We start from the raw sequence: 221,243 nt of genomic DNA, 5'->3' as shown, positions 1-221,243 counted from the left end.
CAGCGTGTTTAGCGCCGTGCTGATGGCCAGCAGGTCGGTGCCTGAGAAGGCGGGCAGGGCGGCCGGAAAGGCGCCCACGCCCGCCAGCCCCGCGGGGCCCAGCAGGCCGGAGGCGGCGGCGGCCGAGGCGGCGGCGGCGGCGGGCAGCACATCAGCGGGGCTGGCGTACGGTGAGCCGGTGGGGTTGGAGTTGGCCACGGGGCCAGCCACGTTGGCGTAGCTGATGTTGAGGCAGCTGCTGCTCTGGGGGTCTTCCTGTACCTTCTGCACGATGGCGCTCACGGCCTTGTGCACCTGCTCCGGTTCGCCGCTGACTGTCACCACGCGCTCCTGAAGGTTGATGCCCTCTGGCTTCTGGGACAGCTGCACCCAGGCACCCGACTGTTCCATCACGGCTTTCACTGTCGCGCCCCCCTTGCCGATGATCAGGCCCGCGGTGCTGTTGGGGACGATCAGCTTGGCCTGCGTGTGGAGGGAGAGGGAGGGTCTTTAGGATGGTGGGTGGAGACTGAACAGTAAATCAGTCTGGGGCTGGCCGTCTTAAGTCATTCTCGCCCCCCTGCTCTCAAGTGCCCCAAACCAGGCCCGGTGTGCCCCTTGAAATGCACCCCAGGGTCCTATGGGTTGTTAAAAAGTGAAATGCTTCCATATAGGTTGGTTAAAAAAACAAATAAGTAAAAAGGGCTAATACTCCAAGTCCCCTCAGTAGGCGCTCAGCCACCCTGTCCCATGCCTCTGGGGCCCCTGGGACCTCTCTTCCATCCCGCACCTTAAAGGCCTAATGGCTGACCCAGTGGGCCCCCTCCAGGACACTGTTCCCCACTTGCACTGGTGCCCTAGCCTTCTAGCTCATTGAACACTCTGACTCCCAGCCCCAGAAAAGGACTCATTAAGTCTCATTTTACAGATGAGCCACTTGAGGCCTAAGAGACCAAGGGACTTGCCCCAAGGTAACCCAGATAGCGAAGGAGCTGAAATCCAGACTCACGGATTCCTGCTCCATGGTGTTTCCTGCCCTATGTCAAGGTTGCCTCCCTTAACCTCTTTTTGTTATCAGCCAAATTGTTGTCCCCACCATTCACATGATCCCCAGTGCCTCGGAATAGGGCTGTATTTGGAGAGCGGGTCTTTTATTTTTGATTTTTTTAATGTTTATTTTTGAGAGAGATAGAGAGAGGGCAGGGTGGGGGTGGGGTTAGAGAGAGAAGGAGACACAGAATCTGAAGCAGGTTCAAGGCTCTGAGCCGTCAGCACACAGCCCTGACGCAGGGCTGGAACTCACGAACTGTGAGATCATGACCTGAGCCGAATTCCGACCTCAACCTACTGAGCCACCCAGGTGCCCCTGGAGACAGAGTGTTTCAGGAAGCAACTAAGGTTAAGTGAGGCTACCGGGGTGGGTCCTGATCCAATAGGACTGGCGTCCTTAGAAGAAGAGGGGATTAGGACACAGGCACGCACAGCACAGAGGGAAGACCGCATGAGAACACAGAGAGAGAGGACGACCGCCGGCAGGCCAAGGAGAGAAGCCTCCGAAGAAACCAACACTGCCCCAGATCGCAGACTTCCAGTCTCAGCAACTGGGAGCGAATGAATTTCTTCTGTTGCTTAAGCCACCCGGTGGCGCTTTGTCAGGACAGCCCTAGCAGTCTAATACCGTTGTCCTAGGTGTAGAATGAAGATAACAAGACCTTACACCGGCAAAGGCAGGGAGAAAATCGATCGCTTAAATAACAGTGGTCCCCTACTGGGGTGCAGAGCAGCCGGTCCTTTGCCGGTCCTTTGCCGCTGCAAATCCGATCAGTCTGAATTCCAGTGGGGAGATTTCAATGCCCAAATTCTCCTTTCACATATCCGAGAGCATTTCCACACCTAAATTCCTCTTTCTCAGTCTTCCCCGTGTCCTGTCAGACCTGTGGGTTCCACCCCCTGACGCTGTCACCCCTGTGTCTCCTCTCTGCCCCTGAGCCAGCCCCTGGGGGGTGTTTGGGACATTTGTGGGAGCGGTTTTGGTTGTCATGGTGACTGGAAGCAGATACAGGCATTCAGTGGGCAGGGCCTTGGGTATTTGCACCCCAGAATGTGAGAGTCAGTTCTTCACAAGGATGAACCGTCCAGGTCCCCGTGGCTTTTATTTTTATTAAAAAAATTTTTTTAATGTTTATTTATTTTTGTGTGTGTGAGAGAGAGAGACAGAGCATGAGGAGGGAAGGGGCGCAGAGAGCCCGGGACAGAGAATCCGAAGCAGGCTCCAGGCTCTGAGCCATCAGCACAGAGCCCGATGCGGGGCCCAAACTCACAAACTGTGAGATCATGACCTGAGCCGAAGTCGGATGCTTACTTGACTGAGCCACCCAGGTGACCCCTATATGGATTTTAAATGCCTCCCTGGACATTCATCTCAGTAAAAAGTCTGTTTATAAATCTCAGAGCCCAAACCTGAGCCCCATGATCCATGTAAGTACCTAATTTTGTTTCCCCCCAATGGTTTTAAGATCGACTGAAATTGCCAGGAATGCAACCAATCAGTAAATGAAGGGAAGATCGTACCTTGTTTTGTTTTGAATTTCACCAAGAGTCGTGCGTCATTTAAAAATAAAACGTGACAACAGTAGTAACACCACATATATTATTTATGTGTCCGATGCTACACCCTGGATCCCTGTGTTTGTCCCTGTCTCTTTCGCTCAGGCTGGGTGAGGTGTGGGCAGGTGACTATTTCGTTACTTCTACCGGGGTCCTGGCTGAACACTTACATGTTAAAATCCATCTCATTTTATAACAAATCGCCTTCCTTTCATTTCTTATGTAAAAAAGTCTTATGGGATAAAGAAAACGTACATCCGTACAATGGAGTATTCTTTGGCAGTCAACTTAAATGGACCAAGTACCGACCCAGGCTACAACGTGGATGAACCTAGAAAACACGCTGTGTGAAACGAAGCCAGACACAAAAGACCACCTATTGTATGATTCCATTTATATGGATGTTCAGAGCAGGGAAATCTATAGACACAGAAAGTAGATTAGCGGTGGCTTAGGCCTGGAGTGGGGGTGGTGGTGCTGCTGAGCTGTGGGGATTGAGGAGTGATAGCTAAGGGGATCAAGGTTGCTTTTTGAGGAAATGAAATGTTCTAGAATTGATTGTGGGCATGGATGCACAATTCTGCATATACTAAAAACTTCGAACTGCACACTCTACATGGGTGAATTGTACGGGTGCGAATGAGTATCTCAATACGACTGTTAAAGATATGACAGATTTAGATATGTAATATATCGACATCATATGCATTTTCTCATGTGCCGCAATGAGCGTGTGTATGTGTGTGTGTATAATTTCAGAGTTAAGTGGGGTGGGAAAAACATTTGCAGGAGAAAGAGGGCGTGGGATTTGACAAAACTGAGAACCACTGCTCTCCTTGCTCTGCTCTGTGTGAGCCGGCTTCAACTCTTCCCTCGCTCCCTCTCGCTGACCCCTGCGCAGGCTACTAGGCTCCCTGCTGTTCCTCCAACTTGCAAGCTTGGTCCAGACTCAGGGCCTTTGCACCTGCTGTTCCCTTACTTAGGATGTTCCTTCCCAGAAAAGAAGACTCCCCTCTCTCATCATTCAGGTTTTTGCACAAATGCACCTCCTTGGAGGGACCTTACCACCCCAATTATCAAGGCTTGTTTATTTGGCTTATTTTCTGTCCCTATACAAACACCTCCAGACTTGTATCCAACTGCTAACCTCACATCGCTAGTATCATGTAGAATGGACACCTCAGACTTAGAAGTCCGAAGTGAAACTCTTCATCTTCTCAAATGTGTTTCTGCCATGGTCTTCCTCATGTCAGTATGTGGAAACTGCACTCTTTCACTTCTCAGGCTCAAGACTTAGGAGTCTTCTCTTTCTCTCCCACTCAACACCCAATCAGCAATCCTGTTGCCACTACCTTCAAAATACATAGTAGATGAGGTGTCTGGCTGGTTCAGTCTGTAGACAGTGAGTCTTGATCTCAGGGTTGCAATTTTGAGCCGCTCATTGAGTGTAGAGATTACTTTAAAAAATCTTTATATTATATATATATATATATATATATATATATATATATATATATAATATATACTAAGTGTATATAGTGTATATATATACACACTATATATATATTTATATATAAATATATAGCATATATTTATATATAGTATATATTTATATATACTACATAATATATAAATATATAGTCTGATATATATTAGACTATATTTATAAGTATATAGTCTATATAATATATAGACTAAAATATATAGTCTAATATATATTAGGCTATTCTAGATTAAAAGAGAGTAATGAGGCATAACAACCCAATGCAATGCATGAATATTCTTGGATAGAAAAATACTTTATAGGGGTGCCTGGGTGGCTCAGTCAGTTAAGCGTCCAACTTCAGCTCAGGTCATGATCTCTTGGTTCAAGGATTCAAGCTCCGCATTGGGCCCTGTGCTGACAGCTCAGAGCCTGGAGCCTGCTTCGGATTCTGTGTCTCCCTCTCTCTGCCCCTCCCCTGCTGGCGCTCTCTCTCTCTCTCTCTTTCAAAAACAAACCTTAAAAAAATTTTTTTTTTAAGAAAAATACTTTATAGATATAAAAGATATTTGGGGACAATGTGAATATGAACTTTTTATTAACTTAAAGTATGGAATTGGTGTTAGCTTTTGTAGGTGTGATAATAGTAACATAACAATATAGGACACGCCCTTAGTCTTGGGAGATGCATGCTGAAGAATGTAGGGGTGAAGAGTCATGACGTTTATACTTATTCTCAAGTGGATCAGCAAAAATAAAGAAACAACCCAACAAACACACAAATAAAACCAACCAGTGTGTGTGTGTGTGTGTGTGTGTGTGAAGAGGTAAAGCAGATGTTAACAATTGGTGAATGTAAGTGCAGTGTGTAGAGTTCACTGTGTTACTTTTAAACATTTTCAAAATAAAAAGGAGAAAAAAATGCCCCAGTGCTCTTTCCTCCTCTTTCCTGCTTTATTTTTCTTCATAGCACTTTCACTCTCTGCCATTTACTTATTTTATTCATTTTCTGGTTTTTGGTGTCCCCAAGAAAGAATGTAAGATCCACAAGGGTGGAGATTTTTGTCTGGATTGTTGACTACTGGGTTCTTGGGGCCTCGGGGAATGCCTGGTACGCATACAGCAAAAAGTGTGTGGATGGATGGATGGATGGATGGAAGAAGGAACAATAATGTGTCCACAGGACCAAGCAGGAATGGAACTGGATGGAGGAGGCCAGGTGTATCTCACCTGGTGGTGGTGGTGGTGGTGGGGTGTGTGTGTGTGTGTGTGTGTGTAGGCAGGGAGGGAGAAAACTCAGCCTGATATGAGTTTTCTAGATTAATTGGAAATTCTGATTTGTAGAATGGGAAGCACCCTAGTTTTTATATATTGGTGATCTCGGGTTCAACATCCTGGCTCTACCACTAATGCTGGGCAAGGGACATACCCTCTTTGAGACTCCGTTTTCTCGTCTGTAAAATGGGGCTATTCATTCCTCCTCCACAGAATTTGTGTGAGGCCTGAGATCATTCATGGGATGATGAGCTTCAGTAAGGAACTACTGCCCCTTAGTTATGTTTCTGCTTGGCTCTTATGGGCATATCATCATCCGTTTCAAACCAGCAGCATTTTCTGAGCACCTGCTATGTGCTAAGTTAGGTGCCATGTGAAGCATCCAGTTAATATGTGCTCATAGTAGGTACTCAGGAAATGGTTGTTACCCCCATGGGCAGACCTGGATTTACATCTCACATCTGTGGCACAGTCACTTTAAAAATGGCCTAACGGTTCTTCAAAAAGTTAAACATATCATCTGACCCAATTCCATTCATATGTATATACCCCAAAGAACGGAAAACTATGCCCACACATGTTCCTAGCAGCATTATTCATAATAGCTGAAAAGTAGAAACAACCCAAAGGACTATCAACTGATAGACAAACAAAATGTGGTCTCTCCATCGAGTGAAGTATTATTTGGCCATAAAAAAACAAGGAAGTTTTGGTCTATGTTACAATACGGATTAATCTTTTTTTTTTAATTTTTTTAATGTTTATTTATTTTTGAGACAGAGAGAGACAGAGCATGAACAGGGGAGGGTCAGAGAGAGAGGGAGACACAGAATCGGAAGCAGGCTCCCGGCTCCAGGCTCCGAGCTGTCAGCACAGAGCCCGACGCGGGGCTCGAACTCACAGACCGTGAGATCATGACCTGAGCCAAAGTCGGACGCTTAACCGACTGAGCCACCCAGGCGCCCCTACAATACGGATTAATCTTGAAAACATGAGGCTACGGGAAAGAAGCCAGACACCAAAGGCCACATATTATATCATTCAATTTATATAAAACATCCAGAATAGGTAAATCCATAGACACCAAAAGTAGGTTAGTGGTTGGGAGGGACAGGGAGTGGGGCTAGGGAATGGCTGTGACTGCCAAGGGGTATGAGTCTTCTTTTTGGAGTGGTGAAGACGTTTTGGAATTACATTAGGTGATCGACGCACAGCTTTGTGAGTATACTGAACAACCAATAAATTGTATACGTTAAGATGGTGAACTTTACAGCATGCGAATTATATCTCAACACAGCCGTTATTAAAAAATATATATATATCATCAGAAAAATGTCAGACAAGTCAAGCAGATAGAACAGAATGCACAAAACCAGACCTAAGAGTAAAGAGGTATTTAGTATGATACAGCACTTCAGAGGGCAAAAGGATGACGTAATTGTTCACCAAAACATGGTAAGAGCAAATGCCTTCACCTCTCTGTGCCTCAGTTTCCTTATCTCCAGCACCGACACAACCACTACTACTCCGTATGACTATTGGGAACATTCAGTGATGGGAATGCCTGCCACATGGGAAGCCCTCAGAAAATGGTAGCTGTCTTCATGATAGGGTCAGGTGGTAGAACCACAGCATCTTAGAGAGATCGCAAGGTGCAGTTTCATGGACAGAGTTTTAGAATAATGTATGTCTAGAATCTTGAAATCACAGAGCCATAGAACTGTAGGAGTTTTAGGGCCAGAAAGACCTGAGAGACCATCTGTCTCCATGATTTGCAAGTCTGTGGAAATTTTCAAATAGTAATAATGATAATGATGATGATGATGATGATGATAATAATAGCAGAAGCTAACAGTGCTTCCATAGGCCAGACACTGCTGTAAACACTTCTGTAGAGTAATTTACTTAATTTCTATAACCATCCTACAAGCATAGGTTAGGTACTATTATCACATTTTATGGATTGGAAAACAGAGGCAAGAGAGGCTAAATAACTTGCTCAAGGTCACACAGATAGTAAGTAATAGAGCCAGGATCTGATCCCAGTCCAGAATCTGTGTTCAGAGTCCCAAGTCTTCACCCCAGAAATTCTGATTCAGTGGCTCTGGGCTGGGACCCAGGAATCTGCATTCTATGCTACCTAGAGGATAAGATATCAGCCAGGGCTGAGAACCACTGGTGTAGTCCAGAGGTGGCAAACTGATGGTCCTCGGGCCATAGGCAGCCCACAGCCACATAGTTGTTTTGTTTTGTTTTTAAGTCGGCTCCATGCCCAGTGTGGAGCCCAGTGTGGGGCTTGAACTCAACGACCCTGAGATCGAGAATTGAGCTGAGATCAAGAGTCAGATGCTTAACCAACCGAGCCACCCAGGTGCCCCATACATAGTGTTTTTAAGACTGAGCCAACCTTTACACTTGATCTTAGCCAAAAGGCCGAGAAGCGATAGAGCCAACCTTTAAAAATCAGTCGATTTCAAATATTTCTGGCTTCTTTTGAAAAATGTGGAAGATGTGGCCACACTTTGTCTACATTCCCAAAAGGCAAGAATTAAGTGGAGCTGAGTAGCAGCTGCCCCGTTTAGGGCATTATATCTCTCTGATGAGGCCAGAGTCCTCAATTCTTTATGTTCCCTTGCTGAATCTTGGAGGCATTTCAATTTATAATCCCTGATTTGGCCCAGCTTCCACACTGTAAAGAAAGGAAACTGAGGCTTACAGAAGGGAAAGGGACCCAGAGTAACACAGCAAGTCCAATGTAGAAAGAGAGGAGACCCATCTCCCGACCTAAAAATCCCCTAATAACGGCAGCTAACATTTTTTGAGAACTTTCTATGTATTAGGCATACATGCTATGTGCTTTTTTAAAAACCAGGGAGCACTAATCACTGCCCTTCAGTAGGTACCCTAGTGAATCTCATTTTGCAGATGAGAAAATTTGAGGCATGGAGAAATCAAGTCACTTGTTCAAGGTCGCACAGGTAAGAAGTACATTATCAGAGTAAGATTCAACTCAACATCTGACTCCAGAGCCTGAGCCTTCAGTCTCAACTCTTTCATTCTTTGAAGCCCCCAGTAATAAGTAAGGGGAGGAAAAATCCTGGTTCTATAACCTTTCGATTCCACTACCTCTGAATTCCTGTGGATTAGGGGGTGGGGTGGAAGGATCAGGCGCAGATGGTGCTGACCCCATTTCTCTGCAACACGTGCAAACTCTTCGTGAACTTGGAGCCCTTTGAGGCCGCCACCAAGGCAGAGGGAAGAGGCAATATCCTTGCGACCCTGTAAACTGTGTGTAAACTGTGGCCTGCCCGTGGGAAGGGAATCGGGAGAGACTGGGCAGAGACGCTTCAGCACCAAGGACAGCAGCCGCGCTCCAAACCCCCAAGCCCGAAGTCTTTTTTGGGAACGATCCGCTAGGCAGCATTCTTCCAGGGTTTTCCGCCCACCGTTTTCCCAGGAGCTTGGGGGAACTCAGGTCCGTGGTTTCTCCCATCTCAGGGCAACAAGAATTCCCAAGAATTCCAGATTCCTTTACCGAGGGTCTGTCTCTGGTCTTTGCTTCTAGGCAGACGTTAAGGAACCCTCACAAGTGGCCTGTCTTCCTGCCAGGGACTCTCTCCCCTTTGCCTCGTCTGCGCAAGTATATGGGAGCGGGGAAAGGGAGAGAAAAGCAGGAGTGCGCGCAGTTCCCTTCCCCTCCGCCTCCTACCCATTCGGGGCCACGCTTCCAGGGCCCCTGCCGCAAGCCCACCTGCCCGGTGAGCGCCGTGGTCATGGCAACCAGAGAGGCTGGGAGAGTGATTGGTCCCCTCGCTGCCACGCCCCTACGCCACCGCTTCCCAGTAACTGAGGCAACCAAGAGGGCCGGCCCTCCTCCTTTCATCCCTCCTAGAGAGCGCTGTGTAGGAGAGGGACGTGCCTTCTCTCTCGCTAGCGAAATACCACTTCTCCAAAATGGTGGCTACTCTCATACAATAATTCATGGAGAGAGGGAGTATGAAGTCATTTCTAAACTCTTCTGGGGGAGGATGGGCTGTCACTGAAGCCACTTCCGGTGAGAACAGGAAGTGGGAGGCAGGTTGCTCTGGGAGACAATGGGATGAGGTGGAAGGAAAGAGAGGGTCTAGAGAATCCCAGGAAGGAGGGATAAGTTGGAGGGGGGGCTGTCTGGGCCAAATTCTCCCAAACTTTCACTCTCTCTCTCTGAATCAAGCCCACTCCAAGAGGTTTGGAGTCCCTAGGCTGATTCCCTAATAATAGGACTAACTAAATACTACCATGTATTTGATTGACAAACCTCTTATCGGCGTTACCCCATTAAACTTCCACAGTAACCCAGTGGTATGGGAGAAGTGTCTTCTCCGAACCTCACTGGTTTTACAGAAACCCAGCCTTTGCCCCTGCTGACCTGCTTGGCTCTGTCGGGGTTCATCGTGGTTTGGGGTTGAAGGATGTTGACCACCTCAGGCTTGGTCATTGCTTGTGGGATTTCTCGGACCTTCTCAGCAATAAAGCTGTGCACAGCATTCAAGGCCTCTGCTGTGCCCTGTACCAGGCATACTCGCTCTGTGGTTCCTGTTGAGCAAGGGAGAGAGAGGGCACACTCATCAGACAGGAATAGGAAAATTCCTGGGAGACAGGTCCCACTTAATGGAAAGAGAAAACCTAGGTCCAGAAAGTGAACCTGACTGGGCCCAGATCACATGGTAAGTAAGCCTGGGGAAGCTGGCATCCAGGGTTCTCAGGCCATGATGAGTAGCTGGAAAAGTGAGTGGAATGCCTGTTTCATAATCTGTACTTCGTGTCCCTCCCCCAAAACAACCCCAGGGGGATGGAAGGATGATGCTTAAGTGCTTTGCGATGCCCACAGCAGCCCTGGGCAGGGGAGACAGGGCTCAGCTGCCTCTTCCCAGTCCTTGCCGGCTCCCGGTTGCTCTGGCAACCATTCACTCCCTCCCTCCAACCAACCCCCCCCCCCAGAAGCGGAGAGAGCTCAGGCCTGCAACGGTTGCCACAGTAACTGGAACCCCCTTATCGGTCTGGCTGGCCGGGTCCTCAGCCCACCCCCAGGGGGACGAGGGACGAAGCCCCGTTGCCGTGGCAACCCCTGAAAGCCTGCAGCGAAGGCCTCTGGGCTTTTGGAGAGGATGGGGAAGGGCTGGGGGATGGGGGAGGCAGAAGAGAGGCCTGAGTGCCTGCTTGGACCCACCAGATGGAGGGCTGAAGGGTGGGGGAGGGCAAGGGTGTGGACAGGGGAGAGAGGAGGCAACTTGTGGAAGGGCAGGAACTCGGGGATGGAGAAAGGAGGGTGGGGTGGATGCCTTTGCTGGAGATCGCCTAGATATTGGCTGTGGTTCTAATCTAGGCATGCTTATTGTGTGTGCGTGTGTGTGCGTGCGTGCGTGTGTGTGTGTGTGTGTGTGTATCAGAGGTGGGGAGACAGCTAGGAGAAGAGAAGCCAACTCTGGGTGGCGTTGGGATATATGTGTGTGGGACAGAGACTCTGGGTGATACTCTAACCAGTGTGAATATATCTCTTAGGCTGTTTGAGTGAGTGGTGTGTGTGTGTGTGTGTGTGTGTGTGCGCGCACACACATACATGCATGTGTATACTTGGGCAGGACTGGCTAAATTATCTTTATCTGTGTATGTGTGTAAGAGAAAGAGTGGGAGAGACTGCGTGACATAGTGAATCCAGTAAAGATATGTGCACTGTTATGCAGGGGAAAGACTTGGATGTCACTGTGAAGTTCAAGGGTATGTATACTATTGGTGAGAACCGGGCTGGTAGAACATGAGAGTTTGAGACACAGAAACAAAGAATCTCATGAAGCAGCATTGAGGCTGTGTGACGAGTGTGTATCACTTTGAGACTGGATGTCAGTGGGAGTGTTGGCAAGAAAGAGACAACCTCTAGGTGTTCAACTATGACTGGTCCGTGTGACAATTGTATGAGTGCCCGGGGGAGCCAGGCATGTTTCGTGTGTGGAACCGGTATCTGTCTCTCTCCCGGGGTGGGACTCTGCCGGCAGGACCATTAGCTCCCTGGGTTTGTAGAAGGTCTTGAGTGTGTGCCGGGCTTCGTGTGCCCGGGCGTCTGGGACATCTGGGGGTGAGCGTCTGGCGTCCTGTGGGCGTTCTAGTGCAGCACGATGGTGTTTCCACTCTGACCCCTCCCTTGCCATGTCTCAGCCTGGCATCTGGCAGTCTCTCCATGCATCTGGGTATCACTGTCTTGGGTCACTTGTGTACTTGACATCCCCCATATCCTTTGGGCCGCCGTTACTCACTCTTATTCCCCCCAACCCCAGAACAATGGATTGGTCTGAGCCAAGGGTGAGTCAGCGTGCAGGCTGCCTCCGTCTGGGTGTAAATAGGAAAGGGTGTGGGTCAGGGTGGGAACTGGGGGGAGGGGGGCGGGGTGGCCCTAGGGACAGCCTGGCTAGAGTGGCTCCTCTCTCCATCTCTGCGTGGCTCCCTTCCAGCTCAGGAGTCTGTGACTTCCCGCTCTTTGTCGTTCTTAACTGGGGTCCACAAGGGCTTTGTGGGGGAAGGGGTTCGGTTGACCCCTGAAAGAGCGTCCAGTAATGACAGCTGGCGCTTCCAAAATACCAAGTATTAGGCACCGATCTGAGCACTCGGTATATATTCGTGCACTTAAAGGATGAGGTAGGCAGCACGATGATTCTTGATTTACTGCTACGGACACTGAGGCACAGAGAAGGTTTGGGATTTGTCCAAGTTCACTCAGCCAGTAGTGAAAGTTCAGGGTTTTGAATGCAGGCGTCTGGCTTCAGAGCCTGGGCTTTTAACCACTGAGACACCCTGTGCTAAATATGGAGTGTGTGGAGAGAGTGTGTGTGTGTGTGTGTGTGTGTGTGTTGGGGGAAAGGCACAAAATGGTTACATTTTTGCTTTTGTATTTTTCATAGTAAAAAAAGAATGTGTATGGATTTACTAAGTACTCACTTAAGATTTTGCACTTTAAGGCAACTATTTTATAAATCAATAATTTTTTTTTAAAGTGTGTGTGTCTGTGCTTTTTTTTTTTTTTCTGGGGACAGAGTTTTGGGCAAATGCTCAAAATCAGAAGGAGTTTAGAATCACTCTAGGGTGCCTGAGTGGATGTACAGAAGTCTGTGTGGCTTTGGGCGGGCACCTGCTTTCTGGGTCTCAGTTTCTCCACATATGATCTGGAAGGATGGAATCTGGGGCTTGGAGTTTCCTGTACCAAGGAGGGGACAGCCTTTGGGTTCTGCCCCTCCCCTGGGGTTAAAGGTCAGGTGGGTTTTTGTTTCACGTAGTAAACACAAGTGCAGTGTGTGTGTGTGTGTGTGTGTGTGTGTGTGTGTGTCCATCTGTCTGTGTGATTGTGTGTGAACCCATAAGGCCTAAAGGGCCCTTTGGATGTTACCATTGTCATTTGTCATCTGTTCTGGATGCTTCAGTCACAATGAACCAACTACCCCTCCGGTCTTTGAACATGCCAGTTCATCTTCCTGGAGTGCTCTTCCCTGCTTTTATCTAGCTCACTCTTACTTATTGTCCTGGGCCCCTCCTCCAGGAAGCCCTCCCTGACCTTTCTAGGCTGGGTCAGGTGCCCTGGCCGGGCTGCCACCACCCTCTGGCCTTCCCCGTCTTAGCCCTGACCATGCTGGGTCAGTGAAGGTGTCCCGCCTGTCTTCCCCCCTGGGCTGTGAGATCTGTGAGGGAAAGGGCGGGACATCTCAGTCACAGCTGTGTCCTCATCGCTGTCCATACAGTAGGTGTCCAGCAGATGTGGGGTGAATAAATTAATGAAAGGGGGTTAGCCAGGAGCAGAGGGAAATAAGCTGATGGTCTCAAGCAGTAGCATTCTCATTTCTCGTGTTCCTGTGGTTCGTGGGAAGTCCTGGGGGCAGGACTAGGATTAGAGGGCTGTGTCCTGTACCTCTGAGTCAAGAGCCGGCACGTGCCAGACGATCTAGAAGTTCCATGTCAGGAATGGGGTGTGTGTGTGTGTGTGTGTGTGTGTGTGCGCGCTGGCCGCATGTCCTGGGGCTGGGGGGAGTTGCTGGCTCACGCTGCCTGTGTGAATGGTATTTGGCCCAAGAGAGCCAACGACCGTCCCATCCTCTGGGGATCTCAGCTGCCTGGCCTGTGGGCTGTGTCACTGAGATGGGAGGAGATGATGTGTCTCATGTCACACAATGTGATCCAGGAGTAAGGAACCAAGTGTCCTCGGATAAATGCCCCAGGTACAGGTTCTTATCCGTATCTTGTGGGCCTAGGGGGGTGCGGGGGAAACTGGGCCAGGGTGGAAGAGGAAAGCGGCGGGTGTGTGTGTGTGTGTGTGTGCGTGTGTGTGTGTGTGCCTGGTTCCCTGGACTGTTCTCTAAACCTCTTGCCAAAGCTGCTTAGTGAGATGGGAGGCAAGGCGGGTGGAGGAGGGAGGAGGGGGGAGAGAGAGAGAGAGAGAGAGAGAGAGAATATGAATGTGCCCTGACCCTGGGCTACAGCTCTGGTGTTTGACCTAAAAAGTCCAAGGGGATTAAGGATGAACTAGAGCCAGCTCTGGACCAAAGATGCAATTCTGGGGGCCTTCCCTGGATTCCTGGATGTCGAAGCCCAGGCATTGGTCTTGGGAGGGAGAGAAGTGGGGGGTGACATACGCAGAAGGATTAGAGGGAGTGGAGGGGCCTTGAAAATGTTATGGTTGTGGGAGAGAGAGAGCTGGAGGACAGGCAGAAAAGACGCTGGGTTTGGAGAAAGGAAAGGAAACCCATGAAGGGGGCTGAGACTGAGAAGGAAACCTAAAAGGAGAGACGGGTGAGCAGAGGCAGGGAGAAATGAGGGGCAATCCGGCAGAGTGACCCCGTTGAGGGGTGCTATCGAAGAAACACTGGTTGGGTGCACGACTGGCCGGAGAGAGTTAAGGAGTAAGAGAAAGAAAAACGTGAGACCACGAGAGGTGGAGGGAAAGGAAAAGTTGGGGAGAGGGGTGGGAAGGGAGGAAGAGGGGGAAAGAGGAGGGAGGGAGAGAAGAGGAAAAGCAGAGACGGACCGACCGATGGGAATGAGAGGTGAGGGGGTCCCAACAGAATCAGAGAGATAGAAGCAAAAAGAAGAGCCGGAGGAGGTGGACAGAGGGCGGGTGGGGATGGAGACTCAGGGAACAAGAGATTGGGAAAGTCAGAAGCAGAATGAGAAGGACATAGGAAGAATGACACAGAGAAAACCAGAGCGGCCCGGACTGGGCAAGATGGGGTAACAGAGAAATCCACAGGGGGAGAGTGGGGGCAAGAAGCGGCGGGGGTGTGCACACGGATGGCTGCCCCCCCCCACGCCCCAAGGGCCACCCTGACACCTGCCTCCCTGCCCACCCCCCTCCAGCAACTCCAACTGACCCAAAGGGGCAGGTGTGTGGGAAGGGGCACATCTGCGAGCACACCATGCAAATGAGCTCATGAATATGCAGCAGGCCCATTGTCTTGCCCTGCCCCCACCCCCATCTGCTCAGGCCTGGCCCCTGGGGCTGAGAGCAGCTCTGTCCCCTTAGGAGGGGGAGGCCCCCCATCACTCTTACTGCCCCAAGGGCAGCTCTTGCCGCTTATCCAGGACCCAGGTGGGAGGACAGGAGGCCTAGGGCAGAGTCCTGGGCCAGGGCTCACCCGGATAGAAGTCTTTGGACTTAGAGAGCTTGATGGTAGCTCCTGTCTCCTTCTGCAGCTGTACGATGGTCTGCCCGCCCTTGCCAATGATGGAGCCTGCTGCGTAGCTGGGGATCAGCACCTTCAGGAAGTATTCGCCTTCCTCTGCAGGGGCACACGGAGGGGGGGGGGAGTGAGGGAGTCAGGGGAAGGGGTCTTCATCTTCGGTATGGTTGTGGGCACAGGAAACCACCGGCATCCCAGGAACACACAGGGGCCATGATCATGAGAATAGCAGTGGGGAAAATAACACAAATAATGATGTTCACTCATTCACTCACTCACTCACTCACTCATTCATTCCACAAATAGTTCCCGAGCACCTGTTACCGCCCGCTTGGCACTGTCTTAGCGAAACAGCCCTGAGGGAAGCAGACAAACTCCCTGATTTCGCAAGCCAATGAGGCAAATAAGACCGAAAGAGTTTGGGCGATTCAGCCAAGAGCTCACACAGCTACATTCTTCTAGAAGGGTGGCGGGGGGGAGGGGGGAGACAGACAGTATGCCAAGGAAACAAAAAGGGGCAGGAAAAGGAGATAGGGGTTGTAGGGAGAGCTGCAGGGTCAGATCCGGTAGCCGGGAAAGCCCTCCCCAAGAACGTGGCATTCTCTGTTTAACAGACCCTTCTACAGAACCCAGGACATGCTAACCTCTGTTCCAACTACTGTACGCATATCAGTTCTTTGAATTTCCACACTGGTGCCATGAAAGACGTACTTTTTGAAAGCCCATTTTACAGACGAGGAAACAAAGGTAACATGATGGCCCCAGATCACATAGCTAGTAGGTGGCAGTGCTGAAATTTGAACCCAACCTGGCGACCGTTGTGATACGCTGCCTCCAGGCTGTGGAGGTGGGAAGGGAACCATGTGGCTCTCTGGGGGAGCAAGTGCAAAGGCCCTGGGGTGGGATCGTGTCTGAGTTGTCCGAGGGAAAGTGAGGCAGCCGGTGTCTGTGGGGCTGAGGAAGAGAGGGGGAGAGCGGAGGGAGGGGAGGGCCGGGAGGGGTGGTGGTAGTGGTGGGCTGTAGAACTTTGTGGACCACGGTGAGGTCTTTGGTTTTTACTCCCAGTGAGATGGGAAGCATGGGAAGGCTCTGAGCAGAGGAGGGATGGGGTCTGACTTAAGTTTCAAGAAGATCCCTCTGATGCTCATGAGGCAGGAGTAATGGCGATCTGACTGGTGGAACCACTGAGGGGTGTGGGGAGGAGGGCTGGACTCCAGAGATGTTCTCAGCACTCAAGAGGGACCCGGCACTGTGCTTCGCAAGCTTGACCTCAACCATTCCCTACAACTAATGAGCTCCATTTTTACGTAGGAGGAAACTGAGGCGCAGAGACAGTGAAGGCACCAGCCCAAGGTCAGCTGCTCAAGGGCACCAAGACAGCCACTGGCTTGAGGGTCCAATGCAATCTTGCTTCCTTCTTGGCCCCCACTTGCTTAGCACCTTCCGATCCTGCTAGCTAAGACCAACACACTCAAGGACAGTCTCCAAGACCTACAGGTGGTGCCAGTGGCCACTGTGGGACTGTGGCCATTCTTTTTTATGGACCAGTCTTCTCGGTCATGTGTAAAGCACTTTGTGAATGCACTCAAGGCACATGCCTAACCTCTCCTACCTTCTAACCAAACTGTTGCCCCTAAGTTCTCATAGGGTGGGAATTCTGGAGACTTCTCAGTAGAAGATCCTCTGTGATTTGGCCCTGCATTTCTTTCCAGCATCACGTCCTCATCTTCCACTATGTGCATCAGACCATCAGACATAGCTTTGCTCCTCAAACGTTCCCTCCGCCCCCCCCCCACCTCAGGGCCTTTGCACATTCGCTTTGCTTGGAACTCCCCTTCCACAGCGAATTCCTCTTGTCCTTCAGGCCCTCACTCAAATATTGCTTCTTCTTGGAAGCTTTCCTGGAACCCAGAGGAGGAGTGGATCCCTCCTCCCTGTCTTATGCCTTCAGAGCAATGTATCACAGAAGGCCCATTGTGGGTCATGTCACTGGAGCTCACCCTCGTGTCCCAGGGACTCGTGTGGTGCCTGGCACATAGTAGGCATGCAATAAACCCGGGGGAAAGGAAGGGAGGGGCCAGGCCATTCTGCTTCCAAAGCTTAAGGTCTTAAACCATCCTCAGTGGTTTTTTAATTTTTTTCTTTTAACCAAAGGAAACCTATTTTCAATGTCTCACATGAAACTCCAACACACAGAGCAGAAAAGAGAAACTGTTCTGGTAAAAGTGGGGGCAGGGTGGGGGGCTGGGAGCCCTGCCCACCTCTGCTTGATCCCTTAAGACGGAAGGTTCTGAACTCCCTGATGCGTTAAGATGGGGGTATAGGGGCTGGATGTGGCTTTGCAGGCATGGCGAGAGGGTCCAGAATGAAGGGGTTGCCCTGAGCCCAAGGCAATCCTCTTAAACTTGCCTCATCAGACCATTAAACCTATTAGGTAATTAGTCCCCCGGAGTGCCTTCCCATCGATCATCCTGACCCCCCCCCCCTCCTGAATTCGCTTTCTTCTCTGGGCTCACAGAGGTGGCCCCTTGCCTGACGCCGCCCCTAAACCTGCCACAGGGATGGGGGGCCAGCTCTCCACCTCCGGGAGGCTCAGAAAGATGGGGAGGGCGTTCTCACAAGGGTTCCAACCTCTTTTTCCTTCTTTGACTTCATTGCCACTCTTCTCTCCAGCCAGGGGCCTCATCCTGAACTTCCCTCTTTTTTTTTTTTTTTTTTTTAACGTTCATTTATTATTGAGAGACAGAGAGAGACAGAGCATGAGCAGGGGAGGGGCAGAGAGAGACGAGGAGACACAGAAGCCAAAGCAGGCTCCAGGCTCTGAGCCGTCAGCACAGAGCCCGATGCGGGGTTCGAACTCACAAACCGCGAGATCACGACCTGAGCCCGAAGTCGGACGCTTACCCGACTGAGCCACCCAGGTGCCCCTGCCCCGCCTCCGCAAACTCCCCTCTTAAAGATGGAAGGTATTCATCTGTTCTGAAGAAAACTGATTACCCACACACACACCCCGTTTTCTGTTCCCTCTGTCTCACACTTTCCCAGGAATCTCCCTTTGAAGCCGCAGAAACAGCCCTCGACAGAGTGTGAATTTTGCCACTGACAGGCCGCGTGGCCTTGGGCAAGCCGCCTCACCTCTCCGGGCCTCAGTTTTCTCACTGATAGAATGGGGACATGAGAGCACTACCTCCTAGGGCTACGGCAACTCGTTAAATGATAAATCATAAAGCACTTGGGATGGTCTCGGGCACGTAGAGCCCTTGAGAAACGTTAGCTCTCATTACCTCCATCCCGATCGCTGGCGATGCTGATGTCAGGAACACAAGTAGAGTTCTCACAGCGTCTGGCCCAAACAGGGAGACGAGCCCCTAAGGTCTGAGGTTTTTGTTGGGCAACCGGAGGAAGGGGAGACCCCACTTCCTTCATCACGTGCCCCGTAGGGGCTGCCCCAGGCCTTTCTCTCCTTCTTGGAGGAGGAAGGAGCTCTCATTGATGGAAACGAGCCGCCACCCCCCCCATCGCCACCCCCCCCACCCCGCCCCTTCTCCCGCCCAGCATCTCTGACTCCCTCCCTCCCTCGACTGCCTTCTCTCCTTCTCCTCCCCTCCCTTCCTCCAACAAATCCTTCCTGGGCACCCACTCTGTGCCAGGCCTCGTTTTAGGTGCTGGTGACACAGCACGGAACAAGACCCACGGCCCATTTCCCTCAAGTCCGCTCCCTTTGAACATTTAAACGCATCTATTTCAAGAGGACATTTGAACATCGCTGCTCATAATCAGGGTTTGAAGGCGGGTTACGTCCCACCCACCCCCACGAAGCATATCATAGACACATACAAGGGTAAAAGGAAAAAAAAAAAAAAAGTTGGTCCGTGGACCGCCTGAAACCATCTTATGGGTGCTCTGGGCGGGGGGGTGGGGGGTGGGTGCCCGTATCAGACCGACCTCAGGCCCGTCTCCTGTGGAGAGTGACCATTGGGACCTCCCACCTGCAGAACTCAGGGCAGGAGTCCCCGGTGTGGCCAACAGACCGCTCTGCTCCTCTTTGGAATCTTCTGCACATCCCTCTCATTCGGGGGCACCCCTCCCTCCCATGTGATCCCCGCCTCCCCCAGGAAAGAGCCAGGCCGCGATTTCCCGGCCTGCCTTGCAGCCACGGACCCTCCGCTGAACCCAGAGCCCCCAGACTTCACACGCTCCCACCCAGTCCGAACAACCAAGGCTCTCCCTGTGGAAAAGTTCTTCCTTCTACCGAAGTAGAGTCTGAACCCCCAAACTCTGCACCCACCTACCTCCACCCCCCCTCTTGGCGCTCCCCTTGGGACTCGGGAAGCTCCCTTTACCCACGATGGGGACCGAAGCAGTCGAGATGCCAACTTCCCCTCTCCCGATTGTTTCCTCCCACTACAATGTCAAGCATTCGCCCCTTGGGAAGGGGCTGTCTTCCTCCTTCTAGTCTCCCCCTAACTTTGGTGCCCACCGTCCTCAGACATGCTTCTGGAGTCTTCCAAAAGGCAAAGAATACCCCTCTCCCCTTCAATAATGTTTAGCTGCCCAAGAGATTGGGGGTGCCGTGGCAAGGGTGGCCCTTTTTATTGTCAGAGAGTTGACCCTGAGAGGTGGCTTTACGTGGAGGGTGGGGGGAGGTTATTAAAAAATAATAAAATAAAGGGGGGGTCATTAATGACAAAGGCAGACCCGAAGGGGTGTATGTCGTAGAGGTGTTTTCAGACACAGCACGTCTGGGGAGGACCGGCCGTCGGGGTGTCGGCGCTCGGGGTACCTGCTCTGGGTGGGGGGGTTGGGGACGGGAGGGTGGGTGTGTCCCACGGAGCTCCGAGGTGGCTGGGGTGTGAGGTTGGTATTGTCGTGGGAGTGTGGGGGGGGTGTTGTTGGTGAAAGGCAAGCCATGGCGGGGTGCGGGGGGGGCAGTGGCGCCCCCCCAGGAGGGCTGGGACGTCAGGTGTATGAAGAAGTCTCTCTGTGGACGTCAGGGGTGCCCGTGCGTGGGAGAAATGCAGTCCAACCGGGGCGTGGCGCGTGCTTCCAAGGGACGAGAGGCCGAAGGGGCGATGCGGGCTCTGGGTGAGAGAAGGGTGGCTGGGTGCGATGTCGTGGAGGCGGCGGCGGCCCGACCCTAATAGCACTAGGGTAGGCCTCCCATCTGCCAGGCCTCCCATCTGCCAGGCCTTTTGCCGAGTGCTTCACAGAGACAATCTCATTGAACCCACTCCGACAGCCCCGGGAGGGGCGCAGGGGCAGATCTCCGCGGCCCCCATTTTCCAGATGCGGAGACTGAGACCCGGAGGCGTGGAATAACTTCCTTGAGGGTCCCACACCAAGCACGTGGCAGTGAGGCGACGAACCCTCCCCTGGGGGAAGGTCTCGCTCTTGACCCTTGGTGACATTGTCTTGATGTTACACAGTGAGGGATGCTGGGAGCAAGACGCCGCTGCCTTAAGCTAGTCTGGGGTGTGCGCGCGCGCCCGCATGTGGGGGAGAGTGGCTGTTTCTGTACGTATGGGGGTGACAGAGATGGGAATACAGTCAGCAGTCTGCTATTCTAGTGGCACTTTAAGGGTCCCATCTGGGGGCGCCTGGGTGGCTCAGTCGGTTAAGCGGCCGACTTCGGCTCAGGTCGTGATCTTGCGGTTAGCGGGTTCGAGCCCCACCTCGGGCTCTGTGCTGACAGCTCAGGGCCTGGAGCCTGCTTCGGAGTCTGTCTCTCTCTCTGCCCCTACCCCACTCCTGCTCCGTTTCTATCTCTCTCTCTCTCTCTCTCAAAAAATAAAATAAAATAAACATTAAAAAAAATAAAAAGTAAATGAAGAGTCCCATCTGTACCTGGGCGGGCGGGGGGCGGGGAGTGGGAGGCAGGTGACACTCTTTGTTATTGTCCCACCAGACTGCAGTCACTTGTGTCTCTGATGGGTTCCCCCTGGAGTTCCCATTCAACCTCTTCACCCAAGTCCTCCTGTGCTTGGACACCCTGTCCCCCTCCCAGTGGCCTCTGTCAGTCACACCTCACAGACACCAATGGTAACAGCCACTACCTCTCCTACGAGCCCCCAAGAATGGGCCGGCTGGCGCTGCGGGCAGGAGCTCAGTCTGCCCCCCCCCTCCGTCTGCCACGACTTGCTGTGACACCCCAGAAAACTCCCTCACCCCTCTGAGCCTCGGCTTCCTCGCCTGAAAACGGGGTTCACTATCGTGTCTAGCCACAGAACGGAGCCCGTCTCCCGGGTTCAAACCCCAACTCTGCCTCTTGTTAGCTGACTGACCTCGGGCACATTACTTAACCTCTCTGTGCCTCGGTTTGTCATCTGTAAGAAGGGTAACATAACAGAATTATAAGGATTAATGATCGGGTCCGTGCCAAGCATTTTCCATAATACTTCCTGGCGCACTGCAGACCATAGATGTTAGCCATTATTATAATGCATTATTAATTATTACATCACAGAGTGTTGGGAGAATTACATGAAATGCTGCCTCTGAAGCAGCAAGCAATGATAATGTTAGTCATTATTACTATTATCGGGGCAGTTATTGGGATCTCCCCACTTGCCAGATGGTGACCCTGAGGCTCAGAAGGGACGCGAGGGTGACCCGGCATCCCCCCCCACCCCACCCCACCCCGCGTCGGGACAGTATTATTGCAAGAAGCCCTCAACGTTGAGATGGAAGTCCCGGATCCTTGCCCAACGCTGCCCCCTGAGCGTCAACGGAGGACTGTCCCTCTGCAGCTCCGGGCCTCAGTTTCCCCGCGGGTCCACGGGAGGGGAGGTGGCAGAGTCTGGAGGAGAGGGTCCCTAAGGGCTCCTCCCAGTCTCCCCGCTGCTGAGGGAGGCCGGGTGCACGGTGGTTAAGCACGCGGGCTTTGGAGCCAGGCAGCCCAGCGCTGGATAGATCCCAGCGCCACCAACTCCTGAGCTGTGTGACTTGGGGCAAGTGGCTTCGTTTCGCCGAGGCTGTTTTCCTCTTGTGAAAAAGCAGCTCCGGTCGTCTCCCCCAGAGGGCTGTATTGGGAAATTAACCCATATCTCAGAGCCCGACTGGCAGTAGGTGCCGAGTACTTGGGCCTGACCGTCCTTGGCACAGCATCACCACCGTTAGGCAGCTTTGGAGGACCTCAGTCCCTTCCAAAAAAGTACGAGACCCCTTTCCTCAAGCAGGGGCAGGGCTGGGCTGCCAGGTCGGGCTCTCCCCGGGACTGGGAATGGCCCGCGGCAGGAAGGAGGGAAGGAAGTTGGCTGGGACACATTCATGTGTGTGCTGGGGGGTGGGGGAGCAGGAAGAAGGACAGGAAATTCCCTCTCACCCCTCCCCCAACTTCCCTTTCCTTCGATTTCTGCCGGACACCCCCCCCCCCCACAGGCAGCCAGGGGGTCCCCGATTCCTGTCCCACCGCGACGGGAGTGGGAGGGGGGCTGGAGTGGGAGGAAAGAGAATGGAGGGGAGGAGGCGGGAGGCCCCCACCCCACCCACCGGGTGGAGGGGGGTGGGGAGCGCACTCTGCCCCAGGCCATCCCTCTCCCGTCCGGAGGAAAAGGCCAGAGGAAGCAGATTTTGGCCAAGGTGACCGCGGGGAGGGGCTTGGCTGCTCTGGGGTCTCCCTCCATCCAGGGAGCTAATAGGCTGGGCTCTGGGGTCTCCGAGACTCCCCACCTCCTTCCTGAGTCCCTGGCCACAGAGTTGCACCCCTAGAGTTACCAGCTTGTCCTTTATTCTCTGGTACACCTACCTCCTCGGGTCACACACACAGTGAGGGGCCCTCCCGTCTGTCTTCCACGCACACACCTTCTGTGTTGTCAAACACTCAGACATCACACACACACACACACACACACACACAATCCCTTGTCTCTCTCTCACACACACATCACTCTCACATTCCTGGTGTTACACACTCAACCATTTCACACAAACACCCGCCCTTTGTGACAGCTACACACACACACACACACGCACGCACGCACACGCACACATACCCCTTCCCTTTCCATAGCCCTTGGGTGTCATCTATACACATTCCCTGTTCCCTGTCACACAGGCACCCATCCTTCCCTCCCCTTGTTACACACCCTCGTGCAGTTCACCCACGGAGCCCCAACCTCTCCCGTCATACGCCCACCTTCCCTTGTCGCACACGCCCCCTCTGATGTCACCGTTGCACACCTCCATGTGTCACACCCAGCCACAGCCTCTTTGGAGTCACGCCCACACCCTTTTCTTGTCACATACCCTCACCAGCTTCTCCTGGTCCCACCCCACCCCAGACACGCCTGTGTCACACACACCGAACTGCCTTCCTGGATCCACACGGCCTCCCTCTCGTGGCTCACACCCAAAGCTGGCCCATTCAGCTTCCCCCACACGCCCCCTTGCATGTCACACACACCCTCTCACTCATGTGTCACAAGGCCACAGCCCCCTCCAGGGTGACAGGCACACACTTTCCCTGGCCACACTTACCCCTCTGAGAGCCTCAGACACAGAGCCCAGCCCCTCATCTCACCCTGCCTCTTACACACAAACACACACACACACCTGTCCCAGCCACACGTTCTCCCACCTGGGTTTACACACCCACCCATTCCCCCATTTCACCCAACACACCCACCCAGCTTGTCCCCACGCACGATCCCGCCCATGGCCCACTCATGCCTCCCTCTGGGACAACCCTTGCTCAGGACATCCCCAGGGAGGGAGGCTGGGAAGCTCCGGGTCCACAGGCCTCCTCTACTCCTTCCCCTCCCCCCTGCCAGGACACGCCAGCCCGGGAACACCCCTGCCCCGAAAGGGTCACATCACACACCCCTCAAGGACACAGAGACACCCGCCGGGAGAGACCCACGCCCCCCATCCTTTGCGCCCCCCAAGGACACTTACCACCCCCTCCCCCCCCCCACCCCTTTTCATCGCAGACAAAGCTCTCAGCCCGGGGCAGCGGCGAGAGGGGGAGGGGGTCCGGCCCCCTCCCCAACGCCCCTCTCAGCTCCCGGGGCTAGGGAGGGGCGCCCTTCCCCTCCCCAGAGCCCTTGCACCTGCCACGGAGGGGGGAGGAGGATGGAGAAAGACGAGGCCCCCTGCCCGCTCCCCCACACCGAGCCGCAACCCTTTCTCACCTCCCGTGTTGCTGCGCTTGGTGCAGACCACCTCGGGGGGCGTTTCGAGGGGCCTCTTGCGGGAATCCGGGGCCTCGGGCTCCATGGGGGGGGCCTGGGGCGGCGGCTGCTGCTGCTGCGGCGGCTGCGGCGGCGGCGGCGGCGGCTGCTGTGGCGGCGGCGACGGCTGCTGGGGAGGCTGGGGTTGCGGCGGCGGCGGCGGCGGGGGCGGCGGCGGCTGCGGGGCCGCGGAGGCCGTGAAGAGGCCGTGCACCGCGCCGGCGGCCATCATCCTCATGGTCGGGGCGGGGGGGGCGGGGGACGGGGGTGGGGGAGGGGGAGGGAAGGGGATGTGGGAGGGGGAGGGGGCGGCGGCGGAGGGATGGGGGAGGGGGAACCCCGGAGAGGGAAGAAGGGAGGGAGCTGGTTCTGGGGGGCTGACAGAGCCTGGAGAGCGGGTGTGAGCCGGACGGGAGGGCAAGGGGGAGTCCCCGACAGGGCCCAGAGAGAACTGAGGGGTGGGGTCTCTCTCAAGATCACCGAGGCCAGGGACCGGCCGCGCCACTGGGGGGTCGGGACCCCCCTCTTTGCTCCCCCGGCCGGAGGGCCGAGCCCCCCAGACCCTACTCGGGGCGGGGGGGCCGGAGGAGCGGGACCGGAGGTAGGAGGCGGAGGCGGCCGCTAGTGGGGACCCGGGGGGCGGCGGGTGCGGGCGGCAGCGGCGGCAGGGCTGGCGGTGGCTGCTGGCCCGAGCATCTTCTTCCCGGAGGCTCCCACAGCGGCCTGGCCCCTCCCACCCGCTCAAAGCCACGCCCATGCCGGTCAGGGCCGCGCCCTTCGGCGCCCCCATTGGTCTGTCCTTGAAGCCTGGCCACGCCCCCTGGGCGTGACCACGCCCCTTTCCGCAGCTGGGAGAGGGACCAGGCTCCCCCAGGCTACAATGAGGACCCTGGGCTCATCCACACCTTCCCCACCAGTCACTGGTAATGTACGTTTATTGAGCACTTACTGTGTGCCAGGTCCGGTTCTAAGTAAGCGCTACACAAACCTTACTACGTTTGATCCTCAGAGCAACCGACTCAGTCAGGTTCTCCGATTATCCCCATTTTACAGAGGAGGAAACTGACCAAGAGATTTGACATCACTTGGTCCAGATAAGAAATCTCGCTTCGCGTGTCACCCACCTCTGACACTTGGGACGTTCCCCTTCAAATCTTTCATCCATCCCTTGAAGAATCAACATAGGATTCTGCAAGGGCCGGGGAGATCGAGTTCAATGAATACCTGTGTTAAGCATGTAGCGCTTGCTGCAATCAGTTGGTGCTCAGTTCAATCAGCAGCACTTACGAACCACCTACTAAGTGTCAGGCACTGTCCCAAACCCTGGGATACAACAGGGAACAAAACAGTCTTGGCCCTCGTAGAGTAAGCACCACTATTCACTTCCTTAAGAAAACCTGATTTTCAGACAACAAAGTAGAGACCCAGGAGCCTGGAATGTGACTCAGTCCAAGGACACACAGGTAGACAGACGGAGGGAAAACTGGGATTTGAGTGCAGGACAAGCTTAATTTCAGAATCCGAAGGCGTTAGAGGTAGGGGACCCTTCCTTGGAGTGGATCATTGCTAATATTCAATGGTCTCTGATACAAACTCAGTTTTCTGAATTTTCTTCTCCCTGAATTCCTTGTCTCCAAGGATTCTTCCCAGGTCAGTCAGAGGCAAGATTGGGCTCAGAGGGGGTCTGGGTGGGTGGGGGGGTAATTATGGCAGCGGGGGGGGGGCTCCCTCTGCTCCATCCACTCCTGCCCCTGCCTTGCCATGCTCTCGGGTCCCCAGGATGGGGAGGGTAGCAGATGGCCTGGGGAGGATGAAGTGGCCTCCCATCTGTCCCCTCCCCCCCGCATTGTCCCTGGAGCCAAGGGGGATTCGAGGGGGTTGTGGTCCACTGCAGTCTGGATCCTCCCCCCCTCCATCTTCCGGGAGGGAGCCGAGGAGCTGGTTGCTATGGAGACGAGGAAGAGGCAAGAGAGATGCAGGGAGACACTGGGGTCAGGCCAAGATCCACACCTTAGACCCTTCGATGCACACACACTCACACCGCACAGGTACATATCCCAACATCCATGGAGGCTGGCGTGAAGTTCCACATCCCCAGGACACCCACAGTCACAGTCACACAGGCGCTCCTGCAGACACACAGGTGTATACTCAACGGTTTCACACAGGGACACTCTGATGTACGAAGGAGACTCATGGGGATAGGTACACACACACACACACACACACCCATAATGCATAATGGACATCCAGTCATGTGGACCATATACATCACAGGGTTTCGTGCAAAAATAGATAGACACACATCTGATATCCGAGTATGTCCCAGGTGCACAAATTCGAAGCCAAAATAACTCCACACTTGGCCACACACACCCTGAGAAGTTACAAGTACATGATCAAAGCCGTAAGACCTAAACAGCCTATGTTACATAAGGCATACATGTTAGCGACATGTGATATACAGACTGACAAACAGACCTAATCCCGTCTCCCATGCAAATCGGATAATCACACACATTTAGGTACATGGCTGCCATCGCCTAACGCACAAAATGCATAGGACCTCACAGGTCACTCAGTGTGACAGGCACATCACACACGGCATCTGGGGGGCTGGTCACCCCCCCCCCCCGGAAGTCAATGCCTGCAGCCCCAGTTCCACACCCCCCCCCAAGGCCTCCCATTTGGACACACACGACAGCACGGTTGGTCACGCACTCACACTCACAAACACAAACCTCCTCCTAGATATTTTTAAACCCAGGCTAGTTCTGCTGCTATGGCAACCGCCCCAAACCCATTGCCATAGCAACCTAACGTCAGCTTTCCAAGCACCAAATCCTGGGGGATTGCAGGGCCCCGATCTGAGGCCAGAGGAGGGGGCCGCTACACCCTCTCCGCCATCATCCAATGCACCCAGTATCTCCACGCCAGGGCCTTCAGGGGAACAGCCAGCTTAGGGTGGGTAGGGGCTGGCGCTAAGCATACAAGTCCTCTAGACCGAGCTGAGGCAAGGGCACCCCTCCCCGCACTTTTTCCTTCCGCTCCGCCAGGACGTTATGGAGGGGCTCCTGGGGCAAAGGTCAGCCTGCCCCCGGAAACACACAAGCCTGGGTTTGCATCTTGGTTCTGACATTTACACGCTGCGTGACTTGGGCGTGTCCTTACCTTCTCCGTGTCCCACCACGTTCCTTAATTTGGAAAATGCCGTTCCTGCTGTTGCCGTCGAACCACTATCCCAAGGGCTGTTGTGACTCCGTGGCTAACAGCCCAGCCAGACCCGCCTCCGAATTCTTACTCTCCCGTTTTCTAGCCGTATGAACTCAGGCAAGGGCCTCCCCTTCTCTGCAACAATGTTGGGGGGCAAATAGTAATCTGATTGCATAGGGCTGTTTGGGAAGATGCCCGACAGAGGGGTGTGGCGGCTGATCTAAGAACTCTGCATGTGTTCCAACTTAGTTAAGGCTTAAGCATGGCCTTTTGGGTAGGCACTGTTATTATTCCAATTTTGCAGGAAAGGAAACTGAGGCTCGGAGAGGCTGCCTGAAATCACACAGTTTTGAGGCGCGAGATTTGAACCCAGGCAGTCAAAGACGTGGCGTCAGCCCTTTCTCTCTCCTGCTTCTAAAGAAGTTTGGAGAAGGGTGATGGGATGGCCGGTTCCTGGAAAGGCTGGCTAGCCTCAGTTTCCTAGCCTGCAAAATGGGAGTTCAAGCGGTACCGCCGGCTGAGGTTTTGGAAGATCTATGAGGCACCTTGAACCTGGGGCGTTGAGGATGGGCGGGCGAACCTGAGTGCTCCCTGTAGATGGAGAGCAGATTGGGAGGGATTGGGCAAGCCAGGTAGCAGGTAGTCTGAGGAGGGAGGTTGGGTCTGCTTCCCAGCTCTCAGGCATGGGCTTTCTCCAGTCTGAGCCTCAGTCTCATCTTCTGTCAACTGGGAATCACAGCGGTGCTCGGGCTGCGGCCAGGAGTCCAAGAACGGAAGTAGGTGAAACCACTTGGCATGGGTCCCAGCCAGCGAAGAGGGAAGTCTGAGCTGATATTAATATTATCCGTCCAGTCTGTACATGGGATTTAGGAGTCAGGACTGTGTGGTGCAGGACTTGGCAAACTGTTTTGACCCAGGGTGAGAAATACACTTAGGTCATCACCCAATGCATAGAACACGAAACAAAAGTTTCACAAACTCACACTTCCCCTATACCTTAGTGTGTATTACGTCTATACTATGGGCACAGACTCCGATCTGTTCTTTTCTATTGAAAAATGTCGGTTGATTTCACAGTCCACTAACCGGTCGTGACCAACAGTGTGAAAAACCCCAGCGTGGCGGTTACGAGGTGGAATCCTGGGATCGCTGGGGGATTCTACCCAGGGGAGTGACGTGGGCATCAAAGAGGCAACGGAGAAGGGGCCAACCCCGGGGGCTGGCGTGGAGCCAGAACAGACTCCAAGGAGGAAGGGCTCTTTGCCCGGACCCCAGCAGGGACGGGAGAGACGGAGAGATGGGATCGGAAGCCAACACACGAAGAGTCAACCCAGTGTATCGAACGTATGGTGGTTATGGCCATACCGGCGTAACCATACGTACCCAGTGCACAGTTAGCGTCCACCTTGAAGACGGATCCTTATTTATCCATTTGACAAAAATCTTTATTGAGCACGTGCTCTGTGTTGGGCACCGTCCTGGGCACTGGAGGTACAGCAGTGAACAAAATAGACACACATCCCACGAGCTCACATTCTAGGGAGATAGACGATAAACGAGCCAAAGAAGTAAAACATACAGTATGTTAGATGATAAGTGCTGTGAGGAAAAATACTTCAGGGAAGGGGGATGAGGGATTGGGGTGCAAGGGGGGGGGTGAGAGTAGGGCTTTGGGCTTAAAAATAGTGGGCAGGGAAAGCCTCACTGAGGAGGTGGCACTTGAGCAGAGACCTGAAGGAAGAGGAGGTGAGGGAGTCAGTCATATGGGTCTCTGGGGGAAGAGAGGTCCAGGCAGAGGGAAGAGCAGGTGCAAAGGCCCTGAGGCAGGAGCGCACCTGGCTTGTTGGAGGAAGAAAGAGGAGCCCAGGGAAGCTACAGCAGAGCAGGGGGAGGGGAAGGCAGGAGGAATGAGGCCAGTTAGGCAGGAAGCAGCCCGTGTGGGGCCTTGAGGGCCACTGTCAAGACTTAGCTTTGACTCTGAGTGCGCTGGCAATCCTGGGAGAGTTTTGAGCAGAGGAAGGGCTTGAGCTGACTCAGGTTTTAACCACAGATCCTTCTGGCAACGTGGTGTCGGTGTCGGGGCCGGGGGAGGGGGGGCCGGGGGGCCGGGGACAAGTAAGTGGCCCCGTGAGGAGGTGATTGCGAACATCTGGGTGAGAGGTGTTGGTGGCTGGCTGGCCCAGGGTGACAGTAACGCAGGTGGGGAGACATCGCTGGAATCCTGGTGCTTCTACGCGGCTTCGGGCAAATCATTTCACCTCTTCGGAGCCTCAGCTTCCCCATTTGCACGTGGGGCTGACAGTAAAGCACCCCCCTCTCACTCCTGCTGTCCGGTCTCAGTGTGATGGAGCGTGGACAGCCCTTGGCACAGAACGTGTGCTCAACAAATGCCGCCCGCCGTTCTCACTGATATTGTCCCCCTCGTTCCCAGACCCGAGAAATTCTGCGCCCTGCCCAGTGGGGCTCTGGGAAGGAGGATTCAAAAGAAGAGGGTTGACCTTGACTAATGATTGTGTATTTATCTGATCCTGAGAATATTCGAGTCAGAGAATCTTGGACCAAAAATACTTGCCCCGAGGGGGCCTTTAGGGATTTTTTTATTCCTACCAGGCTCTTTGTAGGACGGAGAAACGGAGGTCCAGAGAACAGTTTTATCCTGCCCAGGAGCCCACAGTGAGTTGGGGGCTGAGCCAGGGCTAGAATCCATCCTCGTGGCCTGTCTCCCAGGCCTGTGTTCCCAGTCTGGCTGCTTCCTTGGTGATCATGGCATCTGACCCAGTCCCCTCCCCCACACCAGCCTCAACATCTTCCCTATGATTTTGACTGCCTCCGGGATAAATTCCAAACTCTCCCTGTCGCTCGGGCCAAAAACCTTGCATTCGCCCTTGACACCCTCTCTGTCCCTCACACCTACATCCAATCCAGCAGCAAACCCAAGATTCTAAATCTGACCCCACCTCGCCCGCCACGTCTGTCAAGGTCAACACCGCCCAGGTGCAGGCCCCCAAGGGCTCCCCGCTGGACTCCCATAGGAGCCTCTTCCTGGGCTCCCCGCTTTCACCGTTGCCCCCTTTCCGGCCTTTTAAAAGCCAAGTCGGATTATAGACCGTGTGGTGTCCAAGAGAAAGACAAGTGGCATTTCCGTAAGAGCATCGAGGAGCGATCCAGATTTCTTGCCTTAGGTTTGTAGAGAAAGAAGGGGCTTTCTATGTTCTCTCTCCCAAGGGTGTGGTTTTACAAATATTAGGGAGAGAAGGGTGCCTGGTTGGCTCAGTCCATAGAGTTTGTGACTCTTGATCTTGGGGTCGTCAGTTCAAGCCCCGTGTGGGGCATTAAAAAAAAAAAAAAGACAGGAAACAAAGGCACGGGGAGGTCAAGTCACTTGGGGTTGAGTTGGAATTTGAACCCTGACAGTCTGGCTGTTGCAAGGCTACCCTCTTACCAACTTTTATCACACTGCTTCTCTTTCTCACTTGCCCCTCTTCTCTCCACCAACTTTCTCCAGGGTACATACCCCGCCCCGCCGAATTCTCCCCTCCCGGGGAATCTGGATGCTTCCCTACCTTGGAACCACAAGTGCACAGACGTGAGCCGATTCTATGCCATCATCTTTGGTTGAATTTCATATTAGTCATTTCCCTCTTTCTTCTGCCTCCCTGCCCCCCCACCCCCCTCCATCCGAGCTGTCGGCACAGAGCCCGACGCGGGGCTGGAACTCCTGAACCAGGAGATCGTGACCTGAGCCGAAGTCGGGCGCTTAACCGACTGCGCCACCCAGGCGTCCCTCTTCTGTTCTTTGATTAAGATTCGCGTGTATCCTTACAGTCAGTTTCTTTGCGTGCGTTTTAAATTCGCAAAAATCTCAGCAAGCCACAAACCTCCTTCTCTTTCTCTCATTGTGCTTTTTGGAGAGCTCTCTGTGTGGCTACGTTGATTTCCAGCTCCTGAAGAGAGAGTCACAGGAGGATTCTGGAGAGGCCGGCTGAGTTTAAAATCCCAGGCCCGGAAGGCTCCCTAGCTGGATGCCCTCGGGCAAGTGTCTTAACCTCTCTGGGCCACAGCTCCTCCAGGTAGAATGGGGGGTGGTTCCAAAATGGCACCTTTCTCACCGGACCATTGCCAGCTGGCATCTTAAAGCATTTAGCAGCAGGCATTGACTGAGCACGGCATGATGATTGCTTCGCTCTCTTTTGTGTTGCTGTGGGGGTTCCTCACCAGTTATTTCACATTCCACTTCTCAAGACCCGGCGATGGGCATAAAATTCCCTCCAATTCTTTGCTTCTACACCACACGCAATTGGCATCCTCCTGCAGACCTCATGCACGGGCCTGTCGGAGAGTGGAGAGGGGAGGGTGCCAGGCATCCTCGTATTTAATTTCTCGGAGTATTCCAGATTGCTCTCCAGAAAGGACACACCTGTTTATATTGCTGTCATCAATGCCAGCTGACCCATTCTTCCAGATACTTCTCTGGAACTCGGTGTTCTCAGACCACCTAATTTTGGCTAAGCTAGTGGCTGTGAAAATATTGCTTTACGTACTTAATGTAGATCAGTGTAGCTTCTCTGGGCTTCTTAAGTCTTCATTTGCACCTAGGATTACTACAAACACGTACAGCCGTATGCGTGTGTGCATGCAGGTGCATGTGCATTTGTGTGTGTGTGTGTGTGTGTGTGTGTGTGTGTGTGTGTGTGTAAGGCTTTGAATACTAACACTTTATTTTTTTTAATGTTTATTCATTTTTGAGACACAGAGAGAGACAGAGCACAAGCAGGGGAGGGGCAGAGAGAGAGGGAGACCCAGAATCCGAAGCAGGCTCCGGGCTCCGAGCTGTCAGTACAGAGCCCCACGCGGGGCTCGAACTCACGGACCGCGAGATCGTGACCTGAGCCCAAGTTGGATGCTTAAACCGACTGGGCGCCCCCCCCCCCTCAGGCGCCCCTTGAATGCTAACACTTTAATACTTTAGTTTCTGTCACTTGAAGTAAAAAAGGGATCATTGTAGTACCTACCTCTCTCCTAGATTAAGAGGATTCAATGATACGATAATGGCCATGGTTTATTCTGTTTCCTTCCATGGCAGGCACTGTGGTGGGTGCTTCATATGTAATAACCAAGTCGCTCCTCACAAAAAACACTATGAGGCACAGCTGCTCTTATCATCCCCATTTTACAGATGAGAAAGCCGAGACATGGAGAGATAGACTTTAAGAAGCAGAGCTGGGCTTCAAACCCAGGCAGACAGGTTCATGAACCCCCTCGCTGCCTCTCAGGAGGCACAGACCAGAAGCAGCCATGGCTTCATGACTGTTCTATATTAATCAGCCGTAATCACCTGACAGGACAATGCAGGGGTTGCTTAGGGTATGTTTGCTGATGGCCTTAGCAAATCTGACAATGGATTTATCTCTTTATCATAAGCATAATAGTTATAGAACCTCACGTTAAAAAAAAAAAAATCACGTTAAGGGGCACCTGGGTGGCTCAGTCGGTTGAGCGTTCCACTCTTGATTCCGGCTCCGGTCATGATCCCAGGGTCATGGGATGGAGCCCCGAGGTAGGCTCCATGCTGATCGTGGCCTGGATGCCTTCCTCATGTCCATTCACCTCCCCCTTGAACCTCTCCCCTTGCCCCACTCCTCATTCTCACCCTTGGCCGGGCTCCAATCTCATGAAGAAAAGAGGAGCCATTGGAAGGCTCCCAGGGCATCTATGTCCTACCTGCACCTGAGACCCCATTCTCTGCCTTCCCTCCTGGTAACTATGGAAACGCTGCTAGTGTGCATTAGATCCCATCTCTTCCATCTACTCAGGGACATAAATCAAGCGATTCTCCCCTGTCTGTCAGGCACTCCTCTCTCTTCTAGATCGTTCTTGATGTCATAAAACATGTCTTAACACAAATATGCTTTCTAGCTACAGATCCAATGTTCTCTGCTCTTTACAGTTTTACGGCAAACCCTAAAAAGAGGAAGAGAGAGAGAGAGAGAGAGAGAGAGAGAGAGAGAGAGAGAAACGGAGGGATCTGTACTAATGTCTCCTATTCTATTCCATTCCTCAGTCCTTCTTGAATCACCCAACCAGGGTTTGGCTTCACCACTTGGCCGAATCAACTTTTGAGTTGATTACTTGGTGACCTCCATGTGGCTCAATCCAATAGTCCAGTGACCTGCCCTCATGTCACTTGAGCCCTCTCACTGATAGTCACTTTCTTTCTAGGTTTATCTTCTTCTCTTGGCTCTCAAGACTCTCCACACTCATGATTTCCTTCCTATCTCAATGGCTGCTCCTTGTCTGTCATTTCTTCCTCATCTCTGGGGTCCTTGAACATTGGGACTCAGTGCTTATCTTCTCTTTTCTTTTTTCACCCACTCTTTTAGTGATGGCATCCCAAATTTCTATATCTCTCTAGGCTGGACCTCACCCAGAACTCAGATTCATATATTCATTTATCCTCTCAATGAACGTCCAGTTGGAAGTCTGTTAGGTACCTCGTAGTGTCCAAAACCAAACTGCCGAGCCCGACTTCCCCTGTGCCCCACCTGCTTGCTATTCATCTAATCTCAATAAATGGAAACTTTGTCTCAGCAGCTTCTTAGATCAAAAAACCTTGCAATCATTTTGACTCGTTTCTTCATCTCCCTCCCAACACCCAACCCATCAGTGGATTCTGTCAGCTCTATCTTAGGAACATGTGTGGATTCTAACTACGTCTCCTACGGCTTCCTAAAAGCCACCATCATCTCTCATCTGAATTATAATTTAAAAAAATCTTTTGGTTAAAAGATGAACCATTTTACAGGGCACAAGCCAGAGGCATCTCGTACATTCACAGTGTTGTGAAAGCATCATCTCTATTATTTCCAAAAACATTTTCATCATCCCCAAAGGAGACCTCACACCCATTAAACAGTGACTCCCCATTCCCACCCCTACCCACACCCCCAATCCCTGGCACCACTAATCAGCTTTCTGTCTCTATGGATTTGCCTACTCTGGACATTTTGTATGAATGGACTCATGCAATATGTGACCTTTGCGTATGGCTTTCTTCACCCATTATATTCTCAAGATTCATCCACATCGTAGCATGAACCAGTACCCCATCCCTTTTCAGGGCTGAATAATATCCCATTGCATGGATGTACCACACCTTGCTTATCCATTCATCTGTGGATTGGCATTTGGGTTATTGCCATTTTTTGGCTATTATGAATGGTACTACTATGCATATTCACGTACAGATAATTTGTTTGAACACCAGTTTTTAATTCTCTTGGGTAAATACCCAGGAGTGGAATTGCTGGGTCCTGTGGCAACTCTATGTTTAGCTTTTTGAGGAACTGCTAAACTGTTTTCCACAGATTGCACCATTTTATTTCATTTGAATTATTTTAGCAGCCCATTCTTTTTTTTTTTAATTTAAGTTTACTTTTATTTATTTTGAGAGAGAGATAGAGAGTAAGCAGGGGAGGGGCAGAGAGAGAGAGGGAGACAGAATCCCAAGCAGGCTGTCCACACTGTCAGCACAGAGCCCGATGTGGGGCTCAAACCCACTAACCATGAGATCATGACCTGAGATCATGACACCCTATTCTTAACACAGCCACCAGCACGACCACTTAAGACGTGAATCAAATTGTGTCCCTGCTGCCCTCCATCTTCAATGGGTCCCATCTCACTCAGGGCGAAATCCAAAGACCTCACAATGGCTCACCATGCCCTACATGACTTAGCTTCTGGCTCCCTCCAGGTATCTTTTTCCGCATTCTGACCCACTCAGTATGGACCTCCTCCCCCTGCCTTTTTTTAAGGCGATCTCTAACCCAACGTGGAGCTCAAACGCATGACCCCGAGATCGAGATCGAGTGCCACATACTCTACCAACTAAGCCAGTTAGGCGCCCCCCTCCTCACTGCATCAGGCAGGCTCCCACCTCTGGGCTTTTGCCCTCATTGTTTGCTTCTCCTGGAATGCTCTACCCCTGTATCCACAAGACTGGTTCGTTCACTTTCTTTAGGTCTCCCTTCTAAGTCACCTTCTCTGAGACACCTTCTCTGACCATCCTGTCTCCTTTACTCTGCTTTGTTTTCTCCATAGTACTTATCACAATCTGACATCATACATACATTTACTCACTGTTTTATGTATGTATGTATTTACATTTAATTGTGTGTCTTCCTTTCACTAGGCATAGGCTTCTTTTTCTCTTTGTTCACTGATGTACCTACCCCCAGCACCCAGGAAAGTGCCTGGAGCATAGTAGGTGCTCAGTACATTCGGGTTGCATTTCATGAGATATGCTGATGCGGTTCATAGCCATTTTCAGATATACTTAAATTGCCTAACTAGTTGTCTTGGTGTAGGAATGGCTTCCAGGAGCGCTCCTATTGTCCAAGGTGCTAACTCACTAGGTACAAGGCCCACCGTCTACTGGGGCATGACCTTACGCTCTAGTGGCTACTCCCCAAGCCCCTGTATAATGGAGGTGAGTTAATGATTAAAAGAACTGAGCCAGAAGCTAGTCCATGAACACATGTTCCGAAATGTAGCTAACATGAGTTAAACATTGTGAAAGGTTTCACAAATTTCCAAAATATTTAGATGACATCACCAATATGGACTTGTGAAGTTGAAACTTTTTCTAAGCTATAATGACTAAGAAAAAGTTTCATCCACTAGAGGAAAAGTTTCATTCCACTAGAGGAAAAGATAATTTACTGTTCTCTTCTCTCTGTAGATCAGGATATTATGAAATAAGTACATGCAGCCAAAAAAGTAGGCGACAAACCACAGAGGTGTGTCAGGCAGTGAATTAATAAAAACATTACGTTATCTTTGGGGATTGTGCAACGTTTGCGGTGTTTGTGAGGTCTTTTAAATGAGTAACTCGTTATTATTTCATAGTCTACGTTTTCATGTTCATACCCAATTTTGTGTTAGTAACTTTGTATTTCTTTTCTTAAGGAATGCTCCCCTCCCCTACACCTCCACCAAATTCTATAAGCTCTATGGGCCCTGTTGATGACTCATTGGCTCAAAATAGGAATACGTTCTCAAGCTGTGCGATCCCCGGGCAGCGGCTGTTCCTGTCTGAGACTGTTTCCTTAATAACAAAATGGGGATCACAGCAGCCCCTACACTGCAGGGTTGTTAAGTTTAAATAAGCCAAGGCCTGTAAGTGTTTAATGCAGACTTGGAACACACTGAGCAACGACGAATCTCAAACCCGCCTTCCAGCTAAGAACTTCTCCGCAGCTTCCGGACCCGCGGCGGCCAAGACCCGGCTGTGCGCATGCGTTCCCGGCTCTCCTCTGGTCCGCCGCTCCGCGTGGGAGCGTCCTATTCCGCTGCAGGGGGCGACGGGCGGAGTCAAGGGGCTACTTCCAGGATTTCCTCCCCTCCGAGGAACACCCCTCCTTGTATGACTGGCAGTAGTAATTAGCCAGTAAAGATTGGAGAGAAGACCGACGACCCGGCCCATTTAGGAACCTCTCATCCGAGTTGGCCAATTGCAAGCTTTGGTGGGTGGGCTCTTCTCTGAGGCGGGACACGGCGTGACGGGCGTCTGTTTTGACTAATGAGAACTCGGCTGGCAGTAAACCAGGGCCAATCAGAAGCGAGAAGGCCGGATCTTGGGGCGGGGCTGGAGCTTCGGCAGTTGAACCCCTCGCGAGGAGGGGTGTCTGTGGAGAAGGTGAGAGGCGGCGGGAGTAGCGGGTGCGCGGGCCGGGGTGGCGATCCTGGGGGGAGGGGATGCTCTGGGGGAAGGTGGGCTGCGGCGGGCAGTGTAAGAGTCGAGAGGGGGTGACCTTTAACACGGATAGGCGCTTTGATGAGTGTTTGTAAGGCAGAGGGCAGCATATGAGTGGGGGAGATGTTTTGTATTTCTCAGGAGGGTCTTTAATGGGGAAAGTGTGTAAAGCAGGCGACAGCAGGTGGTAAAATACAGAAACGCCCTTGTGATATAGCCTTGCGATTTAATGGGAGGTTTGAAGGCAAGGGGTTATTACAGCGCAGTGTGGAGGAGCGGAGGTCCTTGCGATGAGTGACAAGCTTTGATTCGGGTGGAGGGCAGGTGAGGAACTATATCGAGGGAGGAAATGAGTGAGGACTCCGGGGATGAAGGTGTGTGTTAACGAGGTGTGAAGGCATGTGATCGATACACGTAGCGTTTGTTGAGGGCTTACTATGTGCCAGGTTTTGAATGAATTAACTCTGAAAGTTCTTAACAACCCTACCGGTGGTTAAGAGTGTGGGGTCCGGAGTTGGGGCTGCCTGAGTTTAAATGCTGGCTTTGCCACTGGCCCTGCCACTGACTGTCACGGTGTCTTTGGGCCAATTGTTTAACCTTCTGTGCCTCAGTTTTATTTATCATCGTTAGGGTGACCTCATCTCTTACTTGTCTATATCTCCCACCTAGTGGCCTCACCCAGTCTCTTGGCTTCACATGCTCTTTATATAATGATGTCTCCAAATGCCTGTCTGCAGTCTGATCTCTCCCCTGAACTCCAGACTCATTTGTCCAACGGCCGACTCTTCTCTACTTGGAGGTCCAACTGACATACATGCTTTCGAAACTTGTCCCCAATCAAGCTTGTATTTCCCCCTTTCAGTCTTCAAACCCAGCTGATGTCAGTTCCATCCTTTCGGGTACTCAGGGCAAAAACCTTGGAATTGTCCTTGACTCTCCCTTTTCCAGTGCCCACATGCCATCTGTCAATCGGCACATCTCATGGGCCTATCTTCAAAGCACTTCCAGAATCCATCCATATCTCACCACCTCCCTTGCTACTGCTTTGATCCGGGCCATCACCTGCTCTTGCCTGGTCTGTTGCAGTGGCCTCCTTGCTGGGCTCCTTGCCTCTGCCCTTGACCCGCCCCCCCCCCCCCCCCCCCCCCCCCCCCCCCCCGTTGGAGGTTCCTGTTAAAACACAAGTCAGATCATGGTGTTCCCTGGTCAAGACACCCCATAGCTCTCACCTCACGCAGTAGAAGTCCTTGCCAAGCTTGTAGTGCCCCCACCGGCTCCAGCTCCCCCTCTACTTTGCCCTCAACTCCTGCCATTCTCCCTTGTTCACACGGCTTCAGCCACCCTGGCCTCCTCATCGTTCCTCAGACATACCAAATTTCCCACCCCGGGGAATGTCCTTGCTCTCCCCTGCCAGGATCGCGTAGTCTCCAGATGTCTACGTGGCTTCTCCCTCACCTCCTTCAGGTCTCTGTTCAGATGTCAAATCCACAGACAGGCCTCCGCTGACCACCCAAGCGAAACTGGCCCCTGTTACTCCCCGGCCTGTCATCACCTGGTTTTGTTTTCCTTGGTAACACTGACTCCTACCCAACATATATTTGTGTTTGTTTATATCCACTGGCTTCTTAGACTCCCACCCCCCACTAGAGTGATAGAGTGTTTGCCTCATAAGAGTATAGAACTCAGCACCTAGAAGTGTCCACAGATGCTTTATTTTTAAAAAAAATTTTTTTTTTTAACGTTTATTGATTTTTGAGACAGAGAGAAACAGAGCATGAACCGGGGAGGGGCAGGGAGAGAGGAAGACGCTTTATTTATTTATTTTTAAAATTTCTTCTAACGTTTATTTATTTTTGAGACAGAGAGAAACAGAGCATGAACCGGGGAGGGGCAGAGAGAGAGGGAGACACAGAATCGGAAGCAGGCTCCAGGCTCTGAGCCATCAGCCCAGAGGCCGATGCGGGGCTCGAACTCACGGACTCACAGACCGTGAGATCGTGACCTGAGCTGAAGTCGGACGCTTAACCGACTGAGCCACCCAGGCGCCCCGCCCACAGATGCTTTAAAAAGCGTTACTTATACTCTACCATCATTTCTTGGGGGGGGGGGGCTCCCTGTGGTATTGGGAGAGTCTTGGGTGGGGTGGTGGGGTCAAGATGGGGTAATAAACTGGGAAGACTGTGGCATCCAGGGGTGTAAGGTCTCAGATCTCAGTGCTGGGGGAGCTTGTGGGAAATGCAGATTCCTGGGCCCGCCCCCTCCCCCCAGAAGTTCTGCTTCTGCTGATTTGGGGCCATGCCCAAGATCCCGCATTGTCATCAACCACCTGCAGCCCTCGGAGAAACCAGTTCAGAGCTTGGACAGGAGCTGTCTCATCGTTAACTCTCCCCTCTGTGGCTGGCCCTCTGCTGGGCAGTGCTGGGGAGCCTGGTGGTTGAGACAGCTCCTCACCTAGCCTGGGGGTCAGGGAGGGCTTCCTGCAGGAGTGGACATTGGAGCTGGGACCTGGCGACAAGGGGTGAGCTGAGAGGACCAGACCTCGGCTGTATCCAGTACCTACAACCCCGTTTTCCTGGCGTCTTGCATAAAGTAGCCCCTGATCTGTGCCAGGCCCACGGTGCTGAAGACCCAGGAATGATCAAAATCTTGGGTTTCTAGTCTGTCAACTAATCATCAGCTAGTTGCACAGATGGTAAACAGCTGACCGAAAGCCAGGCACTGTTCGAACCTCCTTCCATGTATTAATTTAATCCCCACGGTCACCCTGTGTGAGATGGGAGCTCTTATTATCCCCACTTGACTGATGGGAAAAGGCCCAGAAAGGCTAAGTGCCTTGCCCTGGGTCACACTGTGGGCAGGTGGTGGGATGGGAGCTGAGGCCAGGAGTCCCTGTGTGTCATGCTTAAGATACGAGACCACCCAGAAGGATTGGTGCTGGGAGGGAAAGGAGCAGGGAGTTATGGGAGGAAGCAGAAGGTGGTCCGGGAAGGGTAGCTGGGTAATGTGTAGGGGGTCTGGTGTGCCTTTCCCTCGCTGCAGGATTCTGGGCAAGCCTCAGTTTCGTCCTCCGTAAAATGGGGGATGGTTACAGCAGCTGCCAGAGAGCAGAATTAAAGGATGAGTCACTGGTTGATCGGTGTGCATCGTCCTTATCTAAGGCAACAAGCCTTTGAGGGATAGTGGGGGGGCGGGGGGCGGGATTTGGATACCCCACGGGGTGGTGATGGGCTGCGGTGTGCGCTGTGGAGGTGTGGATCCTGGGGAGTCCCAGAAGCCTTTCGTGTTTATGTGTTCCAGGGGGACAGTGTGGAAGGCTCTTGGTCTATATTCTGCGGGAGCGCAGGGAGCGCAGGGCGAAGGGAGGGGAGTTCTAGCCAGCTCAAATTCACCCACTGGGCGGTGAGGTGAGCTTAGAATGGGGGCGGGGCCAGGCCGGTGTGTATAGTATGTGAGGTGGGGGGGGGGGTACACTGCTTAGGAGAGGCCGGCTAGGTCACGGTCAGGCTGGAACGTGTGGTGGTGGGGGCAGGAGGGCGCTGCGGAGAGGGTGGAAATAACCACCCGGGGTGGGGGCTGCCAGAGCTGGTGATTTACCCCTGTCTTGTGTGGGAGATGGTGATGTGGATTTGTCTTGGCTCCCACCCCCACCGTAGGGCGAGGGCTGTGAAATCTGGAATATCCGGGGAGCGCTGTTGGGAGGGGGAGGAGCCAGGGTGTGACCCTGGAAGCGGAGAGGGGAGTCATCTTAGTGAAAGACGGGAGCGAGAGGGCTGGGGTCGGAAAGTTGAGGGGGCTTGTGCGCATGTGCGTGTGTGCTGAAGCCATGAGGTCGTGAGGCCCGAGAAGTGGGGTCAGCTGTGTGGGCCCGAGTGGGGTGCTGGGGTGTCCACGCGGAGCGCGCAAGGTTGAAGGGCTGACGTCACGGGTTGGCGGGGGCGGGGCCTCGAATGCAGGGTCGGGAAGCTGAGGCGGAGAAGAGGAGCCGGGAAGAGTCTTGGGACTGGAATGAAACCAGCAACCAGGATGGGCCACTGGTCACAGAGCAAGGATGAAGGATGCAGGTAGAAGGACAAGGTGGGGGGTGGGAAGGAGGGAGGGGCTCGGGGTCTGGAGAATCCCAGAATTGGTGGGGGGGGGGGGGGGGCGTAGGCAGGGTGTTCAGGGAAGGCTCTGCAGGGAAGGGAGATGGAAAATGTGTGTGTGTGGGGGAAGAGGGGGGTTACATAGAATTTGGGAGGGATCAGAATCCAGGTGAAATATGGGGGAAAGTAAGACAGGCTGAAAATGGGGTAGATCCTCACTGTGGAGTAGAACGTTGGGCAAATATGCAGGCAGAATCCAGGCGGAATAACAGGAGGGAGCAAAAGTCAGGTAAAATATGGGGGGGGGACCCCAGGAGAACTTGGGGGCTGATGTACGGAGAGGGGGAATGTGGCCCATCCCGCCCCCCATCTTGGAGAGCCGCATGGCAGTAAGGGACATGGGGAAGGGAGTGAAGAGGGCTGGTTTCCGGAATGTGGTAGGAGGGGGGAGGCTGGAAAATGGAGGGAGGGAGGTTCTGCAGCGGGGAGGGGAAGGGAGTCCGGAATCTCCAGGCTCAGAATCCCCAGATGGGGAGTTGGGGTCTGGAAAGGAATGTGGAGGTGGCAGGGGTGCTCCCATCAGGCCGAGAAGAGGGGAGCGGGCGAAGTTTGTGGAGGTGCGGGGGGCAGGTGTGTGTAAGGGGACAGTGGAATTCGGGGAGAATATTCAGGGGCTTAATATCTGGGGACTGAGCCGGAGGCTAATGACTTCACGGCAGTTGGATGAGGAAAGGCTCCGTGGTTTAGGGAAGGGCTGCTATTCTCGGGAAGAGAATGGGGAGCTTCTGTGGGGGAGTGGGGGAGGAGAGCAGGGCTGGGTTGGTGGTGGAGATGGGATGGGACGGGCCCCTTTACTCCTCTGTCTCCTCCCTGGAGTTTGGTGCAGCGAGCCGGGTGGTGGTGAGTGGGGCGGTGAAGCTGTTAAGGCTCCTACGGGGTTCTGCCGGTACCTCCAACGCCTTGGTAACCGGAATGGCGCGACTACTGATTGGTTCGCGGAGCCGGAGGGGCGGGGCCGGAGGGCGGGGCCCAGGGCACCGGGCGGGGCAGGGCCAGCGCTGCCTGGCACTCGCGCGGAGGACCGAGGGGCGGGGTGGGGGGGGGGGCAGGATTACGTTGAAATGTGTAGCTGTTTGTTTGCCCATAGGTCAGGGATTATTAACCCCACCTCTGAACCTCCAGAGAATGTGAAAGTGCCCAATTGTGAGAGTATGGATTTTCAGGGGGAAGAGGTCTCTCGATTCCATCAGCCAGTTCCAAACTCGAGAGAGCCCCCCCCCCCAAATAAATTTATGAACTTGGGTCTAGAGTCAGAGGTGCCTGCCAGGATGTCTGGGGCTTTGGCGGTTGTCCTTGGGCCTTTGAGAAAGGGGATCTGTGGATGGGCCTCAGGGTGGTATTCTGGGAGCCCTTGAAATTACTTGCCAAGGGTTGGTTATTCATTTGTCTGGGGGGAGTTCAGAGATCTCATTAGGCTATCAGAGGCACAAAGACTCCTAAAAAGGTTAAAGACCTCTGGCCTAGAGTTTCAGGGCTCATCATTTTCTGGCCTCATAAATGTTATATTTTCCAATATCAGCCTTTAGGAAGACTTTTTGGGGGAGAGTATGACGCGGAGCAAAGGTTGCGGGGGAGAGGAGGAGACCAGGCATTGGAGGGGTCCCCGTGATCTGGGTTGGGGGCAGTCCTGGGTAGCTCTGTCCCTGGGGCAGCTGTGTGTTTCTGCCGAGCCTCAGTTTCCCCATCTGTACACTGAGGAGAAAATGGACTTGCCTTGTTTCTGTACTGCCTTTCAAGACACAACACAACTAATAATAATAATAATAATAATAATAATAATAATAATAATAATGCCGGTGTGTATCCAGTGCTTGCCCTGTGTCAGGCATTGCTTGATTTGTCCAAGGATTTTATCGGGATTAAGTCGTTTAATCCTTACACCAATCCGAGGACATGAGCCCTGTTATCCTCCTATGGGCTTACAGAGGCCTGCATGAACATCATCTGGCCGGGTATTTCTCTCATCTCATCACTTACCCCTCTCTCCGTCCCTCACGCTTATACTTTGCTGTTCTTAGAATAAACGAGGCACAATCCCACCGTGGAGCCCTCCCCTGGCCTCTCCTTACCCCTCTCCAGGCGTCTGCTCAGAGAGCCCTTCCCTGGCTACCTTAGCTACAAAAGCAACCCCTACCCCCAGCGTCTCCTTTTTTCCCACTAGTCAACTTTTTTTTTGTGTGGACATTTTTAAAGATGTTTATTTGATTTTTGAGAGAGAGACAGACAGACAGAGCACGAGTGGGGGAGGGACAGAGAGAGGGAGACACAGAATCTGAAACAGGCTCCAGGCTCTGAGCTGTCAGCACTGAGCCCGGTGCCAGGCTCGAACTCACGAACCATGAGATCGTGATCTGAGCGGAAGTCTGCACTTAACCGACTGAGCCGCCCAGGAGCCCTACCCCCAACTTGTGTGTGTGTGTGTGTGTGTGTGTGTGTGTGTGTGACATTTTTATACCTCTGACTGCTGCCGCCCTCTTGAGGGTAGGGGCGAAATCTGGTTTCTCATGGTATCCCCAGCACCCAGGAGAGCATGTGCTTTAAAGAGAAGGAATCTGGGTCCAAGAGAGATTAAGTAACTTGCCCGTGTCTGTGCACATACCTGAAGCTAGATACGAACTCAAGCAACCTGGGGCTCTCCCTAAAATCCACGCCGAACGCACAGATCTGACCCTGACCTCCACTCCATAGAACTAACAGCGAGTAGTAGCCCTATTGGCTAAGAGAAGAGGGCTAAGTAAGCCCTATTGGCTAAGAGTGGTTTCAGAGTTCGAGCCCCTCGTCAGTCTCTGTGGCAGCACAGAGCCTGTTGGGATCCTCTCTCCTCTCTCTGCCCCTCCCCCATTTGCGCTGTCTCTGTCTCTCTCAAAAAATAAATAAATAGACTTTAAAAACTAAAAAAAAGGGGCGCCTGGGTGGCTCGGTCGGTTAAGCGTCCGACTTCGGCTCAGGTCATGATCTCGCAGTCCGTGAGTTCGAGCCCCGCGTCGGGCTCTGGGCTGATGGCTCAGAGCCTGGAGCCTGTTTCAGATTCTGTGCCTCCCTCTCTCTGTGACCCTCCCCCGTTCATGCTCTGTCTCTCTCTGTCTCAAAAATAAATAAAAACGTTTAAAAAAAATTTTTTTTAACTAAAAAAAAAAAAAAAAATCTACCCTGCCTGGAGGTGCCTGGGTGGCTCAGTTGGTTGAGCGTCTGACTCTTGATTTTGACTCAGGTCATGATCCAAGGGTCATGGGATTGAGTCCTGATTCAGGCTCTGCTCTGAGTATGGAGTCTGCTTAAGAGTCTGTCTCTCTCCCTCCCTCTCTCCTCCCCCCACTCCCCCCTGTCCCTTTCTCCTGCTCGCATGCGCTCTCTCTCTCTCTAAAAAAAAAATAATAAAATAAAAATTTTAAATCTGCTCTGCCTGACCTCAGTACTCTCTGTCTCCCTTTGTAGCTTGATTTTTCTCCACAAACGTTTGAATGAATGCGTGACTGATTAATAGATAATGAGCATAAGGATTAATAAATTAATATCAGTGTATTAATCACGATTCTCTTGTTGGAAATCATATATCCTGTCAGCCAGCACGCGTGGGGCGTGGACACAGTTCTAAGTGTTTTTATGTGGATTTTGCAATTTAATGATCATGACAAGACTCTGCGGTAGATTCCATTATTATACCCGTTTTCTGGATGAGGAGATTGAGGCACAGAGAGGCAATCGCTTTCCTGAGGTGTCAAAGCTGGCGAATGGTGAAGCCAGGATATGAATTCTTGGCCTTCCGGCCTTGGAGCCTGGCCTCTCAGCCCCTCTGGGTCTCTGTTTCATCCCTTCTCCAGCGACACTGGCCATGGACCAGCCAGCCGGCCTGCAGGTGGACTATGTCTTCCGGGGTGTGGAGCATGCCGTGCGGGTGGTGGTGTCTGGGCAGGTACTAGAGCTGGAGGTGGAGGACCGGATGACGGCTGACCAGTGGCGGGGCGAGTTCGATGCCAGCTGTGAGTGTGCCTGCCTGGGGTGGTTTCGCCTGTCCTTCCCTGGGATCACCTTCTCCCGGAAAATGAGGTCAACCAGGAACCCGCCCATCTGCGTCTTCTACCCGACCAGACTCCCTAAGGTGGGGTGGGGGTGGAGGGCTCGTCCCTCAGGCCAGAGGCCCTGGAGGGGGGGCAAGTTGGGAAGCTTGGATGCATTACTCTTGGGCTGGGCAGGTGGTCAGACTTCAGGAAGGACTTTTCTCTCTACCCAGTCATCGAAGATCTGACTCACAAGACAGGGAACTTCAAACAGTTCAACATCTTCTGTAACATGCTGGAGTCGGCTCTCACCCAGGTAGGGGCAGGTTGGGAGCTAGGGGTGGATCCCTGGGGAGGTGGATGGCCATGTGACGGATGCAAGGCCCTCTACCGTCTCTTTCCTTAAAGGGACAGGCCTGTCTTTTTCTTCTTTCCCAAATGTAAGTGGTTTATTCTGATTCTAGTGATGGTTACTCTAATGTGGGAAATTCCTGTCACAGAGGAATGTCCAGAAGAAAGGAAGAATCACTCTACTAACACTCATTCCTGTTAATATTTTGGTGAAAATCACTCCAGCCGTTTCACCACTTCTCTGTTTACTTGTGAAAGTGTGTGTGTGTGTGTGTGTGTGTGTGTGTGTGTGTGTATTTGCAGATGTATAATTTTATATAGTTGATATATTTCCCAAAGTATTCTGTAACCTGCTTTTTTTTTTTATTTAAAAAAAAATTTTTTTTTCAACGTTTTTTATTTATTTTTGGGACAGAGAGAGACAGAGCATGAACGGGGGAGGGGCAGAGAGAGAGGGAGACACAGAATCGGAAGCAGGCTCCAGGCTCGGAGCCATCAGCCCAGAGCCTGACGCGGGGCTCGAACTCACAGACTGCGAGATCGTGACCTGGCTGAAGTCGGACGCTTAACCGACTGCGCCACCCAGGCGCCCCTGTAACCTGCTTTTAAAGTTGTTTGTTTTTTTTTTTAATGTTTATTTTTGAGGGAGAGAGACAGGGGCGAGTGGGAGAGGGGCAGAGAGAGAGGGAGACACAGAATCCAAAGCAGGCTCCAGGCTATGGGCTGTCAGCACAGAGCCTGATGCGGGGCTCGAACCCATGAACTGCCAGATCATGACCCAAGCTGAAGTCAGACGCTTAACCGACTGAGCCACCCAGGCACCCCTCTGTAATCTGCTTTGAAAAGATTAAACCACGTGAGGCGGTTAAGCCTCCGACTCTTGGTTTTGGCTCAGGTCACGATCCTGTAGTTTTGTGAGTTCAATCCCCACGTCGGGCTCTGTGCTGACAGCGTGGAGCCTGCTTGAGATTCTCTCTTTCTCTCGCTCTCGCTCTCTGCCCTCCCCCACTCATGCTGTCTGTCTCTCTCAAAATAAATAAATAAACTTAAAAAGTTAAAAAAGTAAAAGATTAAACGATATTTCATAAAAATTTAGTCACATCAGTGAGTATAGCTACTCATTCACGTAATTTACTGAGCATTTATCGTGTGCCAGGCACTGTGATAGACATTGGGATACAGCACTAAACACAAGAGATAAAATTCCTGTCCTTTATGAAATGGACATTCTAGTGGGAGAAACAGAAAATTGAAAAAATGTATAACGTCAAGTAGTTAGAAGTATTGACAGTGGGGGGGGGGGAGCAGGTTGGACGTTGGAGTGGCAAGGGTGCTATTTAGGCATTTTAAAACTATGACCTACATTATTTCTCTGATTATAGATATTTGCACTCACATATTAAAGTGTGCGACTTAGAAACTGACCATCTTTCTTTCTTATTATTTTTTTAAATGTTTTAGTTATTTTTGAGAGAGAGAGAGAGACACAGAGACAGGGCATGAGTGGGGTAGGGGCAGCGAGAGAGGGAGACACAGAAACTGAAGCAGACTCCAGGCTCTGAGCTGTCAGCACAGACCCTGATGTGGGGTTTGAACCCAGGAACCGAACGATCATGACCTGAGCCGAAGTTGGACGCTCAACTGACTGAGCCACCCAGGCACCCCTCTTATTTTTTTTATTTAATGTTTATTTAGTTTTGATAGAGAAAGAGACCTAGCACGAACAGGGGAGGCAGAGAGAGAGGGAGACACAGAATTCGAAGCGGGCTCCAGGCTCTGAGCTGTCAGCACGGAGGCCCACACAGGGCTTGAATTCATGAACCGTGTAATCATGACCTGAGCTGAAGTCAGCTGCTTAACTGACTGAGCCACCTAGGTGCCCTGAAACTGACAGTCTCTTATAATCCCCTTTATCTCCCCTACTCAAGACTGTTAGCACTTCATGTGTATGTGTAGGTAGAATAGCACAATGGTCAAGAGCATGAATTCTGAAGTCAGACTCATCACTGCCACTTACTAGCTGGGAGCCCTGGGCCAGTTACTTCCCCTTCATGCCTTAGTTTTCCTATCTGTCATGGGGGATAAAGTAGTCCCTGTTTCACAGCGTTGTGAAGATTAAATAAGTTCTGTGTATAAACCTTAGAATGGCGTCTGGCTCGTAATAAGTGCTTTATAGATATTGTCTATTTTTATTATTGTCATCAACTTGTGAGTTTGTCATCCTTGTTAGTGGTTGCTTAGTATTCTGTTACGCTCATTGAGCATGATTTATGTAACCCCGTTTTTTGTATCATGGCCCCTTTGTGGTCTTAAAAATTATTGAGGCCATCAAAGAGCTTTTGTTTATGCAGGCTTTTTCTATCAATATTTGTTTGCCGTATTGGTTTTTTTTTTTTAATTTTTTTTAATGTTTATTTATTTTTGAGACAGAGAGAGACAGAGCATGAACAGGGGAGGGGCAGAGAGAGAGGGAGACACAGAATCTGAAACAGGCTCCAGGCTCTGAACCATCAGCCCAGAGCCCGACGCAGGGCTCGAACTCACAGACGGTGAGATCGTGACCTGAGCTGAAGTCAGACGCTTAACCGACTGAGCCACCCAGGCGCCCCTGTTTGCCGTATTGTAAATTAAGTTGTTTTATAAATTAAAACTGAGAATAACTTCAAGATATTTATGAGTTCACTTAAAATAGCCATAATAAGCCTGTTATGTGTTAAATAACATTTTAATGAAAAAATACATTTTCTAAGACACAATAAATTAGTAGGAAATACAGCATGGTTTTACATTTTTGCAAATCTGTTTAATGCCTTGCTTAATAGAAAACTGCTAGATTTTTTTTTTTTTAGTTTTAAAATTTTTATTTATTTTGAGAGAGAGAGAGAGAGGGAGCACACGCATGCAAGCAGGGGAAGGGCAGAGAGAGAGGGAGACAAAATCCCAAGCAGGCTCCACACTGTCAGCACAGAACCTGATGAGAGGCTCAGACTCCCAGACCATGAGATCATAACCTGAGCGGAACTCAGGAGTCAGATGCTTAACCAACTGAGCCTCCCAGGCGCCCTGAAAACTGCTAGATTCTTATATGTGCTTCTGCATTCAGTCTGTTGCGATGTGTTTTTTTTTTTTTTAATGTTTATTTATTTATTTATTTAAAAAAAATTTTTTTTAACGTTTATTTATTTTTGAGACAGAGAGAGACAAAGCATGAATGGGGGAGGGTCAGAGAGAGGGAGATACAGAATCTGAAACAGGCTCCAGGCTCTGAGCTGTCAGCACAGAGCCCGACGCGGGGCTCGAACCCACGGACCGCGAGATCGTGACCTGAGCCGAAGTCGGACGCTTAACCGACCGAGCCACCCAGGCGCCCCCTTTAATTGCTTTTATCAGATCATGGTGCACATCCTTCTTTGCTAACGTATTAAATCGGCACAGGTGGTCATTTCTCAAAGGTCTGTCGCAGTGTGGAGTCCGAGAGCATATCAATGAACTTTTTGTTTTACGTTACGTTAAACTCTATTGATGTACCTTGAACTTTGCTTGGATCTTTTGCCCATTTTATCATATCATGCACCGGTCATTTGGAAAATACGGTTCGCTGCGTTATGTGGACCTTCTGAGTGTGGACACATTTCATTATCCAGTATCAGGAAGTCACATTTGTTAATATCCTCACCGATCTCCCCAAGGAAAGTCTTTGAACATCAAGAATGTCAACACAGCAAAAAAAGGGCCCATGACAGTATTATTAGGAAAATTGTCTTGGCCTCGTGGATTCCCTGAAAGGGTCTCGGGGACCCCCAGGGGCCTTTGGACAACACTTGGAGAGCCACAGCACTAAGCTGTCCCCCATGGTTGAGCATTTAGGTTCTTACCAGTTTCTCCCTCTGGTGTCCTTTGCCAGCCCCTGGGGCAGGGCCATCCTGGTCATCTGTCTCAGTGTTGGAAAGGCCCCACTAGCCCAACGAATGGATGGAGCGTGGCCTGGCTTTGGGGGTTGTGTGCCCCGGGCCTGGCCGTTCCTCCCGTCCTCTTCCAACAGAGCAGTGAGTCGGTCACCCTTGACCTGCTGACCTACACAGACCTGGAGTCCCTGCGGAATCGCAAGATGGGGGGCCGCCCAGGCCCTTTGGCCTCAAGATCAGCCCAGCTCAACTCCAAGCGCTATCTGATCCTCATCTACTCTGTGGAGTTTGACAGGTGGGGATAAATGACTTGGCTCCAGGCTCAGGCTGGTGGGTGGGTAGGAGAGGGTGTAGTTAGAACTCAGAAAACCCTGAGGGCGGGGTGGGGGTGGTGCCTTTGGAATCTTCACTGTTGGGGTTTGTATGGTTTGGTATTGTGTTATTCCTTTTATGTCATCCTTGAAGTGTTGGCTTTTGGACCTCATCCTTATCTCCTCAAGGTCACAAAATGGCTGCTGGCCCTCCAGGCGTGGCTTCTGTATCAAAGCAAGAGGAAGAGAACTGGGCTGTACTTGCTAATTGCATCTACTGCTTTTGTTTTTGTTTTTAATCAGGAAAATAGAAGTGTTCCTACAAGATGCCCAATAGGTTTCCTATCATATCTGGCCAGAAATGGTCTTGTGGCCTTTCCCTAATATTTGGCCACAAGTGGTCATGGGCAGGGGATGCTGCTAAAATCAATGCCTGGCTCTTTAGCCTGTACAGTGGGAGGCAGCAAGGGAGGAGGGAGCTGGCAATGGCCGTTGGGTAGCCAGGGGATAGCATCTGCCCCATTTGATAATCGCTCCCGGATTTTCTAATGGGAAGTTGTCAGTCCTATGAGCATAGCGTCTGGTGGGACGGCCGTTAATCAAGGTGCCCTACCTTTCCTCTGCTAAGCGGTGACGCAGATCAGGCCATTTAGAATCTACCCCTGTGGAATCGAATTAGGACTGCTTGGTGGTAAATAACGTGATACCAGTTTTCACTCCACCAGCAGCGTGTGATGAGCAAGTTAATTCGGACTGCACCCGGCCCATCAATGCCAGGGGTTCCAACATTGCTCTAGAAGGGAGTCTCAGGGACGGCCAGCTGGTGCAAGGGATCTGGGCGCAGGGAGGGGGCTGGAAGTTGCATTTAGAACTTAAGCCTCTAGGCATGTGAGGTTTTTGGAATTGTGCATTTTCCTGCTCGAAGGCTCTCAGGGTCTGGTAGTTACCCTCGGGTGGATTCTTGGCCTCTGAGATGCCACGGTTCTAATCTTCCTCAGGATTCACTACCCGCTGCCCCTCCCGTACCAGGGCAAGCCGGACCCTGTGGTCCTGCAGGGCATCATCCGCTCACTGAAGGAGGAGCTGGGCCGCCTTCGAGGGCTGGACGGCCAGGATGCTCGGGACACCCGGGAGACTGAGATCTGGCACCTGAGGGAACAGTGAGTCCGGGAGGCGAATGCGGTTGGGGCTGGAGGGAGGAGGCATCCCATCAGTCACTGCCTGGCCCTATGCTCAGCACTATTGGAAGGGTGGTGGTCCCTTGTTCACCAAACATTTATTCCGAGCCCCTCTTCTGTGCCTGCCTTGTGCTGGGTGGTGCTGGGGACACAGCAATGATTCAGCCAATCCTGGCCCTGCCCTCCTGGGACTCCAGGTCCAGTGGGGGAGATAGCTCTGTCTGTAGACAGTGAAGATACCCAGTGGATGGAGTTTGGGAAGCCCAGAGGGGAGACTGGAGCCTGCCTGGTAAGGGAGAGGCGTTCCAGGCAAAGGGAACAGCATGTGCAAAGACGGTGGAGGTGGGGCTATATTCAGCGCCTCTTTTGTGCTGGCCCCCTCCCTGCCCTTCACGTTGTGGCCAGCCCAGGGGGCAGATGGACGTTGATCACATAACCACCTGGGAATAGCATTGCTAGCAGAGATGGGATTAGGCAGAAAAGGGAGTCTGTGCTCTAGGAGGCTGAATAGGAACCTGCTGGGGTCTTGGGGTGAGTCAGGTGAAGCGAGTGGGGAAGAGTGTTCTAGGCAGAGGGAACGGCGTGTGCAAAGGCTTTGTGTTTGGTTGGATGTGGTGAAAACACGGGGGCTGGCAGAGTAAAGTGAAGAGAGCAAAGGCTTTTTGGCATATTTACCGAGTGCCTGCTGCATGCTGTGCCCTGTGGCGTGCTGAATCCAGGACGCCGTTGCCACCTGGAGGAAGTCCCGCCCATTGGGAAGGGCAAATAAAATTTTTGTAAGAACAATGATAATTATAACCGTAGCTGACATTTATAGAGCATTTAACTGTGTGCCAAGGATTCTGCTCAGTGCTTTGTTACTTAATTTTTAATTATTTTTATTATTCTTTATTTTTTAAAAATTTTTTCATTTCAATTTTAAATTTTTATTTATTTTCAAATGTTTGTTTATTTTGAGAGAGAGAGCGTGCCAGGGGAGGACTGAGTGAGAGGGAAAATGGATCCCAAACAGGCTCCACGTTATCAGTGCTGAGCCCAGCTCAGGGCTTGATCCCATGAACCGTGAGATCATGACCTGAGCCGAAATCAAGAGTCGGACGCCCAACCGACTGAGCCACCCAGGTGCCCCTTCGTGACTTAAGTTTTTTAATCCTTGCAAGGTAGACATTGCTCTTGCCCCCATATTACAGAGGAGGCAACTGAGGCCCAGAGAAGTTAGAGAACTTGCCCCAGGTCACACAGTAGATAATATATAGCCAGGCTAGATTTTGAATCCGTGCAGCCAGCACCAAGCCCCCTTTGTTTCTGTAGCTGTTGTGTTACGTTGGTGGCTGCTAGGCCGCTAGGCCAGGGCTAAGTGCTCAGGGCTGACAGGGAGGAGGTGGGGGCCCCTGGGGCTGGAGAGCCCTGTGGGTCTTCCTGGAAGAGCCTGGCTGTACATTGCTGGGAAGCAGGATAAGTGTTTTCCTCACTTCGTCCTCAGGATCTACCCTCTGGCCTCTCTGGTGTGTGTGGATGTATGCATTTCCCGGACTGGCCACAGCGTGGCGCCCTCTGTCGCTCAGAGCCAACCAGAACCAGAGAGGATGGCTTGAGATCCTACAGCTGGTTGGTGGCTTCTTCCTCTTCCCAGCTTCCTCTTCCTAACTGTAGTGAGGGAGTTTGGGAAGACTCCAAGATTCATTCATCCATCCATCCATCCATCAGTGTTTATCCAGTTCATACTGTGTGCCAGGCACACTGCCCAGCCTGAGTTAATGTTTCTAGAGCCCTTACTCAGTGCCAGATATGGTCCAAGCACTCTGTAGATTCTTATACAACTTTATACGTAGGTATTGTTATTGTTCCACTTCCCAGAGATGTGAGGTGCTACTGCCCAAGGTCACCCAGCTCGTAATAAGTGGAGTAGAGTTGGACACAGCCCGACCACAGAATTCAGGTTCCCTCCCGGTGACCAGACAGCTGGAGTAAGGATCCAGACAGAAGACAGATAATCACACTGATAAATGCCAACTCTACAATGACTGGTGCTATAGGAAGGAAATGTACGGAGAGCATGAGAGCAGAGAACAGAGGGACGTGACCTAGCCTGGCTGGGGACAGCGGATGTGACATTTAAAGGATGAGAGAAAGTGTTGCAAGAGGAGGGACTTGGATCTGTAAAGAGAAGCTTGGCTGACGCAGCACGGGAGAGGAAGGTGGGAGGAGAGGCGAGGAGGGGGAATCAAATGGGGAGCTCCTGGGAGAAGGTGGGGGAGCTACAGATTTTAAGAGGTTTTTTATTAGGAAAAATTCCAAGCACACACAGTAGACAGAAGCAGGATGCACAAGCATTTGTGCCCCAGATTCAACGGTGTTCTACATTTTGCCCTTCTTGTTTGATCCACACCCTCCCCTCTCCCCGAGAAGCAAATCCCAGACATCAGATTTCCTCTGTAAATACTTCGTTTTATCTCCATGGTCAGTGTATTCCTCTGGCCCCTGTATTTCCTGTGAAGTCACTGTTAAAGCTAGAGGCTAATCATATTTAGGTCTCTGGCAAGACACCTTCCTTGGGGGTGCCATGTACTTGCCTACTGTCAGGTGGCGTTGGGGCTGATGAGTTCTGAGGTTGAGATCTGAGTCCTTCTTATGAAGTTCCCGTCAGCCCAGTCAGTACCTCTTGGTAGTTTTCATTTGCATCCACTTAATTACCAAGAGGTTGAGCAGTGTTTCATATATTTAAGTAGCCATTTGGATTTCCTCTTTTGTCAGTTGCCTGTTCACCTGTCGTATCTATTTTCCTTTTGTCATCTACTTCTTACTGATTTCCAGGAGCTCTTTATATAGTCTGGATATGAGCCCCTTGTTGATGTTATGTATTTCAGACACCTCCTTGCCCTCTACAGCTGGCCTTTTCACTCTCTTAATAGTGTCTTTTGATAAATAGATGTTCTTAATTGTGGATGTAGCCTAATTTATACGTTTTTTTCTCTGAAGTTAGTAATTGTTATGTCTTGCCTTAGAATCCTTCTCTCCCAGTATCATGAAGATCTTGTCCTATATCGTCTTCTATAATTTTTTGTCTTTTGCCTCTCACATTTATGTCTACGATCCACCTGAAATCGATTTTGGGGGGAGGTAGAGGCTCTTTCATATTTTTTTCACATGGCCAGTCAATCAGTCCAATGACATTTATTGAAAAGAGTATCCTTTCCCTACTGTGTCGTCATTGTCGCCTTTATCACAAATAATGTGTGTGTATGTGTGTGTGTGTATAATATATGTAGGTTAGAGGTATTGTAGCTTTCTAATTAGACATACTGGGTAGAGCAAGTCTTCTGACTTGTGTTTTTCCAGTTTAAGAATTTTTTGGTTATTTTTGGAAATTTGCATTTCTTTATAAATTTCAGAATCAATAGGTTTTTCAATACAAAAACATAAAACCTGTTGGATTTTTTTTTTTAGAATAATAGGCTTGAGATTTTATTTTTTTATAAACTAATCTCTACACCCAACATGGCTCTCAAACTCACAACCCTGAGACCAAGAGTTGGTTGCTCCAGTGACTGAGCCAGCCAGGTGCCCCATAACTTGTTAGAATTTTTATTGGTATTGCATTGAATCTATAGAACAATTTAAGGAAAGCTGAAATCTGTATAAATAGTGAGTATTCCACAGGATGCCTGGGTGGCTCACTTGGTTGAGCTTCTGACTTTTGATCTCAGCTCAGGTCTTGATCTGAGAGTCGTGAGTTCAAGTCTCGCATTTGGTTTCACACTGGGCATGGAACCTACTTAAAAAAATAGTGAGTACTCCAATATATAAACAATATACCTTGGTATTTATTTAGGTCTTATTTAATGTCTGAATGATGTTATTCTATCATACTTTTGTTAGATTCTTTTCCTATCTTTGGGTGATTTTTTTTAATGGTTTATTTAAATATAAACGATATAGATGTTTATATAATTGTATTTTTCAAAAAAATTTTTAAAGTTTATTTTTATTTATTTTGAGAGAGAGACAGAACATGCACGGGAGGAGCAGGGAGAGAGAGAGAGAGAGAGAGAGAGAGAGAGGGAGAATCCCAAGCAGCCTCTGCACCATCAGCGCGACTGAGACTGAGCCTCCTAGGCCTCCCTAACTGTAGATGTTGATTTTGTGTCTAGTAACTTCCACCAGCTTTCTTATTATTTCTAATAATTTGTAGATTTCCTTTGATGTTTAATGTTTATAATCATTTCATCTGCAAATGACTGTTTTGTTAATTCTTTCTTAATCCTTATCTTTCATTTCTTTTTCTTGCCTTATTGCATTGGTAAGGATCACCAGTACAGTGTTGAGAAGAAGCAGTGATATGTGGCATCCTTGCCTTGTTCTGGATTGTAAAGGATAAATTCAGTGTTTTGCCAAAAATGTAGGCATCTATGTGTTTTTCAGATCCCTAATTGATTTAAACTTGGAAAGTGACAACAACTGTCAATATATAGTTTTTTTTTAAGGTTAAAAAAAGTTTTTTAAGTTTATTCTTTTTAATGTTTTCTTTTTTTAACGTTTACTTATTTTTTGAGAGACAAAGAGAGATAGAGTATGAATGGGGGAGGAGCAGAGAGAGAGGGAGACACAGAATCCGAAGCAGGCTCCAGGCTCTGAGCCATCAGCCCAGAGCCCGACGCGGGGCTCGAACTCACGGACCGCGAGATCGTGACCTGAGCCGAAGTCGGACACTTAACTGACAGCCACCAGGGCACCCCACGTTATTTTTGTTTTGTTTTTGCCACTTGACATAATTCTCCAATATGCCACCAACTTTATACCCAGTTAGATCTATTTGAGCGAGTTTCTTTTAAAAGTTGTAGGGGTTGGGGCACCTGGGTGGCTCAGTCGGTTGGGCGGCCGACTTCGGCTCAGGTCATGATCTCGCAGTCTGTGAGTTCGAGCCCCGCGTCGGCTCTGTGCTGATGGGTCATGAGCCTGGAGCCTGCTTCGGATTCTGTGTCTCCCTCTCTCTCTCTCTGCCCCTCCCCCACTCATGCTCTGTCTCCATCTCTCTGGCAAAAATAAATAAACATTAAAAAAAAAATAAAAGTTTTAGGGGTTGATTTCTTAAAATTTATTTAAATACAATATTTTCAGAGTTCCAAAGTCAAAACTGAAAAAGAAGGTACGGGGGTACCTGGCTGGCTCAGTCAGTAGGGCATGCGACTCTTGGTCTCAGGGTCTTGATTTCAAGCCCCATATTGGGCATGGGGGTTACTTAATAAAAATAAAAATTAAAAAAAAAAAAACAACTAAGAAGGTACATTTAGTGGGGTCCAACTTGTGTCCCTGTTGCCACTGGTTTCTCCCTGATAGGTAAGCTATTTTTTTTTTTAAGTTTTGATTTATCCTTACATATTTTTGAAAATATGAACATAATATGATTTATAATTCCCCTCTTTTCTTTTGCATAAAGAGACGTATTTAAACATTGTTCAGCCCTGTTTTTATTTTTTTATTTTATTTTATTAAAAATTTTTTTTTTTAAATATTTATTTATTTTTGAGACAGAGAGAGAGAGAGCATGAACAGGGGAGGGTCAGAGGAAGAGGGAGACATAGAATCTGAAACAGGCTCCAGGCTCTGAGCTGTCGGCACAGAGCCCGACGCGGGGCTCAAACCCACAGACCGCGAGATCATGACCTGAGCCGAAGCCGGACGCTTAACCGACTGAGCCACCCAGGCGCCCCTCAGCCCTGTTTTTAAACTTCTATCCTGGCCATCACTTGGCGACAGGATATAGAGCTCTTTCTCCTTCCTTTTTCTAGTTGTGTGGTACTCAGTTCAGTGGCTGTATCATAGAAATTCAGCTTCCTTTCTGTTGGTATACATTTTGGTTATTTCTACTCTTTTGCTATTATAAATAGGGCTGCGGGGCGCCTGGGTGGCTCTGTCGGCTAAGCCTCCGACTCTTAATTTCTGCTCAGGTAATGATCTCAAGGTTGGTGAGATAGAGTTCCCCTTCCGGCTCTACACTGACAGCATGGAAGTTGCTTGGGATTCTCTCTGTACCTCTCAGTCTCTGCCTCCTCCCCCCCCCCCCCCCCGTCAAAGTAAATAAATAATAAATAAACATTACAAAATAGTGCTGGGGCCCCTGGTGGCTCAGTCAGTTAAGTGTTGGACTTTCCATTTTGGCTCAGGTCAGGAGCTCGAGGTTTCCTGGGTTCCAACCGTGGGTTCGAGCCCCACCCCTGGCTCTGCACTGACAGCGAGGAGTCCGTTTAGGATTCTCTCTCTCTCTCTCTCTCTCTCTCTCTCCCTGTCTCTCTCTGGCCCTCCCCTGCTCCCGCTGTCTCTCTCTCAAAAATAAATAAACTTAAAAAAGAAATAGTGCTTCAATGAATAGCCTTGTGTGTACATCTTTTTCTCAAGGAAGGTTTTGAGCACCGTAGTGACCTGATCGGATTTGCATTTTACAAAGAATCTTCTGGTGAATAGGAGGCGGTGATGGCTGGGAGGCCAGGGGTGGGGGCGTGGGAGACAATGTAAGGCCAGGAACTCAGGGCTAGGCTCTCAGGGTACAGAGAAGGGCAGATTGATGACTTATTTTGGAATTAGATCTCACAGGGCTGTGTCCTCGCCGCGGGATGGATGGCCATGTTCCTCCTCCCGTGGGAAGAGAGACTACGGGGCCGTGGGGGCGGCTGGAGTGGTGGGGCTGCATTCCCGGTTCCTGGAGCAGGTGAAATGGTTCGTGCCCGCACCCATGGAGAAGTGAGGATGATAGGATCGTGCACGCCCTCCCTCCCGACTCTGTCGTCCTCCCTCTACCCTCTTCCCCCAGGGTTTCACGCCTGGCATCGGAGAAGCGCGAGCTGGAGGCCCAGCTGGGCCGATCCCGAGAGGAGGCTCTGGCCGGGAGGGCGGCGCGCCAGGAGGCTGAGGCGCTGCGTGGGCTCGTCCGCGGCCTGGAGCTGGAGCTTCGGCAAGAGCGGGGCCTCGGACACCGCGGGGTGGGCCGCCGCAGCCAGGATTGCCGGCGCCTGGCCAAGGAGGTGAGGGGGCGGGGCGGCCGGCGGGCCGGGGGTGGCCGCTGGGCCGTGGACCTCGGCCTCAGTCTGGGCCCTCGCGCCCCTGTTCTCCCCCGGCAGCTGGAGGAGGTGAAGGCGTCGGAGCGTAGCCTGCGCGCGCGGCTGAGGACCGTGAACAGCGAGCTGGCGGTGTACAAGAGGGGGTGAGGGGCGCGGTCTGGGGTGGGGGGGGTCTTGGAGCCGGGACCGGGCTGCAGGGGTGCTCAGGCCTGGACGGGCGGAGCCTGGGGAGGAGGTGTGGGGTCGAGGGGGGAGGGCGGGGCCCAGGGCGTGTGGGCGGGGCTTGAGTGGGGAGGCTGAGAGTGGGCGGGGACGGAGCGGTGGGAGGAATCTAATGGACCGCGTGGGGCTGAGTTAGACGTGGTGGGCGGAGTCTGTGGGGAGATGGGCAGGGCTTGGAGCGTGTGTCAGGAGGCTGGGCCTGGAGATTGGGAAGGGGTGGGCCCTGAGGCTATCCCGTAGAGCGAAAGGGCGTGGCCACACGGTGAAAGGTTGTGGCCCCGCCGGTGGGGATCTGGTTGATGTCTGCTGTTACTTATTGCGGTGGGTGACGGAATTTTGGAAGGGATTTCTAGGGAGCGGTGGGAGAGCTCAGGAAGAAGGGTCCCGGTGAAGGGGGTTTGTTAGGATGCAGGGAAGTGACAGACGGGTTCTTCTGGGGCGCTCTCTGGGGCTCCGAGAGGGGCGGGAGCCTGGGACAAGGGAAGGTGTCTGTGAGGGTCGTGTGCAAGGGCGTGAATGTCTGGGAGTTGATGGTGGGATGGACCAGAAAGTTCGGAGTTGGTGTGATCCGAGAAGAGGCTTGAGATAGGAGTTGAGATAGGAGCTGGCCGGCGGGAAACTGACAGTGGGTCCTGCGCTCCCAGGAGACAGACTCCGCCGGTGGTGCCGCCCCGGGTGCGGGAGGATCGGGCTTCGTCGTCGCGGGAGCGCTCCACATCTCGTGGTCGCGGTGCCGCCCGCTCTTCTTCCCGGGAGAGCGGTCGGGGGAGCCGGGGTCGAGGCCGCCCCGTCCGCCCCTCGCCTTCACCCACAGGTCTGTGCCGGCCGGGCCCTGCCCTGCCCTGCCCGTGGGAGGAGGGGGAATGGACTAGAGCTGTGGAGGCGTGATCCTGTGACCCCAGCCTCTTCTCTGCACACTCTCCCACCCCATCCTAGGTGGTCGCGTGCCCCGTTTCGACCCCACGGCCTTTGTGAAAGCCAAGGAGAAGAAGCAGAGAGAGATCAAGATGAAGTTAGTCCCTGGCCCTTTACTGGCCCGCTGACCTGTGCCCTCATCCATCGCGGTCTCCCATCACCTGTCACCTGCTCCGTCTCTCCCCTTCCTGCTCCTGCTTTGCACCTGAACTCCACCTCCGCTCCTGACCCTTCCCCCCACCCGCCCTGCTTCCTTGTCTCCCACCACCACCTGGTCTGCGTGTCCGCGTGCCTCTTCCTTACGTAGGCCGCGTGACCTCAACGGAGTCACTGGCCCCGGGCTGCGACCCGTAGGGGCGCAGCGACGCCTTTCCTGGCACTAGCGGGGCGGCCGGGTGAGCGTCTCCTTTGCGGTTCCGCAGGCAGCAGCAGCAGCGGAACCGACGGGGCAGCGGAGGAAGCGGCGACGGGCCTTCCGTCTCCTGGTCGCGCCAGACTCGGCCGCCCGCCGCCGTGACCGGCCGAGGGGACGCGGCCAACCGCTCGCGACACCGCAGCTCCTCGGGTAACTGGGCTGCAGAGCGCGGGGCCCGCAGGCGGGCTGGGCGCCCCGGGCGAGCGCCGGAGACTTACGCTCTCTTTCTCCCTCTAGTGGACAGTCTCCGCAGCCGCTGCTCGTCCGCCAGCTCCTGCAGCGAGTTTGAGGATTTCTCTGAATCCCTCCCTAGAGGGTAAAACTTGGGCTGGGGGAAGAGACCGCCTCCAAACGGGTGTCCGGGGAGGCTGGGAAGAGGCTTTTGCAGGGAAATTGGGTGATGGAGGCTGGAGCCTTGAAACCACGTTGGGAGGGCGGGGTGGGAGGTGCCGGAGGCTTCTCGGGTCGGTCCTTGACTACCGTCTCCCGTCAGCGTTCGCCGCGGGAAGCCTCCCAGCCCCACAACCTGGAGTGGGTCCAATACGGTGAGTGTCTTTCCCCAGACCCTGGAGGGGGAGGGGGCGGCATGAACCTCCCAGAAGCCCCTTTCCTCCGTGATTCCATTGTGGGGGAATCAGGTGGGCAGGGGTGGCTCCGAAATGCTTCTGGTGGCGAATGTTTTGAGCCTTAGGTCAGAGGGGAGGGTGGGCGTGGGGTGGGGGCAGATGATGGTGGCCAAGGGCACCAGCGCTGGCCTCCAATGAAAGGTCTTAAAACCGGCCCCGCCCCCTTCCTATCACCTGTGTGTCCCTCAGCCTCAGTGTCTTTGATCAATTAAATGGGGATGGTAATCGTCTTCACCTCAGAGGGTTCTTTCTGGTGAAGCTCCCGGGAGGTGATTTTGCATCCAGTAAGTGGCCAGTGGGTGTCAGCCCTTAGTTTTTGAGATCCTCGGGTTCAGAATTTCCAGTGGACTTGGGGGGCAGGACTAGAGGGAGGGTCCCTAACCCCCTCTCGTGCCTCCTCCTGCAGCAAAAGTCCACCCCTCTGGATCGCGGCCGCCGTCAGAGACGCCCGGCTAATTCGGGGGGCTGGGTCCCTAGCAAAGGTGAGCCTGGGGCTCCACGTGTCCCCCCTTCCCCTGCCCCACAGTCTGAGGACAGCATATTGGGCCCTCACAGCCCCTACACCCACCCCCTCTCACCTGCTCTCACAGAGTACAGCTCGGACCACCAGGCAGCGGACATGGCGGAAATAGACGCCCGCCTGAAGGCCTTGCAGGAGTACATGAACCGTCTGGACACAAGGTCGTGACCTTGGGCAGGGAGTACTGCCCCTCCACCCCCCCACCCACTGCTGCATTCGGTGTGGAGGGGCGGGGCTGGCGGGTCCTTCCGGCCCGGCTCAGGCTCCTCCCCTGCTGGTGCTCCTGGGGTCTCCCGTGTGTGAGGCCCTGACCCCTCTCTCCCATGCATTGTAGGCTGGGGGGCGGAGGGAGGGGGTGTGCATTTTGTAAATAAACATATTTGTCCTTGGGATCCTTCAGCGTGTGACCGAAGTGTGGGGCTGGAGTGGGGAGAAATGAGGATTGGGCGAGGGGTGTCATTGGGACCTGGGTGTATTTCTGGGCGCGCCTATGACTGGGAAGTTCAGGGGCAGGAAAAACTTCCATGCTCCCTAAAGCAACAAAAGAGGGGACCTTAGGTATGGTAGTGAGCAGCTCATCCCCAAAGGGGTACAAGCGGAGATAACTGCGCAGGATCCCTTTGGCCGAGTGGTAGAGAAGGGGTGTCCTGGAGCATGGTCCACTGCCCCCACAGAACCCCCCCCCCGAACTGCTGGCGGTGACCCGTGGGCCACCTTGGTGCTGATTCCTGCGCTCTGACCTGAGACCTCTGGGTTCTGAGCTATGATGTTGCTTCTAAGCTGGGATCTCGGGTCTTGGTTCAGGGTCGGGGCCTCTGGGTTCTAAGCACCAGCGAGGACAGAGGGCTGGGTGGGAAGGGCGGGGGTCTGGTGGGAGGTAGAGAGGGAGGGGGGGGCACAGGGTGGGACACAGGAACACAGTTTGAGCTGCATCTTTATTGGAGGGGAGAAGCGGTGGGGTTTCTGGGTGTAGTGGGAGACGGGGCCTCACTCGTGGTAGTGCGGCCAAGTCCGGATGATTTCATAGAGTTGGTCCCCTGGAGAGAGCGTCCGCTGCACATCCCGGTGTCCTTTCACCTCGTATGTGGGGCTCAGGGCTCCCTGAGCCACACCGCAAGCCAGCAGACTCTGGGCGGCCCTGAGGGCCCGGGGTGGGGGTGACCGCTCTGGGGGAGGCAGAGGCAGGAGTTAGGCTGCCGCTTCGTGGAAGGGCAGAGGTAGTGTGGGGCAGGGGTTCCATTTGTTCCACTCTGGCCCACTAGGGCCCAGAACCGGGTCGCAGGGACTCAACCTTACTGTGCCTCAGTGTCCTCCTCTGTGAAAGGAGGGAGTGGTGGCACCCGCCCACAGGGCTGTGGGACAATAAAATGAGTTCTTTTAGGCCAACCCCCCCCCCCCCCCCCTGCAGAACAGTGCCTGGCACAGCTGAAGCCCTCAGCAAGTGTCAAGATCGGAGTTCATTCTGCCTCCTCTGCCCCCAGACCTCGGGGTCCTACCCATGAGGGCAGCAATCAAGCAGTTCTTAGGTGCCAGGGACCTGGCCTAAGAACTTTTATGGAGATGAACCAATCCTAGCCCAAACGGGGGTTGAAAAGAAATGGCCATTATGCAAAGGAGGAGAGGAGGCTTGGAAAAGCAGCCGCTTGGCCAAGGTCACGGAGGCGCCATCCCCCAGACCCCATGTCTGCCCTCCATCCCTACAGCTGGACACTTACCCATGTAGTTACCCATGAAGGAGATGCCAATGGACATGGGGTTCCAGGTGACACCCGTGTGGTCGCCCTTGATGTCCCAGCCCCGGCCCTCGTACACGAGCCCATCTTCTCCAATCAGGAAGCTGCGCGGGTGGGTGGGAGGGTGGGTTTGCTGAGTGAGGGAGGGCATCCTGGGGGAGGACTCCCCCCTCCTCCTCCACTCACCCTGCCCCCTACTACTCAGGCACAATTCCGCCCAACCCCCTCCCTCCCTCCCTCCCCTCCCCTCCATCATCTTCTGAAATAACAGCAATGCCTCTGGCCCCTGCCACCTGCCAAGCACAGCTCTCTACAAGCACCATTTGTCACCCTCCGGGCAACCCTTGAGTCCGTACTGCCCCCACTCGGCAGAGAATCAGAGAGGTGGGGACATCTGCCTGCAGTCGCACAGCCAGATAGGGGCCGGAGCCCAGATTTTCCCTCCCGGGTCCCTGGGACTCCCACCCACGTGATCCTCTTCTTTGCTTCCTCCCGCCTCCCGGGAGGATTTGTTGAGCTCTTGACTTGTTGAGGCGGGTGCTGCTGTCCTCCCCATTTTAAGCTAAGGAAGCAGAGACTTAGAAAGGGAGGGGATTTGCCAAGGTCACGCCCCGGAGACCCCTGCCTCCCAGAACTCTCCACTGAGAAGCTCTTCTGCCCTTGGCCCAGCCTGCTTCCTGCTTCCTGTTCCCTGCTGGGGTACACCGAGTGACAGGATCTGGGACTCAAGCATTGTTGTCACCACCAGATACAGACCCTGGAGTCCCAGCATCTACCTCTGGGAGGTTTCCAGGCCTGGCGGCAGATCCTTAAGACTCATTTGACAGGTCTTGATTGGGCGAGTCTGACTTGGCCCGTTGGAATTAACTAGAAGGTCGGCATTTTGATGTTGCAAATATCCGCTGCCTCAGCCCTCCTGCTCAAAGGGTTTCTTGTGACGTACAGAACGTTGGAACTTCAGAATCTTGGGTCCTGAATCTCACGCACAGGAAGCCAGACTCGGAATCTGTCCCGGAAGAGACTAGAAATTCCACAGTGATGCTGGCCCCCAGGACTGGGCTGGTTAAGGCCCTGCCCCAGCCCCTGGTACAGGCAATTGGCACTGGCTAGGTTTGCGTGAGATGGTTGCCTCTAATTTAAACCATCAGCACCGCCACCAGGTGGGGACAGCGAGGAACCCTTCTTATAGGTCAAGAAACTGAGGCTCAGAGAGAGAATGTGATGTGACGAGGGAGTTCCAGGACAGTTGGATCAGACTCTGAATCCTAAAATCTGAGAAAGAGACTTCAGTCTGCTTTTCTATAAGGCAGTTCAAGGCCAGCGGCTGAAGCGTTGTCTTCACTACTTCGTGGAAACGCTCAGAATCGGAACCCCTCGGTCTTGGAGGAGACAAAACCCGGGAGTTGGAGCCTCTGAACTGTGAAATCTTGAGCCAGAAGAGCTGAGGATTCCCTCGGTGGCCTCTAGACTTCCAGTGAGGTGCCCAGAGTCCCCAGCCTCACCCCAGCCCTATTTGAAGCAGTCTCGAAGGGTGGAGCCTGGCAACCTGGATTTCCAGTAAGGTGACTGGTGCTTACCGAGGTCTGAGAACCCGTCGGGTTCAAAGTTCAAAGGCTGCGGAAGCCTTTGTGTGGGACCCCCCGCCTGTCACCCCGGAAAGGGAGCTGGGGTTTCTGCTCTTACCCACCTGCAGTTTGTTCTCCCCACGGCCGCCAGAGGGAGCTTCTTGCCTCTCGCGGACTCACAGCCCTCCCGTGGCTCCCGTATACCGGGGCCCACGAGGCCCTGTGCCGTGTGTCCCAGCCCGACCCGGTCTTCCTCATTTCATGTCACTCCTCCCTGCTCCCCCCAGCCATCCTGACCTCTGCTCTTCAGGCATGACCCTCTCACTTGGCCCTCACAGCCATTAATTACTCCTGCTCGGTCCCCTGCTTACCCCTCTTCCCGCACGCCCCCCCCCCCCACCCGAGCCAGAGACCCCTCGAGCCCCCCTGTTTTCTTTCTCCATTGCTTCCATCACCCTCTGAATTCATCTGGTTGCCTTCGCTTGTTTCCCACCTGTTCCTCCTTGTGGGTCTTGAAATCCCACCGGGCCAGAGTCGCGCTGTTGACGCGTCCCGGTCCCCACACCGGCACAGAGCCTGGCACAGTGCCTAAGGGCGAGCGTCCATGAACTCGGGGGGGGGGGGGGGCTCCCACCGCATGCCCGGTGGCGTCCTAAGTGCTTTGCGTGTGTGTGTGTTGGCTGATTTAGTGACCAGGTGGGCCACAAAGGAGCTGACTGCAGAGCAGGGACAGGAAGCCAACCAGCAGAGAGCGCGCATCAGTGCCCGGATCTCGGCCGGCAACCAGCGGAGACTGGAGTTGGCCCCACGCTTCCCCAGCCTGCTTGTCCGCCTCCCAACAAAGGTGGCAGGCTTTGTGAAGGGACTCCGGTGTAGAGGACGCCTTCTTTTGCGTTGGCGAAGTCTGTCCCTTCCTGGGGGGGGGGGGGGGGGGGGCAGAGCCTGGCCTTCCAGCCCCGCCCCCTGTTCCTCTCCCCACCGCCCCCCCCCCAGGCCCCTGAGGCCGCCCGCACATGCGCAGTGCTGTGTGCCGACCCTGGGGAGAAGCCAAGGCCACCGAGGGGCGGAGTAAGCGGCCCAGGGTGTCAGCCAGGCGGCCCTAGATCGGCCCGTGGCCGCTCGGGCCCGCACACCTTTCCCTACACCCGTCCCGGCTCCGCACTCACTTGTAGCCCACGTCACACCAGTTCAGCGTCCTCGAATGGTAGCTATGCAGGTTCTGCACCTGCTTCAGGCACGAGGCCGGGCTGTCGCAGTGGCTGCCCCCGGTGTGCGACACCACCACGTAGCGCACGGGGTGTTGTAGTTTCTCCCCGCACTTGGACGCCGGGGCCTTCCATTCCCTCCGGGGCACTATGGGGCAGCAGGAGCCTGGGGCTTCTTCTCCAGGCGCCCCAAGGCCGAGGCCGAGGCCGAGGAGGGCCCAGGTGAGCAGCGCGCCGCGGCGGGACATGGCGGGCGGGGCGCGGAGGGATGCCTAGGAGCTCGCGGCTGGCGGGCGGGGCCGCCTTTATCTGCTGGGGCCAGGAGGTAGGGAAGGCCTTGCTTCACCCCCGGGCGGGACGGGCGGGTCACACCGGACCCCAGATTCTGCTTCCTTCTCTGGCAGGGCTGCAACAGGATGCGGTGGGGGCCCGGGTCTCATCTCTCTTCCTCCCTGAGGGACTGAGGTAACAGACGCCCCCCCCCCCCCCCCACTGTTTGTAACTGTATAACTTTGTATAAGGAGCACACAGTGTTATGTTAGTTTCAGGCGCACAAGGTCGTGAGTCCACAATTCTGTGCCTTACTTAGTGCTCGCCACGATAGGTGTAGCCACCCTGGGGGGACGCAATGCTATTGCACTCTGACTTATTATTTTTTTAAGCTTATTTATGTATTTAGAGAGAAAGCGAGCGCATGAGCCTGGGAGGGGCAGAGAGAGAGAGAGGGAGACACAGAATCCGAAGCAGACTCCGGGCTCTGAGTTGTCAGCGCGGAGCCTGATGCAGGGCTCAAACTCACGAGCCGTGAGGTCATGACCTGAGCCCAAGTCAGACGCTCAGCCGACCGAGCCACCCAGGCGTCCCCCAAAAGCTCCCGTCATACACACACACACACACACACACACACACACACACACACGTACACTTTTTTAAATGTTTATTTATTTTTGAGACCCAGAGAGAGACAGAGCATGAGCAAGGGAGGGTCAGAGAGAGAGGGAGACACAGAAACCGAAGCAGGCTCCAGGCTCTGAGCTGTCAGCACAGAGCCCAGTGCAGGGCTCGAACTCACAAACCATGAGATCATGACCTGAGCCGAAATGGGAACGCTTAACCAACTGAGCCACCCAGGCACCCCTATATATATTTTTAAATAACGGAATGAAATCATGCGCATCACTTTGCCTTTTGTCACCTACTATCTCTTGTGCATCTCGCCAGGTCAACGCAGCTAATTCTAATTCAATCGTCGTAAGAGTTGCATAGCATTTCATGCTGTGGGTTTACCATTTTGACCCAATCTTTGCTTTTTTGGAGCTTTGCAATTCTTTTTCCCTCCCCCATGCTGCACAAAATGTTATCAGACATCCAGCCCTACCTGCTGAAGCATCTATAAATGATAAATATAGACTTTCTAAGTCAAAGACTGTATGTATTTAGTTGTTACTAGATTGTTTCCCCCAAAGGCTGTTAAAAATCCTTATTTCTACCAGCGATGTATTGGAGTCCCCATTCACCCCAGAAGAGGGCAATATCTCTGTAACTTTAAATGGCATTTTTATAACCACTCAGGAGATTATTTTTCTATGTTTTCTGCCCGTTTGGATTTGTCTTCTATCAATTGCCTGTTATCTCCCTTGTCCATTTGAAAAATAAATTGGGCTGGGGTGCCCGGCTTGCTCAGTTGGTGGAGCACACAACTCTTGATCTCAGAGTCATGAGTTCAAGCCCCCACGTTGGGTGTAGAGATCCCTTAAAAAAATTCTAAAAAAAAAAAAAAAAAATAACTCGAGTTGTTTATCTTTTTGTTACCACTTTGCAAAGTGAAGAAAAGAATCCCATAACTAGTATTGTTGAGTCGTTGGGTATGTACATTTTGTGTCTCTTTTAAAAGCATTAGGGAATAGCATACATGTAGCAAAATGTACAAAGGTACTTTTAAAATATGGTTAATAGAATTAATAGCGTGAAGAACTGTGTTCCTTTTCGCACCGTGAATACAGGATGTATCCAGCACCCAGATCAGGAAATAGAACTACATCAAAATTTTTATTTTATTAAAAAAATTTTTTTTAACGTTTATTTATTTTTGAGAGGCAGAGAGAGATCGAGTGCAAGCGGGGGAGGGGCGGAGAGAGAGGGAGACACAGAATGGGAAGCAGGCTCCAGGCTTTGAGCTGTCAGCACAGAGCCGATGCAGGGCTCGAACTCATGAACCGTGAGATCATGACCTGAGCCAAAGTCGGCCGCTTGACCAACTAACTGAGCCACCCAGGCGCCCCCACCTCAGCTAGGATTTATAATTGCATATGGTGTGAGGTAGGGGTTTAATTTGGTGTCTAAATGGCTAGCCATTTGTTCTGGTGCTATTTATTAAATAGACCTGGTTTTAAATTTCAGCCCTGCCCCTTATTAGCTGGGTGGCCTTGGGCAATTAGGCAGGATTTGACATCGCTGACCACATCCTTCTTGAAATGTTCACTTTCCTCAGCTTCTGTGTCGTAAGACTGTCTTGATTTTCTTTCTGCTTCTCAGCTGGTCTTTTCCTCTCCCTCTTTGACTCATTCTTCCTTCCTTGACCATTAGACTATTCTTTTTTCTGCTGGGTGATTTTTCATCCGGGTAATGGCTTCAGCCACCACTAAAATGCAAGTGACTTCTAGGTGTTTATGTCCAGCCTGGAGTTTTCAGATGAATTCTGGAACTGTGTATCTTCCTGCCTGGTTCACACCTGTACTTCGATGCCCCACAGGGACCTCCCATGAATATTCCTAAAATGGTTTATGATTTTTCTCCTCCAAAATCAGCCCTCTTCCAGGAGTTCCTGTCTAAGGGAATGACATGATTGTCTTCCAGGTACAAAAGCCATGCATCAGAGCATCATCCTTGACCAAATTCTAGTGTGTCCCCTGTTGTGTTGAGTACCCCAGCCCATAGCAGGCGCTGAATATATACTGAATGGTAAGTATCCAGCTCACTCCCTGGTCGTGTTGCTGTTATCGCCCAAATATCTTATGAATCAGACCACCCTGGTTTATTTCCACTCTCCCCACCTGGGTCCAGTCACCGTCTCCTTGCACCTGGATTTTCTCCCACCCCCTCGGTGACTTTCCAGCATGCACCTTGGCCCCCATGAGGCCGAAGCTCAGGTCTGATCAAGCGACCCTCAAACGTGAGTCACCGTTTTCTGTGGCTTCTCACGACTCTTAGGATGGATCCCAAGCACTTCGCCACGGCCTGCCTTCAACCTAGTCTCACCCGACTCACTCCTGAGGCCCTCTTCCCCTAGCTTCCCTGCCCTTCTTGCCGCCCTTGAGGATGCTTTGACTACCCTGTCCCCAGGGGACTTTGTCCGCACTGTGTGCAAGGTTTGTTTGTTTATTTATTTATTTATTTATTTATTTATTTATTTACATTTTTAGAGAGAGAGTCTGAGAGCAGGGGAGAGGGGGAGAGAGAGAATCTTAAGCAGGCTTCACACTCAGCATGGAGCCTGACGTGGGGCTCGATCCCGCGACCCTGGGATTGTGACCTGAGCCAAAATCAAGAGGCGGACACTCAACCAACTGAGTCACCCGGGAGCCCCTGTACAAGTCCTAAATAAATGGGGAACCTTAAGAAATTCAGGAACTTTGTACCTTACCTTTAAGATTACAAAACATGAGGGCGCCTTTTGTAAAAAAGCAGGAATATGTACACATCGGACTGCTTACTAAGAATATAGCCTTTAGCCAGGTAGGGTGAAGTATTCCTGTGTTAGAATTTTATTTATTCTATATCTTGTCAGCCTCAGAGTGGGACATGCCCTTGTGAGCATTTACAAGAGCCTCAATGGGTAATTGTTATATTACCCCTAATCCTGAGAACTGTATTACTAGGGTATTTTTTAAATAGGAAATTAAATCTACCCTCTGTACCTTTTAGGACGTTGATTTTTTAACTATTTAATTCACCAACTGCCTTTATTTGATCTTGTAATTAATTCAGCCATTATAAAAACTCCTCAGAGTCTCTGGCGGTTAGCAAAAAAGCATTCGTCTTCGTTGTATCAATAGTGAAAGAAGACTAATTAAATGCTGATTAGAGGGGCGCCTGGGTGGCTCAGTTGGTTAAGCGTCTGACTTTGGCTCAGGTCATGATCTCACGGTCCGTGAGTTTGAGCCCCGCGTCGGGCTCTGTGCTGACAGCTCAGAGCCTGGAGCCTGCTTCCGATTCTGAGTCTCCCTCTCTCTCTCTGACCCTCCCCCGTTCATGCTCTGTCTCTCTCTGTCTCAAAAATAAACAAACATTAAAAAAAAATTTTTTTTAAATGCTGATTAGAGCAAAGACAAAGACAATGCAGAATCCCCATTTTTTTTTTCCTTGACATTCCCAGGCCTGGAATGCTCACCTCCCCCTCACACACCCCATCCTGACTGTCCTTCTGTGTTGCCTCCTCAGAGGTGACAAGTCCCCCTCTTTGCTTTCCCCACATCAACTTCTCCATATTTATCACAAGGGTACTTATTAAGTTATCTGTACAATTCTCGGATTAGTTTCTGTCTCTCCTGCTATACAGTGAAGTCTATAAGTATTGTTCAAACCATGACACTCGAGAGAGAAAGAGGGAGCTATTGATAATTCTGCTGGGTCAACAGGCCCACGTGAGCTGTCCCAAACAATCCAGGATGTATAACCACCCCATTTAAAGATAAGGAAGGAGGTTTTTTCTCTCTGTCACATACCATTATGTCCCTGATTCCTTGCACACAGTTGGTGATAAGATCACATACTAAGCCATCCTTGGTTTCTTCATCTGTGAAATGCGGTTTAAAAAAAGTTTTTTAAATGTTTTATTTATTTTTGAGACAGAGAGAGACAGAGCATGAACAGGGGAGGGGCAGAGAGAGAGGGAGACACAGAATAGGAAGCAGGCTCCAGGCTCCGAGCTGTCAGCACAGGGCCGGATGCGGGGCTCGAACCCACGAACTGTGAGATCATGACCTGAGCCAAAGTCGTGCGCTTAACTGACTGAGCCACCCAGGCGCCTCATGTTATTCGTTTTCTTTTTTAGTTAGTTAGTTTGTTTGTTTACTTATTTATTTATTTTGAGAGAGAGAGAGAGAGAGAGAGAGAGAGAGAGAGAATCCCAAGCATGCTCCATGCTGTCAGCAAAGAACTCACAGCGGGGCTCGAACTTACGAAACGTGAGATCATGACCTGAGCTGAAATCAAGAGTCAGAGGCTTAACCGACTGAGCCCCCCAGGCGCCCCCGTTGTTGTTCCTCTTTTCTGGGGACGGGGACTGCTTTCAGTCTGCCCCCATCCCCATCCAGGACTTCCTACAGGTGTCCCCTCCCTTACGTGGGCTCATTCAGGCCACCTCTGCTCACAGGTGATCACAGCCCCCTGACCTGCCACCGAGACCCTTTTTTTAAAAATTTTTTTTTTTTCAACGTTTTTTATTTATTTTTGGGACAGAGAGAGACAGAGCATGAACGGGGGAGGGGCAGAGAGAGAGGGAGACACAGAATCGGAAACAGGCTCCAGGCTCCGAGCCATCAGCCCAGAGCCTGACGCGGGGCTCGAACTCACGGACCGCGAGATCGTGACCTGAGCTGAAGTCGGCCGCTTAACCGACTGCGCCACCCAGGCGCCCCCCACCGAGACCCTTTTAAGTAACTCCCTTGGAATTTCGAATTTTCACACCTCTTGGAATTCTGCCAGGAACACGGAGGCTACCAGAGAGCAGGGCCCTGGCTCCCAAGTTGTAGCCCATCCCTCCTCTTTTTAAACTCCTCTTCCCCTTCCTACCATGCAGGCCTCCCGCGCCTGGCATTGCTGGCCCCAGCGCTGTCCACAGCTTCGGAGACAGGGTGCCCCTGGGGTCTAGAGGTGCACACCCGATCCCCTTGCAACACTGACCCAGGGAAGAGCCCCAGGCAGGTTTTGGCAGGAGACTGGGGGCTGCCCATTCAGGGAATTCTGGGCTGGGGGCTGCCCATTCAGGGAATTCTGGGGTCTCAGGGTTCCATAAAATGTCCAGAAGCATCTGCTGGGAGGGGGTGGGGGGGGGGTGGGGAGGGGGATTCAGCCGTAAGTAAAACGGAAGTTCTTGCGCGCACTTTCCAGTGGGGAAGTCACACAGTAAATAAAGAAACTAATAATTATTTAAAGCAGTTTCACATATACTGTATTTCACGTAGGTGGCGCGACTAGCGTTAGGCCTGGCAGGTAGCGCGCGCCCAATGGAACATCATCATCAGCTCTGACCTTGGGCTTGGTTTTGGCGCTGGGAAAAAGACGCGGCACTCTTCTCGGCGGTTCCCTCCTCCCACCGCCAGAGGGCGCGCCGCCCCCGCCTGTCCTCACTCTGTGCCGCACGCCTTTCCCTAATCTTAATTGCAGCGGGGCAGCCTCTTCGCCTCGCGTGGGACCTGTTCTGTGGTTTTCCTGGGGGCCTGCCTGTCCCAGGGAGTGGTTTGCTGCTAATAGCAGCAATAGCAACCCAAACCATGAAGAACTAAGAGCCAAGAGTTACTGAAATTATGTTGATCCCACAATGCCTATAGGCACAATCAGCTAGGATGCAGAGAGGAGGCTGTTGGGTCAGAGGGACCAGCGTGAGATTGGGGACCAGGGGGAGAGAGAGAATCCCAGACGGCCTCCCCACTGACAGCACAGAGCCCAATGTGAGGCTCGAACTCACGAACCATGAGACCATTTCCTGAGCCCAAGTCAGACACTGAATTCGCTGAGCCACCCAAGTGCCCCAATAGCAGACACTCCTGGAGGCCTATACCTACACCCATGGAAACTTCCGGAAGCCAGTTTTCCACCATGAGGGAAGCCACAATTAGTGTGGTCAACTCTTGAAAAGGCAGAAAAGATGCAGCGAGTCTGTGACAATATTGCCGGGCCTCCGGATCTAGCCTCTCCTAGTATCAGCCCTCTTAGGAGATTCTTCTGCCCTTTGACACTCGGTAAGTTAGATAGATTTTTACTAATTTCTTCTTTCAGCCTCTCAACTGACTAGGACTGTTGGATTTATTGTATCTCTGAAAGGTTGCGTGATCTAATGGCTATGGAGGGTGCAGAAATGGTCCTCCTCAAAGATGTCCACGTCCTGGGGGCGCCTGGGTGGTTCAGTCGGGTTGAGCGTCCGACTTTGGACGCTCACGTGCCACCCACGTGCGCCCAGATGCAAAAACCCGGAGCAAAGTACGAACAAACCGGGACCCAAAGTGCGTCACGAGATGAGGTTTAACCCGGCAGCCCAGGGTGTGCTTAACTTCCAAAACCCAATCGGTGAAGCATGAGTGTTTGTGTCTTGTGTATGGAACATGAGTGTTTGTGTCTTGTGTATGGAACAGCTCGGGGCGGCTTGGCAGGATAGGGCAGGTCGTGATTTCCACCCGGGGTGTGGCCCCACCACAAAAGGCCTTGGAGCAGCCGGGACCCGAGTATTTTAAGGACGAGACGCCAACTTATGAGGAAAACTTCAGAAAGTCATTATTAAGGAGAGTGATCCTGGGGGGGGGGGGATCCATGGGGAAAATGGGTGGTGGGCAGTAAGGAGGGCACTTTTCGGGATGAGCACTGGGTGTGGTACGTAAGGGATGAACCACTAGTTCTACTCCTGAGGCCAAGACTACACTGTATGTTATCGTGAGAATTTAAAAAAAAAAAAAAATCTGTATTATGCAAAAGTGAAAAAAAAAAAAAAAAAGAAGCCGGTGTTGGCATAGATTTCCTCTAATTTGAACTGATATTGTTGGTGTTTGATACAACACTAAGGAAGTCGACGATTTGGGTTTCTGAGAAAATCACATGAAGGGCCACTTGGCGGTGAAGGCGGTTTCTTGCCCAAAGTCCAACTCCCAGGTCTCTGCCTGGCCTGGAGATTTTTAAAGGGGTTTAATCAGTTAAGGGAGCACAGTGATCTGTGACATTTCTGGCTTAGGCACAGAGTCCGTGATGCCAGCTACTGAGTCAGCTCAGTGCCCAGACGTTGTACAAGAAGTTCTAGTTCCTTGGTGCCTGGGGTTTGGGCAGGTTGTACAAAAAGGTCATTCCTTAGTCTCCAGGGCTTGTGCAAGAGGACCGTACTCTGTTCTTTCTGCAAAGGAGGGTCAGGTCGACAGATGCGGAAAGGGAGATCAGTGAAGTCATCTGTGTGACCTTAAAAAGAAACATTTCGCGAAAAGGTTGCTGAGCTAATCAGGAAGTTTAAGGGGGGCTTCAAAAAGACTTGCTGGCCTCTGTGGCCTGAGAAAGTCCTGGTCCCTTATTGCCCAAGGCCAGCGGTCTCAAAGAAAGCAAATGAGTTCTGTTAACAAATCAAGGGCCTTGAGTCAACAGGCAAGGAGTGTGATACCTGGAAGCAAGTTAATCCTTGAGACTGGCCAGGCTGGAGGCCTGTTACATACAGCCTGATGCATGCATATAAATGAGCCCTTCTCCCCTAATTTGGCAGGAGTCTGTGTGGGTCGGTATTTGCTTTTTCTGTTTTCTGTTTAAACATTTTTTTCAATGTTTGTTCATTTTTGAGAGAGAGAGAGACAGACAGAGAGTGAGTGGAGGAGGGGCAGAGAGAGAGGGAGACACAGAATCGGAAGCAGGCTCCAGGCTCTGAGCTATCAGCACAGACCCCGATGCAGGGTTCGAACCCACGGACCGTGAGATCATTACCTGAGCTGAAGTCAGATGCTTAACTGACTGAGCCACCCAAGTGTCCCTGTTTTTTTCTTTTTCTTTTTTTTTAGTGTTTTTTAAATGTCTACTTATTTTTGAGAGGGGGGAGGGGCAGAGAGCGAGGGAGACACAGAATCTGAAGCAGGCCCTGGCTCCAAGCTGTCAGCACAGAGTCCCATGCGGGGCTTGAACCCACGAACCACGAGATCATGACCTGGGCCAAAGTCAGACGCTTAACCGACTGAGCCACCCAGGCACCCCAATTTTTTTTCTTTTTTTAACAAGGAACGCTTCATGGAAGTGTGTGTGTTCCTCATGCAGGGCTCTGCTTATCTTCTCTGTATCATTCCAATTTTAGTATATGTGCTGCCCAGGCAAGCACTGTGTGGGTTGGTATTTGCACACACAGGTTTCTGCAATGCCTGCCCGTGCCCATGGCACCCTACCAGAAGACTCATCTATGGGGACACACCGCTCACACAGAACAGCTGATGGGAACACAGACACAGAAGAACTCCATTCCTGTCTTCTCAATGAATTAGTTGGGTGCTTCATTCATAATTCTGAACCTACCAGCAAGGAGTTCCTGGCCACATGGAAGAGAATGTTCTGGATAAACCGTACAACTGACTGGAAAGCCAAATCATAAACGTTGTTAGCAGGAGAACGAGTCTCTGTATCATTAAATTATCTTCATAGAAATCCCATGAAACCTAGGGTCAAGCAAGAGGCAAGGCTGATTGAGTCAGCCAGTAAGAACAAAAACAAAAACAAAAACGAAAAAACCATAAGCGGGGGCGCCTGGCTGGCTCAGTCAGAAGAGCGTGTGACTCTTGATCTGAGGGTCATGAGTTTGAACCCGCATTGGGTGTAGAGATTACTTAAAAAAAAAAAAACAAAAAAAACAAAAAAAACACCACAACTTAAAAAATATCTTAAAAAAAAAAATAGAATCCAAGTTCTTATGTCCTCAAACGTTTTTATCCAAACTGTTTCCAGGGGGACCCAGGGGGGGCTCAGTTGCTTAAGTGTCTGACTTCAGCCCAGGTCATGATCTCACGGTCCGTGAGTTTGAGCCCCATATGGGGCTCTCTGCTGTCTGCACAGAGCTTGCTTCGGATCCTCTGTCTCCCTCTCTCTGTCCCTCCCACACTCGTGTTCTCTCTCTCTCTCTCTCTCAAAACTAACTAAACAGTTAAAAACAAAATGTTTCCAGGGATGGACTCGACTTGGATAAGAAATACGCTGGAGCCCCCAGTTCCCACGGTATTTACAAATGCATTTACTTTATTGTACGCTTACAAGCATCGGCCGGGGGAAGTGTTGTTACCTCCTCGTGGGTGGAGCGCGCTGAAGTTCTGAGACACTCAAGTCACTTGGCAAAAAAATCCCACAGCTTGTAAATGGTAGAGTTGGGCCCCTAAACCCATGAGAGAGAATTATAAGCATATTATATAAAACTACGAAGCGGCTGATGCTGGAAACTGGTAACAGGATTGGACTCAGGAGTGCCAATGGGGGTGGAGGTCTTTTAAAAGGAAGGGAGTCGGAGTTTTGTTTGTTTATTTATTTATTTTAAAAGAAATTTAATAGTTATTTTTGAGAGAGACAGAGTGTGAGTGGGGGAGGGGCAGAGAGGGAGGGAGACACAGAATCCGAAGCAGGCTCCGGGCTCCGAGCCGTCAGCACAGAGCCCAATGCGGGGTTTGAAGTTACGAACCATGAGACCATGACCTGAGCTGAAGTCAGACGCGGGAAGTGAACCCACAAACTGTGAGATCATGACCTGAGCCGAAGTTGGACATTTAACTGACTGAGCCACCCAGGTGCCCTTCCATTTCTAAACTAAGATAGTATGAAACATATCCCCTCAAAATCCCAAAGCACACAGGTATTTTTTTACAGCTGCCTACATTTCCATTTTACAAATAAATTGTAACTTATTTCATTTGTCTCCTTTTGAAGGCCACCTAAGCTTTCCCAGTCTTACCCTAAAAACAAGACAATAGACTTTTTAAAAATGTATATATATATATATATATATATATATTTTTTTTTTTTTTTGAAAGAGAGAGATAGAGAGAGAGGGGCAGAGGGAGAGAAGGGGACAGAGGATCCAAAACAGGTTCTGTGCTGACAGCAGACAGCCCAATGTGGGGCTTGAACCCACGAACTGTGAGATCATGACCTGGGCCAATGTCGGATGCTTAACTGACTGAGCCACCCAGGCGCCCTGAGATGATAAATATTCTTACACTTAAGTCTTTGTGTACATATTAGAGTGCTTCGCCAGTAACAACATTAAAAGGGGAAACTCTGAAGCAAATTGTGTGCGATACACTGAGTCATATGTAAAGGGAACATTGAAACAATACACCAATTGATTATGTCCTACATTATCAAGAAATATGAGGTAGGATGGGCCCAGGGTTTTAGTTCCAAGTGTTTAAACACATTCTGGATGGCCTCCAATGTGCAGTTTGCACGAATTCCAAGCCCTCCAAACGTGCCTTACATAGACATTGGCAACATCTGGGTAAGGCTTTAACCTCTGTAGTATTCAGCCAATGAGGAACTAGGGGAGGGGCTTATATGCTAGGAAATAAATCGTCTGCTGTAACTGCCCCAAGTGCACCTGTCCCTCAGACACCTGCTTTTGCAAGAACGTTGATTAAAGACTTGCTTCACTGTACTCCAAGTCTCCGTGTCCCTCCTTTGATTGGGTCGGTGGGCTTATTTCTAACACAAAGTGTCTCCTTTCTTTTTATTCATGGCTTAAAAAAAAAACAACAATCATTTCTTTTCTTCACAAGTATACAATGTGGGTAGGCTCATTTCTCCTTCCCACAGTATTAGCTAGGGTGGCTTGATTGGGCCTGGAGGATTTGCTTCCAGAACATCTCATTTGTGTGCCTGGGAAGCTGTTTCCGGGTGCTACCTAGGAGTTCAGTCTAGGCATGTGGGTAGGGACCTTAGTTCCTGCCCACGTGGCTACTGATGCTTCCTCACAGCCTGGCAGCTGAGCTCCTTGAGCAAGTATCCCAAGAATCTTGGACAATAGCCACAGGGCTTTAAAAAAATTTTTTTTTTAATGTTTTGTTTATTTTTGAGACAGAGACAGAGCATCAGCAGGGGAGGGGCAGAGAGAGAGGGAGACACAGAATCCAAAGCAGGCTCCAGGCTCTGAGCTGTCAGCACAGAGCCCGACGCGGGGCTCAAACTCACAGATGGTGAGATCACGACCTGAGCCAAAGTCGGACTCAACCGACTGAGCCACCCAGGCGCCCCGCCACAGGGCTTTTTTAATGACCTTCTCTTAGTATTGTTTCTTTGGAACCATCCGGGGTTAAGATAAATGTGGGGTGTCACCTGTGATGGGGTTTTGGAGTGATGGGGGTTCAGAGCTGATGGCCAAGAAAGAATTCTTGAAGCATCTTTGGTGCAAAAGGGTGATTTTATTAAAGCACGGGGACAGGACCCATGGGCAGAAAGAGCTGTGCTGGGATTGTGAGGAGTGACTGCTTATATAGTGTGGAGTTGGGGGGAGGTGAAGTCAAGAGGAAGTTTCTTAAAGGGATTTCCATATGCTGAAGGAGACACAGATTACTGGAGGCCTAGCTATTGTCAAGCTAAGGTTGTTTTTCCTTCTAGCAAAGCATTAGCATTAAGACAGTAGGGGGTTCCTGGAGATTCGACTATTGATAAGGTTGCCTTTTTCTTGTAATTTACTAAGATATTTGTAAACTGATGGAGATTCAAATCCTGCATGACTGTGACCTCTATCAGTTAACCATTGGTTTTCTCTCCCTTTCCTTTGTCCTTGGGCAGCCAGGAGTGACTGATGTATCACACACATCCCACCTTGTGGGGGTGGTTTGTGGGGTGTCAGCCTGCCTTATGCTCCCTCATCACCTGTGTCATCAGACAACATTGTTTATCATTGAAAAGACCCCTGACCAGACTAAGTGGATCGTCATTGGGCCCATAGCCGACGTAGCCTGGACTGTTTAAAAAAAAAATGGTTTAAGGGGGCACCTGGGTGGCTCTGTAGGTTAAGCATCCAACTCCTGATTTCAGCTCAGGTCATGATCTCACAGTTCGTGAGTTCAAGCCCTGCATGGGCTCCGCGCTGACGTGTGGAGCCTGCTTGGGATTCTCTCTCTCCCTCTCTCACTGCCCCTCCCCTGATGGCTCTCTCTCTCTCTCTCAAAAATAAATAAATTTTTAAAAAAAGGTTTAAGGAATAAGTTTTTGTTTTCCTGGGTGAAGTTTCTTTTTTCTGAATATGACACTTGTATACTTTGGAAGCCACGCTCATGGGCTGATACAAGCTGATGGTTCCTGTCCCGTATGAGGATCTACATGTGAGATAGTTTGCATCTCCAACCACGTGGCCTACCCCTTTCAACTGGGCTGCCTGTTCGGGAGGCCAGAAAGGACCACCTAGATAGTTGCAAGGCATCCCCATAAAGATGTGTCTAACGCTGTCATGGTAGCATGTTGGGTTTCCCTCTTATGTCCTCTTAACTCTGCTCTGCTGAGCTGAAGCCTATTGTGACTTGTGTATGTGAACTGAAGAAATCGGCTGCTGTGACACATAGTTGTTGTGAATGGAAAACAGACTAGAGGAGAGAAACTCAGTGTAGCTTCCAAGACAGGCAAGCGTTGTGCTCAGAAACAAGAAAATCCACCCAGGAAAACTGAGACTTCTCTCTTAAGTAGTCCACAGGTTATGCAGGCCCTCTGGACCTATGGGTCCATTTGCTCCCAGAAACTGGGTTCACATCTTGGCCTCTTGGTAGTGTTGAACCACAAGACACAATGAAGCCAAAGAATAGGGAAAGAAAGGGTTTTATTTTCAACGAGGAAAATGTGGTGGATCTTTTCCAAAGTAGTGTCTCCCTGAACAAAACTGGGGGAACGCTTAACCAACTGAGCCACCCAGGTGCCCCGTGGCGGAAAAATCATCTTAACATGACTGAGTCCAGGTCAAAGCCACTAGGTTTGGCAAGGGTCAGCATTATCAATTCTCTGGCTCCTTGTGGTCTAGTATCTGAGTGCTCAAAAGGGCTTAGATCCCACAAAGATTACTCCTTAGTGTGCACAAGGCTGTCTTCACATATGAATGAGCACTGGGAGTTTTAACTCTGATTTATTGCCCTGATAGGATTAGTCAACCTCCTGGCTGTTTATTCTTACATTGTTTCATAAGATGGCCCCGGGGGCCTAAAATGACTTTCCTTGTGTCCAGAAAGCTATGTCTGTCATTCCTTTTCCAGGGATCTCTAACTCCGGTCACATAGTCGCAGTTCTTCCAGTGCGGATCAGGCGAGCTCTTAAATGATAAACAATGTTGCCTGATAACACAGCTGACACTACGCCTTTATCTTAAACCACGGTGGTTCCAAAGAAACAGTATCCAGAGAACATGCCTGAGGTCAACTTCCCAAGGAGAAGGGGGTAAAACTTATCCTGAACCTATTTGCACTCACCCCCGCCCCAACCGTGAACTTGGATGAGCAAATGTAACACAGATCACCAGGACCTTACTATCCAAAGAGGCATCAACGGACTCGTCACGCCTTGGATTGGTCTGTGTTTTGGGTCATTTCGTTTTTATAGGGGTTACAACAGCATCCAATGGTGGGATCAAGGGCGGGTTTAAAATGCACCAAACACAGCAGCATATAGCATTTACCCTGTCACTCAAAAGGCCTGCGGGGCACCCTTTCCTGGGATTTCGCAGCCCAGCATCCCCAGCAGTCCCTCCTTCTGGCGGGAGGACGCCGAGCGTGCGGTGCGGCGCGGCGCCGCAGTGCGCAGGCGCCTCCAGCAGAGCTCGCTCATGCGCACTGCTGCGGCGGAGGGGGCCGCCATGTTTCCGTCGAGGTCGCGCCGTTAGGCTCGCAGCGCGGTCGCTTTTGCTGCTCCTGGGGCTTCCTGGACTCTGGGACTGTGCTGAGTTAGTGGCTGCGACTGCCCTCGCATGGGGCTGTGATCCTCCTTAATGGTTTCCGTTGGCGGCCCCGGGGCCCGGTCAGGGCTCCGCCGCCCCTTGGAGTCCGGGGAGAGTCGTGCCGCGCAGTGCACCTGATTTTGCCTCCTGGGGGGGGGGGGGGGTTGCACAGGTGCATCTCCCATGGGGATGGAGCCAGCCTGCACCCCTTTACCCAGACAGATCCCAAGTTACACACGTGAGGTTCGGGCCCTCATACCTGCGTCTGCCCCATCCAGGCACTGGGGTCCCCAGGCAGTAGCCCTGGCTTTGCATAAGCCCACACCTCCGTGGCTGGCAGCGGCCCCTCTGCTGTAGCTGCCTGGACATCTGCATGACGCCCGCCAGCCTAGCTGCCGCTGGATTTTGGTTGCTGACCTTGCAAGGTTGAGAAGGAATGTAAACACGCAAGCGGGATTGAGGCGCTTGCCCCCCATCGAAGGAAGTTCAGGTGAGAGATGTGTGTGTGGGTAGAAGCCAGAAGGCACCCAGAAGGGGAGGAAGCAGCTTTAAATATTTGCAAAGCTCAGGGAGTGTCAGTGCTGGGTCACCATGATGGTCCCGATGGAGGAGGACCCACCGCTGTAGGAGCCTGGGGAGCGATAGCAGTGAAGCTCAGAGGGTTCCGAGCTCCTACGTTGGTGGGTTCGGAAACCAAGTCAGAAAACTGGGAGGAGGTGCATAAAAGCGCGTGCTAGGGAAAATAAAAGGCGCCCACGTCCCTTGTACGCAGGCTTCCACTTTTGCGGAGGGCCAGAGCTAGGAGGGAGCGTGACATGTAAGCTTAAGTCAAGATGGTTGCTCTCACTTTTACATACTTCTGGACATTTTCAATTGGTCAGAAGAGGATATTTATTAAATAAAAGAGGCCATTCGGGGCGCCTGAGTGGCTCAGTCAGCTGACCCTCTGACCTCGGCTCGGGGCATGATCTCACGGTTCGTGAGTTCGAGCCCCGCGTGGGGCTCTGTGCTGACAGCTCAGAGCCTGGAGCCTGCTTGGGATTCTGTGTCTCGCTCTGTCTGCCCCTCTGCTGCTTGCACTCTGTCTCTCGCATTGCCTCAAAAATAAATAAACATTAAAGAAAAATTAAAAAAAAAATAAAAGAGGCCAGAAAATTTCATGGCATTTCACCTTTTTATCCAGGGGCGGGGGAAGAATCAGAAAAAAATCGAAAAGGAAAGAGGTGTGAAAACAAAAGCTGCTTTGTAATTATGTTTCATGTCATGCTTTGTTCATTGAAACGGTCCCGTTTAAGTGGGTTTTTTTCAGCTTTATTGAGGGATAATTGACAAACGTATGTATGTGTTTAAAGTATACAACGCAATGATTTGATATACAATGTAGTGCGGAATTATTACCAAGATCAAGATAATTAACACATTCATCACCTCACACAAAGTTAACATTTTTGGTGTCGTTAGCCTCAAAAGTAGATGCTGTCAGTTACTTTACCAGCAAAAGATGGGTTTATTGGGGGGAATAAAAGAGAATTGCAATCCCAGACAAACAAGCTGTGGGAAAGCCACAGGCAAGTCCAGGGAGAAAAGGAGAGGCGCACTTTTAAAAAAAGTTTATTTAATGTATTTTGAGAGAGAGAGAGGCAGAGGGCGAGGGAGAGAGAGAACCCCAAGCAGGCTGCACACTGTCAGTGCAGGGCTTGACGCCGGGCTCGAACTCACAGACTGTGAGGTCATGACCTGAGCTGAAACCAAGAGGCGGTCACTTATCCAACTGAGCCACCCAGGTGCCCCAAGGCACACTTTTTTTAAGGAGAGAAGGGGTAACTCGAGAAAGCTTTCTGAATTAAAATTTCTTTGGAGGAAACTGGGAGTTCTAAGTATGGTGGCTTCTCATTAGTGGAGCTGGTGCCTGGGGGTGCCGAGGAAAGCAACTTCCTTGGGCCAGAGTGGAAGAGTAATAGCCACATGCAAGGTCAAGACCATACAAGGTCAAGTTCATTTCTTCCTGTTGGGTGTGCAATTGACGATGAGTGCTAGGACATGAGAGCTCCCCCTACCCACATCTCCCAACTCCATTTTCTTTTTTCTTTTCTTTTTTTTCTTTTTTTTAATTTTTTTTAACGTTTATTTATTTTTTTTTTTTTAATTTTTTTTTTTTTCAACGTTTTTTTTATTTTTATTTTTTGGGACAGAGAGAGACAGAGCATGAACGGGGGAGGGGCAGAGAGAGAGGGAGGCACAGAATCAGAAACAGGCTCCAGGCTCCGAGCCATCAGCCCAGAGCCTGACACGGGGCTCGAACTCACAGACCGCGAGACCGTGACCTGGCTGAAGTCGGACGCTTAACCGACTGCGCCACCCAGGCGCCCCTAACGTTTATTTATTTTTGAGACAGAGACACAGCATGAATGGGGGAGGGGCAGAGAGAGAGGGAGACACAGAATCGGAAGCAAGCTCCAGGCTCTGAGCCATCAGCCCAGAGCCCGACGCGGGGCTCGAACTCGCGGACCGCGAGATCGTGACCTGAGCTGAAGTCTGACGCTTAACCGACTGAGCCACCCAGGCGCCCCCTCCCAACTCCATTTTAATGAGGTTTGTCATTACTGATTTTCACAATATACATTTATGTTTTGGAATGATAGGTAAAGATAATTAACACACTTGTCACCTCATATAGCAAACCTTTGTGTGTGTGTTTTGAGACTGTTTAAGATCTGTCCCTAGCAACTCTCAAGTACATGTTGCCATACATATTATTAACTATCATCACCATACTGTTCCTGAGGTCCACAGAACTTACTCTCTCTTTTTTTTTTAATGTATTTATTTTAAGAGAGACAGAGACAGCACGAGTGGAGGAGGGTTAGAGAGAGAGGAGACAGAGAATCCCAAGCAGGCTCCATGCTGCCAGCAGAGAGCCTTACATGGGGCTTCAACTCACAAAAGCGTGAGATCATGACCTGAGCCGAAACCTAGAGTCGGATGCTTAACAGACTGAGCCATCCAGGCATCTCCACAGAACTTATTCTTAAAACAGAGCACTTCATTTCTCCCCCTTCCCACCCTGTGGCAGCCACCATTCTGTCTATGCTCTTTTTCTGCGAAATCACCTTTTTGTTGTTGTATGTTCTACATATAAGTGATATTGTACAGTATTTGCCTTTGTCTGTTTGGATTCTTTCACTTAGCATAACACCCTCCTGGTTCATCGATATTGTCACAAATGGCAAGATTTCCTCTTCTTTATGGCCGAACGATATTCCATTGTATCTATAATGTATACCACATTTTCCTTATCCGTTTCTCTGTTGGGCATTTCGGTTGTTGGATATGGATATCTTGGCTATTGCGAATAATGCCACAGCGAACATGGGTGTGTCTGTTCTGAGATAGTGACCTCATCTCATTTGGATATGTAATGTTGACGTTAGAAATAAAACTTATCAGTTATTTTACCAGCCCCCCCCCCATTTTTTTTTTTTTTCAGGAGTAGCAGAGAATTGGAATTCGACACACACAAGCCATGGCAAAACCACAGGCAAGTCTAGAAAACAAAGGGGAGAATCACTGTTTAGAGACGAAAGCCGGGAGGTGGGAGGGACTGTTGTAAGGAAAAGCCCATTGGAGTAAAGTGGGAGTTCTGAGTGTAGTGGCTTCTCGTTGGCTGGGCTGCGATCTTCTGCTTGGCTGGGGTGCGATCATCTCATTGGCTGGGCTGTTGCCAGGACAGAATTTTCCTCTTGCTGAGGTAGTGAGGTGGGCTTCTTCCAGTTGGTTCTTCGAAGGACTCTGTGAGGTATAGCTTGAAAGTTTACCCCTCTCCTCCCCTCCCCTTCTGGGCTTCTGACATTTTATTTTATTTTATTTTATATTTTATTTTATGTGTAATTATTTATTTTGAGAGAGAGAGAGAGAGCGCGCGTCCTCGTGCAAGTTGGGGAGGGGCAGAGAGAGAGAGAGAGGGACAGAGAGAGCCCCAAGCAGACTCCATGCTGTCAGCAGAGAACCCGATGCAGGGCTCGAACTCACAAACTGTGAGATCATGACCTGAGTCAAAGTCGGGCGCTTAACCGACTGAGGCACCCCGGCCACCCCAGACTCCATTTTAAATGAGGCTTCCTTTATTCAGATTCAGAAGAGATTAAAAAATAAGAAAATGAGAAGTTTCAGTTATATATACACGTATGCAATGTTAAGCCATCTGATATTCTAGAAGGAGCTTTCTAAATTACACAGGCCTTTGGCTAATTTATATTTTTTATTTGTCTCCATTTCAAAATACACATGCAGATTTTTCAAGAGTTTCCATCTCATCCTGCTCACCCTAATACTCAAATCCTGCGCGTCTTCCTCAAAACGTCCATCAAGGAGGTGGGTAACATGCTTATTTTACAGGTGAGGGACTGAGGCACAAGGAGTTGAAGGTCGTGGGGGAGTCTCTGAGCGTTCAAAGATGGGCAGCACAGGGACCAGCAGGCAGGTTGCAGGTCAGGTCAGTTGGCTTCTCTGTTTTCCTGCCAACCCTGCAGGGGGCTGGGGCGGGGGGAGGGCGGGAAGCTGGTGATACGTGCGGGTCTGTGCTGGCAAATGCAAAACATTCCATTTTTGTAAGGAGCTCGCCTAGCTCCTTCAGCTGCAGAGAGAGAAAAATTAGGAAATTATGAGACAGAGACAAGGAAAAGAGTGGGAAGTTTCCAGAAATGGCCGGAGATAAAAATAACAGGAAGGGGATCCCCCTAGAACCCTCTGTGTCCCTCATCCCTGCTTCCTTCCCTCAGCCGCGAGCAGTTGGCGCCTTTACCTGGGGCAGATCCTGGAGATGGGTGACGAAGGGCACTGGGACTGGGTACCCAGGACCTTCAGCTTCACAACAAACCTCTTGGGGCCAAAGGACTCGGGACAGCAGAGCTCCAGGCAGGGCCAGAAGGTGCAGTTGGGGCCACACTGGCGAGTCCGGTTCAGGGGCAGGATGGTGTCATCGCTACAGCAGTGCTGCAAGGGGTCGTAGACCTGGTCCCCACACCGAGGGGCGGGCTGGCACAGCCACAGACCTGAGCCCATGGGGGCGTCTGGTGGAGACACCGATGGTGGGCGTCCAAGGAGGGACAGATGCCCAGGGCAGCTTCCTCCCTCCCCATTCTCTCTCCTTGGTCTTACCTGCCACTGCCTTTGAACCCTGGAGGAAGAAAATTGTTACGCAGACAGGAACTCCTACGGGAAAAATAAAGTGGGCTCTTTTCCAGTCGGAATTCCCAACTCACGCCCACACAACACCAGGCCATTCTCAGATACCAGCGGGTGTCTGAGAATTCAACTCAGTCCTGACACTGTCTCCCCAGAGATAGCATCAGCTAACAGGCTAAGGGCTCAGTCCCGCAAGACTGTCCCCCACCCCTCACCGCAGACACTAGTCACAATCCCACCTGGGCTGTCACCTGTGCCTCTGACTCACCGGCTGCAGATTGGAGGTTCCAGTGACCTCCTGAGGTTCGTCCGGCTTGCTGGAGCAGCTCACAGAACTTGGGGGAACCCCCGCTTATGTTACCGGTTTATTAAAGGCTCTGATAAAGGATATGAATCAGCAGCCAGATGAAGAGATGCACTTGGCAAGGTCTGGGGAAGGTTCCTGAGCCTCTCCAGGCATCCCATGCTCCCCAGTCTCCACCTGCTTACCGACCTGGAAGCCCTCCAAACCCAGTCCTTTTGGGTTTTTATGGGGCTTCATTGCATAATTATGACCGATTAATCATTGGCCATTGGCCGATTCGGTCTCTGGCCCTTCTCCCCTCCCAGGAGGTGGGGAAGGTGGGAATGAATGTTCCCCTCCTTCGTCTGCCTGCTTGGTCCTCCTGGCTACCAGCTCCCATGCTTCAGTGGGGTTCAAAAGTCGCCTTCCTTTCACCTTTATGGCTCTGAGTCATTTTCAGGAATTTGTGAAGACCAAATGTACATGAGAAATACGTTTCGGTTATCTGAATGATCAAATACGGATTTCTTATAAATCATTATATCTCAAGGAGGAAAGTGGGGTGGGGAAAATGGCCGTGGGATCCTCAGGGAAGGCAGATGAGTAGGGAAGAAGGCCAGGTTAGGATGGTTTAAAGGTACGGATTTTGGGGGGTGGCACCTGGGTGGCTTAGTTAAGCGATCAACCCTTGATTTCAACTCAGGTCATGATCTCATGGTTCGTGGGTTCGAGCCCCACCTCGGCTCTGTGCTGACAGCGCGGATCCTCTCTCTCCCTCTTTCTCTCTCTCTCTCTGCCCCTCCCCCCTCAAGATAAAGAAATAAACATTAAAAATAATAATAAAGGTGCAGAATTTGGTTTGGGGCTATCCCCGCAAGGCATCTAGCTCAAACAGGTTGTGAGCTGCTGAGGCTTTCTGGGGGACGAGTGTTAAGGGGAGACTGGGCTCCCAGACAGACAGAAGGTTTATGGTTTGTTAAAGAATGGAGCTGTTTGGGGCGCCTTGGTGGCTCGGTCGGTTAAGCGTCCGACTTCGGCTCAGGTCACGATCTCACGGTCCGTGAGTTTGAGCCCCACGTCGGGCTCTGTGCTGACTGCTCAGAGCCTGGAGCCTGCTTCTGATTCTGTGTCTCCCCCTCTCTCTGACCCTCCCCCGTTCATGCTCTTTCTCTGTCCCAAAAATAAAATAAACGTTAAAAAAAAAAAAATTAAAAAAAAAAAAAAAGAATGGAGCTGTTTGGGGCGCCTGGGTGGCTCGGTCGGTTAAGCGTCCGACTTCGGCTCAGGTCACGATCTCACGGTCCGTGAGTTTGAGCCCCGCATCGGGCTCTGTGCTGACTGCTCAGAGCCTGGAGCCTGCTTCTGATTCTGTGTCTCCCTCTGTCTCTGACCCTCCCCCATTCATGCTCTGTCTCTCTCTGTCTCAAAAATAAATAAACATTAAAAAAAAAAAAAAAAAAGAATGGAGCTGTTTGTCAGAGGTGCTTCTGAGGTGGCCAGGGGTGGGGAGGAGACTGGGATGACGTTGGGGTGTGGGGACTGCGTGGGGGATGGGGTGAGATTTGGGGTCCTCCTTACCTAAGATACACCTTCGTGGTATCATCGCTTCTGAAGAGGCTGTAGGCCAATGAAAGAGAATGATCGGGACTGGAATGTTTTGCAGCCAGCCGGCCCAGCCTTTACTCACCTGATTGGGCAGTTCAGATCAGGCCACTCCTAAGCTCCCCAGCAGACTGTTTGAGAATCACCGGCAAGCACATAGTTTCCTTAGGAGGGGATTGATTGGCTGGTCTGCCCTTAGGTGTGAGCTACTCAAGACTGACTCATTGCTCGCTTCCTGGGCCGCTCCAGACTTCGGCGGACTGCAGCATGGCCCTACCCTAGGTTGAGCTTCTCAACCATTTCCATCCTGGGCTACGAGGGGAGTGAAGACTCGCTCCATCATAGTGACACCCGTTCCACGCCCCCAGGCCCAGCCCCATCCACATCCCTGCTTCAGTTTCCAAACTCGTGCCCGGTGCCATACCTCTCTTGGTTCCCACTCCAAACCTAACCCTCTGAAATTTTTTTTAAGTTTATTTATTTCTTATGTAGTAATCTCTATACCCAACACGGGTCTCGAACCCACGACCCTGAGATCACGAGTCTCACACTCCTCCACCCTTCCAACTGAGCCAGCTGGGAGCCCCCTAATTCCCTAAATACTACTGTTGGTCATATACATAATGCAACACGTGTGAGCTCAGCCCCCTTTATAGCCTGACTGCATCTGAGCCGCCTGATCTAAAGAACCCTCTTCCCGTTCCTCCTACCCAGGAAATACCCACATTCCTGAGAACACTAAACCCATCTCTCCCAAGAGATGCATCCCCTCTCCAGCCAGAGACCTATATCCCAAGGCACCTGAACACAGGGGACTTGATTTCATCCTGGATCTGCTCTTAACCTTTCCCAGAGCCTCAGTGAGGACAGAGACCCCCACAGCCTTCCCCTGCCTCAGGCTGGGCTCCCAGGTGGACCTGCGGCTGCCCCATCGACCCCCCCCCATCCCTCTCCTCTCCCACTGGCTCTCGTTTGTTGTCTAGACCCTCACCCTCGTCTGCCCACTTGGAGCCCTAGGTGAGTCCAGAAGGGACCAGGAAACTCGGGGTGGGGTGTGGCTCCCAGAGGGCCCAGGCTGGGACCCACCTGCCCTGCTGCTTGGGCCACACCAGCTCTGTCTCCTCCAGTGTCCCCGATGGGCACTCACCTAGTGTTGTGCCAGCCACACATGAGATGCGGGGACGAGTTCTGACTCCATGCAGCACTGTGTAAACTTCATCCACAGTCTGCTCCAAGCGATGCTGCCCCAGCCTTAGGCTCCCAGAATTACTTCATGGTTAAGATGAAGGTCACTCGCTGTCCCCTCCTCCAGGGGTGGGGTTTGTCACAGATGAGCATCCCTGCTTGACGTCTGTTTAGGGCAGAAATGGAGAAGGATTCTTGGGAGGTCAGGACCTGTGTCTCTTTTAAGTGGAGACCCCCTCCTCAGTCTAGATTTGCCCCGGGTGGGGGGGGCAGCCTTGGTGGGATGCTGTGTAGGTATTGGGGGAGGACAAGGCCACCAAATCCCTCTTGCTTCCCCATGACCAGTGTCATGGAGGCCACAATCTCTAGCTGATCTGCCCATACCTCCCTCTTAAAAGGGAGTGGGTGGTCTTCACCTCCTCCTCCTCCTCCTCAGATTCATTTCTCTGCTAGGTATGGGCTAGAGGTTAATACTATCATGGGTGTGCTGAGAAGGTATATAAAGGGAGATCTGGCTCCCATATTCTAGAATCCAGAATCTGTGAGACAGGGGCGAGTGTGTGTGTGTGTGTGTGTGTGTGTGTGTGTGTGTGTGTGTGTTCACCCGCACGTTTTCAGCATGGGCACCCTGAATCCCTTGGATCCAACTGAGTAAAATTCCCATCCCAGTCTCGAGGTTCCAGGTGCCTATGTTGACTTCACAGATGATGTGGGAGAGGGACACATCCCTTACGGTGAGAGGCTCTGGCAAGGGGTGAGCCCAAGTCACAGGTAGTGGGTCTCGACTGGACGAATGGGACCAGAGTGCCCCTGGTGGGCATTGGGTGAGGCGCAGGGGCTGCTTTGAGCAGGGACCAGGGAGGAGCAGCTCCGGTCAGAGAAACTGACAGGTGTCTGCGTCCTGATAGTAAATGTTAGGCCCATTCCTAAAAACAAGAGCTATAGGGCACCTGGCTGGCTTAGTTGATTGGGCGTCAGACTTCAGCCCAGGTTATGATCTCATATTTCCTGAGTTCAAGCCCCGCCCACATCAGCTCACTGCCGTCAGCGCAGAGAACTCTTCCGATCCTCTGTCCTCTCTCTCTCTCTCTCAAAAATAAATACATAAACATTTCAATAAAAAAATAATAAGTTACTCTCATTTATCATGGCTGGCCTTGAACTCATCTTATTGCCCTGCTACGGGTCCTCATTCAGCATTTCCTAGGACATGACTGGAATTACTACTATCCATCCCGTGTCTGGAAGCTGGAAATTTACAGGGGAAGAACAACAACAAATGTGAGATGAATTTCATTAAGAGAATATTAAGTTCCAACAAGGAAAGGGAAAAAGAAAGGACGGAGAAAAACAAAACCTAAAATAACCCGGAGCTTTCAGATCTGGCCCTAGAACGAGATTGGCCAGGAGCATCATTCAGGATGGAGGGAGCTCAGGTGTGAATCTAGGGTTCGGGAGGGGCAGAAACCCGAGGGGGAGATGCCGTCTGCGATCTTCATCCCCCTCATCTGCCTCACGTGGTCGGGAAGCTTGGGAAGCACAATCCCTCCCTGTGCTCAGAGAAGCTCTCTGCTGGTTTGGAATGGTGCATTGGTCCATGAGCATAAATAAACCAGAACAGATGTTTCAAAATCCGAGACCGAAAAAAGCCCGTGATGAGCCAGAAATTCGAGACCGCGCGCAAATAGAAGGTAGCTGATGCTGGATTATGACCAGGACAAGTGTTCTGCAAAAACTCTTGAGAGAGAAATGTCATGCCACGGGGAAAAATTCATCAGAGCTTATTTTTATCTAAATGCGGGAGCAAGTGGCAAGTAAAACAGGCCAGCTCAGCACCAGCAAGTAGCCTAATGAGTCTCTGCCCCAAAGATGTAACTAGTCCAGTAACATTTATAGACGGCGTAAAAAAAGAAAGATCTTGCTGAATAAAAATTGTTTTCCCAAACTGACTTTATTTATTGATCGATTGATTGGTTTGAGAGAGAGAGGGCGCAAGTGAACGAGGGGCAGAGAGAGAGAGAAGGAGGGAGAGAGGGTAGGGGGGCTCACCCGGGGCCCGTGTTTTTACCCGATGCAGGCCTGGAGCTCACCCGATGCAGGGCTCATGCTCAAACGACGACGGGGGACTCGGACTCACCAACTGAGATCATGACCTGAGCTGAAGTCAGATGCTTAACAACTGAGCCACCCAGGCATCCCAAACGGACTTTAATGAGCTAAACTAACTGAAGGTGTGGGACATTGTATTGCTTTGCCTGGGTGAAAAAAAATAGAGAAAAAACAAAGGTAGGGGGGAAATGGCCATAAATGTCATTACTCCTAAAAAAAAATTACAAATAGCTCATAAAAATGAGAAGGAAGAAGGGAGCCTTACAGACAAACCAAGAAACAGAGGTATGTCACTTGCAAGGCTTAAAACGAGAAAAAGTTGATGTTGGACTTGGGGGGGTGGGGGGAGGCCACACCCTGAGCGGATGCTGGAGGTGGGTGGTTGGATGCTTAATTGAATTTCTTACAATTTGGTTCATCTTGTTATTATGCTAATCTCACACATTCCTGCTGTGTCACAGAATTGTTTTGGACTCCACAAGTTGCTGTAAGCCTTCCGGAAGTTAGGATGGGAGGACGGGTCCTTACACATCTTGCTTTTGGACTCCATGCAAAACCACTCTTCAGTTGTGTGAATTAGGAAACTTACAGTCAGGGGCTGGCTCAGTCGGTCGGCTCGGTTGGTGGGGCGTGCGACTCTTGATCTGGGGGTTGTGGGTTCGAGCCCCACATGGGGTGTAAAGATTACTTAAAAATAAAATCTTAAGGGGCTCCTGGGTGGCTCAGTGGGTTGAGCATTGGACTTCAGCTCAGGTCATGATCTTGCGGTCTGTGGGTTTGAGCCCCACATCAGGCTCTGCGCTGACAGCTCAGAGCCTGGAGCCTGCTTTGGATTCTGTGTCTCTCTGTCTTTCCTCCTCCCCTGCTCGTGCTCTGACTCTCTCTCTCTCTCTCTCTCTCTGAAAAATAAACATTAAAAAAAATTTTTTTAATAAAATAAAATCTTAAAAAAAAAAAGAAACACAGGCAGATTGTCTAGTGGTGGGCAGTCCTTGAAGCTGAGAATTGACCCCAATTTATCACGGTGCCTGATACTGATGGGTTACAGAACATCAGTGTGTTGATCATTAGATGTTCAAAAACAGAATACTGAAATATTGGGATAAATTAAAATAGTAAATATAACTGCAAAGTTTTCCAATTTTTTTTAAATTTTTCTTTAATGTTTATTTATTTTTGAGACAGAGAGAGACAGAGCATGAACGGGGGAGGGGCAGAGAGAGAGGGAGACACAGAATCGGAAGCAGGCTCCAGGCTCTGAGCCATCAGCCCAGGGCCCGACGCGGGGCTCGAACTCACGGACCGTGAGATCGTGACCTGAGCTGAAGTCGGACGCTTCACCGACTGAGCCACCCAGTCGCCCCCAAAGTTTTCCAATTTTAAAGCTTGATATTGGGGTTTGAGATTATGGGTGCAGGTCAGGAAAGAGGTATAGCTACTGTTCCATTTTCTATTGATAAAGAAAGGGAGAACTGTATTTTATTACCTTTGTGAGGCATTTGTATATAGCAAACCCACGGAATAAAAGAACAGATAGTATGTTTCCAAATAATCGTAGTGGAGAAAAAAGGTAAAAGACGTGTGCATTTGTGTGAGCACACGCGTGCACACACAGACCCACAGATACGGTCTATTCAAGAAAAGTAAGTACATTAAAAAAAAAAAAAAAACAAGAAAAATCATACTATGTAGAAAAAAAGTTAAATGCCTTAAATAAGACCAGACACATTGGTTATCACAATATGTGAATAAAACAAATTCTGTGAAATATCTCTGGTTGTTTAAAAAAAGACAAAGAAAGCTGAATACATAGCTATAAATACAGATACATGGGGTAAATGTAATATAAAGCAAAGCAAGGAAGATCACATTAATATTTAATGAAGTATAACTCAAAGCTATAATTTTCTCTTTTAACACTTAAAAGATTTTTTTTTAAAGTTTATTTATTTATTTTGAGAGAGACAGACATAGTGTGAGCAGGGGAGGGGCAGAGAGAGAGGGAGAGAAAGAGAATCCCAAGCCCGCTCTGCACTGTCCCCGCAAGCTTGGGTTAAGGGGTTTTGGAATCTTACTCCCTGCCTCCCCCCTTTCTCAATCCACTCAAGTTCTAAACACTTGGGAAAACGGAGAGAAAAATCTAATCAAACAATGGAAGGATCTAAACCACATTCAGAGGCAAGTCAGTGACTTAAGGAATCCCTTTCTCTGGGACCTATTTCCCTTCCCCTGAGTCATAGTCTCTGGTTTGGATTGTCGTCCGGATCTAGCTTTTAAAAGCTAGTCAGCTCCCAGGAGAGGCATTCCTATTCTAAGGATATTTCTCCCCATGTTTCTATTCTGTTGTGTACTCATTTTTGTAACGCGTAAGCTTATAAAAATTTGGGAAAGGTAGGTCTCAGCACTCAAACCTTCCTGGAAGCTTTCCTCACATTGTGATTTACTTGTGTATTTCTGTAGGATTTCTCTATTTCTTTTTTTTTTTAATGCTTATTTATTTTTAATTGAGAGAGAGAACATGAGCAGGGGAGGTGCAGAGAGAGAGAGGGAGAGAGGATCGGAAGGAGGCTCCATACTGACAGCAGAGAGCTCAGTGTGGGACTCGAGCTCATAAACTGCGAAATCATGACCTGAGCCCAAGTCGGGTGCTCAACCAGTTGAGCCACCCGGATGCCCCAGATTTCTCTATTTCTTATAAAGGAAAGGAAGAACCAGACACTCAGAACCCAGGTGGGGCTGCTCCCAGACCGGCCAGCAGGCCTCTCCCTGGTCCTGCCTGGTGTTCTTTAAATCTCTCACCAGAAGGAGGCGCTGAGTCCCTGGGGAGAAGCAACATCCCTGCAGCCTCTTCTGGCTCTTCCCCGATTTACCAGCAGTGTGGGAGACGCCCTGTGAGCATCTGGGCCTCATTTTCATGAAGGAAAAAACACTCTATTTAAAACATGAGCCCAGCGGGTCCCTATTTCTGGAGAAGAGAGTTTCTGTTTCTCCCAAATGCTGGTGGTGGTAACTGATCAAGAATCCACGTGAATCTGTGTCAACCTTTATAGAACATAGATTCTGATTCGTGGGCTGTGAAAACAATAGGAAAGTACCCGTGATACGGTCTTTCACGGTTTCTCAGATTTGCTCAACAAAATGCCTCCTGGGTCAGTGTTACTTGCAGCTGACTGGAGGAGGTGGCAGGGACAGACCTCTGCCGGGGCCTGCAGGCGGGTAGGGGGTCACACTGCACTTCTGTCCATCAGGTGTCCCTGGGACCACAGACTTGGGTCCTCAGCCTCCAGATCAGTGTAGTCAACCGACTGGCGGCCTCATTCGTATATTTATTTAAGTGAAGCAAGCCTCAATATATTGGTTCAAGTATGAATACTAGCAGAAACTTGGGCTTTGTATTTCATCAGATGGAAAATGTTTCCTTAAAAAAACAAAAACAAACATTTATGGTACTTAAGAATACAGAAATTCTATTTTTGCCATTACTGCCAAAGCAGTAAGATATTAATGTAAGAAAGCTATGCACAATTATAAGTTTCTTGCTGAAACAGGACGTAGCAACCGTTTATGAATTCTTGGAATATGTCCAGGACCACTTTGTTGAAATAACACCGCAAGGATAGAATAAATTGACCAAAAGAGAACCACCTTACCAAAAGGGATTTAAAAAATATATATTTTTTGCGTTTACTTGTGAGAGAGAGAGAGAGAGAGACCGAGTGTGAGTGGGGGAAGGGCAGAGAGAGGGGAGACACAGAATCCCAGGCAGGCTCCAGGCTCTGAGCTGTCAGGACAGAGCCCAACACGGGGCTTGAACTCGTGAACTGTGAGATCATGATCTGAGTGGAAGTGGGACACTTAACTGACTGAGCCACCCAGGGGCCCCTATTGAAAGAGATTTTTAACCGATTTCTAGTGCAGAATGCAATCTTTCCCCCTGTGGCTCTACTTCCTTTATGGCTTCCTCCTTTAAAAATTCTGAAGACTGGCTTTTTAGTACTCAGTTCCTGGGCTGGCTCGTGGCTCAGTCAGTTAAGCGTCTGACTCTTGGTTTCAGCTGAGGTCGTGATCTCGCAGTTGGTAAGCCTGCTTGGGATTCTCTCCCCGTCTCTCTCTGCCCCTCCCCTGCTTGTGCGCTCTCCCTCTCTCAAAATAAGTAAATAAACTTAGAAAAGAAAAAAAGACTCAGTTCCAGAATGTAACTACACTTGCCCCTTGAACAATGCAGGGGTGAGATGCCAACCCCCTGTGCAATCATGTATAACTTTTATGTCCCCAAACCTTGACTACTAATAGCCTGTGGTTGACTGAGAAACCTTATAACATAAACAGTTAACACATATGTTGTATGTTCATTGTATTATACACTGTATTCTTACAATAAAATAAGCTAGAGACAGGAAAATGTCATTAAAAAAAATCATGAAGAAGAAGGCGCCTGGGTGGCTCAATGGGTAAGCGTCCGACCCCAGCTCAGGTCATGATCTCGTGGTTTGTGAGTTCGAACCCCACATTGGGCTCTGGGCTGACAGCTCAGAGCCTGGAGCCTGCTTCAGATTCTGCGTCTCCCTCTCTCTCTACCCCTCCTCTGCTTGTGCTCTCTCTCTCTCAAAAATAAATAAACATTAAAACAATTTTTTTAAAGTAGAAAAAAAGAAAATCATGAAGAACAGAAAAGACATTTATAATGTCTGTAAAAAAAATTTATAGTACTGTATAAATTTTATAGTACTATAAAAAAAATCCACACGTAGGTAGGCCCATGCAGTTCAAATCCGTGTTGTTGAAGGGTCTACTGCAGATAGCTTTAAGTACACAAAATAGACATGTAGTGATTAGTTGTATTGGTAGAAATGAAGAAAAGGGTTTTCTCTATATGAGGTCATGGCATCCACAGAGACCATTTTACTTGTTCCTTTCTGGTTTGGATGCCCGTTATTTCTTTTTCTTGCCTAATTGCTCTGGCTAGGACTTCTGGTACTATGTTGAAATGAACTGGTAAGAGTGAGCATCCTTCTCATGATCCCGATCTTAGAAGCTTTCAACCTTTCACTGTTGAATGGGATGTTATCCCTGGGATTGTAATTTACAGCCTTCATTATGTTGAGGTATATTCCCTCTATTCCTAATGTGTTGAGAGTTTTAAGTTTATTTATTCATTTTCAGAGAAAGGGGGTGGGGAAGGGGCAAAGAAAGAGGAAAGGAGAGAATCCCAAGCAGGCTCTGCACTGTCAGTGCAGAGCCCTATGCAGGGCTCGAACCCATGAACTGTGAGATCATGACCTGCGCCAAAATCAAGAGTTGGACACTTGGGGTGCGTTGGGTGGCTCAGTCGGTTAAGCGTCAGACTTCGGCTCAGGTCATGATCTCGTGGTTCATGAGTTCAAGCCCCACATCGGGCTCTGTGCTGACAGCTCCGAGCCTGGAGCCTGCTTTGGATTCTGTGTCTCCCTCTCTCTCTGGCCCTCCCCCACTTGCAATCTGTCTGTCTCTCTCTCTCAAAAAATGAATAAAACGTTGAAAAAAAAAAAGACATTTAATGAGCCGAGCCACCCAGGTGCCCAGAGAGTTGTTTTTTTTTTTAAACCATGAAAGAGTGTTGAATTTTGTCAAATGCTTTTTCTGTTATCTGTTGAGATGATCATATAATTTTATCCCCCCTCTCTTTTTTTGTTTGGTGATGGTCACACAGCAGCATACATGTACTTAATGTCACTGAACTGTACACTTTTAAACAGATAAGGTGGCAAATTTTATGTTATTTGTATTTTACCACCATAAAAAAATTGGGGGAAAAAACCTTTATTTTAAAAATAGGCCTATCTTTAACTGAACAAAATTCAGACTATAACAGCAGTATGAGATTCATTCTTCAAATAAACAGTGAATCAAATGATGGTTTTTTTGGCGGGGGAGGAGGGTGATAGATTAGAATTTTTCCTACAAAACTATTTCACGTCTAGCTTTTATAACCTAAGTCGTAAAGTTAATTTTTGGAAAATTATTCTAGGGTGCTGACGAGGTCCCCAGAGACCTCTCTTACTCCTTTGATCTCTGTATCATACTTTTTTGAAGGCTCGTCATGCCATTATCCTTGTGGATGATAGTTTATTCAAAAGTTAACTAGTCAGGGTGCCTGGGCAGCTCATTCAGTTGAGTCTCTGACTTTGGCTCCGGTCATGATCTCAAGATTCATGAGTTCGAGCCCCACATTGGGCTCCATGCTGACAGCAAGGAGCCTGCTTGGAATTCTCTCTCTCTCCTTTCTCTCTCTCTTTGCCCCTTCCCACTCATACTGTCTCTCTCTCTCTCAAAATAAATAAATAAACTTAAAAAAAAAGTTAACTGGTCTGTCTCTATCAGATCCCAGTTGGTCAAGAGATTTGGGTGGGATTCCATCACTTTCCCCACCCCTCCCCCCCACTTCGCTTTCAAAGACTTTTTGTAACCAAGCGTGTTTTGTAAGATCTGCAATTTCACCTTGCATCAGAGGGTCACAGAGAGGCTGGCCTATAAGGAAGTTTCTGTGATGAGAGAGGATTCACACTAGTGGTAAACAGGGACATATGTGCTGGTGGGGACTACTGCATTAAGGGTCAGTTTAATATTTTTGTGACAACAGCTTTTATTTCCCCATGCAATCTGGTAATTGCAAGACTCAGATAATGAACCCTGATAATGAGGACTCCTGCAGCCAAGAACCTAGTGGTTTGGTAAATGTTTGCTGCTATTATAGCAAACAAACAAAGTTTGTGATAACCTGCAAATACTACAAATTTCTCTATTAAGTTAAGCTGCGACATGAGTCCTTGTCTTTTTTAATGTTTATTTCTTTTTGAGCGAGAGCTCGAGAGCAGGGAAGCGACAGAGAGAGAGGGAGACACAGAATCGGAAGCAGGCTCCAGGCTCCGAGCTGTCAGCACAGAGCCCGACGCGGGGCTTGAACTCACGAGCGGTGAGATCATGACCCGAGCCGAAGTCGGACGCTCAACCGACTGAGCCACCCAGGTGCCCCCTTTTTTCTTCAGTGCTAATTCTTTCTGAGTCCGCTAGCACTTCCTCCTTGTTACCTCTACCACTGGATTCAAACAAGCCATGCACAACTGCCTCAATAATTGCAAAGGCTCCTTGAACCCATTCACACTGACAATACTCTACTCCTCACATCTTACCCCCGCACGGCAGCCAGAATGGCCGCTTCACTCCACCTGAACGCCTTTACTGGTGTCCCATTGCCTTTTGGAAGTCAGGCAAACCCTTCATCATCCTAGAAGGCCCTGCCTAATCATGTGCCTCAGCAGTGTCTTTGGCCTCCTCTTAGTTCTCCCGATGTCCAGTCTTCCTTTTTCATCTGAGGGCCTCCTCACTTGCTGCTTCCTCTGCCCAGAATGTTCTCTCACCTGTTCCTCAGAACGAAAAAGCCCTTGGTCCTCCAGATTCCCTCTCCTGCCCTACCTTGAGAGCCCCTCCCCCCCATTGTCACTGCCTCCACTGTCTTCATTGTATGTAATTTCGCAGATGGCCTGTCAGCGTCTTCTGTCTTTCCACCACGCTGTGAATCTGCTTGGTCTGGTTTACTTGGCATTACACACTGTTGACAGATCAACAAATGTGTCGAGTAAAGGAACTGCCTGTATCTTCCCTACACAGAATTCTACCACAAATACATTTCCCATGAAAATAAGAGGAAAGAGGGGCGCCTGGGTGGCGCAGTCGGTTAAGCGTCCGACTTCAGCCAGGTCACGATCTCGCGGTCCGTGAGTTCGAGCCCCGCGTCAGGCTCTGGGCTGATGGCTCGGAGCCTAGAGCCTGTTTCCGATTCTGTGTCTCCCTCTCTCTCTGACCCTCCCCCGTTCATGCTCTGTCTCTCTCTGTCCCAAAAATAAATTAAAAAAAAAAACGTTGAAAAAAAAAATAAGAGGAAAGAGCCACAGAAAATTAAGACCACATTTCACAAATGTGTTCTAAGGGTGTCTCAGTCTCCGTCTCAGTCTCTTGGCTCCGGAAACCACACTGCATGGCATCTTGCAAGACGGAAATGGCTCTTTTCAGAATCATCCGTTTAAGTCCTCCGCGAGAGGACCTCCACATTGTCTTGATACCTGTGTCCCTGTTGAACCACCATTCCTACCAGAGGTTCTCTTAGAAATCTGTGTGTGTGTGTGTGTGTGTGTGTGTAAGTATGTATATCTACCCTTTTTTGTCCTTCATTTTGTTAATGTGGTGTATCACATCTTTTACTCGTGTATGTTGAACCACCTTTGCAGTGCAAAAATAAATCCCATCTGGGGCGCCTTGCTGGCTCAGCTGAAAGACCACGCAACTCTTGATCTTGGGGTCATGGGTTCGAGTCCTGCGTGGGGTGTAGAGATTACTTAAATAAAACCTAAAAAAAAAAATCCTATTTGGTCATAGTGTGTGGTCCTTTTTATGTGTTTTTTTTTTTAAGTTTATTTATTTATTTAGAGAGAGTGTGTGAGTGGGGAGGGGCAGAGAGAGAGAGAATCCCAAACAGGTCCTGTGCTGTCAGCACAGAGCCAGATGTATGGCTCGTACTCACGATCCGTGAGACTGTGACATGACCCAAGATCAAGAGTCAGAGGCTGAATTGACTGAACCACCCGGGTGCCCGCTTTTTATGTGTTGTTGAATTCAACTTGCTGATGTTTTGTTGAGGATTTTTGCATCTGTTTCATCAGGGATATTGATCTGTAATTTTCTGTTAGTGTCCTTGCCTGGTTTTGGTATCAGGGTAACACTGGCCTTGTAAAATGAGTTCGGAAATAATTCCCTCTCCTTCAGATTTTTGGAAGAATTTGAGAGGGATGGGTGTTAATCCTTCTTTCAATGTTTGCTAGGATTCACCAGTGAAACCATCAGGTCATTATTGGTCTCCTCATCATTTCTCTTTCTTCACGATTAAGTCTTGGTAGGTTGTATGTTTCTAGGAATTTATTAATTTCTTTTAGGTTACTCAAATTGTTGGCATATACTTGTTCATAGTAGTCTTTTAAGAACCACAGTGTTCTCCTGGTGTCAGTTGCAATGCCTTTTCATTCATTTATACTTCTGCTTATTTGAGTCCTCTTTTTTTTTTTCTTGATTAGTTCAGCTAAAGGTTTGTCCGTTGTGTCTGTTTTCCGAAAAACCAACTCTTAGTTTCATTGATTTTTTTTTTGTATTGTCCTTCTAGTCTCCATTTCACTCATTTCTGTACTGATCTTTGTTATTTTCTTCCTTCTGCCAACTTCGAGCTTAGTTTGTTCATCTTTTTCTTGTTCCTTATGGTGTAAAGTTAGTTTGTTTACTTGAGATCCTACTTTCTTAATGTTGGCTTTTATCACATTCCCTCTTAGAACGGCTTTTGCTGCCATCCCATAGGTGTTAGTATATTGTGTCTCCATTTCTGTCTGTCTCAAGATAGTTACATTCCCCCCCCCTACTTTTCCTAAGATATAATTGACGTACATCACTGTAGAAGCTTAAGGTGTACAGCATAATGATTTGACTTACATAAATTGTCAAACAGCTACTGCACTGAGTTTAGTTAACATGAGTGAAAGCGGGGCACTTGGGTGGCTCAGTCGGTTAAGGATCTGACTCTTGATTTCAGCTCAGGTCAGGATCTCACGGTTGCTGATTTCGAGCCTGGAGTCGGACTCTGTGCTGACAGCACAGAGCCTGCTTGGGATTCTCTCTCTCCCTCTGTCTCTGCCCCTCGCCCACTTGTACTCTGTCTCTAAAAATAAATAAATAAAACTTAACAACAACAAAAAAGAAATACTCTTTTCAGCATTTCTTGAAGGCAGATCTACTGGTGATCAACTCCCTCAGCTTTTGTTTGTCTAGGAAAAAGTCTTTATCTCACTCTTTTCTGAGGGACACCTGTGCTGGGTAAAGTACTCTTGCTTGGCAGATTGTTTTCCCCCCAGAACGTAGAATATGTCGTCTCATTCTCTTGTGGCTTGCAAAGTTTAAACTGAAAAATCCACCATAGACTTAGGCAATTTCCCTTATTTGTGAGGAGTTTTTTTCCCCTTGCTGCTTTTAAAATTCTCTTGATCTTTGATTTTAGGCAGTTTTATTATAATGTATCTTGGAGAACATTTCTTTGGGTTGAAATTTTGGGGGGTTGGTTAGGAGCTTCATGAACTTGGATGCTTGAATCTCTCCCCAGATTTGGGAAATTCTCAGCCATTATTTTGTTAAATAAGCTTTTTGGTCTTTTCTCCCCCTCTGTTACTCCAATGATGCATTTTTTTGTTTTGTTTTGATGGCATCCCGTTGTTCACAGGTTAGGCTTTTAACGTTTTTTTTTTTTTTTTTCTAATTTTTAATTTTATTTTAAATCAATCTCTACTCCCAATGTGGGGCTTGAACTCATGACCCCAAGATGAAGAGTTGCATGCTCCTCAAACTAAGCCAGCCAGGTGCCCCTCACAGTTTAGTTTTTAAAACTCTTTTTGGGGGGCGTCTGGGTGGCTCAGTCAGTTAAGTGTCTGACTCTTGGTTTCAGCTCAGGTCATGATCTCACAGTTCATGGGTTTGAGCCCCCATCGGGCTCTGTGCTGACAGTGTGGAGCCTGCTTGGGATTCTCTCTCTCCCCTCTCTCTGCCCAACACCCACGTGTGCTTTCTCTCTCTCAAGTAAATAAACCTAAAAAAAACCTTTTTAACTCTTTTCCTTTCTTTTTTCTTCTTTCTCCTCTGATTAGATAATTTTGACTGACTTGTCTACCACTTTACAGAGTCTTTCCTCTGCTTGATCATGTCTGCCACTGATGCTCTCTATTCCATTTTTTTCACTTCATTCATTCACTTCTTCAGCTCTGGAATTTATGTTTGGCTCTTATGATTCCTATTTCTCTGTCAAACTTTTCACTTTGATAGTGTGTTGTTTCCCTGAGTTCATTGAATTGTCTTTCTGTGTTTTCTTGTAGCTCATGGAGCTTCTTTAAAACAACCATTTCGGGGCACCTGGTTGGCTCAGTCAGTTGGGTGTCTGACTTCAGCTCAGGTCATGATCTCACAGTCTGTGAGTTCAAGCCCCGTGTCAGGCTCTGTGCTGACAGCTCAGAGCCAGGAGCCTGCTTTGGATTCTGTGCCTCCCTGTCTCTGCCCCTTCCCCGCTCATGCTCTGTCTCTGTCTCTGAAAGATGAATAAATGTTAAAAAAATTAAAAAAAAAAAAAAAGCCCAACCATTTCGAATTCTTTGTGAGGTAAATAGCAGGTTTCCATTTCTTTGTGGTCAGTTACTAGTTACTAGAAAGTCATTGTGTTCCACTTGCAGTGTCCTGTTTCCTTAACTTTCCATGTCTCTTGAATCCTGGAATTGCTGTCTTTGCATTGGAAGAAGCAGTCACCTCTTCCAGTCTTACTGACTGGCTTTGGGAAATACCTTCCATCGATCCTGTTAGGGATTCTGAGGCTTTCTTAGACCTTTTCTTTTTTATGTTTTTAAAATGTTATTTTAAGTTCATTTATTTTTGAGAGAGAGACAGAGCGCAAGTGGAGGAGGGGCAGAGAGAGAAGGGGAGACACAGAATCCGAAGCAGGCTCCAGGCTCCGAGCTGTCGGCACAGAGCCGGACGCGGGGCTTGAACCCACGAGCCGTGAGATCATGACCTGAGCCAAAGCCGGACGCTTAACTGACTGAGCCACCCAGGCGCCCCTGGGTGGAATTCTTAAAATTGGGTGCTTTCTCTCCATACTGCAAAGGCAGGCCAGGTGCTGACAGCCTCCCATTTGTTTTCCCTGGGCAGTGCTGAATGCCCAAGTTTGTGTCCTCCCTCCCTCCTTCCCTTTCATTCATTCATTCATTCATTCTTTCTTTCTTTCTTTCTTTCCCCTCCAGTGATGTGCTGGAACTTCTGTGTTGGACCCCAGATTTCCACAAAGGCACTCTTGTTTGTGGGTGTTACGACTTTGTTAAATTAACAGTTGTTAAGCGGAGCATGGAGGGCCAACTAGCTGGTAAGCCAAGGTTCAATTAAAGATCACAAGAGAAATTGAAATAAATAATTTGTTACAGGTTCTAGAAGAAGTACATGGCAAGACGCAAGGCGCCACATGAGGTGGTCAAGGCAGGGTGCAGGCAGAGAGAGAGAGAGAGAGAGAGAGAGAGAGAGAGAGAGAGAGGCAGGACTCTGGGCACATGCCTTTATTTAGGTCTATGAGTGGAATGTTTTGGGGTCCCTGGGCTAAGGCCAGATTGGTCAGTTTAAACCATAAAGGGCAGTGTTTCGGTAAGGTCCACAGGGATCTTATCTGAGGGGCACCCAGGGGAAGGCCCTGGGGGTAAGGGAGACTGTTGACCTTAAGGGCTGTTAGGGAAATCAGGAACTTAGATTTGCTTCTGACTCAGCGGGCTTTTATGTGGGGTATGCACTTGCACGGGGGAATGGGGGAGGGTGCCAGTTTAAGGTTCCCTGCAGGCTGCTTGGCCAAATAAAAAGGATTCTGAGGCACCAACACCGTGGAGTGGCTGCGCTAAACTCTTGAATGGTGGGTGATGGTCAAAATCAATGCTCTTTGAGGGGAAGACGGTAGAAAACTTCCATTTCACCATTTTGATGACACTTCTGCTACTCCTTCAGGTAACTTAAGGCAATCAGAAATCCTCTTTCCCAAGGGCTGGACACAGAACAATGTAGTACTCTCTCTTGGGCGTTATCTCTAAGGGTGAAGCCTATGAGCCTTACTAGATCCTTCTACTCTGCTCTCGCAAGAATGAAGGCTCTTTCCCACATGCAACTTGAAGCAACTTGAAGCATAATGAGCTCAGCAGCTAGGAGTTGCCCAATAGGCCTGCTGGCATCTGTCATATCTCTTAAGTTAGGAGGCCATACAGAAGCACAAGCAAGTCTGATACGTGCTGGAAAATCTTCTCCAGAGAAGTTACGAGTCTGAAGAGCACATTATTTTTACAACAGAATCCCATGGATATTTAATAGCAAAAGGGGTTTCATAGAGCAACCAAAGAACCACGGGTGCCTATGGTACACGGCACCTCCGTGAGCTGATTGACTAACACGTATCAGCAAGGGTGGTGAATCAGGACAGAGGGACCGAAGGACAAGGGAGCAGTGACAGAGATGATGGGCGGACGTCAAAATGGAGCACACTGGGAAAACCAAGTGGCAGTCAGCTAAGGTCTCTCCAAGGTGGAAATCCCAGGCTCTTCCTCGCACAGACGCTGATGCCTGCCCCAGCCTTCCTTTCCAAGCTGCCTTAGTGGAAATTTATTTTCTTCAATATCTTTCCAAATGAGAAAACATCTTTCTGCTGCAAAGAAGGAGGAACCAATAAATTATGAAGCACAGACAAGGGGATGAATGATAAGATTTGAGTCACTGCTGGAGATTAAGTGAGCAGGGTGTCCTCAAAAGGAATGGCCTAGACACCCACACTCCCTTCCTCCTTTCTCCTCATCCCTACCCTCTTTTCCTCAGCCAGGGGCAAGGTCCTCACCTGGCACAGTCCCCGGAGATGGGGGAGGAATAGCATCGAGACTTCACACCCAGAACCTTCAACTTCACAACATACTTCTTGGGGTCAAAGGACTCAGGACAGCAGAGCTCAAAGCAGGGCCAGAAGGTGCAATTAGGGCCACAGAGGTTGGTCCGATTCAGGGGCAGGATGGTGTCATCATTACAGCACTGCTCCAAAGGGTTGTAGATCTTGTCCCCACACCTGGGCGCCTGCTGACATAGCCACAGCCCTGGGCCCATGGGGGCATCTGGGCAGAGATTGCTGGTGTGAGCCCAAGGAGGTCCCGGCAGTAACTCCCCCAGTCAGAAGCCCTCTGTGAACCGTGACCCCACTTCCCAAGGGGAGCTTCGTCCCTCTTCATTCTTCCCCATCCTGGTACTCACCTGTGACAGTCTTTGAGTGCTGGAGGAGAAGAAAGACTAATACACACACAGGAGCTGGAGGAGAGGGAAAGGAGGTTGAGGATGGGGCTGGAGTGCGGCCACTGGGTTGACTGGCCTCAGGGAGGGCAGGCCAGTATGGGGAAGGCTTGGCTCCAGATTTGCTCTACAGGCTTGGGTTTGGGGCCACCTCTGCCTAAGGGCTAGTTCCTGATGCACGTAAGAGTCTAGACAGCTGGGTCCGAGCAGCCTGGACCCTTTAAAGGGGAGTGAATGCAGGAAAAACTTGGGATGCCATAGCTTAGGATTCTAAGAATGCAGTGGAGTTTCCCAGGTGGGGGGTGGGGGGGTGGGGCAGGTGTTAAAGATATCCAGAGGATGGAAAGGAAGAGGAAGGAAGCTGGGGTAAGATTGACAAGGAGAGAATTTGGGTGCAGGGCTGCTTTGGGGATACGGCTGGGCTTGAAAGGTTCTTGGACTTGGAGCTCCCCTTACCTGTATTGCGACTTCTGCCCCCCTCCCCCCCCCCCCCCCCCCCCGACTAGGAATGGAGTTGGAGAGATGCAGGAAATGGGAAAGAACGGAGGCGACCCGAAGGGTGTTTATAAATGCAATCACATGGGGCGCCTGGGTGGCGCAGTCGGTTAAGCGGTTAAGCGTCCGACTTCGGCTCAGGTCACGATCTCGCGGTCCGTGAGTTGGAGCCCCGCGTCGGGCTCTGGGCTGACGGCTCGGAGCCTGGAGCCTGTTTCCGATTCTGTGTCTCCCTCTCTCTCTGCCCCTCCCCCGTTCGTGCTCTGTCTCTCTCTGTCCCAAAAATAAATAAAAAACGTTGAAAAAAAAAAAATTTAAATGCAATCACGTGACCGGGTTAGTGCTTTACCAAGTTCACGCATTCCGCAGCTGTCCTTGCTTTGAAAGCACACAGAGGCAGGTAACCATGAGATCATATGGATAAAACAGGAGGGAAAGGTCTGGGTTCATCTTCTACGACTTGCAGGTGGAAAGTGTCCTGTTACTCCTGAGCCCCCACCTCCTGGGCTACCGCATATCAGATAGTGAGTGCGGTTTCCTCCGTGTGGTGGCCCCAGCATTAGTGAGAATGCAGAGAGGATGGCTTCTCCATTTGTTTTAAGTTTCCTCCCCTACAAGACACCTGCCATTTCTGTATCTCCCAGGTACCTTATCCTTAGAACTTTCAAGCAACTCTGTCCCAAACCCCTTTATTTACTCCCTGGAGAGCTATTTGGGACCATGCTCACGGTTATCACGTGATCTAGCAGAAGGGCGCAGGCTCCATGAACTCGAGGAAGGGAACCAGAGGAGAGTGACAGTTTGCGGATTTCTCCCCCCATGGATCGTGGTGAGGATCCAAAGAGCATATGGCTCAAGGGCAGATCATAATAATGTTAACGGTAAGTAAGGGATGGTATGTGAGGTGACCTTGAGTGTGCAGCCCAGGTAGAGGGAAGCTTAGGGTAAACTGAGGTCTTTGGATCTGGACACTCCCAATGGGCCCCACCTGTCAGCTTGTTTGTCTAATGTGCTTTTTAAAAAAATGTTTACTTATTTATTTTCAGAGGGGGCAGAGGGGCAGAGAGAGAGGGAGAGAGAGAATCCCAGGTAGTCTCTGTGCTGTCAGTGCAGAGTCCCATGCAGGGCTCGAACTCATGAACTGTGAGATCATGACCTGAGCCTAAGCCAGGGGTCGGACACTTAACCATCTGAGCCACCGAGGTGCCCCTAAGGTACTTCCGAGATGACCCAGTACTAGAGGGGAAACTACTGGCCAAAATCAGTTTAGGGAGTAAAGCAAAACTGGGGAGGAGGGACCTTTACTAGATGTGGTCTGCTTATAAAAATTCAGGGAAAGATCTGAAACCCCTTTATGATAACAGTTATTTCTGAGATGCATTTATTGAATTGGTAAAGTAATACCAGTGGCTTTTTGTCATGTCCTTCATCCCTTTAAATTTCATTTTAAAAACTGGGGCGCCTGGGACACCTGGGTGACTCAGTCGGTTGGGAGTCTGACTTCAGCTCAGGTCACGATCTCGCGGTTTGTGAGTTCGAGCCCCACATCGGGCTCTGTGATGACGGCTCAGAACCTGGAGCCTGCTTCAGCTTCTGTGTCTCCCTTTCTCTCTGCTCCTCCCCCATTCACGCTTTCTTTGTCTCTATTGAGAGAGTAAATAAACATTAAAAAATTTTTTAAACAAATTTCACTTAAAAATTTTAAAATCCCCAATACTTTTTTCCCTTGGGATTTTTCTGCCTTCTGGGCCTTTTTTTTTTTTTTTTTAATGTTTAAAAATATTCGGGGCGCCTGGGTGGCTCAGTCGGTTAAGCGTCCGACTTCGGCTCAGGTCATGATCTCGCAGTCTGTGGGTTCGAGCCCCGCGTCGGGCTCTGGGCTGATGGCTCAGAGCCTGGAGCCTGCTTCCGATTCTGTCTCCCTCTCTCTCTGACCCTCCCCCGTTCATGCTCTGTCTCTGTCTCAAAAATAAATAAACTTAAAAAAAATTAAAAAAATATATTGGCCTGATAGTTCAGTTCTTTACCAGTGACCTAGGTGTAATACAGTTATTGTCACTGGAACTTAGCGAGTATTAGTCATGCACGTGTGGGGAAATATGTTTGGGTATGTATGCTCTTGTGAAATCCGAGTTATGAGAGTAGGTGGTTAGAGTGCTGATGTGTTGCTCTCTATGGTAAGAACTAATTCTGTTGCATCACACACGCGGTTACCAATCACTTTTCTTCCCTTTTACAGTGCAAATAAAGGTTTTGAGTTCTAAACAAACAAAAAAAGATAGATAATCCAGCAATAGCTGGAGACTTCAACACCCCCTTTTCAAGAATAGAACAAAACAGCAGATAGATGGTCATCAAGCGTATAGAATACTTGGGGGTACCTGGGTGGTTCAGTCTGTTGAGTGTCCGACTCTTGATTTCAGCTCAGGTCATGATCCCAGGGTCATGGGATCGAGCCCTGCATGGGCCTCTGAGCTGAATGTGGAGCCTGCTTGAGATTCTGTCGTGCTCTCTCTCCCTCTCTCTCTCTCTCTTTCTCCCTCTTCCCCTCTCCCCAACTCCTGCTCTCTTTCCCTTAAAAAAAAAAAGAATATAGGATACTTGTAAAAGCACTAGAAGCCAATTAAACCTAGCAAACATCTGTAGAACACTTCAAAATAGCAAAATACACATTCTTTCAAGTACACGTGTAACATTCTATAAGCTCTACCATATTCTAAGCCATAGAAAAGGCCTCAATAATGTAAAAGGATTGAAACCATACCAAATACGTTCTCTGACCACGGTGGAATTCAAGGAGCAGTAAACAACAGAAGGAAATTTGGGAGGCTCACAAATATGCAGCAATATAAGAGCCAGTTCCTAAGTAAAATAACCAGTGGGTCAAGGAAATCTAAAGTCACAAAGGAAATTCAAAAATGGTTTGAGACAAATGAAAATGAAAACACCATGTATCAAAACATATGGCGTACAGCTTACAGCAGTGATGGCAGAGAACTTATAGACGTAATGCCTATTTGATAAGAGAAGAAAGATCTCAAAGCAATAATTCAGTCTTCTGACTGAAAAAATAAGAGCAAACAAACCCAGGGGAGCAGAACCAAGGAAACAGTGATGATACCAAGGAAAGTAAATGAAATGAAGAATAGAAAAAACAACACAGAAAATCAATAAAATTAAAAGTGTGTTCTTTGAAAAGACTAACAGAGTCGACAAAACTGTAGCTAAAATGACCAAGAAAAAAGCCATCCTTAAATTGATGCCAATCATTCATAAACTTCGAAAAATAATGTTGGGTTGTTTTTTTGTTTTTTTGCTTTTTTGAGACAGAGAGAGCATGAGCAGGGGAGGGGCAGAGAGAGAGGGGGACACAGAGTTCGAAGCAGGCTCCAGGCTCTGAGCTGTCAGTACCGAGCCTGACATGGGGCTCAAACTCACGAGCCATGAGATCACGACCTGAGCTGAAGTCAGACACTTAACTGACTGAGCCATTCAGGTGCCCCATAAATTTCAAAAAATAAAACAGCAGAACTTCCCAACTCGGTTTATGAGGCTAATATTACCCTACTATCAAAACCAAAGACATCACAAGAAAAGAAACCTATAGACCAACATCTCTTATGAATATAAATTAAGAAATTCTCAAGAAAAAATACTAACAAACAAAATCCAACAGCTTATATAAAGGATTCTACACCATGACCGAGTGGGATTTATCCCAGGAATGCAAGGTTGGTTCAACATATGACAATCATTCAATGTAATAAACCTTATTAGGAGAATATGGGCAGAGGGAAACATGATTATCTCAAATGATACAGAAAAGGCATTTGACAAAATTTATACTCTTTTGTGATTAAAATAGTAACAACAACAAAGAACAAATTGGGAATCCAGAGATCTTCCTCAACCTGATCCACAAGAAAACCCACAGCTCACTGTACCTAATGGCAAAAGACTGCATGCACTTCTCCCCAACGTCTGGAACAGGGCAAGTACATTCACCCTCACCACTCGATTTAACATTGCACTAGAAGTTCAAGCCAGAGAAATTCGGCAAGAAAGAGAAAAAAAAACATTCAAACTGGAAAAGAAGATGTAAAACGATTTCTGTTTTCAAGTACCATGATCATCTAGTACATTAACAATGCTCAAGGAAGCTACTAAGGCCACTACAGAACTAACAGATGAATTAAGCAAGGTTGCAAGATGCAAGGCCCACATATAAAAGCCCATTGTAGGGGCGCCTGGGTGGCGCAGTCGGCTAAGCGTCCGACTTCAGCCAGGTCACGATCTCGCGGTCCGTGAGTTCGAGCCCCGCGTCAGGCTCTGGGCTGATGGCTCAGAGCCTGGAGCCTGTTTCCGATTCTGTGTCTCCCTCTCTCTCTGCCCCTCCCCCGTTCATGCTCTGTCTCTCTCTGTGCCAAAAATAAATTAAAAACGTTGAAAAAAAATTTTTAAAAAAAAAATAAATAAATAAAAGCCCATTGTACACACTAGCAAAGAGCCATCTGAAATTGAAATTAAGAAAATAATTCTACTTACGGGGGCGCCTGCGTGGCTCAATCGGTTAAGCATCCGACTTCAGCCCAGATCATGATCTCATGGTCCATGAGTTTGAGCCCAGTGTCAGGCTCTGTGCTGACAACTCGGAGCCTGGAGCCTGCTTCAGATTCTGTCTACCCCCCCTCCTCTCTCTCTCTGCCCCTCCCCTGCTCACACTCTGTCTCTCTCTCAAAAATAAATAAACATTAAAAATTAAAAAAAATTCTACTTACCATAGTACCAACAATAATAAAATGCTTGTTGGGGCGCCTGGGTGGCGCAGTCGGTTAAGCGTCCGACTTCAGCCAGGTCACGATCTCGCGGTCCGTGAGTTCGAGCCCCGCGTCGGGCTCTGGGCTGATGGCTCGGAGCCTAGAGCCTGTTTCCATTCTGTGTCTCCCTCTCTCTCTGCCCCTCCCCCGTTCATGCTCTGTCTCTCTCTGTCCCAAAAATAAATAAAAAACGTTGAAAAAAAAATTAAAAAAAATAATAAAATGCTTGTTAATAAATTTAACAAGGGGAGTGCAGAACGGGCACACTGAAAACAATACAGCTGTTGAAAGAATTTCAAGAACGTGTAAATAAATCGAGCTCCATAAATGTACATGAGTTGAAAAATGTAATACTGGTAAGATGCCAGTGCTCCCAAATTGACCTATAAGTTCAACGCCATTCCTGTCAAAATGCTAGCTGGTTTCTTTGCAGAAATGAGCAAGCTGATCCTAAGATTCATACTGAAATGGAAGGGACCCAGAGTAGCCAAAGCAAAGAACAAAGTTGTTGAACTGATGCGCCATCATTTCAAAGCTTACTCCAAAGCTATACTAGTTAATTCCGTGTGGTATTGACCTAAGGGACTCACATGTAGATCAATGGGCCGAATCGACAGTCGAGAAATAAACCAGTGTAATTACGGTCAATTAAATTTCAACAAAAGTGCTATGACAATGAACTAGGGAAAAGAATAATCTTTTCAACAAATGGTGCTGGGAAAACTGGGTGTCTGTGTGTAAAAGAGAATAAGAAGGATGTGGAGAAGGAGAGAAAGAAGGATCTCTCCCATACCATACACAAAGATTAACTTCACATTGATCATAGACCTAAATATAAGAGCTAACACCATAAAATCATTAGCAGAAAACAGTGGAGTAAATCTTAATGACCTTGGGTTTAGGCCATGTTTTCTTGGCTATGACATCAAAAGCACCAGAGACCAAGAAAAAAAATAGAATTTATCAAAATGAAAACCTGTGTGCTGCACACAAAAATATCAAGGAAGTGAAAAGACAATCACGTAATGAGAGGAAGTATTTGTAAATCACATATATGATAAGAGGTAAGTATCCAGAATTTGTTGAAAAACTCCTACAGCTCAATAAGAAAAGACACCCCAGTTTAAAAGTGGAAAAAGTGTCCACTTTTCCAAAAGGACATACAGACAGCCAGTCAGCACATGAAGAGATGCTCATCACTGTTCATTAAGGGAATGCAAATTAAAACTATAAGCTATCTCTTCACATCCACGAGGGCGGCTGTCATAAAAAGAAAAGTGGAAAATCACAAGGATGGGGAAGGAGGTGGAGAAATCTGAACCCTCTACATTGCTGATAGGAATATAAAATGGTTTAGCAACCGTGGAAAACAGTTTGACAGCTCCTCAAAGAGCTAAACATAGAATTACCATTTGACCCAGAAATTCTACTCCTAGGTATATACCCTGAAGATGTGAGAACAGGTACTCAAATACACATATACACACGTTCATAACAGTACTATTTCCAGTGGCCAAAAGATGGGAACAGCCCAAATGCCCATTAAAAGATGCATGGATAAACAAATTGTGGTATATAGACAGGGTGGAATATTATTGAGCTATAAAAAGGAATGAAGTAGGGGCACCTGGATGGCTCAGTTGGTTAAACATCTGATTCTTGATCTCTGCCCAGGTCATGATCTCATGGTTCGTGAGTTCAAGCCCCGCGTCAGGCTCCGAGTGCTAAGTGCAAAGAGCCTGCTTGGGATTCTGTCTCTCTCCCTCACTCTCTGCCCCTCCCCAACCCCCCCCCCCAACATAAATACACTTTTTTAAAAAGGAATTAGTACTGGTAAATTCTACAGTGTCAATAAGCCTCAAAAATATTATGCAAAGGGGAACATGAAAGTAACATAAAAAGTCATGTATGGTATGATTGATTCCCTTTAATTTTAATTTAATTTTAATTTAATTTAATTTAATTTTATTTTATTTTAAATTATTATTTAAATTATTATAACTTAAATTATTTTAAATATTTATATATATATATATTTATTATATAATATTTATAATATATATTATATATAATATTTAAATTATTATAATTTAAATTTTAAATTATATTAAATTTTATTTAAATTTATTTAAATTTATTTTTTATTTATTTAATTTTTATTTATTTTTTGAGACACAGATCAAGCTGGGGAGGGGCAGAGAGGGGGGGGAGAGAGAAACCCCAAGCAGGCTCTGCACTGTCTAGGCAGAGCCCGATGTGGGGTTCGGACACACAAACCATGAGATCATGACCTGAGCTGAAACCAAGAGTCGGATGCTCAACCGACTGAACCACCCAGGCGCCCCTGATTGATTCCATTTAAACGAAACTAGTAGGAAAATCCATGGAGACAGAATGCACATTGGTGGTTGTCAGGGGTGGGGATGAGAGCGAATGAGCAGCGAAATGGGTATGGGGCGGGCTCTCGCTTGATTCGTAGGGTGGCTTGGATAAAAAGCAATTCTGGAAGGTGGTTGGGCTACTCTTCATTCAACTTGAGCGAGAGGAGAAGAGAGGGGAAGGAGAAGGGGGGAGGGGCAGGAAATACACGGAAGGAGATGCTAGAGACTCGTAGTTACCCAAAAGGAAGTGTTACGAACACAGCAGGCATTGCTCATCTGAATGGACCATAGATGACAAAACTCCATCCACTTCTCCTTCCTCCCTGAGCCTGAATGTGAATAGACCCCTCACGTGGGCACAGATCCTGGTGCAATCGAGCCTCATGCCTGGGACCTTCAACCTCCCAGCAGCCCGTTCTGAGAGCTCAAGGACTTGGGAAAACAGTGCTGGAAGCCAAGTCAGCAGGTTCACCTGGAACCCCCGAGTCAGGCCCCCTCACCACAGCACTGCTCCACGGGGTAACAGGGGTCTCTACACCGGAGCACCAGCTGTGACATCCACAGTCCAGGATCTGGGGGACTCAGAGCTGGATTGGATTCCAAGGATTAGTCTGGGACCTCTGGAGCCCCTACCTCCATCCATAGTACGGTCCCTTCTTCCCTTCTCGCTACGTCTGCTCTCACCTGCGATTCCCTCTGAGCCTGAGCTCAGGAGTTCAGAAATCCAGACAGCAGCTGAGAAGCAGAAGGGGAACGCGAATAATGCGAGAGAGGAGCCTTCTGGTCGCCACCGGGGTGCACAACGTGACGTCACTGACCTCCTTTCACCGTTGGGAACAGCTCAGGGTGGATGTTGACTCAGGGTGGCACGGAGGGCCAGGGGAAGAGCGGAGTCTAATATTTTTGCAGGTTAGGACCCATGAAGTCAGAAATAACCTGGGGGCGATTACCAAGTAGGAAGCCAAGGATGGGTGGGCAGGAGAGCATTAGGTCTGAGGTTCAGAGGTGCATTAGGGGTGTGATGTCACAGAAGCTTGGGGCTGGAGTGCCCTTACCAAAGGTCCTGGGCACCATGGTTCTCGATGCAGCTCCAGGGCAGTCGATGGCAGGGCAGCAGAAGAGCTGGGTCTGGGGCCTTATACAGAGACTTCGATAGACACCCTTACCCACACCTGGGGAACCTACTCATCTCACGTTGCAACACAGGAGTGTAGCTGCAGTGCTGCTAAAAGGGGAGGGGCATGAAGACCTCAGGTGAGTGGAACCTCCCTTCAGCCTCCCCAGGAAACACCTGGGACGAACGATGGCGGAGCTGAATCCATTTTTTATTTTTCAATTTTTTAAAAGTTTATTTATTTATTCAGAGGCAGAGAGAAAGACAGAGGGAGAGAGAGAACAAGCGGGGGAGGGACAGAAACAGAGGAGGAGGAGGAGGAGGAGGAGGAGGAGGAGGAGGAGGAGGAGGAAGAGAGAGAGACTGACTCCCAAGCAGGCTCCTTGCTGCCAGAGCAGAGCCTGGTGCCGGGGCTCGAACCCAGGAACTACAAGATCATGACCTGAATCCAAGTCAAGAATTTAATGTTTAAAGCACCCATTGTGACAAACTCGTCGGTCTTACATCCTGGGCAAGTGTCATGATCCACAGTTTGGAGGACACTTCTCTACCTTGCGGCTCGCTGAGGAGAGGAGAGGCCTGAAGAGCGGGGGAGAATGTACTGCCATCCCCCACCCCTTGGAGGGAGCAGACATTTAGGACTCTGGTTACTCCACAGTGTCTGCTTCAGAAGCCTCCTCCTTGGCCTCCTGCCTCCGGTCTCAACCCTCTGACCACCCCCCTCACAGGAGACAAATGCTGGGATCTTCCACAGACTCAAATCTCACCACTTCCATTTCTGCATAGGACCCCATGAGGTTAAGTCCAGAATCCTCTCAGCGGCCCACGGGGTGACTGGCCCCACCCTCTGCCCTCCCAGGGCTGAGCCTCCTTGAAACAGTCAGTTCTCGCTCATTCTTAGAGTCATAGCTCTGATGTCCCTTCCTCCAGGAAGCCATCGTGATCCCCTTGACCCTCTGTTCCAGCCCTACTCACTGTGAGTCACTATTGTTTGGGATGATTTATGTTCCCCATTGGACATAAGTACCAGAAGGATAGGTCCTGGGACTAAGTCACCACTGTGTCTTTAGCACTGATTACCATAGGGCTGGTGACAGAGCAGGTGCCTGAGGAATGTGGAATGGATGGATAGATGGATGGATGGATGGACGGACGGATGGACGGACGGATGTATGGATGGGTGGATGAGTGGATGAATGGATGCATGCATGGTGAAAGCCCTGTGTTCAGGGTGTATCTAACTCCACATGTCTGTCTTGACATAATGGCTTTCTGTGAATTGGTCAGAAATCAGCCTGAAGCTCGAGCCTCTCCCACCCCAGGCAGCCTCTCCGCCCTGCCTGTAATGCTGTTGCTCATGTGGGTCCTGTGGGATTTCATGCCCCGGGGGCGGTCTCAGGACCTCTCTCCTGGGTAGCCTCCCCCACAACTCCCCACTCCCCAGCTCCTCCACCCCCTACACATCAGACCCAGCCCTGTGCTGGGGGCCGGAAATTCAGGCCACCAACAGCATGGGGGCCCTGCCAGGACCGAGGGAGTTGATCTGGGGCTCAGAGCCTTCTCTGTTCCTGGTTTTACTAACCACTGGCCTGTGTCCGCTGGGGAAAATAGATCGTACATCACTGTGCAGCTTACACTCAGTCTCAAAAGAAAATGAAAAGAAAAATAGGCAATAAAATGCCCTGTCAGCCTCCCTAAGGGAAGTGACTCCACGTTCTGGTCCCAAGTGGCTTCTCACTGGGGAAGAGCTACTCCCCTGTCTCTCAGATCAAGCATAGTCAGGCACAAAGCTGATTCATTTCCATGAAGGAGATGAGTGAAAACATTTGTCCGTCCTGTTGTCTTCATTCTAATGAGGCCATGGTCTACCTGAGGGTCTAGCGATAGTTGTGGGCTTTTTCATCCAGCACATCAATGAAACAAGTAGGATAACGACACTGATGTCACATCAATCAACTCCAAAGCCATTGCTCCCTCACCTAGTGCCCAGCACGACTTCTTCCCGTTCTCTCATTTACATTCTCTCTCCTCTCCTGGGCCCTTCCATCTCTCCCAGTCCCTCTCCCCTCGGAGCCTAATGAGAACAGTGAGTTTTGCGGGGTCAGCCTCCACACTGACTCTCACATCCTGAACCTAAGATCAGTGCCTGCGAGGTACAAGTTGTGTGTCCTCGAATAAATGACTAAAAAGCTGATATGGAAGTTGACATGGTATCCCTGTGGCATTTGAGTCCCTGTCTTGGCTTCACGAGTGACCCCCAGAAACCCGGCAAATTTCCCGTTTTGCCGACTCGTTCAAATAAGAATTTCCAAATCCGGAAAGAAAATGTCACTGCCTGTCACAGTCTCTTGCACCTGAATAATATCAGCTGCGGTTACTACACTCTGGTCCTTGGGCTGGGAGTGTGAGGTCAGGGAGTGGACGGGCAGGGCAGGTAGTCACATACAGAAGAACCTGGAAAAAGATTTGCAGGGTCACATCGATAAGGCATTATTCACTATTTCAACTTGGGAGAATGGGGATGGCTCTGAAGTATATGCCACACCTTCCTTTTTGCTCAAGTGGCCTTATTACTGGAGGCATTTAGGGGAATGAAGGGGTCATCTGTCCTCTCCTGGCTCTTAAAGAATCTGACATCAAGTTCCAAAGTGATAGCTATCCCGTCTGACATCTGCCCCAGCTCCAGAGCCGAGCAATGCCCCTGGGGGGGCCAGGGAAGAGGACTGGAGATCTGCCATCACCATTCGTTCTCTAGAGATAAAGGGACCTGCGGAATCTGCTGCTTGACCATCGACTGAACCAATGGCAACCCCAGAGATGTGACTATCCCAATGCAGCCTCCAGGGGACAGAGGACAGAACCCCATCTCCAGTCACAGCCACTCCCAAGCGAACCTCATCTTCTACCCCAGGCTCTTCCTTTCCCTGCCCTCATCTCCTTCCATAGCAAAGTCCCATCCTCACCCCAAAATCAGTTTCATTTACATTGTTAAGCTTATTGCCTCCCAAAGCAATCTATAGATTCTATTCAATCCCTAGCAACATCCCAATGGCCTTTTCCCCTCCTTCTCCTCCTCCTCCTCCTTCCTTTTCCTCCTCCTTCTCCTTCTCCTTCTCCCTCTTCCTCTTTCTCTTCCTCTCCCTCTCCTCCTCCTTCTTCTTTTTCCAGAAATGTAAAAGCTCATTCTCAAATTCATATGGAATTTCAAGGGGCCCTGAATAGCTAAAAGAATCTTGAAAAAGAAGAACAAAGTTGGAAGATTCAAACATCCTGATTTTACTTATTTAAAAAAATTTTTTTTTTAAATTTTTTTTTTCAACGTTTTTTATTTATTTTTGGGACAGAGAGAGACAGAGCATGAACGGGGGAGGGGCAGAGAGAGAGGGAGACACAGAATCGGAAACAGGCTCCAGGCTCCGAGCCGTCAGCCCAGAGCCCGACGCGGGGCTCGAACTCACGGACCGCGAGATCGTGACCTGGCTGAAGTCGGACGCTTAACCGACTGCGCCACCCAGGCGCCCCTAAAAAAAAAATTGTTTTTAATGTTTATTTTTGAGAGAGAGAGAGACAGAGACATAGCGTGAGTGGGGGAGGGGCAGAGAGAGGGAGACAAAATCTGAAGCAGGCTCCAGGCTCCGTGGGGCTCGAACTCATGGACTGAGAGATCATGACCTGAGCCAAAGTCGGACACTTAACCGACTGAGTTAGATGCTTAACTGACTGAGCCACCCAGACAACCCCACACATCCTGATTTTAAACTCACTATAAAGATACAGTAATCAAAACAGTATGGTACTGACATAAGGGAAGACATACAGATCGACAGAATGTAATTGAGGTTCTAGAAATAAATCCATACATCTATGGCCAGTTGATTTAAGGTTTTATTTTTAAGTAATCATCACACCCAACATGGGGCTCTAACTCACAACCCCAAGATCAAGAGTTGCACGCTCTGACTGTGCCAGCTAGGTACCCCTATGGCCAATTGATTTTTTTAATGTTTGTTTGTTTGTTTATGTTGAGAGAGCAAGCAAGCATGGGAGGGGAACAGAGGGAGAGAGAATCCCAAGCAGCCTCCATGCTCAGCGCAGAGCCTGACTTGGGGGCTTGATCCCACAACTGGGAGGTTATGACCGCCAAAATCAAGAGTTGGATGCTCAACTGACTGAGCCACCCAGGCGCCCCCAGTTGATTTTTGATGAGAGCACCAAGGCTATTCAATGTGGAAAGAATAATTTTCAACATGTGGTGCCGAGTCAAATGGATATCTACAGGCAGGATAATGAAACTGGACCTCTCTCTATCAAGAAGAGTGAAAATACAGCCCACAGAATGGGAGAAAATATTTGCAAATCATAATCTGACAGTGATCGAGAATATCCTATCCAGAGTATATATAGAACTCTTACAAAAAGACAGACAAGACAATTTAAAAATTGGCAAAGGGCTTGGATAAATATTTCTCCAAAGAAGATATCCAAATGTCCCCGACACGCACATGAAAAGATGCGCAAAGTCATTTTTATTAGGGAAATGCAAATCAAAACTACTAGGAATTGTCTATCACTACACACCCACGAGAATGGTGATGATTTTTTAAGTGGGGGGGAAAGGTGTTAGTGGGTTTGGGGAAATTGCACCCCTCATACTTTGTTAGCGGGAGAGTAAAACAGTGCAACCCCTGTGGCAAACTGTCTGTCCTTCAATAAGTTATTAAGCAGAGAATTACCGCGTGAACCAGCAATTATGCTCCTGGGTCGATACCCAAAAGAACTGAAGTAGTTGTTCAGACAATCACTCGTTCACAGTGGCAGGACTCACAAGAGTCAGAAGGTGCGAATATCACGAGTGCCCATCAGTTGACGGGTGGATGAACTGAAGGCGATGTATCCGTCTAATGAAATCTTGTTCCTCACAACATACACAAGATACCGATACACACAACGACCCGGATGCCTCTTGAAAACAGGTGAAAGAAGCCAGACAAAGCAGAGGACCACGTATTGTATTCGTATTTTTTTGAAGTTCATTTATTTATTTTGAGAGAGAGCCTGGGGGAGGGGCAGAGAGAGAGGGAGAGAGAGAGTCCCAAGCAGGCTCCCGCGGTCAGCGCAGGGCCCAACGTAAGGCTTGATCTCGCGAACTGTGAGATCGTGACCTGAGCCGAAATCAAGAGTCGGATGTTTAACCGACCGAGCCACCCAGTATTATTCTAACAACATGAAAAATCAAAAATAGGCAAATCAGTCCTGTCCGGATCTCCCTCCACCTTCCTGCCCTTTTGTGACTCAGCTCCTTGGAGAGAGGAGGCTCTGGGCCCTGGAGCATGCGGCTGGGGCCTTGCTTGGCTGTCCCTCCTCAGAGACCTCTCCAAGCCATGCCCCGTGGTCTGTGCTGTCGCCGTCACCCTGGCTGGTCTCCATGCCTCTACTGTACGTCGGATGTTGGTGAGGCAACCAGGCCTGTGTCCAGGCCTGCCCTGCGTCTCCCCAGGAAGTGCATTGAATCCAGGCCGCGAGAGATGGGCCCTCAACTGGGAAACAAGACGGGCAGCCCAGTCTGAAAGCGGGGCTCTCGCCTGGAGCCCGCTCCGTTACTGAGCATCGAACCATTTGGCCGCCAAGGTTTACAACGGCCCTGAGGAGTTTCAGTAAACAGCATTTGATACGATTCTGCGAGGCACCTAATAACCATTTTCTAATCTATTTTGATTATAAAACATATGATTCAAGACGAACTCAAGGGGTTGTACAGCCCGCTACCGAGGCGGTGAGACCCCCAGTTTGGAGAATGCCGCTGCCAGAGGAAGCAGGCCCGAAAGGGGGCGATGTGGGGCGGGAGAGGAGAGCTTCCTGCTCAGGTCTCTCTTTTCCACTCCTCTGCCCACATTCTGTCTGTCCCTCCATCTCTGTCTGTCTCTCTCCTGCTCACTTTCTCTGTCCCTCTTCAGTGTCCGCTCACTGCTGGGTTCTGCTTCCTGAATGGTCCTGGAGAGAGGGGTCTGTTGTTGAGTTGGGTGTGGAACATGGAGTTGTGTTTGGGGACAGGAGACGCTCAGCCTGACTCTCTCCTGCGTAGGGTGACTGGTCCCCTTTCTATGATTCTGGACAATCCTGAGAGATTATTGTGCTCTGGGAAGTCCCCAGGGCCCTGACCCCCCACCCTGACCCCTACACAGTATCAGTAGGTACAATCCCCAGGTTGGCCCTGGGGACACTGCCCTGACATATTTTTCAAGACCTTAGGCCCTTTTCTGGCCAGATGCAAAACGCAAGAGACTCCATACATCTGACAGTTTTACCTAGATTGTCATCAGGGGAGCTTGACAGTTTGGGAAGGCCATAAATGGTGGACCTGGGTCGTTTCTCTGCTCTCACAGGTGGCGAGGTATGCCCGCTTTTTCAACGTAGGAACGCATTTCAAGATACCATGGTCGCCTGGTTTCAGTGAGTAAAATCCCATGTTTATCACAAAGCTTGGGGTTCTTGCGTCGACCTCGCCAGGGTGTGGGACAGGGGGTTGGGCCACCATCCATAGGGAAGGAGGAGTGGTCAGTGCTGAGTACCTCCTGACTCCTCTTGCCCGGAGGAGGGAGGACCGGACCGCTACGCCCCCTGGCGGGCATCGGGGATGGGGCAGGGCCGCGCGAGCGTGGACCAGGCGGGAAGGGCCACCCCCAGGGAGCAAAAATTCGCCTCTCCTGGAATCCCAAACCCAGGGCTGGACTCACCCCTTGGCCCCACGGCCAGTAAGCGGTGGTGTGGGAGTTTGGACGCTCACCCGGGAAGAATTTATTTGCCTCCACAATGATTTCTTTGGAATAAACCAAACATGTCGGCATTATGGGATTCTGGAAACTGACAGATCTGGACTTAGTAACACAACATAGAGGACAGGGTCAAAGTAGACAATCCATAAGACTCTGACCTTCCCCCTCAGAGGACTCTTCAGGACCCTCCTGAATCAACGTTGATGGATGGGAGGCTGGGATGTTTGAACTAAATGTCATCTCAGGTGAGGGGCGCCTGGGTGGCTCGGTCGGTTAAGCATCCGACTTCGGCTCAGGTCATGATCTCGCAGTCCGTGGGTTTGAGCCCCGCGTCGGGCTCTGTGCTGACAGCTCAGAGCCTGGAGCCTGTTTCAGATTCTGTGTCTCCCTCTCTCTGTGACCCTCCCCCGTTCATGCTCTGTCTCTCTCTGTCTCAAAAATAAATAAACGTTAAAAAAAATTAAAAAAAAAAAATAAATAAATGTCATCTCAGGTGCACCTGGGTGGCTCAGTCAGTGAGCCAAAGGTGTGGAACTTTTGAGAAAGCCCGGGAGGGAGGCGCCTATTTGCACCCTGTTTGGGGAGACACCACCTCAGTGACCCAGAGCACCTCCCTTTTCTGTCCCAATTTTGATATAAAAGTGTTGAAAAATGAAATTAATACATAGAAAATACTTTTAAGGTCTCAGAATGTATTCTTTTTTCTTTTATTTATTTTGAGAGAGAGTGTGTGCATGTGGGGGAGGGCCAGAGAGAGAGAGAGAGAGAGAGGGAGAGAGAGAATCCCCAGCAGGTTCTGTGCTGTCAGCACAGAGCCTCACGCGGGGCTCGATCCCATGATCCTGGGATCATGTCCTGCACTGAAATCATGAGTCGGATGCTTAGCGGACTGAGCCACCCAAGGGTCCCTAATGTCTTTCACAATTTGAAAAGTGCATTATCCCACAAACCCTGGGATCAGGAAGGGAAGGAGAGGGGAAGGAGGTTCATTCCAGAGTGAAAAGGGGGATCTGGACGCCATTTCAAACCATCCCTCACCAGAATTTCTCTCCGGGAGGGGGTTGGGTGCAGCTCTGCTCGGAACTGAGCTGGAGAAGATCAGAAGTGGGAGGTGGGGCCCTCGGAGTGTGGCCATACGGGGGCCCCCGCCCCAGGAAACACGGGGCCAGTTCTCAGACTAGCAGATCAAGTGCTGGGCGGACACAGGCGGGGGTGAGGCGGGCTCTGAGGAGACTGGGAATATGGCAGAATCAGAATCAAGTCTTCATTTAGCCCCTGGAGTCTCTCTAGGCTCTCCTTTGTCCTGCCACTTCTGTGACCTTCCCAATTTCCTCTCCTCTCTTTTTTATGCTATGCCCTCGGGGTTCAGATCCACCCGTATTTAGCCTCACGACCAGTTTCCAATTTCACATCAGGGTTTTGACAGCATCCCTTCTGGGTCAGATGCGGGGGGATTATGGGCAAGGGCAAGCACTGGGACTAAGGATTGGCACTCAGTTCTCTTGCTCTTTTCCTGTGGGCCGGGGGGTGGAGGAGGGACTCTGAACCTGGGCCCAGGTTGGGGGGAGGGGGCTGTCCCCATCATGTCTGAGGTAGAGGGGGACACTCCCTCCAAAGCCACCACCAAAACATAGAGACGCATGTCCTGGGACGATAAAATGTCCTGGTGTCTCCAGGCTTGGAACAGGACTTGAAGTGGCCCCGGTTGATGCATTTCTGGGCCCACAGGGCCGTGAATGAGACCATAGCAGGGTCAACCTTGCAGAGCTTGTGAGATGATGAACTCATCGGGTTGGAGAGAAGATCCTCATTCTCGAGGGCTGGAGGTGACCGGGGAGGGGATGATGCGGGGGAGACTCTTGCAGTGCTGACCTTCCTTGCTCCATCCAGATCCCCATGATTTGGTCAGCTCATGAGCTCCGTGCTCCCCTCACCCGGCTTCACGATGAAATGGTGGCCACTGGTGCAGAACGTGCTTGCAAACGCACTAAGTGCTTTTTTAAAACAATCCACACCTGTATACGGAGAGAGAGAAATGAAAACATCTCACTTTTATTTTTCAGTGTAACGTACCACACAACGTTCCCCAGTTACAAGGTCATGAATCTCTCAGTAAATATTTTAAGGCGTATTGTGTTCCTGGGGCGCCTGGGTGGCTCAGTCGGTTAAGTGTCCAACTCTGGATTTTGGTTCAGGCCGTGATCTCGGTTCGTGAGTTTGAGCCCCGAGTCAGGCTCTGCACTGACAGCACGGAAGCTGCTTGGGATTCTCTGTCTCCCTCTCTCTCGTCTCCTTCCCTGCTCACACTCTTTCCTTCTCTCTCTCTCCCTTTCTCTGTCTCTTTCAAAAGAAGTAAATAAACCTAAAAAAGGGGAAAATACAGGGTAATAAGCTTAAAACACAGTGGTAATAATTGCGTCGTGATGACATATGAGAAAGTCAGTGATTCAGACTCTTATCCAAACCAAAATCTTTTTATGGTATAATCGTTTTGTGGGTAGAACTGAGCGGACAGACAACATCTGTGGATGTTCGGGGAGGAACCATGGCTTTTATGTGGGAGAATGAAATTTGCAATATGGAATTGCAGAGGGGAAAAAAATAACCGGATAAGGAACCAGGCCACCCCCCTCCCCATGAAATTCCTCTTTAGAAAGTCTGGGGTAACCTATATAATTGACGGGTTGAGTGCAGCTCCTGATGTTATGCTTTATTTATTTTGAGAGAGGGAGAGAGAGAGCGCATGCGCATGAGCCGGGGTGGGGCAGAGAGAGAGGGAGAGACAGAACCGCAAGCAGGTTCTGGATTGTCGGTGTGGAGCCCGACGCGGGGCTCAAACTCACGAACTGTGAGATCATGACCGGAGCCGAAACCAAGAGTCAGATGCTTAACCGACTGAGCCACCCAAGTGCCCCCCGCTCTTATGCTTTAAATTCACCCAGAAAGAGTGAACCTGTTAAACCCTAGACACCGCATCCTCGGCCCCTAGTAGAAGCAGAGCCCCGGCTGCGTGCATCTTCCCTCTCTCGCTACCTGGGACCTCACCGTGTGTCCCTGGGCAAGCCGCGTACCCTCTATGACTTGTGCGTGATCAGTCTTATTCACAGTTCCCTGGTGGTTGTTGCCGACGCGTGTTCTGGGATCATAATAAGAAATACAAGGGTGGGGGCACCGGGGTGGCTCAGCAGTTGGTTGAGTGTCCGACCTCAGCTCAGGTCATGATCTCACGGTTTGTGGGTTCAAGCCCCACGTTGGGCCTTGTGCTGACAGCTCAGAGCCTGCTTCAGATTCTCTGTCTCCCTCTCTGTCTGCCCCTCCCTCGCTCACACTCTTTCTCCTCTCTCTCTCTCAAAAGTAAATAAACATGAAAAAAAAAAAAAACCCACAAAGGCAGATCCAGCCACCACGCTGGCTGCGGTTGGGGAAATGCCAGTGGGGACTCACCACAATGGCACGGGCGCGGGCGCCCGGGTGAGCCCTTCAGGCGTTCCCAGCAGATAGAGGCTGAGACCCACACCACACCCATTCGCCAGCTGATAGACATTCAGGTTGTTCCCAGCTTGAGGCCATTACGAATAATTCTGCTACAGATATTCTTGTACAAGTGGATGGGAGAAGGTATTTCCTGCCCTTCACCTGGGAGGGCCTTCTGAACCACGACGGAAAGAATGCCCTCAGGATGCCAGGAGGGAGACGCAGGTATTTTCTCCTGGAGCGAAGTAGGAAGCCGGTGACGGGAGGAAAGGGAATGTCCTTTTCTGTTGCACATTCCAGAAGGTGCAGATTTGCCAGCGGTACCCAAGAGGTGTGGGAACACGGCACCCGGGGCCTCTCCCTCGGGAAGGGCTGAGGGCAGGACCTTCCTGTCCTTTCTGGAGGAGCTGGCCAAGGACTGATGGAGGTGGGCCGGGAGGACAGTCCAGACTGTGTCTATCTGTGGCCTGCGGTGGGTCCCTTTGCTGGGGTCTTTCCCGTATCCTGGGACCCAGGGTGGGGGTGGGAGATACTGTGACTTCCTGTGAGACCCTGAGCATCCTGAGGGGGAAAGAGACAGAGTCCCGACAACTGGGTACACGGTGTTGGCCACGGCAGCCCTAGTCTGTTTCCCCGTAGAACTCTAGGAGCAGTACAGATGGTTGCCTCATGCCTGGACTCATCCCTGGACAAGAGTGGCCAGGGCTGGGATGGGGGACAAGAAGGCAGCTGGTTGTGAAACTTTTTTTTTTTAATTTTTTTTTAAGTTTATTTATTTTTGAGACAGAGAGAGACAGAACATGAACGGGGGAGGGGCAGAGAGAGAGGGAGGCACAGAATCGGAAGCAGGCTCCAGGCTCTGAGCCGTCAGCCCAGAGCCCGACGCAGGGCTCGAACTCGCAGACCGCGAGATCGTGACCTGAGCCGAAGTCGGACGCTTAACCGACTGAGCCACCCAGGCGCCCCATGTGAAACTTTTTTTTTTAATGTTTAATGTTTTTTATTTTTGTTTGAGAGGGAGAGACAGAGTGCACGAGGAGGGAGGAGCAGAGAGAGAGAGGGAGATATAGAATCCGAAGCAGGCTCCAGGCTCTGAGCTGTCAGCACAGAGCCCGACTCAGGACTCGAACCCACGACCTTTGAGATCATGACCAGAGCTGAAGTCGGGAGTCTTACCTGACTGAACCACTCCGGCGCCCCTGGTGGTGGAACTTTTTATTTGAGGGTCTAGTGTCTCCTGTTGGAGACCGGACAGCCCCTGCCCGGGGAATTTATATTGACGTGGGACAGATGACACCCGTACAAAATAGAGTTGATCATGCACACAGAGAGCAATGTTACAGGGCAGGGCTCATGAGCAGTCCGGAGGGAAGTCCACGTGAGATGACTGAAGCGGGTGGCTTTGGCCTTCCTTGGGGCTAGGACTTGGGGCCGATGAGGGTTCCTGGATGTGGGACGGGTTTAAGCGCTTGGAACTTCCTGCCGGTGCCAAGAGAGGGAGAGTACTGGCTCTCTCATAGGTCCGTCTGCCCACGCGAAGCAGAAGCGGGGGGTATGGGGCCTGAAGCCGTCAGGACCTGACATCAAAAATGGAGGCGGGTAATACTACCTGCGAACGGCATCTTGGCGCCTTCGGAAGGTACGGGGACAGGATTGAGACTCGGGGCTGTCTGACCCCAAGGCCTCACTGCTGTCAGATTGGCGGCCTCCAGTGTCCGAGAGCCCTGGCCTGGCCCCTGCTGTCCTCCCCGCCCCCAGCACGGCCTCCAAGACCCACCCCCACCCCCACTTCCATACCTTGTCCCGATCTCCCTCCTCCTCCTCCCCGAGGGCCTCGCTCAGCTGCCCTGTGAGACCATGTTCCGGGCCCCGGAAAGCCGGCCAGCCTCCTCCCGTCTCAGAGACACCAAGCTCAGCCCTGTCCTGGGTAGCATGGGTTCCTCTGGTGCCCTGACCTCACCCTCTTCTTTGGTAAACACGACCAGGCCTGGAGCCCAGCCCACCTCCAGCCTCGCCAGGAAACACCTGGACAGAGGTTAGGAGAGGTAGACTCCTTCCGGGGAAGGCTTGACTTCGAGTCAATGGCTCTTGGCAAAGGGGCCAGTGAGCCCCCGCCCAAAGCCTTCTCCACCCCGAGTTCACTAACCATTTGGCTGTGATTCCGTGGGAAGCAAGCACAGTGGCTGTTCGGCAGCACTGAGTTTGGGGCGTATCGTTACGCGCTAGGAGGTAACTGAGACACCGTCGAGGCATTGTGACTGAAGTCAAGGAGGGTGTGGCATCCCTTAGTTCACTGCTCCCTCCTCAGGCCTACATCAGGGGCTCCACGGTGGCCATTGTCAAGAACGTGACTTCCAGGGGCGCCTGGGTGGCTCAGTTGGTTGAGTGTCTGACTTTGGCTCAGGTCATGATCTTGCCGTTTGTGAGTTCGAGCCCAATGGCAGGCTCTGTGCTGACAGCTCAGAGCCTGGAGCCTGCTTAGGACTCTGTGTCTCCCTCTCTCTCTGCTCCTCCCCTGCTCACGCTCTGTCTCTCCCTGTCTCTCAAAAATAAAGAAACATTGGGGCGCCTGGGTGGCTCAGTCGGTTAAGCGGCCGACTTCGGCTCAGGTCATGATCTCGCGGTCCGTGAGTTCGAGCCCCGCGTCGGGCTCTGTGCTGACGGCTCAGAGCCTGGAGCCTGTTTCAGATTCTGTGTCTCCCTCTCTCTCTGCTCCTCCCCTGTTCATGCTCTGTCTCTCTCTGTCTCAAAAATAAATAAACGTTAAAAAAAATTAAAAAAAAAATAAAGAAACATTAAAAAAAAAAAACAAAAAAAAAACAATGTGACTTCCAGCGTGCCCTTGTGCCTGACACTTGTGGGAGGGTCTTGTCTCTGGTTGAGTTTTTGTGCAGCATGCTTCATTGCGCCCCACCTCGTTCTCCTTCTTCTCAAGGGAGAGGAAATATTATCACGCAAGTTTAGTGAGTGATTACGTGCTGAGAGCCATTCGAGGCTTATACCCCTTGGGGCGCCTGGGTGGCTCAGTGGGTTAAGCGTCCAACTCTCGGTTTTAGCTCAGGTCATGATCTCATGGTTCGTGGGATCAAGCCCCACGTTGGGCTCTGTGCTGACAGTGTGGAGCCTCCTTGGGATTCTTTCTCCCTCTCTTGATGCCCCTCCCCTGCAGTCCCTCTCTCTCTCAAAAGAAGTAAACGTTAAAAAACCTGTGTTCTCCTTGATCCTTAAGTCTCACGTCAGCCCTGACAATAGGTACCATGTGATCCCTCTTGTACAGATAAGGAAACTGAGGCACAAGGAGGTCATGCCCTCCTTTGGCATCCAGAACAGAGGCCTCTCTCCAGAGCCTGCTCTTCCCCAGGGCCTTGCCCTCTGGGGGGGGGGGGGGGGGAGGTCCCACGGGTCTCCTGGGGGCTGAGGGGACTCTGTGTCCTGTGGTATTTCAGTGAGTCTCAAGCCAACCCCATCCCACAGGAGACGCTGTTGCCTCCCCCAGTCATGGCCCTGCTCTTGGTTCCCCTTTCTCTTTTCCATTTGTCCTTTTGTACCCATTTTCCAAGGCAGCCATAACAAGGCAGCCATAACAAGGTACCACAGGCTGAGAGGAGCTTAAATGACAGAAACTGACTTCCTCATGATTCTGGAGGCCGGAAGTCCAGGATCAAGTGCTGACAAGGTTGGTGTTTCTTTTTTTTATTTTTTAAATTTTTTAATGTTTATTTATTTTTGAGAGACAGAGAGAGACAGAGCATGAACGGGGGAGGGTCAGAGAAAGAGGGAGACACAGAATCCGAAACGGGCTCCAGGCTCTGAGCCGTCAGCACAGAGCCCGACGCGGGGCTCGAACTCACAAACCGCGAGATCATGACCTGAGCCGAAGTCGGCCGCTTAACCGACTGAGCCACCCAGGCGCCCCGGTTGGTGTTTCTTAAAGCCTCCCTCCATGGCGGTCTGCAAGTGTGAAATCAAAATCCAAATTAGGTCCAGATGGTGGGAGGGGAGGGTGGAGAGGCTGGACGAAGCTAATCAAAAGATTCAAATTTCTGGTTACAAGACAGAGGAGTACTGCAGTATAACCTAGGACATGACCACAGTTCTATGTAGTTAGACTGCCGTGTGGGATATTTGAAAGTTGCCAAGAGAGTAGATCCTAAACGTTTCCTCATCACGAGAAAGAATTTTTTTTCTTCTATCTATATGAAATGACAGCATTAAAAAAAAAAAAAAAGTTTTATTTATTTAAGTAATCTCTACACCCAGTGTGGGGCTCGAACTCACGATCCCAAGATCAAGAGTCACGTGCTCTTCCAACTGAGCCGGCCAGGGACCCCCGAGATGACAGATGTTAACTAAGCTTATCGTGGTCGTCATTTCACGATATATGTAAGTCACATCATTACGCTGTATGCCTTACACTTGTTTATACGGTGCTGGATGTCATTTATACCTCGATAAAACTGAAAAAAGTAAAAAGAAACAAAAAACGAACAACCCCCCCTCGCCCCCCCCACCAAATCAGGTCCAGACGCTGTGATTGGTTAGTATGTCTCTTAAATGCCTTTTAGCCTGTCGGTTCCCCCTACATCTTTTTTGTTTGTTTCCTGGTAGTTTACGTGACGAAGGAACAAGGTTGTTTGTCCTGCGGTTTTCCACAGTCTGGAGCCCAATCTCGGCCTCTGCTAAGGGCCTGCGCTCGGAGCGAGATTCCTCCTGTTTGCAGGGAAGGGAGGGACACATCACGTGTAGTGCGCAGGACTTCCACTAGGAGGCGCATCCCATCTACTTGCCCCGCTCCCCCCGCCCTGCGATGTGGGCCGCCGCGAGGGCGGCTGAGCTGCCGCTTAGATCTATTCATTCATTCAGAGTCGCAAAATAGTAATAATGTCACTCTGCCCCCTTTTTCTACCTTTATTGGTTGGACTAATTTTTCTTTAAGTCTATTTATTTATTTGGAGAGAGAAAGAGAGAGCACGCGAGCAGGGGAGGGGCAGAGGCAGAGGCAGAGAGAGAGAACCCCAAGCAGGCTCCGTGCGGTCAGCACAGAGCCTGACGTGGGGCTCAACCCCATGAACCGTGAGATCACCACCTGAGACGAAATCAAGGGTCAGACGCTTAACCGGCCTGAGCCACCTAGGTGTCCCTATTTGGACTACTTCTAGAAAGAAATACTTGTCTTTCTCAGCTTAATTGTCTACACTGCGGTCCAGTGCTTGCGTAAAAGGCAGGATAGATGCTGAATTCATTATCTTTTTTCGGGGGGGGGGGGAGGACCAATTTTCGTAATACCGACCTAGTTCCTCGATCCCGTAACAGGAAGAGGGCTTGTCTGATCCCCTCCTGTCCCTGGAGGAAGAAAAGGGTTAAGAAACAAAATCCAGGGGCACGTGGGTGGCTCAGTCAGTTGAGCCTCAGACTTCGCCTCAGGTCATGATCTCCAGATTTGTGAGTTCAAGCCCCACATCTGGTTCCCTGCTGTCAGCACAGAGCCCGCTTCAGTTCCTCTGTCCCCCCCGCCCCTCTCTGCCCCTCCCTCGCTCGTGCTCTCTCCAAAATAAATAAAATCTGGGGCGCCTGGGTGGCTCAGTCGGTTAAGCGTCCGACTTTGGCTCAGGTCACGATCTCGCGGTCCCTGAGTTCGAGCCCCGCATCGGGCTCTGTGCTGACGGCTCAGAGCCTGGAGCCTGCTTCTGATTCTGTGTCTCCCTCTCTGTCGGCCCCTCCCCCGTTCATGCTCTGTCTCTCTCTGTCTCAAAAATAAATAAAAACGTTTAAAAAATTTTTTTAAAATAAATAAAATCTTTAAAAAAAAGGAAATAAAATCCAACTGAGTAAAATTTAAAGATCTCATGGGCTTTATTCAACGATTTATCAATCAGGCAGCATCCCATCCTGCAGGCCCCACCCCAGGCAGTGACCTGTCACCTCACTGTCCCTGACCTTCTCTGCCCAACAAGACTTCAGCCCAGAGCGTGTGTCTTCTCTCGCACCCAAGCGTGGGGTATCTGGTGCAGGCTCAGGGAGGCCTCACCTCTCTGAGCCACCCCAGCCTTGCTGCGCCCTCCCTGCCCCCGGCTCGAAGGTGAACAGAGCAGAGACTCCCAGGTCTCAGCTCCCGGGTCCTTAGATCCTGGGGCTCTGCCCTGTGGCCCTCGCTGATGACAGTGCAAGAAGAATTCAACATCAGAATATCCCAGGGCCAGCCAGTGGGGCCTCCCAGGCCCACCCGGAGACAGGGCCATGAGGTCATAGTGGACAGTGAGGGTCCCCCGAGGGAGGAGGACAGCCACCCAGGTGATTCCCCCGACAGGTTCAAAGTTTCTAACAGCTGCCTCCCTCTTTCATTATTTAAATCAGGCTATTCTGTCTCGTCCTGTCCCAGAGGCGAGAGCACAGGCTCGAGTGGAGTGTTTTGCGATGGACAGGACGAGAGAAGGAGACCCGGACGGCGTAGAAGTCAAAAGACTATACATAGGAGAGGGGCCTTTGTTTCCAGAAGTTACAGGCCAGAGATTCAGAGATGAGGCAGTGAGGGGTGATGCTGGCCGCTTACTCTCAAACGGTTCAGGAAACAAAAGTGAGGAAATAATATTTCCTCGTAGGGGAGATGTGACGATTGAGTGATAGGATGTGTGATAGCTTGTAACAGTCCTTTGCATGTAACCTTTTGACGAATGGTGATTCATAGGTAAAATCACTCTCGATAATGAATAAATAAGCTGAAAAAAATTACTGAGGCTCCCCAAAGAGTTTTCATTTATGCGGGCCAGCTGTCGGAAGGAAAAGTAACCCCGTGATGCGGTGTTTCCATGGTGTAAATACTCCCACCACGGCCCATTTCAAGCTCCTCAAGTTTTAAAAACTGGCTCCCAGGATCCTCAAAATTACCTTACATAAATTTAAACAAATTTTTAAAAGATTTAGTTATTCGTTTTGAAATAGCAATAATAAACCCACTACGTGTTAATATCAGAGCAGTGACATCATCCCCAATCACATGGCCTCTGAGAAAGTTCACTGGACTCTGGGGAAAAGAACAGGCAAATAACAGCTTGGAATTATTATGGGAATGGTTTTGCCCTTGTGGACCCCACGAAAGGATCTTAGAGACCCCCAGGGGTCTGCAGACTGTTTTTTGGGAACCTCTGGGTTAGAATTTCAGTTCTCCGTTCAATCCAGTGCCCTTCTTAAAAAAAATAGATATTTTAGGGGCGGTTGAGCGTCCGGCTCTCTTTTCAGCTTAGGTCATGATTTAATGGTTTGTGAGTTCGAGCCCTGCGTCAGGCTCTGCGATGACAGTGCAGAACCTGCTTGGGATTCTTCTCTCTCTTTCTGATCTCTCTCTGAGATCATGATCTCTCTCCCCCATTCATGATCTCTCGCTCTCTCTCTCAAAATAAATCAATAAACTTAAAATTAAAAAAATATTTTAGATACCCTTTTATTATCATGAAATTCAGTTCACGCGCAGCATAATTTACCCGTGCATATCATCTCTAACTGAAATGCCTTGCGAGAAGTTGTCTGTAATATAAAGAAACAAAGGAGGGGCGCCTGGGTGGCTCAGTCAGTTAAACGTCCGACTTCGGCTCAGGCCGTGATCTCACGGTTCGTGGGTTCGAGCCCCGCATCGGGCTCTGTGCTGACAGACAGCTCAGAGCCTGGAGCCTGTCTCAGATTCTGTGTCTCCCTCTCTGTCTGTCCCTCCCCTGTTCAGACTCTGTCTCTGTCTCAAAAATAAATAAACATCAAAAAATTAAAAAAAAAAAAAGAAGCAAAGGAAAAACTACAACGTACAGTCCTTCACAGATGCGTGTGTTTAAGAACTGAGGGGGTAGGTGGTTAGGTTCTAGAAAGGCGCCGCACATATGCGGTGCATATACCGTGAGAGCCCATCTGGGGTCAGGGTGGCACTTTAGTATTTCTGCAGGGAAATGCGGGCTGGCCACATCAAAGTGGGATAAACACCGATTACCAAAAATAGCCTGCATCAGGTCAGGCTTTGCCATCCACTCAGACAAGCCTTTCCTGTTCAGTTGTTTGGATCTGGGGATTGTGAATGACCGATGGGAGCCTGTAATTTATAAGAAATCCAAGGTGCTGCATTAGGTCAGTGCTCACAGCCATAACACAGCCAGATGCTCCTGCTTTTGGTGAATTGGAAGTTTAACTTTTTTTTTTTAACCGTTTATTTACTTTTGAAGAGTTGGAGACAGACGGAGCACGCGCGGGGGAGGGGCAGAGAGCGAGAGAGAGAGAGAGAGAGAGAGAGAGAGAGAGAGCGGGAGACACAGAATCCGAAGCGGGCTCCGGGCTCCCAGCTGCCAGCACAGAGCCCGACCCGGGGCTCGAACTCATGCACCCTAAGATCATGACCTGAGCTGAAGTCAGCCGCTTAACCCACTGAGCCACCCAGGCACCCCTTGGTGAATTGCAGGTTTAGATTTAAGGTGAATAGGACGAGATTTAGTCAAATGTCTGTTTTTTTTCTTTACCGTTGACATTTTGGAATAAGGGCGGAATAAGACCATTCGTATGTCCATGTGGGTTGCAGGAGAAGCCAAAGCAGAGGGGTCAGCTCTGCTGTCTGGGATTCAACTATCATGATGAGGGGGGATGTTGGTGATGTGATTTTCCGAGAGAGTCAACGCTCCCCAATAGCAACTGCTGCCCCAAACAGGGTGTGATCTTCCCTTGATTCGCGTGGACTTGCTTTTCTGGAAAATTCACAGCATATTAAAAATAGAACAAAATTCTTGCTTTTTTTTTTTTTTTTAAAGATCCAGATTCTTTTTCTTGTTAATGTGTATTTATTTTTGAGAGGGGGGAGGGTCACCGGGGGGGGGGGGGAGGGACAGAGGCTCCGAAACAGGCTCTGAGCTGACAGCGGGGCTCAGACTCAGGAAGCCGCTTAACTGACTGAGCCACCCACGCGCCCCAAATTCCTGCTGTTTGTCTATGAAACGGGGGTCGCTGTGGCCTCTGACAGTCACAGATTCTTCCCGCACGTACCGATTCCAGGAGGACCCAGGAAACCCTTCCTCGTCAGGGCTGGGCAACGGCGTCGCAAGAGCTGGGAGCCCCCGGCCCCGGCCACCAATGGCCAGAAACCTTACACGCGTACATACCCCTCCCGGGACGCCCTGGCTGCTCACTGGGGGGCTCGGGGCCCTGGGAGATCCTCTTGCGGGGGGCGGCGGGGTGTTGAGGGAGCCAGAGGGGGACCTGGGCCACAGCATCCACCCATCATCCCACGGCCCCGGGCAGTTACCTGCACCGACACAGGCATGCACACGAGCATCTGTACAGGGACCCGGGACGTGCGTGAGACCTTTCCGTGCGTGTGACCCTATAGGCACGCGCGCGAGCTGCCTCCCATTTCACCGATGCCAGGTGCCCTTCTTTACGGAACCCAGATGCGCACTGGTGCCAACGCTCACCCGCGTGCCCACGTCGACAAGCCTGCTCATGTCAAGGCGTGTCTAAGGCTAAGGCACAGATCTCAGTCTTAAGGCCTACGCCACGTGGCTTGTTACTGACGTGCATTAACGCCAGCCTGTCTTGTGACCCCTACCTGTGCGACCCCGACATCCACGTGACACGTATGCGCGTGGACACGTACATGGGTAGTGAAAGCGCCCGTCTGAGCCTTTCTCGCCCACCCTCCAGGCTGGAGCCCCTTGGCCAGCAGGGACAGTTCCGGTGAAATTCTCCGACGCTCCACCGGGCAGAGAGTAGATGTATCATTAAAGCTCGTGTAAACGATCGAGTGAATGATAACTCATACCGCGAACTCGCCAGGTGGCGGGCGCTGTGCGAAACACTCACATGCCTGCTCTCGTCAAATCCACACCACAGGGGCGCCTGGGTGGCTCAGGGGGTTGGGCGTCCGGCTCTTGATTTCGGCTCAGGTGGGATCCCAGGGTCGTGGGATCGAGGCCCGTGTGGGACGCTGCGCTGAACATGGAGCCTGCTTGAGATTCTTTCTTTCTTTCCCTCTGCCCCTCCCCACCCCCCCCAAATCCGCACCACAGTCTAAGGCGTAGGGACTATTATGATCCCCACCATACAGACGAGGAAAACTGAGTTATCAGGACACTACGTAACTTTCCCAGAGTCATGCATCATGTACGTGGCAGACCCTGGATTTGACCCAGGCCTCCCAAACTCCAAACCGAGCGTCCTTAACCACTGGCCTCTAATTGTGAGGGGAGAGTCCCCTCCCCCAATCCCCGGGACACACTGCCATCCTTCCAGGGCAGGCACTCAGCAAGCTAGAAGAGCAGAAGGCAAGCAGCTTTCTATCATCAATTCAGGGAAGAAAAGAAACCAAAGATACACTTCGTTTTTTAAAAAAATGTTTATTTATTTTGAGAGAGAGAAAGAGTGAGAGCAGGGGAGGGGCAGAGAGAGAGGGAGAGAATCTCAAGCAGAGATGGGGGGCTCAATCTCATGAGCCGGAGATCACGACCCCAGCCAAAATCAAGAGTCAGATGCTCAATTGACTGAGCCACCCGAGTGCCCCAGTAGATATACTTTAATCCCAATTTAATCCAGAAGCACGTGTCCCTGTGGGGGTGGGGTCCAGTGGACAACTCACTTTCAGGTAGAAGTAGGTGGGGGGTTCCTCTCCCTTCCTCATCATCATGGACCCATAGTCCTTATGTTAGTGAGGATGTGCACATATTGGAACCCTTGTTCATTGCTGGTGGGAATATAAAGTGGTACAACCACTGTGGAAAACAGCTTGACAGTTCCTCAAAAGGTTAGAAATTACCAGCAATTCCGCCTTCTAGGCCTATACCCCAAAGAATTGAAAATGGGTGCTCAAGCAAATACTTGTCCATGAATGTTCATCATTCATAACAACCAAAAGACAGAAGCAACCCAAATGTCTATCAACTGATGAATGAGTAAGCAAACTGTGGTGTAGCCATACAATGGACTAATATTCACCCATAGAAAGAAATGAAGTAGAGATACAAGCTCACCCTGGGTTACTGTCTGAACCTTGCAAACATACTGCTAAGTTAAAGAAGCCAAATTCAAAAGGCCACATAATGTACAGTTCCACTTGCATGAAATATCTAAAATACATAAATCCATAGAGACAAAAAGTAGGGTGGTGGTTGCCGGGAGCTGGAGAGGGCAGAGACAAGAGTGACAAGTGAGTGACAAGTTTTCTTCGGGGCTGATGAAAATGTTTTTGAAGTAGATACAAGTGATGGTTCCACAACACAGTGAATATACTAAATGTCACTGAACTATATACATCTTAAACCGGTTAATTTTCCATTATGTGAATTTTGCCTCAATGAAAAAAAAAAAGAGGGGTGCCTGGGTGGCTGAGTCGATTGAGTGTCCGGACTTCGACTCAGGTCACGATATATGGTTTGTGAGTTCAAGCCCCACATCCGGCTCTGTGCTGACAGCTCCGGGCCTGGAGCCTGCTTCGGATTCTGTGCCTCCCTCTCTCTCTGTCCTTCCCCTGCTCGTGCTCTCTCTCTCTCTCAAAAATAAATAAACATTAAAAAAATAAAAAAGAAAAGAAAGAAGAAAAAGAAAGAGCTACCCCAGAAACTGAAAATAAAAAAATTCAGTTCCCCAATCACCCTGAGCACATTTCAAGTGCTCAGTACTCACACAGGACCAGTGGCTGTCATTTGGGCCGGCAGGGATCTAGAACATTTCCATCAACTTAGAAAGTTCTGTTGGGCAACGCTGGTCTAGAGTTGCCCGCAGTCTACATCTGGCTGATTGTTCTTTCACAGTGTTGTTTAATGTGTTCGTCCGTCCACTGCCTTTCCTGTAAACGGATGGTTACATCCGGGAGCTTAATCAGATGCAGGTTCAGTTATTCTGGTGGAAGTATTTCATCGGTGCTGTGTCCTCCCAACAGGGGGCACACCACATTCCGTGGAGTCTTGTGTGTGTATACCGACAACAGCATCTTTCCCCTCTGATTGGCCAAGCGATGTCACGTGACCAAACGGGCCAGGGAATGCGTTCGATTTGCTTAGGAGAGCTTCCATGGTCACATAGGAAAATCATGGACGGGTGGTTCTATAACAAGGAGGGAATGGAGACTGGAAAACAATAATCCAATCTATCCCGGGTGCTATTATTTTCTATCAAATATATATATATTATATATATATATTATTATATATTATATATAATATATATTATTATATATTATATATATTATATATATTATTATATATTATATAATTATATATATTATATATATTATTATATATTATATAATAATATATATTATATATTATATATTATATATATTATTATATATTATATATTATATATTATATATTATATATTATATATATATTATATATATAAAATATATATATATATATTTTTTAGAAACGACTCTCTGGGGCGCCTGGGTGGCTCAGTCCGATAAACATCTGGCTTCAGCTCAGGCCATGATCTCACAGTTCGTGGGTTCAAGCCCCGCATGGGGCTCTGTGCTGGCAGCTCAGAGCCTGGATGGAGGCTGCTTCGGATTCTGTGTCTCCCTCTCTCTCTCTGTCCTTCCCCTGCTCGTGCTGAGTCCCCAAGACACCGTCTTATGAAGAGTGTGGCAGGGGCACCTGGCTGGCTCAGTCAGTGAAGCGTCTGCCTCTCGACTTCCGCTCAGATCATGACCTGATCAGGGTTCGTGGTTCGAGCCCCGCCCGGGTCTCCGCGCTGACCGCGCAGAGCCTGCTTGGGATTCTCTCTCTCCGTCTCTGCTCCTCTCTTTCTCTCAGAATAAATTAATCAGCCGTGATGTGAGAAAGCCCAAGCTGCCACGTGGAAAGGTCACTTGTAGGTGTTCAGGCCCCAGCCCGCCGATGAGGTCTCAGCTGACAGCGGCATCCACTGCCGGCCAGGTGGGTGGGGACGCTTCAGATCCTTCCGGCCCACAGCCCTTGAGCTGCCCCAGCCGAGGCCAGGTAGGGCAGAGACGGCTGTCTACGCCAGTCCCTGCTCGGATGGCAGTTCACGAGCAAAATAAACCTCGGGCGGTGGTTTGTTTCGGAAACTAGAGAGCTTATAGTTAGTTCCTTCGTTTAAGGGAAGGGAAAGAGGACTTCATTCAGACCTAACTCCGATGTCACTTCCCTGTACGAAAGCCTCCCGTGCTCCCATCTCCCTCACAGCGAAAGGCCAAATCCAGGGAAACGGTCCAACCTCAGGACCTTTGCATTTGCTGTTCTCTTAGTTTAGCACACTCTTCTCCCGGAAATCCACAGGGTTTCCCCCCTCATCTTCAAGTCTTTGCTCAAATGTCACCTTCTACCAAGCTCTTCCATGATCAAACTATATAAAATTATAGCTCCCTCCTCCCCCCCCCCCCCGCCAAAAATCACTATCTCCCTCCATTCTCTGGGTTACATCTCTCTAGAGCACTTGTCACAATATAACGTACTATGTATTTCATTTATGTCTCTTTGTATAGTCTGTCTGCCCAGAGTGTAAATTCCGTGAAGGCAGGTCAGAGACCTTGACCTGTCTTGTTCACCACTGTATCCCCAATGCCCACAACGGTACGTTTGTCATTCCGTGGAAATGTGTGGGATAAATGGAATGAATGAATGAATGAATGAATGAGGGGGTGGGTGTATTGTAGGATAAATAGATCCAGGGGAGAGGGAAGAGAAGGACAGAAAAGACTTCAACTCACCTTGAAAACAGAGGATTCCCCCCCAAAAAAACAAAAACAAAACAAACAAACAAACAAACAAAAAAAACCCAGAGGATTCCCTTTGCCCAAGGCAGAGCATATTCAAAACAAAACAAAACAAAACAAAACAACAACAACAAAACCACAACTTCATCCATACAACCAAATAATCAATCTCCAAACCATGTCCCTCTGGCCTCCTGAACATTTGTTTCTCCCAACGTTTCTTTATGAGCATTTTCAAAGATATAGAAAATTTGAAAGATTTCATGGTGATGAACACGAACCGTGTCACCTGGGTTCTACGAGTGCCATTGTGTTGTTTTCACCCATCCACGCTCCACAGGGCAGCCAGAGGAATCTTTATAAGGCACACATTGTGTTCCTGTCCTGCTCAAAACTCTGCCATGGCTCCCTAGTGCCTTCAGGAGATTGCCCAGCCTTCTTCCACGGTTTTCAGATCTGGTTGGATTTCACCTGCCTGCACCCCTCCACCACCACCCCCCACCTCTTCTCTTTACGCTCCGGGTTGTAGTCGGAGTCCACTTCAAACATTGCCTTAGCTGCCAGGAACCGCCAAGTTAATGCTAACCTAGATTGTAGAGGCCTGGTGCATCCGTACGTATTGTTAAATTCTGTTTTGATGTGTATTTAACAAGTGCCAGCTTCCCTTGGGCTCCGTCAATCCCTCGCATTGGCTCTCTGCTACGACTTGCACAGCCCCTGCTTCCGCATGTAGGACACTGCTTCCCCTGCAGTCCTTTCTAATTTAGGCCTCTTGTTTTCTCATACCCCACGGTGCCTCCACACTGGAGCCTGGGAGATATTTTCTCTGTTTATCAAGATTCTTTTGAGTGAAAGCAGCTGAAATCGACTCATACTAATCTAAGCACAAAGTCAACGAATAAGGCTATATTTAACAACAACAGGCACAGCCCCAAACACCGTAGTGGTTCTGAGATTAACTTGGAGTTCAGGAATGGCTGGATCCAGGCACCCAAATGCTGAGGTCAGGACTGTCTTTCGCAAACTTTCATTTCTTCTGTGTTGACCTTCATCTCACAAAGCCTCTTCTTTCCTGGGGACAGGGTGAGCCCCATCTGCTCCAGGGTCACCTCCCACCAGCTGGGCAACTCCAGCAGAAATACAGAACCTTTTTCTTTCCTTGCAGCAAATGTCTCCGGGTCGGTTCTCACTGGGCTAGGGTTAGGTCCCATGTCTTCCCTGAACCAATCTCGGTGACCAGGGAAACAGAATAAACTGATTGGCCAAGTTTGGATCCTCCTGTCCCCGAGCCGGTTAGGGGAGGGTTAGGGCCAGCCCTATTCAAATGTAAATACAGTAAGAAGGGAGAGAAGTGGTTCCCCGCTGGTAAACTGAGTGAGATGCTGGGAAGGGGCAAACCCTATAAACTTGGGCCATAGTATCATTTTCCCTGTCCAAAGCTGCATCTGGAATACTGGTCGGCCGAGGATTAGTAAACCGCTCCCCTCCAACGCACAGACACACATGCGCTCGCGCGCGCGCGCGCGCGCGCACACACACACACACACACACACACACACACACACAGTCTGTTCCCAATCCGATCCTAATGCTTTAGCCACTCCTTGGTGACCTTGTACCCTTCCCGTCTTACTTCGCTAGTAGATACCATTTCTCTGCTCTTTTAAAAAGTTGGTGTGATTGAGTTGTACATATTTACTTGACATGAACTTGATCATTCAGCAGTGGGAACTTGAAAAGGGAGTTAGGGAGGCAAGAAGGAGGGGCTGAGGGTGCAGAGGGTGCCAGACTGGAGGAGTGGGGATGAGGTGGGGATACTGGCTTGCAGGGATGGGGGCAGAGGGGGCTGCGGACCAGAGGGAATGGTGGGGTCCATTGGGGGAGGGATTGGAGAGCTGGGGTGCGGTTGGCAGTGGGGGGTGGCGAGAGGCGGGGGTTCTCGCCAGTGGATACGGGCAGAGCTGGGCGACTTGGGAGTGGGTGGGACGGTGGTCTGAGGGGCCCCACCGGGGGTGGGAAACGGAGGGCCGGGCCGGGGGTGAGAGTTGGGGGGTGCGGTGTAAGAGTCGGAGTGAATTGGGTGGGTTCGGGAGAGGGTTGGTGTGGGAACTTGGCGAGAGAGGCTGGGCCGGGAGGCGCGGCCCGGGGACCCTGCGGGCGACACTGGCGAGGAAGTCCGCGGCGAGGGGTGTGGCTGGGGGGCGGTGTGTGCCGCGGTATACCCCCCCCACCCCCCCCTCCGGAGTTCTAGGTCCTCGCCTCTGGTCCCGCCTCTTTCTCGGAAGTGACAGACCCTTCGTCCAACCAGAGCCGCGGGCCGGGCACGCCGCAGCCAACGGTGCGGCGGGGGGCGGAGCTGGGGAGGGGGCTCGCAGGGCCAGGGGAGGGGGCGAGGGGCCTCGAAGGGCTCCGGAGCGGCGACGGCGAGCCATGGCGCTGGGGCTGCAGCGCGCAAGGTACGGGGGTTCGGGGCGGGGATGATGGAAGTCGGGGGGCTTTCCTTCTGGGGACCCCTGAGCCGGGCGGGGGATGTGCGGGTGCCGGCCAAGGACGCCCCGGGACGCGCGGTTGGAGGCACATCCCCGCCGCACCCTACACCCTACCCGAGTGCAGGCGAGGGGGATTCCTCCAAGTCCCCGGCTGCCCCGCCCCTCTAGCCTGGAGTGACTTCAGGGCCGTGATCCCCACTTTCTTGCTGCCCCGAGTTCGCTTTCCCACCTGGTCGGGGTCCCCCACGGAACTGGGGGTGCTGGTGTTCGAGCAGTTCCCGGGCTTCTAATAAGGCATTCTCCCTCCACATGTTGACATTACCGGCCTCCGAATTCCCAGAATTGAGGTGGTTCTTTGCAACCGGATCCCTGGGATCTTGGGATGTATACAGATATTACAGATATAGACAGCCCCTTGGAATGGGAAGTCAGACTCTGAGTTCAAGAGAAGAGACATGTCCTATAATTGGATGCTTCCCCCCCTCCCCCCGCCAGTCTTGCGAACCTCGGGTCCCCTAGAAATAAGCAGAGGTGGGTCTCCTTTCAGAAGCTATCTGGGAACCTTCCCGGGGACCTTTTGGTAAAGGTAGAAGCACCCCTTTTCATAACAAGGAAACAGCCCGACCCACTTCCCAAAGCCTAGCCCCTTCTCTCCCTCCTCCACCCCTACTCAGCGCCTGTGACCATGGCACAGCCTTATTTAGGGAATCCCCCCCCCCCACCCCCACCCCAGAGGGTGCTGTGTCTGATTCTGTGCAAGCAGGGAGTGTTCAGCTGGGTCCTCCCGGCCGGAGCGTAGGTTTCCGTGATCCCCTCCCAGCAGGTGCAGATCCGCTGGGTGCTCTGGGTCTGCTGCCCGGGGGGGGGTCTATCTGGCCATGTTTTCACGGGACCCTGGAAAATCTTGCAGGCCCTCGGTTTCCCTTGTCCAATCTGAAGCATCCGGGAAGCCTCACCCCCTTCCCTCCTCCCTGGCTTCACAGGTCTGATTGGATCTGTCCACACCCCCATGTTTTTTACCACCCCCCACCCCAAGCCGTTCCCCCTTCAGTTCTATTCCAGTCTCTGGCCCTGGGCCTGCCAGGGAACTCCATCCCACCCCTTCTGGGCCAGCCTCAGCCCAGCCCCTCCCAGCGCCCCCTCCTGGCTGGGTGGGGGCCCCCTTGGCTGAGCTGGGGCGCTCCCCTTCCCCACCAAGGCCAACCCTTTCCTGTGGTGTCATCCCAGTGCTGTGCACCACCCTCTCATAACTCGCACCCGGATCCCAGCCACGCTCCGTCCCCTCCTGCACCCCTAGGATGGCACTTGGGCCAAAGGGGGCCTAGGTGATGGTGAGTGGGCCCCCATACCTCGTCACCCCCTTCCCTTCCTCCAGCTCAGGCTTACTGCCATCCCACCCCGGGAAGGGATGTTCTTGGGAAGTTCCTGATGGGTATAAGGGCCCGGGTGCCCTCCCCCCACCACGCCCCAGATCAGAGGGCTCCTGGAGAAGATAGGACCTTGGGTACAGGCACCCCACTGGATTACCACATCCTCGGGAATGAGCAGAGGCAGAGGCAGAGAGACTCCTCCTGACTGGCCCCCACCCCGAGTCCCTTCTCAAACCCAAACCCTGCCTCTGGCCTCACGGTGTCAAGAAGGGTCCCTGCCCAGATACAACCAAAGCCCCCCTAGATCCGCTACACTTTTTGCAAGACCCCCAATACCCAACTCAGTGTCAGAAGCGAGAGGGCCAAGGGCAGCCCTTAGTGTGCACAGGGTCTCCCTACTTTCTCATGCCTGTGTTCTTGGGTGGCAAGTTCTTCAGAGGTGGGCTTCTCCCTCTCTTGGTTGTGTGTGTGTGTGGGGGGGGCACTGCGCCCCAGCCCCCATTCCCAGGCCTCACCCTGGGGCCTCCAGGCCCTGGCCCCACCCCCTGTTCTCTGCTGGAACACAGAGGAAGGGTGGCCGGGTTCCAGCTGCACGTCCCAAGCCGGGCAGAGTGCCAGGGGGCTGGACCAGGGCTGGGCATGGGGCCAGCTGGGGAGACTGGCCAGCTGGGGAAATCCGGAGGCAGCAGAGGTGGGACACGGGGAAGGGACTGAGGCCACGGGGCCAAGGAGGGGCAGGGCAGGGGCCCCTGGGGTGGACATGCCCCCCCAAGCCATGGCATCTAAGAGCACAGGCCCCAGAGTCAGGTTCGAATCCCAGCTCATCTGCTTCCTGGGTGCGTGGCCTTGTGTCAGTGAGTGCCTCTCTGAGCCTCAGTCACATATCCTGGAAGATGGGGATCATCCCTCCCCTCCACTTCACCACATCAGGATGAGGAGCAGTGAGGGAACCGATCTTTGGGGCAGGATACCCCCTAGGTGTGCGAAAGTCACGTGTGTAATCACACACACACACACACACACACACACACACACACACACACCACACCACAGGCCTCCCTGGTACGCAAGAGGCTCCTCAGCCTTCCGTTCCTGATGTGGACCAAGAGGGGATAACACAAAGTTTAAGTCTCTCCTGGCACTCCCCAATCGCCAGGCCCCCTTCTGAGTCCTTGCCGTATGGGAATTCATTTCATCTTTAAAACAACCCTGTGAGGTTGTGTTGCGATGCTCGATGCTCGGGGGAAGCCCTGCGACTTGTCCAAAGTTACACAGCTGGGACGTAGTGGGAGTCCCAAACCTGAGGAACGAGTCCCTACTCTGTTTAATGAAAGGCTGAACAAGTCCCTACCCCATTTAACGAAAGGCCGGAGACCCAGGCCCGGAGACCCAGGCAGCTCTGAAGCCAGCGAGAGGCCCGCACTTCCCGTCAGAAGAACATCCAGAGAACAGGCTGGGAGCTAGAAGGAGGGTCCTGCCGCAGCCACCAGCTGGCTCCTTCTATCGAGGGAGAAGTCTGCCACAGACAGGATTACAGAGCCCAGCTGCCCGGGAGGTGGGGGGCCAGCCCCACCCCCATTCCTGTTCCTACTCCCTCTTCCCTCCGTCTGGGCCCCCAGCTCAGGGAGGCCCGCCCACCCCCACCCTCTGGGCAGGAAGACAAACAGGGCTGGAACAGAACGGGACAGGACGGAATGTCCTCTGGGCAGAGCAGGACTGGAGGCCCCTGCCTCCAACCAGCCAGGAGGGAGGGAATGGGGGGGGGGTGATTGCTGGCTCCCTCCACCCCTCCACCCAGCCTGCCCCCTTCTGTGCCTCCCACTGGCTGCAGTTTTTTCCCCCAGCAGCCTGACAGGACAGTCCCCTTCCCTCTCCCCATCTGTGCCTGTGGGTGGGGCTTCAGGTCTCCTGCTTGGGGGCGAGGTTGATGCCATCCCCAGGAGTGGCCTCTGGTTTTTGGAAGGGACAACCTCCCCTCCTAGAGTTAGTCCTGCTTCCCTGGGCTGGGTCACCAGGAAGGGATCAGAGAATGAAGGCGTTGGAACCTCACTGCCTAAGTTCAAATCCCGGCTCTGCCGGTTACTGGCTTTGTGACTTTTGGGGCAAAGGACTTTCCCTGTCAGAGCCCCAGTTTCCACTCTGTGACACGGAGGTTTAAAGTGCCTCCTGGAATTGAATGAGTACACATAGGCAGAGTACTTAGAACAGTGCAAGACACGTGCATGTTTAGCAAATTATAGCTGCTTATTAATGGCTTTCTCAATATGATAAGTACAGAGAAGATTAGGGGCGCCTGGGTGGCTCAGTCGGTTAAGCATCTGACTGCTGATCTCAGCTCAGGTCTTGATCTCAGGGTCGTGAGTTCAAGCCCCGCACTGGGCCCCATGCTGGGCCTAAAGCCTACTTAAAAAAAATTACATATATCTATAGGGGCACCTGGGTGGCTCAGTCAGTTACGTATCTGACTTCGACTCAGGTCATGATCTCACAATTTGTGAGTTTGAGATATATATGTATACACACACACACATATACACGTGTGTGTGTGTGTGTGTGTGTGTGTGTATTCAGAGAGGGAGAAGATTATATATACTATATGTACTATACTCTATAATTTTTCTTTTTTCAAAAAACCATGCAGTTTGGATTCAGACACTTAAGACAGTGGCGGTAGCAGAGAGAAGCACTAACCTGGAGATAAACCCAGAGCCACAGAACAGAGAAACGTGAAGAGTTCAGGCCCACCATTGTTCAAACCTGGCTTCACTCGTTAGGGGCAAGCGCTGTGCCTCTCTGTGCCTTGGTTTCCTCGTCTGTTCAATGGGGATAATGTTACTGCCTTCTTGCTGGGGTCGTCTGAGGTCTATGTGGGCTCAGGTCTTTTACCTCCTTGGCCTGGGGGCTGACAGTACATGCGGGATAAGTGGCAGATGTTTGTGACAAAACAGTACTCATCCGTCTACCCCCAACCCCACGTGCAGAAGTCAGGCATTTGAAATGGATTAAAGGGCAGGGGTGAGTGGTTAGCTGTTGGCTTCACAGAACACTGGGGTTGGTTTGCTGTGTCACATCGGCAGGGCCCCTGGTGGTGGGTGGTTGGACTTTGAGATCTGTGTTCTAAGATTCTGAGGATTCAGCTCAGCCGAGGAGGGGAAAGGGCAGCAGAGAGGGTTCCGGGAGGCCGTAGGGTAGGGGGCCTGGAGGCTGCTGACATCATGCCCCCTCCCTTCCCTGGCTGGGGGCCAGCTCCGCCGGCCCTCTCCCGGCAGGAGGCCACCCTGTCCCCCAGGCGTCCCGGGCCCGGGGAATTGACAGCGGATACGTCAGGGAGGGGACAGCGGCCCTTAGGCACGCCTCGGAGAGAAGCAAGGCGCTGGGGGCAGCAAGCGCCGGCGCGGGGGCAGATAAAACCCGCGGCCGGGGAGCTGCCCCGGAGTACACCCCTCGCGGACCTAGACAGCTCCGGGCACTCGCCCGGGCCACACAGCGGGACCTGCACGGTCGCGGCCCTGCCCTCTGTGAGCCCGGGCCCCGTGCGGCAGCGCCCCGCGCGCATGTCCCATCCGACTCTTTCCCTTCCGGGGGCGCCGCCAGTGACCGCTGCCGATGCCCGCAGGTCGAGCACCGAGCTGCGCAAGGAGAAGTCCCGGGATGCGGCCCGCAGCCGGCGCAGCCAGGAGACCGAGGTGCTGTACCAGCTGGCGCACACGCTGCCCTTCGCGCGCGGGGTCAGCGCCCACCTGGACAAGGCTTCCATCATGCGCCTCACCATCAGCTACCTGCGCATGCACCGCCTCTGCGCCGCAGGTGAGCCCCGCCCCCCGGGGGGGGCGGTTCCCACCTCGGCGAGGCCCCGCCCCCACGTCTCCCCGGCGGGGCCCCACCCCCTGGGAGGTGCTTCCCCGGCGGGGCCCCGCCCTCTCCGTCGTCTCTCACGTGAGGCCCCGCCCCTTGGGAAAGCCCCACCTCCTTCTAGGTGGCCCAACTTGGGGGATAGGAGGCCGGCTAACTCGCTGGGGTGGTGCTTCAGCCCTTAGGATTTGGGAGACCTTCTTGCCACGAATCCCCCGGGGAGGCTTAGCTGCCCGATTTCTAATGCCTGCTTGAGAGAGTACCCTCCCCAGCTCCCTAAGGTCCATGACCCCTCCCCTTAGCCATCCTCTTGAATTCCCACCCAGTTGGAATTCTACCCTGCAGGAGGCTTTGACACACACACACACACACACACACACACACACACACACACACTTTGGAATCCTCAGGACTTTATTTATGAGGAATGTGGAGTCATCCTCTGGCAGGCTCTGCCCACGAGACTTCACTGCCCCCAAAGAATTTTATTGCTCTGGGAAGCACTGCCCCCTTAGAATTCTGTCACCTGGAAGCCCTTGCTTCTTTAGAATTCTGTCCATCTAGAAGGTCCTGCCCCAAGAATTCCGAACCCCCTTCCCCCCCCCCCCCCCCGGGAGTCTCGGGCCCCCTTAGAATTCTGACGCCCTCCAGCTCCCGGCCCCTTCCATGTTGATCTCCTGGGAATCCCATCTTTTTAGAATTCTGCCCTCCTAGGAAGCCTACCCCGCTTAGAATTCTATTCCCGTGGGAGACCCCCCCCCCACCGCCTTAGAATTCTGTGTCCCCGGCAAGCCCTGCCCCCTTAGGATTACAATCCTTGGCGGCCCTGCCCTCTTCCTTGGGGACTCCAAGCCTCCGGCGTATGTTTCTTGCTCACCTGGGGGTACCTGGAAGCTCTTCTGAGTGAGGGAAGGCAGAGGGAGGCTGGCCGGGGTGGATCCATGGCTGACTAGACACACCCCATCCACCCTGGCCCTGACACCAGGGGAGTGGAACCAGGTGGGAGCAGGGGGAGAAGCTCTGGATGCCTGCTACCTGAAGGCCCTGGAGGGCTTCGTCATGGTGCTCACTGCCGAGGGAGACATGGCTTACCTGTCGGAGAATGTCAGCAAACACCTGGGCCTCAGTCAGGTGAGAGGCGCTGCCTGCTTTGTGCCTGGCCCTGGGCAGGCGATGCCGGGATCCAGAGGTGACCGAGACTGCCCTAGCCCTGCCCTGACGGGGTTCCCCGTACAGAGGGGAGGCAGACGTGTCACCAGACAGGAGGACTCAGAATGATCAGGGCTGGGATGGGGCACCCTAGGGGGCTGTGTGAGCCAGGGGAAGGGGTGGGGGGGGGTTACCTGACCCAGCCTCAGGGGGAATCGAGGGCCTCCTGGAAAAGAAGACACCTGAGCTGAAACCCCAAGGACTTAGCCAGTCAGAAGGTAGGGCGAATGGACGGGAACAGCGAAGACTGGGAATGTGCGTGGCTGAGGGAACAGAATATGCAAAGGCCCAGAGGTGAGATAAAACAGAGCACTTGGAGGAAATCGAGATGCTTCTCCTGGCTAAGTGCAGAGTGCAAGGGGAGGGGTGAGAGGAAAAAAAAAAATCCCGAGGTCAACAGAGCTAGGTAATTTAGGACCAAAGCGGTTTATTGCCAGGGCACTGGGGAGCCATAGAAGGATTTTCAGCAGGGGAGAGGCTGTGGGAGAGGTAGAATAGGACTTATGTTTTGGAAAGCTCTCTCTAGGTGTGCCCAGAGGTACAGGTGGAGGCTGGGATTAGAGGCCGAGGGCCCACAGGGAGCGGTGCGGGGCCCCGGGTGGGAGAAGAGGAGCCTGAGCAGGGGTCTGGGGATGGGGAGGCAGGAGATACGGGTGGGGAACTGATTTCAGCTCATCCATACAGCATGCCCCACGGGAGGGTTACCCTTCTTCTTCCTGTTTCACATAAACGGACTCCATACTTGGAGCCTATCTCCTGCTTTGTTATCCCACTCTTGGTACCATTTCAGCCCGAGCTTGGGGGTTCAGAGAGGTGAATGTCCCAAGGCCCCGAAGCTAGGAAGTGGCAGGGCCAGGATTTGAATCCAGCTACAAAGGGGCTGTTAGAGGAGAGAGAGCTCTCTTCCCCTGGTCCACACCACCACTGGATTGAGAGCTGTGTGGCTCTGCCTCCATCGGATGCCCCTCCGGCCAGCGCCAGGCTCATTGCCTGACCTGAAGCAACACGCTGAGTCCTTGGCTTGCCAAACAGGTGGGATTTGAATGGGGGCTCACCTCAGGGCCTTTGCACTTGCGGTTCCCTCTTTCCAGAACACTCCAGAGAGCCACACGACCGCCTCGCTGGCTTGGCTCAGCGATTCGTTTCACTCTCACGGGCCCTGACTACTGCCTCTAAGATAGCAGCCCATCATTGCACTGCCTAACCCTGATGTTCTTCGTATCACTTCCTCTCTGGCTTTATAACTGTGGCGTTTGATGTGTTTGCTCATCGGCCATCTCCCCTACTAGCCAGTAAGCTCCGAGAGGCAGGGATTTTGCCTGCGTGGCCACAGCTTTGCTTACCATCTAGAAGAGGGCTTGGCAAACAGCAGGTCCTCAAGAAGTGGTTGCTCAGTGACTGAGTGAGTGAGAGAAAAGCCTGGGAAAGTAATCCAGGCTCACGAATGGGGCGGGGGGGGGGGGGAAAGGGCGGTGAGGACAGGAAGGAGGAGTTGGGTCGGAGGCCCTGGTGAAAGTGCGCCTCCTCCCAGACACCTCCTGCTTCCCTCCCTGGCAGCTGGAGCTCATCGGACACAGCATCTTTGATTTCATCCACCCCTGTGACCAACAGGAGCTCCAGGACGCCCTGACCCCCCGGCCGAGTGAGTTCCCTGGAGGCCTCTGTCCCCTGGTTATAGAAGCTGAGGCTTTCCCCCCTGCATATCCCGTTTCTCCAGACTCCGAAAAATGGGAAGAGGGAACCCGGCCCGGCCCTGGGGTGTCGGCAGGGAGCACTCCCTAGCCCTGGGGCCCTCCCTGGTTCCAGGTCTCAACTGTGGGAATGAGGCCGGGGAGACTTTAGTCGAGTCTGTCCAGAGCCGCCCAGCGACCCGCTCCCCCCCTTCCCCGTGGCCCTTCCCCACCCAGGTCTGTCCAAAAAGAAGCCAGAGGCCCCCACCGAGCGGTGTTTCTCTTTGCGCATGAAGAGTACCCTCACCAGCCGCGGGCGCACCCTCAACCTCAAGGCGGCCACCTGGAAGGTGGGCAGGGCCTGGCCTGGAGGAGGGTGAGGGGCCTGGGGGGCCTGCTGGGGCTGGGCCTGAGCCCGAAAATTCTCCCAGCATGTTGCGAGTGCGGGGATCCTGTGGGGCACCCTCAGGCTGAATCTAGAAGGCTGGGTGTCCGTGGAGCCGGAGGGCTGGGAGTCCTTGTGTCCTTTCCGAGCCTGTGGGCCTGGGGCTGGGGGTCCTCGGCCTTCGGTGCCTGGAGTCTCCACGGGGCTGGAATCTGGGGTCTTCAGAGCTCCCTGAGTCTCAGAATCTGGGGTCTTCAGAGCTCCCTGAGTCTCAGAATCTGGATCAGAACCTCCTTAGGTCAGGGGTTTGTTCTCGGCTCCCGGTGGGGCGCCTACAGACATACCTCCCAGGCCCATGGGAACCCCAGGCCCATGTGCATCACCGCCTTTGCCCGCCCCCCCCCCCATCCCAACTAGGTGCTGTACTGCTCTGGACACATGAGGGCCTACAAGCCCCCTGCGCAGACTTCCCCCGAAGGGAGCCCCAACTTGGAGCCGCCCCTGCAATGCCTGGTGCTCATCTGTGAAGCCATCCCCCACCCGGGCAGCCTGGAGCCCCCCCTGGGCCGGGGCGCCTTCCTCAGCCGCCACAGCCTGGACATGAAGTTCACCTACTGTGATGAGAGGTGGGCAGGAGCCCCGCGGCCCCCCCACCCCCTCCCCTGGCCCAGCTCCTCCTCTTCCTTCATGCCTAGCTCCGGCCCATCCACCGCCCCCCGCCCTGCCCCCACTGTTCTCCCTCTGGTCCACTTCCGGCTGTCTCTGATGCCATCCGTCTCTGTCTCTGTGTGGCTGTCTGTGAATCCTCTGTGGGTCTTTTGGCCTTGGGTTTTCTCCTGGTCTGTCTCTGAGTCCTTGTTCCTCCCTCTCCTTCCTGTTTCGGCATCTTCCCTCCTTCCCTCACCCTGGAGTTGTGCTCGGGAATGGCAAGTCTGGGCTCAGACGGCTTGGCTTTAAAGCCTGGCCGTGTACTCTTGGCCGGAGGCCATCGCATCTCTGTGCCGCGCTCTCATCTGTCCCGGGAAGTGACCAGAGTCTCCTTAGAGCACCTGTTCCGAGCACCCAGTGTGTTGCCTGGGGGAGAGTGCTAGAGAAGCGTATTTTGGTTTTACTGAAAAAAATTTTCGTTAATGTTTATTTTTGGATTTATTTTTTTTTTAATTTTTTTAAGGTTTATTTGTTTTTGGATTAAAAAAAATTTTTTTGGAGGTTTATTTATTTTTGGATTTAAAAAAAATTTTTTTTTGAGGTTTATTTATTTTTCAGAGACAGAGAGAGACAGAGCGTGAGCGGGGGAGGGGCAGAGAGAGACGGGGACACAGGATCCAAAGCAGGCTCCAGGCTCCGAGCTGTCAGCCCAGAGCCCGACGCGGGGCTCGAACTCACGAACTGTGAGATCATGACCTGAGCCGAAGTCAGATGTCCAACTGACTGAGCCACCCAGGTGCCCCTAGACGCGGCTATGTTTAATCATCATCAGCATTATTACTTTCTATTGGGTTTTTCCTCTCTTACTGTGATTTCCTTTCTTCCTTTCTCTTCCCTGCTCCTTCGCTCTCTCCCTCTCTTTACTCTTCCCATTCCCTGCCCCACCCCCACCTCGTACTGATTTCCTGCTGCCGTAGCGGTCACCATAAACCCAAGGGGCTCAAAACGACACACAGTCACGACCTCAGAGTTCTGGAGGTCCAGAAGCCTGAAACGAGTCTTATGGAGCTAAAGTCGAGGGCTGCATTCCTTCTGGAGGCTCCTTGCCTTAAAAACTTCTGGAATCTTCCTCCATTCCTTGGTTTGGGGCCCCTTTCTCCAACTTCAGAACACACGGCCTGCCCCCGCACCCCTCCCCCCCCGCCTCCATCAACACCTGCCCTGGACAGAGTATTCCTCTGCGAGGGCCCCTGTCGCCACACTGGGCACACCCGGATCATCCAGGTGAAGCGCGACATCTCAAGATCCTTCACTTAATCATCCCCTGTCCCCAGCACGGTCCCCTTCGCCACGTGAGGCCTCATAGTCACAGGGTCCGGGGATGGGGAGGTGGATCTCTCCGGGGGCCGTCATTCAGCCCAGCACGCCTCTTTTTCCATTTCTTACTCTCCCTTTCTCTGCATTACGACCCAGTCTCTCTCTGTCTTGCCGGCTGGTCCCCCGCGTCCCCCAGCCCCACCCTCCGCCCACCGTCCACCTCAGCCAGTCCAACTGACCAGGCCCCACTGCACCCATCCCAGGATCGCGGAGGTGGCCGGCTACAGCCCCGACGACCTGATCGGCTGCTCCGCCTACGAATACATCCACGCTCTGGACTCGGACGCCGTTGGCCAGAGCATTCACACCCGTACGTGAGACTCCCCGGCAGTCTGCGACTGGCCCCCCAGCTCCCCACGCTCCAGGGAGCCCCGCTCCCAACCCAGACACCAGCTCCCTGCTCCCCACGCCCCAAGGAACCTTCTCTTCCCCGGCTCCCTCCCGCATCCCCAACCCCCTGCTCCCAGAGCCTCCTCTCCCCGTTTGCCCCTTCTGGGGCCCTGACCCCTCCCCGTCCCCCTTCCCCAGTGCTGAGCAAGGGCCAGGCGGTAACGGGGCAGTATCGCTTCCTGGCCCGGAGTGGTGGCTATCTGTGGACCCAGACTCAGGCCACAGTGGTGTCAGGGGGCCGGGGTCCCCAGTCTGAGAGCATCGTCTGCGTCCACTTTTTGATCAGGTAAGTGGGAGGGGGCGGGGCGGCTGTGTGTGTGGGTCTGGCCTGCGTGTGTGTGGATAGGTGTGTGCGTGTGTCAGGCACACATCCGTGAGAGGGAGTATTCACATGTACGTGTACGCAGAACGTGTGACCGAATGCGCACAGGTATGTGCGTGGGTGTGCCTGCTGTTCATTTAAATTAAACAAGAGTCCGTTCAAATCAAAGTAAATCTAGCAGAATCATGGGGGCTTTGCTGCCTTTTAAAAATTGAAGTACAGGGGCGCCTGGGTGGCTCAGTCGGTTAAGCGGCTGACTTCGGCTCAGGTCACGATCTCGCGGTCCGTGAGTTCGAGCCCCGCCTTGGGCTCTGTGCTGACCGCTCGGAGCCTAGAGCCTGTTTCAGATTCTGTGTCTCCCTCTCTCTCTGCCTCTCCCCTGCTCACGTTCTGTCTCTCTCTCTCTCTCTCTCTCTCTCTCTCTCTCTCAAAAATAAACATTAGAAAAACATTTTGAAAATGGAATATAATAAATTCACTCTTTTTGGTATACAGTTCTATGAGTTTTGACAAAGGCCCGGAATTGTGTAACCACTTTCACAATCAAGGTATAGAAAATTGCCCCAAAACATTCTGTCATAGTGAACCCCCCCACCCACCCTCAGTCCCTGGCAACCACCGAACTGTTCTCTGACCCTAGAATTTTGCCTTTTGCGGAATGTCATGTTCATGGAATCCTATAGTATGTAACCTTTTGGTTCTGGCTTTTTTCAGTTAGCATAATATATTTAAATTGTATCTATGTTATATTTGTCAGTAGCTCCTTTTTAAAAAAATTTCTTTTAATGCTTATTTATCTTGAGAGAGAGAGAGAGAGACAGACAGAGTTTGAGCAGGGGAAGGGTAGAGAGAGAGGGAGGCACAGAATCCGAAGCAGGCTCCAGGCTCCGAGCCGTCAGCACAGAGCCCGATGCGGGGCTTGAACCCACAAACCGTGAGATCATGACCTGAGCTGAAGTTGGATGCTCAGGACCCTCGATCGACCGAGCCACCCAGGCATCCCTCAGTAGCTCCTTTTTTAAGATGTTTGTTTAGAGAGAGCAGGGGGGAGGGGCAGAGAGAGAGAGAGGGAGAGGGAGAGGGAGAGAGAGAGAGAGAGAGAGAGAAAATCCCAAGCAGGCTCCATGCTGTCAGCACAGAGCCTGACACGGGGCTCGAACCCATGAACCATGAGATCGTGACGTGAGCCGGAATCAGGAGTCCGCCGCTCAACCGACTGAAGCACCCAGGCGCCCCAGTGGCTCCGTGTTCGCGCCGAGTGGCGATCTGTGGTATGAATATGAACAGACCAGTTGGTTTATCCATTCACCCGTTGGAGGCCATTTGGGCCGTTTCCAATTTTGAGTGATTACGAAGAAGGCTACTGTAAATGTTCTCGTACGAGATTTTGTCAGCCCATGTTGTCATTTGCCTTGGGTAAACACCTAGGCGTGGAACGGATGGGTCGTATGGTCAGGGTATGTTTAACTCCATCTCCCGAGAAGCCTGCGGCATTTTGCATTCCTACCTGCAGCGTGAAGGTTCCTCTGCACGGCTGCCGGCATTTCGTTCTGTCTGGTCCTGTCTCGTTTTGTTTCATTCTACCGGGCGTACGGGCTTTCCCCCGCTGCATCAAGCATTTAGAAGTTTCCCACCGTGACAACATTGTGACGAGGGCGGCACGGGAGCACCTAAGACAGGGTGAATTACAGCTTTTCTCTGAAGATTACCTTCCAGCTCATGGTATCAGTTTCTAAAGCCTCAGGAGTTTCCCTGTGTCTTTTTTGATCGAGGACGCGTTCTGGTAGAAAACAGAAGTGATCCGCACAAGTCTTTTGTGTTGCACAAGAATACGGGGCTGATTACCTTTGGAATGCCCTCACTTTCACACCTTTTCAAATCAGAACCTTCGAATAACTTGCAGATGTGGAAAGAGGTCTGGCCATTTGTCACTGCAAAGCAGAGGGGGTCCTGCCCCCCCTCTCTGCTCAAAACCCCTTTCATTCATTGTGAAGGTTTGCCTTTCTGTGGCCAGGCCCCGTGATTCCAGTCTTCGGCACCCTAGGCAAAGAGCAGGCCTGGGAAGCTCAGTTTTGTTGGCAGAAATGGGTGAGGAATGAATGGGAGTTTGCGTAATATCAGCGACATAAGGAGCCTATGGTACTAATCATCCTTGTTCTTCGTACGTGTGGTGTGGTGTGCACTTGGGTAGCTATTTGCGTGTACGCGGGCACTTCTATTCTGTCGTGTAAAAATCCCTCCCCTTCCAGACCTGAGCCTCCTTCCACTGCAGTAAGCGATTCCGTTACAAAAATACGCCTCAAGGGGCGCCTGCGTAGCTCAGTCGGTTAAGTGTCCGGCTCTCGATTTCGGCTCGCGTCACGATCTCCTGGTTCGTCAGTCTGAGCCCCGTGTTGGGCTCTGTGCTGAGCCTGCTTGGGATTCTCTCTCTCCACCCTCGCCCCTCCCCTGCGTGTGTGTGCGCGTGTGCGCATGTGCGCGCATGTGCGCATGCGCTCGCTCGCTCTCTCAAAATAAACGCTCACAAAACTTAAAAAAAAAATACAACTCATTCCGACGCGGCCCCGCTGAATCTTCAGCACCTAGAACAGCGCCTGGCACCCGGTAGGTGTTCGACAAACAAGAATCGCAAATATTTACATAGCGCTCACCAGGTACCAGGCCCGGTTCTCTGCATTTTATGTGTGTTGGTCAATTTAAGCCTCCTAACGACCTGGGGAGAAGGTGTTATTGCTATTGCCTCTTTCCAGTGGAGGCAAATGAGGCACAGAGAGGTTCAGCCACATGCTCAAGGCCGCACAGCTTGAACGTGGCACCGCTGAGATTTGAACCCAGGCCTCAGGCTGTCGAGCCGCTGTTCTTAGCCAGCAGGCAATACTCGTTGTCTAGGAAATGTTTACGGAATGAACGATTGTGCCAAATACGCACGTGTGAGCCTTAGAGCACGGCTTATGCACAGCTGTCTTGTGTATACACTTGGGTGTATATGAGTGTTCCTGTTTGCGCCTGTGTGTACCGTGTGTGTATCGGTGTGGCTGTGCGGCCTTGTGTTTTTCAAAGGGGATGGGGTGGCATTGGTCCAGCCTAAATGGGGATGTTTCCAGCCCAGAAGGGGTTCTGTGAGGGTGGGGAAGGGTCCTAGTGTCTCAAACGGGCTCGTGGGAGGACCATCTACCTGCCATCCTGGGTATTTTTATGCAAATGAGGGCCTGGTTCTCAGCCCCCAGACCAATTCTCCAAAAGCCAATTTGCTCAGCGAACATTTGGGTTGTCTCGGCAGCTAGCGACTGGGGGGAAGGGAGGCGCGGGGGACATAAGAAGGATATATTTATAAACCCATTCCCTTGAATATGAAAAATGTCTAGGAATAGAAACTTCATAAATAAAATCTTATTCATTAAAATGTACCCCTCTGAATTCTTCATATTTGGTAAGGTAAGAACATCGACTATATATACTTCATCAATCCATCTATGAGAATATCTTTATAAGTAAATATGAAGAGAATATTTTGTTCTTATGCCTTTTTACCCTCCCCTTCTCTGTCCCTCCTTCCCCCCCCCCCGCCCCCATCCCTGTCTCCCCTCCCTTACCCAGGCTGTGCTAAATGCCAACTCGTTTTTTCCGTCTCCCTCCACAGAGAGAGCTTGGGAAGACACACATAACTTTATTTTAAATGCTATTATAATAAAAAGCACTCAGCAAAAATTAAATCCTTAAAAGAAACAAGTAAATGTGGCAAATAACTTTCTGCACGATGCCGCCCTGCCCCTGCGTGGGGTTGCCTCCCCGTGACGGGACATGAGCTGAGGGGGCTGCCTGGGCTGGGGCCGAGGACCCTCCCTGACTTCCTCTTCTTGCCCTGTACCCCAGCCGGGTAGAAGAGACCGGAGTGGTGCTGTCCCTGGAGCAAACCGAGCGACACTCCCGCAGACCCGCTCAGCGGGGCACCCCCTCCCAGAAGGACGCCCCTGATCCTGGGGACAGCCTTGGTATGGGGCAGGGCTGGGACTGGGAGGGGTTGTGGCCCCAGGATGCTGGAGGGAAAGCCCAAATGCTTTAATAGTGTGGCTCACCGGGCCCTGTGTGACCTGCCTCCTGCCTCCCTCCCTTCTCGCTCACACTCTGAGTGGTGCCAGCTTCCTTAGTGCTCATGGAATATGCTAGATTCTCATGCCGTAGGGCCTTTGCACTGGCAGTTTCCTCTGCCCAGAACACTCTTCTCTCTTCTATCCTTCCTCTTCTGTGTCCCCGGGATGATTGCTTCAGTCTTTTTGCCCCTCTGCTCTGAATCCTGCTATGGCTCCCCATTGCCCCCACCCTTCAGCTCGTTCCCTGCTCCCACGTCACTGCTCATTGGCGTCCAGTAATCTTACCCTCCCAAGTCCGGCTCCTTTCTACCTCTTCCTTCTTCCCCCCACCTGACTCCTCAATCCTGGACAAACTTCTTTTCCTGTTGGTTCTTCAAGGCCGTCACCTTCTTCAAGCTGTTGCTGGCAACCCGTGCTCTTGGGTGTGGTGTGGGGTCACTGATATCCTTTCCTTTTCTGGCTCAGAACTGACCTCCAGGGACCTTAGAACCTCCTTGAGGGCCTTGGGCCAGTCTTTTCTCCTAACATGCAAGCCCCCCAGAGCTGAGTGGCTGATTGCTGTTCTGTGCCACTGGAGAATCGGGTCAGTCATGTGCCTTGGTCCAGCAGTATCGATTTTAAAGATTAAAACGTTTCCCCCTCGTTGGGCAGTTGCTACTATCCCGAGCCTACTGCGTGCCCCCTCCCCCACACTGGCCCCTCTAGGACCCTTCAGGGTCTCACTACAATCTGGCAGCTGAAGAGACAGAACCTGGTCCAACGAGGGTTTTCCAGAACTCAGTTCCCCAGCACTGTGGACATGGTCTACCCTGATTGGTTGTTGAAAATGTCAACTAGGCTCCCTGGGGTTTGGGGGCGAGGGGGCTCTGCCCCTCAGCCCTGGATGACCATCCTGTGTCCTCCCCACCGATGTGTCCTATAGATGCCTCTGGTCCCCGGATCCTGGCCTTCCTGCACCCCCCTGCCCTGAGCGAGGCCACCCTGGCCGCTGACCCCCGCAGCTTCTGTAGCCCTGACCTCCGTCGCCTCCTGGCACCTATCTTGGACGGGACTTCAGTAGCTGCCACCCCCAGCGCACCCCCAGCCACACGGCGCCCCCAAAGCCCTCTTCCGGTAAGCAGTACCTCCCATGTGAACCCTTGGGATCCAGGCTGCTTTGGCCTTTGGCTTGAATCTTGCTATTCTCTGGGCCTCAGTTTCTCCATCTGTGCAGTGGGGAGGTTGGGGTGAGATGGGGTTTGGGGTTTAAGACCTAGATCCCAGATTCTTCAACTGTTACCTGGACCAAAACCTGGGATGTTTGGGACTGGCATGGGTGACCCCTCTCCTTGCTTGTGGGCAAGCATCCAGGCTCTCTGAGTTTTGACCTCAAAGAGTCAAGAACATCTAATGTCTTAAATTACACAAACCTGGATTCAAATCCTGAATCTGCCACTTACCAGCTGTGTTACCCTGGACAAGCAGGCCCTCAGTTTCTTCATCCATAAAATTAGGATGGTAACAAGTAGCCATCTCATTGGTTATTGTGAGGGTCCCCAGCTCTCTGATATGTGACCCTCGCTCCTACCTCTGAGCTCAAATGTGTGGACTACCTTACTGTTAATATTTTCTAGGCTCAAGATTTCCTTAAGTGTCTACTCTCTTCCCACAGGCCGATCTGCCAGACGAACCACTCATGGACATGGAGAATACACACAAACTCTTGGCCTCTGGGAAAGACCTTGAGGCTGTGGAGACAGATCTAGATATAGCTCAGGTAAGGGCTGGCACGGAAGGAACAGTCTTCACCTCTTTGCTCTGAGGGCGGACATGTATGAGCCTGAGAGAAGGGTGGTGGAATTGTTGAGGGGATGAGTGGATGGATGGATAGAAAGGCCATTGTATCCATTAGGTGGATAGATGGATGGGTGATGGTTAGATAGCTTTTTGGATGGATGGATGGATGGATGGATGGATGGATAGATGGATGGATGGGTGGATGGGTGGGTGGATGGATGAATGAATGGACCACTGTATTCATTAGGTGGATGATGGTGGATAGATGGATGGGTGATGGTTAGACAGCTATTTGGATGGATGGATGGATGGATGGATGGATGGATGAATGGATGGGTGGATGGATGGATGGATGGGTGGGTGGGTGGGTGGATGGATGAATGAATGGACCACTGTATTCATTAGGTGGATGATGATGGATAGATGGATGGGTGATGGTTAGACAGCTATTTGGATGGATGGATGGATGGATGGATGGATGGATGGCTGGCTGGATGGGTGGATGGATGGGTGGATGGGTGGATGGATGGATGGATGGATGGGTGGGTGGATGGATGGGTGGGTGGATGGGTGGGTGGATGGATGAATGAATGGACCACTGTATTCATTAGGTGGATGATGGTAGATAGATGGATGGATGATAGTTAGACAGCTATTTGGATGGATGGATGGATTGGATGGATGGATGATGCATGTTTGGCTTGGTAGTTAGACAGGCCATTGGTTCATTAGATGATAGATGGATGGATAATGTTTGGATGACTGATTTAGTGGCTAGATAAATGACAGTGACATGATATATTAGTTACCTATTGCTGCCTAACAAATCACCCCAGAACTGAGCACCTTAAACGACTAACATTTATTATGTCACACCATTTCTGAGACTCGGGAATCTGGGAGCAGCTTAGCTGGATGGTTTTTGCTGAGTCTCTCATGAGGCTGAAGTGAAGCTCTCCCGTCAGGGGAGTCATGTGGGGCTAGAGGACCCACTTCCAAACTCACACACGTAGTTGTTGGCAGGCATCGGTCCCTCACTGGCTCTGGCTGGAGGCCTCAATTCCTTACCACACAGGCTGCCTGAGTGTCCCCACAGCATGGCAGCTGGCTTCCCCCAACGCAAGGAATCCAAGAGATAACAAGAGTGAGCCCAAGACAGAAGATTATAACTTAATCTCAGAAACAGCATACCATCACTTCACCGAATTGTATTGGTCATACAGACCAATCCTGGTACAATGCAGAAGGCATCCGCAGGGAGGGTGAATACCAAAAGGCAAGGACCACCGGGGATCCCACCAATGCATGTCTCTCCCTCCTGCAAAATACACTCAACCCCCTCCGAAGTGCCCCCAAAGTCTTCCAGTGACAGCGTCAGCCTGGAGCCCAGAATCTCATCACCTACATCAGGTCTGGATGTGGTGAAGCTCCCCCTCTGTTGGCCTGTGAACTAAAGAGATAAGTGATGAGCCAGCCACATGCCCCGCACACAGTGGCGGGACAGGCACGGAGTGATGCCACGTATCCTCCTGGTCAAAAAGAGGGAGAGGAGGGGCACCTGAGTGGCTCGGTCCGTTAAGTGTCTGACTCTGGCTCAGGTCATGATCTTGTGGTTCGTGGGTTCGAGCCTGATTAGGATTCTCTCTCCCTCTCTCTCTGCCCCTCCCCCACTTGTGCTCTGTCTCGGTGTCTCTCAAAAATAAACATTTTTTAAAGTTAAAAAAAAAAAAAGAGGGAGAGAAGAGTGCACAGGTATCGCTGGCCCGCGGCAGTTTTGAAATCCAGTTGGGCAACTATGGGAAGTTCCTTGATCAGAACCCACTGCTACTACAGTGGAACGTTGGTCTGCGCATATAATTCATCGAAAACGCGCTTGTAACACGAAGTACTCGCGTATCCGCGAATTTCAAGAACCACCGGGCTCAGTTGTGATCACGTGACCTCCACCATCATGTACACTCGTGTTGCAAGACCTCACTCGTTTATCGAGTTAAAATTTATTAGAAATGTTTACTCGTCTTGTGGAACACTCGCAGAACAAGTTACCTTGCAGTCCAAGGTTTAACTGTACTTCCTAGAGGCTTTCTCCATGGTTCTTGGTTCCACGCTGTTAGACGCTGGGCTTCTCCCTCAAAATCCTCCTCCCTTTTTCATAAAAGGTGATATGTATTTGCAGCTGAGGGCAGGGGGGGAGGGAGGGTTCAGAACCTGCTGCTTGTCAGGGAACTTTGGTGGCCCAAAGGTCTCTTTCCATTTAGCACAGTCTCTGTCCCTTCCAGTCCAAGCTGGCAGTGTTTCTGTTTATATAATAATCCTTATTAAAAAAGGTGTGGGTCTTACGTGAATCTCTTCTCGGAATGCACTGCATTAGACAAAAGCCACGCTCATAGGTCTCTTTGAGATAAGCCCTTCTCTGCCTTGGGATTTTGCGGAGATGATGAGTGACAGAGTGAGGAAGTTTGTCTGAGATCGATTAGCATATCCTTAAGTTCTAGTTTATCTGCCTGAAGGATGTTCTAGGCAACGCCTTTGATCTTCCTGAAGTCTAACCAGAGACTTTTATAGTCACACGCTGGCTTCATCTTTAGACCATGCCTTCCGGAGAGCACTTGCCTTTGCTCAGAAACCATTTCTCAATTTTAGCGTCCTTCACCATCTGGGGAGCTCCCAGGGTCAGCCAAATGCAAGGTGAAGGTCGCCATCCTCCAGTCTGCCACTTCTGTCCAAGACTTGTGACATCGGCCGCAAGCTTGGGGGTCCGCGAGGCCACCCTCCCTTCAGACCGGCTGCCTACAAATTCAGAGATTCTCACGGACTCCCTCAGTGTCAACAATTTGCTAGAGCTGGCTGTAGAACTTAGGACAGCACTGGACTTAGGTTGATCTTTTAATAATTTGTTTAAGGTTTACTTATTTTGAGAGAGAGAGAGAGAGAGAGTGTGCACAAGTGCGTGAGCCAGGGAGGGGCAGGGAGAGAGAGGATCCCAAGCAGGCTCTTTGCTATCAGCTTGGAGCCCAACGTGGGGCTGGACCTCACCAACGGCGAGACCATGACCTGAGCTGAAATCAAGAGTTGGACGCTTAACCAACTGAGCCACCCAGGCGCCCCCAGGACGATCGTTTTGTTGGACCAAAAGAATACTATAGCCAGAGGAAGAGATCCGTAGGGTGGAATCTGAGACTAGGAGGTTCCCAAATGCAGGCCTTACGTGACCCCGGGGACGTGTTCCCCTCCCGGCACCGGTGTGGGGGGGCACACACGGAGTAGCCCCACTTCAGGAAGCTCACCCAAGCTGTGGTGTCCGGAGTTTTCACTCTGTCGGCATGGCTGGACTGTTGCCCATGTGGCTGACCTTGACCTCCATCTCTACACACGCTTCCCCCGGAGGTCAGGCTGATCTCACGTGGCCTCAACCCCTCTCATGGCATAGTTGGCCTTTCGGGCACGACCAGCCCCCCCCGCCCGAGTCATCTTGTTGCCAGAAAGTATCCGGCGTGGCACCAGGGGCTCACCGCCAGGAGCAATGACACCCCTGCCCCCCCCCCCCGGGAAATCCCAAGGAGCCCTGACAGAGGACACACCCCGCTTTGGGGAAAGTTAATTTTTCGCTTCACGGGGAGGTTGAGAATCTTCCAGACTTTCCAGTCCCAGCTCCTGCGTGTTTTAACGTTTCTCCTTTAGATCTTCTCTCCTCTTGCCTTCACTCCCAAGTGGCAAGAAATCAGGCAGCCATCCCGCACCGTGGCTGGGAATCCCGTAGCTAGATGGCCCGGCTCACGAGTCATGTGTTCTCCGTCCCAGAAAACTGCACGCAACGCCCGGTGTTCAACTTTAGCTGCCACAAAACGAAAACCTCCTTTCCTCAGGCTTCTCGTAACACATCCCTCACCTCCCTTTATGCCCCCACGGGCTGGCTCCTCATGGTTCACGCTTCCACCAACAGTTTGTTCGAGGCGGTCTAGGCCCTGACAGGCTCTTCAGGGCCTTTCCAGCCCGCGCCCACTGCCCTGTGCTAAAGCCACCACGCCTTTTAGGTTTTTCGTTACGGCGGCAAAACCTTGTCATCTGTTTCTGGCTAACAGATTACTACTCTGAAGCTTAAAATAATAAGTGTGTATTACCTCACATCATTTCTGGGGACCGGGGGGCCTGGGAGCCACTTAACTGGGTGGCTTTTGCTTGGCGTCTCGTGCAGGAGAGATGTCACGAGACCTCTTGCAGTCGAGACGTCATCCAGGGTTGCCGTCACTTGAAGGCTTGAAAGGGGCGAGAAGATGCGCCTTCGAGATCACTCACGCGCCTGCAGGCAGCAGGCCTCCGTTTCTCACCATGGGGGCCTCTCCAGAGGGCATCCCCCAGAGCAAGGGACCAGCAAAAACAGAAGCCACAGTTTCTTCACAACCTAACATTGGAAGTCACACACCATCAGGGTTGTTCCCGGATCAACCCTAGTCACTGGAGTAGGAGATTACGCTGGGGCACAAATACCAAGGGTGGGGATGCTCGAGAGCCATCTTGGTGACTGGTTACCACAGGGTCCTTACACCCATTTTACAGACGAGGAAACCGAAGCTCAGGCTTTTCTTTTGAGAGAGAGTGTGAGCAGGGGGAGGGGCAGAAAGAGAAGGCGACAGAGGATCTGAAGCCGGCTCTGGGCTGACAGCAGGGAACCCGGTGTGGGGCTCGAACTCACGAACCGTGAGATCGTGACCTGAGCTGAAGTCGGACACTTAACCGACCGAGCCACCCGGGCGCCCCTCGGACTCTTGGCTTCGGGTACACAACTCGGATGCGACGGAGCTGGGACTCCAGCCCGGGCCCACCTGAGGCCAAGGCTCTTGCTCTTAACCTCCTCCTGCCTCCCGCAGGATGTCGATGCTCTGGATTTGGAGATGCTGGCCCCCTACATCTCCATGGATGATGACTTCCAGCTCAACCCCAGCGAGCAGCTACCCAGGGCCTTCCGCAGACCTCCAGGCGCTGTCCCCCGGCCCCGCGCTCGGAGCTTCCATGGCCTGTCGCCCCCAACCCCTGAGCCCTCCCTGCTGCCCCGCTGGGGGAGTGACCCCCGGCTGAGCTGCTCCAGCCCTTCCAGAGGGGACCCTTTGGCATCGTCCCCCGTGGCTGGGGCTCGGAAGAGGTGAGCCACGGTAGAGGGACGGTATGAAGGGAGTGAACCCCTGTCTTGCTCCTGCCTTCCTGTTTCAGCCTCACCCTTCATCGTTCCTCCTGCTGACCTCTGCTCCCGCCAGGCCCTCAGTGTCCCCAGCCCATGCCATGCTTGTTCCAACCTCTCTCCTTGCCTAGGCTGCGCCCTCCTTCTGGAATGCCCTCCACTGTTCTCCTTGTTTATCCAAATCCCACCAGCCTGCCAGGGCCCTCTCCTTTGGAACATATTTATATCTGGCCTAGCGACAATGTTCGTCACAGTTAAGAGGACATTGCAACAGTGTCAAAGAAACTGTCTAGAACTAAGTTTCCTAACACCTTTGAGAATCTATTGAAAGCTATGGACTCTTTCCCAAGAACGTTCATACACGTACAGATGCACAGCTGTGCATATAACTTCAGAGGGTCCGTGTCCCCCTTCCAGAGACATTAAATTACTAATACTCAAGTTTTTGCACTCTGTGTGGTAGGCATGTGCCCAATTGGTGTCCAGAATGGTCCCTTTACTATCCTTATGAGATTTTATGGCTACATCTCACTGTTTCCCAAGGCTCTCAGCTTGGTGCTGGATGTATAGTGAGTGCCTAATAAAGACTTATTGAATGAGGGAGGGAGGAAATTAATGAATATGGTAGGTAGGTGGATGGATGGATGGATGGATGGATGGGTGGATGGATGAATGAATGGATGAATGGATGGAAGGATGGATGGATGGATGGATGGATGGACAGATGGATGGATGGATGGATAAATGGATGAATGGATGTTTGGATGGAAGGATGGATGGATGGATGGGTGGGTGGATGGATGGATGGATGGGTGGGTGGGTAGGTGGGTGGATGGATGGATGGATGAATGGATGGAAGGATGGATGGATGGATGGATGGATGGATGGATGGACAGATGGATGGATGGATGGATAAATGGATGAATGGATGTTTGGATGGAAGGATGGATGGATGGATGGATGGATGGATCAATGGATGGTTGGGTAGATTAATGGGTGGGTACATGATCAGATAGGTGGATGGATGGATGGATGGGTGAGTGTATGAGTAAAGGAATAAACACTTAGGGGAATAAATGAATGCTCATCATCTCCTCACAGTGGTGCCCACACTTGCTCAGGTTTGTTGTATTCTGAGATTCTTACCTGTTTTTCCCCAGGACCCTGGCTCAGAGCTCAGAGGACGAGGCCGAGGGGGTGGAGCTGCTGGGAGTGAAACCCCCCAAACGGTCCCCCAGCCCAGAACCCGAAAACTTCCTGCTGCCTCCCCTCAGCCTGGTATGTTGGGGGATTAATGGGATTCCCTGGCCCTCAGAACCTAGCAGGCTTAAACCTACTGTTTTATGTATGGGGGAGGGGGGAACCAGAGAGGGGCAAGGGGTGGCTGAAGGTCAAATGGAAGGTCAGTCGTCCAGGTGAGGCCATGCAAATTTATCTAAGTCGGTGGTAGGTTCTAAGAAGAAAAATTAAGCAGGGTAAAGGGGAGAAATGACAAAGTTTAGTAGGTGTGGGAACGTCCTACACTCCCATGGGCCTCTCTCCCAGACCTAGAACAGGTCTTGGCCTTGGATTATTAGTGTAGCATTAGGAGGCCAGACACTAACTAGAGTCAGACGGACTTGGGTTCAAGTCCCAGGTCTGGCACCTGATAACTGTGAGACCTTGGGCAGGTACGGTGACCGCTCTAAACCTCAGTTTCCTCATCTGGGAAGGGGGGTGTCACAGGGCTACCACGAGAAGCAAATGAAATTAGGTCATGAGCTGATCCTTAGTGCCTGTCAATAAACAGGATAAAAACAACCAAGCGGAGGCAGCAACCCCCGCCCCCCTTCTTCCCATCTCCCCGCTTCCATCTCGCCTCTGCCGTCCTTTTTCTGCACAATGGCAACCAGGAGACCCTTTCCGAAACCCTGCCCAGGCTGTGCCACTTCCACAGAGCCTCCCTCCAGGACCTTCCATGGCTCTCTGATGCCCACAAAAGAGGTCTCTGGCTCCCCACGCTGAGCAGTGCTATTTGAACGCGAGAGGCGCGGTTGATGACCACTCTTGAGATGTTGTGGTTATTATTATTATTATTATTATTATTATTATTATTGGTGGTGGTGGTATTCACACTCACCCACGAGAGGTCAAGCAACCGCATCAGTCAGAGTCTGGGCAGGAAACGGCGCGCTCAGACGGGGGTGTGGAGGAGCGTCTGAAAACAGGACTACTGGCCAAGGTGTGGGCAGCGCATAGGGAATCGGCAGGAGGGGGTGCAGCCCCCGCTGGGGCCAGCAGCGTGGGGGAGCCGGCACCGTCCGCAGTCTGAAGGCACAGGGTGGGCCGCGGTCGCCGGGTCCTGGAGAGAGTAGGTCTCGTAAGAGCAGAAACCTTCCATGGAGGGACACCGCCAGCCCGTGACAAGCCGGCAGAGAAGCAGCGAGATCAAATACCGCCCCGCTTCCTCCTCCCTCCTGAGAGCATCTCCCATTATGTGAGCCCAACAGGAATACCTAGAGCAAGGCTGCATGTTGCCGGAATCCACCCGCCCAGGTCGGCCTGCTGGGACACAGAGGAAGGGGCGAACAAGGCTCTGGAGGGACACACAGAGGAGAGCTGTCTAGGACCCTGGCTTAATCCAAAGTCCCATAGCCCACACGTGGCTGCTGAACCCCACAGTGCTCCTAACCACCGCCCCATCCTGCCTTCTGGGATGTTCACGATGCTGGCGGTGGTGGTGGTGGCAGCTTTGTCTCTGTCCTGCAGAGTTTCCTTCTGACAGGAGGGCCAGCTCCAGGGAGCCAGCAGGATCCCGGCACCCACCTCCTGGAACTGAATGAGCCCCTCCGTGAGTAGCACCCTGGGTATACAGAGGACCTGGGTCCCTTTCCCTCCTAGGACGCCCCCCCCCCCCCCGCCACGGTTGAGAGAGGGGTGGGGCAATCCGGAAGGTGGCAGGGGTGAGGGTGGGGGGCTGTCAGCGCCTGGCTGTCACCTTGGTAGACACAGCCCCTCCCTGCTCTCAGCGGCACCGAGGGGGGAAAGAGAGGCTCCGAGGGGGGCAGGGGCTGGCCAACGCGGCCCGTTGGGGTGGAAGCTGAGCCCAGGCCCAATCTAGATCTCCCGAAGCTTGTGTCTGCTTACACTTCGGGGGCTGTCCCGCCTTGGTCATTCCCAGCTGCGTGGCTTTGGAAAACAGTTTCTGCTTCTGGAGCCTCAGTAGTCCCCCCTCCGTCAAATAGGATCCATTGCAATAGTTTTTACCTGACGGAGAGGTTTTCAAGATCTCTGGGGGGGGGGGGGGGGGCGGGGGGCAGCACAGGAAGAGCCTAGCACAAGACCCGAGGAGTAAACACTCAAGAAATGTCCGCCCTCACGCGAAGCTGGTTCCACAGCGACTGTCCTCACCTTCCAGCAAAACCGTCAGGAGCCGGAGCTCCACTCAAAACCTCCGTGTAGGGGCACCTGGGTGGCGCAGCCGGTTGAACGTCTGATTCTTGATCTCGGCTCAGGTCATGATCTCACAGGTTGTGAGTTCGAGCCCTGCATCAGGCTCTGTGCTGATGGCGCGGAGCCTGCTTGGGATTCTGTCTCTCCTCTCTGCCCCTCCCCCACATGTGCACGTTTTCTCTCTCTCTCTCTCTCTCTCTCTCTCTCTCTCTCTCTCTCTCTCAGAATAAATAAGTAAACTTAAAAACAAAAACAAAAAAATGTCCAGGCATTAGCTAGGAGATCTTTCCAAAGCACGAATCTGACCCTGACCTCCCTCTGCTCCAAACTCATCCATGGCTCCCTACTGCCCTTCTGAGAAAGACCAAGCTCCTCAACCTTGTACTCCAGCCTCTGTAGGGTCTGCCCGGGGCCTCACAGACCCCACTCGGCCTCACATCCTTGTTTCAGCCACAGTGACTGTCTTTTGGTTCAGTCTGTCCTTCTTACATATAACACTTATTTATCAAATACACAGTACATGCCAGGCACTGTCCTAGGGGCTGGAGATATGAGTGTGTACAAGACGGAAATCCCTGCTGTCATAGGGCTGACATGCTAGCGGGGGAGACAGTCCAGAATGAAGAAACACATATAATTAAGGGCGTGAGAGAGGAACAGAGAACTTCTGGAAAAAATAATGTATGCAAAAGAAAAGGGAACTCTGGGGTGGTAGGATTTTGATTTCAAGTAGTATGATCAAGAGTGGTCTCACTGAGAAGGTGACATGTGAGCAAAGACCTGAAGGAAGTAAGGGAGTGAGCTGTGACAATTTCTGGGGGGATGAGCACTCCAGGCAGAGGGAACAGCAAATTCAAAGGTCCTGAGGTGGGAGTGCATCTGTGTTAGTTGGGGGAAGACAGGGCCAGTAGGGCTGAAGCAGAGAGGGGAGGGAGGTGGGTGGCTGACTGCAGTGGGGACTCTGCATCTTGCTGACTTTGAAGTCATCTTGCTGGAGGAGACAGCCTCAGGGCCTTTGCATACGCTGATCTTTCTGCCTGGCATGCCTTCTCTTCTATTCTTTGCCTATTTATTGCATCCTTCTGATCTCAGATCGAGTATTACCCCTTCCGTGAAGCCCTCCCTAACTTCCTAAGCTCATGGCTCATAACACTCATCACAGATCATATTTACATAAGCGTTCATGTCATGATTTGATTTTTGGCTGTCCTCTCCCCGGGGGTGTGCGCTGTGGGAGGCAGGGGCCGGACTTGTCTTGTGGTTGCCATACTCTCTGCGTGAGGCAGGGCAGTGGCTGGGCACAGAGCAGGGCCTCAGTACATATTTGTAAACGAAGAGCTAACATTTACCTGGCGCTCACTCTGTGCCACTCTTTGGGCTAAGCGTGTTGTGTACATGACCCAACCGATCCCTCTCGCTGGAATGTCAGGGCCGGGAGGTTCATCTGTCCTGTTAACTGCTGTGTCCTTGGTGCCTGGCACACACCAGGAGCTCAACAGTATTTTCTGAGTGGGTGAATTCTCACACGTGAGGCAGATAGGAGCATCCCTGTTTTCTAGGTAACAACAATTCAGTAGGAGCTTACCGATACTAGTCAGTGCCCAAAGCACTTCGCGTGGATTGATTCATTTAGCTTCCCACAACAGCCCCCGGAGAGGAAGTATTGTTAGCCCATTTTACATACGAGGTAGCCAAGGCACAGAGAGGTGACATCACCCACCTTGGGTCACACAGCAAGTAAACAGCAGGGCCTGCATTCCAACTCAGGCAGCATCTGGCTCCAGCCTTTTGTTTTGTTGTTTAATGCTTCTTTATTTTTGAGAGAGAGAAAGCATGAGCAGGGGAGGGCCGGGGGTGGGGGGGGGGGAAGGGGGGGACAGAGGATCTGAAGCGGGGTCTATGCTGAGAGCAGAGAGCCCGATGCGGGGCTCGAACTCCCAAACCGTGAGATCATGACCTGATTCGAAGTCGGACATTTAACCAACTGAGCCACCCAGGTGCCCGTGACTCCAGCCTTCTTAACTACTGCCTTAAACATCCTGGACACTTGAGGTTCAGAGGACAGAACTGGCCCAAGAGTTTGCTATTTGATCCTGGGCGTGCCTGCCTCACCACGCACGCTTTTAAATGTCAGGAGGGGAAGAAACGGGTTTGGGTGGGAAGCCCCACTGGTTGACCCTTCATCTTTCCCCACAGGCCTGGGTCCCCCGCTGCTCTCTCTCTACGCGGACGAGGACCCCGTGGAGCCCAGGAGCCACTTCCAACCAGCGGCAGGCTTGGGCCAGGCCAACTGAGCCAGCTCTGCGGGCCCTCTTCCCCGCGCCCTTCCACTCCCCAGAAAGGACCTCAGCCACACTCCACGCCGGCAGCCAAAGCACAGGATGGGGGCACCAGGAGAGGGGCTCCCTCTCTCCTTTCAGTGGCCCCCACCCGCCTCGGGCCTACCTCAGCCCTCACCCCTCTGCCCCTCCATGTCTGGGGGGCTTTCTGGGGTGGTCTCAGCTCAGTGACCTCTGGGAGGGGGTCCCTGGCGCCCTCCTCCTCCTTCTCTCAGGACTTCCCTTGGGGTTCTCTATACTGGTTACCTCATCCCTTTCTCCCACTCTCCTGGCTTGATTTTGGGTAATTAGGGGTGGGGGAGGTAGGGGCTCAGGTCTGTGTTTCTGGGCTCTGGGGAGTATTGATAACCACAGTCACGTTTCTTTCCATCCATTTTTGTTGTTTTCACAACAGGGTTTTAATCGCTATGAATTGCCCGGGGTCCATAAGAATGCAGAACTCTGATTCCCCCCCCTTCTTCAGGTGTTAATGGGGGGGGGGCTCTGGGGCAGACCTCACCCCTAGCAACTTCAGATCAACCCCTTAGCCTCCCGAGTGGCCACCCCACTCTGCCTGCCCCTCCCCTGGGGGCTTCTGCTGTCCTCAGTCTCCCCTGGGCACTGGCTTCATTCATGGGCTTCCAATTTCCAGGGGCAGCCTCCAACTTCCACTGCTTCCAGATCGTATGACTTCCAGCTCTCTCCGGTTCTAGGCCACTCAATCCCTGGCCTTCTCTGGATCTAGACCGCACAGCCCCCACCCCCCACCCCCCACCCCCCGCCCCGACACAGTCTGGTTTCGACCTCACATGCTCCAAACCCCTCTGACTCCAGACCTCACGACGGCCAGCTCTTTCTCGTTCTGGGCCTCACAACCTAAACTTTATATTGGTTCTAGTCTTCCTGACCTGTAATACATTTGGTTCCAAATCCAGACTCCTTAAGCTTCGAAATCATGATGCTTCATGATGCCCAGCTCCTTCCTTTTCAACTTTCTACACTCAAGACTTGCTTTTCCAATCAAAAAGAAGTAAAACGAGCTTTACGTCTTGATCTTATAACCACGCTAATACTTCCAGACCACACACCAGTTCTCTTTTGCTCTAGACCTCATGACCTCCGTCATTCACCGGTTCGAGGCTATAAAACCATTAGACCCTGCGATTTCCAGGACGCTCTGATTCCTGATCTGATGCTCTCATTTTCCCCTGACTCTTGAACTTGGCTTCAAATGTCTTCTGATTCCAGACTTCATCCTATAAACCCTCCTGGTTCTAGACCTCACAATCTCCAATGCCCTCTCTAGATCTTATGACTCCAAATTACCCTAGATCTCGAACTTAGCCTCCAAACATCTTCTAATTCTAGATCTTGCCTTTAAAAGATTTCTGGTTCTAGACCCTGCAACCCCCAGCTCCTGATTCTAGATCTTGACTCCAAAATCTCTCTGGTTCTAGAACTCGGTCCTCAGACTTCTGAATTCCATTCTGTATAGTCTATAGAGTCCTCTGGTTCGAGGCCTCACAGCCTCCCATCATCTCTGATTTCAGATCAAAATTCACTTGGTTCTAGAACTCAGCCTCCAAGTGCCTCTGCTAGTGGACTTCACGCCCAAGCCCCTCCGTTCTTGATCTCATGTCCCTGAAGTTTCCCTCTCCTAGAACCACCACCACTGCCCCACCCCCAGCTCTCCAGAGACACACTTCCCTTTACTTGGCCCCAGGTACCTGGGGGACCTGGGGCTCCCTTACAATCCAGGAGATTTCCCCAGCCGCACAGACACACGCACAGCCCTATCTGCATATCACGGGTGGGGAGAGAGGCCGGGACTCCTCAGTACTCCACCACTACCTGTGTATCCCCCTTTGCCCCCCACCCCATTGCTACGACGGTGCTACTCTTGGTCTCCCCCACAAAAAGGCCTCCCTCTCTCAGCTCAGTTCACCCCCACTTTGGAAGGCACTTCTCTGTTTTGTCCGGGGATGGCCTGTCCAGATTGGTGCTATGGGGGAAGAAGGCTCCGGCCCCTCCTTCCCTCAGGGGGTGACCTGGGCCCTCGATGGAGGGAACTGGACGGGGGTTGGGGAGGGGAAGGGACTGGTCCAGCCACTCTGGCTCTGAAACCCGCTAGTCTGTACACCAGCATAAAGACTTCGCCTTGGTAGGCACCAGAGCTCTGTGTGTTGACTCATCTGCGGGGTCGCTTCGCGGTGCGTGGGTATCCTGGCTGGCTGTGTCACTTTGAGTCCGTGTGACTCTGTGTTCCTGCGTGGGTCGGTAACAGCGCATGTCCGGTGATGTTGTAATTCTATGTACGTGTCTTTGTGACATCATTCTGTGAACTGGTTGCGGCGGGGGGGATCGTAATCCCTTCTACCCGTATGTGTTAGCATCAGAGTGAAAGGACTCTGCTTTATGGGTTTCTGGCTACCTGGGGTTTCTGCGTTCCTGAGTGTGGGAGGTTTTGTGGTATCGCAATTTTGCTTGCACGGATGGGACCGTTCTGACACCGTCATTTCGTAGACGGAGATCTGTGTGACACAGTGCTCTCTGTACTTGAGCGTATGGTGTTACATGTGACACAGAGAGATTGCGTGTCTACAGATTCACGTGCAGTTGGGTGTGCCTGTTCCGTTCCGTCCCGTCTCCGTAGATCACCTCATAACTCCTGTCCCATGTAGGAACCTTTTTTTTTTTTTAATTTATGTTTTTATTTTATTTTTGAGAGAGACAGAGCATGAGCGGGGGAGGGGCAGAGAGAGAGGGAAGCACAGAATCTGAAGCCGGCTCTGGGCTCCGAGCTGTCAGCACAGCGGGGCTCGAACTCACAGACTCAGATCATGACCTGAGCCGGAGTCTGTTGCTTAACCGACTGAGCCACCCAGGCGCCCCGGAATCTTTTTTTTTTTTTAATTCAATTAACATTTTATTTTTAAGTAATCTCTACGCCCAACCTGGGGCTTGAACTCACAACCCTGAGATTAGGAGTCATGTGCTTTACCAACTGAGCCAGCCAGGCACCTCCCCCATGACGCAGAAATCTTTTCAAAGAAAGAAGACACTTCTAAGCCTTGGCACCTGTTGGCCCCTCACCTTAAATGCCTTCTCACTTGGTTATCTCCTACTCATATTTCAAGTCTTGGTTCAGACTTCCCCTCCTCCAGGAAGTCTTCCCTGCCTACCCTGCAGGGTGAGGTCCTCCCAAGACCTGCTGAGAGAGCCCCTCCGGGAGCTCCCCTCCCAGCTCTGGGTACTCAGTCCCAGTCTGGGTATTTACAACGGAGTGGACATAAAAACTACTTGATCTGTGTTGGGCCCTGTGCCAAACACTTGATCTTCTCAAACTCTCCTCTAATTGTATACAAACAGGCATGGTTATTGTCCCCGTTTTACAGAGAATGACACTGAGGTTCAGAGAGGATGGTCACTTGTCAAGGTCACACAGCAGGGAAGGGCTGAGCTGGATTCGAATCCTGGATCCAAACCCGTCACGGCAGGCTTCCCACACACACCCCTAAACATCTCAAAAATCGAACCCACAAGGTGAGCGATGGAACACAGAGACAGTCGAGCAGGGCCTTAAGAGCGCAGGAATTAAGGTGGGACAAGTTGGAAGTTCTGGCTCTGCCACTCTCGTTGTATGACCTTGGGCAAGTTTGATGACCTCTACGAATGTCAAAGTCCTCAGCGGTAAAATGGAGCTGATGTTAGCATCTACTTTCTAGGCTGATTGTTGGCTGTGATAGGAGGTTGTGGGGTCAGGTCAGGCCGCCAGGACAAAGAGGCTGGGGGAGTGGTCTAGCTCGTGTCTCCAGAAGGGGAGCCCCAGCAGAGCCTTAAAGGGATCTAGAGCCATAGTCCCACATGGGTAGCGGCTGAGGGCTTGGAAAGGATGGCCTGCGAGGGTGTACAGCTGGGGGGTGGGGGCAGGAGTGGGAGTGGCATCTGGGGAGGTTTCCTAGGTCATCAGAAATTTCGGCGTTTTCCTAAGGGCACTGAGGCACCTCGTAAGGCTGGGAAGCGGAGGATGAAGAAAGGAGACGGGTGTATGCAACCAAACTTCCGAGTCTTGCTCCCGACTTGGGCATCCGGGGCGCCTTCAGTTAACAGCTAGCAATACTGACCTCAAGGTTGAAACTTTATTCCGTTGGTTTGAGAAGCCACGCGTTTTTCGGGGGGGGGGGTGGTGGTAACTGCCCCGATTTGCTCAAGGTCACACGAGTAACTGGCAGTATGGCTAGCCTCGCGGCTCTGGTTCTGCGCTGGGCACGGTGCTGCCTGGCAGCCACACCCACCAACCCGAGGAGACGGCGGGGAAATCCCACCCTAAAACCCCCCGAACTTCTGCCGCCTCGGGACACTGTAACTTTGGGGCGGGGGGCCACGCCAGACCTTCCTCCCGGCCCCCCGCCCCGCGAACCCCCTTCCTCCCCGCCCCCCCCCCCCCCCCCATGGCTCATTCTAAGAAGGGCGCTGTCCGGGGGCCCTCTGGTCACCTTGTCCTCCGCGCGCTCTACGGCGAAAGGGCCCTGCGCAGGCGCGCGGAGGGCGCCTTCGGGGCCCGCGCTTTACGACACTTGTGCAGCAGCGGCCGCGGCAAGTCGGCACTCCTTCGCGACGATTCGGCCGGGTGCCGCTGGCGGCCGTTGCCAGGGTGGGGGTCGCTTTGCGGCATGGCGATGGCGGAGGGCGAGCGGACTGAGTGTGCTGAGCCCCCCCGGGACGAGCCCCCGGCCGATGGCGCCCTGAAGCGGGCAGAGGAGCTCAAGACGCAGGCCAACGACTACTTCAAAGGTGCGCCCGCCCGGGAGGGGGCCGGGGTGGGGTGGAGAGCGGCCCAGGGCAAGGGGTGCCCGGCCCGCGCGGCACCATGGCAACGCGGAGCGGCAGCCTGGGCGCGGGGCAGGCACTACCAAGTGACCCGGCGTGGGGAGGCAGGATGGCGCGACCCGGGGGGCGACGGGGGGGGGGGGGCTCTGACAGAAGGGGTGATAGCGAGAGGTGGCGTTCGGAGCGGGTGCTGCTAAATGGGGAGGCCGGAGAGGGCGCTACCAAGTGTGAGGCGGGAGGGGGACGGGAACGAGGGCACTTCCAAACGTGAGGTCCTTGAGAGGTGTTGGCTATGGTGAGCCCTATAGAGGGCGCCTTCAAGTAGCGACAGGGGGCTCGGGAGTGATGGTGCTACCAAGTGGGGAGGTCTAGGGTGGGTGGCACCAAGTGGGGCCTGGGGGACACTGTCCCAATTGAGTAGGGAATTGTAAGGGCGGAGGGGGGGGGATCGATCATTAGGTGGCAAGGCGAGGAGGTGGGAGATTTGGGGTTGCACGAGGAAAAGGGATGCGTGGGAGGCTCTGGGAGTAAAGGTGGGGGAAATCCCAAGAATAGTATGACATGGGATCTTGGGAAAGAGTAAGATGTGGGGGCACTCATTCATTCATTCATTCAGCATGTTGATTGAGCACCTGCTATGCGCTAGGGACTCTGCTGGGCTCTGGGGTTATAGCGGTGAATGAGCCACATGTGGCCCTGCCCTTTTATAGCTTGTAATTTAGCAGGAGAATCAGACATTGAGTAAAAACACCAGAAACAATAAAATACTTAGAAGTTGTGATGAGGGCTTTGAACCCCCCCCCCCCCCCCCCCCCCCACCGACAGGGTGTGAAGTGGAGATCGGGCTGGAGGCTACTGCGGTCAGGGAAGGCCTTAACTGAGGAGGAGGCATTTAAGTAGAGAAGAGTCGCGAAGGAGTGTTCCAGGTGGGCGCAGAGACATGTGCAAAGGCCCTGCGGTAGGAAATGAAAGACTGGCGTGGCTGAAACTTTAGCGGATCAGCAGGGAGACTGATACAAGATGCGTTTAGGACAGGGGCCAGCCCGGGTAGGGTTTCATAAGTCACTGCAAGGCTAGTTTGGATTTTACTCAGGTGTCCAAGAGGAGACCCCGAGTAGACGGATGGTCCAGTCTGGAGCTCTGAGGAGAGGAATTCAGGCATGGTCAGCCAATGAGGGGAATAGAACACCCTCGGAATGGATGAGGTCTTGTAGGGAGAGAAGGGGCCGGAACCTTGAGGAATTCTAACGTGTACAGAAGAGGAAGAAGCTCGAGAGAAGTGGTCCGTGAAATGGAAGGAAAGTCAGGAAAGATGAGAGAAGAGAGTGCTTCCAGAAGGAGGGCGGCTGTGGCCCGGGTCACATGCTGCCAAGGCGAGCACCGAGCAGTGCCCGCGGGATTTGGCTCCACGGATGTTGGTGCCAGCTAGCCTTGACGGGAGCAGTTTCTGGGGACCAGTGGGGGTGGGCGTCAGCCTGGAGGATACCGAAGAGCAAACTGGGAAGTAAGGAAGGGACAGCAAATGTTGACAAGTGAAGTGTTTCATCCTTAGGGATGAGAGGAGGGGAGGGATCCAGAGCCTTCGCAGCCCTCGGTGGGAGCACAGAGGGATTCAGAGTGGGAACGTGGGTCAGGCTGCAGCGCCGGAGAAGGAGGTAGGAAGGACCCGTGAGAGATGAGGCTTGGAGGTGGAGCCTTGGCGGCTGGCTGGGGGGGGGGGGGGTAGGGGGGTGCGGATGTCATCCTGGGGGCGGTGAAGAGGCCCGGTGAGATTCCCCCAGCTGCCTGGCTGACATTGGATGCGAGAGACGGAGACAGGTGAGAGGCGGTGGTGGTGCTGACCAGAGACCGAAAGCGACTCAAGAAATGCATCAGAGAGGAAAAGAGGGCGGCCGCCTGGAGAGAGGGAGGAGGGACCTCCCCCCAGGCAAGGAGAACGGGGTCGGGGTCGGGGAGGCCCATCCTGGCAAGGGGAGCGGAACCTGGCACCAGGGAAGTCAGTGGGGCTGGAGTGGAAGAGGCAGGAGAGGGGGCTGAGCTTTCTGCTGCGGCCTCTGGGGAGCCGTGGATAGTCCTGAGGAGGGGAGGGACCGGGTCAGGTTTGTGCTTTAGCGAGACCCCTGCGGAGGGGCAGGACCGGAGGCTGGGAGACCTGGGAGGAGGCTGGGGCAGGAACCTGGGCCGGGCAGGATGGAGGCCAGACCAGGGCAGGGCGGGGCCGGAGGGATGGTGGACGGATTTGAGAGATGTTCAGGAGGCTGGCCTGGCTTTGGGGGTTGAGGGGTCAGGAGAGGCGTCCAGGACAAGGCACAGCCTCTAGCCGGGGGACAGCGAGGAAGGTGGGGCCATCCCTGAAATGGGGCTCGGGAAGAGCGGCAAATAGGAGGGTGGGTGCTGAGGCAAGGTAGGACTTCTGGGAAGCAATAAGTCACGGGGAGGGGCTCCTTGCCCTCCAGGCCCCGGGCCCTCGGAAGCCCGAGGGCTGGGCAGGCCGCCAGAGGTGCTGGCACTGAGCTGGCTGAGAGGAGAAGGGCCCTCCTGGTCCAGGCCCCTCACTGTCTGGCAGGCGGTGGCAGGCACCGAGCCCCAGCCTCCGGGGCTGTGGGAATAACAATAAAAAGAATAATTACCGCTCTCCTTAATTGAGCCCCTGTGGTGGCCAGGTACACGCTTCATCTTCCCCGGGGCGCTGGGAGGGAGGGAGGGAGGAGCGGCCCTGTTTGTTTCTTAGAGGAAGCTGAGGCTCAGAAGTGAAACCGCTTGCCCAAGGTCAGAGTGTGAGCCCGGATATCCCCCTTCCTCGCCACGTGCTTGGTGCCCCTGTTCAGAGTCCTTACCTGGAGCTTGCAGGCAGAAGAGGATAGCCCTTGATTGGGCTCAGGCCCCTTCCGGAAGCCCTGGGGGGCAGAGCCTGGTCCCCGATGTTGCCCAGCTCTCTTCCCCTCTCTCTGGGCCTCATCGCCCCCCTTCTGTAAAACGGGAGGGCTTGTATTTAACCCCCAAAGACGCCTCTGGGTCTCTGGCTTTGTCGACATGGTTAAGAGCTCAGGCTGCCTGGATTCAAATCTTGTTTCTTCCTGTTTCGTGCTGTGTGACCCCTGGGCAAATGGCTGAACCTCTCTGTGCCCTGGTGTCCTCCTCCTCTAAAATCTGGAGGACTGGATGCGCTCGTAAAGCAGATAGAACAGGTTCAGGAACCGGTGTTGTTGGGCAGGTGCCTGAAGTGCAGCTCCTCCCGTTTCCTCTGCTTGGTTCTCCTCTTTGTTCACTCATTTTTTACTCCTTTTGCAAGCATCTGCTGATCGCCTTCTCTGCTGTAGCCGCATTTCACGCGAGAGTTTATTTAGCCCTCAGAGCCACTAGACGAGGCAGGGCAGGGCCGATGGGGCTCTGAGACACCAGGCTCCCCACCCCAGGCCAAACGGGCCCCGTGAGGAACACCTCAGCCGTCAAGAGAGCTGGCCAGCTGGCCTCTGGAACACAGCCGGGAGGCTGAAGTAGTCCTCGAAGGCACTGGCATTCCAGGGAGGGTCCCTCAGACTTAGGCTGTCTGGTTCTGCCCTGGCTTGTTTCTGGGAAGTCCTGGGCTTGCCCTCCGGGTCTCCCAGTCCTGGAGAGACACACCCATCGCCTAACGGTGATGGGCAGGGCTGGGATAGGGGAGCCCAGGGGCTGGGGCGGCCCAGAGGAGTGCCTCACCCAGCCTGAGAGCGGAGGAGGGCTTCCTGAAAGAGGGGACATCTGAGCCATTTGACAGATTGCCAGATATTAGCCTGCAGGAGGGATCGTTCTATTGTTCTGGCCGTCTCCCCAAGACCTGACTTCTTTTCCTGGTGTTATTATGTCTGTCTGTCTGTCTGTCTGTCTCTGTCTTCCTTCCTTCGCCCATTCATTCAAGAACTATTCATGGAGCCTGGAACCCTCTTCTTCCATCTTCTTCACCAGACTCACTGTCATCCTCTAGGTCTCTGCTCTGGCATCATCTTGGTCTGCCCCTGTGCTAAACACTCTGGGTCATCATTGTCTGGAGGTGTGTGTGTGTGTGTGTGTGTGTGTGTGTGTGTGTGTGTCTGTCCCCCATTGGACTGTGAGCCCTAGGAGGGCAGGGCAAAGGACTGCTGTGTCCTCAGACTGAGCAGGGGCTCAAAGAAGTAAGACAAATGGGTCCTGCCCTCACAGGGCTGAGGTTCAAATTGGGGATGTGGATTATAAGCAAAGAAAACAAAGGAAAGTCATGGTTCATCCAATGGCGCTGGAACCACACTGGAGAAGAGTGAGGTGGGAGTTAGGGTAGGACTTCCCATTTTAGGCCAAGTGTTAGGAGAAGGACTCTGAAACTCCAGTCCAGAGGGGGTACGTAAGTTGCCCAAGACACCCAGCAGGTAAGAGGTGGGGCCAGGATTGGGCCCGGGCCACCTGCCGCTGTCTGCGTGCTCCTTGTGCTAGGTTTCCTCTCAGGGGTCACCTGGTGTGAGAGTGAGGCTGGGCGCGTTTGGGTCTTGGCTTGGCTCGGAATTGCCACCTGCCACCTGCCTTGTGATCGCAAGCACGGGATCTCCCTCTCTGGGCCTCCGTACCCTCGTCTGGAAAATGGGGCTAATGCAGCTGTCCTCAGGGTTGTTGTGAGGGTTCAATGAAGGGACTCGTGTACCAAGAGCCCCGCACGGCAGCTGGCACATCATGGTCCCCCAAACCAGGCAAGCCTCTGAGCCTTGCTCTCCTGCCTGTCAGATGGGCACGTGGGAAGGGTCCAAGCCTGGCTCTGCAGATACAGACTGGGTGTCTGACCTTGAGCAAGGCTTCTGTGGCTCATCTCTAAAGTGAACACCAGATGGTGCTTATGCCGTGGAGATGTGAGGATTCCACGGGTGAAAATGTAAAGCGCAGGGCACAGCCATAGCTCGTTGCAAACAAAATCAGCCTTTCCCCCTTGGTCAGACGCATCCTGTCACTCTACGCCTAGAACATCGATATCTACACCCTCCGTGGCTGTGGCCTTCGGGATCTGTCTTGCCAGCCTCCCTGCTCTCAGCCTCCTCCACCCCAGCCACACCAGCCTCTCAATGGTCCTCGGACACAAGGCGTGCGCTGGCAGCACACCCCCTCACTTCCCACCCCGGGGCCTTTGCACCTCCTGTTCCTTCTGTTGGGAATGCTTTTCCTCCTGTCCAGTTTGTTGCTTCCTTTGGGTCTCTGCCGGCGTGTCCCCTTCTCCTTTCCCACTTCCTGTTCTCCTACTAGGCCCCTTCTTTGGGCTTGTTTACTTGTGTGAGTGTGGGGGCTGGCCAAGCAAAGGGCTCAGGGCAGACTCACCTGTGCTGGATTCACAACATCTCGGCTCCGGCACTCATTAATCTGTCCTCTCCGGGCCGTGGGACCAGAGGAGGACCCTCTGGAAGTCCTCCCTGGAAGAAGTATTGCCCCGGTTGGTGCCTTAAGGGGTGACGGCTGGGGGGGGGGGGGGGGGTTGTGTGGAAGTGACTTTGAGTCCTGGGGATTCGAACCTGAGAAGACCAAGCCCGTGCCGGGGTGGGACGGTTGGAACAGGGAAGAGGGGGCGGGCCGGAACAGACGTTTCTGAGCTCAGCTGCGGACCTCGGTTTTCCCACCCGTGGGTGGGTGGGGCCGGGCCAGGACCGGCCGCGGGGCCGCTCCTGCCGGGTGGCGGTGGTCTTGCCTCAGGCCAGCTCCTCCGTCTCCTCAGCCAAGGACTACGAGAACGCGATCAAGTTCTACAGCCAGGCCATCGAGCTGAACCCCAGCAGCGCCATCTACTATGGGAACCGCAGCCTGGCCTACCTGCGCACCGAGTGCTACGGCTACGCGCTGGCCGACGCCACCCGGGCCGTCGAGATCGACAAGAAGTACATTAAGGGCTACTACCGCCGGGCCGCCAGCAACATGGCGCTGGGCAAGTTCCGGGCCGCCCTGCGTGACTACGAGACGGTGAGCCGGGCCTCGGGGTGCTGGGCAGGCTGCGGGAGGGTGTGAGGAGGCCGGGCCCGCATTCACTCACCCCTCACTCGTCCAGCGGCTCGGCCTGGAGCACGCTTTGTGGGTTCCCATCCCGGCTCTGCTGTCACTTGCTTAGTGAAGTGACAAGTTACCTGGCTTCGCTGTGCTGTCTTTTTTTCTTAATTGTTTTTGGATGTTTGTTTATTTTTGAGAGAAAGAGAGAGAGAGCACGAGCAGGGGAGGGGCGGAGAGAGAGGGAGACACAGACTCCGAGGCAGGCTCCAGGCTCTGAGCCGTCGGCACGGAGCCCGCCCGACACGGGGCTCGAACTCACGGACTGTGAGATCATGACCTGAGCCGAGGTTGGACGCTCAACCGACTGAGCCCCCCCGCCCGGGCGCCCCAAGTGCCTTCTTGTCCGCGTCACGAAATGGGGAGAACACTGAGACCTGCCTCTAAGGGTTGCTGTGAAGAATAAATGAGTTTCTGCTTTTCGTGCCTTTAGACCAGTGCCTGGCATGTAGTCCGTGCTCTGTACCCACGAGCTGTTGCGGTTATTGGCACTGTTGGTGAATGAGAGCCACGCAGCCATATTCTGGTGGAGTTCCAGTCCGGAGGAGGGCAAAACGCAGACCTGTGTCCTAGCTGAGGCCAACAGAGCCCTTGCAGGCGGGGTACACGCTCGGAAGAAGGCGGAACGGGGCGATGAGCTGTAGAGGGCAGCGGGTGGGGCACGTGTTGTGATGAGGTGACAAGGGAGAGGACCCAGCGCACCGCGGGAAGTCACTAGTTCACCGGCTCGGCAGCCACTCCCATCGCTACGATTGCTCTGATGGTAACGGCAGGCGCTGTGACATCCGGGGGCCAGCGCTCACTCCAGGCGTGTCCCATGCCCTCCCTGGGGACTGGCAGCCCAGGGCAGGGCAGGGACGGTGATGAACCCCACTGTGCGGATGGGGAGGCTGAGGCCCAGAGAGTTCAGCTACCGGCCCGTCAGCATGCAGCTGGCCAGTGGCAGAGCTGGGATTCGAGCCCAGGCCCCCGTGGCTCCCCGGCTTCAGAGAGTGAGCCCCCTGAAAGGAAGGAGTTTGCTTGTTCGGTTTATTGGGTCAGTGCTTGGCACCCTCAGGGGCTCAGTCGGAACGTGCTGCGTTATTATTTCCCCCTCACCCCCATCCTATTTTATTTCGTTCACCATACGCGCTGAGCAGCCTCTGTTGGGTGGGGAGGGTGCCTGGGGGCTGAGAGCCACAGGCTGCAGTTAGAGGGAGCGGGGCTGGCCGCCAGCCTGGGGTGGAGGGTGGATTTTAGGCCAAGTGAAGTCTTGAGCCAAGACAGGGCCAGGGGACACCTGTATTGGGGTGGGGGCAGGGCCATGGAAGAGGTGGTGGCTTAAAAAAAATTTTTTTTAATGTTTATTTTGAGGGAGACAGAGTGCGAGCAGAGGGGGGGCAGAGAGAGAGGGAGACACAGAATCCAAAGCAGACTCCAGGCTCTGAGCCCGACGTGGGGCTCAAACCCATGAACTGTGAGATCATGACCTGAGCTGCAGTCGGATGCTTAACCGACTGAGCCACCCAGGCACCCCAGAGGCGGTAGTTTAGAGACTGGGGTCAGAATGGAGAAGGGAGTGGGGTGCCCCCTGGCAGGATGGTGTAGGGAGCCCCAGAACAGAGTCCTTACGAGCTTCGGGTCCCAAGCCGTTCCCCAGCCCAGCCTCCCCTTGTTGTCCCTGTTGTCCTCATCTGGAGAATTGTGGCAAGAGGAGTGGCCACCTCCAGAGTGGCCATGGGACTCTGGCGAAGTGGTGTGAGTAGAGGTCATTGGGGCGCAGGGTCCAGTAATGAGTAACCCGGGAGGGCACTCAGGGTTGGATGGGGGCAGGGTTTCTCTGCAGGGCTCGAGGTGCGGGGAGAGGCCTGGAAGAGCCTGGCAGGGCGGAGGGCCGATGAGTCTGTGCACAGGCCTGTGCCAGTGTCTCACCGTGCCCAGAGGTGTAGGGAAGTCTTCCCCGGGTGGGGGGGCAGGGAAGGACCCTTCTTGTGGCTCTGGCCCAGTCGGGGGCCTAACCCCGCCTACTCTGTGAGGCTGAAGATGGTCAGTTCTGGCCGTCTTGTGGAAATAACCACATCGGAACTTCTGCCCAGGCCTTTTATGCCATAGAAGGCAGGTGAGGGGGATCCACAGCCTCTTGGGGGCGGGGGCCACGCTCAGCATTTAAATCGTCACAGCCTGTTTCCCTGTGGTGGCTTCACCAGCAGCCGTGGGAGTCCCCGCACGAGCCTGTGATCCTTGTGGGCCCTCCATGTGCCTGTAGGCTGTCCGCCTCTCCACGCTGCCACATCTCATCGGGCTCTGGGGGCAACGGGCAGAAGGGCCGGCCCGGGGCAGTTCACCCTCCGGTCTCTACCTCCTCCCCTCCTCCCTTCCAGAGCTGTCTGGAGACATGCTTGCTGGAGCCTCAGGCCCGCTCTCAGATCCTGGCGTCCTCGGAGGCGGAGCCAAGATGTGACCTTGGTTGAATAACAAGCCTGAGGCTCTGCCTCTCTGTGGCCTGGCCCTTTCCTTTCTCAGCCTCAGTTTCCTCATCCGCACGCTCACCGTGGGCCCAGCTCTGTGTGAGCTCTTTACATGTGTGAATTCGGTCCATTGTGCAGGCAGGAAACTGAGGTCTAGAGGGGGAAACCCCTCCTCCCGGATCTCCTGGCCGAATTGGGCCCTGAACCTAGAGTTCCTGCCTGTAGCTGTGAGTGAGCTGTGAAGTCAGTTTAATGGTTTGAGACCAGCACCTCTGTCTTTCATCAAATAGAATAGAGAAGAAAACAACGGTTCATTCGGAGGAAGTGGGTATACGTGTTTGTGAAAAGCTCGTTTTCACTTACGTAAACACAGGCGTGTGATATAAAATATGTATTCCTTACCGTGAGTCATAGGCAAAAGCCTCAAGGTCACTGATGTAGGAGTTGGTACTGGCAGCACGGTCGGGACACCCCAGCTGTAAGCCATGTGGCCCGGAGTGCTTTGGCTGTCTGCCCTCGGTGTCCTCATCTGTAGAAGGGCCCACCTCAGGGCCTTCTCGGGACGATTCAGGGAGATTTGTACATTCGCAGTGGGACCTGCCCACACTACACACTTGATGGCATTTCTCATGGGGGTGTCGGGGCGGGGGGAGCCCGTGGCCCACAGGAAGGGCTGTTTGCAGGTACCAGGACCTTGTTAGGGGCCCCGGGCGGGGGAGGGGGGGCCACGTGTGTCTCCCTCTGCTGGTGGGCCTTTCCAGGGCCCCTCAGTAGGAACAGTCTCCCCTTTCCACCCCCTCGTCTCAAGTTAGTCCTCTCAGAGGGACCCTTGCTCCCGGATTCCCTGTCCCATTTTTGGGTCCTCTTCTCGAAAGACTGCCCTTCCCCCTCACCCCACCATCTTCTTTCCTGTCTGTGGTTGGCGCTCAGATGGTCGTGTGGGCCCTGGCTGGATCTGGGGGACTCCCGCAGTCCCCACCCCGCTTCGTGGATTTTGGGGGTTTGGTTCACAATGCGGCTCGCCCTCGGGTTTCTTCTCACAGCATAGTCCAGCGCAGTCAGTCAGAAATGCGTCTTGCCTTGCAAGCCCGTGCAGGCGCCCGCACACCTAAGGTGTGGCTGTCCCCACGGTTGGGGGAGCAGTCAGCTAAGGCCTGGCACGGTGCTCGCCGTGGGCGGGGCGCGATTGGGACCTGCCTGCCCTCGTAACGGAGTCGTCACGCCGACCCTGTGCGTGGGGACTGTTTTCCCCGACCTACAGATGAGGAAACCGAGGCCCAGAGTGTAGTTCGCTCCCTGAGATCCCGCAGCCAGGAAGTGACGGTCTCGTACCAGAGTCAAGCACCTGGCCCCTGGAGGCACGCAGCGGGCAGAATCGTCTCGGCCTGACATCCTCCTGTGGCTCAGCCCCACTCTGGCGGGCTCTCTTCTCTTCTGTTTTATTATAAATAAAAGGGACACTGAGTAAGACCTCAGTTAACTCACTAGAGGGTGTCGCCCTGTAGGGTGAAAACCCTGGTGTCCTGCTTACGGCTGTCACTGTGCAGTGCCTGGCCTAGGAACCTGGCTCTCCTCCAGCTCTCCGTGTGCCTCAGATGGGCACGGCCCCTCTCTGGGGCACAGCTCGTCATCTATGCAGGGTAGGTCATCCAAATGACCCGCCACGCGTAGTCACGTGGGTCCCCTGAGGTCAGGAACGCTCAGCCTGGGCCCGGCTCTCGCTGCTGGACGACAGTCCCTCACCCTCAGTTCCAAACTCGGGCCGTCCTGAAAAGGCCACCGTTGTAGTTAAGTTCGGGCAACTCATCTGGTGGCAAAATCTGACCTGAACTGACGAGAGGTCATTGATGGTCTTGGTGCCTCCACGTCGGGTGACTGGAGGCTTTGCTGCAGTGGTGGGAATATGTGTGACTACTCAGTGCCCCTCGGATCTGCTCGGGGCGTCACGTAACATAGCTGTTCCTGGTTACCCGACACGTGCGAACCTGTGTTACTGTGTCACTAGCTCGCGCACTATGGGTCTTGCCCGTGAACAAGCCCAGCTGAAGGTGGCACTTTTTAGAAACAGCTTTTTTTTTTTGTTTTAAGCTGATTTATTTTTGAGAGAGAGAGGGAGAGAAACAGAGCGTGAGGTGGGGAGGGGCAGAGAGAGAGGGATCCGAAAGATCCCAGAATCCGAAGCAGGCTCCAGGCTCCGAGCAGAACCCGACGCGGGGCTTGAACTCAAAGAACCGCGAGTTCATGACCTGAGCCGAGGTCGATGCTCAACCAACTGAGCCACCCAGGAGCCCCTAGAAACAGCTTTTGGAGAGCGTCGTAGCTTCACGTGCAGTGGTAAGGAGGAGTAGAGATCCCGTTCTCCCGGTTTCCCCCGCAGCACCTCTGGCGTGACCACACAGACACCACAGTCAGGATATGGACCCCGACACGGTCCACATATCACTTTTTACAGAAGAGTCTAGTGTTGAGTTCTGAACCACCAGGCCCCTCCAGTTGGGAGCAAATGACCCCCCGTGGGAGGAGGGAGGCCCGGCAGGGCCACTTCCGCTTTCCCAGCCCCATAGTGAGTCCTATAGCAGCGGCCACTGGGCCTGGAATGAGCACTCTGGCCGACGGAGCCCTTTGCACGGGTGCTGGCACCCTGCCCTCGTCCTAGAGGCTGAGGCGGGGCTCAGGACGGGGAGGGCCTGCCCTCAGCCCCTGGAGGCCTGGCCCTGTACGTCCCTGGAGGGCATGCGAGGTGCTGTGGGGACGAGTGGCCGTGGCCGAGTGACGGTGGGCAGGGAGGGAGCACCCACCGTGCTGGTGGAAGTCAGGATCCTAGGCAGGGAGAAGACGGAACTCTGGCTTCTTGGGCCTCAGATTCCCCATCCATCAAATGGGGCTTGTGGTAACACCCAACAGAGCTGCTCTGCAGGTAAAGGGAGCAAGTTCGCCGTGCTCCGGCACATAGTAGGTGCTCAGGAAGTGAGCCGTGTGTTGTTACTGCTGCCGCTCCTCTTTTTCCGGCCTTGTTGGTATTTGTCCCCATCCTCCAGCCATCCTGCGAGTTCTGTGAGAAGAGGGGACTGGCCAGGGGAAATGCTGAGTGCTTCATCATTTCCTTTCGGGGGGGGGGGGGATTCATTCCCTCCTGGGACGCAGCCGCAGCCTCGCGGGGCTGCCTTCCAGTGGGGAGAGAGCCATCTCCAGCCGTGCTTAGGGCTGGGGCAGGTGAGCCAGGGGCTTGTGGGCGTCCAGAGGGGTGTCTGACCCAAGCTGGGGGGCTGTGGGGTGCTCCTCGAGGAGGGGACAGCGGAGCTGACAGCTGGAGGAGAGGAACCAGGAAGGGGTTGGAGACGGACGTGAGGTGTTCTGGGCCAGGGGGCAGCCTGTGCCAGGTGACAGGGAGCTGGCACATTGGACACTTGTGAGTTTGGTCTGGCCGGGTGGTGCCGGGCAAACAGAAAGCAGGGGTGGGCAGGCCCTTGTGTGCCAGGCCAATAACTTAAGCCAGGCCTGGACTTAACCCCAGGGTGTGGACTCAAACCCTGTCCCCACTGGGAAGGACTCCAGGGGGTGCTGCCTCCCTCCCGGGCCTCGCGCCACACCCACCCCCAGGTGGAGCCGCCTGGCAGGATACCCGGGCGTGAGCCTGCCCAGCCAGGGAGGAAGCCGTCGCCTGCCACGGCCCGGCTTCCTGCCATCCACCGGGTCTGTGCACCCGTTCCCAGGGTGGATGAGCCACGGTGACCCGCAGGGGTTAGCAAGGGCCTTTGCACAGGCTTCTGGTTCACTCTGCCAGGCTTTCCCCGGGGGTGGCGTCCCCACGCTTGAAGGCCTGCTTTGACACTTCTCTTCACGCCCCCAGCACAGGAGCCGCAGGGACCTAGCTCCTCGGGTGGCCAGCAGAATGGGCAGGCCCGGCGGGGTCCACTCAGAGCAATCATAGTTACAGATAACTAAACTGAGTCCTGGACGGGTGACGTCCTTGCCAAAGGTCACACGGTGACGAAGCGGCAGAGCTGGGATTCGGATCCAGCCCTGTCTGCTGCTGAACTTGGGAGGATCCGAGTTTGTATAAGGCAGGATAGAAGGTGGAGGGAGGGGTGGGCACAGGCTCCTTTTATTGAGAACTTACTGTACCCCAGAGTCACGTGCCCGGGGCTTTATTGCGTATGATCCCGTTTCGAGCACGGCGGCCCAGGAAAGGGGCCGTGACTAGCAGCCGGCGCCCGTGTGGACTTTACTCCTGATGGCGCGCTGCACCCACTTCATGCGTGTCCGCTCCTGTGACCCTCACAGCCACCCTCTGACGGGGCCGCTGTCAGAAGTTCCCTCCCGTAGAGAGGGAGGGACTGGCCGCCCGGCGTTCCTCCGCCGAGGGTTGGCGGGGCCGGGATTGGAAGCAGGCGGCCTGGCTCTGTGGCCCGTGGTCTTGACCGCCCTTCGGAGGAGACTGAGGGGACGCCGCTAGGTGCTAGCCGCTGTGTGCTGAGCCCCATCTTCATTACTTGTCCTTCCAGCCGCCCTGCCAGGTGGGACGTGTCGCGTCCCCCCTTTCATAGATGAGAGAAAACTGAGGCTCAGGGAGTCCAGGTTTCCCAGCAAGTCCTCGGTTCTTCTGCTGGGTCTGGGCTGTTCATTGCCACGGTAGACCCAACCCCTGCTTTCCTCTTAATCCCCTCCCCACTCGGTATTGACTGGAACGTCAGTAAAGTGAGCCTCGGCCGGTGTGGCTCCCACGAGGAACCTAAAGCTGAACACGTGGTCCTCAGATGGGACACTTTTAACGACAGAGCTAAGATTTTTTTTTTTTTAATGTTTATTTATTTATTTTGAGGGAGAGAGATTGGGGGAGGGGCAGAGAGCGAGGGAAAGAATCCCAAGCAGGCTCCACATTGTCAGCACAGAGCCCGACGTGGGGCTCGAACCCATGAACTGTGAGATCATGACTTGAGCCGACACCAAGAGTCGGACGCTCAACCGACAGCCGCCCCAGCGCCCCAGAGCAAAGGGATTTTAAGAACTCCCGCTTGCACGGGTGAACACGTTTGCCCCGCGGGACAGCCCGGCGTGGGCAGCTCTCATCGCCCGGTGTGCGGATGCTCAAGACTGAGGTCTGGAGGTGAGAAAGTCCGGGGCTGCTCCGCCCGCGCGTGAAGGCCGGGTGGTCTGGCTTCCGTGTTCGTGGAGCCCGGGGCCGGGCAGCCGCGGCGTTCCCCCGTCCTGTCTGCTCCTCTGCGCCAGGCGGGCTGTGCCTGGGCGTTGATGCCTCTTTTCTCCCTCCCCCGCTCCTCCCCCGGCCCTCCCAGGTGGTGAAGGTGAAGCCCCACGACAAGGACGCCAAGATGAAGTACCAGGAGTGCAACAAGATTGTGAAGCAGAAAGCCTTCGAGCGGGCCATCGCCGGCGACGAGCACAAGCGCTCCGTCGTGGACTCGCTGGACATCGAGAGCATGAGTGAGTCAGGCCTGGGTGCCTAGAACATTCCACGTTCTTGCAAGCCCTCTCGGGGCCCTGTGCGCGCTGAGGGATGCGGGCAGGGGCGGCCGCGGTCTGTGGCTCCTGCATTCCTGGGAGCTCCACGGTCCGGCGCTGGGGCTTGGGTTCCCGCGGTTCAGGCGAGGCGGACGAGCCCCTCATCCCGCCATCGGGGCCTAGCTCCCTAGCGACATCTGTACCGCCCGCCCCGCCCTCACGGTCCCCCTCCCTCCCTCCCCCCCCCCCGCCCCCGTTGGATTTGTGTAGGTCCTCTAGGCGCTCAGACGATTCAGTCCTTCGTTCCACAGATAATTATCGAGCGCCTGCTATGTGCCAAGCGCTGTTCCAGGCACCGGGGGTACAGCTGTGAATAAAATACTCTCAGCCCTCGCGGAGCTGATGCCCTGGTGGGGAGAGAGGGGACTAGACGGTGTCGAGTGCTGTAAAACCACGCAGGCAGCGGGGAGGGGGGTGCTGGAAGAGGGGGCGCACTGCACAGAGAGGCCAGGCACGGCCAGCCTGAACAGAAGCACCTGGCCGGGGAGAGGACCCTTCACCCTCCGTCGTCCTCTCACCCTGTCTGCCCTGTGCCTCCTCTCGGCCTCACGGTGGCCGTGGCCACTGAGTCTTGTCCCCCACCTCCCCCATTCACCCCAGCCATTGAGGATGAGTACAGCGGGCCCAAGCTTGAGGATGGCAAGGTGACGGTCACCTTCATGAAGGAGCTCATGCAGTGGTACAAGGACCAGAAGAAACTGCACCGGAAATGCGCCTACCAGGTAAGGCCCCGTCAGGTGCTGCACACACCCGTGACCCCAGGATAGCATCGCGGCGGCGCTGGCGGGGCCCAGACTCGGCCACGGAGGGCGGCTCGAGGGGGAGGGTGGTCACGGCAGCCGACGCTGCTGGGCACCGTGCGGACGCGGTCTTTATTCCCGACGCTGCGTTCCCATGGCCGGCATTGCCATTTAGTTCCTTTTATTAATAGTTTTCCTCTCCCTGCCCCATATGTTCACGCGTGTTGTCTCTTCCACGAGATCCTGTGCACGTTTGTCACAGTTATTTTAAAGTCTCTGGTAATCCTACCATCTGGGTCATCTCTGGGTCTGCTTCTGTGGTCTGTTCCTCACGTGTCTCATCATTTTGTGTTGGATGCCAGACATCTTGTGCAAAAGAACAGTAGAGACTGGGCTAAATAAGGAGTTTCTACGGAAGATGGAGGCCCTTTCTTCCGTCGGGCCGCTGGCGCGAGGGGCTGTGTCCGTCTGATCTGCCGTCTCGGGCATTTTGCTGGACTTAGCCCACCGCGGGCTTGCGGTGTTTTCAGACTGGGATCGGGACTCTCCCTTTAGCCCTGGCAAAGTCCCAGGGATGTCTTGACGTTGTCACGTCTCCAGCTTCTGGAACTGTGGGAGAGCTCCCTGATTCTCAGCCTCGCGGCCAGATTTTTGGTGTGCCGGGGGAGTTCTGTGCTCTCCCGTTCCGCCCCCACTTTTGTGCTGCCTTGCACCCCGCCTTCCGCGACAGCCGTGTGAGCAAGCCGGCAGGTGAGGGGAGAGGCGTTCGGAGGCGGGGGCTTCTCCGGTCCGTCCGCTGTCACCAACGTACCGCTGGCTTCCCTCACTCTGGGCCTCGGCGCCCCTTGGCCTCTTGCCCTCCTGCCATGCCGCGGGGATAAAAGCCCCAGGGAAGGTTGCTGTCTGCCGTTGACTCATTTAGATTTGAGCGCACGCTCGGCTCTCAGATGGTTTTCGTAAGATTGGATTTTGTGGGTTCGGGGCCTGTTGCCATTAGCGCAAGAATGACCGTAGTTTACAACTTTCTCCATTCTGACCAGAAGTGGACGCCTTCTACTTTGTTTAACGTTTGGGGGTTTTCCCCCTACCTCTTACCTGTGAAAACTGTCAAACCTGCAGAAAAATCAAAAGAACAGTATAGTTAATATTCTTGCCCCCTTCACCCAAATGCACCAATTAACATTTTGACACGTTTCCTTTCTCTCTCTACGTATGCGTGTGTATGCACACACGCTTCTTTTTCTTTCCTTCTCTTTTCTCGGTTTTCTTTTCTTTTCATGAGCCAGAAGTAAGTTGCATCATAACCTGTATCTCCTAAAACCAGGATACTCTATGTGACCACAGTTCAGGTGTCTCACCTTAGAAACTTAGCGTTGATAAAATAATACCGACTAATGCAGACCGTCCACAGGCCATCCACAAAATCTGGAAACACCGACAAATCTATATGACAAGGTCAAGGTCATCTTTAATCTTCACGTAGCAAAAACTAGTATTATCTACATTTCCAGACAAATACTTTAACTCTTTAGCTTACCCAGGTTTCCCCAAATTAGCTGTTTTGTGGTTTTGGTTTTTTTTGTGGGATTTTTTTGTTTGTTGTTTTAAAGGTTTTTTTTTGTTGTTTTTTTTTGTTTTTTTTTTTTTAAGTAATCTCTGTACCCAATATGGGGCTCGAACTAAACAACCCCTAGATCAAGAATCACATGCCCCGCTGACTGAGCCAGCCAAGCGCCCCCGTGTTGTTGGATTTTTCAAAATCCAGAATCCATTGACGGATCAAATACTGCATTTTTATCTCCTTTCATCTAGAACAGTCTCCTGTCCTTTTGGGGAGACTCTTCCATGACACATTTTAGACATGTCCAGGCCAGTTGCTTTATAAAATGTACCACATCTGGATTCATCTATGTTTCTTCATGATGCTGATTATCTTAAGAGGAACCCAGAGTCTCTGTTTCCGTGTAAAATAACGCTGATGTTTAGGGGCGCCTGGGTGGCTCAGTTGGTCACACCTCTGACTTCAGCTCTGGTCGTGATCTCACAGTGCGTGAGTTCGAGCCCCAAGATGGTCTCCGTGCCAACAGTGTGGAGCCTGCTTGGGATTCTCTTTCTCTCCCTCCCTGTCTGCCCCTCCCTCACTTATGTCCTCACTCTCAAATAAGCTTTAAAAAAAATAATAATCGTAATGTTTCAGTTTTTTTAATGTTTTGGGGCACCTGGGTGGCTCAGTCGGTTGAACGTCCAACTTCAGCTCAGGTCACGATCTCGCGGTCCGTGGGTTCGAGCCCCGCGTCGGGCTCTGTGCTGACAGTTCAGAGCCTGGAGCCTGCTTCCGATTCTGTGTCTCCCTCTCTCTCTGCCCCTTCCCCGCTCACACTCTGTGTCCCTCTCTTTCTCAAGAATAAATAAACATTAAAACAAATGTTAAATTTTGTAATGTTTTTATTTATTCTTGAGAGAGAGAGAGAGAGAATAGGGGAGGGGCAGGGAAAGAGGGAGACACAGAATCCGAAGCAGGCTCTAGGCTCCGAGCTGTCAGCACAGAGCCTGACGCGGGGCTTGAACCCACAAACCGCGAGATCATGACCCGAGCTGAAGTCAGTCGCTTAACCGACTGAGCCACCCAGGCGCCCCAGTAATTCTAACGTTTAAATGCCGTGGCTCCTGCCAGCGCTCACTTGTCTGGCCTCCGCTGCCCGTTCCTTGCCTGCCTCTCCCTCACCCTCCGCTCGGCAGTGTCTCTTGGTCAGCCCAGGCTCTCCGGGGCCCGGGGCGGACAGCAGGCCCTCCCCCAGGCCCCACTCACAGCCCACCCTGCCTTCCAGATTCTGGTACAGGTCAAAGAGGTCCTCTCCAAGCTGAGCACACTCGTGGAGACCACGCTTAAAGAGGTGCGTGCCGTGGGGCGGTGTGTGGACGGGCTGGGGGTGGGGGGCTCCCTGGCTGGGGAGGGGCTGTGGAGCTCAGAAACTCACAGGCCCACCTGGCTTGGTCTGCCTTCCCTCTCCCCCCTACCCTGTGTCTCTCCCCTGGATGTCCCTCTCTTCTCCTGGTCTCTGTCCCACCCTTTTCATTTCTGTGTCCCCTGCCTGTGTCTGTTGCATGGTTCTTCTCGGTCCGCCATGACCTCTTGCCCCTCCCCTCACCCCTGCCCCCTCCCCACGTCTCTCTCTGGGCCCCTCCCTCTCCGGTGGCCTCTTTTCTTCCAGACAGAGAAGATTACGGTGTGCGGGGACACCCACGGCCAGTTCTATGACCTCCTCAATATATTTGAGCTCAACGGTTTACCCTCGGAGACCAACCCCTATGTATCCTTCCTCAGAAGAGCAGACCCTCCCTGTCCCTCCACCTGGATTTGGGGGAGGCACCGTGGCCAGAGAGCACAGTGGGAACCTGTGAAGGGAGAAGCCTGAACAGTCGCTCGGGCACGGGGATGTGGGTGGAGTGGCCGGCCAGCGTCAGAGTGGCCAGGGCAGGTCCCCCTGCGCTGTGTGCCCGGGGCAGGTGGCTCAGTCCCTCTGGGCCCCAGCCTCTCTTCGTCTTGAAACGGGGCTGCTACAAGATCAGACACGTAACGGCCCCAGGCACTGCCACTCCCCAGCCGCGTGACCATAGCAGTGACGTCACCTCTTGGTGCGTCAGATTCCTCATTTGCAAAATAGGGATAATGGGGTCTGACTCACTGGGTTGTTGAGACGGGTAAATGGGTTCGTATGTGTGAAGAGCTGCGTGGCCCACAGTCAGAGCTGTGTAAGTGATTGCTGATGTGATGACCGTTGCTTGATGAATGGCCACCAGGCCTGTGAATATCGGGTGGGACGGTCCATGTTCCGTTGCCCCTATGGCAGACTGACCACCTCATGTCACCCTCCACCGTCCACTTCCTGAGCAACAGATGAGGCGGGGGATGTCAGCACTATCCCGCTGAGGCTCCAAGAGGCTGGGCGACTGGGCCAGAGCCAACAGCGAGGAAGAAGACCACAGCCCAGATCCCCTAGCCCTGCTGACATCCCCACTCCTAGGGTGGCACCGGCAGGAGCCGCGGGACATGGGGAGGCTGGGGAAGGAGCAGTGCCCCCCACGCCTTGTTTTCCTTAGCAGAGCAGATATTTAATGGCGACTTTGTGGACCGCGGCTCCTTCTCCGTAGAAGTGATCCTCACCCTTTTTGGCTTTAAGCTCCTGTACCCAGATCACTTTCACTTGCTTCGAGGTGAGCTTGTGTGGCAGGAAGGTTTGGGGTCAGTGTGGCCTGGTGCAAGATGAGCTCACCAGGGAACAAGGGCCACCGGGGCGGGGGGGGGGGGGGGCGGCGGGGGGGCAGGGGCACATGTCCATTAAGAGGTGGAGAATTGGTCTGGGTTGAGGGCTCCATTGAGACGTGGGGAATGGGGCCGGGCTGGGGGCTCCATTGAGAGGTGGGGAATCGGGCTGGGTTGGGGGCTCCCGGGGGCCTGAGCATCAGCACTCGGCACGTGGGAGGTGCTCGGTGACTGTCTGCTGTGGGCTTCCCTGCAGGAGGTGATAAGAGCGAGCCCCAGCGGAAGAGTTGATGAAGCCAGACACGGGGGCCCGGGCAGCTTCCTTGTCTGCCCCAAGCCCTGGGAGTCCCGGAGGGCAGAACGAGGTTGTGTGCGGGAAGTTGGGAGGCACAGCAAGGGGCGGGCCCACGACAGGCATCTTGGAGGGGCCTGTGTTTTGTTCCAACCTGCCCCCTTCCAGCCTGGAAGGCACGCAGGTTCTCCAGAAAGGAGCCCAGGGCCCCGGGGGCAAGGGACATACCCATGGTCACTCCAGGCTGGGCCGGGCCTAGGCCTTGTGGCCACCTGCCCAGTGTGTGCCTCTCAGAGAAGGGACTAAGAGCAGTGTCAACACCTCACTGGGTTTCTGGTGTGTGTGTGTGTTGTTGGCCTCGGGCCCCTGGACCCGGGCCCGGGGTGCCCGTGCAGGGGGTGCTGACCGCTTCGCTCTGCTCCTGGCCAGGCAACCATGAGACGGACAACATGAACCAGATCTATGGCTTCGAGGGCGAAGTGAAGGCCAAATACACAGCCCAGATGTACGAACTCTTCAGCGAGGTGTTCGAGTGGCTCCCGCTGGCCCAGTGTATCAACGGCAAAGTGCTGGTGAGGGCGGCAGGCGGGACCCCTCGGGCCCCTTCCCGCGCCCGCGCCCACGAGGGCCACCCTGAAGCGAGCTGGAGGGTTGGGGTGTGGCCGGTGCCTCCGCTCACACAGCTGTCCCCGCACTACACCCCAGATCATGCACGGGGGCTTGTTCAGTGAAGATGGCGTCACCCTGGACGACATCAGGAAGATTGAGCGGAACCGGCAGCCCCCGGATTCAGGTGAGGGTGGTGGGCCGGTGACAGCCCCTTCCCTCCCGGGGCCGCGGCACCTCCTGCGTGGGCTTCCTGCCCTTGGCGGGGATGGCAGGGCCGAGCCTCTGCGTCCTCGCCTGTGACTCGGCTTGGCGCACTTCCCCACGGGGCTGTGCCTGCAAGGGAGTGTTCTCGCGCACCGCGTGGGGCGCGCTCTGGTCACTTGTTTGTGGGTTCTGGAGAGTGACGTACCGGGGCTCCCATGCTAGTGAGGACAGGTGGCCGAGTACTCACACGCACACACGCACGACTGTGGGAAGTGTTGCACAGGGCATGGGGAGGGTGGGGTGCTGGGGGTCCGGATGGCCTCTCTAGGAGCCACACCAAGGACCGACTGGGAAGGAGGCACCTGCCACGCAGAATTGCCCCGGGCAAGCACAGAGGGGCTCGAGGCAGGTGTGAGCTTCGCACACGGGAGGAACAGCTGGCAGGGCAGTGGTTTTGGGGTGAGCGGGGATGTACTTAAAGGGGGTTGATGAGGCCCTGCAGAGCCTCAGAGGCCTGGGGGAGGAGCTTGGGCTTTGTTCCTAGGGCAGCGGGAGCCCCAGAAGGCTTTGAGCAGCAGAGGGGTGTGATCCGAATAGCACTGTTAAAGGGTCCTCCCCTGTGGGGCCGAAATACATTGGCTGGATCTGGCGGGGCGGTCACGGGGCTCAGGACCCCATTTCGCGTGCCCCTGCCCAGCCTCCACCCCAACTGCGCTGACGTGCCCTCTCCTTCCCCCACCCAGGTCCCATGTGCGACCTGCTCTGGTCAGACCCACAGCCGCAGGTCAGTGTTCCCCAGGCTGGGCCGGCGGGTGCGGGCTGCGGGCAGAGGGGGTGGGGCGGGCGGCACCCTGAGCGCCCTGTCTCCCCAGAACGGACGCTCGGTCAGCAAGCGGGGCGTGAGCTGCCAGTTTGGCCCCGACGTCACCAAGGCCTTCCTGGAGGACAACCACCTGGACTACATCATCCGCAGCCACGAAGTCAAGGCCGAGGGCTACGAGGTGGCACATGGCGGCCGCTGCGTCACCGTCTTTTCCGCCCCCAACTACTGGTGGGTCCCGCCTCCGACCCATCCGGGCCTCCCTTCCCCACCCGCTGTTGCTTGTGTTGCTGGTTTTTCCTTTAACTTTTTGCGGTAGAAAGTTGCAGAGACACACAAGAGCAGGTAAAACCGTACAAGGAACACCCACATCCTCGTCACCCGGGTTCAGCAGTTGCCAGCCCGGGCCGGCCTCCGGCCACCCCCACCCTGGGCACCACCGCTTCCGTGCTCCGACCCCCTCTGGTGCCCCTGAACCTTTTCGTGCAACCGGAATTCCACTGTCACTCTGTCAAGTGTCAGATGGGATCACTTGAACGCAGAGTCCCGTTTCCTCGTGTCTCTCAAAAATGGCTCTTTTTGGTTTGATTTCTTCCGAGTAACAGGGGACACATTCTTGGTCTTTCGGTTCCCTGTCCCTCCTCCCCTGTCACTGGTAGGCTTTTGGTTGAAGAAACCAGGCCCCTTGTCCCCCAGAGTTGCCTGTGCTCTGGACCAGGCCGCCTACACCCTGCGGGTGCCAGTCAGCACGTTCCTCTATCCTCTGTTTCTTGGTGGTTAGAGCCAGGGTGTGCTTGGGTCAGAGTCCAGGCTTTGGCAAGCGTCCTGCCTCCGTGGGGGGACATGTGCCCCCCACCTGTCCCCTGCTTCCCCTTCCGCCTCTGCTCCCCTCCTACCTGAACCTCCTGGGCCCCCCTCCTTTCCCCTGGATTCCTGCCTTTCCCGGTTGGCCTCTCTCACAGATAATGGGGCTATCTGTGTCCATGCCTCTCTCTCTCTGCTCTCAACGTCTCTGACTCCGTTTCTGTCAGTGTCTCTGATGGGCTCTGTCCGTCTGTGTCTCCCTCTTCACTGGGACTTTCTGCCATCCAGCCTCCTTGGGTCGCTTCCCTCCAGGCCCCTCCCCAGCCCTTCCTTGTGTTTCCCCCCTGCTCCCCACCCCTGACCAGCTGCTCTGCCCCTGTCCCCACAGTGACCAGATGGGGAATAAAGCCTCCTATATCCACCTCCGGGGCTCTGACCTGCGGCCCCAGTTCCACCAGTTCACAGCAGTGGTGAGTCACCCCCTCTGTCCCCTGCTGTCCCTGGCCTGGGGAGCACAAGGCTGAGGCCCAGTCAAGGACAGAGCGCAGTGCTCAGCAGCTCTTGGGGGGCGGGCTGGTCTCTGCATCTGGTGTTCAGACAACCCCCCTGAAGCTGCCCTGTTTCTGTCTCCCTTGCCCTGTGTGCTCTCGTGTCCCAGCCTCATCCCGACGTCAAGCCCATGGCCTACGCCAGCACGCTGCTGCAGTTAGGGATGATGTGATGTGAGGCCCGCATCCCAGGGCCTGCTCCCCATCTGACCCCAGGCCCAGCCCAGGGCAACGTTGGACCCCCTTTTACTTTGTAAAGTTTGTATTTATTCCCCTTTAGGTTTGCAGAGGGGGTGGGGGGCCGGCCAGAGGGTCCGCTCCCTGGAGAAAGAGAAAGGAGGTGGAGAGGCCAGGGTTGGGGCACGTCCGGGCATTGCGGAGGGAGGCCGCGGCGGGTGGGGTGGGCGGGGCCCAGAGGCTTCCCCGCCTCCCTCGTTTGCATGGCCCCTCCCCCCTGAAGCAATAGGGCCCCGCCATAGGAAGACCCCCCCCCAGAAGGAGGGTCATCAGGGAGGCCTCGCCTGCGTCTCCCCCTCCTGGCGGCCCCGAGACGGGGCTAGGCTGGGGTTCACCCCCTTCCCCAGCTATTTTATGTCTGTAATTAAATATGTTAAAATAAAGTCATTATTGTAAGTCAGCTTGTCTCAGATGGTGGAGCTGCTGGGATTGGGATGACCACATCATCCAGAGGGGTGGGGGTGGGGGGGCCCCGAAGCTCCACCCCCCTCATCTCCCACCTCCCTGGGGTGCCCTGGGGTGCCCTGGGGCTGGGGGCCCGACCAGCCCAGCTGCCCTAGTGTCTGCCCTCACGGTGGGCTCTTGAGGGAGCGACTTGCCGCCCGGGAGGGAGAGCCCCGGGCAGCGGCACAGGGTGCGCTCCGGGGGACAGTCCCGCGAGGCCCGGCCGGAGCAGAAGCTGGAGGAGACTCGTTCTTCCCGCCTCCCCCGCCTCCCCCCCCCCACCGACGATCCTGTCAGCGAGTATGTGCTGGGTCTGCAGCCTGCCCTCTGTCGCGCACAGCCCGCCAGGGCAGACCCCACCCTGGTTCCTGCAGCACCCGATGGAGCCGACTCCCCCACCAGGGAAGACCAGAGGTACCTCCTACCGCTCCGCTTTCCTTCTGCGTCAAAGATTAATACCGGATCTTACCCCGGCTGCTCTGCCTGGCCCTGGGCCTGTGGAGAGAGGCCTGTTTTCAAGTTTGAACTCCTCTGGACCCACCTTTTTCCAGGGAGATGTAGACCTGGGGTATTGTCTACGGGCAGGTGGCAACAGTCGGAGGGTTGAGTCCTGTGGGCACTTTGACCCCCTGGGTTGCCTCCCCCAGGGCAGAGATGAGCAGATGGCATTGCTAATTCCACGGTGACATCTGGGAAGGCCCCGCGGTAGGGTCCTCTCTCTGAAGGAAGTCAGCATCGAGGCATATGAACGCCCTTCCTGGGGGCCGAGCACCGGGGGTTAGAATATCCCGGGGAAGGTAGGCGTGAATCCCCGTTTGCCGACCCCAGGGGTGTCCCATGGGCGGTGTTGTGGGAGGCCTGCAGGCCTGCGGGGGGATCCCGCCTGCTGAGAAGCTGCCCTCTGCAGGCGCGCTGGGGCTTTGGGTCGCTGAGAGCTGCAGTCAGGAGTCCCCAGGCCGCCCCTCACGTTCAGTACTGTGCTAGAAGAACTCACGGGACTCAGAAAAGTTATTATGGTTCCAGTTTATTACAGCCCAGATTAAAATCCGCCAGGACAAGAGGCGCACGGGGGGAGGTCAGGAGGGACCGGCCCGGAGCCCACAGGTGTCCTCCACATGGTAGAGTCACCCAGCACAGAAGTTCGCTCAAGCCTTGGTGTCCAGGGGCTTTATTGGGGTTGGTCGTGTTCACTGCCTCGCCCCCGTGACTGACCCTAGTCTCGGGAGACACAAGCTGATGTCACGTGTCCCAGGGTCCCCAAACACAAATCACACGTAAGTATAGGCCACCTCGAGTGGCCCAAAGCCCTGGGTAAACAAAGACCCTCGTCAGGGAGGACATTCCCAGGGCTTCAAGATCCCCTCCCGGGAGCTGGGCAAGGGTCAAACCTTTCTCTGGTCAAGGTGAGTCCTTTATTGCACAGCTGTGCAACAAACAACTTACTGGCCTTAGACGCCCATGTGTTTGCCTCGGTTCTGTGGGTTGACGGGGCTGGGCTGTGCGGTTCTCAACTTGAAGTCTTAGGCATTTGCGGTCAGGTGACATCGGGCTGCCGTCACCCGAAGACCAGCCTAGCCGCACGTCCGAGGTGGCTTATTCCAAGGCCTGGCCGCCGGTGTAGGCTGCCGGCTGGGGCCTGTCACCGGACCATCCACACACGGCCTCCACGTGGCTTGGGCTTCTCGCGGCATGGTGGCCGGGTCCCACGGGGCCGCGCGCACCCCACAGGTCCAGGTGGAAGCCCACACGTCTTCGTGAGCTGGTCTCGGAAGCCGCCCTGCGTCGCTGCCACCGCATTCTGCCTGTCGTCAGGTCCCTAAGGCCGACCCAGATTCAAGGGGGCAGGGAAGTAGAAATAAATGCATTTGTTTATGCAAATGCCTGACTATTCAAAGTAGGTTTTCTTGGTTGAGCTCAAGATGCCAGAATTAACTTTAAGCTCAGAGATGCAGTTTTTTTCCTGTGGAAAGAGGCCTGTAGCTAGCTATTTAATGTGTCTGCTTCCTGGCTTTATCTGTTAAGGATGGCTCGATTCTAGATTGTGTATTACTGGCATTCCTCATGAAATCCTGCTTGGTTTCTTTCCTTTTTTTCCTTTTTTTTAACCTTTTATTTGGAAACGAATTTAAGCTTAACAAAAAGTTGCAAGAGCTTGTATACCCTTGACCTAGATTCACCTACGCACAAACCATCGGGTGCCGTGGGCTTGACAGTATGTGCGTGTGGTGAGTGCACGCACCCCGTTTTGTCCCTGAGCTACTTGGGAGAAAGTTGCATAGCGCACATACGTCATGGGCCTTTACCCTGGTGTGGTTCTGTGTGATTCTCCTACAAATAAGGGTTTTCTCAATAGGGCCGGGGGTGGGGGGTGGGGAGCGGTGCCTGGGTGGCTCACTTGGTCAAGCCCCAACTCTTGACTTCGGCTCAGGTCACGATCTCACGATCTCACGATCTCACGATCTCACGATCTCACGTTCATGAACTCCAGCCCCGCCCCGGATTCCGTGCTGATGGCCCCGAGCCTGCTTGGGATCCTCTCTCTCCCACTCTCTCGGCCCCTCCCCAACTTGCTCTTTCTGTCTCTCTCAAATAAAAATAAACTTAAAAGAATAAGGGTATCCTCACAGACCCACACTACACGTAGCCACCACTCACCCCACTTCGCTTACTGTGGAACTTCAGTTTCACAGGGATGGGATGTGTGTACTTAACGGCCACCCGCTGTGTACACATCCGTGTGTGTTGGCTGACCCAGTCATGCCCCGTGTTGTACTTAGCTGTCCTCTTTTTGGTCTTCTTCAATGTGGAATATTCCCTCAGTCTCTTGGTCTTCGATGACATTGACACGACGAATACGATCCTTCCCCCATCCTACCCTGTAAAGAATGTTTACTGGGGTTTGTCTGGTGTTTCTTCATGAGATTCTGGTTGCGGATCTCTAGCTAAACAGCATGGAAGGGACGTGCCGAAAAGCGATGTGTTTGTCGAATATGTTGGCGAATAATTTCCTCCTGGTCTCTCTCTCTCTCTCTCTCTCTCTCTCTCTCTCTCTCTCTTTCTTTATTGTGCTGAAATTTTACCCAGAACATAAAACTTCTGTTCTAAGTCTTCTCTCTCTCTCTCTCTCTCTCTCTCTCTGTCTCAGGAAGGACGGAGGAGAGATGTGTTGTTGGGGGAAGATCTCAGGAAGTCCATTAAGTGTCTGTTTGTTTTTTAATCATTTATTTTTGAGAGAGAGACAGAGAGGGAGCGCGCGAGCAGGGGAGGGACAGAGAGAGACAGAGACAAAGAATCCAAAGCAGGCTCCGGGCTCTGAGCTGTTAGCAAAAACCCAATGTGGGATTCAAACTCACGGACTGTGAGATCACTACCTGAGCCAAAGTCAGACACTTAACTGTCTGAGCCACCCAGGCGCCCCAGTAAGTCTGTAAGTTTTAAGGAATCAGTAGGGACAGATGTAAATGAGGTCTGCAGAGGTTCAAGGCAGTTAGTTGAACAACAGAAAATTCAGCAATGTCTAAATTCTGAAAAGGAGTTTGGCCAGTAGATGCCAATGAAAACAAGTAATTAAGACGCAGGGCTGCAGATGCTGAGATTCTGGTTAGAGATTCGGTCAGGGTCCCCGAGCTGGGGACACGGGAGGCACACAGGGGTGGTGGAGGGGGGAGGCACTGAGGTCAGGTGTAGACACCGTGACCTGTGGTCATGTCAGAGGCCACTGGAAGGTCTTGGGGTTTGAGCAGGAACAAAGGTGGGGCCCCTGGAGTCATGGGCGTGAATGAGAGGCCCCTAAGATACCTCACTACCTGAGGAGGGCCCGATGGACTGGGGGTTGTCTGCAAAGGAGAAGCCTCCCACCCCCGCTGGCCGCAGTGGACCCAGGCAGCTGCCCCGTTGGACAGAGTTGAGACTCGGAGGTGACAGCACCTGGGTGTTTCTCTTTCTCTTGGTTCCTTTCAAGCTGTCTTCTCTTCCCCTTCACGCCTCCCTTTCCCCCAACCCCCATCTGTCACAGGCATGATTAGGTCATAGGCCCAAGCTCTGGCCACCAGGGACAAGGAAAGTTTATTGGCCCCCACAGCACAGGGTGGGTGGGATGTGCTGATGTCAGGGGACATCAGGTGCTCGGCAGCCAAAGTGACAGATCGCCCCCGCTCCCCAACCACCATACGCTGTGCCTGTGGGGCCCTCTGCTCATAACCCTCCCGTAGCTCCCATCTCAGTAAAAGCCAGGTTCCTACAGGGCTCCTTGGTGTTCTGGAACCTTCCAGGCACGCTTGCCTCGGAGCCTTTGCATTTGTTCTGTCCTTTTCCACGGTGCTCTTTCTCGCCTACTTAAATATCTCCCCCCTGTCCTTCAGTCTCTGTTCAGAGAAGCCTGCTCCGATTGTACCAACTGAAACGGCGACAGTGCCCCACCCTCGCCACCTTCCAACATACTGTCCAACGTTTGCTGCTCACGTTTGTGGCTTGTGTCCCGACTAGAGCATTGGCCCCCAAGGGCAAGGGCTTTCTGTCTTGTCCACAGCTGTGTCCTCAGTGCTGGAACAGCCCCCGGCACAGTGTGGATGAGAACGAGTGTTGCTTGAGAACGAGTCACTGCCATGATCCGTGCCCCAGATTGCTCTCCTTCTGGCATGGCCCTGCTTTTCCACAGCCTTCTGTGTGTACCAGCTGAGGCAGCAGAGAGGTGGAGCCATTCGCCTCAGGGCACACAGCAGCGGAGTCAGGATTTGAGCCGCAGGTCTGCCTAAATCCAGAGTTAACAACCACAAGGCTAGAGGCCCAAAGGGTGAGAGGAGCCTGCTTGAGGAACTTGAACATGAATGTGGGTGGAAGCGGTGGCCAGGGAGGGGGCGGGGGGGGGGGTGTGGAGTGTGAGGGTCTACCTCAGGATGAACCTTCCAGGGTCCTGGGGAGCTCGAGGAAGCCTCAGACACTGCTGGGGGTGTGTGTGTGGGGGGGGGTAAAGCAGGACTGTCACGGCGCCTCTGGGAACTGGCTTAGCAGCTCCTGACGCCCAGCAGCCCCACTGCCCGGTGACTGTGCGAAAGAAGTGAAGACAGGTGTTCACGCAAACACTCGTGCACGAACACTCACAGCAGCACTGTTCACAGTGGCCAAAAGGCCGGCACAAGGCAAACAGCCATCGGTGGTGGGCGGGTGAACAAAATGTGGACCCGGACCGGGAACTATGAACTCGGCCACTAAAAGGCACAGAGTTTCCACACGAGCTACGACATGAACCTTGAAAGCGCGCTAAGCAAAGAGGCCAGACACAGAAGGCCACATACAGTAGGATCCCAGTAGTAGGAAACGCCCAGGACAGGTACGTCCCTGGAGACAGCAGATTGGGGGTGGCCAGGGCTCGGGGAGGGGATGACGGGGGTGACTGCTAATGGGGCAGGGTTTCTTTCGGGCCAGGGGATGCTTTGGAAGTAGAAAGATCTGATAGTTGTATAACATTCTGAATGTACTAAACGCATGTGGATTGTGCACCTGATTGAGCGCACGCCCGGGTGAGCCGGGGAAGGGCAGACGGAGACAGAGAGAATCGTAAGCAGCCTCCACATCCAGCCTCGAGCCGACACGGGGCTCCAGCTCACAACCATGAGATCGTGACCTGAGCCGAAACCAAGAGTCGGACGCTTAACCGACTGAGCCCCCCCAGGTGCCCCCAAATTGTGCACTTTACAACGGCTTGCATGAGGGGCGCCTGGCGGGCTCAGTCGGTTAAGGGTCCCGGACACTCTGGGTTTTGACCCAGGTCGTGATCTCACTATTTGTAGGATCGAGCCCCACGTCGGGCTCCACATTGACAGCACGGAACCTGCTTGGGATTCTCTCTCCTCTCTCTCTCTCTGTCCCCCACCCCCCAAATAAATAAAAATTTAAAAAAATAATAACATAAGTAAAATGGCTTACACGGTAAATTCTATGTGTATTTCGCCATGATAAAAAAATAAACACATGGGGCCGGCATTCACAAAAACCAAAACAGGCATGCGCTTAAAAACAGGGATGTAGGGGGCGCCTGGGTGGCTCAGATGGTTAAGCGTCCGACTTCGGCTCAAGTCATGATCTCACGGTTCGTGAGTTCAAGCCCTGCGTCCGGCTCTGGGCTGACAGCTCAGAGCCTGGAGCCTGCTTCGGATTCTGTGTCTCCCTCTGTCTGCCCCTCCACTGCTTGCACTCTGTCTCTCGCATGTCTCAAAAAGAAACATTAAACACATTTTTTTTAATTAAAAAAAAAAAAAAACCAGGGACATAGGATGAAGACATTGGGGGAAGGAAGTCAGGCAGCTCAGGAACACCGCTCCCCCTGGCCTTGCAGAGACCCTGGGTGGGTGACAACCTGGTGAGTGAGTCCCGTGGGCTCCCTCCCACCTCACTCCATCCTCCCTGAGGGAAGGCCTTCAAGGACCCCCAACACCAGTGCCGGCCGGTTTCCTCCTCAGTCGCGGGTTTGAGGGGTCAGTAACCTAACGGATGTGGAAGTATGTTTGGGGGGTGGATCATCATCCAACCCACTGTAATATATATGCCTGTGTCTATAGCCGTTGCGACATCCTCATCTGGCTCCAAATACGCATCTACAGCAGTATCCGTATCTCTAAGCCTGTCCTTGTCTATATGCACATTATTACCCGTATCTGTATCTATATCCCTGTGTCTATGTGACCAAGGTTAAAAGTATACGATAACAAGAGGAATTAACAAATAACAAGAGGAATTATCTTATTTGTGGTTGAAGGACCCTAGCTGATGTGTCTTTTTATGATTTTGTGTTCATCTAAGTCCTTCCGAAGAGTATATGTTCGTTTCGTAATAAAAAAAAAAAAGAAAGAAAGAAATCTGTCACTCTTTTGAGGAATACAGAGAAACCTCCACGGTGTGCTCAGGATAAACCCCCTAGCAGAGCTCAGAAGGATTGGGCACAGTCTGGCCTCGTCCTGCCACAAACCCCCTTACCCCCGTTATAGCTAAATTCAATCACTTGAGTCTTTTATATCTATAGCTTATTTTGTTTTTAGGCTCTAAAACAATACTCTGCATTGCACGTGTCCATTGGCATGTGTTTGGATATATTAAATATGGGGGGAGAGGGGGTGCGTGGAATCCATCAAATTCAGAGCGGAACCAAACTGAACATTAAAAAATAATACAGTAGCTGAGGCGCCTGAGTGGCTCAGTCGGTTGAGTATCCGACTCTTGATTTCCGGTTGAATATCCTGATTCCCAGGGTTGTGGGATCGAGCCCCGCATCGAGCTCCTTGCTGAGCGTGGAGCCTTCTTAAGATTGTCTCTCTCTCGTGTGATGCTAAGTGAAATAAGCCATACAGAGAAAGACAGATACCATATGTTTTCACTCTTACGTGGATCCTGAGAAACTTAACAGAAACCCATGGGGGAGGGGAAGGGAAAAAAAAAAAAAGAGGTTAGAGTGGGAGAGAGCCAAAGCATAAGAGACTGTTAAAAACTGAGAACAAACTGAGGGTTGATGGGGGGTGGGAGGGAGGGCAGGGTGGGGGATGGGTATTGAGGAGGGCACCTTTTGGGATGAGCACTGGGTGTTGTATGGAAACCAATTTGACAATAAATTTCATATATTGAAAAAAAAAAAGATTGTCTCTCTCTCTCTCTGCCCCTCTCCAGCTGGAATTCTCTCTCTCTCATTCTCAAAAAATAATACAAATAATAATAATAAAGCAGCTAGAGAAATGAACGAGGCCAAAACTAAACGCGAGGTAACAATCGTGGCCCAACCCCACCAGTCAGAAATATCTGTAAAAATTCAAGTAAGTGTTTGGAGATTCAAGTAACAAAGCATCTGCTCCGATCTGGTCAGACTTCCCAGAGCCCTGCTGGGTCTCAGCCCAGGAGCTGGCGCTCACAGCTCCTTGGAAACCCTCTTCCCCACGCCTCTTCTGCAGATGGGGAGTCTGGTCTCAGGCCCAGCGCTCGCAGGGCGAGACCAAAGACTCCACAGTCACTGTCATTTTCCTGTCGTGGGACACGCTTGGCAACAGCGGTCTGTTAACCCCTGAAGAAAGTCAGGGCTAGTTTTCCCCTCTGGCTTCAGTCAGCGAACACTTTCTTCCATCATCTACACAAAACTTAGAGGGCGAGCCTGGGGAATCAAGTAAGAATATAAAGAAAAAAATAATTTGACGAGACGCTGTCATGGTAATGAGAGGCCGTGGGCTTCCAGGCGAATGGAACCAACAGAAGAGTTTTGAAACAAATCCACCTTCTTTTCTTGTCCATTATATCCTTTAGTTGCTAGCTGCCTAGTTGAAGACGTGAACAGAGCGGTTCACGGAAGATGATTTGCCAGCTTTTCATCAGAGCGACCTTACTGCTGTGGCCTATAGTCCGAACTCTTTTTTTGTTTTGTTTTGTTATTGTTTTTGTTTCTGAATTCTTATTAATTTCTTTATTAAACAATTGTTTAACGTTTATTTATTTTTGCGAGACGGAGTATGAGCAGGGGAGGGGCAGAGAGAGCGAGGGAGACACAGAATCCAAAGCAGGCTCCAGGCTCTGAGCTGGCAGCCCAGGGCCCAACGCGGGGCTTGAACCCACGAACCGCGAGATCGTGACCTGAGCCGAAGTTGGATGCTTAACCGACTGAGCCACGCAGGCGCCCCTGGTTGGTGTTTTGTTTTGTTTTGTTTTGTTTTGTTTTGTTTTGTTTTAAGAAAGAGGGGTGGAGGGGGGCTTGATCTGACAACCGTGAGACCATGATCTGAGCCGAAATCAAGAGTCAGATGCTCAACTGAGCCACCCAGGCACTCAAGAATTCTTATCTATGTCTACAGAATCTTATTCAAGCTAAGCTCTTCCCACAGTTTATTGTACTGTTTAGAAAACACTTTTCCCATTATAAAATATAATACTGGCCCAGTGCAGACGCCCTAGAAAACACAGAAAGTGCTCTCTGCTGCCCGCAAACATTGCTGCTAACAAGTCCTTCCTGGCCAGTACCCGAATGTCACTCCCCCTACCACTAGGGGCAGTCTATTTCCCCTCCCTTGACTCTGGGAGGTTCCTTGTGACTTGTTTTGACCAAAAGAATATGGGAGGTGATACTGTGTCAACGTGGGGCCTAGGCCTTACCAGGCCTGGCCACTCCCACCATTGCCTTCTTGGAAACCAGCTGCCATTTTGCGCGGCAGCTTGGGCTTCCAGACTGAATAATGAAAGATCCCTTGCAGGGAGAGAGACCAGGTGGAGGAGACCCAGCTCGAGCATGCTGGCCACCAGCAACCCCCCTCCCGCCCCCACCCCGTCGCCAGCTGACCGCAGCCACAGGTGAGACCAACCGAAGAACCACCCAGTGAACCCAGTTGGAATTGGGTAATAACTGGGTCATGTAAATACGATTGTAACAATCATTACTGTCCCAAGGCCAAAGCTTCGGCTGGTGGTTATGGATAGTTGAAACAGATGACCCTCGTATGCCACCCCCCCCACCCCCCGACCCGGAGAGGAACGCCGCTAACATTTTGATGTAGGTACCGCCACATTTCTTTTTCCTGTGCCCAAAAGCATAATTTAAAAATTAGCAACAGAGGGGCCCCTGGGTGGCTCAGGCGGTTTAGCGCCGGACTTCAGCTCAGGTCATGAACTCACCGTTGGTGGGTTCGAACCCCACATCAGACTCGCTGCTGTCGGTGCAGAGCCCCCTACAGATCCTCTGTCTCCCTCGCTCTCTGCCCCTCCCCCCACTCATACTCTGTCAAAAATAAATATTAAAAAAAAAAAAGGAATATGTGGAATCTACAAAATAAACATCTTGTCATTATTTTTGCGTGCCAGGAAAACTATCCAAAATGACTCTATTAATAGTTGAGCTGCAGGGTCACCAGGGTGGCCCAGTCGGTTAAGCAGCCGACTTTGGCTCGGGTCATGATCTCGCGGTTCGTGGGTTCGAGCCCCGCGTCAGGCTCTGTGCTGATGGTGTGGAGCCTGCTTTGGATTCTGTGTCTCCCTCTCTCTCCGCCCCTCCCCTGTTCACACTTTGTCTCTCTCAAAAAATGAATAAACATTAAAAAAAAAAGTTAAGCTATAACAGGAAGGATGACAATGTTCTCCTCTCAGCCACCAGGAGGGATGCTGAGCTCCTCGGGGCTCTAAGGATCAAACCCAAATTGACCAACTTAACATGTTCATGCCGCGTTGCCTTACTACTTTGTCCGCAAGGCCCAGTGGACAGTAGCAACTTTTTCGAGCCCCTCCCCAAAATGTGTAAGCCAGAAAAAAAAAAAAAAAAGTATCGATTCCCTAAATCGGGAAAGAAACCACCAAAGCAAAGTTAGTGAATGCTCCTTTAAATGCCTGACAGTGAGGGGTGCCTGGGTGGCTCTGTCTGGTGAGCGTCCCACTTTGGCTCAGTCATGATCTCGCGGTTCCTGAGTCTGAGCCCGAGTTGGACTCTCTACTGTCAGCACGGATCGTCTGTCCCCCTCTCTCTCTGCCCCTCCTCTACTCGTGTTCTGTCTCTCTCTCTCTCAAAAATAAACATGAAAAAAATAATAAATGCCTGACAGTCAAGTAACCATTAAATATGCCTACATGTCTCTACATTTGAGAACAATTTAGGTTAGCTTTGCCTCAGTCCGCAAGAATTCTTGAGAGGGCAGGGTGAGTGCAGAGAAAACAGAGCCAAACTTAAATGAAAATACTGCTGTGGAAAAGAGTCTGGCAGTTCCCCAAGGGGTAAAACAGACTTACCACATGTGAGGGGCTGACTTGCGTCCCCTCCGAGTTCGTATGTTGAAATCCTAACCCCTAGCACCTCTGAATGTGAGCGAACGGGGACAGTGAGAGGTGGTTAAATGAAATCAGTAGGGTGGACCCTAACCCACTATGACTGGTGGTGGAGGGGCAGAGAGAGAGGGGGAGAGAGAGAGAATCGCAAGCAAGCTCCGTGCTATCAGTGCAGAGCCCCACGCGGGGCTCAATCTCATGAACCATGAGATCATGACCTGAACTGAAACCAAGAGTCAGATGCTTAACCCACTAAGCCACCCAGGGACCCAAGGTTGTTTTATTTATTTATTTTTTTATTTATTTTTAAATTTATTTTTTTATTTTTGAGAGAGAGAGCAAGCACGCACAAGGCGGGAGGAGCAGAGACAAAGAGGGAGACATAGAATCCAAAGTAGGCTCCAGGCTCTGAGCTGTCAGCACGGAGCCCAATGCGGGGCTCAAACCCACAAACTGTGAGATCATGACCTGAACTGAAATCAAGAGTTGGGCACTTAACCAACTGAGCCTCCCAGGCGCCCCCAGCTCATGGTTTTTTAATGGTCATGCAACAGTCCATGGAGTTTACAGGTAGTAACTAAACTGCTATAGTTAAACAGCTGTTTTTTTGTGATTAACATTGTCAACTGAAACCAGACCTATATACATCACAGTGGTGTCCACCAATGGTGGGTGCTCTCTTGGATGGATGGATGGACGGATGGACTGATGGAAGAATCAATGAATTCATTAATCAATGAATCAATGAATGGCAGGAGTGGTGCTGCTGAAGCCTGCCTGACATGACTTTTAAGAGTTTGGAGTTTGAGTATGGGAGACCCATGACTTCCTGTCCTTCCACTTCCCAGCTTAGTGGACTTGGCAAGCTCCCCCACCCTTCTCCCTACCAAGCCTCAGGTTTGTCATCTGGAATATGGGTATATTAATAGCATCACCCAGCTTTCTCATTTCTCCAGTCTCACAGGTGTAAAGCAATAGCTCGTTGTTATTTCTTTCATATATCTCTAATTTCAATGATTTTTGAGCATCTAACCATGTTCAGATGAGCCTTTGAGCTGCCCTCTCTTTTACATTGCCTGTTCGTATTCTCACCCATTTTTGTCTTGTATTTGCCTTCTGTTTCTCCTTGATTTGCATGAATGCCATGTACATTTCTTGTAGTGTGTTCCCAACATGTAGCAATTTGTGGTGCTCCTCTTCCATTCTCTGTGTCTTTACTGTGTCTATAATGAGACATTAACAGAAACGCTTGATCTTTAGAATTTTTGTCCCGCTTTATTGAGATATAATTGATATATAGCATTGTGTAAGTTTAAGGTGTGCAATGGGATGATTTAGTATATGTATATACTGCAGAACGTTTACACAATAAGGTTAGTTAACACACCCATCACTTCACATTGTTACCATTTATTTTGTTGTGCGTGTGTGGTGAAAACTTTTAAGAGCTGTTACTCTCTTAGAAACCCTTAATTTTGATATAATCAGATTTCACCTGGATTTTGCCTGATGGCTTATATTTTGAAGTTTTGTCTAAGATGTACTTCTTGCTTACCCCAAATCCCCAAGTTCATCAGGATAGTTCCCTGCATCCTAGTCTTCTGAGCTAGATGGTTTTGTGTGTGTGTTGGGGGGGAGGGCGGGGTTTGCATAGAGTTCTAGAGTCCACCTTTGTGCAGAGCAGTGTGAATTAGGGATTTGATTAGGGAATTAATTTATTTAATTAATTTAATTAGGGAATTAATAAATGTATTTGTAAGTATTATAAATATATAATATATATTATATTTATTTATTATTTATATATTATATATAATATAAATATATTTATTTTATATTTATATTATATAATATATTTATATTTATTATTTATATATTATACACAATATAAATATATTAATTAATTAAATTAATTTAATTAGGGAATTAATAAATATATAATATAATATAAATATATAATATATTATATCATATTAATTATTTATATATTATACATAATGTAAATGTATTTATTTTATATTTATATTATATATAATATATTTATTATTTATATATTATACATGATATAAATATATTAATTACTTAATTTAATCAATTTAATTAGGGAATTAATAAATATATTATATTTTATTATAAATATATAATATATGTTATATTTATTTATTTTTATTTATTATTTATATATTGTACATAATATAAATATATCTATATTATGTATAATATATTTATTATTTATATAGTATACATAATATAAATATATTAATTGATTTAATTAGGGAATTAATAAATATAAATATATAATATATATTATATTGTATTTATTATTTATGTATTATACATAATATAAATATATTTATTTTATATTTATATTATATATAATATAATATATTTATTTATATTTATTATTTTTATATTATACATAATATAAATATATTTATATTATATGTAATATATTTATTTATATTTATTATTTATATAGTATACATAATATAAATATATTAATTGATTTAATTAGGGAATTAATAAATATAAATATATAATATATATTATATTGTATTTATTATTTATATATTATACATAATATAAATATATTTATTTTATATTTATATTATATATAATATAATATATTTATTTATTATTTATTTATATTTATTATTTATATTATACATAATATAAATATATTACTCAATTTAATTAATTTAATTAGGGGAATTAATAAATATATTAATTTATTATTATAAAATAAAATATATGTACTCATCTTTTCGTGAACCATCTGCGCTTTTCAAACAAAAACCTCCTCTGACAGTTATCTGTTTATACCTTAAAAAGCACCAGTACTGTGGTTCCCAAACCAGGAGCTAGTGTGAATTTTTTTATTGAAACACAGCGCCATCTGTCGGACACTGTGCGAACTACCAGCTCAGGTAGTTCGCTGCTCGACCGCTTCGCGCCAGGCCTTTCGATGACGTCATATGTTCGTGAAGCTGCGTTTTCCTGGGTTGCAGAGAGTAAAAAGCAAACCCCGGGCGAAGATCAATGCGACACTGAGCGAAAGCGGCGGTGCTCAGTTCGATCTCAAGGTTTGAGAAGTTGTGCAGCGCCCCCACCGGCGCACACATCCCATTAGTAAATAATTATGCTTATTTAAGAATGAAATTAAAATACTGGCTTTTTCTTTCAACTTATATATAAATATATTTCTTTTCATGTGGTTACTAAGCCGTTAGGACATAAGGACTTACCAGGTTGTTTGGACCGAACTGGATAATAAATGAAGCTGTTAGGTATTTATTTGGGGGCACCACGGAAACATGACCGAAACATTAAGAGCCCATGCCCAGAGCAAGTTTGGGGCTGCACAGGGATTGAGAGCTGGGGTCCTGGGGTCAGAAGACCTATGTCTGCAGCCTCCCCTTGCCACTCTTGGAACTTCTTGGAACTTCTTTGCCCGTCAAACGGGAATCATAAACGTGATGGAAATTAATGAGACAAGTTCAGGTAAAATTCTTAGACCATTCCCGGCATGTCGTTAAAGGCAATGGATGGCAGATTTATAAACTTATTTCTTTCGTGAACCAAAATGGAGTCATTCAACACTCATATTGCCACCAATGGCTTTTTTTTCTTCACTTAATATTACCTGGACGTTTTTTCCAGGTCAGCCCTTAAAGGACGTAGATTATTCTTTCCAGTGGTTGTGCAGTTTGACAGTTACTTCCTTTTTCCTCACTCTGCATCCTTTGGGTTCTTTTTTTTTTTTTTTTTTTTAATTTATTTTTAAGTAAATGTCTGTACCCAGCGTGGGGCTCAAACTCATCACCCCAAGATCAAGAGTTGCGTGCTCCACTGACTGAGCCAGCCAGGCGCCCCTACTTCAGGCTCTTTCTTTTTTTTTTTTTTTTTTTTTAATTTAAAAAAAAATTTTTTTTAACATTTTTATTTATTTTTGAGACAGGGAGAGACAGAGCATGAATAGGGGAGGGTCAGAGAGAGGGAGACACAGAATCTGAAACAGGCTCCAGGCTCTGAGCCGTCAGCACAGAGCCCGACGCGGGGCTCGAACTCACGGACCGTGAGATCATGACCTGAGCCGAAGTCGGCCGCTTAACCGACTGAGCCACCCAGGCGCCCCTTCAGGCTCTTTTTAAAGTAAACTTCAGAGAAGTCAAGTTTCCTGGGGTTCCCTTGAACCTTTGCTGGAGACTTACAAAGGATTGCTTTGCCTCCCCCTTAAAATAGGTTCTCCTTCTCCCCTCAGACCCTCACCCTTTAGTGACTTCTCTTTGTCTCAGAAAGGACTTCCTTGGGGCTCCTCGATGGCTCAGTTAAGCAAGGGACTCTTGATTCTGGCTCAGATCATGATCTTGTGGTTTGTGAGTTCCAGCCCCGAATCAGGCTCCGTGCTGGTAGCTTGGAGTCTTTTTGGGATTCTCTCTCCCTCTCTCTCTGCCCTTCCTCCCCATTCTCATGCTCGAGTTCTCTCTCTCTCTCTCTTTCTCTCTCTCTCTCTCTCCCTCTCTCAAAATAAGTAAATAAATAAACTTAAAGAAAGAAAGGACTTCCATTTCCTCCTCCCAGCTCTGGTGTCATAGCTCTGCCACCTCCAGACCCTGTCACCCTGGGCAGGTTCCACTGGACACGTCCCTCAACTTCCCTGAAGCTGCTTCCTCATCTGTATAACGGGGTTAATAATAGAACCCACATCCCCCAGCTGCTGAATTATATAGGTCAGCATCTAAGGCTATGAAGGACATGCCTTATGGCCTGAAGGCCCTGTTAGGGGCTGGGGGGGTGGGGGGAAGGCTGCCTGGCTGGAGGCCCCTGCCCCCATTCTCATTAAGGGGACCAGCACCTTGTCGCCACCGTCTCTTTTGGGAACCTTGGCCAACAGCAGAGTAAAGAGCTGTGAAGTCACAGAGGCCGGATTGGGAGCTTATCTGTAGCTTAGATGCTGTGTGACTTAGGAAAATGAAACAGTCTTTCTGTGCCTTGCTTTCCTCCATCCGTCTTGGTTAGGTCTCATCTCGCTGTTGATGCCAAGGGCGGGTGTGTGGAGCGCTGAGCAGGGGCCTGGCAGGCAGCGGGGCTGAAGTTAGCAATGGTCGATATAGTTGTTCCTCCTTTCTCAAGGCTGGAGGTGGACACGCCGCATTCGATATTTGTTGGGTCAGAGCGCCCTCTGGTGGGCACAGGAAACCACAGCTCAAGGAAAGGGAATATGGAACCGAAGTTTAAGGCGAGAATTAATCCAGTTCCTTCATTCAGCGAACTTCCTGGAACCCCTTCTGCCTGCGGGGTGGTGCTGGAGACCCATCAGTGCCCGTAATAGTCCTGGGCCCGCCCTCCTGGGGCTCACAGTTCAGAGGCTGAGACATTAGTGACAGCCCAGAGGGGCCACCTGACTGATGGGGTCCGGGCCCGTCAGGCTGGAATGAGACCCCGGTACAATACAGGCCAGACCTCTCCAGACCTCCTGGGCCATGATGAGGAGCCGGGCTCTGTGTCTCCCTGGGTGGGCTGGTGTATGAGAGCGTGAATGCGCCTCGGTGTCTGTTAGAAAGTGTGAGTTGTGACCGAGTGGGTATCTTATGAGTTTTTGATGAGCGTTTTGTGAGCCTGTGTGTGTGAGCGTGTTAGTGTGATTGCGACGCAGCCAGCGGACACGAGCCTACTCCGCACCTTGGAGTCACCAAACCTCCCTGCGTCGGTGCGAGGAGGGGCCACTGGGAGCTTGCACCGCCTGACCGGGCTCCCAACGTTTAGACGTCACCCTCTTGTAATCCCCCGCATCCTGGCGATTCTCAAGCACAGGGTCACTGACTCCTGTGCTCCTCAAGCAAATAACCGCAAAACAAACAGAAACCAACACAGCAACACAAGCCCTGTGAAGACCGAAAACCACAAAGCCCAAGGGTGGGTGGTGATGATCTCAGACAGCTATTTTTTCCCAGGAAATCCACGTTCGTATTTATCCAGACGCTACTTCCTAACTCAGCTCCTTCAGGCTTCTGCGCGTTCTCACCAACGGGTGCGGCGCTCCGAGACTGCTGGGGGTGCGACCAGGTCTCAGAACAGCCGGAGGGACCAAATGAGGCTCCTGGGGGTAGAAGGCGACCCCCTCCCGCCACCCTTCTTCCCCCAGCCTGGAAGATCCCGGACGCAAGCCCACGCAAGTTGCGGTTCCCGGGATCCCCACCAGGGGGCGCTCCCCGGCCGCTGGACCTGGAGGCTTCGGAGCGCGCAGGGTGCAGTCGAAATACCGTGCCAGGATCGATTCGGCTCCGAATTGGGATTGAGATTCAACGCTGATGACAAAAATAGCGCCAGCTAGAAGGTAGATGATTTTGCCTAAGGTCACACGGCGCAGGAGTGTGAAAGCAGGCGGTCTACATCTGTGTGACTCCAGAATCCGTGATGTTTCTCCCTTGGGGTCCCCCCCCCACCCGACCCCGCGCAGGTTTCCCGCGGAAGGTGGAAAGCGTGGGGGTGTAGGGGTGCTGCCTGAGGTGAGCTGGGATAGATCGGGAGGGCCCTGAGTCACCAGGCAGAGGCCGGTATGCCGCCTGTGGATGAGACTCGCTTCCGGCGGGGGGGGGGGGGGGGGGTCGTGGAGGGAATGGGTGACGCGGCCATCGCGGGCCAAAGTGCAGAAGGACAGGGCAGGTGGCCCAGGGGCCCCCAGGGGAGGTACCGCCGCAGCCCGGAACCCAGGTCGCCGCGCTGAAGGGTTCCACCAAGCAGACTTCCCCGAGGAGGGACCCGGGAGCCCCGGGCCCGCGTCCCTGCCGCCCACGCCGCAGCGCGAGAGGCTCCCGGACACCGTCCCCCGCCCCGCGCCCGAGGGCCCGCGGCCCCGAGGACACCGAGGACACCTCTCGGTGGCGGCCGGGAGGAGGCGGGAGGGACGGCGCGGGCCGCGCGGGACCCGGAGCCAGGCCCGGGGCTCGGCGCTGGCGCGGCGGCAGGACGCACGCCAAGTGCAGACCCTTGCGGAGCGTCGTGGGCCCGGGGACGGACAAAAGACGCTGCCGGAGAAGTGCACGCGGATGCACGACACCGGGAGGCCGCGGGGCGAGCATGCGCGGCGCAGGGTTGGCGATCGGCGCCTAGTTCGGGGGCCGGGGGGCCAGGCAGCCCTCGCTGACAAGGCGACCTTTGAGCGAAGAGCCGAAGAGGTGAGGGCTGGGGCGGGCGGGCGCCCGAGGGAGGCTCCCTCGGGAGGCGCGAGCCCAGGGGCCGCTCACGTGGGATCACGGACCCCACCGGGGCCGGCCTCCCGCGCTGTTTGTGTCCCCGCGGGGTCAGTCGGTGGGGGACAGATTCGGGCCGTCGTGTGCGTCCTTATTGGATTCTGCGCACAGACTAGGCGCGGGGGGATTGGAGGAAGGCAGGTTTTCACTGCCATTTCCCAGACGAGGCAAGTGAGCTCGAAGCCGGATTCGTCCTCCTCCGGGGCTCCCTCGCGGAACCGCGGAACCGTTCCAGCCCACGTGGCCGCGGTGTCCCTTTACCCCGTCCCCGACCCCACCTCGGCCCGCACGCTCGGGCCGGACCCGTCCGCCCCGTCGGCCAGCTCGGGTCCCGGCACTGCTGGGAACGGGGTGGGCTCCCACATCTTCCGGAGGGGAGGTCGAGGGCTCCAGGGCCGGCCGGCGCCGCCCCCTGCCCACGTCCCACCGCTCGCGAGAGGGGAGAGCGCCCGCACGACCTGCGGCTCCCGCGCCTCCCGCCAGGGGGCGCCCCAGGACCGCTGGTGAAAGGCGCGCGGCGCGGGCTCCCCCGGAGGGCGCCGGAGGCTGCGGCCACTGGCCCAGGACCTTAAAGGGCCAAAGCTCCACGTGGCCTTTGAACGTCGGGCAGCGGCCCGTCAAGGGAGGTCCCGAGATCAGCAGCATCAGCCTCCGCTGGAGCTGGAGATGCATATCCTTGAGCCCACCCCAGACGGAAGGAATGACTTGGGGTTGGGATCCTGCAGTCTGTGTCTTAGAAGGCCTTCCAGATGATTCTGATGCACGCCCAGCTTGAGACGGGTCTGCTGTGGGGTCTGATTATCTCCCGGAGCCCTGGGGGGATCCGTTCGCAGTCCCGGGTGCACAGTGGAATCATCTGGAAGCCTTAGGGCTCTGGATGCCCCAGCCACACCTGCGCCAGTTCGGTGAGCGTCTCTGAGCGTGCGGGCCGGGCGGGGGGTGTTTGAAAGCTCCCGGGTCATTCCACACCAGCCAGGATGGGGAAAGCACCGTCCCCGGGGCCCCAATCAGGGCTGAGATGTCTCGTGAGGAACTGACCGCCTCTGATGTATAACGGGAATAGGACAGATGATGTCCGTTGGGGGCGGATTTGAATTCCAACACATTACATCTCCTTCAGTCCTTCACCAGCCCTGGGAGGAAAGCTCTATTATAATCCCCCTCTCGGAAGATGAATTGATTGCAGGCACAGAGAGGTTAAGTAAGCAGCTACAGCTTGTAAGTGGCAGTGCGGGGGGCGGGGTGATCCGGGCTCCAAATCCCTCCTCGCCCTGTCCCCCTAATGGGTCCCTGTTTGTCACACCATCATGGGGCCTGATAAGGGGTCCCCATCTGTATGGGGTGGCGTCTCTCCCCTCCTCCTCCGTGTTTCAGTGTTTTCCTCCTTGGTAATGGTCAAGGGCAGCTGGGTTATTCCAGACAAAGGACCGTTTAGGTTCCCTGGGGCTTCCTCCCTGGAAATCCTGGAACATTTGAAATCACAATGCTGGAGACACCAACAGGCTGCATCTGGGGACTGAGCCCTGCAGGCACCATTTGAAGCCCCCCCTCGAGTTAAAAATAATACTGACGGCCCTAGAACCATCTCGGGTGACCCAAGCATCCTCCTGCTTCTGGGGCTGCGCGCTGGGGACTCTGGGGAAGGGAGGGCAGAGAAGGCTGTGCCCACTCAAGGGAGGGACAAACTGAGACTCAGTAGAAAACAAACTTGTCCCAAGTCTCAGGGCTACCCACCAGGGGTCTGAGGATAAAAACCCTGTGTGTGAGTCGCACGCATGCCTCTGTGTGTGTGTGTGTGTGTGTGTGTGTGTGTGTGAACAGTCTCCTCAGGGAGACACAGACTCAGAAGCAGACTCCTCGGGGAGTTGCAAGAATGACAGGGGTGGGGGACACCTGGGTGGCTCAGTCGGTTAAGTATCTGTCCCTTGATTTCGGCTCAGGTCACGATCTCATGGTTCATGAGCTCAAGTCCCGTGTTGGGCTCTGTGCTGACCGTGCAGAGTCTGCTTGGGACTCTCTCTCTCTCTGCCCCTCCCCTCTCGTGCTCTCTCTCTCAAAATAAAGAAACATTAAAGAAGCATTAAAAAAATAGTAAGGGTGGGCTCAAGTGACCAAGGGACAGAAAGACACACGCAGCTGGCTTTGAACAAGGTTTATCGGAAAACGCCATAGTGTTTGGTCCTCGCTGAGCCCCTGGGGGTGGGGGCGGGGGTCCCCCTCCTGGCTCTCTGGACTCTTCCCAGTGTCTCCTACTATCTCGGCTTCTCCCATCCCCTCCCACCTTGCAGATCCCCAAACAGGTGAGCCCTCCTTAGTCTGTGGCCGACAGTGCACCCTCCCTGCCCCCACCCTGGCACCCAAGCCTTCTCTACAGACAGCTCCACAGATGTCCCCTGTGCAGTAAAGGGGTAACCGAGGCTCCTGCACATTCCACAAAAAGCCAAAAAAACCCAGACTGGCCCCCTGGGAGGGAACCTTTAAGTCCCCGGAAGGAATGTCCTCCTGATAACAGTCTGTTTACCCAGGGCCTTGGGCCAGACACGTCACCTGCGCCAACAATGTGATTTATGCTGAACACTTGTTTCCGCCTCCAGCCTCCCTGCATCGATCTGCCCGCTGGAGGGAACGAAGGCTGAGGCACTAAGATCAACCACGTGGGTGCTCCATACCTACGGGACCCACCCCCAATAAAAACCCTGGACACCGAGGCTCAGGTGACTCTCCAGGCTCCCTCTTAGCCCACCAGAAAAGTCGGGATCACTTCACTTTTAAAAAACGTCTCCTAGTGCATTAAAAAAATGAAGATGTGTGGAAACATTTTGAGCACGCGCTACCTGGTGGTATAATTTGATCAGTTACGTGTAACAAGCGAGAGCGGAAATAAACACATCAAGTGACTCAATTACTGCTGTGCACGATCAGTGGGCCCGGGAAAGAGTAAGGATTTCCAGCTCACTGCAGGTTGGCTCGGGCTTCAGGTTTGGAGCGTCAGGACGGCTGACCTGCGGGGCAGACCGTCCATCCGCCTGGGGCTGCCCATTGATTGGAGGGTGTAGCCGCCCATGGGCTCCATGCAGCGCGGATAGTTTCCACGGGGTCCTTTTTAGTAAACACGGCGAGAGGCCAGAGAAGTTGTATGTATGCAGTATGGTCTCCTTTTCTGGTCAAAAAATAATATACCCCAAATAACCTCTGTATCTCTGTATGTGTCCATATTAGGCTTTACTGAACAAAGAGAAAATGCGAAGGCAGCGTGGGGCTAAAGAGGGACTCAAGGGCAGGAGAACAGCCAGATCCTGGCTTCGTGACTGGGTTTTGTGACCTCTCTGGGCCTCAGTGTCCTCATCTGTAAAATGGGGATGGGAGTATCTGCTTTGCAGGATGTAAAGGGCTTCTAACAGCTCCTGGCATATAGTAAGTGCTCAATAAATACAAGATGCAGGAAGTTAACCTGGTTATGTAGGGAGATGGGGTTTGTGGGGGTGGATGGGAGGTGGATCCAGACTACAAAGACCATAAAAGATCACCACCCATGTGATAACATTTGTCTAGTCATATCAGGTTATATGTGTGAAGCTAAGGAGAGGGGCACCTGGGTAGCTCAGTCAGTTAAGCATTGGACTCTTGGTTTTGGCTTGGGTCATGATCTCACGGTTTATGAGTTCGAGCCCTGTGTGGGGATCCGTGCTGGGAGTGTGGAGCCTGCTTGGGACTCTCTCTCTCTCCTTCTCTTCTCTGTATTTATTCTCAAAATAAAGAAAGAAAAAAAAAGAAAAGAAAAGAGAGGGATACTGGGGCAAGAGAAACCCAGACAAGAGAGGCCAGTGGAGACAGAAGTACAGACCCAACAGACTGATGTAGCCATGAGCCTGGGAACACCGGGGCCATCAGAAGCCAGTGTGCTGGCCACAGCCAATCACAGAGATGGACTCAGGCCCCCGTCCCAGACTGTGTGGCTTAAAACAACAGAATGTGTTCTCTCGACGTTCCAGAGGCCGGAAGTCTGAAATCAAGGTGTGGGCAGGACCGTGCTTCTCTGGGAGAGGATTGTCCCCTGCCTCTGCCGGCATCTGGTATTGGCCACGATCCCGAAAATCCTTTAGTTCAGAGCCACATCATCGTCATCTGCCCTGTCGTCACGTGGTCTTCTTCCCTGTGTATCTGTGTCTCTTCTCCTATCAGGACACTGATCACCGAATTCAGGGCCAACCCTGAATCCAGGATGGGCTCACCTTAACCGGGGTTCTGGGTGGACACGGATGTTGGAGGACTCTATTCCACACACCGCAGCCCCGCTCTACTCTCTCTTTCTCTGTCTCTCAAAAATAAACATTAAAAAAAAAACCAATTTGACAATAAATTTCATATTAAAAAATAAATTTGACTTATAAGTAAAAACGAAACAAAAGGCAACTACAGAAGTGAGAAAAAAATAAACATTAAAAAAATTTTAAAGGAAAAAAAAAAAGAAAAACCTGTACTCACCCAAGAATCTGGTCGTGTGACACCCACGAACTTGTAGGGTTGTCATAGCAGGGAAACAGTGACCTAACAGGGGAGGCAGCGGTTCTCAAAGTGTGTTCCCCTGAGCAGCGGCAATGGCCTGGGTACCCCTCTTCGCAGAAACTACTGACTCAGAACCCCAGACAAGGACAGTGGTTCTCAACCTTGGCTACACGTTCGAATCCCCTGGGGAGTGTTTAAGAACTTGGGATGCCCTGCTGGACCCGCAGAGTTTGAAGCTGTTGGTTGGGGGTGTGGCCGACCATTAGAAACCGTTTCTACTCCAATCCCCCCATTTTCTAGGCAAGAAGCTGAAGCCAGATTGGGGAAGGAATTAGCTGAGGTCACAGGGCACATGGGTGACAGAGAGGGGGTGGAACTCAGGAGTCTTGATTCCCACTCGAAACTTCTTTGCAGGACACGGGGGCGCCTGGGTGGTTCAGTCCGCTAATCGTCTAACTCTTGACTTCGGCTCAGGTCATGATCTCACGGTTCATGGGTTGGAGCCCCACATCGGACAGCATGGAGCCTGCTTGGGACTCTCTCTCTCTCTCTCTCAAAAATAAATAAACATTTTTAAAAAACGCCTTCTTTGTATTACACATGTCACCCCTGGACCCTGACGTTACTATTATCGTTGTTAATATGCCATGGGAGTCCCACTAATGGCTTATTTTAAAGGCTTCCATATTCTGGGGAGCCTGGGTGGCTCAGTCAGTTGGGCATGCAACTTCGGCTCAGGTCACGATCTCACGGTCCGTGAGTTCGAGCCCCGCATCGGGCCCTGTGCTGACAGCTCAGAGCCTGGAGCCTGTTTCAGATTCTGTGTCTCCCTCTCTCTCTGCCCCTCCCCTGTTCATGCTCTGTCTCTCTCTGTCTCAAAAATAAATAAGCGTTAAAAAAAAAATTTAAAGTCTTCCATATTCTTCGAATTAAAACCAGCATTCTAACTTTAAGAAGCAACATGCTCAGGGTGCCTGGGTGGCTCGGTCAGTTCAGAGTCTGATTCTTGATTTCAGCTCAGGTCATGATCTCATGGTTCGTGGGATCGAGCCCTGCATCGGGCTCTGTGCTGACACCGCGGAGCCTGTTTGAATAAACTTAAAAAAAAAAAAAAAAAAAGATTCTCTTTCTCCCTCTGTCCCTTCCCCACTTACACGTGTGTGTGTGTGTGTGTGTGTGCTTTCTCTCTCTCTCAAAAAAAGGAAAATTAAATTGTTCCGCAGTAAAAGGTTAGTTATATGTAGGGCAAAATGATGGGTGATTTTTCCATATTTACTGAGGGTTTTCTGCAGCAATCATAATTACTTTTATAGGCCGGTGAGGAATGTCCATATAAACAGCACTGGGGGAAAAAATCCAAAACAAGCAAAGTATGGGGGGACGGACGGAGCACTTTAATGGAAATGCTAGCTCTAGCCAGAAAAAAAAAAAAAAAAGAAAGGAAGGAAGAAATATGTACAAATGATTCATTTTTCCCTTCAACCTCTAAGCTAGAAACCTTCCCAGTGTGTGAGTGGGTGGCCCCGGAGGGCAGCCTTATTTCTGTGTAAACCTTATTTCAGTTGGAATGAAATCTCCTGACTTACAGGCATGTTCCTCAGCAAGACAATCCCTTCCTAACGTCCTGCCTATTTCTTTACGTTTAGGCCTTAAATAGACGTGATTTTTGTTCCCTCCACGTATCTTCTGGGCCCACAAGAGAATATGATCTCTTTCCTTAACAAGTGGCAAAAAAAAGGGGGGCGCCCTGGTCGCTTAGTCGGTTGAGCCTCTGACTCTGGCTCAGGTCATGATCTCAAGGTTCGTGAGTTCGAGCCCCACCTGAGCTTTGCACTGATGGCGCAGAGCCTGCTTCAGATTCTCTGTCTCCTCCTCTCTCTGCCCCTCCCCTGCTCGCGCGCGCACGCGCGCTCTCTCTCTCTCAAAATAAACATAAATATTTTTAATTACAAAAATGGCAGAGAGACCCTCTCTTCATTATATTTATTAAATTTGGTTTACTGGTTTGTTTCTCTGCGGTGTTTTGTCCAACATAAATACACAGAGTTTAAAGACTCTAATCCACATCTTGTTTTTAAAAATTAAGTAAAATAGGGGCACCTGGGTGGCTCAGTCCGTTGAGCGTCCGACTTCGGCTCCGGTCATGATCCCGCCCGTTCATGGGTTCAAGGCCCGCGAGGGGCTCTGCGCTGACAGCTCGGAGCCTGGAACCTGCTTTGGATTCTGTGTCTCCCTCTGTCTCTGCTCCTCCCCCACTCACGCTCTGTCTCTGTCTCAAAAATAAACTTTAAAAATTTTTTTTAATAAAAAATAAAAATTAAGTGAAATAGTTCATTCTCTTTTTTCTTCGGTGAAAGGCTTCGGACAAAAAGCAGGATTAGTCTCCAGCCAAGGCTTTTTCGCCCACGTGACACTTTCCAGACGCCAGGAAGAAACATGATCAGCCTCCATAACATAAACGAGAGAAGCTTCACCTGACTCTGCTGTGCCTTTCATTTGGGAGTCTTTTCAAAATGCACGTTTGTACCACCGGGTTCAGGTTTTCGCCTGCAGAACATTCTGGAAAATAGGTAGAGCATTTATTTTCTCACTGCCGCTCTCTCAGTGTGTGACTGTTTTTTAAAAAACATTTGAAAAAACACAGAGGACCGTGTGGCACCCATTTGGAAATGTGCCCTGCACGGAAACATACACTGTAACAAATAATTATATAGCGAATTCCGTGACACTCAACCCACCAGGAAATAGCCCAGAAGAGCCTCATGTGTCCTGCTCATCACCAACTCCTCCCTCCCCCAGGGTAAATAATACCCTGTTTTAGGAAAAACAAAAACTTGATTTTCCAGAGAGGTGGATCCTTATTGCCACACGATGCATTTCTCAACACTGCAGAATTGACTGTGTTGAACCCCACGTTAATGCAATCTTGCCCTACAGATTATTTTGCCGTGCGGCTGTTTTTTAGGAAAAATAAATTAAGCGGAGAAAACGAACGTGGGGCCTCTGGGTCTCCTGGCCACGTTTCCTCGCTTGGAACCTCGTTCCCCCTGCTGCAGGGTGGAGGCGACCGCTGGGGACTTTTCGCCAGGGCCTGCAGCTGGCCGCTGTAACCTGAGCCCAGCTTGGATGAGAGCACTTCGCTTCTCCCTCCGCAGAATCCCAAGGTTTTGTGGTTATTTCCAGAGACAGAGAGAGAAAGAGCTCAGAACGGCCCCCCCGGGGACATAGGGCCCGTAGTAATGAAGCATGAGGCTGTATGTTAGATTCCTGTTCTGTGCAATGATATAAACATGTACAAACCAGACGCTGTGTCTTTTAAAAACATCATCATTCCTTTTTTTTTTTTTTTGAAATATTTATTTTTGAGAGAGAGAGAAGTGGGGGGAGGGGCAGAGAGAGGCAGAGAGCTGGATGCGGGACTTGAACTCACTAACCCCGAGATCATTACCTGAGCTGAAA

The 221,243-nt window shown here is 52.1% G+C and overlaps 7 protein-coding genes, 2 long non-coding RNA genes and 1 other non-coding gene across 25 annotated transcripts in view; 4 read left to right on the top strand and 6 right to left on the bottom strand.

Moving 5' to 3' along the window:
- Positions 1-24,264, bottom strand: part of NOVA2 (NOVA alternative splicing regulator 2) — a 25,252-nt gene extending 988 nt beyond the window's left edge. Inside the window, exons 1-4 of the mRNA XM_042969372.1 lie at positions 24,168-24,264; positions 14,995-15,138; positions 9,753-9,919; positions 1-462 (exon numbers count right to left, since the gene is read on the bottom strand). The exon at positions 1-462 is cut by the window's left edge and continues 988 nt beyond it. Of these exons, the coding sequence (XP_042825306.1) occupies positions 1-462; positions 9,753-9,919; positions 14,995-15,138; positions 24,168-24,252 (858 nt within the window). The 5' untranslated portion in view covers positions 24,253-24,264. The remainder of the gene's footprint in view (positions 463-9,752; positions 9,920-14,994; positions 15,139-24,167) is intronic.
- LOC122234128 lies at positions 8,656-16,728 on the top strand. 3 transcript variants are annotated; one of them, XR_006211879.1, is made up of 5 exons: positions 8,656-8,984; positions 9,237-9,398; positions 15,053-15,124; positions 15,654-15,786; positions 16,351-16,728. It is a non-coding gene; the product is annotated as an uncharacterized LOC122234128 (long non-coding RNA). The 3 variants fall into 3 exon arrangements; XR_006211880.1 differs by lacking the exons at positions 8,656-8,984; positions 9,237-9,398 and adding an exon at positions 14,839-14,948; XR_006211878.1 differs by lacking the exons at positions 8,656-8,984; positions 9,237-9,398 and having other exon boundaries at positions 14,956-15,124.
- Positions 24,265-37,022: 12,758 nt separating the features above from the next.
- Positions 37,023-61,196, top strand: CCDC61 (coiled-coil domain containing 61). Of its 2 annotated transcripts, none has more exons than XM_042969695.1 (14): positions 37,023-37,116; positions 45,137-45,295; positions 45,547-45,629; positions 49,707-49,864; positions 50,879-51,040; positions 57,867-58,077; positions 58,174-58,256; positions 58,980-59,149; positions 59,272-59,347; positions 59,673-59,815; positions 59,903-59,981; positions 60,159-60,210; positions 60,698-60,773; positions 60,882-61,196. In XM_042969695.1, exons 2-14 carry the CDS (start codon positions 45,148-45,150, stop codon positions 60,977-60,979), a joined length of 1,539 nt encoding a protein of 512 aa, XP_042825629.1. In that variant the 5' UTR covers positions 37,023-37,116; positions 45,137-45,147; the 3' UTR covers positions 60,980-61,196. The 2 variants fall into 2 exon arrangements, with proteins under 2 accessions (XP_042825629.1, XP_042825628.1); XM_042969694.1 differs by lacking the exon at positions 37,023-37,116 and adding an exon at positions 40,955-41,234.
- A 531-nt stretch (positions 61,197-61,727) lies between these two features.
- Positions 61,728-65,720, bottom strand: PGLYRP1 (peptidoglycan recognition protein 1). Its single transcript, XM_042968827.1, has 3 exons — positions 65,276-65,720; positions 62,527-62,648; positions 61,728-61,977 (listed from the first exon to the last, which is right to left on the bottom strand). Exons 1-3 carry the CDS (start codon positions 65,560-65,562, stop codon positions 61,799-61,801), a joined length of 588 nt encoding a protein of 195 aa, XP_042824761.1. The 5' UTR covers positions 65,563-65,720; the 3' UTR covers positions 61,728-61,798.
- An 8,543-nt stretch (positions 65,721-74,263) lies between these two features.
- Positions 74,264-74,369, bottom strand: LOC122234448. The gene has a single exon (XR_006212236.1). It is a non-coding gene; the product is annotated as a U6 spliceosomal RNA (small nuclear RNA).
- A 6,038-nt stretch (positions 74,370-80,407) lies between these two features.
- Positions 80,408-168,229, top strand: HIF3A (hypoxia inducible factor 3 subunit alpha). Of its 10 annotated transcripts, none has more exons than XM_042968565.1 (19): positions 80,408-80,433; positions 83,431-83,481; positions 84,234-84,314; positions 102,159-102,277; positions 119,405-119,471; positions 144,437-144,627; positions 145,658-145,803; positions 147,439-147,523; positions 147,789-147,901; positions 148,354-148,562; positions 150,165-150,271; positions 150,490-150,637; positions 154,547-154,665; positions 155,687-155,877; positions 156,416-156,520; positions 161,409-161,680; positions 162,877-162,994; positions 164,465-164,546; positions 167,345-168,229. In XM_042968565.1, the coding sequence occupies exons 4-19, from the start codon at positions 102,259-102,261 to the stop codon at positions 167,440-167,442; spliced, it is 2,070 nt and encodes a 689-aa protein (XP_042824499.1). In that variant the 5' UTR covers positions 80,408-80,433; positions 83,431-83,481; positions 84,234-84,314; positions 102,159-102,258; the 3' UTR covers positions 167,443-168,229. The 10 variants fall into 10 exon arrangements, with proteins under 10 accessions (XP_042824499.1, XP_042824493.1, XP_042824498.1 ...); XM_042968559.1 differs by lacking the exon at positions 80,408-80,433 and adding an exon at positions 82,497-82,535; XM_042968564.1 differs by lacking the exons at positions 80,408-80,433; positions 83,431-83,481; positions 102,159-102,277 and having other exon boundaries at positions 84,232-84,314.
- Positions 84,374-88,355, bottom strand: LOC102958321 (insulin growth factor-like family member 3). The gene is made up of 5 exons (XM_042968571.1): positions 88,160-88,355; positions 86,989-87,027; positions 85,101-85,154; positions 84,745-85,012; positions 84,374-84,576 (listed from the first exon to the last, which is right to left on the bottom strand). Exons 2-5 carry the CDS (start codon positions 87,011-87,013, stop codon positions 84,573-84,575), a joined length of 351 nt encoding a protein of 116 aa, XP_042824505.1. The 5' UTR covers positions 87,014-87,027; positions 88,160-88,355; the 3' UTR covers positions 84,374-84,572.
- On the bottom strand, positions 103,233-113,067 carry LOC102958036 (insulin growth factor-like family member 3). 3 transcript variants are annotated; one of them, XM_042968569.1, is made up of 4 exons: positions 112,963-113,065; positions 104,179-104,232; positions 103,775-104,042; positions 103,234-103,585 (listed from the first exon to the last, which is right to left on the bottom strand). In XM_042968569.1, the coding sequence occupies exons 1-4, from the start codon at positions 112,979-112,981 to the stop codon at positions 103,555-103,557; spliced, it is 372 nt and encodes a 123-aa protein (XP_042824503.1). In that variant the 5' UTR covers positions 112,982-113,065; the 3' UTR covers positions 103,234-103,554. The 3 variants fall into 3 exon arrangements, with proteins under 3 accessions (XP_015398971.1, XP_042824503.1, XP_007095438.1); XM_007095376.3 differs by having other exon boundaries at positions 103,234-103,588; positions 112,963-113,063; XM_015543485.2 differs by lacking the exon at positions 104,179-104,232 and having other exon boundaries at positions 103,233-103,588; positions 112,963-113,067.
- Positions 137,956-143,702, bottom strand: LOC122234040. The gene is made up of 3 exons (XR_006211742.1): positions 143,512-143,702; positions 139,680-139,826; positions 137,956-138,277 (listed from the first exon to the last, which is right to left on the bottom strand). It is a non-coding gene; the product is annotated as an uncharacterized LOC122234040 (long non-coding RNA).
- Positions 168,230-172,048: 3,819 nt separating the features above from the next.
- PPP5C (protein phosphatase 5 catalytic subunit) lies at positions 172,049-195,208 on the top strand. 2 transcript variants are annotated; one of them, XM_042969160.1, is made up of 13 exons: positions 172,049-172,260; positions 178,001-178,242; positions 186,065-186,212; positions 186,891-187,012; positions 189,859-189,924; positions 190,243-190,341; positions 191,140-191,245; positions 192,016-192,158; positions 192,292-192,379; positions 193,143-193,183; positions 193,272-193,450; positions 194,412-194,493; positions 194,682-195,208. In XM_042969160.1, exons 1-13 carry the CDS (start codon positions 172,140-172,142, stop codon positions 194,742-194,744), a joined length of 1,500 nt encoding a protein of 499 aa, XP_042825094.1. In that variant the 5' UTR covers positions 172,049-172,139; the 3' UTR covers positions 194,745-195,208. The 2 variants fall into 2 exon arrangements, with proteins under 2 accessions (XP_042825094.1, XP_042825095.1); XM_042969161.1 differs by lacking the exon at positions 172,049-172,260 and adding an exon at positions 174,071-174,114.
- Positions 195,209-221,243: the final 26,035 nt, after the last annotated feature.

This window comes from Panthera tigris, chromosome E2 (assembly GCF_018350195.1).
Source record: "Panthera tigris isolate Pti1 chromosome E2, P.tigris_Pti1_mat1.1, whole genome shotgun sequence".
Classification (NCBI taxonomy): Eukaryota; Metazoa; Chordata; class Mammalia; order Carnivora; family Felidae; genus Panthera; species Panthera tigris.
This window is presented reverse-complemented; position numbering and strand designations above follow the sequence as displayed.

Bases quoted from the DNA above. Each gene is read 5' to 3' on its own strand.
- CCDC61 (XM_042969694.1), top strand. The intron at 58,078-58,173 runs GTGAGGGGGCGG...CTCCCCCGGCAG, and splicing joins GCCGGCGCCTGGCCAAGGAG to CTGGAGGAGGTGAAGGCGTC. The intron at 60,211-60,697 runs GTGAGTGTCTTT...CTCCTCCTGCAG, and splicing joins CCTGGAGTGGGTCCAATACG to CAAAAGTCCACCCCTCTGGA.
- LOC102958036 (XM_007095376.3), bottom strand. The intron at 104,043-104,178 runs GTGAGTACCAGG...ATCTCTGCCCAG, and splicing joins GCACTCAAAGACTGTCACAG to ATGCCCCCATGGGCCCAGGG. The intron at 103,589-103,774 runs GTGAGGACCTTG...CCTTCTTTGCAG, and splicing joins ATCTCCGGGGACTGTGCCAG to CAGAAAGATGTTTTCTCATT.
- LOC102958321 (XM_042968571.1), bottom strand. From the start codon at position 87,013: ATGATACCACGAAGGTGTATCTTAG. The intron at 85,155-86,988 runs GTAAGGAGGACC...TTTTTCCCGTAG, and splicing joins ACCACGAAGGTGTATCTTAG to GAGTTCCTGTCTGCGTAACA. The intron at 85,013-85,100 runs GTAAGACCAAGG...TGTCTCCACCAG, and splicing joins GGGTTCAAAGGCAGTGGCAG to ACGCCCCCATGGGCTCAGGT.
- PGLYRP1 (XM_042968827.1), bottom strand. From the start codon at position 65,562: ATGTCCCGCCGCGGCGCGCTGCTCACCTGGGCCCTCCTCGGCCTCGGC. The intron at 62,649-65,275 runs GTGAGTGCGGAG...CCACCCGCGCAG, and splicing joins TGGTGTGACGTGGGCTACAA to CTTCCTGATTGGAGAAGATG. The intron at 61,978-62,526 runs GTAAGTGTCCAG...TGCCTCCCCCAG, and splicing joins CTTCATGGGTAACTACATGG to AGCGGTCACCCCCACCCCGG.
- HIF3A (XM_042968558.1), top strand. From the start codon at position 144,036: ATGCCCCCTCCCTTCCCTGGCTGGGGGCCAGCTCCGCCGGCCCTCTCC. The intron at 144,628-145,657 runs GTGAGCCCCGCC...CCCTGACACCAG, and splicing joins GCACCGCCTCTGCGCCGCAG to GGGAGTGGAACCAGGTGGGA. The intron at 155,878-156,415 runs GTAAGCAGTACC...CTCTTCCCACAG, and splicing joins GCCCCCAAAGCCCTCTTCCG to GCCGATCTGCCAGACGAACC.
- PPP5C (XM_042969160.1), top strand. From the start codon at position 172,140: ATGGCGATGGCGGAGGGCGAGCGGACTGAGTGTGCTGAGCCCCCCCGG. The intron at 178,243-186,064 runs GTGAGCCGGGCC...CGGCCCTCCCAG, and splicing joins CCCTGCGTGACTACGAGACG to GTGGTGAAGGTGAAGCCCCA. The intron at 189,925-190,242 runs GTGCGTGCCGTG...CTTTTCTTCCAG, and splicing joins TGGAGACCACGCTTAAAGAG to ACAGAGAAGATTACGGTGTG.